The sequence below is a fragment of the Staurois parvus genome, unplaced genomic scaffold (genome assembly GCF_062004578.1).
Source record: "Staurois parvus isolate SC_StPar_1 unplaced genomic scaffold, SC_StPar_1.0 ptg001302l, whole genome shotgun sequence".
Taxonomy (NCBI): Eukaryota; Metazoa; Chordata; class Amphibia; order Anura; family Ranidae; genus Staurois; species Staurois parvus.
Genome location: NW_028319098.1, coordinates 3635520 through 3923877, shown reverse-complemented (window position 1 = coordinate 3923877; position 288358 = coordinate 3635520). Strand labels below are relative to the sequence as shown.

The 288358-nt window shown below is 43.2% G+C and overlaps 1 protein-coding gene, 1 long non-coding RNA gene and 1 pseudogene across 5 annotated transcripts; 2 read left to right on the top strand and 1 right to left on the bottom strand.

Moving 5' to 3' along the window:
* The first annotated feature begins 36703 nt into the window (after positions 1–36703).
* Positions 36704–36796, top strand: LOC149437165 (U2 spliceosomal RNA; annotated as a pseudogene).
* A 78508-nt stretch (positions 36797–115304) lies between these two features.
* Positions 115305–273361, bottom strand: MRPS28 (mitochondrial ribosomal protein S28). 4 transcript variants are annotated; one of them, XR_016308158.1, is made up of 6 exons: positions 273167–273361; positions 230883–231061; positions 124741–124805; positions 117819–117912; positions 117613–117717; positions 115305–115517 (listed from the first exon to the last, which is right to left on the bottom strand). XR_016308158.1 is itself a non-coding variant. In XM_089661008.1 (4 exons), exons 1-4 carry the CDS (start codon positions 273329–273331, stop codon positions 115486–115488), a joined length of 441 nt encoding a protein of 146 aa, XP_089517134.1. In that variant the 5' UTR covers positions 273332–273359; the 3' UTR covers positions 115305–115485. The 4 variants fall into 4 exon arrangements, 2 of the variants coding, with proteins under 2 accessions (XP_089517134.1, XP_089517133.1); XR_016308159.1 differs by lacking the exons at positions 117613–117717; positions 117819–117912; positions 124741–124805 and adding an exon at positions 230466–230567 and having other exon boundaries at positions 273167–273358; XM_089661008.1 differs by lacking the exons at positions 117613–117717; positions 117819–117912 and having other exon boundaries at positions 273167–273359.
* Positions 220140–223807, top strand: LOC149437164 (uncharacterized). Its single transcript, XR_016308160.1, has 3 exons — positions 220140–220240; positions 221275–221362; positions 222677–223807. It is a non-coding gene; the product is annotated as an uncharacterized LOC149437164 (long non-coding RNA).
* Positions 273362–288358: the final 14997 nt, after the last annotated feature.

The following is a 288358-nucleotide window of genomic DNA, read 5'->3' as shown; positions in this document are numbered from 1 at the left end:
AGACACAACAACAGTAAGAAGCTCTACTGCATGCTGGAAGACTGCAAGCAAACACCCTGGGAAACCTCTTACATGCCTGAGACCCACTCTGTGTGCCTTTATATAATACGCCCCTCTTCTCATCATATTACTACCCTCTGTTCCCAAATCTCATTTCTCTACCCCTCTGCTCCACCCCACAACCTGTACATCTCCCCCTCACTGCTATCATCTCCCTACTACTGCTCTCTTCACCTCCCCAAAATGTCTCTTCCACTCCTCCTTCTCATTTTCCTCTCCTCCGTTCCCAAATTCCATTCACTATATCCCTCTGCCCCTCCCAAACATTTGTATATCGTGTCCTCACTGCTTCCCTCACCCCTCTATAGCACCCACCACCTCCTCCTATTACTCCACTCTCCCACTGACCCCAACACCTCCACTAGGAGTTTCTCACGCTCCTGCACATCCCGCTCCCATGCCACCTTTCTCACCCTTCTCCTCCTCCTAGCCGCGGGGGACATCTCCCCAAATCCTGGCCCTCCACCTCCCTCACCCGCTCAACACCCTCCCACTTCCACGTCCTACTGCAACCCCCGCAACTTAGTATCTGTCTCCCTGCTCCCTAAAATCTCCCCCCCGTTTTCATGTGCACTCCTGAACGCCCGTTCGGTGTGCAACAAGCTTACCGCCATCCACGACCTCTTTGTTTCCCGCTCCCTCAACCTCCTGGCGATCACGGAAACCTGGATCCAGCCCACTGACTCTACCTCCCCTGCTGCACTCTCCTATGGAGGTCTCACCTGGACCCACTCACCCTGGCCTAACGGTCGTAAAGGTGGTGGGGTTGGTCTGCTCCTGTCACCGCAGAGCACCTTCCGAGTCCTCCCAAACCCCCCCTCCCTATCCTTCTCCTCCTTCGAGGCCCACTGCGTCCGACTATTCTCCCCAACCCCCCTGAAGATTTCTGTGATATACCGGCCTCCTGGATCCATACCCCGCTTCCTGGATGACTTCTCCTCCTGGCTACCCTTCTTCCTCTCCTCTGAGCTACCCACCATAATTCTTGGGGATTTTAACATCCCTGTCAACCTCGACAACCCGGACACAGCCCGTCTCCTCCACCTAACCTCCTCCTTTGCACTTGCACAGTGCATACAATCCACCACCCACTCCGACGGAAATATCCTTGATCTTGTCTTCTCCAACCGATGCGCTCCCCACAACCTCACTAACACCCCCTTCCCTCTCTCTGACCACAACCTGATCACCTTCTCTATCTCCTCGTCCTCCAACGCCTACCCCTCCAAATGTCACACTACTACCAGCCGTAACCTCCGCAACCTTAACCCTGCCTCCCTCCACTCTGCAGCTGATCAACTCCACGACCGCATCCTCCCCCTGTCCTGCCCCGACTTGGCTTTGACCGCCTACAACAATGCGCTCTCAACAGCCCTTGACTCACTAGCGCCTTTAACCACACGCAACACCAGACCCCGACCGCTCCAGCCCTGGCAGACTGATCACACCAAAACCCTCAAACTACAAAGTCGTGCCCTGGAGCGACTATGGCGCAAAACCAAATCCAAACAAGCCTTCACCCGCTACAAATCTGCCTTCCGCACCTACACCTCCTCCCTCCATGCTGCCAAACAGGCCTACTTCTTGACCCTCATCAAGGCCCTCTCCTCCAATCCTCGCCGACTCTTCTCTGCCTTCAACTCTCTACTCTCTCCACCCCCACCTCCACCCAGCACCTCACTCACTGCCCTTGAGATTGCCAATCACTTCAAAAACAAAATTGACACAATTCGCAAGGACATTGCCGCAACTCACACGCCCTCTCAACCTGTCCCCTCTCACACAGCTACCCCCTTATCCCCCCTCCCCCTCGACATAACCCGCAGGGACTTCGTCGCTGCTCAAACTCTCTCCAACCCCCTTCACCCTCACTCAGCTACCCCCTCATCACCCCTCTCCCACGGCCCCACCACTGCTCTGACCTCCTCTTCCACCCCACCCTACATTCCTCATACTGAAGCTCCCCCAACACTCCACACCTTTGACCTTACTACCATCGAGGAAGTCTCCAAGACCCTCTCTGATGCCCGCCTCACCACCTGCCCCCTCGACCCTATCCCCTCACAACTCCTACGACCTTCCTCCTCCTCCATCCTACGCTCCCTCACCCACATCTTCAATCTCTCCCTCTCCTCAGGCACTTTCCCCTCCCCTCTGAAACATGCACACATCACCCCCATACTTAAAAAGCCCTCCCTGGACCCCAATGACCCGAACAACCTCAGACCCATCTCCCTGCTCCCATTTACATCTAAACTCCTCGAGCGCCTAGTCTACACCCGCCTATGCTCTCACCTCAACGACAACAACCTCCTCGATCCCCTACAGTCCGGCTTCCGTCCCCTACACTCCACCGAAACTGCCTTACTCAAACTCTCCAACGACCTGCTAACCGCCAAAGCTAATGGACACTATTCAGTGCTCCTACTCCTTGACCTCTCTGCGGCCTTCAACACAGTCGACCACCCCCTCCTCCTCAAAAAACTACACTCCCTCGGCCTCAGAGATTCTGCTCTCTCCTGGATCTCATCCTACCTGTCACAACGCTCTTTCAGCGTTACCTATAATGCTACCACCTCCCCCTCACTCCCCCTCTCTGTTGGGGTCCCTCAAGGCTCTGTCCTCGGGCCCCTTCTCTTCTCCATCTATACCTCCTCCCTTGGCCAACTCATACACTCTCACGGCTTCAACTACCACCTCTATGCCGACGACACACAAATCTATCTCTCAACCCCCCACCTCACCCCCTTGGTCTCAGCCCGAATCACACACCTACTGAGCGACATATCAGACTGGATGTCGCTCCACTTCCTTAAATTGAACCTCTCCAAAACCGAGTTTCTTGTCTTCCCCCCAGCCCGGACACCACCCCCCATTGATTTCTCCGTCACATCCAACAACGCTACCATCAAACCCGCCCTGCAGGCCAGAGTACTGGGTGTCATTCTGGACTCCAACCTATCCTTCCAGCCCCAAGTCCAATCTTTAACAAACTCGTGCAGACTCCACCTCCGCAACATCGCCAAAATCCGCACGTTCCTAACCCCAGAAACCACTAAACAGCTCATCCACTCCCTCATCATATCACGACTCGACTACTGCAACTCCCTCCTCACTGGCCTGCCTCGCCGCTGGCTATCCCCTCTTCAGTCCATCCTGAACACGGCTGCCAGACTCATTCACCTTTCGAACCGCTCTGTCTCCGCCACCCCCCTCTGCCAATCCCTCCACTGGCTTCCGATTGCGCAACGGATCAAATTCAAAATCCTAACGCTGACGTACAAAGCTGTCCACCATACTGCCCCGAACTACATCACTGACCTAATATCCAAGTACCGCCCAGCACGCACACTCCGCTCCTCACAAGACCTCCTTCTCTCTAGTTCCCATGCCCGCCTCCAGGACTTCTCCAGGGTGTCACCCATCCTCTGGAACTCCCTGCCCCAACCCATCAGATTATCACCTACTCTCCTCTCCTTTAGGCGCACCCTGAAAACCCATCTCTTCAGGGAAGCCTACCCCACCCCCTGCTAACTTGCCTCCCTCCTCCACTCTTCCTACCACTCCATCCCCCACAGCTATCTCCTCCTGTGCCACCACCCCCTCCCTCCTAGATTGTAAGCTCGAAAGAGCAGGGCCCTTGATCCCCTCATGTTTTGCATTGTATTGGTATTGTTCTGTCACATGTTCTGTCTCCCTTTGTAATGTACAGCGCTGAGCGAACTATTGGCGCTTTATAAATACTGTATAATAATAATAATAATAATAATAATTTTAGCACAGATGCAACAGGCTGGAATACATTAGTAGTTAATGGAGTGGCTTCCTTTGTAGCCTATAATTGTTGTCTAAATTGATTTTGTAATCTGGACTGGTAATCTGCGATTCAAGCATTTTCTGGAAGGGTTTGAGTGGAGAGCTGGATCTAGCCATTCTGATGTGGGGGCGAAGTAAATAATGTCAAGGGAGCAGAGGATGGAGGGTCAGCAGGGTAGTGTACAGGTGATGAGCAGGACAGAAGATAGGAAAAGCAGTTTGTAGGAGAGAGTACAGGGGGCTGCACAGCAGTGTACTGTGTGTCGGCAGGGTGGGCAGATGACAGGGGTCACTGCTAGCAGGGCAGAGGGCAGGGGTCACCGCTGGCAGGGCAGGTGTCACTGCTGGCAGGCCAGAGGTTAGGGGTCACTGATGGCAGGCCAGAAGACAGAGGTCACTGCTGGCAGGCCAGAGGGCAGGGGTTACCATTGGCAGGGCAGAGGGCAGGGGACAGGGGTCATTTATTTTCCAATTTTTGCATCAGTGGAACCAGCAACAGCAGAATTAAGAGGCTAAGTAGGTGAATGTGAACTTTAAATAGATTGCACTGCATTCCAACAACAATCATTGTGTGGACAGTGATAGTAACACTGTGACAGGCACTCATACAGTATGGGGTTTGAAGGTGTGTTGGGGGGCATAAAGCTGGCTGTTGGCATCCCTGTGCAGACTAGTGCTACTGTAAGCTGTCTGTAAGGCTTGTTAGATCATTTCCACTTCTGCGGCAGCAAGGAGTGGGACTTGGTCTGGCACCTCTCACTTGTGGGTATAGGTGGGTTTTTCAGAAGTATTCAGCAAGTAGCAGTGTGGTCAGAGTCTATGGTGGAAAGAGGGAAAACAGTGTTATCATTCTAGAGGAAAAAGAAGGCCCTGGTCTGAAAACATGTAAAAGACACCCCATACAACTTCCCCTCCAGGGGTGAGCCAGGAATTGTCTTCCTGGAGGAGTGGAGTCAGAATAGCTTGAGGACCAGTGTAGACAAGGTACTGACTTGAAGCAATCCTTCATATGAGCAGCAGTAGGTCCCAACCATGCCAGCTATAGAATAAGAGATGCTATGAGGATTAACTTTATTACGCAAAAAGAACTGGTATAAATTGCAGATTAAGTAAACAGACTCTGACCACACCGCTACTTGCTGTTCACACTAATGCGAGTTGTCATGCGATTTGATATCTCAAAATCACATGACAAGTCGCACCCTATTTGTGCCTATGGAACCATGAAAATCGTTGCGTCTCCAACTTTGCAATCCAATATTGAAAAAAGGTTCCTGCACTATTTTTGGTGATTTCCTGTGTGACTTGCATAGACATCTGTGCATGAAGTCACACAGATGTCAGGCAAGCCACACATGAAATCACACTAACCAGTGGCTTTGAAATCACGCTACTTCAAGTGAAGTAGCGTGATTTCAAAGCCGCATTTAGTGTGATCCAGAGCTAAAAGACAAAATTGGATTGAATCTCCTCTTATTCCTGTGGATTGAGAGGATGAGCCTATAACTGGAGAACTTCGAGACTGGCTCAGAGTGGAAAAAGGTGGTTGGCCTAGTGAAAGAGAACCCCCTGACATGGCTGCAGTAAAAAGGGTCTCCCACCCAATTAAACCATATGCCCTGTAACCTAGGATCCTCATCTTCCAGGGGTCCAGGTGTGCAATGGGATCCTCGCGAGCTAGACTTGTAACCGCTGGTACCTGAAAGGCCTCTCATGAATAATTGAGAGTGTCTCTCAGTATAGCTTGGAGGCTGTGGAGTGGTGAGCGAAGTGGTGACCTTGTGATCTCAGACCCACCATCAACTAGAATTTTGGAATAGGCCTTTCCAGGCTTTAAACAGTAACTTTTGTTGAGAAAAAAGAACAATCCCCTTTGGGTGATAAAAGTACATTGCAAGTATTTTACCAAGCGTTGTTGCAGATTCCTACCTTTTGTTGCTCTGAAGAAATAGCTGTTTGATTATGTCAACGTGCACAGTAAATCTGAATGGGAATTACTTTTTCATTATCAAACAGCTGAAGCACTTGCAGTGTTCTAGTTAGGAAAATTGCTGGGTCTGGATCCCTTTCAGAGTTTCTCACAAACCCTTTGGGACTATCTCCCCAGAATAAAATTTTTGTTTCAGAGGATTCATCTCAGTGCAGACTTCTGCGAAAATCAGTGAGCCAACCACAGAAATAGGAAGTTACATTTCTTGGGGTGTATCATACATCAACGGTGTACAGAATGCCTCCAGTTTGCCATATTGCATTGAATTTTACAGAAAATGATGGTGCTGCAGATTGAAAAGGAAAGGTAATTTTTAATACCATTAAATTATAATGTGACTTGTGTAGCATTTGTATGTGCTATATATTTTTTATTGCTATATATGCCAAAGTGGAGTTACCCTTTAGGCTTTAGATACTTAGGGGGATCTATACATCACCTGAAGTCTTGATAGACACTAATGATGCCTACTGCCTTAGGAGTAACCAGACTACCAATTTTGTTCAATTACACTAAATTTCACCTTTGTATATGAGCAACATGTGGCTATTGTGGTAGAAATATATTTCATTGTGATTCTCGCCTGCCCGTCTTCTGCACACCACAGGCAGCTGCTGCGGCGGTCCAGCTCTGGTTACACATCTGCTGAGCAGTGATTCAGGGCTACCTGGGGTCAGATTGCTGTGAACACAGCTGCTCCTAAACAGAGGTGACTACAATGCAAACACAGCCTACCTGGCCTTCTGGAACTCTTAACATCTAGCGAATTATCTCAACAGCGCTGAAAAGGAATCAAACGTTAATTCAACCCAGGTCACATCTTGTAGTGATGGTGTATCTGATACATAACATGATCCTCTGTGGTCAGACAGCAGCGACCCTCATTGCTGTTAGATTGCAGACATGTCCTACGACCAGAAGAAGTTGTCTCCTGCTGAAATTATGATATTGTTGATCCTTTCTTTTCTGTGGAGGGAATGTGACGCCAGGCCTTCCCCCCAGACCAGCCTGCTTTGTCTATGAAGGATCACACGGAGCTTTAGAAACCAAACGGCCCTTATTACACTCCATGTGAAATCAGCATTAGTGCGTCTAACATATGAGCAGCTTGCGTTTGTCTCTACATTCATATCTATTACAGGGTGAGCTGTCACTAGATAATCTGACTAGTAAATTACAACTGAATCCAGATATCTAGCTTGGTGTAGCTGTCTTGTAGCACTGGAGTCCTGTGGTCTGTTCCAAGCTTTATCTGTACGGAGTTTGCATATTCTTTCCAGTTTTTATTTAATTCATGAGTGCTCTGGTTTTCTCTTATACTCCCTAAATACCGTATATTGACAAGTAACACTACATGTATACATGTGTACATGTTCCCAGACTATGAATATTAAACTATTTGCATGTTCTTAACAAGCAGTAAAACAGCTTGCCTGTGTTGTGAATTTTGAAAATGAATTTCTCCACAATGCCTATAGGTACAGAAGTGCATGAGGGCTTGTTTTAGAGCAAGGCACCTTTTAAAATTTCAGTCAAGGCACCTTTTAAAATTATGGACAGTCCTGAGGCACCCTTTAAAATTATGGATAGTCTTGAGGCACCCCATTCTAAAATGTGAAAAACTATTCTAATAGTTTTATATAATGCAGCAACATCCAAACATGTAGGACACCCAACATTAGAGGTAATTTATTCTTCCAAAACAAATACACTTTCGCACGCTGGTACTGACTAGTATTCCAGTGTTCTCTTCTCCCTCAGTTTTTCTCCATCCCTAATCTGATGTGACCCCCAACACTGATGGAGAGCGGCAGGGGAGGGTCAAACAAGGATGCTGTGCAGGCAGCTGTCATCCCCCTTATCAACTGATGATGTCATTGGTTGTCAGGATACCGGCAGCTAGAAGGTCGTAATGGTGCACAATGAAAACCTGTGGCTTTGTGTAACTAAAAGACAGGCTTGTTCCACCCACCGGATTGTTTACAAGTTTTGGGCAATTTTTAGACATTTTGCCAAGGCACCCTGAAGAAACCTCAAGGCACCCCAGGATTCCTGGGCACCCTGGTTGAGAAGGGCTGTTTAAGAGTAATTTTACTGCTTGTTCCGAATATGAATGATGTACCATGTGTCTGTGCTCCTCCATTCCCTTTATTATGCTGGCAGCATGAATTATAAAGAACAGACAGGGAAGGCTTGCATTGCATCATGGGAGCTCAGCTGCAATATTTTTTGGCTGAGAGTTGCCTTACTATTGCACATGACTCTGAAACCTTCTGAGATGGCAAAGATAGGTATCTTCAAACATCAAGAGTGTTAAGTAAAGGTAAGACTAGAGTGCCACACCAGGAGCCTATAGGCAAAGTTTCTTGCTTTGAGCCTGGGTTCACACTGATGCGGTGCGAAATTTGCACCACATCATAATCACGCCCTGTTCACATTGGGGGTTTGTATTTTAAGTTAACAACACCCAGAAATCAGTTCACAAAACGTGGTGCGATGTGCAGAATCAGATCGCATGGGTGTGAACGCCCATGCGATCCCATTCTAGTGTGGACCAAAAAAGGGTCCTGCACCTTTTTGGTGTAAATGTACAGCGGTGCAGTTCATGTGCAAATCACATGCCGTATGTTGCACCGCACAAGTGTGAACCCAGGCTTACAGTCCTTATCTGGGTAAGAATATTGTGATAATATATACAGTGGGGCAAACAAGTATTAAGTCAGCCACCAATTGTGCAAGTTCTCCCACTTAAAAAGATGAGAGAGGCCTGTAATTGGCATCATAGGTAGACCTCAACTATGAGACACAAAATGAGAAAAAAAATCCAGACAACCACATTGGCTGATTTGGAAAGAATTTATTTGCAAATTATGGTGGAAAATAAGTATTTGGTCACCTACAAACAAGCAAGATTTCTGGCTCTCACAGACCTGTACCTTCTTCTTTTCCTCTGTCCCGCACTCATTACCTGTATCAATGGCACCTGTTTGAACTTGTTATCAGTATAAAAGACACCTGTCCACAACCTCAAACAGTCACACTCCAAACTCCACTATGGTGAAGACCAAAGAGCTGTCAAAGGACACCAGAAACACAATTGTAGACCTGCACCAGGCTGGGAAGACTGAATCTGCAATAGGCAAGCAGCTTGGTAAGAACAAATCAACTGTGGGAGCAATAATTAGAAAATGAAAGACATACAAGACCACTGATAATCTCCCTCGATCTGGAGCTCCACGCAAGATCTCACCCCGTGGGTTCAAAATGATCACAAGAACGGTGAGCAAAAATACCAGGACCACACGGGGGGACCTAGTGAATGACCTGCAGAGAGCTGGGACCAACGTAACAAAGGCTACCATCAGTAACACACTACGCCACCAGGGACTCAGATCCTGCAGTGCCAGACGTGTCCCCCTGCCTAAGCCAGTACATGTCCGGGCCCGTCTGAAGTTTGCTGGAAAGCATTTGGATGATCCAGAAGAGGATTGGGAGAATGTCATATGGTCAGATGAAACCAAAATAGAACTGTTTGGTAGAAACACAACTCGTCGTGTTTGGAGGAGAGAGAATGCTGAGTTGCATCCAAAGAACACCATACCTACTGTGAAGCATGGGGGTGTCAACATCATGCTTTGGGGCTGTTTCTCCGCAAAGGGACCAGGACGACTGATCCATGTACAGGACAGAATGAATGGAGCCATGTATCATGAGATTTTGAGCGCAAACCTCCTTCCATCAGCAAGGGCATTGAGGATGAAACATGGCTGGGTCTTCCAACATGACAATGATCCCAAACATACCGCCCAGGCAACGAAGGAGTGGCTTCGTAAGAAGCATTTCAAGGTCCTGGAGTGGCCAAGCCAGTCTCCAGCTCTCAACCCCATAAAAAACCTTTGGAGGGAGTTGAAAGTCCGTGTTGCCCAGCGACAGCCCCAAAACATCACTGCTCTAGAGGAGATCTGCATGGAGCAATGGGCCAACATACCAGCAACAGTGTGTGCCAACCTTGTGAAGACTTACAGGAAACATTTGACCGCTGTCATTGCCAACAAAGGATATATAACAAAGTATTGAGATGAACTTTTGATATTGACCAAATACTTATTTTCCACCCAATCACAGCTCTCACAGTATTTCTCCATGGCTGCAAGAATGCAGCCAGAAAGAAGGAGAAATTATTGCTTTTACAGCCTTCATGGGTGTAAAAGCAATCAGTGTAAAAAAAAATCTTCATCACCTCCCACAAGTAGTACAGCGTCACTATTGTGACACTGTACTGCTAGGGTGACAGTATGTTTAAAAAAAAAAAAAAAACAAAAACAAATAATAATATAAAAAAAATATATAATTTTTAAAACAATTGTTTACATTTTTATTTTTGGTTATAAACTAATTTGGGTTATTTTGTTTACTAAAATGATAGCTGAATACATTTTGGCCAAGATTTATGAAGAAAGATTATTTAATTGCAAAATTGTATACGAAAAACACTTTTTTTTCAAAATGTTTGGACTTTTTCATTTATATAGCAAGAAAATTAAAATCCCAGTGGTGGATAAATACCACCAAAATAAAGTTTTATCTGTCTCAAAAAAATGCTAAAAAGTTCATATGGGTACAGTGTTGCATGACTGTGCAATTGTCATTCAAAGTGTGATAGCACTGAAAGCTGAAAATTGGCCTTGACTGGAGGGGGGTGAAAGTGTCCAGACTTGAAGTGGTTAAGCTTTGACATTAAAACCTGGAAGCTGATTGGTTTCTATGCAGAGCTACACTCTATTTTGCACTCTCCAGTTTTAGTAAATCAACCCCCTTGTGCTGCGTTAATGTGCATTTATTTAACATATTGCATTGATGTGCTTTTTTGTTCACAGCAAGAACAAAATTCAATAATTTGCATTTTCACCCAACACAATGCATTTCTGTAAACTGAGCCTATTGGAAACAACGGATTTGAGCAACGCAGCCCAGTGCCCAAAAAACCAAGCCCTAAACATTTAACCTCTACCTAGCCACTACAACGAGCCCTGAACACTGAACCAGACCAGCCTTAGGACTTAACACAAACAGCAAAGTGATGCTAAAACTAACCCTGTCCTACTGCATTCACACTTTGTCCTGGATGGGAAGACTCCGCACCCATAACACAGCGCCCCATTCCAAGTTCATGCAGCACTGAGATCCCAGAACCAAACGAAACCTCTTTCATGTAACTCCTTTTTACTTAGCCCCAGGTGTGTAGACACTTAATATTAATCAAGATATACAAGGTCTTATACAGTCTGGAAAATAATGGAAAATTATAGTCTTTAGCCTTTTCCCCTGGGGCTGTAAAATATTGTCATAGGTAATGTATGTCATGTTGATTCGTTATGCACCCTGTAAAATAGCCGAGTCATCATTGATGGCGCGTCACCTTTACACTTTGATGTTGATGTCCCGCAGTGCCGTTCCCCCTGTAAGGATATAAATGAAGAGAATGAAGCAGTGCTAAAAGAAGTGCATGTCATAATGGCCGGCCAAGCAGTAAACAGCTAAAAAACATATATACAGTACAAGTCATTAACCTGGCAAATAAAACATATGCAATACACAGTTTAGTTTTCTGATCTACCCATCCTCTCAATGTGCCTTCTTTCTGGAGCTTAGGCCATTGCCCCACTTTCTGCCTGCTCTTTGGAGGTTAGTGTACCTCAGTAGCACTCAATGTGAGATCTCTTCCTATATGCCCAATGTAAGTATCTCAGAGGTACCCACATGGAAGGAAAATATATTTTAAATATATTCAGGGGCGGACTGACAATTTGGAAACTCGGGCACTGCCTGAGGGCCCGGGGTCAGTAGGGAGCCCCATGAGATGCCCCTGGTACCTTTTTCATAGGCTTTTTTGAGTTTGGGCAAGGACACAGGGGCCCCATGATCCCCTATTGCCTGGGGGCCCCATGAGTTATCAGTCCACCCCTGAATATATTTAAAAAATATTCTTCCCAAATACATTGACATATATTTGAAATACTACAATTTTGGCCGTATTCAATATATTTCAAAATATATATATATATTTATTTTTAAATATATATATATATATATGTATTTAGTATATAGGTTTTTTTTATATACTGAATGTTGAAATGCATTTTTATTACAAAATATATGAAATATATTTTTAAAAATAAATTTTCAAGTATACTGCATGTATTTAAAAATCATTTTATTTTATACTCAATCTTTATTAACATTTTCTGATGACATAGAATAAACAGTAAGTAGGCAGATATATTGCAATCGGACAAGAATGCAGTAATAAACCATATAACAACATAGGCAGACAAATACCTTGGCCAAAATCGCACATAAGCAGAATAGCTATGACAATATTTCAAACAAATAAATAAAAAGAAAAGGAACAAAGGAGAGAAAGAGAGAAAGAGAGAAAGAGAGAAAGAGAGAAAGAGAGAAAGAAAGAAAGAAAAACAAAACTTCCAAAAACATCCAGTGAATCAGATCCATAGAAGCAGTATTATCCAAACTTTAAAAATACATTTAATCTACATTTTTGGAATGCATTTACAAATATATGTAAAAATATATGTTAAAATGACTTTTTTATATTTAAAAAAAAATCTGAAGAATTATTTTAAAAATATATATATTTTTAAACATTTTTCAGATATTTTGTAATATACCAAAAATGCATTTCAACATGCAGTATATATATATATATATATATATATATATATATACACACACACACACACACACACACACACACACACACACACACACACATTTTTGTAATATATTTTGAAATATACTTCTATATCACAACACTTAAACCTATAATATCCCAGAAAAGTGATCTACCTTCACCCTTGAAGGCCAGCTTAACAATATATATGTGACTTTTCTATGAGCAGATACATCAAATTAAATGAAATAAAACCAAAAATTATAAAAATTATATATAAAAAATTATATATAAAAATTATGTCCAAAGTCCCACCGTGTCCAAAAATAAAATCAAAAAATCCCAAAAATAATCCTCACAAGTGAAACACAAATGAAACACAAAAACTTAAACTTTTTCTTCTTCTTTCATCACCAAAACCTTCTTAATACCCGCACATCCTGATATTCGTGCACCTCAAAAAGGACAAAAAATCTCGACATAGTGTCATACCTTAAATAATAAAACACACGTGCCACTCACTGTGCAGCATGCAAATAAACGTGTATACTCAAACCAAGTGTCAAAACACCTAAGTGAAATGACAATATGAGTGAAAGCACATTCCCATAGGAAAAGCAATGCAATGTGTGAAAACCACTCCACAGATAATACTGCCAGTGTATAACACCACACCCAAAAATATATATAAAAGGTGATAACCAAAGCCCAGATCACCACTCTCCAACTCTAATAAGGATGGGTAATTACCCTAAAGCAGAAACAGCAGGGCAGATTAACCACTCTGGGTTACACTCTCCTCTCATCAATTTTGTCCACAGACTAGGGTCACTTCCTCCACTTTTCTCCAGAAAACCAGTCACAATATAAAAGATATTCTTCTTTATTGGTAACTCACATAAAAATTCCATGGTAACAGCTCCTCCTCACAAGCAGTGCACACATGGACAGGTTCAGGGAAACATAAACCGCATGTTCCCACTTCCAAGATGGCCGCGATCGCACTTCCGGTCAACGTCGATGCGTATGACAGAATTACCCATCCTTATTAGAGTTGGAGAGTGGTGATCTGGGCTTTGGTTATCACCTTTTATATATATTTTTGGGTGTGGTGTTATACACTGGCAGTATTATCTGTGGAGTGGTTTTCACACATTGCATTGCTTTTCCTATGTGAATGTGCTTTCACTCATATTGTCATTTCACTTAGGTGTTTTGACACTTGGTTTGAGTATACACGTTTATTTTGCATGCTGCACAGTGAGTGGCACGTGTGTTTTATTATTTAAGGTATGACACTATGTCGAGTTTTTTTGTCCTTTTTGAGGTGCACGAATATCAGGATGTGCGGGTATTAAGAAGGTTTTGGTGATGAAAGAAGAAGAAAAAGTTTAAGTTTTTGTGTTTCATTTGTGTTTCACTTGTGAGAATTATTTTTGGGATTTTTTGATTTTATTTTTGGACACGGTGGGACTTTGGACATAATTTTTATATATAATTTTTTATATATAATTTTTATAATTTTTATAATTTTTGGTTTTATTTCATTTAATTTGATGTATCTGCTCATAGAAAAGTCACATATATATTATATTTTGAAATATATTGAATACGGCCAAAATTGTAGTATTTTAAATATCTGATGTCTATAATGTCAATTTAAATGTTTTTAAAATATATTTCAATATATTTTTCTTCCATGTGGGTAGGTAAATTGGATCCTGTCTATGTTGTCCCTAGTATGTGTATGTATGAATGTAGGTTAGGGACTTTAAATTGTACGCCCCTTGAGGGTTAGGGACTGATGTGAATGTACAATATATAGATAAAGTGCTGCGTAAATTGATGTTGCTATATAAGTACCTGAAATAAATAAAATACAGGTAAATAAATAAATCTCAGCTTTGACAGTAAGCTAGGCAAGCCTGACATCAAATGTCAGCCGGTATGTAGCACCTGTAAAGTTAGAGAATTTAAATTATTACACTGGCTAACTGGTGGCTGGCATTTGATACACTTTCAAGGGCTGATCACATGAGCTAAGGTGAGAAGGAGGATTAGAGTTCAAGCAGAGACACATTGACTGGCCTGGTTTGCTGAGTGTGAATCCTCTAAAGCCCTTCAGCTGACATTGGTTTAAACTCGGTTCACATCTGTGTGGGTGGTGCCGCTGCGGGATCTGCGCAAAAGCCGACAGCCGCACCCCCCACACAGAGGAATGCAGGACTCGTGGGTAGGTGCCATTAATCCTAATGGCCAGCCACCTGCACTGGAAATTGCAACCGTACTGGGAACCTTGGTTTCTGAGCAGGCTGCAATTTAAAAGATAGTGCAGGGACTTCTTTCCGGCCTGTCCCGGTGCACAGCAGTCCATTCAAATGAATGGGCTCTCATGCCTGTGAAAATCGAGGCCCGCACACCTGCACTGGTGTGAACCTAGCCTAAATCATTCTTGCCATTTAGTTATGTGATTGTCTGCCAAGGTTGCCCAGAGCAGTGTTCACAGTAGGACAGGCAAATGATTTAGGGTACCTTACGGGCTCATGCTGATGGACATAATTTTCCTGAGTCTGAACATCAAACGCTGTTCAGCAAAATAGCTTTGATTTTAACTGATAAGTACACCCAGAGTCTGCGTTTGACCTGCTTTGTATTACATTTTTTTGGAAGCAGCATGTCCTATTAAAGGGATTGTAAAATCTCTTTAAAAATATAAATAAATAAGGAACCTGTTATATTGTTCTGTTCTGTGCAATGGTTTTGAACAGAGCAGCCCCAATCCTCCTCTTTTGGGGTCCCCTGTTAATGGTCCTGGCTCCTCCCCTCTGCTGAACACCCCCATAGCAAGCCGAGGGCACTCATGTGGGCTCGATCCTGAGCCGCACTGTGTGTGTCTATTGACACGCACAGTACAGCTTGGCCCCACCACCCCCCTCCTCACAGGATTTTATACCCATTGGCTCTCGCTGCTCTCACTAAGTCCAGTGAAGAGGGAGACAGAGAACCGTGCTGCTGCTCTCGGGCAGAGCGCTGAATCGAGATGGGGCTCAGGTTAGTACTGCACTTCAAAGGTTTTTACCTTAAAGCAGAGAATGCATTAAAGTGAAAAAACCTTTAGCCTTTACAACCACTCTAAGATTTATTCATATGAGTGCTGACGCCTATACACCATGAGTGGGCTGTTTGTTTATGCTGCTGGAGCCACCCAGGGCTGTGTGCAGGCAGCCCATGAAAGTCTATGGGGGCACAGTGGCTGTTGAGGCACAGTTGTTTGTCCTAATTTGACAGGCCTGTGAGTGAGTAGGTGAGGCTTTAGGCTGGGTTCACATATGTGCGGGTAGGGTCACTGCGGATCCGCACAAAAATCTGTGCAGCCGCACCACCCACACAGAGGAATGCAGACCCGCGGGCAGGTGCTATTAATTCTAATGGCACGCTGCCCGCACTGGAAATCGCAAACCCCACTGGGAACCGAGGTTCCCCTGCGGGCTGCGGTTTCCAAAGAAGTGCGGGGACTTCTTCCCTGCGTGTCCCAGGGCAATGGAGTCCATTCAAATGAATGGGCTCTTGTGCCTGCGCAAAACGCGACCCGTAGAAACATGGATATGTAAACCAGGGGTAAAAGAGCAACTGCACCTTTGTTGTGAAAAAAAATCACCCCTGAGCAATCAATATACATTGCAAGTATTTTATCAAACTTTGTTACAGATTCCTACCCATTTCTCCTCTGAAGAAAAAGCTGTTTGTTCTTCCATATACCAATACTGATTCTGAATGGGAGGGACTTTTTCTTTATTGCTTGCAGTGTCCAAATGAGGAAAGTTGCAACTGTGTACAGAACACCTCCACGTTGCCATATTTCACTGATTTTACAGAAAATAACAGCACTGCAGGTTAAAAAGGAAGGGTGATTTTTAATAGCATTAAATTACAATTTGGCTCGTGTCGCAATATTATATGCTATATTATTTTTATTTTAAGTTGATATGTTTTTCCCCACAAAATTGGAGTTACATTTTAAGGTACATTTGACATGCAGTCAAAGCAGCTCATATGCAGTCTTTTTTTTGTCAAACACTGCATTTGCCATTCAAACAGAATCATTCACACTTTAATAGCAAATGCGGCATTTGAAAAGAACACCTGTTAACATTGAGCCTTTATGCCCTTGCATTTGCTTTGTATCTTGTATTGATGCGTATTATCATTTCTGGTAACACACAGTACAATAACCTGCTGTCTATGTGCACTGCGGATTTCAGTAGCAACCCAATGTGCACACATGGCCAAAACAAATACAGCTACCTATTAGAGCACATACATGGCCTTGTACTGGAAAAAAAGTAGGCAGTTATTTTTGCACATGGACGTTAACATCAGAACAGGCCCCCAGGATAACCAGGGACATTGGAAGACAGTCGATAGATCTAATGCTTCTAGGTTGCATTAGATGATGATCCAGTATCTATGGGACACCATATGACAGCGTTAACCATTCTCGGAGGAAAGTTAGAAAACCTTTCCACAATTACTATTGTTTTTCCTATCAGTTTACTGTCCGAAGCTGAACTTCTTGGAATGCATGGGAATGGTGTCTATCATCAACACCAGTTCCAATGTTGTGCTTCCGCCTTCCTCACTCTTCTGGACCATTCACAAAGCACAGCCGCAGTGCAATCACTGTGCTATACTTTGTGAATGCACAGCAGGGGAAGGGGTAGAGACACAACACCAGAATTGGTGTCCATCTTAGACATCACTCCAATACAGCAGGGTTTTCTGAAAGGAACCTAAAGGAGATTGTGCAATCACATTGTAAAGTGTGCGGCCAGCTTGAAGCGGAATTCAACTGTATCTGAGCAGCATCACAAACTGAAAATGTTTCTCATTAAAAAATTTCTCATTAAAAAGTGCAGCGCACCTCCATATATTCACCCCCCTTCTCAACAATAAATATGCCACTAACAGTGATGAATAGTATTAACAATCACAATCATAAATGTCCCATAAACACAAAGTCCATAAAATACACCCAAAGTGAGTATCCTCTTTTCCAATATTCGGTGCACCACCACCACACCAGGTGAAAGACCTGTTCACCTCAAAAATTAGTAATGCGCTCATCTGGATATTCTCAGCCTCTTCCAATTCATATCTAAATCTTCCTCCTAACTCCTCCCACCCTTCTTTTGCTCAGACATCCAGCAGGGATGGTCTCATGTAGCAAAAAGACGAACGCATAGTGCTCCCCCGTATGACAATTTAATTTATCCCCCACTAAATATACACTTACAGATATAAAAACAAAGATCACATAAAATCAGTCCACATCCAGCTTACTGCTCTGCTAGAGAGATGGTGGCGGTGTTACTTCACAGGCTTGGCTCCTCTCTCTTAGACATGTTGTACCCCCTCTCAGGGCTTCCATAGTAGGCCCAAGCCCCTTTATTAGCCACAATGTCTCTAATTCGATCTCCTCAGTACATTGTACAATGGAGACACCTAGAGTGCATCATCCTCTTTGGGCGGAAGTGCTTAAACCAGTCTCACTTCAGCCCGCCAAATACGAGCGCACCATTGGAAGTGTACCGGTGGCCATCTTGAGTAAGGGAGACAGGAGCAATTCACTGATCTCAGACTGGAATCGCATTCTCCCATCCCACTCACATCAGTTGGGCACCTCCATACCTTCAGAAACTTCTGCCAGTTAACAATAATAATAATAGCCAATATTCTAAACCTCTTCTTCTAAGATCACCATACCTATATTACAGATATTCAAATTAGATTATAATGTACAATATAAATAGTTTGAAAATATTATCAGAAAATGTTGGGGTATTTTGCACAATGATAGGGTGTTGAAAGGGGTACTACTGGAGTACCCTAAATTTGTTTACACAAAGGCCCCAAGTTTGAGGAATCTAATATCTCCTGGTGTAGTGAACCTCCCATCTAAACATGTATGTAAAGGTGTTTTAGACTTTATAGGTTTTTATGCTTGTGGGAAATGTTTGGCATGTAGAACATCCAAGGTTAATAAGAAAAGAGTAAAAGATTTCATGGCGACAGCAACAGAGTCTTCTTATAATATGAAGGATTTTATCACATGCACAACAGAAGGGGTAGTGTATATGTTAGAATGCCTCTGGTTGCTCCAATATGTGAGACGTACCTCTAGGCCTTTGCACATAAAAAAGGAAAAAAGGAACACAGTGTTTCTAAATATTTTAGGGATGTTCATGGGAGGGACCATGCAGGATTAAAATTCTGCGAGGGTGGAGAAAGTGATGAGACATTGAAGAGGGGACATCTATGTGTCATTTGAGTCAGAGGGAATCCTTCTGGATTTTTGAAACAAAGGTTCTTTCCCTCAGGGGTTTAAATATTGATTTTGATTTGAATTGCTTTATTAGTAATAGTTGAGTTATTGATTCATTTATTTAACATATATTTTCATTTGTAGTTATTTTTTTATTTTTATTTATAATTTTTCTCCCTAATTTTTGTTATTTTATTTTACATTTCATTTCAGTTATTATTTAATATGTATTTTTGTATTTTTTAGTATTCTTTAAAACCAGTAGGGGTTTTACTGAGTGAGTGGGGGTGTATGTATATTTATTTAGCATATATTTTAATTTGTGTTTATATATACATATATATATATTTATTATTTATCATTTTTACTCCCTAATTTTTGTTATTTTAGATTTAATTCTAGTTATTATTCAATATGTAGTTTTGTATTTTCTAGTATTTTCAGAAATCGGTAGGGGTTTTACTGAGTATATATATATAAAAAAAATTTGGGAATCTGTAATATAGGTATGGTGATTATAGAAGAAGTGGTTTAGAATATTGGTTATTATTATTATTGTCAGCTGTCAGATGTTCCTGAAGGTATGGAGGTGTCCACTTGATGTGAGTGGGACGGGAGAATGCAGTTTCAGTTTGAGATCATTGTGTTGCCCCTGTCTCCCTTACATAAGATATAGAGAGTGAGGTGATATTCAGTTTATCTGTGTTCAGCAAGCAACAAGGGGGTGGGTTTGATTTTCATTTAATATTCATTTATTGTTTATTTATTTTTTGTTCACAAAATATTTTTGTCACTCTTGATAGATTGCGCTGATTGAACAAGGTTGGTTGTTCTGAAAACGTTATTTCATTTTTAATACTCATGCAAATTCACCCATCCATCCATGTCTCCATGATTTATTATGCTGAGAAATCACTTAGAAAAACATAACCTTAGCATTTCTGGCTATGGCCATCTTGAGTAAGGGCAGATGATTCATGTAGCATTTACTTCTTGGAATCAATCTGCTCTTAGCTCAGGCATGCTGGCAGGAAGGTATACTTAGCTGTAAAAACCCCTCCTTTAGATGAAAGAAAAAAAAATCTATTTACTAAGGTTAGCAGCATAAAGATTAAAAATAGTTAATGTTGATGGAAATAGTTTAAGTTTGCTTTAAGTCATGTTGTGGGTCAACAATCTTTAGCTTTTTTGTGGACTATGTGTTGTCTTTTGCTAAACTACTGAACCATTTCTACTCTCTGATCTCCACAACATAAAGGCTGATCATTCAGTAGTCCAGGAGGGTTAAAAGAGAAGTGTGAAAATAAAAAAATATATACATGCTCACCAAGGTGGATGCAGCATTGATCTGATGTTGCATCTGTCTCCCTCTATGACAAAGAACTGAGCGATCAAAGACAGCTGATCACTCAGTTCTTTGTCTTCAGTGAGTACAGAGCCTGTGACTGTCAGTCACCGACTCTCTGTTCTGCTCCTCCAGCGCTTACTTCAGCGCCAGGCTGGGGAGGAGGTGGGAGCTGCTGGCTCAGGCTTTCAGCAGTGCACTGAATGACTGAGCCTGCTGCTGGTCAGGCATCTGGCTGGATCTTGACATTAAAGTTGAGACCCCTGCAGAGCCTCAGCCAGCTGAGTGATGGCAACCAACAGTGGACTTTAGCCCATTGTCGGCTGAATACGGGTGACAGGAGTGCAGAACTAATGGCGCTCTGGTGACCAATAGGAGAAGTATGGCCAAAAAAGTGTAGGCCCTACTTCTCCTTTAAATAGCCTCGAGATAACAAAGGAAATGTTCAGAGGGCACAAGAAAGACAGCTCTGAATTTCCAACAAGATCAACAGGTACCACTGGCCTGACTTCAGTTGGCTGCTTTAAGTTATGTGCTTTAGAACTTTTCTTCTTGAACTGTTTATTGGATAAGGCCAAGTATGTCTTAAAGCTTAGTCCTAAAGCCTCCAGAGATATAAATAGTCACACGCTATGAATTCATTGCCCTTATCTCATACACAAAGCCTGTTGTCACTTTCCATGGGAAAATAGATATCATACTTGTTCCTTGCAATGCTTGACTGGTGGGAACTGGCTGGCGATCGGCAGCACCAAACAGGTGGCCGTTACCGCGGAACGCACACATACAGCCCACAAATGAATTTCAGCAGCACATCAGAGTTCGGCCTTTCCACACATTCTGTGTGCAAAGATGTTTAAAAGGCTCTCGCCACACAAGCAGCAGACTCGGTCAATATTTGTCAAAGATGTAAGGTTCGATAAGCTGTGTCTTTTTTAACCCCACATTTCCTCAAGGAGACACAGGGATATGTGATCCTCTCAAGACAGAGCAGCTGTGGGACGCCCATTGCTCCTCTGTGTCATCGGCTTGTCAGAGTTGACAGACAGAATGCACAAGCTCCTGCTTGCTCCATCGACCAAACAAAAACCACAGGCCAGCTCCATTTCACAAGGATCCTTTTCTGCTGGCTAAGGGTCTAGGAAACTGCCTTGTTTATAAGTGTAGACACTCTATACACATAGGCGACATGCACGCCTGCTGATACTTTCCTACAATAATAGGGAAGCAGAGGACCATCAATCAGCCATGTCTGATGGAAAGTAGGATACTGAATTACTGAAGCCTCCCAGTAGTTTATGTGATGCATTCCTCTTTTACATCTTAGATCTGCCAAATCTCATTGCATTTTGATTGAAATATAATTTTAAGAACAAAAATCTCATCAATGTTAAAATATATATAATGCAAGAATATTTTAAAATTTAATTGCAGATCCTTACCTGCTTCCGATGTGTAAATTTGAATACACTAAAACCTATTGCTAAGTGGGCAGGCCACCTTTACTACAATCACATAATTGATTTCAATATTGTAATTAAAAAAGCTGCAGCCCAGACAACAGTTTAGCATGTGCAGGATCTTACAGAAGATGAAATTCTTGTGCTAGGGATGACTATATTTTACCCTTAGGTATGTACAGACTAATCAAGTGATTAGCGAGGTGAGAATCCTATGAATATACATAACTACATGGCAGAGAAGTTTTATTTTTGTAGCAGTTATTGATAAATTGGCACTATTTGTTGGTGCTGTCAAGTAGCTTACAAGTCATAATTGATAGGTAATTAATCAGCAATTACACTTTTAACAAAATGGTGACAGGTAAGATTTTTTGTGACTGAAGAGACCCTATTGGTCTCTTTGGTCATAAACCCTAAACCCTGCCTGTCACAGTTTGTGTACTCTAAGCCATGCACGTGCAGCTCTATGCAGTGTTCTGGCATGGCACTGTGCCATATCGATGTGACTCCCATTGGCATGCATGGAAGTGACATTCTTATTATTGTTATACAGGATTTATATATCACCAACAGTTTGCACAGCACTTTACAATTTAAAGGAAGACAGAACATTTACAATACAATAAACAAACAAGAAGATTAAGAGGGCCCTGCTCATAGGAGCTTGCAATCTAATAGGGTGGGCCGGTGTCACGAAAGGTTATAAATGTGGGGGATGAGCTGATGGTGATAAATGTTTAATTGGAGGTGTGATAGGCTTCTCTGAAAAGATCAGTTTTCAGGGATCACTTAAAGGCAGCCAAAGTAGGGGATAGCCGGACAGATTGAGTTAGAGAGTTCCAGAGGATGGGAGAGGCTCTGGCAAAGTCCTGGAGACGAGCATGGGAGGAAGAGACAAGGGAGCTTGAGAAGGAGATCATAAGAGGAGCGGAAAGGATGGTTTGGCTGATATTTGGAGACAAGATTGGAGATGTAGCCCGGGACAGATTTGTGAATAGATTTGTTTGTTGATGTTAGTATTTTTAATTTAATAGGCAGGGCAATCCAAAGCCAGTGGAGGGATTGGCAGAGAGGGCTGGCAGACACTGAGCAGTTTGTAAGGTAGATAATTCTGGCAGCAACATTAACGATAGACTGAAGAGGGGATAGCCTACGGAGAGGTAGGCCTATGAGAAGGGAGATGCAATAGTCTAAGTGAGAGATAGTAAAAGAAAAGTAGGTGCAGCGCTAAAATCAAAAGATACAAATAATTCTCTATAGGATAAATGTATAAATATCGGTGGCTAAACAGATATGCCACAATGGTGAATATTGCGTTTAGTCAATGAAAAGTGCTGAAAGCACACATGAAGTCCTCATCCCAAAGTGATGGTAATAAAAAGGTGAAGAAAGTCCTGGAAAACAAATAGAGTGCGCACTCACCAGAGGTGCGTTAAATTAACGCATGTAAGGAAAAAACTGCTGCAAGATCTCTCCAGCATCAGGACTCTGGTCAGATCGCACTGCGTCCTATCCTCTGTCTCACCGCGAAGAGCAGTAGCCAAGTTGCATCCAAACGTGTGAGCGTCAGGGAACTCCTTGGTCCAAAGAGACACTGTGGGAAATGGTACTCTCAAAGAGAGCCCAATGAAGGACGCCACATAGTGTAATACTGTTTGACTCCAAGTTTAATAGTCAAAGGGGTGAACAAACAAAATGACTGACCATTGGTAGTTGGCCACATGTAGTGGCTAGATGTCCATAAGCTGTAGCCCCCCCCCTAGGGGGGGCTACAGCTTATGGACATCTAGCCACTACATGTGGCCAACTACCAATGGTCAGTCATTTTGTTTGTTCACCCCTTTGACTATTAAACTTGGAGTCAAACAGTATTACACTATGTGGCGTCCTTCATTGGGCTCTCTTTGAGAGTACCATTTCCCACAGTGTCTCTTTGGACCAAGGAGTTCCCTGACGCTCACACGTTTGGATGCAACTTGGCTACTGCTCTTCGCGGTGAGACAGAGGATAGGACGCAGTGCGATCTGACCAGAGTCCTGATGCTGGAGAGATCTTGCAGCAGTTTTTTCCTTACATGCGTTAATTTAACGCACCTCTGGTGAGTGCGCACTCTATTTGTTTTCCAGGACTTTCTTCACCTTTTTATTACCATCACTTTGGGATGAGGACTTCATGTGTGCTTTCAGCACTTTTCATTGACTAAACGCAATATTCACCATTGTGGCATATCTGTTTAGCCACCGATATTTATACATTTATCCTATAGAGAATTATTTGTATCTTTTGATTTTAGCGCTGCACCTACTTTTCTTTTACTATTGATTATTACAGGGAGGATTGGTTGCCTTTTTTGGTGTTCTAGCTGCTTGTATACTTTTGTCTGTAGCGCTCGCTATACTTTTTTCCACTAAGTGAGAGATAACAAGGGAGTGAATGAGTAGCTTGATGGTTTCATTAGTTAAAAAGAGATGAATTTTAGTTCATTAAGTCATGGGACCTTACAAAAACGATACTAGGGGATTAACTGAGAGGGTACCAAAACTTTTGACCATGCAACATGTACAGCCCCTCTAGTTAGCTAGGGGGATAGATAGATTTTTTTTTTTTTAGATAGAGGCCGAATAACAGCCTGGGGTGAGTCAGCCTGGGCATGAGTCAGCCAGGTCACCTTTGGGTCAGGGCTGAGGGCTCTTCATATCAGTTCCCTGATACCCCCCCCCCCTGCTCTAGAGACTTGAGTAGTTTCTAGAAGGCAGTGGGTGGGAGTGAGGAGGGGCTGATCTGCACACTTAAGGGACTCTGGCCAATACTCAGGCAGGAGGCTTGGCATGGGGCCAGGGTAGCCCTTGAGTGTAACTGAGCCTGCTCAGCAAGAGGAGCATTCAGATGGAAGATGGAGTGAGAGGCAGAGATTCAGGAGCCTGGGAGGGGGCCCAGTGGGAAGGGGCCTACCTCCAAGTTGGAGCTGGAAAGGATGATCACTTGACCTCATCGGTCCCCAGAGAGAGGATAACCTGTAGAGACAGGGAAGGAGCCAGCCCAGCAGAAGACCTGAAGGCAGCCACCAACCCAACCAGCCTGCATGCGAGGCACAGTGAGTAATCTTACACCCTTCGGGCCAGATACGGGGAGAGGGCATTACTGTGGGAAACCTGACTAGCCCCCATCTGGGACTGTGCATTTAAAGCGACAGATTCTGGGACCCCTTGCTCAAGGACTCTCTCAGTACAGCTGGATGAGAAGAGGATTCATCTGGGGTCTAGGGTGCTAGGGTGGTACAACAGGAGAGGCTGGAGAGCTCTCCAAGCAGAGATCTGCTGTATAGAGACTTGTAAATAGTTGCTAAAGAGTTGTCCTCAGTTACAGTTTCCTGGGGCATTCAATACACCCCTCAACCCTATCCAAGTTCAAAACTCCTTAATAAAACCTAAAAAAATAAGCTCAAGGACTGTTTACTGACTCCAGTGTGCAAGTGTGAAGAAAATGCATATTGCCTGGCTCTGCAGGACTATAGGGGGGGGGACACAAAAACTCAGCGACTCCTAAGGGAGTAGTGCTACAAACATGTTATGTTTTATGGGCTGCAGCCTGGTACATTTAGCAATTAAATAATAGCTGGGTATTCAAATGTGCAGAAACAGTTCATGTTACAACTGTATGTGTTGTGTGGTAAAGTGGTAAAATGCCTAGTGGCGACCCTAAAGTGATGAAATGGTACTAAACCTTAAAGCAAACCCTATATTAAGTATAAGGGAAAAAAGATTATGGACTAAAAGAAGTTAAAGTGATACTAAACCCAGGAGCTTGCATTCACTAGATCTGGTCTCCCACAGTACACAGAACATAGAAGTGCAATTCTTTTAGTAAATATAAACTTCTAAATACCTTTTCTCATCAGCAGTATATAGCAGTCTTTTGACTTCTATCAGTGTCCAGCAGAGCACATGTTAAAGATTGTAGGAGAAGCTTCCATTCTGCTCTAGGAGGATGCAGGACTCCTAACCTCTGGACAGTGCTGCTTGGCCCTGTGCTGATCACATGCACCTCTCTAGGAACACACACCAAAGTGAGCATGCGCAGAGTGACTCTGCACAATATGTATTATCAGGAGATAATAGGGGGACACTGGAAGAAGGGGAGAATCAGAGAAGTCAGAATCAAACAGCGTTTTTACACAATGCAGAAGACTAACCCCTTAGGATCCACAGTGAATATAACAAACATGCTTTACTGCATATACAGACTGATTTTACTGTTGTGGGTTTAGTAACACTTTAAGGATTGAAAGTCAAGTTTTCAACAGTAAATTATGTAACTGTAGTAAAAGAATTTATGCGTCTTTTAAAAATGAGCATGCACCATAAAAGTGGCCATAAAATGGTCCCCCTGCTCCTGACACATGTCTTAGTATTCACAACACCTGTCAGTGGCTATGCTTATTTAGTGCTGAAGTAGTCACATCGTTCAGTATTGTATGCTTATCTTAGAGCATGTCCTTCCAATAATCGAAGTGTTAAAAGGTCCCGGCCTTCACGGTGAAAAGATCAGCTCTGTTCTTGTCAACAAAGCAAACCTAGTTCACAACCTGGGGGTAACCCCCTTTTACCGCATACGGATAAAGACTATTTTTTGAACTTTATGGAGAGACTAACACAATTGGCAGAGAACTACGGAAGACCTTTCTGGAGACTGTGCACAACCCCAACTGACCACAGTAACCCTGTTGATCTAGTCCCTTAATGCTGATGTAGGATGAAAGGCAAGCCACAAAGCCCTGTGGACATACAACGGAGGTCACTTTCACATCCCAAGCAAAATATCTGAGGCGGAGCGGCTGTGACCCAGGAGATTAAGTCATGGTGAAACTAGGGATTGTTCCTTCAGCAGTCTAGAGAGAAAGTCACAGCGGCAGCTCCCCTCCTCTCACCCTCCCCAGCTGAGCTTCTAAGAGGAAAAGAAATCTTTTGAAGGCGCCAGGGTGTTATTGCACCACAAAATGCTATATGTAGAGTGCTAAGCTTTGTCACTGCTGCTGCAGGTTTCAGTGCCAAGCCAGCAAACAAATACAAACCCTTCTGTCTCCTGGAACTGGCTTCTACCTCCTGTGGGGAGAACTCACTCACAAGCCAAGTCACTTCCTTAGCTTTTTTCCTTCTACTTATGCATACAGGCTTCATTTATTTATTTCAGTAAAGAAAGAACAGTCAATCCAGCCTCTCCAGCTTCATGGTGACAGTTTTCTGGGATTTTCTAAGGTCTATGGGTTTATGCTAGAGCAAATTTTATTTAAAAAAATGAATTGAATTCTACCCTTTTTTCGAAATTATATAATATAACCAATGTAGAATTTAATGCTGCATCTTTAATGCTTTAAAGGATCACCCCACCTAAAATGTTAAAGCTGATCTCGAGGCATAAACATTTTCATATACAAATATTCCTCAATAGCTACAAAAGGATATAAGTCCACTTTGTGTGCACCATATGCCTTTGCAAATCCAGATATTAAAGTAGCGGTGACATCATTATTGTGTTGTGCATAGCTTGTGCAGAGGGAGGCCCCAACCACTACAGTCCAACTACAGAAAACGACAGGAGGAGGTGGAGACCAGACCAAGCACCCTGCACAAGGAGTGAGAACAGCAGTGACCGGTCTTTATTACAGGAAGCTGCTGCACAGAAGTATAGTTCTACACTGGATTATTGCACAGATCTGGAAGAAATACACAAAGCATGCCAGGATTTAAGTAAAAATACGCATTCCTTTTGTATATCCAGATATTAGAGTAGCTTTGACATCATTATTTTGTTGTACATAACCTGTACAGAGAGCAGAGCTTTGGGAGACCCCAACCACTACAGTCCAACTACAGAAAACGACAGGAGGGGGTGGAGACCAGACCAGGCACCCTGCACAAGGAGTGAGAACATCAGTGACCGGTCTTTATTACAGGAAGCTGCTGCACAGAGGTATAGTTATACACTGGATTACTGCACAGATCTGGAAGAAATATGCAAAGCATGCCAGGATTTAATTAAGAATGCGCATTCCTTTTGTATATCCAGATATTAAAGTAGCGGTAACATCATTATTTTGTTGTACATAGCCTGTGCAGAAAGCAGAGGTTTGGGAGGCCCCAACCACTACAGTCCAACTACAGAAAACTACAGGAGGGGGCGGAGACCAGACCAGGCACCCTGCACAAGGAGTGAGAACAGCAGTGTCCGGTCTTTATTACAAGAAGCTGCTCCACAGAGGTATAGTTCTACAATGGAATACTGCACAGATCTGGAAGAAATACACAAAGCATGCCAGGATTTAAGTAAGAATACACATTCCTTTTGTATATAGACAATAGTTGCTTATCATGTAGTTCAGCTTTAGTACTTTTTGGTCTGAATCACTTGGCATGTTATATCCCTTGAGGACTTCACCTGTTTTTTCCTTTCCAGCTTTGGGTGTTCATGAGCTTTCTGTACCAAACATATCAGCCAGATTGGGTAACCGCCAACAACATATTAATGATAGGCCTAATGCTTTGGTGTATACCAAATACAAAATATTGGATACTGTGCACTGATTTTCTATTTATGTGTACTCTCCAAAGCCTTTTAGAGTGGCCAAAAATATAGGCTTGCTAAGAGAATTCATAGCTCTGAATTGAGCAATCAGGCCTATTTGACATACTGTGTATTTAACTGCCTTCCGCCCTCCATATAAGGCAATGACGGGCACAAAGTGTTTCTCTCGTTCTGGGAGGACGTCATATGATGTCCTCCTATTCTAACTGCGCATGCGCGGCAATCGGCGGTGCGCTGTGTCCCTCGGACACAGCGGATCACCGATCAACAGAAAGAGCCGAAGATTTTGGCTTGGTCATGTGATCAGCTTTGTCCAATCACAGCTGATCTTATGTAAATAGGGAAATGCCGGTTATCGGCATTTCTCTCCTCACAAGCTGTCACGCTGACAGCTCGAGAGGAGAGCCGGTAATCGGCATTTCTCAGAGGGGACATGTACACTGATCATCAGGGCACTGATGATCAGTGAACCCTGATGATCAGTGTAGCCCCAGCAGTGCCACCTGTCAGTGTCCATCAATGCCAGCTGTCAGTGCTCATCAATGCCACCTGCCAGTGCCCATCAGTGCCACATATCAGTGCACATCAATGCCACATATCAGTGCCAGTCAGTGCCGCCTATCAGTGCACATCAGTGCCGCCTATCAGTGCTGTCAGTGCTGCCTATCAGTGCCACCTAACAGTGCCAGTCAGTGCCACCTATCAGTGTTAGTCAATACCACCTATCAGTGCCATATATGAGTGCTGCCTTTCAGCGTCCATCACTGATGCCTGTCAATGCTCATCAGTGCCACCTACCAGTGCCTCCTCTTTGCCCATCAGTGCCACCTACCAGTGCCTCCTCATCAGTGCCCATCAGTGCCACCTATCAGTGCCCATCACTGCAGCCTCATTAGCACATATCAGTGAAGGAGAAAAATCACTTATTTACAAAATGTTAAAACAAAAACTAAGAAAAATTTTTTTTTTCAAAATTTTCAGTTGTTTTAGCAAAAAATAAAAAACCCAGAGGTGATTGAATACCGCCAAAAGAAAGCTCTATCTGTCTCAAAAAAATGATAAAAATGTCATATGGGTACAGTGTTGCATGACCGCGCAATTGTCATTCAAAGTACGACAGCACTGAAAGCTGAAAATTGGCCTGGGCAGGAAGGGGGTATAAGTGCCCAGTAGGCAAGTGGTTAAAATGAACTGTCTGCATAGCCCTGCATTTGAAGAATTGTACCTCTTCTAAAACCAAATCACTCTGGTCCTCTTTCTTCAACAGTCATCTCTCTTTTTTGGCATGATGAATACCCTTCCATAAAAATGTTTAACTGTTAAAAGTGTTTTAAACCATCTAACCACTAACTTCATGCATTTATTATGGAAAACAAGTAAAAATGGAAAACTAGTGGTGAAAACAGGACTTGTCTGTTTAACCAATCATTTATTGCATCTTAATTCTTCATGGTTCCCATAGCTGGGGTCATTACAGGGGTGCATCCTTTCACTTATATACTTTGTCCCTCTTTCTCATCTCAGAAAAGATGGAGGTATGTGCTTGTTGAATGATTTCATCATTAATGCCGGCATGGTGCAACTAAATTGAAAATCAGACTAAATGTTCACACACTAAAAATAGTATGTATGTCAATAACCAACTGAATTATGTGATTCTAGCTTCCTAAGTGTAACACCCTCTAGGTTAGTTACATAGTTTTTGTTAGATAGAGGCTGAGTAGTAGCCTGGAGATGAGTCAGCCTGGGAGTGAGGTAGTGAGGTTACCTCAGAACAGGCTGATAGGCTCTAAAAAGTCATGGCTTTTTGAGCCCTCCCACCTTTCCAGAAAACTAAGAGCTTTCTGGAGGAGGGGTGGAGGCCCAGATCTGCATGTTTGAGGGACCTTGGCCAATCCCCTGGCATGAGGCTGGGCATGGTGACCAAGGCAACCCTCAAATGTGGCAGAGCCTGGAGGAGGTATGCAGTGCTGAGTGGAAATGTGGAGCCCGGGAGGGGGCCCCAGGAAGGGGAGCCCACCTACAGGCAAGTCACTGGAAAAGAGGATTTTCGCTCAACATCTCCCAGGGAGGACAGCCCAACGTAAGGCCTGGAGACAGCCACCAACCCACCAAGTTAACAGGCGAGGACAGTGTGAGTACTGTTAAACCCACTGGGTTGGATAAGGTGTGGGGGCAGTCAGGTGCAATACCCAACTAGCTTCCCATCTGGGACTGTTTTAAATGAACAGCTCTTGGCCAGGGATACCCTCAGGCAGTTGGGTGAAGAGAAGGAATCATCTGGGGTCTCAGAGGTACACCAAAGAGTATTTGGTGCTCTTCAAGGAAAGACTGTTGCTGTCTGCATTTTTGTACATAATTGCTAAGGAGGTTGTCCTCACGTTCTGTAGTTCCATGGACATCCCATTTAATCCTAAACCCCATCCAAGTTCTTATCCCCTTAATAAAATCACAAAACCAAGCTCAAGGACTGTTCATTGACTCCAGTGTGCAAAGTGTGGGAAATGCATTTCGCTTGGCTGTGCAAATCACAGGGGAACCCAATTCAAATCCAGCGGCCCCTAAGGTGGTAGTGCTACATGCCCATCTTTACTTGAAATGAGCAGCTTTGTCTGCAGTAGAAGGACTGCAGAAAGACTATAGCTGGCCATACACTAAGGGTGCATTTACACTTGCAAATGCACCCGTAGAACCTCAGCAGGAGTTCCCATGACTAGCTGAGAGGCAGCACCATTGAAAGTAATGGGAGGCTGTTGGCTTCCTGAGCGAATCACTGCAATTTGCATGTATTCTTTCATGTAGGGATTACAGGATCAGCCCTGGGTGCTGCTAAGCACACCCTCCTGCCTGCATGCCTGGGCTAAGGGCAGATGGATTCCCGGAAGTAAATATTAATTTATCATCCAGCCTTACCTAAGATGACCACAGCTAGAACTGCTACGGGGTGTGATTTCTTAACAAAAAAAAAGCATGGAGCATGGTGGTGGGGGGTGCCCAATTTTAGTGGCATGGCAGGGGCTGGGAGGGGTGCTGGTGGTGGTGGGTGCCCTAGGGCAGCACAAGAGCTAAATACACAACTGCTCCTGAGTCACCTGGATGTACCATTGGTTCTTCCTGCTGACCTCCACATTATTACTGTCTCCTCCTGCGATGTGGAGTTCAGTAGAAGGAACCTGTAGGGCCTATTCAGACCATTACACTGTGATAATATGCATGTTGGTTCAGTGAGGTGCCATTCATTCTGAATGCCACCCTAAGGCACCTTGCTAATGGATATAGTTGTAGTTCACCACAATGTATGATAACACTGTGCCAAGCACAGTGCCATGTGCCATGTACTGAATTACAAAAAATAGTACATGCACAGTTTTTGGTGCATTTTGGTATCTTAGGTAGCCCATTCAAATAAATGGCCTGCTTTAATGCATGGCATAACATGCCAACACTGCAGCAGTGTGTACAGGACCATATGGGAAAATAATTACAGGTAAAATGTGCTAGAGTCCCTTTTTGCTTCAACTCTTCACAAAAACTATACTACTTGTTTTATACTAACTTTTTAGGATATCCTTCTCTGAATATTTAAACTCCAGCAATAAAACAGTGTTGACTCATAGTGCAAGAAAATAGTAGTTTATGACATCCGTTTCAACATATTTTGTGGTATTTGCCCAATTATTTTTGGATATGGAATTTTGAAACTAATTTTAGAATCATTTTTCTAATGTAATTTTAAAACGGTTCAGAAACGTCTTTCCCAGCTAGTGTTTATATATCCCAGATTCCCAGGAAAATGCAGGTCTGTCATTAAGAAATCTTTTGACTGTTATATGTCAATAAAATGAGAAATTAGTGATACTTGTGACCTTGCATGGCAAACTATTAGAAACTAGAGCTTCTAAGTCATAGCACTATGTTATTGAAATGAACTATTGTGTTCCAGGGCTGTTTCTATACACCTAACAATGTATATACGGTTCACAATGTGTATCCCAAAGGTGCAAGGAATGGAAGGCCCGACACCTGCTCAAAGAAGTGGGGTGCAGCAGGGAATAAAACACCCCACTAGGTCAGGGGAAGAAAATGGAGCAATGGAAACCAAAGTGGGGCCCCTTTAAGATTTATGCTGGATGACAGCCAACCACAGCCTGCAGAGGGGATAAAGGTCAGCATGCTTGAACCTTTGTTAAAGTTTCCTGATGAAGCAGGTGTCAAACTGTGAAACGCGCTGAAGAGTCACATGACCCCTATCTCAGGGTTGGATCAGTATATTACATGATGTTTGATTTACTAAAACTGAAGAGTGCAAAATCTGATGGAGCTGTACATGATAGCCAATCAGCTTCTAGCTTCAGCTTGTTCAATTAAGCTTTGACAATAAAACCTGGAAGCCGATTGGTTGCTACTCAGGGCTGCACCAGATTTTGCACTCTCCAGTTTTAGTAAATCAATCCCAATGTATTGAGAGATGATCAATATGTGTAGGCTAACACCCTGGTTATACCTATGTAATACACAGCCATTTAAACATGTTTTACTGTCTGTTACAACTTTTGGGTACAAATAAATTTTTAAGTAAAAGTTTTTTTAATGTCAGTCATTGATAGATAATACAAGAAGCACCTGAAAAGTTTCATTTTTGTTCCTTTTCTGACTGGACAATCATAAAGAAAGAGGGAATGGGGAAGGGGGGGGGGTAGCAGCTGGGACTGGGTTGTAGACCACAGGAGGCTCACCAAAGCTCCAATATTCATGGCTCTCAGGGTACTTACTGACTGCTGATCTGGTGTAAAGGCACTTGGAGATTCCTACTGTCTAATTGCTGCTGTCACTCCAGCATTGCTTTAAATCCTTTGTTGTGGGTGACAAATTAGCCTATAGATTGATTTCCGTATTATTTATTTCCTACAGGTATTTATATAGCTCTATCAATTTCCACAGCACTTTAAATTCACAGCAGAATCTGTCATCTAGGAGCTTACAATCTAAAGTCCCTATCTCACGTATTAGTGTTTGGAGTGTGGGAGGAAACCGAAGTACACAAAGCAAATCCATGCAAGCACAGGGAGAACATGCAAACTCCATGCAGGCAGTGCCCTGACCAATACCAATGCTGCAAGGCAGGAGTGCTAACCACTATGCCACTGTGCTGCCCTCAGACACTACATGCATTAAAATATTAAATATTTCATGGCAACATCTGAAGCCTGATGAAGAGCAGAGAATAACAAAATATCTATTTTATAGGTCAAGCCTGCCTCTTCATATACGTCTTTTTGTACTTTGCGCACTTTAAAAATGGCACCGATAATGGTATAGCACCAACTTATGTGACCCAATTTCTCTTACAAGGATGTGCCGTATTAATACTGGAGCTCTTTATGCACTTGCTGAGTAAATATCCCTAACCTTTCTCATAGACTGTAAATCAAATAGTATTTTCCTAAAGCAGCTGTAAGGAAATGAGGATATTTTCCAGTGCTGATAGGTGAAAAACACAGAGGAAACTGAGATGGAAAGTGTGCAGTCAAGCAGAATATAGTAACCCCCCCCCCCCCCCCCCGACACACACACACACCATCTCCTGCAATCCAGTGGAATTGATCAAATTGGCACTATATGGATGAGGGTGATATCTGGTTGCTCCCAGTTACATCATCATAAATCTGAACTCCGATTATGGAATTTTTTTGCATTGTTACATTGGACCAATGTAATTACACATATTCCAAATCTGCGGGATCTCCACCACTACAGTGATCGCTGTTTGTGCTGAGCAGTTGCCCCGGTGCATAGCGAACGCTGAGGGTCACTCACTCAGTACGGGAGCCATTCACAGAATGCCTTGCATTTTTCTCAAATAATGCAAAGCATTCTTTGATTGGACAAGGTTGATGTCATCACGCCACCTCATCTAGCAAGCCAATACCCTGTGCTCATTATGCAGCACGGGACCTGGAAGACAGCAGCGATTACTGTAGTAGCTCTGACTACTACAGTGGTTTTCGGCTTCTACAGAGATGTACAGGCATGGTCGTAGATAAGGGGGTACCACCTGTCCTCCTGTACAGGGCCCAGTTCAGCAGGGGAGCCCAGGCAACTGGGTGAATTGAATGTGGGCATGGAAGGTGATCAGCACATATTGGAACCAATCCCCTGTGTGGCTGAAAGCTGGCTTCTTCTCCTTTCCCTCCCGCTGACTTTCAGCTGCTGCAGAGGGAGCCATACAAGGGATCAGTTCTAATAATTGCCCCCACCCCCACCGTACCCATCACCCTCCCTGTGCACCATACATTTCTCCCTACTGCCCAGACACCCCTGTGTGCCCCCACCCCTGCAATGTTGCCAGCTTCCCTCCTCTCCTTCCCACTGGCAGCTGCAAGCAGGATCCTTCAGGATAGAGACTAGGGGAAAAGTCCAGTAAATATGTCACATTTACCAGCTCCTTCCTTTCCTGAATGAACACAATGGGGTTGATTTACTAAAACTGGAGAGTACAAAGTCTAATGCAGCTGTGATGGTAGCCAATCAGCTTCTAACTTCAGCTTGTTCATTTAAGCTTTGACAAAAAACCTGGAAGCTGATTGGTTTCTATGCAGAACTGCTCCAGATATTGCACTCTCCAGATTTTGTAAATCAACCCCAATGAGTACCAATCACTCACTGTGTTCATTTATAACTGAAGCCTAGTAAACTGTTTTTTTTCAAGGGAGGCCCTGTCAGGTTGACTGTATGGGGCCCGTGATTTCTAACAGCAGCCCTGTCTACAGGTATGGCATACACAGGGGCGGACTGACCATTTGGAAACTCGGGCACTGCCCGAGGGCCCGGGGTCAGTAGGGGGCCCCATGAGATGCCCCTGGTACCTTTTTCATAGGCTTTTTTGAGTTTGGGCAAGGACACAGGGGCCCCATGATCCCCTATTTCTCGGGGGCCCCATGAGTTGTCAGTCCGCCCCTGGGCATACATATGCTTACATTGTGCCCAGCTGGACCAATGTAACTAAACAAAAAAATAAATAAATTCAACTTTTTAAGAGATGTTTCCTGAATTGTTGGAAGAATCTCAGGCAGGTTTATGTGCTGAACTTCTCATACATGAAAGCATAGCACTGGATAACAGGCATTGCTTGTCACATCATTATATTTATTATAGCCTTAGAGAAAACAGAACAGACCTATTTAACCACCTGAGTACCAGCCTTGTTAGTGGGAAATATAATATGCTTCCCAGTCAGTTCTCCTACGTTTAGATATATTTGCCTTTAGTAGTAATCATATGTGTTTAAATGCTTTCAGAGTATCAAATCTGGCCCTAGATAGCATAGAATTCTAGCATAGAATTCTATTATCTCTAAACACCGCTAAACTGAATACACCTAAATGCAGTGTGAACTTTACCATGAAGATCTCACTCACATGGGCACTGAGGCCTGTATACCATGTGTAGCAATACCTCTTAGGAGTTGCTGAAGAATTGGGTCCCTCTATAGTTCTGCACAGCCAGGCAACACGCATTTGCCCAATGACTTGCATCCAGGAGTCAAAAATCAGTCTTTGAACTTGTTTTTGATATTGTATTAGGGGGATATCAGCTTAAATGGGGAAAGGGGTATATGGGTTACCCATTGGAACCAATGAACTGAGGACAACTTTTTGGAACTATTTACAAGTCTACTGTAACACAGTGTCTGTTGGAGAGCTAGCCAGCATCTCCCAGTGTACCTCTCCAGAACCCAAATATTCCTTGATCTGGCTGCCTAAAGGAAGTCCCTGGACAGGGGGACCAGTTCTGCCACTCTAAAAGAAAGATAGTCCCAGCAGGTTTGCTAATCTGGTTTCCCGCCAGGGTGCTCCTTCCCATATCTGGCCCAGGGGGTGTAGATTTACTCACTTGTCCCTCTCTTGTGCTGCTATTGATTCAGTGGCTGCTACCAGGCCTTCTAGCTGAGCCGCTCCTCTGCTGCTCAGGTGGTGCTCTCTCAGGGGCCAGTGAGGGTGCAATATTTCTTCATGTCCAGCTCCTCAGCCTGTAGGTGAGCCCCTCTTCCATCTGGGCCCCCTCCCAGGCTCCTGCACTTCAGCCTACTTCTCCATCTTCCACCCAAAATCTCCTGCTTCTGAGCAGGCTCTCTCAATTTTAAGTATTGTCCTGGCCCCTTGCCAAGCCTCCTGTTGGGGATTGACCAGGCTCCCTCAAAAGTGCAGATCAGCCACTCCTCAGATCCGCCCACTGCTTCTAGACCTTTCTCCAAAGTTCTAGAGCAGGGGGAAATTCCAGAGGACTGGTCTGCCGGCCTTTCAGCTCTGACCCAAATTTAACCTCCCTCAGTTGTTAGCCCCTGTCTAACAACTGAAACTAGAGATCCCCCTAGCTAACTAGGAACGTGTTACACATGAATGGGCTGTTTTTACAGCATCTCTAGAATGCAGAGATCGCTTCTCGGCCTTTTGGCTAAGATCAAGTGTAGTATCGACCTTGCCTTTAGGGGTGTCCCTGCTTCCAGCTAGGACGTTGAGAACCACTTGTATCTATCCCAGCCACTTGGTCTGTGTGGGGTACCCTCTACTCGGCCTGGTAGGATCGTCGATTAAATTCGGCTTCACCTGCTTGCTGCTATTGGGTTTGAGGCTTAGCCCCCACACAGAACGAGTTTGTGATCTTCCCCCCCCTTGTTCACTCTGCGTTACTACCTCCGGGCAGTAGACGCTCAATAGCCTTTTCAAAGGCTAAGCAAGAGTGAAGCTGCCGAGGAAGGAGAAGGAATCCGCTGAAGATCTCTGGGAAGCCCTCCTGAGAACTCCTCTGCTACAAGATGGGGAAGAAGCAAACCACCAAGAAGCCGCTGACCGCCGCCCCTGCCAAGACCCCGGGAGAAGCCCCCTCTGCCTCCACCTCCACCTCAGAATGCTCCGGCCCTGCAGCCCTGGAGCCCTGGATGAAGCAGACAGTCGTGCTGCGGCTGAAAGAAGTGGAAGGCAGAGTCCCGGACATGACCCCGGAAGTCTTCGGCAAGAAGATGATCCTTGAACAAGGATTTAGCAAGGCAGAGACCCTGTCGGTGCAGTCCTTCGTGAAAGGTATTTTCTTTATAACCTTTGTTTCGTTACAGGTCTGCAGAAGGTACTGGGAGATGGTGAAGACCTCTGGACCCGATTCCCCTTTCCGCAAGTTTATTGCAAATTCTCCCATTCAAAGGGACGAAAGGCGGATCACGGTGTCCATGAGGAACCCTCACGTCCCTGGACGAGATATCACCACCTATCTCCAGAGGTTTTGCGTCGTGTTGAAGGACCCAGTCCGCATACTAGACGCCAACAGCTTCTGGACAGGTAAGTGGGCTGTGTTTTGCAGATTGCTGAGAGATCGTCCCGCTGGAGATCTCCAACACCTGCAACAGTGCTTCTCCCTGGGAGCGTCAGCAGGACTCCTACATTACCCGGATCAACCCCAGTCATGCCGCAGGTGCGGACAGCCGGGGCACGAGGGTAAGGATTGCCATGTGCTTTCATGTAGATTCTGCCGGTCTGCAGGTCACGAGACCAAGGATTGCCCGAGGTCCAGAACCTGCAACCTCTGTGGACGGTCAGAGCACGTCTACAGGGACTGCCCAGAGAGAAGCAGGACGTATGCTGGGGCCCTGAGCAAGGGCCCTGCTGCCAAACCAGCGCCACAAAAACCTCAGAAGGACCCAGGTAAGAGGAACCCCCCTCCCCCCACCCCTACACCTCCGGTGTCGGAGGCCGCCCCCCCCGGACCCTGGTCCCCCTGCCCCTGGCCCCCCTGCCCTCCCCCCCGCCCCTGGCCCTCCTGCCCCCCCTGCCCCTTGCCCTCCTGCCCCCCCTGCTCCTTGCCCCCCTCCCCCCCCTGCTCCTTGCCCCCCTGCCCCACCCCTCCCGGGCCCGGTTCCACCCCCCCCGACCTGTCCTCACAGGAGGACTTCCCGCCCCTTCCCCCTGCCACCCCCGTCAGCAGCTCTGCGGCGGGGAACAGGAAGCGGAAGAAGGAGCAGGCCAGCCCGGCGGCGGAGGACCCCTCCTCCTCCACCAAACGGCCTGCCGTCCTCCAGAATGTCGCAGGTCCCGACCCCGTGGGGGAGGACCTCGACACGCTGGAGGAAGAAGAGGTGGAAGAAGAGATGGCTCTGACTCGGTCGGAGCCAGATCTCTCCACCGACTTCGATGAGGTCCTCAATGAGGTCCTCAACCAGATCGGTCTGAGCCAGGACATTGGTCAGGCTGCAGAGGTCACAGAGGTCGCCCAGCCCCTGCCGACTAACCCCTTCATATCTTTCCCATGATGGCTGAGATCTCTATCTTTTCCATTAATGTGAGGAGCATCAAGGACGCGTCTAGGAGGCAGACTGTGCTGACCGTTCTTTCCACACAGCAGAGTGATGTCTACATGCTTCAGGAGTGCGCCCTTCCCCCTCTGAGGAGGTACACTCATTTGTCCTCCCAGTGGACCCACGGTCCCTCCTACTGGTCTGGGGGTGGCGATTGCAAGTCCGCAGGGGTAGCGGTTCTTATCAGGGGAGGACGTTTCACTGTTGACTCTGTCCATGAGCTCGTCTGTGGCCACCTTTTGGTCATAGACGGCTCGTGGGCGGGGGAGCCCGTTAGGCTCATCAACGTGTACGCCTCCCCGGAGAAGAACGCGCGGCTGGAGCTTTTCCAAACCCTGCGGATGCAACTCGTCACAACGAGAACAGTAGTAATCGGCGGTGATTTTAACTGTCCGATAGAGGAGGATGGGCGCAGCTCCAGCATGTACGCTAAACTCGACGCCACCTCAAAGCTGCTCCGGGAGGTGATTGCGGAGGCTTCCCTGCGGGACGCAGTGGGATCCGTGGGGCGCGGTTCCGTGAACTACTCATGGAGCCGCCCCAATGGATCTGTGCGCTCCAGGATTGACTTTGTGCTCACCTCTAGGGCAGTCAGGCACCGCGGGTTCTCCATGGTTCCCTGCTTTTTCTCTGACCACAGGGCCATTCACTTTCAAGGTGACCTGGGAGAGGGCTTTGCCCCGGGCCCAGGCTCCTGGAAGCTGAATTGCACCCTGCTGGACGATGAGGAACTACTAGAGGAGCTCAGGGAAACCTACGGTGCCTGGCGAGAGGAGAAGTCTTTCTTTCCCAAGGTAAGCGACTGGTGGGAGTTCGTGAAAGTCAAGCTGCGCAGCTTCTTTCAGGCCAGGGGACGCCAGCAAGTGTGTGCCAGGAGGAGGGAACTCAGGAGGCTGCAGCGTCAGCTGCAGTCCCTGCAGGACCTTCATCACTGTGGCTGGGACGTGAGGCAAGACCTGGAGGACACCAAGAAGAGCTTGAAAAAGCACTTTGAGGAAGAATCCAGGCACATTGTCTTCCGTGCCAAGGTGGAGTATCTAGAGAAAGGTGAGAAGTGTAACTCTTTCTTTTTCAGGAAACTCCACTCAGAACACACACCCCTGTCGGAGCTGCGCGACAAGACTGGAACACTCCAGAAGGGGAAGGAGGCCGTCATGGAAGTGGTCAGCGACTACTACTCCGACCTCTACTCCCCCAAAGAAACAAACACGGAAGCGGCCGACAGATTCTTGTCAGGTATCTCTAACGCTATTGATCCTGCAAGGTTTGTCGGCCACCAACGCCCCCTTGACGTTGGAGGAGCTGCACTCTGCCGCTAAATCCTTTAGGGCAGGACCCCGGGCTGCAACGGTCTCCCAGCAGAGCTCTATGTAGCGCTGTGGGACCTCGTGGGCCCAGACCTGCTCGAGCTGTACGAGGAGATGGTGGTGGAGGGCAGGATGCCTCCTTCGTTGAGGGAGGGGATGATCACGATCCTGTACAAGCGTAAGGGGGAGAGATGTGACTTGAAAAAATTGGCGTCCCATCTCTCTCCTGAACGTGGACTACAAGATCCTCGCCAAAGTCATGGCGAACAGGCTGAAGGCTGTCATCGGACAGATCATTCACCCGGATCAGACTTGCGGCATTCCTGGCCGCAGGATTGCGGACAGCCTAGCGCTTGTCCGGGACACGGTCCAATACATCAAGGACCGCCGTGTGCACGCGGCCTTGGTCAGTCTTGATCAGGAAAAGGCCTTTGACCGTGTCTCCCATGGGTTTATGTGCAGAGCCCTGCGCAGGTTTGGTCTCGGGGAAATGTTTTGATCGTATGTGGATATTATGTATAATGAAATTTGCAGTTCCGTGCAGGTGAACGGCTGGAAAACTGACCCCTTCCCGGTCCTCTCCGGGGTCAGACAAGGCTGCCCTCTTTCACCTCTGCTTTTTGTTTGCTGTATAGAGCTCTTCGCCGAATGCATCAGACGGAATCCAGAGATTGGGGGAATCACCGCACCGGGACCAGACAGACGGGAAGTGAAGTGCTCGCTCTACATGGACGACGTGACGGTGTTCTGTGCCAACCAGCGCTCCATCGACCTGCGAGGACTTCGGCCAAGCTTCGGGGGCAAAGGTCAACTGCGGGAAGTCGGAAGTCATGCTCTTCGGAAAGTGGTTCCTGCCTTCTTCTGCATCCATGCCCTTTGGCATGAAGACAGACTTCATGAAAATTTTGGGAGTTTGGTTTGGTGCCGAGGGCGCAGCCCTGAAGTCTTGGGAGGAGAGACTGGCTAAAATGCGGCAGAAATTTGGACTTTGGAGCCTCAGAGACCTCACCATCGAAGGGAAGACATTGGTACTCCGCAGCGAGATTCTCCCTGTGCTGCAGTACCTCGCCCAGGCCTGGCCCCCATGGGTCAACACCTGTAAGGCCATCACCAGGGCGGTGTTTCACTTCATCTGGGGCTCCAAGATGGACAGAGTGAAGCGGGCAGTCATGTTCAAGGAACCCCTCAAGGGCGGTAAGGGCGTGCCCGACATCGCCACCCAACTGAGGGTGTTCTTTGCTTGCAACTGCATCCGCAGAACTTTGCCCAAAAGGATTATGGACTCTGGCGGGAACGCAATGTCACGCTTCTTCCTGTTGCCTCTCTGGAGGTCCCTCGGATGGGACACCTGGGACAGTTCCATCCCCTACAACTGGGACGCCCCTTGGTACTACTTGGATACCTTCAAGTTCATCAGGGAGCAGGGGCTGCAGGGAGTCAAGCCTGACTTGTGGAAACCAAAGACCATTTACAAGCTCATCAGAGCAAGCGACATTTTGGAGTCGGTTCCAGGCCTGCCTTCAGACACCTGCAAGGTGGTCTGGAGGAATGTTTCTTCAAACATTCTCACCAACAGGCACAAAGACCTGGCATGGATGGCAATCCAAGGGGGGTTGCCGCTCAGGACATTTATGCATGCCAGGAACCTGAGCAGATACAGACACTGCCCCTTCTGCATCATCCATGAGGAAACATCTCACCACGTTTTCTGGGAGTGCTCATTTGCTCAGGCCCTGTTGGGGGCCCTGGAACCTGAACTCAAAGACTTTGTACCACAGACAGCCATCACTCACTTTGGGGTGTTGAATGGACTGTTCTGTGGAACTTTTTCTCTGGAGGACATTGACGGCGCCTGGAGGGTGCTGTGTTGCTTTAAGGACGCTTTATGGTGCGCCAGGAAGCGCCTCATCCACCAGCGGGAGAGGATGTCCATTGAGGACTGCCACAGACTGATCCTCAGTCTGCTCAGAGACTATTCCTTGATGGACTTTAAGGAGGAAGAGGACGTCTGAAGATTTCCCCTTCCCCCTACCCCCCCTTGCGTGTCTTTGTCCCTTCAATAAAGCTTCGGGCCTGTGTTTTCCCCCTTTTTCCCCCTCCCCCCCCCCACACCTGATGCTTATTGTAGATTGTAAACTCCGGCTTTCGTTTTCATTTTTGCATGACTTAGTACTGTGTATCAGGATGCTATGGTTTCGGGGTAAGTGGCGTTATGCATGACGTGTTGGTCTGGGGATTCATCCTCCACGCACATCACGTCAGGCATCATACCGCTGAGTGAATGTATTTATTTCTGAATGTATTTATCGTATGCTTGGAACTGTATTGCAATGTGGTGCGCTGCGTCGCAGTACAGGGTGAGATGTACCCCGATTACAAGTATCATGTTGTTTTTGATGCTTCTGTAATAAAAGTATCTTTTCAATCAAAAAAAAAAAAAAAAAATCTCTAGAATGCAGTGTTGCATGCAGGCAGCCAATTCAAATCTATTAAAGCGGAACTAAAGATCTACTGTAAAAAGCAGGGAGCAGGCTGGCTTTTATTGCAGAAGAAACAAGCAATGTCTCTTCTCCAATAAAATTCCCGTACCTGCCTGCTCACTGTCTTCTCTGGTGCTGTAAATTGAGCTGCACATGCGTAGCTCAGCTTACAGCATGATGCCAGTCTCTGAGTTCCAGGACGATTGGCTCCTGCGCATGCGCAGGAGTGACGTCACCCCTTGCCAGCCAATGGAGAAATCCAAAGACTGGCACTCAGAAGAAGACCATTGAGTATTACTACCCTTAGTTCCTCACATCGGCTGCAAGGAAACAGCCGTTTATCCTAATGGTGATAGACGTGTGGGTGTGGATGAAGGGCTCTTAGTGCAGAGAGTGTGCACCTATGCTTGCCTGTCTGTCACATGAATGGATGGAGGATGAACAGCGGTGTCCATGCTGCCACTGCGCCCTAATAGACGCAATAATAGCCCACTCACAGTACAAGAGCCTCAGCGCCTAGGGGGCCCATTATTACCAGCAGCAGAGGATAACACGCGGCTGAGTGCTGTGAAGGGGCGGTGCAATGCGTTGTTATACTGCATTTTTGTTTTTCACCTTTTTTGAAATGTCCAAAAATATTTCATTCCATTTCTATGCACCACAGTGCGCTGTCATGTGTAGTCACAACATGATGGGCTGAGTAAAAATGCAGCATATCCAACATTTTTTCAACTCCCATTATGGTGTGAATGGAAATGATAAGACATACGGTAAACTGCTTTATTGATGTAGGTTTGCCCAAAGCATATGGTGTGAATGAGCCCGTAAAATCTTTCTATGCGTTTAGAAATATCCCATAAATGCATATAATAGCAGGATGGTCGATGCCGGTGTGAATGAAGCCTAAGGCTATAATAAAAACGATGATGTGACAAACTATGCTTGTTATTCGGAGCCATCCTTTCATGTGTGCGAGGTTAGTCAGGCGGGGTGTGTACGCCGTGGTGGCCATGTTGCACACAGCTATGCAGTAATGAGGTTAGCTGGTAGCTCTGGCCTGTTGCACTGCAGCTGCCCTCCCGCCTCTCTCTCTGTGGCTGTGTGTGTGTGTTTAGGAGGTGCTGTTTCCCACAGCTCTGATCTAATTCAGTTGTAATTCAATCTCCGTGTGACCAACACGCAGCCAGTGCTCTCCCACCCGCCGACAGTCTCCTCTGTCCCAGGCTGTGTGTGATACACATTTACACTGTCAATCTGACAGGCTCCCCTCAAACAACCTCTGTGGATAGACTTACAATGTCAATCGCTCAGGGGTTGGGGGCTGTCTGCGGCAATAACACTCATGTGACCTGTCCAACCCCCCCCCCCCCACCTCCATTCCTTCATGGGCCCCCCTGTGTCCTGGCTGCCTACAGTAGACACCCTATACCTGTCATTCAGCCCCTGTAAAGGGACCTTTGTTTGATGGCCTTTTTCTGAGCCACCAGTAAGAGGGGGAGAGAGAGGCACATAAAGCTGAGGAGAAGGAGCAGATGGAAAAGAGATCAGCGGGAGAAAGCTGTGTGCACATTGCAGAAGTTTTTTTTACTGAGATTTATTGTAGTCCGTACTAGGTTTTCTATAAACAGCATAGGGCCGGCCGCACGTGCGCTTATAGTGTACGTAAAACCAACATCTATTTTTCAGTATGTTTGGCTTTATGCCTCACTCATTGTATGCACAGTGGCTTAGTGGTTAGCACTTACTCATTGCAGCACTGGAGTCTTGGCTCAAATCCTGGACAGGACACTATCTGCATGGAGCTTGCATGTGCTCCCTGTGTTCATGAGGGTTTTCTCTGGATATTCCATTTTCTTCTCACACTTCTAAAGTCCCGTACACATGGGCCGAATATTGGGTGGTTTCAACTGGTTCATTAGAAACCGGCCAACATTCGGCCCATGTGTACAGCAGTTTGTCCAACAAGAGCGAGCGTAACATTAGGCTTCTGTCAAAGGGGCATGACCGAAAAAGTTCTGCCGATCGGCATCCAACTGTTGTGTTCTGGTGGGTGGGGGGGGTGACCCCTTATCAGATCTGAGTAGCTCAGCGGCAAGATCGCTGTACTAACTTCAGATTGTTAGTAGAGGATCTCCTCCCAAGCTCTTCAGTTTTTTTTTGTTCAGCCTTCTGGGTTGAACAAAAGAAAACTGATAGTGTGTACTAGGCTTAAGACATGCGGTTGGCTTACTTGGCTCTACCCTATTGCCCTACTCTATTGATGACACTTGTACATATTAGCTTTGCACATGTGCTATCACTTTCTGATTGCCAGTCCCAAACCCAAACAATTGGCGAGGTGGGGGAAAGACCTAGTGACCTAACTTGTAAGAACTTGGCAAGAAAGATCTATGAAAAAAAGGTTGTCAAGTATGGTAGACATGCTGCCCACATATCTGCCCAATAGATAAGCCGAAAGTCAGATACAACATCAAACACCCTTGCAGTGGCCCCCACACCTCAAGTGTCATATACTCATGAAACCTAGGGTAATAATATCTAATACTTACCGTATTCCTTGCTTCAGCAGGCTTCCTCCATGCTATTTTACCAGTCAACCAACACCTCTTCTCTAATGTTCCAGGCAGCGGTCATATAGTATCATCTTTAGGTACAATACAGGACCTGCATTGTATGAGAGGATGGCAAGAGTCTGCCCACAGATTTGAAGGAGAGCACTGGAGTGAAGAATAAGGTAAGGATTATACCCTTTTCCTCTACTCCCCGAGACTTAACTAGGACTTAACCCTTGCAGTGTGAGGGGGGGGACTGCAAGGGTAGCTTTTCCTATGCAACTAACAAAAAGTCAGGAAAGACCTACTAGAACAGCTGAACTTTATTTGGGGTTCACCAGAAGAACTTTAAATGATGTCAGGTGTGTACTGACATCATTTACTGAATGATTGCTTAATTCTGAACACAGCTACATTCCCAGTTATAAGAGGGTGTGTACACTTATGCAACCACATTATTTTAGTTTTTTATTTTTACTTTCCTCCACCTAAAAGATTTCACTTTGTGGTTCAACTGAGTTGTACAGTTTATAGGTTACATTAAAGGTGGAAAAAGTTGTGAAATTATTTATCTTAGTCTCATTTTTTTCCATCACAGAAACCTGACATTTTAACAAGGGTGTGTAGACTTTTTATATCCACTGTACATGTAAAATCAGCTTGAAGCAGAAAATCTTATAAGGCATTTCTGCAGTCTTTATTCGGGGACCATGAATGGGATACACAGGACAAAAATGTATCATGCAGATAAAACAGGTGACATTGGTATGGATGGATTTTTAAAGCTCTATGCAATTTACACAGGACAAAAATGTATCATGCAGATAAAACAGGTGACATTGGTATGGATGGATTTTTAAAGCTCTATGCAATTTTCTTTCATTTAAAAAGTAGCAACTCACATAGAACTGCATGTGTTGTAAATGAGTCCTAATACACCAGTCAGAGACTATTGCATATTGTGCCAATGCTTTCCACTTACTCCTATTTTTGACCAATATTTTATAGAGTAATATGTTAGAATTATTTTGCTGTGAAGAATTCTTTACTAAATTATTTAACTTATTATACACACTAAACTACTTTCCAAAGATCATCTTATCGCAGCTAGATTTATTTCTGCAAACATTTGCATGCACATGTATGAAAGAGGTTACTATTTTACCAGTGAAGGAAAGTAAGCAGGGCTACCATCTTTACCCATGTGCAGCCATTTCTGGTTAGCCAAGTGTAGATAATGAAGAAAAAGATCGCAGTTCTATATCAATCCTGCTGGTGGCAGTATATAATTGTTGGTTTCTTGACTGTGCAGTAGTACACATCTTATACATGTGTGCATATATTAGTATATATATATATATATATATATATATACACCTTTCAGAGAACTGACTTGCCCTTTGCACACAACTCTAGCTGCCATCTTGGGGGAGCCTGTGTCTGATTTGACTTTCATTGGAATTCTCCCAAGATTTGATAGGTCACCTTGTGCCTCAGAAACCATAGATAGTTCCCCTGTTGTGACCTTTAGGTGAGCCCTGCATTGTAGGGACCTACTTTTATGGAGAGACAAGCTTAGTCAAGGGACAGGTTCCTGTGAAGAGGGGGCAATATAGGGACCCCCTTCTTGTTCCCAGTGTTGGGAAAAAAAATACTTTCTCTGTTATTAAGCACACCAGTATGGTGTGAGCTTGCACATCAGTTGAACAGAACTCTCAGCAGGTCACAATATTCGGCTACGAGCAAATTTGCTTGAGGAAGCTTGTCTCCAGCAACAGACTGTATTTAAGTAATGCATTTCGACTGTACTACTGAAGCTGCCATATGTTTGATATGGAAGTGCCTTATTGAAAAAGTTGATTTTTGGAAGAAAGTTTATTGTTATTTTCCACTACTGATTACTCGGCACAGCTAAAGTAAACTTTAAAGAAAATCTTGTGTCGCCTAATACCACTGGACAATAGCCATGTGTTATTCCTGCCCACACAACAGTTTGCTTAGTGCTCCTGGGCATTCTGATGTTAGTTGTGAGGTATGCATAGGCTCAGTGGGGACAGAAGAGAGTAAGGAGCAGATTAATGCAAATCTAAACCCCAAAACCAAAAATGTAATATATTGCAGCTTGAATATCATTAGATGTGGTGACTGCATTTGTTTTCTTTTTTTTAACTTGAGCTTCACCTGTTGATCCTGCAAATAACACACTTCCTGTCCTTATCTATGGAGGGAGCTACAGTATGAGTGCCACCAAGGCTGGACTTCAAACATTGTAGACAAATCTATCCAGCACCAGACCCTTATTGCCACAATGGAATTACTAAAGCTGCCCATACACTAGTAGAATTTCCTTTAAATTGTATTGTTTTAAAGTGTTACTAAACCCAGGACCCAGCATTCACTATATCTGGTCTCCCACAGTGCACAGAACATGGAAGTGCAATTATTTTAGTAAATATAAACTGCTAAATACTAATTTCTCATCAGCAGTTAGAGCAGTCTTGTGACTTCCATCAGTGTCCAGCCGAGCACTGGTTAAAGCTTGTAGGAGAAGTTTTCATTCTCCTCTGAGTGTCATATGAGGCTACATGACCCCTGACCTCTGCCTGGACAGTGCTGATTGACCCTGTGCTGATCATATCTACCCTCCCAAAGAAAAAAAGCTCTCAATCAATACACACTAAACTTAGCATGTGGAGAATGACTCCTAAAACTCGGTACCATCAGCAGATGGATTGGGAACCATAGAAGAAGGGGAAAATCAGAGAAGACGGGATCAAGCATCCTTTTTATACAATGCAGAGGATTAACCCCTTAGTTTCCACAGTGAGTATAACAAGCATGCTTTACTGCATATACAAACACTCTTGTGGGTTTAGGAACAGTTTAAGACATTTGTTTGATCTTCTGATTGTTAGTGGGATCAAATCTTAGTTTTTTTTTCTTGATTGAACAAGTTTCTAACAGTGTTTAAGGTTTTCATTTGGTAAAGTCTATCTGAATGTTAAAAACAAATGAAATTTTGAAAAACGATTGTCACTGAGCTATTGAATGTACTAAGAATTATTGGACAACGTTTCATATGAATGTTTGTACGAAAATCTATTAGTGTATGGCCAGCTTAATGGTGGTACTATTGTTTACCAATGTAATGGGAAGAAAAAGACAGCACTCAAAGACTAAATCTCAAAGCAACTTTTATGAGGTCATCATTTAAAAGTATACACAGCGTATTATGCTTGCTTCCACATTTTGTAACTTTTGGATGATGACCTCATAAAAGACACTTTGAGGTTCTGTCAGTGAGACCTGGACTTTAAACACGTCTGCCTTTGTTCACACCTGTTACATGGGGGATCATGAGATTAGAAGTTTGCACAAATAGGGTTAGGTCCCTTTCACACGAGTGATCCAATCAGGCCCGCCTGTCAGCTTTTCAGGTGGACCTGATTGGATGGTCCATTTAATTCTATGGACCAGCAGGAGTAAAATGGAATTGTGTCCATTTACACCCACCTACTACCAATCCACTAAAAAGAAACTGAAGGGATCTGTTCCCCTCCATCTAGGCAGATTGGATCAGAGGGAAGTCTGGTGTAAATGGCCAGTGGAGTCCATTTTCATCCAACCGTCCATAGAGCAAAGCGGGCTGTGTCCATGTCCACTCTACATAAACTGAGCGGACATGGACCTATCATCCACTCTACATAAACTGAGCGGACATGGACCTATCATCCACTCTACATAAACTGAGCGGACATGGACCTATCATCCACCTGCTCTGCTCAGTGGGGAATCAGTGGACAGATCCCCCACTGAGCAATGCAGATCTGCCCCGTGTGAAAGGCGCCTAACGTTGTTTTATGCTTCCAGTTCAGCTCACAGGATATGAGAGGGACACAACATTATTGACAAGATCAATAGGTATTTTCTGTACATGCTGGGAATGTTCTTAACCTGAAAAAAATTAACTCAGCCACCACATCTAAAGACTGGTAAGTTGCAATATATTATATTGTTCTTGGGTTTGATTATGCGTTAAGTAGCTGTCAAGTTAAAGACAGACAAAGGGCATTGATGGCACAAACATACTTTTGGACACTTCAGAAAAAAATGCAGTAGATCATTTGTCAGGCCATATTTGACCTGATTATTTGGGAAGTTGGCCATTATGGTGGCTACTGAAAGTAGAGATAATCAGCGAGGTTCAGTATCCAACGCAAAGACTTTTTGATAGTTGTTGATAAAAATTTTCATCCAGGACCTTACTGGGACCTGAAACTTTTCGAAGGGTTCCTACAGGATAGAATGCCTGCCCTAGGTGCTGTTCATGTCAAAATGTAAAGTGATTTAACCGCCTCCCGCCCGCCATATAGTACAATGACGGGCGCAGGCGGTTCTCTCGTTCTGGGAGGACGTCATATGATGTCCTCCCATTCTAACCGCGCATGCGCGGCTCCGGGAGCACGCAGCGCGGCGATGCGCTGTGTCCCTCGGACATAGCGGATCACCAATCAACGGAAAGAGCTGAAGAGGTCGGCTTGGTCATGTGATCATGTGTCCAATCACAGCTGATCGCATGTAAATAGAGAAATGCCAGTTATCAGCATTTCTCTCCTCACGAGCTGTCACGCTGACAGAGGAGAGGAGAGTCGGTAATCGGCATTCCTCAGAGGGGACATGTACACTGATCATCAGGGCACTGATGATCAGTGTGCCCTGATGATCTGTGTAGCCCCAGCAGTGCCACCTGTCAGTGTCCATCAGTGCCAGCTGTCAGTGCTCATCCATGTCATCTGCCAGTGCCTACCCGTGCACATCAATGCCATATATCAGTGCCCATCTGAGCTGCCTTTCAGTGTCACCCAGCAGTGCCACTCAGTGCCACCTATCAATGCCAGTCAGTGCCTCCTATCAGTGCTGCCTATCAGTGCCAGTCTGTGCCGCCTATCAGTGTGCATCAGTGCCGCCTATCAGTGCCCGTCAGTGCTGCCAGTCAGTGCCACCTATTAGTGCCAGTCAGTGCTGCCTATCAGTGCCAGTCAGTGTCGCCTATCAGTGCCACCTATCAGTGCCGCCTATCAGTGCCATATATGAGTGCTGCCTTTCAGTGCCCATCAGTGATGCCTGGCAATGCCCATCAGTGCCACCTACCAGTGCCTCCTCATCAGTGCCCATCAGTGCCACCTATCAGTGTCCATCAGTGCAGCCTATCAGTGCCCATCACTGCAGCCTCATTAGCATACATCAGTGAAGGGGAAAAATCACTTATTTACAAAATTTTATAACAAAAACTAAGAAAAAACTTTTTTTTTCCAAAATTTTCAGTGGTTTTTGGTTTGTTTACGAAAAAATAAAAAACCCAGAGGTGATTAAATACCACCAAAATCAATCTCTATCTGTCACAAAAAAATTATAAAAATTTCATATGGGTACAGTGTTGCATGACCGCGCAATTGTCATTCAAAGTGCAACAGTGCTGAAAGCTGTAAATTGGCCTGGGCAGGAAGGGGGTATAAGTGCCCTGTAGGCAAGTGGTTAAAGTGAGCAATAAGGTAAGGATGAAATAACTTCCATAGTCAGTGAGATCCTTAGCATCTGTGAGACCCAGTCCATGTGTCAGATTAAGTTAAGCATTGCATAGATAGAGCAGGTAGCCTTGGAGTTGTAATATGTTTTATGCACCATGCATCTGCCAATGCCTGATGGAGATCTCTGAGATGTCATAGTGATGAAGTTAGGCTGGCCATACACTATACAATTTTCTTAGTTTTCTGCCTAATTTCTGCCCAATTTCCTTTAGATTTGCCTTCCACTATGTAGTGCAAGGGCCTGCCTAATTAGATATAATTGAAAGTGTTCTTTAGGTTTGACCTCCATATTATATGATTTTTGGTAAATCTAAAGCAAAAATCTCAGGAAAATTGTATAATGTATGGCCAGCCTAAGCACTCAGCAAGGGCAGTGGATTTAAACTATACTGTAGGTGTATGCTACCTGAACACTCCTCCAGCTCAAATTATTATACAGGATTTATATAACGTCAACAGTTTGCGCAGCGCTTTACAATATAAGGGAGACAGTACAATTACAATACATTTCAGTACAGAAGGAATAGGAGGGCCCGGCTCATGGCGCTTCACTGTTGAGTATTCTACATAAATAGAAAAAAAACTAGGCATATAGGTTTGATAGTATTCACAGTGAAAAAAAAAACACAGGACAACCAAGAACTGCTGATTAGGGATGTTTATGCTTTGCTGATTTATTTATTTTTTTTGGACACTTGGGACATTTTTATGAAATTTGCCAAATTTGATAATGCATTAAGTCAATGGAGAGTGTGAAATTAAGGTGGTTTTTAAGGGTGCAATTGGCTTTAAATGGCTACTGAGGAATAGGGAAACTCCATTCAACTATCCTGGACCCGTTCCTGTTCTAAAAAACATTAGCTCTGATGAAAACCCTAAAGCTAGTGCTAATGTCAGTCTTTAAGTGGTTGTAAACCACTCAAATGGAAAAGGAATGAATGAGTCCTCCTATAGTGTGTACTTGCCTCAATCTAAAGTCATACTGTGTGAGAATGACTTCCCTTTCTTCTCCTCTCTCTTCTCTTTGCTATATGCATTTGTCACTTCTTATAGGTTATTCTAACGCCACAGAATTTTGGGAGTGTCCCTGCCCCCACCCAGCACACAGAAGGTGAGTGACAGCCTCAGCTGTGCATGTATCCCTGTGAGACTCCACTCAGGTCTCAGATTACACTCAGTTCCCTGCTCTATGATGTGCAGTGTGTGATGTCAGATCCCTGCCCCTTGCCTGCTGGAGCTGAGAAAAATCTGTTGATCTGTGTGAAGGCTGAAGCAGAAAGTGCTACAGATAAATGGGTACAACCTATGCAGGAGGATTTGTTTTACCTCTATGTATTACCTGAGGTTTGTCACTTCAGTGAGTGTATGTAAGGGTTTACAACCACTTTTCTTCTAACCCTAACCCTTTTTTTATCAACAATGTCATGTGAATGCCATGTCATACTGTCAAGACGCTGCTTAATTTGGTCTTTTTTATGGTGCATTGGGCAGCACATCTGTCAAATCTTACTTCACGTTAGCAAGATGGCAAAAGATTATGTGATTTGAAACATAGTTATACCTGGATGAGCAATTTTAACACTGATGCCAGAAGAAATACTGTGAATCTATATGTGCTATTTTTCCATAAAAGAGCTTGATTATTAGATCTCTGCAGGACATGAATTGTGGACCTGCTAAATTTGGTCTGTGCATCTTGAATGTTTTACCTTTGTTTATGAAAGAGCTAAAGTAAGCCTCTAGATGGGAGAACAGTCCCAAAAACACTAAAACTGCTTAAGGTAACATGCAGAACTGGCAAGGAAGGACCATCCTGATGGACATTTTTAATGCTGTGCTGTGTCACTCTATCTTGAGGCATATGTTGAGGCTCTCCATAACCTGCAGAGTCGGGATGGAAGGACCATCCTGACAGACACTTTTAATGCTGTGCTGTGTTATTCAAACTTGGGGCACATGTTTTCTATAACCTGTAGAACTGGTAAGGAAGGCCATCCTGATGGACACTTTTAAAGCTGTGCTCTGCTACTGTGTCTCGAGGCATGGAAGGATCATCCCGACTGGCACTTTATATGCTGTACTTTGTCACTCTGTCTAGAGGCATTTGTTGAGGTTTTCCATTACCTGATGCGTACTTACTTTGCTGTGGTAATTATTCTTGAAGACTTTGCTATGCTGACCACTTTGTTGGGAAATTCTTGCCATTATCTTCAACTGTTCACGAAGCTACTTTATTTAACCACAATACTTCTGTATAAGGACTTTGTCCTGAAATACAAATCTCACAGATATTATGTCATTCAATCACCAGAGGTCTTTTTCCAGTGTCTCATCCTACCACCAAACACTTTATTACACCAACAATTGGGTAATACAAGGATCTACCTGACTGGAAAGAATTAAGACTGGCTAGGTAGACCTTTGTTGGTAATTTATTTTCACCTGACATGAAAATCTGTTTGTTGCCAGAGACATTTGCATCATTGTTTAACAAAAATTAACTCTAAAACGCCTGGCTATATCCTTTCCACATAAAATAAGATTTTGTTCTAGTCTGCCTAAATTTAAATCTAAAATGAATCAAAATGGTAGACACTATCATCATTTTTAAGTGACCGTCTAGGTTGCTGTGAAGTAATGCATACATAGAAAGTACTCTTCTGCACACTACAAGTTTCAACCTTCAGTGCACTTGAGAAAACTCTAATCTGCCCACTTAGTTTGTCAGACAATGCTGATTTAGCAGCATTCACATGCTTTTGATTCTACCTCATCAGTGCTGAATGGAGGAGTGATACACTAGCATTGCACACTCATGTGAAGATGACAATATACAATAAGTAAGATTTTGTAAAGCTTGACTTTCAGCCAATCAGCATCTCTTTGGTTTGTCCCACCTACCTGCTTGCCAATTCAGGGGAGTGTGCAGGAGTGAGTTTCTTCAGGGGCATTGAATGCTGGGACCTGCAGAGCAAAGGAGCCTAGAAGGTCACTTGTGATGATGTGAGAGGCCACCATTTTGATCTCTTTTAGCAAAGGAGTTAAAGCGTATCTCTAGCTCTCCTGAACCTCCTGAACACATCATTACTGTAAACCCAGCCCAAAGGAAGTGTCAGTGATCTCCAGTAGCTTCTGACTCATGTGCCAAGAGGCCTTCCTGCTTCATTGAAAACATAGGAGGTTGCCGACTCAGCATGGGTACCATTCAAAGAATGCTTTGCATTCTCTCAATAAATGCAAAGAATTTTCTGATTGATCAAGGTTGAGAGTGTGATGTCACCATCCTGCCTCTCCACCTCGTCCGATCAGAGAATATTTTGCATTTCTTCAGAGAATGCAATACGACTATTGTACACAATGCAGTAGGGCAGCAGGACCTGAATGGTAGTGGAGATCACCATAGTAGTGGGGATTTCCAGCTTCAAGAGCAAGGTTTATAAACTAGGGTTCTTCCAGAGGTTGCTAGGAGCAGTGTAAGGAGCATTCTTTCTACTGACGATCCTACTAACATATCATGAGTTGTAGATATAGTAATTTTTAGCAGGGGTTCCCTAAGATTGGAATGTTATTTCAAGAGATCCTCTGTGTTGAAAAGGTTGGGAAAGGCTGTTCTAGAGGGATCCCCCCACCACTTTCTGATCACACATCTAGAAAGGAGACAAATATTTAATTAACTATGATTGATAGTGCTTGTCTCAGGAAACCGGTCCTTCCCAGAGACAAGCATCATCACTAGGTATGCACGAGGAGGGGGTTTGTCAGTTCCCCTGTTCCAACCCGTGTCTTTTAATTAGTAACAAAGATACAGGCGGCTGCAGGAAAGGATGCTATGTGGTAGGGGCACATGCATCCTGTCAAGAAATAAAAAAAAAAAAACAACAAAGAGGATGGAACAGGTGAATTGGATGGGAGCCCTCTAGCCAATATGCCCACTCCTCCAGGTGCACTCACTGAATAGGAAGGGTGATGGAAACTGAGCTCAATATTAGTAATGCCCACAAATTGGGTTTCTATCAGGGGAGGAGCAGAGAAGCTGCAATGCAATTATTAAAGAGGGATTTTCTTCACATTTCATTATCCTTTCATTGGAGAAGCTAATACAAGAATTTAGACAATGTATGAACCTGAATTTAATAGTTTAATGCTTATGAAAGTTCTTCTTTAAAGAAACATGAACTAACAAAATATGTAGGATGTCTTTGCTGAATTCTCCTTCTGAAAATGCTAGTTGCCTGATTGTTTTATTGTTTGAAAGGCTTCAGTACTTGAAGAGTCACTGACCTAGGTAAAGCATGTGGATCAGGAATTCTGACTGTCCTGTGACATCCTGGCTCTGAGTCTGTGACTTTGAAAATACTGAGGCCAAAGATAGCCAAGCAGCTAACAAGACCAGGCAGTGGTCAATAATACATTATACTCAGGGCTTTTTTTTTTCTCTCAGAGAATAGGTGCAGGAACTCAACCCCCTTGACTTCTGTGACCAAGCCCTGGTGGGCGGGGTGAATCACATCAGAGGGCGTGGCCAGAACAGCGGCTGTGGACATTCCTTACCATTCCTTAACATTGGACTCCTGGGAACGGTTGTGCAGTGTCCATCCTCTCGCTTGTATTGGTTCAATGGAATCGCTCTGACTCATGCTCCACTCTTCTCACTTGCTGGTTATGTGATCCTTTTCCTTCCATCCACATCTTGGAGCGGTGCCTTAAGGTATACTTTTCATTCAACCCCCTTGTTGGTGGAGAGCACACTGCATCATATGGTGGGTGTGACCAAATTGCACTAACAGTTGGAGGGTCATTGTTAAATACCAGGAGTACAGGGTTCAGGAGTACACTACATCAGGAATCAGGAATGTGGCTACATACAGAGTGCAGGGTTCAGGAGTGCATTACGTACAGGGTGCAGAGTTCAAGAGTGCATATCTCAAAGGCCACTTTAATTTAAAAATGGTTCCCCCCAAAGTGCCCCACTACAGTGCTCTCCCCCCAAACCCAGTACAGAGCTCTTCTCCCACCCACAAATCACTTTCCTTGGGATTACCAGAGAGAAGGGCTGCTGCAGAACAGTAGCTACAACTTACCTCAGGAGGAAAGTGAAGAGGCACACGTTTCAGGAGGAGCTGCTGCCACCAAACTGTGGCGGTCTACTTTCTCTGCCTTCTCATAGGGATGTCCAAGGCAGAGAGGGTTCTGCGGAGCCATGGAAGAGGTGTGCTGTTACTTCTAAATACAGAAGCCAGGTTTCTGTGTGTACAAGTGACAGTAGTGAACAGCAAGCACAGACCCAGTGCCAAAGAGGTGGTGGAACTCTGATCCTCCACATTCCAGCTGAAGAAATGCTCTGGATATATGTCTCATTGCACAGCTTTATAGCAAACCTGTGATTTGCTCATTCCGAACCAAGTAGCAGGTTTGCTTTAATCCCCCAGTCCTTCCCACAATACATACTCACCTTCCTTTGCTCCCCCACTGCTCTGTTCAGGACCAGAAGCTGAAAGAAAAAACAGGAATGGTGGAGCATGTGACAGCACTGAGCCAATCAAAGTCTATAGTCCTGTGTATACTATGACTCCAGAACATAATGACTTACTGGTGACTTTCCTTCCCTGCCAGCAGCTGAAGAAGGGGCAAGGGAGCAAAAGGAAAGTAAATATATGCTACTGAGTAGAGGTAAGTTAAAGTGGACCTGTTGCTTGCACAAACTTGAGCTAATTAGAGGTATGGTCCTGAAAGCAGCCATAGTCAGAAATAAAGTTTGTGTGGAACAATTACCGACATTTAATTGAAACCCGTTTTTATCTTCATTCAAGCTGTACACATCAAGCTCTTGTGCTCCTTGAGCAAGAACAGGGTTAAAATGTTCCCTGACCTCTGTAAATTACTCTCAAGGGCTGTGTGTTCCAATTCTGCGGCTGACACACAATCGCTCTTAGCTAAACTGACTGACTGTTCAACTGGGCCTTTCCAGCACTATAGAAATGAAACACTATACTTGATGATCCAGTCTCGGGCGGGCTATTGACAATGTCACTTGCTTCCTTCAATCCACACAAAGCTGGTATAGCGCAGGAAGCTGGGACGGACAAAGAAAGAGGTAAAGGACCTGGAAACCTTTGCCAATTTTTTTTTTCTTGAAAATTTATAGTCTGCCACTACTTTATCACTGTGAGCTGTCCCCTTGTTTTCTTCTTTTACAGGCGTTTTTCCCAGTGGACAGGCCATGCCAGCTGTCTAGGCAGCAGGAACGTCCTTTTTTCCCAAGCCTCGACCTGTGGGAAAATCTTCATTGGCCAGTAATTGATTCCACCCTGCCAGCTCCATTACTTTAGGCCACAGTCAAACTGCCAGCAGTCTGGAGACAGCCAGCCATCACCCCCCCTTTCCCGAGCACTCTTAAGGGGCACAGTTCCTGGCAGCACACTTAATACAGGGTCCTCTGGCTGATGTGTCAGCCCACCCTGCAATTAGAACTAATCTGGAAATTGCCCAGTGCTTTCAGAGCCGTGCACCTGACAGCTAATTGTGTGTATGAGGATAACAGAGAAAAGTCACTTAGCAAATATAGGTTTTTTTCCACAAGGTACACGTGGGCAAGCAGCGCCTCGCTTTCTCCTGCCGAGAAGACAAACATTATTAGACAAAAACCTTCCATTAACGAAGACAATAGAATCTTAAAGGACCATTCAGGCTTAATTAAGGTCACACTGCACAAATATGCATGCAAGCATGTCCAAATCAATGGCTGCAGAGTAAATGAGAAAAGGCAACAATTAGAGGTGGTTTGATAAACGTAGCTACCTTTAGTAACCAGTGACACACCAGCTCATGATGGCCCATTTACACAGCTGCATTTTCACACCCACATTCCAGCACCCTAAAACACATACAGTATCTCACAGAACTGAGTACACCCCTCACATTTTTGTAAATATTTTATTATATCTTTTCATGTGACAACACTGAAGAAATGACACTTTGCTACAATGTGACGTAGTGTACAGCTCGTATAACAATGTAAATTTGCTGTCCATTCAAAATTACTCAACACACAGCCACTAATGACTAAACCGCTGGCAACAAAAGTGAGTACACCCCTAAGTGAAAATGTCCAAATTGGGCCTAATTAGCCATTTCCCCCCCCAGTGTCATGTGACTCGTTAGTGTTACAAGGTCTCAGGTGTGAGCAGGTGTGTTAAATTTGGTGTTATCGCTGTCATACTGGTCACTGGGCGTTCAACATGGCACCTCATGGCAAAGGACTCTCTGAGGATCTGAAAAAAAGAAATGTTGCTCTACATAAAGATGGCCTAAGCTATAGGAAAATTTCCAAGGCCCTGAAACTGAGCTGCAGCACGGTGGCCAAGACTACACAGCGGTTTAACAGGACAGGTTCCACTCAGAACAGACCTCACCATGGTTGACCAAAGACGTTGAGTGCAAATGCTCAGCATCATATCCAGAGGTTGTCTTTGGGTAATAGATGTATGAGTGCTGCCAGCATTGCTGCAGAGGTTGAAGGGGTGGGGGGTCAGCCTGTCAGTGCTCAGACCATAACCCGCACACTGCATAAAATTGGTCTGCATGGATGCCATCCCAGAAGGAGGCCCCTTCTACAGATGATGCACAAGAAAGCCCCCAAACAGTTTGCTGAAGACAGGTAGACTAAGGACATGGATTACTAGAACCATGTCCTATGTTCTGATGAGACCAAGATAAACTCTTTTGGTTCAAATGGTGTCAAGCGTGTGTGGCAGCAACCAGGTGAGGAGTACAAAGACAAGTGTAGATCTTGCCTACAGTCAAGCATGGTGGTGGGAGTGTCATGGTCTGGGCCGCATGAGTGCTGCCAGCACTGTGGAGCTACAGTTCATTGAGGTAACCATGAATGCCAACATGTACTGTGACATATTGAAGCAGAGCATGATCCCCTCCCTTCGGAGACTGGGCCGCAAGGCAGTATTCCAGCATGATAATGACCCCAACTCATGGGGCCCCTGGGCTATAGGTGATCATGGGCCCCCTGTGTCCTTGCCCACACTCAAATCACATCCAAAAAAGCCTATGAAAGATACCAGGGACATCTCATGGGGCCCCCTACTGACCCCGGGCCCTCGGGGAGTACCCGAGTTCCCCAATGGTCAGTCTGCCCATGGAGCCCCAAACACACCTCCAAGACGACCACTCCCTTGCTAAAGAAGCTGAGGGTAAAGGTGATGGACTGGCCAAGCATGTCTCCAGACCTAAACCCTATTGAGCATCTGTGGGGCATCCTCAAACGGAAGGTGGAGGAGCGCAAGGTCTCTAATATCCACCATCTCCGTGATGTCATCATGGAGGAGTGGAAGAGGACTCCAGTAGCAACCTGTGAAGCTCTGGTGAACTCCATGCCCAAGAGGGTTAAGGCAATGCTGGAAAATAATGGTGGCCACACAAAATATTGACACTTTGGGCCCAGTTAGAACATTTTCACTTAGGGGTGTACTCACTTTTGTTGCCAGCAGTTTAGACATTAATGGCTGTGTGTTGAGTTATTTTGAGGGGACAGAAAATTTACACTGTTATACAAGCTGTACACTCACTACTTTACATTGTAGAAAAGTGTCATTTTTTCAGTGTTGTCACATAAAAAGATACAATAAAATATTTACAAAAAAGTGCGGAGTGTACTCAGTTCTGTGAGATACTTTATGTTGTGGTTTCCCATAATAAAGATGGTACCTGCACCTGTTTTAAAAATGCAGCATGTCCAATTTATTCTGCATGTTAGTGTACTGGGAGCCCCGTAGAAATCAATGACAATGCATCAAACTGTATATAACTTGTTTTGCAACATGTATCAAGGTCTAGGTAAGTCTTGGTCATTGGCTGTTATCACTATCCATTTCAAAGTCTAAACTTAAAAAAAAGCTTAGAAAATGCACATTGCAACAATTGTTAATGACACATAACAATGCACCTGCCTAACTCTACAAAAAAAAAAAACATACCTATACGCACATGCATAGATTTAAATGGGTCCTAAGTGTTCTGACTAGAGTACACTGAATTCTTATCAGTTCTTATAGGTAAAGCCACCGATACATGAGCCTGATACATCCTCATCAGGCATGTTCAGAATAGGATCCAAATCCACATGTGTAAACCTGCCTGGAAGATGTCACCTGTACTGGTCAATCATCTGCAACCAGTGCATTCCCCACCCCATACACATACAGAGGGAGAGTATACTTGTGGCTGTGACTGCAAATGATTGGCCCTTACAGGAGACAGCCTCCTGGCGGGCTGTCACAAGTGGGTTTGGATCCTAGTCTGAACATGCCCAAGTTCATCATTAATCCTCAATTCAGCTTCTGGTGGTGCAATCTGCAACAGAACTGAGCATCCACGATGATAATTTGACCATTCTTGATAATGAGCTGGCTGTTCATGCTGATCACCAATTTTGATAATTATAGGGAATTTTTTTTTTCCTCACCTTGATTTTCTAGTGGCAGCGCATAAGTGTTTTTGCTTCCATTTCTCTGGGTAATGTGGCACTGAATTTCTGTTTTTATATCTTATTTGGCACCAATCTTGGCTGTGGTAGTAAATCACCCCTAGATTGTTGAAGTCCCAGATGTTCAGTGTGTACTACTCCACTAACAGTGTCACCATGCTTATACTGTATGTAGGGTATATATACAGTGCTCAGCATAAATGAGAACACCGCTTTTGAAATGTAAGATTTTAATCAATATCTCAATGAACACAAGAACAATTTCCACAATTTTGGCAAAACTGAGTTTTATAGAACATTTGTTTAGCTCATTACATGAAAGTAAGGTTAATAATATAACTTAGATTTAAAAAATCTTTAGTTTTACTTAAATTAGTTGATGCAAAAATGAATACACCCCACAACAAAAACTACTACATCTAGTATTTGTATGACCTCCATGATTTGTAAGGACAGCACCAAGTCTTCTAGGCATGGAATGAACAAGTTGGTGACATATTGCAACATCTATCTTTTTCTATTCTTCAAGAAAGACCTCTTTTAGAGCCTGGATGTTGGATGGAGAGTGATGCTCAACTTCACAATTCACCATAGGTGTTCGATCGGGTTCAGATCAGGAGACATATTTGATAATTGAATCACTTTCACCCTGTTCTTCTTCAGAAATGCAACAGTGGCCTTAGATGTGTGTTTTGGATCATTGTCATGTTGGAAAAGTGGTCGATGACCAAGGACATGGAGTGATGGTAGCATCTTCTCTTTCAATGTAGAGCAGTACATCTGTGAATTCATGATACCTTCAATGAAATGCAACTCCCTGACACCAGCAGCACTCATGCAGAATCACAGAAGGACACTACCATCACCATGTTTCATTGTAGGCACCATGCATTTTTCTTTGTACTCCTCACCTTTGCGACGCCATACAATTTTGAAGCCATCAGCTCCAAAAACATTTATCTTGGACACATCACTCAAGAGTACAGAGTCCCAGTAGTCTTCTTTTCTGCATGGGTCCTGGCAAATTTTAAGCGGGCTTTTTTATGCATGGGCTTTACGAGAGGCTTCCTTCGTGGATGACACCCATGCATGCCATTCCTCTGCAGTGTATGCCGTATTGTGTCACGGAAAACAATCACCCCAGTTTGGCTTTCTATCTCTTTAGCTAACTGTAATGAACTTGCATGGAGATTTTCTTCAACCCTTCTCAACAGAGGACAACATCTCTGCATTTTATTGCAGCGCACCGTGCTGAATCGCACTGCAAAGTAAGGCATCACAGTGCTTTGCACTGCCCTACATTGAATGAAGTGTATGTTTTGTACACTTAGCATACAGTTTATTATAAAAAAAAATAGGGCAGTGTGATGCCCTGAATTATGCATCACACTGCCCCCTACAGCAGCTGGCAATGCACAGCGGCCAAAGCAGTGCATCGTTTCGGCTGCTCTGCATTGCAGTAAAAAATTTGCCTTAAAGGTCCTTGTTCAGGAACTTCTTGCTTTTGGATCACAACTGTCTCCCAACTGTACTCCTGCATTATCATCTTGTCACATGCAGGGGCGGACTGACAATTTGGAAACTCGGGCACTGCCCGAGGGCCCGGGGTCAGTAGGGGGCCCCATGAGATGCCCCTGGTACCTTTTTCATAGGCTTTTTTGAATTTGGGCAAGGACACAGGGTCCCCATGATCCCCTATTGCCCAGGGCTCCATGTGTTGTCAGTCTGCCCCTGGTTGTGATGTGACCAGGGTCGGACCTTTATATCCCCAAGAAAGGAAATGTCCATACACAAAAGTAGTTTCACTGAACTGGTGGTATTCAGGATATACCTACAGTCTCTCCACTCCCTGGGGTCATTAGTTCTCACAAGACTGTCATCTCCTCACTAGATACATCTTTCCTGGAGAACCTCAATGGAAACAGCCTCACACAGGGATCCCCAACCTGGCCAAAAAGGCCTTTTGCAATCCACCCTAGCCCACGGCTCCATAAAGGATAGAAAGACTACGGCCGGCTCCTCCTGCATACAGTTCTCCTCCACCTGGCCTCCTGCCCTATCCAGGGCCTACATGTGCTGGATACATCCTCATAGGTATGTGTTGTTCAGCTCCCATGCCCCAAGTGTGTGTGCTCCTCCCCACCTAGCCTATTTATGGGTGCTGACTCACCCCTGGCATTACTGTGGGAGGGTTCCACCTAAAAGGGACCTAACACCTGGTGATACTATCTGCTGTACCAAACACTATTTTGAAAGAGAGCCACCTAGTGGTGAAGTAGCTTACTGCACCTGCCCAATGCAGGTCCATACCTAGACACAGTCCTTTGATCTGGAGGACGTAAAAATGGACTAGAAGGGTGGTGATGTCATCCCACTTGTGCTCCACTAAGATCTAGGTTTCCCATTGCTATGGTAGCAAATGGGACTTCTGACCTTTCATCCTCAGATCCCTTTTTTGCCACATTAAAAAAATGAAGGAGCCTGCAAGGAGAAGACCCCACAGATTCTGTAAGGGGGAGGGGTCGTTTTAGATGTTAGTGACAGTGCGACCATTTCTTCTGCTACACCCTGAATATGATTGTAACATGAAGCATAGTCCAAAAGTTGGCATTATCCTTTAAAAAGCTGATGTGTTTTAAAAGTATAGATATCATTTACGGTTGTTACAGCTGCATTATTTGAACATTCCACATATACAGTAAACTAGGACCAAACCGTATACACTGAACATCAGTGAATGATCGACAGGAGGTTCAGGAATCACATTATGTGCTCCTACTTTAGTGCTTGTATGCAGGCACTCAGTGCTAGCAGGCCATGGCAGTTTTTCCCTTTGCTTGTTCATTTGCTTCAGTAAAGCAGGCCACTGACGCAAAATAATATTGTAAAGCTGGCCATACACCATTACATTTTATTTTTGTTCAGCCTGGAGGCTGAACATAAAAAAAATTGAATAGATTCTTGAATCCATGCTAACAGCACAGAGGGGTGACTCCTCCTGCTGGGCTATTGTAGTCTGATAGCTGTCAGTGGCGGCTGATGGAATACCTGAACAGTGTCTGCAGCCAAACAGATACAGCCATTGTTCAGCAGGCAATTTTCTACCCAGCTCCTTCTGTTTTTCAATCAAAGGATGTGGGTGGAAGGCTGCCAACAGATAGCCAACAAGACGGCCACCCACTAAGCAAATTTGGGCTGGCTCATCAGGAACCAGCCGAAATGTGAACAGTGTATGGCCAACTTTATTCTCACTCCCTGCTTGAAGTTAAAGTGCAGACACAGACAGGTAAATACAAACAATGCAATGTTTACATTGGTATGACACTGTAATGACAGCTCTCAGGGCACAGGAAAAGAAAGTCAGAGGTAAGAGGTTACATTTACAAAGTTGCTTGGTATCCCTGGATCAATGAAGATAGGCAATGGGGTTGATTTACTAAAACAGGAGAGTGCAAAATCTGGTGCAGCTCTGCATAGAAACCAATCAGCTTCCATTTTGTTTGGACAAAGCTTAATTGAACAAGCTGAAGTTAGAAGCTGATTGGCTGCCATGCAGATTTGCACCTGATTATGCACTCTTCAGTTTCAGTAAATCAACCTCAAGGTATTGTACAGTTATTCGTTCATTCTATCTGCTTGAAATAACTTTTATTTATCATTAAGACCAAATTTACCCAATGTTGATTTTATAGTTATGAGCAGTGTTGCCATCCTACCAGATTGAAATTCACTGACGACAGCCAAGTTTTTACTGGCGATTCCAAAAGTTACAAAATTGCAGTTTTAATTGCAATTTGCAGTATTTAGGCTACAAACAAGTACAATATGCAGTTAGCAATGTGATTTAAGGTGGATATTAAGGCAAAAAACATATTTCTTATTTTTTGTTCAATATAGTAAGAAGCCCAGGGGCAGGACTCAGAAGGGCAAGAAATTAGAATGGCCAGGCACACACACATGAAAGTGGCTCTCACAGTGACACTGACAGCAGTGTGCAGCAGCACAGATGATGATGACGACACCTCAGTGACATGACATGTCCTCTCCTGAGTCACAGTGACAGTCTCTCTCCATGTCAGGTGGTCCCTTCTATCCACAACAATCCAAACAGCACTCACAGTCCTGCTCCCAGCTTGCCTTGCTCCCATTCCACAGAACCACACACAGGGCTCCAGCCGCTCCGCACTATTGCACCCTGACATCACAGCACTGCCTGAACACACTCTAGCAGGCCGCCAGATGGTCTCAGCCGGCTCCAGACAAGAACTGCACATGCGCAGTTCCAACTCTAGAGTCACAGCCATATTTTTAACTGGCAACCTTTTCCTGTCACTGGCATTTACTGGCAGGAGAAAAGTGCTGTTTTTACTGGCTGCTAGTAAAAATACTGACGGTTGGCAAGACTGGTTTTGAGTGGAAGCTATATACACTGCTCAAAAAAATTAAAGGAACACTTTTTAATCCGAGTATAGCATCAAGTCAATTAAACTCCTGGGATGTTGATCTGGTCAGTTAAGTAGCAGAGAGGGTTGTTAATCAGTTTCAGCTGCTTTGCTGCTAATGAAATTAACAACAGGTGCACTAGATGGGCAACAATGAGACAACTCCCAAAACAGGAATGGTTTTACAGGTGGCATCCACTGACATTTTTTCCCCTACTCATCTTTTTTGACTGTTTTTCACTAGTTTTGCATTTGGCTAGGGTTAGTGTCACTACTGGTAGCATGAGGTGATACCTGGACCCTACAGAGGTTTCACAGGCAGTCCAACTTCTCTAGGATGGCACATCAATACATGCCATTGCCATAAGGTTTGCTGTTTCTCCCAGCACAGTCTCAAGAGCATGGAGGAGATTCCAGGAGACAGGCAGTTACTCTAGGAGAGCTGGACAGGACCATAGAAGGTCCTTAACCCATCAGCAGGACCGGTATCTGTTCCTTTGTGCAAGGAGGAACAGGATGAGCAGTGCCAGAGCCATAAAAAATGACCTCCAGCAGGCCACTGGTGTGCATGTCTCTGACCAAATAATCAGAAACAGACTTCATGAGAGTGTCCTGAGAGCCCAACGTCCTCTAGTGGGCCCTGTGCTCACTGCCCGACACCATAGAGCTTGATTGGCATTTGCCATTGAACACCAGAATTGGGAGGTCCACCACTGGTGCCCTGTGCTTTTCACAGATGAGAGAAGGTTCATCCTGAGCACATGAGACAGACATGAAAAGGTCTGGAGAAGCCGTGGAGAATGTTACGTTGCCTTTAACATCGTTCAGCATGACCGTTTTGGTGGTGGGTCAGTGATGGTCTGGGGAGGCATATCCATGGAGGGATGCACAGACCTCTACAGGCTAGACAATGGCATCCTGACTGCCATTAGGTATTGGGATGAAATCCTTGGACCCATTGTCAGACCCTATGCTGGTGCAGTGGGTCCTGGTGCATGACAATGCCCGGCCTCATGTGGTGAATGTATGCAGGCAGTTCCTGGAGGATGAATTAATTGATACCATTGAATGGCCCCCACGTTCGCCTGACCTAAATCCAATCGAACACCTCTGGGATAGCATGTTTCGGTCATCTGATGCTGCCAGGTTGCACCTCAGACTGTCTAGTAGCTCAGTGATGCCCTGGTCCATATCTGGGAGGAAATACCCCAGGACACCATCCGTCATCTCATTAGGAGCATGCCCCAATGTTGTCAGTCATGCATACAAGCACATGAGGGCCATACAAACTACTGAATACCATTTTGAATTGTTCTAATGAAATTTCAGCAAAATGGACTAGCCTGCTGCATCATTTTTTCACTTAGATTTTCGGGGTGTCTTTGAATTCAGTCCTATCATTCATTTCTGTTAAACAATGGGGCATCCTTACGTTCCTAACACATTACCCAGTCCATATCAGTATAGATATCCAGCAAGAGATATTTCCCCATTGAGATCTGATGTGTTTTCAGTGTTCTTTTAATTTATTTGAGCAGAGTATTTTATATATATATATATATATATATATATATATATATAAATACTTCTTGCTAATTCTATCTCTAGGGGTCTACATTGATGACACATTGAGCTCCTGTAATTACAAGCTCTCTTCCCCACTACCACTTAAGATAAGCAAGTCCTCTGGCTTCCAGTTTGTAATGTATGAAAAACTGAGAAATATTGTTATGACAAACACATCCTTGTATAAAAATGTACAGCAGGTGAACTTAAATGCAAAAAATACCACCAGGTATGAGAGAAAGTGTGCTTTATTTGGTGCTTTGTACCTAAAAAAACAATGTCCCAAATGTCTACCCCCTCAGGATGTTTCTGAAGCTGTCCATCGGCTCTCCCCCTTTCTCTCCAGCCTCTTTTAACCTCTGCACTGAGGGGTGAAAGAACTAATTTCTTCTCAGTAGTGATTACGATAATAAGAGAACATTGTTTCTAAGCCACAAAAGTAGAGGTTTTCCTTGAAAATAAACACAAGAGAGGAAATTTGAAGAAAACCGTGAGGCATTCTCTCTGATCTCAGACTTCTCAAGGGTTGCGTGTGAAAGTTAATTCCTTTCTCAACATGGCCGACAGCATAAAAGAGACATAGGGTCAAAGGGCAGGAAACGAAGAAAAAAATAGAAAAGTGGTTTTCATTAGGTAAGGAGGCGATAAAATAGAGGCGAGTTAAAAAAAATAATAATCCACAATCGTAATTTAATTTAGTATTAGTGATAAATAGGTTTATGGTAAAATTTAGCGGATTAATAAATGTCAGCTACACCCAAAATTTATATTCCATGACACCAAAGGCATGAACCACTCATTGGCATCTCTCTGGGACAGGCCTGCAGTTTTTATTTGTATATCTGGATGCATACCCAAGGTCCAATACCATAGGGGTGCCCACTCAATTTGCATTCAAAATAAATGATCTGAGTTTGGCTGTTACAGAGGTTCCTACAAAAAAAACTTAATTCCTTTGCATAAGTCACTAAGGTAACATCCGATTTTCATACAATTTGTACAGTAATCATACAAAAATAATCAAACAGAAAATATCGTACATGTTTGAAGCAAAGAACTACCTGGCAGAAGATGGCAGCAAAATAAAAATCGTAAACAAGAAAGAGCATTCATATTCTGGATCATTAAGAGCTACAGGCAGTGAAGAATAGAAGATTTATTTCTGTGGCAAACGTGGCTGGAAGGGTCATGTAGATTACATCATTTCCTCTGCTATGCTAATACGTAGCTACATTTGCCTTTGCCACTCGAGAATTTTCATACAAGTTAATATCATTCTCAGGTACATCATGGTACGCACCTTCAGGGAAATTCGGATGAACTACTTTTCCTATAGTGTATCCAAGGCTTCAAGCTGCTGAATCAGCTGAAATTCAAACCTTGGGTGGCCCTGTTGGCACCACCCAACTTAAAAAGATGGAAAGTTGTTGTAAGAACAATGTCTGCAGCTGTCAGAACACAATAGGTTTTGTCAATGAATCAAAATTTTGAGCCAGTGGACCAGCAAAACAGCCAAGCAATTGATATTTTCAAAAGTTTTTCTTTAAAGCGTTCATGCACCTCCTTGGCTTCTCACAGCTTCTTTTCACAATTCTCTCTGCCAGGATCACATATGTAAATCACCATCTCCATTTTATCCTATAGAGGGGTCTTACTTCAACAGATTGAACGGAGATTGTGGTAAGCATTCCTGGGCCTAGTGGAAAAGATTTTGGCAAGAGGCTGTGTGGCCTCCTCAGGATCATGGTGGATTGGGAACAAGTCAGTATAAGACTTGGTGGTGATGGGGGGTTGGGTTTATGAGAATACATTGCCACTTAAAGTGTTACTAAACCCAGGACCCTGCATTCACTATATCTGATCTCCCACAGTACACAGAACATGGAAATGCAGTTACTTCAGTAAATATAAACTGCTAAATACCTTTTCTTATCAGCAGTTAGAGCAGTCTTGTGTCTTCTATCAGTGTCCTGCTGAACACTGGTTAAAGTTTGTAGGAGGTGTTTTCTTTCTGTTCTAGGAGGATGCAAAACGCCTGACCTCTGTCTGGACAGTGCTGATTGGCCCTGTGCTGATCACATGCACTCTCCCAAGAAAAAGAAACCTCTCTAGCAATACACACTAAACTGAGCATGTGCAGAATGGCTATGGGTTGTCTGTCTTATCAGGAGACAAGACATAGACATTTGATCAAGAAGAGGGCAGAGAAGACAGGATCAAATGGCCTTTTTACACAATGCAGAAGATTAACCCCTTAGGTTCTACAGTGAGTATAGCAAGCATGCTTTACTGCAAATACAGATTGATTTTACTGTTGTTTGCTTAGTAACACTTTAAATGAATTTCTCAGAGCACAACAATGTACACTCCAAACACCATAAAATGTTGGTTCACCTGGTATCCATGGATCCAGAGCCATGTGTTACCTGTAGATGCAGCTGCACAAACTGTGTGCTCAAAACTTTCCGTTTACTGCGAGGAAAATCAGGGCTTGTCATGTAATTGGCTGGTTGTGTCAATCCTCCTGCCAAACAGCAAGTGGCATTATCATCACTGAGCACAGGAAGAGAGAGAAAGAGGAAGTCCTGTCTTCCACCATCCTCTACAGAAGATATGTGCAAGGATAGACATTACTATATTTATGGGTACCATCATTCATATGTGTTTAGGTCACATGGTCTCTGACCAAAATCCAAATGTATAGCATATAAGGCCTGTCTATTGTGAAAGATGTTGCCGCATTTGAGCACCTCTTAATGGCTAGAAAACAAACTGTGTATTATGTATTCCATTTTCTGTAGGCAGCGATGGATGGCTGGAGCCTTGGAAATGAGTGGTCCATGTCGCAACACTTCTCACTTTACATTAGCTGTGGATTATGGGTAACGCTGTAAACATAGCAGCAATGGCAGTTCATTTGCTTTATATTTCTGCAGGATGTTTGCATCTCCCTCATCTCTTGGTTCACAGTGGCCTATAAGTATACTTGTAAGCAGTTGCCTAATAAGGTATTTCTGGGCTGCCTGTGGTAACTACCTCAGTGGTTAGGTGTATTTTCTGCTTTGTTAAATGCCCTATTTACTTAATGTTGCCCAGTAGAAGTGGTGCTGTCTGAGAGGTAAGGGTTAACTCTGCTGGCCAAGTTTTCCTGGGCTTTTTGGGAGGTGCCACCCTCTGCTGGACAAAACATATAAAAAGGGAACTGCCACTAGGTAAAGGTTTGTTCAGTGGTTGTCAGGACGTTCTTGATTGCTCTCTACATAGGAAGAGAAGCAGAGTGCTGCTAGGATGTAACTGCCACTTTGCTGCTTAAGTCCATTTCAGCAGTAGAAGTCATTCTCACCTGTTTAAGGTATGACTACCTCATGAGGCAAAAGGGAGCACCAGAGGCACAACTAAAAGCGCTCTTAGATAACTCTGTACGGGAATGTGTATTGAAGATGTCTCTTTACCCCTGAAGTCACTATAGGGGTGCATGTATGGCATATCAAAGAACAGTGCTTGATAGGGGATGGAGAGGAGTAGGTAATGACGTTGTACATATGTTCAACAAGCAGAGAAGCTATCTAGAAGAGGCTATATTGCCTTTGCTAATGACTACAGTACTAGTTTTGTGTGCATAAGCAGCCAGCCAGTTGAGAAGCGGGTGACATGGCAAGGGTGACAGACGCCCTGGTAGTGAAGGAGCTTGGTGCTTAGGCTCCTTCCCTAGTGACTGGTTACCCACATACTGGGACCGAGCTTGTGACACAGGGCACCCTAGGGACCTAGCCTGAGAGTCATGAAAGCTGTAGTGAGGTCTTGGGAGAAAAATAATCGCCAGACATGTAGAAGTGAGCGTCCTAGTTTCCAAGTGAAACATATGGATCTATGTCACTGGGAGTGAGGTGACAGGTTACTGGGTTGGTGGAGTCTAAAACAAACTCTGCGGAACCAGCTCAGAAACAATGCACAACTTAAGTGAGAAAAATAATCTGAAGCAGAATGAGGAACTCTCCCTGTAGGTAACGATGAGAAATGTTACATAAGTTGGCCAAGGAGTTAACTGAGTTCTCATGGAGAAACCTCGCTTTTATGTGGGAGTGCAGCCTTAACTCTGTATCAGTGTGAAATTCAACCTCAGTCCACCTTTGGGGCCGCTAACGAGAGCTCAGTCTGGGTCCCATACATGGGCAACTAGCATTGTCAGAAGAAGATGACATCAGTTGAAACCAGCTATTCTCAAGCAGAGTTCTTCCAGAGGATGCTGGGGGTTCTTTAAGTTGTGACTGTTTGGTTACCCATTTGATGGTGCGTGCATAGCTGCAAAACCAATGTCACTTGGTGAAGCAAATGAAGTCAATTATGTTTTTAGTTGTCTGTAGGGTAACATTTTTCACCAATAGTATAAAACTAGGTTCTCACCTGAGCTTGAGCTTCTTGAAGCCTTTTATGAGCTTCTTTTATGCACGTTTTTGTAAATGGTTTACATGCATTTTTAGGGTTGAGCATCATTTTTCAAGAGCTAATTATGAGGAGGAGAATCAAGAAATTGTGCAAAAATTGTACAACACATTCTTTTATTTTCAGGTGACCCCACTGCAGTCAATAGGGACCAGAAATGCACTACTCTGTCCCAAAGAAGCACACATACTTTTTCAAGTTTCGAGTGACAAGCTTCCAGCAACACAACACTCTGGTGTGAACAGGTACCACAGGTTACAACGGGAATCCTCATGCTGAGCACTGAAGCACTTCCAGAAAAACTGCAACCATGATCTCAGTATTACTGCTTCCTTGCCAAGAATGTCTATATAAGTATTATGGGCAGGAAGCAGATAAATCGCACATATGTGAACTGATACTAAGGGTTGTGTTCTTCCAACTGGCTGCCAATGTTAAAGGCCATTTTTGTCATTGACCCCCATTGAATTGATTTTAGTAAGGGATCCTCGAGACCTGAATATTATTTTAAGGCTTCCTCTGGAGTAAAAAGATTGAGAAAGACTGATCTAAATCAATGTATTTATCTTAGCACAGGTTTCCTTTCACTAAAGGAAATCAGTTTATCTTACTCTATGCATTGAGTTTGGATTTCACCACAGACAACAGAATTCCATGACGGCCGGCAATGACCCCTACTTGAAAAAATTCTTTGTTTTCACCTGCACACTTGTTGCTATTTATGTGCATCCTGAGAACTGAAGCTTTCAAGGGCCACCAAGCATGAAAAGCACAAGTGCCTGCCCTAGTTTCAACAGCTGAGTGTTTCAATAGGGATACTCACCTCGTCAGCACAGTTAATCTCATGTTTCCACAAGCTGACAGCGTGTCTAAGTTTCTAGCAAACATGATCATCTGAGAAAGTGGACTTCATGTTTCCAGCAGCGGAGCAAATGCTAAAGGATTTATTCTTTGTAAAAAAAAAAAAAAATGGGAAAAACCTTTTTCAAGAAGTAGTTTGCATGAGCCAATCATTGGTATGAAAACGTTAATGAAATAAAATATGTACACGTCTTAACTGTCTTATCTTTCAGATAAGGTTATAGAATAAAGTCAGTCAACAGTTTGTGTTGTAAGAAAACATAAATGTAGGGAAGAATTCCATCTCACCGCTTGTCATTCACTATTGATATTCAGCTGCGGGTTCAGCAGAGGGTCAGACACTCACGGGAACAAAGTAGAATTAGGAATGTGGTGACAGCAGCAGGTGCTAAAATTCTATGGGCTGTGCTGATAGGACCTAGTGTATGAAAACTGAAGGAAAGGAAAAGTGGAGCGCTGCCCATAGCAATCAATCAATGCTCTCATTTTTCTAGGGCAGGTGAGAACATTAAAGTGAGCACGTATGATTCCTTGTTGTAGACAATACGTACAAATTTTCCAGCATGACCCACACAATGACCCACCTTTGCGAATCATGACCCTCCTGGGTGATTGACTCTCAGCTTGAGAGTTGACCACCTTGGTTGGACTTTTATGGGTTTCATCCAAGACAGACCAGCTCCAGAAACATCTTCTAAATGCCCCTTCTCTACTTTCCATAGGAACAAAGCCTTATTTGAAAGTGCACACTTGTTCAACAATCATTTACTCTTAAATTGTAAGCTCGAAGGAGCAGGGCCCTCCTAACCCTCTTGTATTGAACTGTATTGTTGCTGTATTGTCTCCCGTTATTTTGTAAAGCACTGATCAAACTGATGGCGCTATATAAATCCTTTATAATAATAATAATAATTTGTGAAAAAAACAATAAAAGGTCACTTTAGCCTGTAGGTTGCTTATGGGTGACCAAGCCCAAGTATATTAATGGTAGGGAACGGAAATGTTTGCAGGAATGATATTTTTGCATACTTATACTGGGCCAGCTTGGCTTGCTGTAAGCATTATCTGATATCCGACTGCTTATGGGTGACCAAGCCCAAATATGTTAATGGTAGGGAGCAGAAACATTTAAACTTTCAGGAATGAAATGCATGCATACTTACACTGGGGCAGCTTGGCAAGCTGTAAAAATTCAGATCTGATATCTGGAGGGCTGCTGAAGATGTGCTTAATCACTGTTGTAGTGAACACTACTCCTTGTGATACCCATCATTTTCAGGGTTCTACAGGGTTCTACAGTCAGGTCCATAAATATTGGGACATCGACACAATTCTAACATTTTTGGCTCTATACACAACCACAATGGATTTGAAATGAAACGAACAAGATGCGCTTTAACTGTAGACTGTCAGCTTTAATTTGAAGGTATTTACGTCCAAATCAGGTGAACGGTGTAGGAGTTACAACAGTTTGCATATGTGCCTCCCACTTGTTAAGGGACCAAAAGTAATGGGACAATTAGCTTCTTAGCTGTTCCATGGCCAGGTGTGTGTTATTCCCTCATTATCCCAATTACAATGAGCAGATAAAAGGTCCAGAATTCATTTCAAGTGTGCTATTTGCATTTGGAATCTGTTGCTGTCAACTCTCAAGATGAGATCCAAAGAGCTGTCACTATCAGTGAAGCAAGCCATCATTAAGCTGAAAAAAGAAACCCATCAAAGAGATAGCAAAAACATTAGGCGTGGCCAAAACAACTGTTTGGAACATTCTTAAAAAGAAGGAACGCAGCGGTGAGCTCAGCAACACCAAAAGACCCGGAAGACCACGGAAAACAACTGTGGTGGATGACCGAAGAATTCTTTCCCTGGTGAAGAAAACACCCTTCACAACAGTTGGCCAGATCAAGAACACTCTCCAGGAGGTAGGTGTATGTGTGTCAAAGTCAACAATCAAGAGAAGACTTCACCAGAGTGAATACAGAGGGTTCGCCACAAGATGTAAAGCATGGTGGTGGTAGTGTCATGGCGTGGGCATGTATGGCTTGTATTTATTGATGATGTGACTGCTGACAAAAGCAGCAGGATGAATTCTGAAGTGTTTCGGGCAATATTATCTCCTCATATTCAGCCAAATGCTTCACAACTCATTGGACGCCGCTTCACAGTGCAGATGGACATTGACCCAAGCATACTGCAAAAGCAACCAAAGAGTTTTTTAAGGGAAAGAAGTGGAATGTTATGCAATGGCCAAGTCAATCACCTGACCTGAATCTGATTGAGCATGCATTTCACTTGCTGAAGACAAAACTGAAGGGAAAATGCCCCAAGAACAAGCAGGAACTGAAGACAGTTGCAGTAGAGGCCTGGCAGAGCATCACCAGAGATGAAACCCAGCGTCTGGTGATGTCTATGCGATCTAGACTTCAGGCTGTAATTGACTGCAAAGGATTTGCAACCAAGTATTAAAAAGTGAAAGTTTGATTTATGATTATTATTCTTTCCCATTACTTTTGGTCCCTTAACAAGTGGGAGGCACATATGCAAACTGTTGTAATTCCTACACTGTTCACCTGATTTGGATATAAATACCCTCAAATTAAAGCTGACAGTCTGCAGTTAAAGCACATCTTGTTCGTTTCATTTCAAATCCATTGTGGTGGTGTATAGAGCCATAAATTTTAGAATTGTGTCGATCTCCCAATATTTATGGACCTGACTGTATTTGAGTAATTTCCCCTCTGCACCCTGACCATGAAGGGTCACTCTCTTGGCACCTCCATCATTCATAGAACGCCTTGTATTTTTGAATACAAGGCATTTTCTGATTGGAAGAGGTAGATATTGTGACATCATTGCTTCTCCTCTCCACCTTATCCAATCAAAGAATACTTATTAAAAAAAGGTGTTCTATGAATGGCTGAGGTGCTGAGTGTGCAAAAGCTTACAATTTCCAAGCTCCCACTCATGCTTGCCAGTTCCTGGCCTATAGCCGGCCATAGACGATTCAAATCTCAGATGGATCATCAGCGACCGGCTGAGGTTTGAACCATGTATGACCAGATTAAATGTACCCAAGTTGATTGATCAATCAGCCTGGGTACAACCAGCCTGTCCGGTCTTACATGCAATTATTGCTAGTGACTATTATAGCCGCCAGCAGCAATCACTGTGTTCTCCTGAGAACACAATGGCTCCATAGACGCATTTCCCCTGTCAACACTGTGTTGATGGGGGAATCAAGTAATTTTCTTTCTTGAAACCTGTGGACGCAGGAATGAAAATTGCTCAGTCTGTGGCCGGGTTAAGGAGCATACACAAGGTTAAATGGCTTTATTATATAAATGTGTAGGCAGAGATCCCTGTGCTTGCAGAAGATTTTATCAGGAATTAGTGGGAAAACTGACCTGACAGGCAATTGATGATCCCAGTAAAGCTCCCAAAGGATAGCAGTGACAAGGAAAAAATGTATATATTAACAAATTTGCTTGATATGTCAGGATCTACTACAGGTACTTTAAGCCCTGGTTCACATATATGCGGGCATGCAGGCCGCATTTTGCGGGGCATGAGAGCCCATTCATTTGAATGGACTCCCGTGCCCTGTGACTTGCAGAGAAGAAGTCCGTGCACTTCTTCTGAAAACGCACGGGAACCTCGTTTCCCAGTGCAGCTGTGTTTTCCAGTGCGGGCGGCGTGCCATTAGAACTAACGGCACCCGCCCCGGGTCCGCATTCCTCTGTGCGGGTGGTGTGGCTGCACGGATTTTCGTGCGGATCCGCAGCGGCACCACCCGCACAGACGTGAACCTAGCCTAAAAGTACACTTAGTTCTTTAGTCACAGGTTTCAGAAATTCTTCCCAAAGGCACATGGGAGTCTATAGCTACAAAGATGTGTGGACTGGTACAATAAACTACAGAGTTAAAGGAAAATCGAGCCCTGTACACTTCTGTGCAAACACTCCAGACCTGCGGTGAGGAAAAACACAGGCAGGCTGGAGCAGTGTTGACATGTCCAATTTCTCTTTGATGAATAGACCCCTCAGACTTGAAAGGACACCGTCTGAGACTGCAGGCTAATTCCTGAACATGTTGAAGTCACGTGCAGCGCAGCATAAAGTTCGCGGATATAATTATGGATGTCTGAAATTGATCATTTCCCGGGGAAAATTAGGACAATTTTGATAATAATAGACGGCTGACTCTTTATCTTGGGAAGCATCTCTTTAAGAATTTTCGGCTACATCTCACATATGTTATGTTTTGTGTTTCTGGTTTATTATTATGTACTGCCCCAGCCATGTATTTTACAGTGACTGGCCTCATTACCGAAGAAATGTCTGTTCTGCAGCTGTCAGTGCGCAGCCACTTCGCTGAACTCGGGGACATGCAGGAGCAGTAAACGGTAACCCTTAAAGCCGTAGATGGCATCAGAACATCTGGGAGACCTCTAGGCACAATAAAAAAAGAACATTAATGCTGTATAATGTCAAGTTACCCAGTGCTCTTTTTTTTAATGAGCCACAGCATACATGCAATTATGTAATTATGTATAGAACATTTCTAAATGCATATAAATATGTGTGTTGTGATTTTAAGGCCTCGTGCGCACTGGGCCTTTAGCCTTGTCGCATTTGATTCCCAGGGTAGAAGCATAGGCGCAGCCTGTAAAACTCTATAAAAGGATGAAAGCTTCTGTGGTTGGACGATGTACAAAGTGGTACTAATGTTTAGGGAAATGTACACCCAGGGACAAATACCCAAAACGCTGCATTCTGGGCAGGGGCGGACTGACCATTAGGGCACTCGGGCACTGCGCGAGGGCCCAGGGTTAGTAGGGGGCCCCATGAGATGCCCCTGGTACCTTTCATAGGCTTTTTTGGGTGTGGTTTGAGTGTGGGCGAGGACACAGGGGCCCCATGATCCCCTATTGCCCGGGGACCCCATGAGTTGTCAGTCCGCCCCTGATTCTGGGCATTCCTCATTGTGTGTATACTGCCCTAAATGTTAGTACCTCTCAGTGCACCATCCAGTCTGTCCAGCCGCAGCAGCTTTCAGCCTCTCATAGAGTTTCACAGGCTGCTTACATCGGGGCTGGATGGTGGGCTTGTAACTTCCGCCTGCACAAAAACTCAGGGATCTCATGCACAGGGGTAAAAGCCTAGTGTGTGAGGCCTTAATAATATAATGCACTGTGTGTTTACCTGCTTTCAGGTGCATTCAGTTTAGCTACAGTTAGAAAAATCTAGAAATTTGTGTGACCAGGGTAGAATAAGTACTACAAAGCATCTAAAGCACATAAACAGGCATACATTTAAACACAGAAGAAGTTGATCTGAGAAGTATAAAGTTTGTTTATAATTCCCATCTCACTTTCTTCTGCATTTAACCCCTTAGCTAGCTTCCAGATCATATATCACTGTGATTGGCTGTCACGGCAGTCACATGACTGGGAGCCCCTCCCATTGGTTTCTGATGTTAAACAGTAACAGTTCAGTCACTGTGCTGTGAGCGCACGATGAGCACACTCTCAATGCTATTCAATGCATAGATGCGCACAACCCGCGTTAAGGCCCATCTGCCGCACTGATGCATATGTGTGTTATACCAGTAGGAACAGGATAAATAAAACAAAAACACAAAATATTGTACAAACTCAGGGGGGTATCAAAAACCCTTTTATGATACAAGAGCAAATAACTAAATATTGTTTCTTAGTTTCTGTTAAAACATTTTGCAAAAAAATAATCTTTCTTCATAAATTTATACCAAAATGTATTCTGCTACATTTCTTTGGTATAAAAATAACCCAAATCAGTGCATATTATTTAGTCTGTAGGGGCGGACTGACAACTCATGGGGCCTCCGGGCAATAGGGGATCATGGGGCCCCTGTGTCCTTGCCCAAACTCAAAAAAGCCTATGAAAAAGGTACCAGCGGCATCTCATGGGGCCCCCTACTGACCCCGGGCCCTCGGGCACTGCCCGAGTTTTCAAATGGTCGGTCCGCCCCTGTTAGTCTGTATGAAAGTTATTGAGTCTACAAACTATGGTACCGTATATATATTTGAAAATGGATCAATCCTGATATACTGACATCCTCATCTAATTTCTTGAGGCCCTACAATGCCAACCCAGTATAAATACCCCCCAGATGACCCGTTTGGAAAGTAGGCAGTCCAGGTTATTTATTTTTTTTTTTTAATTTTTAAAAATACTGTCACCTGTACAGTACAGCGTCAGTATATGACTGGCGTGGTGGTGATCAGTTGTTCATTCAATTTTTTAAACATGTTTTTAAACTTTTTTTCTCTTGTTTTACTATATTTTTACATACTTTCATTAGAGTAGTTCATTGTCACCATAGTGACACTGTACTACTCTGGGGAAAGGGGGGGGGTGATCAGGGTTTTTTTTTTTTACACTGCTATTGCGTATAACATTGATGATCACTGTTTTAAATAGTTTAAACTGTCATGAATGACTTTCCATTAGTGACAGCTAGCTTACTGTTGACATGCTGTGACTAGCTACACCTAATCACATGGTACAGGGTTCAAGGTACCATATGATAGCTATGGGGCAATCACAGAATGACAACAGTAAGCAAGCTGTTCATGAATGAAAGCCATTCATGACAGTTTGCTTACATAAGATCACGTGACCAATCATAGCAATCACATGATACACCAGTAGAATTTTGTTTGAAAAAGTTTTTTTCAGAATGTTTGTTCGCTTTTCTAAAGGTTAGTTAAGTTAAATTGAAATAAAAGGAGCAGGATGCAAAACTTTTCTTGAACAAGTGAAATTCTAACTGTGACTGTAGTTTTTGTTTGGCAAAAATTGTACATACTGTATTGTAAAGCAACCTGCTTAATATGCCTGGCTTCAAATAGCAGGTCTGATCCAAATTTTCAGGGCTTTTAATTGAAATTAATTAACTCAATGATGGCAAGAATAAATGCTCTAATAAATAATTTTTCAGTGTTTACATACAAAAGCTGATGCATATTTGTGCATGTACTGTATGTCCAGCTTTATGTTGTGCTAAACTGTTATCAGTCATCATTGTTTTGTCCTATGTTATGGAGATGATGAGTAATGGAGGTGTTCTATAGTCCTGTCTTAGGGTGATGACACTGCTCCTCCTCAGATACAGTCTTTAAAGTAGAGTTCTGCCCCCCCCCCCCCGCCCCCCAAAATAAAGAATAAATCAAAGTCAACAGCTACAAATACTGTAGCTGCTGACGTTTAATATTTGGGCACTTCCAAGTATCCAGTAGTGTCCTCACCAGCAGTGTCCTCACCCCAAGCCGATTCTTCATTCAGCTGTTGTGAGCTGTTGGTTGTCGTTTCCTATCGCACATGCGCGAAGTGCACTGCACTTTTAGAATGGTCCGCAGTTTTCTGGGACCTGTGAAATGTCCCAGAGGGCTTCGCTGTAGCAAACCAGTTACCTGCTCCCCCCCCCCCAAAAAAAAGGTGCCAAATGTGGCAGCGGAGTGGGGGAGATGGAAGATAAGTGGAGCTTCACCTTTTGGGTGGAATTCTGCTTTAAGCATTGTCATTCTAAGACAGGAAGTGTGGTACTGGCAGGATCACCAGGTAAAAAAGGGTAGAAAAATTAAAACTGAAAACGAATGCAGCCGTAACTTCTAAGGAAAGGTAAGCCGCAAAATATAAAATTTTTGTTCTTAGGTTTAGATATACTTTGCCCTCTGGGATAACCAAGAGGTGGAGGGTAGTGTCCCTGCTTACCCCATACCCAGAGTTTTGGGCTTTTAGGGGTTCCAAGCACAGTAGGGAAACAGGCACCTCGTAGCACTTTAGGGTTCTTCTTATACAGCATCACTAATTTCATGTCCAAATTCCTGCAACAAAAAATAAAAAACGGACCTAGATAAATAGATTTTTACTCTGCATATGCATTATTGAATACCGTGCTTTTGTTTCTATAGTTCCTCTTTAAAGCAGCCCAATTCATCATACAGCATATGGGGATTGCTGATTTGATTAGATTTCCATTCACTTCCACCGCAGGAGGGAGAAGCAAAGACCTGGAAGGGGACAGGGGGAGGGTGGTGAAGAAAAATAATCCCAGCAGTTTTCATACAGTCATATAATTGCACCTAGTCTCGCTGTCTGCACCCGCGCTGTCAACACAAACCAGCAATTAGCATTAATGCACTTTGGCAACTGGATCCCAGTTCCGAAAGAGACTGGAGGTTGCACCATTTGCATTCAATAAATTATTAAAGGTTGTCAGCTGTTCAGACGAGAGTGGGTAATAACGTGGTTAAAGGCCTACCACATGTCTAATTTGATGTGTGCGCACCGGGCCTCGTTTCCCTACAAGCCTATTCACATCTGTGTAGCCGAAGCTCCGGACTAATAGCTAATAGCTTCACAATGAAGAATACATTAGTTGGATTAGAGGCTAGTTCAAGGTGATTATTAAACCGCATGCAAGAAAACAGAAAGGAACAAAGGACCGTCATGTTTTACTGACATGTAATAACAGGTTCTTTTATTAATTGTACTGAATAAAGTATAGGCAACTTTACACTTGTACAGTAAATGCCAGCACCACTGGATACCTGGCTGAAACACGTGGCTGAGAACAGAGGCTCATGTGCAGGCCTTTTATTTCTACTGCCAGGAGGGCTCGGCTTTGTCCAGCCATTCTAGATGAAAAAGCATTCCAATATTTCAAAAGTATAGAATGTCCTCATCTTATCTCCATTTTTGTCTTGCATTCCTCATTTACTTCAACATATTTAGAGGACATTTTTTTCTTGGGGGGGTATTTTTATTTATTACAGATAGGGCTCATTCATACTGTTGCATTTAACACATTCTGACATGCTAAAACATGCCTTGTACTTCCACATAAGAAAGATAGTGTCTGTTCCCATCCCTGTGCTGCAGTGCATTTTTAAAAGTACATCATTTCCAGTCTTTTTTGCGTTTTAGTGCATTGGGATGCCTTTAAAAGTCAAGGGCAGTGTATCAAATGCATAGAAACCCACATTTGTTGGGAAAAAACAATCCCCTCTGGGTGATCAATGTGCATTGCGAGGACTTTAACAAACTTTGTAGCAGAGTCCTACTGTTTTGTATTCTTAACCACCTCCCACCCACCATATAAGAAAATGACAGACGCAAGGCGGTTCTCTCGTTCTGGGAGGATGTCATATGACGTCCTCCCACTCTAACCGCACGTGCGCGGCTCCGGGAGCGCGCAGAGCACACAGCGGATCACCGATTAACGGAACAAGCCGAAGATGTCGGCTCGGTCATGTGATCAGCTGTGTCCAATCACAGCTGATCGCATGTAAATAGGGAAACGCCGGTAATCTGCATTTTTCTCCTCATGAGCTGTCCTCAGAGGGGACATGTACACTGATCATTAGGGCACTGATGTTCAGTGTGCCCTGATGATCAGTGTAGCCCTAGCAGTTCCACCTGTCAGTGTCCATCAATGCCAGCTGTCAGTGCTCATCAGTGCCACCTGCCAGTGCCCATCAATGCCACATATCAGTGCCTACCAGTGCACATCAATGCTACATATCAGTGCCCATCTGAGCTGCCTTTCAGTGTCACCTATCAGTGTCACCTATTAATGCCACCTATCAGTGCTGCCAATCAGTGCCACCTATCAGTGCCAGTCAGTGCTGCATATCAGTGCCAGTCAGTGCCGCCTATCAGTGCGCATCAGTGCCGTCTATCAGTGCCCGTCAGTGCTGCCTATTTAGTGCTGCCTAACAGTGCCAGTCAGTGCAACCTAACAGTGCCAGTCAGTGCCACCTATCAGTGCCAAATATGAGTGCTGCCTTTCAGTGCCCATCAGTGATGCCTGTCAATGCCCATCAGTGCCCTCTACCAGTGCCTCCTCATCAGTGCCACCTATCAGTGCCCATCACTGCAGCCTCATTAGTGCACATCAGTGAAGGAGAAAAATCACTTATTTACAAAATTTTAAAACAAAAACTAGAAAAACTTCTTTTCACAACTTTCAGTTGTTTTTGGATTCCTCCTCCTCCAAACACGGTGAGTTGAGTTGATGCCAAAGAGCTTGATTTTGGTCTCATCTGACCACAACACTTTCCACCAGTCCTGCATCATTTAGATGTTCAGTGGCAAACTTCAGACATGGCCTGGACATGTGCTTTCTTGAGCAGAGGGACCTTGCGGGCACTGCAGGATTTCAATCCTTGTCGGTTTAATGTGTTACCAATTAGTTTCTTGGCGACTGTGACCCAAGCTGCCTGGAGATCATTGACAAGATCCTCACGTGTAGTTCTGGGATGATTCCTCACTGTTCTCATGATCATTGACACTCCACGAGGTGATATCTTGCATGGTGTGTAAGCCGTGTACCGGGGTGCTTGAGCTGAGGTGGTTGGCTCGCCTTTCTAAGTACCAATACCGCATCAGGTTCCGATCAGGTAGGTAGGGAGGACGGCAATGCCGATGCACTCTCCCGAGTCTCCTCAGAGTGCCGATGAGGAGCTGGAGGACACTGAAACTCCTGATGTCACGGTGTAAGGTTAGGTTCAGAGACCAGTTGCTATAGCAGTAAAAGGCTTACCTGAAACCAGCAGGATAGGTACACCAGCGGATCCCCCTGGGAATGACGCAGGCTCACCTGAGGTGCGGGGTCTAAGTATTAACCGGTATTCACCAGAGCTCCTAATGGTGGAGATGGATTGGGCTGCGTGTTAATACCAGGTCGCAGATCTCAGGATCACCCCACCAGGGAATGAGCAGACTGGGAACCAATAGCGGATCAACAGGTTAGGGATCAGACGAAAGCAGAGTCAGTCACAAGCCAAGGGTCGGTCACAAATGGTAGCAGATCAATCGTAGTACGTTAGGATGAGACGAAATCATGGTCAGGAACAAGCCAAAGGTCAGTAGCGGAGGTGTAGACAGCAGCAGGAACAGTAGCGGGATATTGGCTGGAAAGGCACAATAATCTGGCAAGGAGGAAGTCCAAGGACATGGCTTATATAGGAAGTTCATGGGAGGAGCAAGGAGTTCAAGGTTCAAGAGCAAACAAGGTACAAGGCAGGATTATCCAATAGATGAGGCAGAGTGTTGTCCAGCATCCTAGGTAGCTCAGTGAGAAGAGTTACTGCCTGACACAGTAGAAGTCCCAGGTTCAAGTCCAGGCCCTGACATCTGACCTTGGTCAATTACCCATGTTCCAGGACATGGCACATTCAAGTGGGGTGGCGTCCAGGATGCCAATGGTGCTGGGAAAGACATTGGCTGATTGGGAGAGGATCCAGAATAGCTGCCCGGACCTGTGGAAAGTGAAAGAATGGGTCCGGACCAAGATCTGGCCTCGGTCAGAAGAGCAGGCTCGTCTGACTCCCGAGGGCCAAAAGTTGTTGAGGCAGTGGGATAAGCTGACTATTACCCTGTGTCGGACCATGTACTTGCAGTCAGAGTTGCAGTACTGGTGACAGATTATCATCCCCATGTCATTGGGACCGGGGGAAGCCCATGAGAGGGTGCCCATTTTGGGAGCGATAAAACGTTCAAGTGGCTCCAATGGCTCATGTACTGTTCAGATTTGGCAGACACGGTGGCCAAGGCATGCCTTAAGTGTCGGCCCTGTAGGGCATTGGAGTACTGCATCAGGGTCTCGCCCTCTTGCTGTGGTCGGTTGAAGAAATGGCTCCACAGCTGCACTACTTTAGCACGCCCCCCTTGGGCTCTCTCCGGCAGGGAGAATATTTTCTCTAGGGTGTCTCTCTCAGATTCGGGCCTTACCATCACTGTCCGTCTGACCTCACCCTCTACAGCTCCCAATGCAACTTCTGCCCGCAGCTCGGAAATCAGGTTATACATTCTAACCGCACTTCACACTCTTTCAGTCCAGTCCTGCAACGTCATATTTTTATCGTCAAATTATGGCAGGTGACTCAACAGCGCCCCCACGGGAATGTACCCTACTGGTACGGGCAGGGCGGGGGCAAGCAGTATCAGCGGTGTGGGGCAACTTGGTCTTGCACTGGCGCACCCTGAGCTGGGTCCAGGACCGGTGCCATTGGCGCCGGGAGATGATCTCCCACCGCATTCCCGTCCATAACGGTCGCTGTATCCTGCCGACTACACCAAGTTGTAAGCCGTGTACCGGGTTGGGCTCCCCAGGATACAGTGAAGTCACGAATGAGAAAAGCAACCCCAACACCAGCTTTTACCACAACAGAATTTTACTTAGATGTGGCAAATAAACACAACCACAAATGCTGATAACATACAATAAATTTACATACACCCAGCCCAAAGGCTGAGACCCTTGTGCTGCACAGCACGGCGCCTCCTGATGGATGAAGGTAGAAAGTGAAGTAATTTACCTACTGGCGGGCACAACTAAGCTGCCACATCTTACCCGATATTACCCTAAAAGAGCAGGAATCAGTGTATGGATGTACGGTATGGGCTAGCCTGCAGTGCAGCACAACAGCTTACAATCTTACACAAATCTACAGTATTCCCTCTCCCATAACTGGTCCTGTAGCACGTGCCTGAGTATTCCTTCTGAGCAAAACGCTAGTCTGGCTTGAGTTTGTGGGATGTTATCAGCTCTCCAATGTGAAATGTCACTTTAAGTTATGGAGTCCTTCTAATGATCAGTAATAACACTTGTGGCCTGACACAAACAGAGACCCTAACTAACTAACTATAGGCCTGGTGTCAGTCTCTGGAGGCGCCAACACTGAAATGAGGTGCATGCACGATCTTACCGACCCGGGTCTGCTTTGCATCCGTTGATGACTCTGAACAGAACAAATGTCTCAAGTATGCAGTACCTCAGTGTATGTTGCTTTGTTCCTCTGCTCTCATCAGCATTACTGGCAGCAATTTTCCTTTCTCTGAACAGGATCAGGGTCTTGGACACGATCAGCTTCACTTAGCTGCAGCTCTGGTTACTGAGGGATGCTCTCACACCTGGATGCCATTGGATTCTCAGCTCACACGGCTCCTTCATTCACCATCCTCTAAACATGGCTGCTGTCTCACCTCTTCCTGTTCCCTAAACTCTGTGTGAAAACCCCACCTCTTCATGAATATAGAAATATCGATGCAGTCTGAGGCTGTGTTAGGAAAACAGTGGCATCTTGTGGCTAAACCACAGAATGTCAGTGCAGAATGTTTAATTTACTCCACATAAACAGTGTTCAAGCAATGAGAGCTGTTTCCCCATCTCACAGGTGCACTAGACCTAGAGAGACTGACGGTTGTTTTGTGTTTCTTCCATTTGCGAATGATTGCACCAACTGTTGTCACCTTCTCACCAAGCTGCTTGGCAATAGTTTGTTAGCCCATTCCAGTCTTGTGTAGGTCTACAATCTTGTCCCTGACATCCTTGGACAGCTCTTTGGTTTTTGCCATGGTGGAGAGTTTGGAATCTGATTGTTTGATTGCTCCTGTGGACAGGTGTCTTTTATACAGGTAACAAAATGGGATTAGCAGCACTCCCTTTAAGAGACTGATTCTAATCTCAGCTTTTTACCTGTATGAAAGACACCTGGTAACCAGAAATCCTGCTGAATGATAGGGGATCAAATACTTATTTCCCTCATGAACATGCAAATCAGTGCATCATTTGTTAGACATGCATTTCTTTTGAATTTTTTTGTTGCTATACTGTCTCTCAGTTACAATACACATGCCATTCAATTTTTAGACTGATTATTTCTTTGTGAGTGGGCAAACATTCAAAATCAGCAGGGGATCAAATACTTATTTCCTTCACTGTATATATATATATATAGGGTTAGACAAAAATAATGGAGACACTACATGATTTGCAGGTGTGAAAGTGGCATGTTTTGCATTTAAAGAAGAAGTGATGTAACATTCTTTAGCTTGAGAGACACCTAGCTGACAAGTGGGAAGCCTCACTTTCATCATTCACTGCGTACGCTGCTAGTAATAAGAAGTCATGTCAGAGCTTACTGAGCTTCAAAGCAGGCAAATTGCTGGTGCCGGCTTAGCTGGTGTCTCTGTGACTGAAGTTACCAATTTATTTGCCATGTCCCGAGGTACAGTAACAAAGGTTATGACGGCAAATACAGTTTCCGGGAAAACATCGTCTGATGAGCATAAGTGCAGTCGACATGGTCAACTGACCGAAAGAGACAAAAGGAGATTGCGCAGGATTGTGACCTGGAATAAGAAAATAACTGCTGCAAAAGGTACTGCAGAGCTCAGTCTCAGTCCTGTGAATATTGAGATTGAGCTGTGCAGTCATTTGTGCATCACACAACGGAAGCAAAAGAATGTTACATCACTTCTGCTTTCAACTTAAAACATGTCAGTTTTACACCTGAGAATTATAGTGTTTCCATTTTTGTCCAACCCCTGTATACACAAATATACACATAATACATGACATGAGACTCATAAACTTATTTTTAGGCAGGAGTGTCTGTGTTCAGTCGAATCAGCTGATGCACTTGCAGTGTCTGCATCCCTACAGAAGTAGAGGCTAGGTTTACCTTTAAGGAAAAAGATAATAAATACACATATTTTTGTTGGAGAAAAATGTGTATTTAACATTTTTTTCCACAGGAGCCTGTGATCAGTCTATGATCAGTGGATTTCTGGGTGCAATGTCAGGCTCCTGCACACTCTTCCTCCACCTTTTTGTCTGTACCTCTGTTTGGGCTTTCGGTTAGAGAGCTGGAGGAAGCATCAATGAACTACAAGTGCGCTGATTACGGCACTCCTAGCTGATTGAGAACTAGAAGTCCATCTGCCACAGCGGCTGATGGAACTTGTAGGCTATTCATTCACAGATCCTTGTGAATGAATAATGCAGCTGTGATGCAGTGCTCGTTCACACTGGAATGTGGTACAGGAGAGCTGTGTTCCTGTGAGGCTTCCTGCACCGTATTCCAATCGCAATCTGCTGTGGGGGTCAGTTAAAGTTAATGATACCCTGAACACAGGTCTCAAACGTATTGCGTTTGTCTGCACCGGCCTGCATCGAAACACATTACAAAGTACCATGCATGTAGTTGCCGCGCGTTTAAAAAAATGAGTGCATACACATACTTTTAGCGCGGTGTGATTTCATCCCATTCAAATGAATGGGCATGAAATTGTACTGCATGGACCTGCTTATGAATCGCACAGGAATGCACAGTGTGTTCATATCAGGGCATAGTATGAACCGGCCCTAAATGTGACAGTGTCTGCAGTGGAGAAGAACCCCAGCACACTGTTATGGATGGGGGGCTTCTGGAGGTGGGAACCAGGTGCTTAGGTTTTTACTCATTCCTATGGAGGTCCAAGCAGCTTCATTCTGTATTTTCTCACAGCACATTGAAAAGCAATTGAAATAAATTAGGAGAATTTATAAGGAGTGTCTAAGACGCTCTAGAATTGGAACATGCTTCCAGATGACAAATGTCAGTGCAGACGACATAATCTAGGGCATATACCGTGTGTGTAGACACACTGAGGCTGGAGCATCCATACATACAATCCACCCTCCTGTGCTTCCTTCTCCTGCTGCACAGCTAGGTGGGTGGAGCCTGATAGTGATTGACGGCAGACAACCTGCTATTGGCTATTGTCATTCACAAGCAGAGAGTGGACCTGGTGGGGAACTAGTGTCTCAGGTTCCCCATCAGGCTCCACCCATGGCAGCATCACTGGTTGCTAGGAGGCTGTCGGCTATGAAGTCGGCAGCGTGCTTAATAACCATTGATAGGAAGAGGAGGAAGTAACGGATGCAAATACAGGTGAAACTCGAAAAATTAGAATATCAAGCAAAAGTTAATTTATTTCAGTAATGCAACTTAAAAGGTGAAACTAATATATGAGATAGACTCATTACATGCAAAGCAAGATAGTTCAAGCCGTGATTTGTCATAATTGTGATGATTATGGCTTACAGCTCATGAAAACCCTGTTGCTCAGTGGTCCAAAGTCCTCTTTTCTGATGAGAGCAACTTTTGCATCTCATTTGGAAACCAAGGACCCAGAGTATGGAGGAAGAATGGAGAGGCACAGCCTGCAAGATGCTTGAAGTCCAGTGTGAAGTTTCCACAGTCTGTGTTGATTTGGGGAGCCATGTCATCTGCTTGTGCTGGTCCACTGTGCTTCATTATGTCCAGGGTCAACGCAGCTGTCTACCAGGAGATTTTGGAGCACTTGATGCTTCCTTCCGCAGACAAGCTTTATTGGGATGCTGACTTCATTTTCCAGCAGGACTTGGCACCTGCCCACACTGCCAAAAGCACCAAAACCTGGTTCAATGACCGTGGGATTACTGTGCCAGCAAACTCGCCTGACCTGAACCCCATAGAGAATCTATGGGGCATTGCCAAGAGAAAGATGAGAGACATGAGACCTAACAATGCAGAAGAGCTGAAGGCCGCTATTGAAGCATCCTGGTCTTCCATAACACCTCAGCAGTGCCACAGGCTGATAGCTTCCATGCCACGCCGCATTGAGGCAGTAATTGCTGCAAAAGGGGCCCAAACCAAGTACTGAGTAAATATGCATGCTTATACTTTTCAGAGGTCCGATAATGTTCTATGTACGATTCTTGTTTTATTGATTGCATGTAATATTCTAATTTTCTGAGATTGTGGATTTGGGGTTTTCATGAGCTGTAAGCCATCACAATTATGACAAATCACGGCTTGAACTATCTTTGAACTACTTTTGCACGATATTCACATTTTTGGAGTTTCACCTGTATGCAACTATGATACACTGTGTATAGAGACAAGTGCTGTCTCTGTATACCAACTTGCAGTTGGTCTTATTACCTTCATTATTTATGAACTGGAGGCAATTATTTTATAATTTGGTGCATTATTAGCTCCACTTTGTAAAAGCGGTGCTATTAAGAAGTACGGTACTTGAATCTGGCACATGTGTAGGTAAAGCTACCAAAACCAGCAGTAATTATTTTAAAGGGTCAGAGCACAAGAAAAGTGTTGTTAGGGATTTTTTTAATTCCCCGTTATATGTTTTTATTTTCTGTGTGTTTTGCCTATACAAGCGTATCTCGGTTTACAAATTTAATTCGTTCTGCAGGACTTTTCGTATTGCGAAAAATTCGTAAACTGAAATGCAGTTTCCCATGGGAATGCATTGAAAACCAATTAATCCACTAAGGAGATAAAAAGAAAGTTTGAAAAAAAGGTTTTTATCTGTTCAAATCTCTTTATGAAGTGCACATTAAAGGCATAAATACTGTACAGAGACATGATTACAAATTAATTCGTAAATGCATTGAAAACCAATTAATCTGTTCGTATTGCAAAAAAAATTTGTTAACCGAGGCAATTTACGTTAACCGAGGCGTTCGTAAACCAAGGTAAACCAAGGTACGCCTGTGTTCTGAAATGCAGATAAATGCATAAAAATGCATGCAATGTGAATAAGTTGACTTATCTGTGTTTCCCTGGTCCGAAGGAAATTTTGCATTACAGACACAGACCAGAGTGTCACTGACAGCCTCACACATGTACTGGAGCAGCTACTCCAACAATGCCAGTGCTGCTGCTGTTCTCCCTCTCCTTGCCTGCTAGTGAGGGGAGAGAGAGGCAAAACACTGAACATTTCCAGGGCTGTGTGCAGCCACAGGAGAAAAGCCCTGTCCACCACCAGGCAGAGCAGGGGAAGCTGTAATGAAATGCTGTGTGTGGGGAAATATGAGCTAGGGCTATTGATTCAGGTATACCCCTGGAGAGGACAAGAACCTGTGGGAGATGTAGTCTCCAGAGAGACTGAGTCTGTGCTGCAGTTTTGTTCTTTAACTACAGATCCCAGTATTACCAGAACTCTGTAGAGGAGGAAAAGGAGGGATTTGGGAGTCATTGGGAGGATGTGGTTGAGCGCACATGCTGTGCAGCAGGCTGCTAACAGAACAACTTGCTGCAGTGTTGGGGATGCAGGCTGATTCATTGACATCTTCTGGTCCCTGTAAAGTCTGGTTGCCTCCTTGCCATGGGAATGGCATCACAGCAGCTGGCATCGCTGAGTCCTGGACAGAGAGAGGGCAGAGATATAGACTTATGCACCGGTTAGAGGCCACTGGCCATACCCTCAGCACTTTGTTTAAAGTAACAGTATTGCCCACTTGGAATACTGTTAGACACCTATACACGGGTTCTGTGAGACTTACGTTTCCTTTGAGTGCTCCAAAGCACTGGCCAGTAGCGGAGGGTTTGCCAGAGACTGCCTGTCCATTGTCCTTGCATTGTCCCCTAGACAGGACCTTCCCCAGTATAGGGATTAGGATTTATTCACCAGTCCACCTGTTTATTAATTAGTGTATGTGCTACTTTGCAATTGTTTCACCTGCTTGTTGTAGTGTTTAATGCTGTTTTCCATTCTTTGGCTGTTGAATTATTGTGTATTGGCCCAATAAATAGCCACTCTTCAGCCCATGTGTCGGTGAGTGTGGTGCTGCTCAGAGTCATCAGCACTGCATGGTGTGTTTGTATTTCGCTTTTGAATGCACTTTTTGGCAGAAAAACTGACCATTTATGGAAGCTTCCAACCATAACCTCTATGGCCTTTAGAAGAACTGAAGGTTTCTATATGCTTTCAATACAAATCAGCAATTTTAAACTACATGGTCTAAGACACAACTGGAGAAAAAAATTAAAATCAAAAATTTTAGAGCTGTTCCCAGAACAAGGAGTAAGGTGAAAACTTCCAGCAGGTTCACTGGTTCCAGGAACAATTGTCTGAAAGGCAACTCCCCTCACTTTAGATTTCCTTTAACCTAAAATTGCAACTCTGAAGCAGGAAGTGAAGGGAAACTTTCTCAACGATCCACAGCAAAAAAAAAAACTGGTAGGGGTTTAACCCTTTCACTGCTGTTTGCGGACCTACAGTACTGTTTCCAGCTGGCCAAGTCTGTATGTGTACGGACCTGCATTCCTCCTTCTACAATAAGGTCATGGTCACTGCAATGATGATGAACTTATATCCGAACTGTTCTGCAGACTCTGCTGAACAAACCAATAGCTCTGATTAGGGGCTAACAAGCAGCTGATCAGAGCTATTCACCTAAAATATGACACACTCCCCTCCACCTGCTGCTCCTTCTCTGCCTCTCACCCGCTGTTTCCTCCCCTCCACTTCCTTGTCTCTAGCTGCTAAGATACCCCCCACCCTTAGTGCCCCCTTCCTGCACCCCCCCCCCAGCACTGATCACCTTCCCCCAGCACTGGCCGTTTATGCCACCCTTTTTTCCCCCAGCATTGATCCCTTGTTGCTCTGCAATTGCCAGCTTCCTTCCTCTGCCTTTCCCACCTGTAATTGCATGGGAGCCACAGCCTAAATGGTTCATCCATGCCACTGTGATACTCTCCCCGCAGCACCAACCGATTACTGCCCCAGCCCCCCCAAAAACACTGATACCCTGTGGCTCTGCAATTACCAGCTTCCTTCCTCTGCCTCTCCTGCTTGCAATTGCACAGCCTAAAGGGTTAATTCCTGCAGCTGTGACCTCCCCTTCAGTGCCCCCGCTGATCCTCCATTGCTGGCTGGCATTCCCTCCACCCCCTTCCACTGGCTTCAGGTGCTGCCAAGGAGATTGTGACTAGAGTGGGGGGCTGGTAAACATGTGTTCACCAGCCCCTTTCTTTCCTCAATGAACAAAGTGACGGTAGCGATCGCTGTGCTAATTCATCACAGACAGATAGTAAACAATATTTACTATGTTTCCGTTTATTAATGAAACATAGTAAACAGTGTTTACTATGTCTGTTTGTGAATGGATAGGAGTCTCCATACAGACTTCTGTTCATTCTTCTACAGTGCAGCTCAGGCTGCAGAGAAAAGCACTGTCTTCAGTCCCTTTCTGTGCCTCAAAAAGAGACATTAGGGGTCTGTTTAGATCCCTGATGTCTCCCCAAAGCCCCCCCAAATAATAATGTACCTGTAAAATAAATAAATAAAATTGTAAAAGGAAAAAACATAGTAAGGGTACATTTAGACATGCATCTAAATCTCCCTTACCTCTGAAGCCTGATCCATATTCAGATCACGCTCCAGCAGCTACTGACAAGTGGTGAGGAGATGAATCGATGCACCACACCTGTTTTAAGCCCATTTTTGCAAACAAATGCACTGCAACTGTGTGCACCCAAAAAATATATGGTGGGGGGGGGGTCTTTTACAAACTCTTAAAGCTGTGAGGGAAAAATGAAAACCTCCAGATTTTTTGAGCAATTTGAATATTCAGTTTTGCATATGTTCGGTTTTGCAAAAAAGGTGCCTAAATTAAAATTACAAATATTTGTTATGTAATAGCTCAATACAGATGTAGCTTTTATATTTACTAGGAATTTAGTATGAATTTAGAAAAAATTGTTTTTTTCTAAATTTAGAAAAAATTGTGTTTGTATCTGCTAATAATGATTTTAGTGTATTTTTAGCAAAAATATTGTTTCGACAAACATCTGCACAAATATCAGGGGGCCTTAAAAATCAGTAGCACCTTCTTTTTATTCTACTGGCCATGTGCTTTCAGAAAATGTATGGTGGTCTTTTACAAACTCTGAAATAAGTAGGGGAACAAAAGCAATGAAAAAAACTGCAAATATGGTCTGGCCTCCTGAATTTAAAAGTGGAGCGCAGGGCCCAGCAGTGAAAGGGTTAAACCATTCCCTATTCGATCCAAACATTAATGTACTTTAAATGCAACTGGAATGAATACCTGCATTTGTCTTGTTTTCAACCTCTTGTAATTTCTTGTGCAACAGAACTCAGACTGGAAGAGAGTGGGGCAGCACTATGGACATCTAGTTGTCCTGAATTAAGTTGCTTCGTTATAGAAGAGAAAGGTCGTCACCATGCTGGCTCTGCTGTTTGGAATTTCAGCAATGGATGGACAGATTTTTTAATCTTACGCAAGTAAGACAGCTACCAAATATGTGTTTCAACCAGGGGCGGACTGACAACTCATGGGGCCCCCAGGCAATAGGGGATCATGGGGCCCCTGTGTCCTTGCCCAAACTCAAAAAAGCCTAAGAAAAAGGTACCAGGGCATCTCATGGGGCCCCCTACTGACCCCGGGCCCTCGGGCAGTGCCCGAGTTTCCAAATGGTCAGTCTAGCCCTGGTTTCAACTGTGTATTAGGCTGTTTGCTTTAAAAAAAATCAGTATCAAAACAAGGGCTTGTTATCATTTTTAGTGAAGCAATGGCTGCCTTTATATTTGGTTTAAGAACACCAAAATTTGAACTCTCATGTGCTCAGTGGGAATACATAATACTCTACCTATACATTCACATCATTCTTCATGCAGATATGTTTTCATTACCTCTATGTTAAGCTATTGCTGTGAATATTATGGGAAAAGCTACATACCATACTGTAGAAATGTGTGTATAGGTAAGGTAATATGGACAGTAGGGATGGATAGAGATATACCATTGTAAGACCACCCAAGCAGAAATTCTTTTCTATGATCTGTGTGGTGTGTCTTCAAGAAAACAAACTAGCCTCACCTATGTACATGAGAACCGTGGGCAATCATGACACTGATTTCAAAGCTACCCAACAATTATATCATAGTTAGATTTTAAGAAATGCTGTGCACACAGATTGTGATCTATGTTTTGAGTCATATTTTCTTCTATGTGGATGGCTGGGTGCATGTGTTGCACTTACCTGGAGAAGAGATGATACTATGGGAATAGAAGACTAGCCGGCAAAGGCAGTGTGATGCTTTGGGCAATGTTCTGCTGGGAAACCTTGGGTCCTGCCATGCATGTGGATGGTACTTGTCATGTACCATTTACCTAAGTATTGTTGTTGATTACGTACACCCCTTCATGGAAACGGTATTCACTGATGACAGTGACCTCTTTCTGCAGCATAATAGTCCTTGCCACACTGCAAAAAAAGATTCAAGAATGGTTAAAGGAACACAACAACAAGTTCAAGGTGTTGATTTGGCCTCCGAATTCTTCAGATCTCAATCCAATCGAGAATCTGTGGGATGTGCTGAAAAAACAAGTCCAATCTATGAAAGATCCACCTTGTAACTTACAAGACTTAAAGGATCTGCTGCTGGTGGCTCTATCAGATACCACAGCATACCTTCAGAAGTCTAGTGGAGTCCATACCTCAGCGGGTCAGAGCTGTTTTGGTGGCAAAAGGGGAACCCACTAGGCTAGGTTCATATATGTGCAGTTTCTGTGTGCCACGTTTGTGCGGAATGGGCTTTTGAATGGGCTGCTGTACCTGCGGGAAATGCACCAATTTCCAGGCACCTGAAAATGTGCTGTGTTTTCAGATGTGAGGGGGTGCCACTAAGAATTAATGGCACTCCCATGTGTCTGATACATAGCAGTGCGTTTTGCCTGGGGGTGTGGGAATGCATGCGATTTACATGCATTCCCTCACATATGTGAACCTAGCCTAAGGTAGGTTGTCGTAAAGTTATGGCTAACTGGTTTATTTAATTTTCTGTCATTAATTGCATAACAAACCTATTTTTTTTTGTAAACTGCCTATAACAGATCTAATCACATGGGTTGTCATAGATTAGCAGGACAGTGCAATGACTGAAGGTATTGCTATATTTATTTCAGGGTTTGTGCTAAAACTAAAGAACCATCTAGGAGTTCCAGTCTCTTGAAAGTTCACCATTCAGATTGTCAATGACAGTCTTGACAGGGAAATGTGCATAAATACACAGGTTGTGAATGCCTGCGAGCCCAGCTGCTACCGCTGCAACACCCAATCCTGCTGGGAAGGAATTAGAAAAGTGTGCAGCATTTGTTTATTGTTCTTGAGATAATGGCATACTTCCGCAGACTTCCATTAAATGTCAAGGTGCGCAAGTACGCAATCAAAAGGGGAGCGTTCTTAACAGCCAGCATCAACTTTCATCAGTGCAAACACATGAAAAATGAGATGGAGGAATAAAAGGAACTGGAATTGCAGCAATGCACTCAATGTGTGCTGAACACAGGTTATAAAGTATATGTAAACCTGATTACTAAAATCGCAAAAGCTTTTACACATGAATGAAGTCATTTTCTATGTTTTTAATTCTGAAGCTTTCATTAAAATACACAGACGCACTGGCATGAACTGGGAAGCAGGGACAGAGTGTTTTCACCCTTTAAGAGCCTACCCTCATAGCAGGATCACTAGGCTTATTTTTGATGAAAGCAAGACTTAAACTAGGTTCACACTAATGTAGTGTGGGAAATGCTTCGAATTTTGTGCGTTTCCCGCACCGCAACACAATCACATGGCATTCATGCGATCTGGTATAGGTGCCAATATTTAATGACACCTTAAAATAGGGCAGCACAGTGGCTAAATGGTTGGCACTTCCGTACTGGGGTTGTCGGTTCAAATCCCAACCATGGTACCACCTGCCTGTAGTTTGCATTTTCTCCCTGTGCCTTTGTGGGTTTCCTCTGAGTACTCCAGTTTCCTCCCACACTCCAAAGACATGCTAGTAAGTTAATTGGCTCTGGTATGTGTATGTATGAATGTAAGTTAGGGACCTTAGACTGTACACCTCTTAAGGGTTAGGGACTGATGTGAATGTACAATATATATATATATATATATACAGTGGGGATCGAACGTTTGGGCACCCCAGCTAAACATTTGTATTAATGTGCATAAAGAAGCCAAGGAAAGATGGAAAAATCTCCAAAAGGCATCAAATTACAGATTAGACATTCTTATAATATGTCAACAAAAGTTAGATTTTATTTCCATCATTTACACTTTCAAAATAACGGAAAACAAAAAAATGGCATCTGCAAAAGTTTGGGCACCCTACAGAATTTATAGCATGCACTGCTCCCTTTGCCAAGCTGAGACCTGCCAGTGTCATGGATTGTTCTCAATCATCGTCTGGGAAGACCAGGTGATGTCAATCTCAAAGGTTTTAAATGCCCAGACTCATCTAACCTTGCCCCAACAATCAGCACCATGGGTTCTTCTAAGCAGTTGTCTAGAAAACTGAAACTGAAAATAGCTGATGCTCACAAAGCTGGAGAAGGCTATAAGAAGATACCAAAGCGTTTCCAGATGTCAATATCCTCTGTTCGGAATGTAATTAAGAAATGGCAGTCATCAGGAACAGTGGAAGTTAAAGCAAGATCTGGAAGACCAAGAAAAATATCAGACAGAACAGCTCGCAGGATTGTGAGAAAAACAATTCAAAACCCACGTTTGACTGCACGATCCCTCCAGAAAGATCTGGCAGACACTGGAGTTGTGGTACACTATTCCACTATAAAGAGATACTTGTACAAATATGGTCTTCATGGAAGAGTCATCAGAAGAAAACCTCTTCTACGTCCTCACCACAAAAATCATCGTTTGAACTTTGCAAATGAACATATAGACAAGCCTGATGCATTTTGGAAACAAGCTCTGTGGACCGATGAGGTTAAAATTGAACTTTTTGGCCGGAATGAGCAAAGGTACGTTTGGAGAAGAAGGGGCACAGAATTTATTGAAAAGAACCTCTGTCCAACTGTTAAGCATGGGGTTGGATCAATCATGCTTTGGGGTTGTGTTGCAAATTTTGGATGGTAACTTGATGCCATCTGTGAAAAAGCTGAAGTTAAAGAGAGGATGGCTTCTACAAATGGATAATGATCCTAAACACACCTCGAAATCCACGGGGGATTACATCAAGAGGCGTAAACTGAAGGTTTTGCCATGGCCTTCACAATCTCCTGACCTCAACATAATTGAAAATCTATGGATAGACCTTAAAAGAGCAGTGCGTGACAGACAGCCCAGAAATCTCAAAGAACTGGAAGACTTTTGTAAGGAAGAATGGGCAAAGATACCTCAAACAAGAATTGAAAGACTCTTGGCTGGCTACAAAAAGCGTTTACAAGCTGTGATACTTGCCAAAGGGGGCAGTACAAGATATTAACTCTGCAGGGTGCCCAAACTTTTGCAGACGCCATTTTTTTGTTTTCTGTTATTTTGAAAGTGTAAATGATGGAAATAATATCTAACTTTTGTTGACATATTATAAGAATGTCTAATCTGTAATTTGATGCCTTTTGGAGATTTTTCCATCTTTCCTTGGCTTCTTTATGCACATTAATACAAATTTTTAGCTGGGGTGCCCAAACTTTCGATCCCCACTGTATATGTAAAGCACTGTGTAAATGACAGCACTATACAAGTACCTGTAATAAATAAAATAGACAGATCACAAAACACAGTGTGACTACTAGAAAGAGCATCACATGGGTGAGAACACCGATGTGATTCAGATGCGGGGTAAAGAAAAGGGTTCTGCACTTTTTTGGTGCGGATGCGATTTGAGCCATACAAAATGTCTGAAATAGAAATGTCACCAGAACACCAGGAATTTCTCAAATGCGTCCAAAGCTTTATTTGGTGGTCATATGGTATATACATAGGCAACGTTTCGTAGCCATGAAGGGCCCCTTCATCAGTCACTTGCCTGATGAAGGGGCCCCGCATGGCTCCGAAACGTTCCCTTTGTATGTACCATGTGACCACCAAATAAAGCTTTGGACTTAATCGAGGAATCCTTGGCGTGCTGGTGATATTTCTTTCTATTGAGTGTCTATGATTCCCAGAAGGTGACCACTGCAGCACCCACCAACGCTAAACAGCCATCTTCAGGAATCACACAATTTGGTTAGTAAATCACGTCAGAATCACTCCAAGTTTTTAGGTGCCATTGAAATGAATGACACCTGAACACGGTGATGCATGATTTGATATTTTAGCAGGGCATTTTGACATTGTGGGCAGAATTGCGACAATTCCTCCCGCAATTCAAAAGGCCTATATTTGAATAAAGTCTAATTTCTGTTACTACAATGATAAGCTGAATAAAGTAGTACCTAGAAGGGTTGTTATTTTACAAAGCAATATCCCCATTCATGATCACTGTGGACAAAGCCCCACAACATGTAAAGATTATTGTTTACACCTATACCCAGAGGCTGGAGTGAGATGGATCAAAAGGGAACCTTTCCAAGCAAGTCAGGCTAATTATCCAATAAAGGAACAGTCTAGAGAGGATGTTGTGGGGCAGAGGGCTTTGAACTTTGCTCACTGGGATTTTCTGAAAGGCTGAGTCTCACTTTTTCTTCTCCATTTATGCTTGATATTTTTACTTGTCAGACATGTGTGATGAATACATAATGCTGTCATCAAAGGACAATCATGTTCCATGCCGTACAGCAGACTGGCAGACATCGGAGGCACCAGAGATAGGTAAAGGAGAACTTATAAAGTTTGTGATCACAGAAATTATCAAATCGCTAAATATGACTTGTCATCAATTTTGTATCAGCTTTTAAAGCTGAGAATTCTGCTAATATGCAAATTAGTAATTCCTTTATATTGCAAACTAAAATAATTTATTGTCTGGGCAAACTGCCTAAAGTGACCATGATTATAACTTTCTTTTAAGATGGTTTTAAAAAATTGTCAATATCTTTCCACTGAACATCACTGTGGTGATTAGTTCTGGTCCCAGTGTGAGCAGTGGGGAACCATCATTATGATCCATGGATATTGACACTCCAAGAAGTATCAGTTTCCCTGTGGGAGACCAGTTTTCGTGATTGCCGCAGTTTTAAAAAAAAATATGAATATTTATTGGCTACTTCTACAGGAAGCTATTTTAGCTCTTTATTGTTCTCCTGTCAGATCTGAAAACTATAATAGTCAACTTCACCATCAGGGCCCATTTACATATGTGTTAACGTGTTGTATTAAGGGAGTTCATTCATTTGAACAGACTGCCTAATGTACCAAAATGCACAAAAAGTGTGAAAGAACATTTTTATTTTTCCATAATAGTTGTTTTTTGAGATTTTTAAAATACTTAAAAAAAAAAAGCTAGACTAAAAATAGTTCAATACATTACAATAAGGAAGGACAAAAAGATACAAAACTGTTTCTGGTATGACATAAGTATCTAGTAAACATTGTAGAGACTGAAAGGAGGCATACAGTGGTCATACTTCAGCACTACAGACACGAGTGGTAATCTCCATACAAGTTCCTGGATCATTCCTTGGGTTTTCATGAGGTCATGCTGAAAGGAAGTATATCCATATTATTATTACAGGTACTTATATAGCGCTGTCAATTTACACAGCACTTTACATTATATATATATATATATATATATATATATACACACACAGTAGTACATTCACATCAGTCCTTGCCCTCAAAGAGTTTGTCAGTCTAAGGCCCCCTATTTCACATTCATACATACACATACTGAGGCCAATTAACCTACCAGTATGTCTTTGGAGTGTAGGAGGAAACCAGAGTACCGGGAGGAAACCCATGCAGGCACAGGGAGAACAAACCCCAGACAGGCAGTGCCACGGTTGGGATTTGAACCAGCGCCCTAGTGCTGCCAGGCAAATGTGCTAATAACTTAGCACTGTGCTGCCCCATATACAATATACATGTATAACGGAAGTATACATAAATATGTGCAAAAAGTGGTATCAGTGGTCATTCAGAGGTTACAGAGTGCCTAGGAATTTTGTAGTATATAATATTCTCTGATTCAGAGTACTAAGGTGTGTTGCAAAAGTGGAGTTGACACCCAAGGAGCCTTGCTACAGTCTTTGCTTGTTGGAAATTGGCATCTGGGTGACCCCCAAAGCATTGGGTGTAGGCATGTGCCGTGAAGTGGTTCTGAGAGGATTTTGGGGAAATATAACACAAGGTAAAAGAAAACTATACAAAGAAGGGGAGGGGGAAGTTGTAAGGTATGTAAGAGGAAAGGGGCTGTGAAGAAAATTCAACAGTATTAGAAAGGGGTGGAGGAAGAGTGCTCCACTACTAGAGTTAGGAATGGGGGGTACATCTGATGGTGGTTAAAAATTCCAGGAGTTTGGTCAAAGTTGAGATGCTATTGCAGTCAAGGGCGAGGGCCCCTAATATGTCTATTTCAGTCTGATCCTCTTATGCATTGGACAGGCTGAAAATGTAAGTTCTGCCTCACTTCCAAATCATACACCAGATGATATTACGTGGTTGTAGGCATCGGTGGACTTGGAGCGCATCCAGCATGCCCAGGTTTGAGTGTATTTTTCTAAGCGGTCTTATGCAATATAAATGAGAAATATTCCAAACATAAAGAAGGACTTTTGCAGTGAAGTGAAAAACATCTTTGGTGGAAGTGTTGAGAGGGCCTGATAAAACGTACAGGTATCTTGGTAGTATGTTCATCTTCAGTACCACTGTTCTTCTTTGTAGAATGTCTCGAGTGCACAATACATTCATATACTGTATTTCCTCCTATTTAAGGGGAGTTGGATGTCTAAGTATGTAATTGCATCTGTCTTCCATGTGAATGAGAAATTTTGTCATTGTTACTAGGGATGCACCGATGCTGAGTATTTTCATGAGTATTCGTATGTGTGAAAATGCTCCCGATACTCAAACTGATACTTTGCGATGTGATTCACGTCTATACAACATGTATGGACGCAAATTGCACTGCAAAGAATAGCATGCTATTTGAACAGGAATGAGCTTTCTGTTCAATTCACATTGTTTCCCCACTGCTTCAGTGTGAACCCAGGCTTCTCATAGCCTGAGTTCACATCGGAGCGGTGTGAGAAACCTCCCTGCACCAATCCAATATGGAGCGGAGAGTGGGAGAGAAGGGCATGTGGGGATGTATACCTTGGTGTCAGCCATCGGAGGATGGAGGCAGATGCTCCAGATTCTCAGCTGAAGGAGAGGAGAGAAAGCCTCAGGGATTTGAAATTCCCACGGCTTTCTCTCCTCTTAGTGCAGGGATGACAGTGTGGGCTACATGGCTTTCACAGTCACGGTGCTGACCAATCAAAAATCATTTAGCTTGTACTGTCATCCCTTCATGGAGAAGAGAGAAAGCTGTGAGGATTTCAAATCCCCGAGGCTTTCTCTCCTCTCCTACGGCTGAGAATCTGAAGCATTGCTGTGGCTTTCTCTCCTGTCATACAACTGAGAATCTGGAGCATCTGCCTCCATCCTCCAATGGCTGACACCAAGGTATACATCCCTGCGTGCCTTTCTCTCCCACTCTGCACTCAGCATGGGATTGGTGTAGGAAGGTTTCCAGCACAGCTCCTATGTAAACTCAGCCAATGACAACCCTGGGTTCACACAGGAACAGCAGGGAAACCGCATGCAATTTGGACAGGAATCACATTTCTGTTTAAATCGCATGCTATACACCGCAGAGTGTCAGTACTCATACTGGCCAATCAAAAAATGGTATTGGTACATCCCTAATTGCTGCCGTGCAGTTTGGGCAAGGTTGATGCTCAAGGCAAAAGATTTTGAGTAATTATTTTTAAAATTAGAAAGCAGTGGAAACTCTTCTAAAGCAGATAGTATCTTGGGAGTTGTAATATGGGTTCCGGAACCATAGAATATCTTCAACAAAAATTTCAAGCTTGTATTCTTTTTTAAAAATATTAAACCCTTTCATATCTGGATTAACTTTAAGGCATCTATGAAAGGGCTCCAATGTAAGTATAAGAATCAGTAGGGATCCCTGGTAGGTGCTGCTTTGTGTTGTGAATATGCTTGAAAGTAGACTGTTCACCTTCACTCTGGCATTGGGGTTTGAATATAAAGTTAAAATCCTCCTTGCTGCCATGGTCTTTCCAGTACCTATTGAGGTAGTTCGAGGCAATACAGATCCTGCCTTCTGATTTTTAGAGACCCAATACTGTGCATTGAACGCATTCAGATTGTTATCCCTGGCCACCTTGACTAGGACAAACCCTACTTGCACTAGGGAGATTGGGAGTTGGTAGAAAGGGAAGTGTTGATTGCTATACATTTGGTGTATAATTTGATGTCCATGTTAAGGAGAAAAATGGGCCTTTAGTTGGAAACCAAAGTGGGGTTCTTGCCTGGTTTTAGCAACACTTTGATTTGGGCTCCATTTTTTTAGCATCACAGTGCACCAGACTGCTCAGTAGGGGGTTACGGTGTGCTGCGACGCAGGTGTGCTTGGAAAGTGCACTAGGGTGCTATACAGAATGAAACACGTCACTACACCAGTGTAAATCCAGCCTGAAAATGATACTTGTGTTTAGTTTGTCTGGATACAATACATCATCCTTTCTCTCTCCACTGAGTAGAAAAAATGTAATCTGTTTGCATAAACTATTAGAGTAACATTAAAGTGACACTAAACTGGTTTAAAAAAAAAAACAATAATCAAATATGTACAATACTTTTCATCATACTAAACTGTTTTATAAGTGAATAACAAAACAAAATCGATCTTGTTTGAAGTTAAACAAAAATTACTTGTATGCCTTAAAGCAGGATTCCAGAAAGATTTTTTTTTGCCCATACAGTGGGGTTGTGCCGACTCTGCACGTGTTAACTGCTCATTTTGTTCTAGGGGAGAGGACACCAAAGATATATTCACCTGAACCGCTGATCCAACCTGCACAAGACCAATCCTTTCGGCCCCTGACCCCCATCCTAACAGCCCAGTGGTCTTGTAAATGGACTGTTCCTGATGTCAGCACACTTAATGCACGCTCTAAAGACAGGAACAGTCCACTGCTGGACCATGGGGGAGCGCCGTTTTCTGTAGGATCAGCGGGTCAGGCGAGTATAAGCTTTGTCTTCACCCCTAGAAAAAACGAGCAGCTGATCCATGCAGTTGGTACACGGCCCCGTTGCATGGTTAAAAAAAAAACATTTGAGTTCTGCTTTAATTCTCAATAGTCTTCTCCTTCTTTAAAATTGTGCATACATTTTGCCCCTATAAATACCTTAGAATCCTTCCAGAGATCGCCATCTGAATTCATTTTCTTTATGCATGTGTCTACAATCCATTCTTCCTTCTCAATTGTCTACCTTTGTAGTCACCCAATTAAATGAGCTGAGCACAGAGACTACAGGTGTGACACCTACAGCAAGTTTTTAAAAATAAGCAGCTTGCAAAGAGGTCTCTGTACGAACTATTCGATGTTAGTACAGCGATCCCCCCGCGGTGCTATTGTGTTCTGACAGGGGGACCACCCCCCCTCACCAGAACACACTGATCAGTGCTTGCAGCCATTGGCTGGGATTGCTGATCAGATGCTGGTTTTCCACACTAGTACACACGGGCCGAAAGTAGTCTATAGTATCTACTGTACCAACTGATTCCGGCCAATATTTTGCCCATGTGTACAGGCAAAAATAAACTCATCCCTGAAATTCCTTTAGATTAGCATGTTCCTCCCTGCTGGCTATTGGACCATGCAGACATTAGCTATGCTGAGCAGTTGCTTGGTTACTGTTAAAGAAACAGGTCTGATAGAATGTAATCAAATGACTTATGTGATGGCCAGACTGCATAGCCAAAGTCTACACTAGGCAATGTGCTTTGACTCGGGCTCAGATGGAACAGCAGTATAGTAACTGGGGCAGGGCAAGAAACCATGGGAGATATATGTAAACAGCCAGAAGCTGATGTATCATTCCTCTTCATTCACCATCCCACACTGTTATGGAGAGCTGGAAACACTAAAAAAAGCAGCTGCAGCTACAGGGATGAGCTAAGGATAGCCACATATTTTCTAAGTGAGAAAGATATATCAACAATACTAATACAGCACTGTAAATCCATGATTAAAGCTATTTAATAATACGTAATGTAATGAAAATGACTTTAGTACCCCTTTAAAGCGAACTTCTTTTTGCATATTTTACCTACAGGTAAGCCTTTATTATGGCCTACCTGTAGGTACTGTAAATATTTCCTAGACATGCACCATTTAGGAGATATTTACTCTAGAAGCGCCAGGGATGTCACCGACACATGTGCCCTTTCCATGGGCAAAACTCCCTTCACGCATGTGCGGGAGTAACAACATCTTGGCCCAGGCAAACAGATGGCTGCAGCTCATGGACCCAGAATGAAGACCAGGTGAAGATGGAAACCTCTGGGAGCCATGACAGCGTTCTGCTGGAGGACTTCGTTTTCAAGTATGTCATTCATAATGTTCTAGTATGTGATGCACTGTATGCTCTTAGCTTGCAGGGAGAAGATTTTTTTTTTCTGTAATTTTCACGGTTTATTACCACTTTAAGACTGCCTTTGGTACACCAAGTTCTTATCTCAAAATTACAAGTCAGTTCCAGCCTGTTTTGGAGATTATATGGATTGAGGATCGACTGAGGAGTTTAACAAGAGAAAACTGAGTGCTGACACCATTCGGTCCTCAAAAAGCCTATGCTTTGTCAGCCAACAATATAAAATTAGGAGCTGAGCATATTTCTGGTAGACCAACATGTATTTTTCTGTATTTGCAGGGACTTTAAAAGGGAAAACACACGGAAACAAATGTATCCTAGAGTGTACTGTATATTTGTTTAAAAATTTGCATTGACACTTAAAATACGCTTTAAAAAACTATTTTTTTAAAATTATTTCTAGTTTATATATTTTTTGGAAAATAGATTTCAGCCAAATAAAAATTTTGAATTGTCCTTTACCAATCTAAAGGTGATCTCTCTCTCAATATACAGTGTGTGTGTGTGTATATATATATATATATATATATATATATATATATATATATAAATAAAAGCATATCATGTTATTTTCCTTTTTCTTTTTTTTTTTTAGTTAGCTGGAAGGCTAACGCTCTGGCCAGGGGTGGCTTCTGACACGCCAGCGGCGCCTAGGCTTTCATCGTTAAAGGCAAGTCTAATTTCCCCAATTAAGCTGGTTGACAAGCAATATGACATGTGCCTAGGAGGGAAATCTCTCCTTCACATTTTATCAACATTTCTCATGACTAGAGCGGCCTTTCTATAACTTACAGCTGAGCAGTGCACTTTCCCATGCCGTCAGGGGTGAGGAGGTTAGGACTGAAGCATTGTGCCAGTTGTTTTTCACACAAGAATTCCTGCACACTGCAGTTCAGCTGAAAGAATCCAGCCTGTTGAAAGAGAAGGAGCCCCCTTCTTTGCTCCCACCATCTCTCTAATAAATGCAACGCCCACCACTTGAGTGGGCAGCTCAGTTTAACCCGACATTGATCTGGACAAGTTGCAACACTAATTGGGGAAGGGGAGACCCCCCTCCTCTATTTACCAAAGCCAGTGAGTCTGTAAATGAAACTTCTCTCCTGCCGAAGTGAGTGTACATGGAGAGTGTGGCTCAGAGCGGGATATCACAGACTGCTCTCTAACCCCTGTAGAGATGGAGGGGACACAAGTGGCTAACGTGAAGCTCCTATTTACATTTCTCGCACCCAAAACACAGCCAGCCGCTTCCCATGAGAATTTATTTAACCTTACCTAAGAATCTAAAAGCGGAGCTATATTGGCTACACAACCTGAACTTTCACAAGCCTAGTGAGGAAAATTGAGTGTTACTTGCAAAGACTGAAAAAGAAATGTGACAGCTAAAAAAAAAAAAACTAATATTTGTATTAATAATGTTATGAGGAATGACATAGGGGAAGCAGATACAATATTTAATTCTACAAAGCCTTAATGATTTTTGGAAATGCCATGTTTAGCGGCCAAATACCCCCAAAATTAATCTTGTTTTAAATGACCTGCTGCCTTGTTTTCTCTCTTAGGAACCTAAAGGACAAGTTCGCCTTTGGTAAAATAAATGCATAACTTTTTGCAGGTAAAAAAAAAAAAGTGCATTTATTATTTTTTTTACATTGCAGCCTGTAACGGAACCGACCCCAGACATTGCTTGAGTACTTCCGTTAGAATACCGCTTCCCCATCCGAACACTGACAACAGACACCACAGCCGACCATACAAGACTAGACAACACCAGACTTGAAGTAAGCCAGGAGGTAGACTAGTTTATTTGAACACAGATACAAGATATATACACTTAGGGGACAATCCCCCCTCCCTGCATAATGACACAGGGAGGGGCAATCTACATTTAGTAACAAGAGACACAGAGGTATTCAAATTTCACACCAGCAGACAGTCCCATCAGGAGGGAGGGCTGATGGAACAACCTCCTACTAAGCTAATACACATAACATTAAACAATCGACAACCCCCCACCCCACCTGTCTCCTAAACATGTCTACACAGTCTGAGACAAAACCCACACAATATTAGGACAGATCACCCTGTACCCCTAACAGGCACAGGGTGATTTACACATAAGAGGGATATGGGGAGCTGAGACAGGGGTCTCCCCACCTCTCCAAAGTGAGCTGGGTTCCATGGGCCCCCCACCCAAACTGACTCCCATCACACAGCCTGTAAAGCATTGAACCTGTAATCAGGAGATCGCGTGTACAATGCCAGGATCCTGCAGACCCTCAGTGCATTGTCTGCCTGTACCTCAAAAGCAGGCATTTACTGAATGGCAAGAAAAAATCAATTAACTAAAAGAGCGCTCACCATCACTCACGCAGTTCATTGATAACTACAAGCCATCAGCTGCAATGGTACTTGTAGTTCATTCATGCACTACATTCATGTAGGAAACGGTAAACGAATGACGCAGCCGTTTGAGCAGAGCCCTGCACGGCCAGGCTGTTTTCAAATTGTGATAGCAAGTACGGAAAGAAGATCCCCCACCCACTGTCAGATAGAGGGGAGTTCTGGCAGTAGAAGGTGGGTGAATAGCATCATGTTACACCCTCAACATGAGCGTAACATGTAACATGCTCCTAAAGGTGAACTCAGCCTTTAAGTGAAAATCTATCAGTTATGTGGCTGCTACATAGCCAAAGATGGCACCATGGTTTCTTCATGATGTAGAAAAAAAAATCCAAGTAAAATTCAGCTAGGAGGTGGGTGGGACCTTTGTTAAGGCATTGTTGGAGAAGTAGTGACACAAAAGACTAGGGGGAGCTCTTCATTACAGTCCAAAGCTGGGGCAGGAAGAGGATTCAAACCAGGTTTGGGTCAAATTGGTATTTAAGACCTACTTCTCTAGTTTTGTGTGCATAAATCCTGTATGTATGTTACCCTAGCAGCAGCCTTAAGGTTAAATGTGTAAACATTAAAGAAAAGTAAAGTTGATGGTTAGAGAAATCGTGTCATGAGAAAAATATGTACACTTCTTCTTTTGCTGATCTTTCCTTTTATGAACTCACAAAAAAAAAAAGGAATGTTGACTTGCCTATTGTGGAGTACAGTCCAGGACACAGGCTGTAAAAGCAACCCTTGCTTATAGGCTGGTACCTTCAGGTGACTAGACACTGCCAAAGCTTTGCTGGACACACCTCCCTGGCATCCTCATATAACCCTACCCCGCTGTGTTTTTAAGCAAGTAATGCAGAGTTACACATGAACAGAGGGAAACGTGGTCTGTGTCCTGTACTGTACAAAAAACTATGGAATTTACAGGTATGTAAAATTTCCACATAACTTAATCAAACAGTACAGTACACAGACTGGATATTCATCTATCCTGGATGTTCCCAAGCAATAAATAAGAAGAAAAGGCAATGGTAACAGAAATATGAAAACAGGCTCAAAAATAAGGGTCAATAGACCAAATTCAGAGCACTGCTGCAAGAACCTAGCAGATGAGGCTACATCCACAGAAACGTGGATGTCCACCTGGCAGAACTTTGATAAGGTATAGACTGAGGACCAGGTAGCAGCCTTGGAAAGCTGGCCAACAGAGGCTCAATATTGAAACACCCAGGAAACACCCATCGATCTGGTGGCAAGATCAAGTAAGAACGCTGGAAGTGTTTTATCCTTTAGAGTATGAGCTCTTGAGATTGTTCCTTACAAGAAAGGGACACTAGTTCAGAGACATGTCTGACAGAAGTGGTAGCCACTAAAAAAGCCATTTTGAAGGAAATATCACCCAAAGTTACCTGATGGGTTCAATTGTGGTTTCTGCAGGGCAGAGAGAAGCAAATTAAGATCTCAAGGAAGCTCAGGGTGCTTTAAGGGTGGTCAAGTCTGGGAAACACCCTTAAAGGATAAGTTCACCTTTTGATAAAAAAAAAATAAATTCCCATTTTTTTAAGTAAAAAAATGAGCATTTATTATTTTTTGCTGCAGAAGCCTGTAAAGCATTGCAGCAGCTGGTGCCATGCAGGTCTCCTGCACATTTTTCAGTATATCTGCTTGCCGGTACAGGATGTACGAGCAAGCAGATATACTGATAGGATGATTCCATGAACTATCACGGCGCTCCACATCACCATGGTAGTTCATTGAGAACTACAAACCGACATCCACTAAGGCTGTCAGGACTTGTAGTTTCTCATTCACAGAAGAGTGATGCAGCCAGGCGGGTGGAGTCCCGCACTGCCACTTTTTAAAAAAATTTTACAGCTAGAGGGAAGGGAGAAAATCCCTCGCTAGCTATAAAAGCGGGGATCGGTTGAGAGCAGGGGCCGGTGCTTTCATAACATATTAAATGTTACCTACATATGGGTGCAACATGTTATTAACAGGGAAATTATCCTTTCATAAATGTTTTTACTAGAGAAAATTAGGCTAGAGGTTTCAGAATAAAACTTACAAGGCCAAAACCTGTCCCTTAAGAGTGCTTAAGACCAAATTCTAGTCAAGTGAACAGCAGAGAGGGCTTGACAAGTTTCTCCATCCGTGGGATGATCAGACTTTCATTCAGACTGCCTGACTCCAGGTACTCCCTTGGTGGTAGATAATAGGCCAAAGATGTGATGCTGTCTAATTGTACCGATTTGGTAGCCCTGAAGAAGGGTCCAGTAATTTAGAACTAGTTGAATTGGTCTGAGCTCCAGGATATCTATGAAGAGCTTGGCTTCCCTAGGTGATAATGTTCCCTGAACTGTTAGGGCTTGAAACACTCCTCCCCAGCCTGAGATGTTGATGTTTGCTGTCATTGCGATCCATGGGTGTGGTAGGAATTATTTTCACGTCATCAAGGCAGGAAGCTGGGCAGTTCTTTGCTTGGGCAAAGAGGCATGTACAAAGGTGCAAGTACCTTCATGAATATTCTGGGTGCAGACGATAGCTTAGATGGCAGTGCAACAGGAAGTGCAGAAAGCACTGATGAGGCAGGTAGATGGGAATATATAGATAAGTTTCTAAGATGTCTACTGATGCCAAGTACTCCCTTCGTCTCAGAGAGGTGTGACTGACCTTGCAGGTGCCATGCAAAACTTTGGAATGTGAATGTATTTGTTTAGGGCTTTTAAGTCAAATAGGACAAATACCCCTGTTGCATTTTGGCACTGTGAACAGGTTTGATTAGAATCCTTTAAACCTATCTAGCAGAGGAACCAGAATGATGATGCCTTGGGCCAAGAGATATTTCAGGGTGGTCTGCAGATTTGGTTGTTCTTTAGAAGATTTTATTTGGTATAAGAAAAAATAATGAGGGGGGGAAGATTCTACTTTTTACCCCTCTGAACCCACCAATTGAACCCACAGGTCTGGGATGTCTGTAAAATACAAATATTCTTAGGAGTGAGGGTGCCCCATTCATTGTGAAAAGAGTTTTAAGGTGGACATAGTAGCTATAGTATTCCAAGTCTTGCACCAAAAGGAAAGGATGAGTTTTGGCTTTGATGACGAAGTCTGAGGAGAGCACTCTTCTTTCAAAAGGGTATACTTGTGAGACATTGTTCGCTAGCAGCTTCAGCTGATCAGGATTTTAGCCATAAGATTCTGGCATTCTGTAGATCTGTGTCTGTGACTTGTTCTAAGGCAGGGGTGTCAAACTGGCAACCCTCTAGCTGTTGTGAAACTACAAGTCCCATCATGCCTCTGCCTTTGGGAGTCGTGCTTGTAACTGTCAATCTTGCAATGCCTTATACAAAAGAGTAGGGCAGAGGGCAGTGCCTGCAAGTGCTCTACCAAGGTTGGTATCCTTTGCATGTTCTATCTCCTACATTGTTCTGCTGTCATATATGTGTCACCATCGATTTGCTGCTTGCAATTGGCGGATCCGCACTCATCCCGTCCAATCCATTCCTCTGAAAAGACTGACTGCCAGACCATCAGGTCTGAAGAAAAAGCAGAAGCTTTGAAACACGTCACCTGACCTACCACCTGACTTGTCCTCACATTTCTATTGGCCGTGCCTTGGTTCTGGACTTCCTTGCGTTCCACATGGGTTACAGCACCTGTCACGGCCTCCACCGGCGACTGCTGATGCATACTCCACTCCTGGGACCTGGACACTTTAGGATAAATTCTGTGGCCGGAGGTTTCCAATGGAGGACACTAACACCTTATCTGTGTACCTTCTCCTTCTCTTACCAGATGTAAAGACCCCAAATTATAGGTGGTCTGATACCACTCAGGCTGTGTGTATTGCGATCTCCAGTCTCCACCACAACATACTGACACTCTCCTCCTCCTGCCCTTTACACAGACTCAAGTGCAGGAAAGAGACAGATACCAATAGTGGAGCTCTGTGGATAAATATTTACTGACAAAAGTCAGAATCCTACTTACATTACTAGAATGTTAAAATCACATGTAGTGATCAAAAGGTCACTGTAGTCAACTCCAGCCAGTGTGAATGACGGCAGCACAGACTCCTACTCTTTGATGTATGTTTCATCTGTGGGGTCTGACATGGAGAAAATCCCATGTTGTACCCATGACATCACAGTGGTCATACCCCATGGAGAGGTCTTCAGGGTCTGGGTTCCATAGGCATGGACCACAGCCCTGGAAATGTATAGCATTTGCTTACAACATGAATTGAACTAAGTGCTAAGATAAGTGCCCAAGCAGAAATCCGAAGTCCAAAGCAACATTACAGGTCACCCCCACTTTGTGGGGTGTGGCTCCAATAGTTTTAAAGAGGTTACACTGATCCTGATACACTGCTTCTAATGTTGTATTAGAAGACAGTGAGGAGTTGACTGAAGAATACAAATGAAAATAATAAGCTAGTTATGCAAAGAACATTATATCCGTAAGGGAGATGTCCAGCAAATCTTTACATGTGTCCAATCACCTGAAGGTGCCAGCCCATAAACCAGGGTCTATGAATATCAAGCCTATGTCCCATACTGCATGATTAAGATAGACAAGCTTCTTGGCTGTTGTGCTGACTTCAATGATTTCTGACTCAGTGAAGTTGATTTACTAAAAGCAAATAGGTTATTGAATGCGGTGAAGATCTCCAGACTTCCATCTGGCAATCATGCATGAAGAAAAATTCCTGTTTTTGTTTTATTTGCTTGTGATTATGTAGTCTTTGCATTGTGAATTTTTACATCATTCACCGAGTTAAAGGAAAGTGCAATTTACCTTACAAAGCGAGAAGCTTAATTGCCTTTAGTATATTAACCCCACTGACTCAAACAATTGTGAATAAGAAATTTGGACTATCCTTGTAATGTTATTTGTCACAAACTTGATCCAGGTTATTCAAGCACTTTCCTATGAGTGCATGACATCACCATTGCATGCTGCTCTTACATACAATGATGCAGACTCTTTTCATTCATTCTGCTACCAGCAATAAAAGCTAACAGATTTGTATAGCAAACTTACATAAATCAAATGCTGCATGTAAAAATCGCCAATGATTCCCATATAGGAGGAGGCATCCACAACTAGGGGGGCAAAATAGATGGCTTGTCCATATTAGTTAGAGTGTATGACTGCTTACCAATAACAAATTATTCAGTTTCATAGATTATGAATACAAGTACCCATATTGGGTATACTGTAGGAAAGGGTAATTTGAGGAGGTTTCCTAGTCATTTACCTATTTGAATAGATAGTGGTGTGTTGCGTATACCAGACATTGTCACATCCTAAGGCATTTTATGGCTGAAGGTGTGATAAGAATTCCCAGCTCTTAATATTTTCCACCTGGAATTTCCTCCTCTAATTGCTTTTTCTCTGTAATTCCTTGGCTGTAGATTTATGGAACAGACGACACTGGAGATGGGACACATTGTCCAGCTGTTTCTCACCATGAATAGTTGTTAGTAGTGGTTTACGAAAATTACCAAATTAAACCAATAAAAGTAATTATGGATTGTGTGGTCTATTGACCTCAGGAGTACAGACCTGCAGCTTATGATTACAGGAACACGAGAACAACAACAGGTAAGGTATGATTGTAACAAAGCAGACTATGTTTACTTGTAATTGTTGAGATCCCCCATCAAACAGAATGGTGTATTATATGTAATGTTTGTGAATAAGTAGTATAATGTAAAAGCGTAAACCTCTAATGGCCCTTAGCATTGTGGAAATCAAGATTTAAAATCTTGGCTTGTAAAGCAGATCTAAACCCTAACTGAATGACATTTAGATTGCTAAATCACTGTGTATAATAGAAAGTCGCTATCTTTTCTACCCCCATAAAATACTGTTTTTACCTTTTTTTCCCACCCAAGCATTCTCTGACTGGATGAGGAAGAGGGGCAGTGACATCACACCCTCCACCTTATTCAATCAGAGAACACTGTGCAATCATTATGAAAATTAAAAGAATTCTCTGAATGCCACCCATGCTGAGTGGCTGACCTCCTGTGTTCACAATGCATCAAGCTGACCACTCAGCAGGGATCTGGAAGCAAGTGATCACCAAAGTAGTGGTGTCTACTTCAATGATTTCCAGTGGCATCAGCCAGGTATGGTATATACATTGTTACAGTGGCCTGGAATCATTCTGTGAAGCCTGCCTGACTGGGGGTTAATGCAGATAGGACCGATATAACGTAATCATGCCATTTTCAGATTTTTTTAAAATGGAAACACATTTTTTAGCTTTCTCAATTAATCAGCAACATGTCCTTTGGTAGACATATTAACAGTGGACTAATTGTTCTGGATATGTTTTGGGAGGGCTCAAATGCAGTCACAAATAAATTTTTGCTACATTTAACAATAACAACATTTTGCATAGCATTAAAGGAATTTGGTAATATATGGTTTCACATGTATTAATTTGCAGCGAGCTGATGTGCCACTCTGAAATAGTTGTTGAATAATAAACCACTGGCACTAAAGACATTTATTGCCACTATGGACCTTTGAATGAGTCAAATATACAAGCTGTAACACCCAATAACATGTACAAGGCAGTAAGGCCTAACTTAAAAATCATATACACCCAATTTTCAAGTTGTACATAAAAAGGTAACACTCTTCTCTTTTCCCTTAACCATGGTTAGAAAGGCCTTTAAATATAATTAATTGCCTGGAAACTTCAACAATTCTCTGCCTATCATTAAAGATGGTCACAGAATGACAGGCATGCAACAACTCAATGGAGTAATTGTAGCACTTATACCTGTTTCAATCCCATTTGACAGTTACAGTGGTACACTCCCAGGACTGAGATCATTCAAAATTCTATAGAGCATTGAAGGATCAGACCCTGCTTGCTGGGTGATATCTACAGGTTAAGAACATCCTTGCGTTACAGGGTGCTTTTGACAGCCATTAGAACTTGTCATCTTCCCCTATGAATTAAAAAATGGCTAGGTAGTTCTCAAAATTAGAAACATTGAAACTAGTATAAAGACTTTTCCATATTATAAATATATATATATATATATACACACACACACTTCCAAGGGGTTACATTGCACTTGTGTGCACCTCATAGATGGTGTAATACTTTAAGTGTTCAGCTGGCAAAAATAATTATGCTAAAATCATGAAAATGGTAAAGGGAGGGTCCACCTATATGTATATTTCACCTTAATTTTCTGTAGAACAACATTACTTGCTACAGGTCTATCCATCTTTCTTGTTCAAAGATCTGACACACAACCATTAGCAGGGTCTCCACTGCTTCCTTCGAACGCCTTGATTACTGAGAATGCAGCAGGAGGCCATTTCATTCTAATTGTACATGGCAGCAGAGGAAAGAGACAAGAAATCTCACCAATGGAGTCCCCGAAATATGTAAGAAACCCATCAGCAAATCACAAAGGATTAATATATCAGTGTTGAGTGGACTAACCTTTTAAAGTTTTGGATGACCACATAAAATAACAACTGTTGCCCAGTAAGCAAACCTGTTTTGTGTGGTGTGTTCACTGCTTGTGCTGGGGAAAAAATGCTGCATACACTGTTTAGTAAGAGTAAGGCTGCAGATGTTTCTGGTGTCCAGGAGGAGGTGTGCACCCTATCTACCAGGGGCAGAAACAGTAAGTGGATGTCTGTTGCAAAGAAGCTTGCTAGATATGCTTCTCCTTTGAACAGAGCTTGGGGTGATGAAGTCTCTGATTTTTCCTCAGATTTTAGTCGTAGATGTTTTGGGTTCAGTAAGGGAGAGATGTGGGCAGTAACTGTCTTTGGTTTGCACTTCCTGTATGTGCTACATATTGAATCTGAAGAGAGGAAAAAGGCAGTGTTAGAAAGAGATTGGATGGCCAAGTGTTTGGAAAGACATTGCAAGCAAGGCAAGGGATTTAGAAAGTAGGGCACTCAAAGCCAAACCTGCAGTGGCTTCAAAGTGTATTTAGACCACTGCAGGCAGAGCTGAATATTTGAATGAGTGGTGTGCAGCCTTCAGGATCAAGTCTAATGACACCCTAACAAAGGCCCAACACCTGTAAGGAGTAAGACATGTGCCACTGTTATTTCCCATAACCAGGAAGGTGTGAATCTGATCAGTTCAAATAGAGATGCTCAAGCTTGATCAGATAAAAAGAAGGCAAGGCTTATGGAGACAAGTGTGGACTGATGTACTTAAGGTGGGGGTCCCTAGAGAGGAAATAGATGGGATTCCTACACCAGCTTTGTGTGAGAGGTGGAAGCAAGTGGCTGGGAATGGTACATTTAGTCACATTAGGCACTTTTGTTGTCATAGACTGGGGCACACTGATAGAGAGTGCCATGGTGTGAAGACTGGACAACAGCAGGACATTATTCTTTCTGGTGGATATCAATGCTTTTTGTGAGAATGTTACAAGACTACAGTGAGCACATTAAAATAGGTTTGCAGTTACAAATAGGCAGATAGAGAAATGTGAGCAGTGAGATTTGTGCTTGGCACAGTTGGAAGGAACATATCCACTTTGTCATTTACTCTTTAAGATAATGAGAATCAAGAAAAGTAGGCAGAGCAGATGACCAGGCCAGATGGGGTAAGGCAGACTAGAAGAGGAGATGAGAGCATGAGGAAGATGCAGATGATTCCCTGATAGAGACTGAATTGGAGTGGGCTTTCATCTGCATATTTCCTTTTTGTCTGGAGGACAAGGGACTTTCATCTGGAACTTTCCTTCCATCTACACAAATTGCCAAGGACACTGCTAACCGAACAGAATACTGCAGCTTGACCAAGGATAAAAGTCTGATCGCCCAGAACATACCGGTGTCAAAAGGGAAATTTTATTCCTCTCATTTACAATACAAGGGGGTTTATTTTGCCCTTTTCTGGACAAAGGTTGTAAATCTGCTGAGAATTGAACATTTCCAGTTTTTCAGATATCAAGCTAAAAAATCAAGAGGTGCAATGTGTTGCTATGAATATATTGCTGACTTTTTATACTTTGATATGTTAGTTGTTATTATAGTTACATGTGTTGTGTTTGGAAGAAAAGGCTCCCCCTATTGATATCCTAATGAACTCGGTAGATTGGTTTATTAGCTCAAAACAGGAAGCTCCCTACAGGATATGATGTAGCCGGAAATAGGGGGAGGGAAATAGGATTTGGAACCATGTGCTCAAGCCAAAAGGGGCACTAAGCGAATTGTTCTGTTGGAGAAGAATGAAACAGTCTGGAAGATCCTGGATCCTAGAAGAAAACTCCATCATAAAGATCCAAGTTAAGTAACTGTTTAATTTATGCCCATCACATATATTGTACATGCTTATTTGCAAGGAAGATAGTCAGCTTGTGTATGTTGTTGGCATATTTGTTATACTTTGCATACTATGAATTGTTTTCCCTGCAGTTGCATGTGCACCCTGTTTAGTAAAAGTAAATCTTAATAAGCTGCAGAGGTTTTGATTGATTCCTTGGATTGTACCGCTAAGAACCTTAATAGACACGAAGCAAAACACAGCTACAAATATTTAATTCCACAGACACGCTTTCAACAGGAAACATTTGTAACACTTTTTTATTTCTACTCTTGTGTTGTCTGCTGCAGTATCCCTAATAGAACAGCATCTGCTTCAAGCAAAGTTGTATCTGTAACGGCTCCTAGGAATCTCGACGTCAACTCCAAGTCAACAATCTTCAGGCGCACTTTAGTCCCTTTTTGGTATTTTCTGTAAAAGACAATAAAGGGAATCAATAGATATTACACTGAAAAACTGAGGGAAGTTAACATTTAAATAATGACAACCTTAACGTGAACTCCAGGCTATTGTCTCAATATACCACTGAAACACATATCATAGAGCCCTTTTACCTTTCCTATTTCCTTCCTTCTAGGCATGATAAATACATACCCTATGAGACAGCAGTCAGCCTGGGGACCTGACGTTTCTCTACTGCAGGTAAACAAAACAGCCAGGTCACCTCCCCACCCCTCAGTCTCATTTGACAGGCAGCATCCACCTTATAGACATCTAGTGCTACCTCTCCCTCTCCCAGTATAAGTGTGCTGTGCAGGATATTACAATAAGCTGATGCCAGGTAAAATTCAGATACTTACACAAGTTCCAATTTTTTGTATTGGAATTATATGGAAAAATGAAAAAGTACTTTAGTCACTCTACTGTCAAGTATATAGGGGCAGTATACCAAACAGAGAAAACCCCCATCTAAAATGTGAAATTCAGTGCAGAATATAATATCTGCCAAAAAGTACTTAAAGGGTAAATGTCTTTATAACAAAAAGGTTCTCATATGATATCTACAAAACCTGATCACATATAAATTATACCTGGGCAGACCATTCATCATCTATGCATGTACAAGTACTGCTCAGCTTCAGGCTGTAAATATTAACCGGACACGGGCAAGCTGCAGAATTGTGAGGTGGGGCAAGGTCTGCTCTAATGAATTTCTACTGACGTGATAGTGTAAGCACTATGGGAGGGTTACTTCTAAATACACTTTTTCTGCTGATGCTCTTCTTGTATGATTCTACTTATTCTATAAAGCACCAGTCCACCCAAAATCAATATTACAGATTGTTGTAGATGATAGAAACTATTTGGTCTCAGAAATTCTCATGATAAGATATCTCTGGTGACTTGAGTTGTTCCCCAGTCTGCACACCTGTTGTAGCAATTACAATACAAAAGGGTTTTACTTTCCTTGATGGATTTTTCATTTATACTGTGGTGAATGCAACAAGAAGTGCACACACACATGTGATAGGAAGAGGTAGACTCCAAGGTGGGTGGGAGTAGAGTCAAATAGCTTGGCAGGGAAATCTGGCTACTTTGGTCCCCAAATGTAATATGCAGGCTGTGAGTGACTCAGCCCATTAGTCTCTACCCAAAACCGAAATATCACTTCTGAGTGGGCTGACCCTCAGCACTTCCAGAAATCCACTAGCTTTGCAGTTAGTCACTGCTATAATTGGCGGTTTAGCTTTCTGCCTGTAAAGAAGTTAACACAAAAACTTGCAGTTCTCCATGGAATGTTAAATTGCTGCATGCTACACAAGAAGGTGATGAGCAACAAAGACAGGGTTGCCACCTTTTACAAACACAGAGTCATGCATTAGATTTAATAAAGAGGGGATATTTTGTATGGCAAAAAAAGACTACAGAGGACCTTAACTGATTGTTACTAATACTACCACAACTATTATTTCCCACAGCTAAGTACAGGCAAGTTGCCAGCATCTAAATTGTTGCCACAATGATTTTACATTCCAGACAAGTGCCTTGCGATCCAAATATTTCTCGGGTTTCTAAAGGGTCTTTCTAAGCAAAATGGACAAAACAGCCATGAGTAGATGCTGCTGGGCATGACCACCCAACAACTTAAAGCATCTCTTTAGATCCACCTGCTGTAACCAGATCTCTCTCTTTCTGGTGATTTTTTTCATTTTAAACAATAAAGAAAATAGCAGGAACCTTAAGGTTATAGGAAGAGGACCGAGACTCAGCAAAGTAGTGAGATCCTGGATTAAACACCCAAGAAGGTGGATGTTGCTTGAGACCATAGGCCCCAACCAAAACAAGTCCAAGTGCATATACCGTACTTACCAAATGTTATACACATACATGCCTTTCTAACTGGTTTCAACAGTGAGCATCTGATTAACGTAAACCAATAGAATTTTAGATTTTTTTCATAATAACATTGCATGGTGAAAAGGAGCCATTAAATAGCTTTATATAAAAAATATCTGAACATTAAAGTGTATCTAAACCCAAAGAAACAAATTCTATTGTAGCTTACCGATTCTTCGATGATGTGCCTGCATTTCTTTTTCCCAATTTTTCCCTTTATTTTTACCTGGTAATGCTTCGAATTAAACGCCATTCCACTCTCACTGTACTGCATCTACAGGAGCCAGAAACCAAAAATGCAGCTTACCAATCATTAAATGTGGTGGATGCATTTGTTTTCCTTTTTAGGATTCTCCTCCCCCCCCCCATTTTTACCTGATGATATGGCCAGTAACACCTCCTGTATTAGAGTGTCCCCACTCTGGATGAAGGAGAACAGGGGGAGCCTTTGGAAAGCAGCATTGTCGGTCTGTTGAAAGGGGAGTATTAGATGTACTAGCAGATTTAGGTATACTCACAAAATTAAGGTGAATTCCAGATCACAGGTTTTAAAATGAATAAATAAAAGCTGATCATTGTAAGCACCATTGTCAATGACGAATGGCTGGTCCCATCCCTGCAACTGCTAAATCCTCTCCACAAGAGAGCTTGCTCTTTTGAAAAACAACAGACCTACTGGCTGGATCAGCAGGTGAAAATAAGGGGGAAAACCCTAAGAATGAAAACTATCGCAGCCATCACATCGAAGAATTGTGAACCTGCAATATAATAAATGTTTGGTTTTAATGTTAAGTTTGAGTTTAATACCATGTTAATGATTTCAAATAATGCTTTAGCAATGCTGACCAAGTCAGCTGCATACTTACAGTATACTGATGTGGAAATGATGTGGCGCTGCATGGGCACAGCACGTATTGTGTAAAATGAATTTGGTTCAAAGGTCTATTGACTGTTGTCTAATTCCCAATATGCAACAACTTTAGCCATTAAAATAATTGTTACTTACTATCCGGTAAACTTAGCCCAGGGCACAGTTTCACTATACTGATTTGTTCTTATATTTGACTATGCTGTAGTAATCCTCTAGATTTTCTACATGCATCACTGAACCTAATGTAATTATACTCTATGTGCTCCCACCCCCCCGCTGGCCTGAACGCCAACAGTTTACTGCAGAGAGCAAGACGTTCCCACCACGAGTGCTCTATCGTACATTTATATACAAGTTATTAACTTACAGGCCCAGTCAGGTCCATTTTCCTTCAATTGACTCAATTAACACAGCACTGTATTGTACTGGAGAACAATTATCCATGATGAGGATAATAACAAGGAAAACCTGGGAGTCTAAGTATCATAACTCCAGTGTCTTCAAAACCTTCATAAAGCCAAGCACAATACTGGAAATTTAGGCCTTATTTTATAAGGTAAAAAAACAGCCTGCTAGATGCAGGAACCCTTAGCATCTGCATGCAGCTTATTAGTTTTTTTTGTTAGTGTTTCTTTCTTTTATTTTCACTTAGTGATCCTGCCAGTAAGTCTTTTTTTCAACAGGACAAGTTGTCCTACAGATGTAGCAGTTAAAGGGTTGAGACAAACCATTTAACCTTGATAGGGGTACTTAAAATGATCAATGTTTATGTAAACCCTTCACCGCAAAAGGAAAAATGCTCGGGGGTGCACCCGTAAGAATTTTTCAAGCCTGGCGATGTCAAATGGAGTAAAGAAAGCATTTTTTTTTGCTACAAGAAAAAGGTGACAGAAAGAAAGAATGCTGGTATATAGGCAGCGGGAAGTGTTTAGGGGCAAATGTGGATAATTCCTCAGCATACATTGAATATACAAAGTCTACACACCCCTGTTAAAATGTCAGGTTTCTGTGATGTAAAAAAAATGAGACAAAGATAAATCATTTCAGAACTTTTTCAACCTTTAATGTAACCTATAAACTGTACAACAAACTGAAATCTTTTAGGTGGAGGGAAGTAAAAATAAAAAACTAAAATAATATGGTTGCATAAGTGTGCGCACCCTTAAACTAATACTTTGTTGAAGCACCTTTTCATGTGATTCCAGCACTCAGTCTTTTTGGGTATGAGTCACAAGCGACGCAATCGTGCGCTGGAGCGACTATGGCGCAAAACTAGATCCCAACAAGCGTTCACCCATTATAAATCCGCCTTCCTCACCTACACTTCCTCCCTCCACGCTGCCAAGCAAGCCTACTTTGTTACCCTCATTAATACCTTCTCCTCCAGTCCTCGCCGGCTCTTCTCTACTTTCAACTCTCTACTCTCTCCGCCTCCACCTCCACCCAGTACCTCACTCACCGCCCACGAGATTGCTAACCACTTCCAAAGCAAGATTGACGCAATTCGTAGGGACATCGCCACTGCTCAGACTTCCTCCCCACCTAGCATCCCTCACACGAAAACCCCCTCAACACCCCTCTCCTTCGACCTCGCCACTGTCCAGACCTCCATCCCACCCAACATTCCTCACACTAAAACCCCCTCAACACTCCACTCCTTCGACCCTGCTACCACTGAAGAGGTCACTAAGGTCTTCTCTGAAGCTCGCCTTACCACCTGCCCCCTTGACCCTGTCCCCACACAACTCCTACGATCACCCTTCTCCTCAATCCTACGCTCCCTCACTCACATCTTTAATCTCTCCCTCTCTACTGGCGCATTCCCCTCCCCTCTGAAGCACGCGCACATCTCTCCCATACTTAAAAAACCCTCCCTGGATACCACCGACCTAAACAACCTTAGACCCATCTCCCTGATGTCATTTACATCCAAACTCCTTGAGCGCTTAGTCTATAATCGCCTGAGTTCCCACCTCACCGACAACAACCTGCCTGACCCCCTACAGTCTGGCTTCCGTCCCCTACACTCCACCGAAAACGCCCTACTCAAACTCACCAACGACCTGCTAACCGCCAAAGCTAATGGCCACTACTCAGTGCTCCTACTCCTTAACCTCTCCGCGGCTTTCGACACGGTCGACCACCCCCTCTTCCTCAAAAAACTATACCTACTTGGCCTCAGAGACTCCGCTCTCTCCTGGCTCTCTTCCTATCTATCACAGCGCTCCTTCAGTGTTACCTATAATGCTGCCACCTCCCCCTCTCTGTTGGGGTCCCTCAAGGTTCTGTCCTCGGGCCCCTTTTCTTCTCCATCTACACCTCCTCCCTTGGCCAACTGATACACTCCCATGGCTTCAACTACCATCTCTACGCCTTCTGAACGACATATCAGATTGGATGCCACTCCACTTCCTCAAATTAAACCTTTACAAAACCGAGTTCCTAGTTTTTCCCCAAGCCCGCACCCCCCCCCCCCCCCCGACTTCTCCATCACGACCAACAATGCTACCATCAGCCCCACCCTGCAAGCCAGAGTACTAGGTGTCATTCTAGACTCCAATCTATCTTTCCAGCCCCAGGTCCAATCGCTGACAAATTCATGTAGACTCCACCTCCGCAACATCTCCAAAATATGTCCTTTCCTAACCCCAGAAACTACTAAGCAACTCATTCACTCCCTTATTATATCACGACTTGACTACTGTAACTCCCTCCTCACCGACTTACCTCATCACAGGTTTTCCCCGCTTCAGTCTATCCTGAATTCTGCGGCCAGACTCATCCACCTTACTAACCGCTCCATATCCGCCACCCCCCTCTGCCAATCCCTCCACTGGCTTCCGATTGCCCAACGCACAAAATTTAAATTACTAACATTGACGTACAAAGCTGTCCATAACACTGCCCCAAACTACATCACCGACCTGATATCCATTTACCACCCAAAACGTACTCTCCACTCCTCACAAGACATCCTACTCTCTAGTTCCCTGGTCTCCTCCTCCCATGCCCATCTCCAGGACTTCTCGGGGGCTTCCTCCATCCTCTGGAACTCACTACCCCAATCCATCAGACTTGTCACCTACCCTCCTCATCTTTAGGTGCACCCTGAAAACCCATCTCTTCAGGGAAGCCTACCCCGCCCTCACCTAATTGCTGATCTCCTCCACTCTTCCTACCACTCCATCCCCCACAGCTATTTCCTCCTGTACCACTATTCCCTCCCTCCTAGATTATAAGCCCCAAGGAGCAGGGCCCTCGAACCCCTCGTGTATTGTATTGTTGCTGTACTGTCTCGTGTACTGTCTCCCATTATAATGTACAGCGCTGAGCAAACTGTTGGCGCTATATAAATATTGTATAATAATAATATCAGCATGACACATCTTGACTTGGCAATATTTGCCCACTCTTCCTTGCAAAAACACTCCAAATCTGTCAGATTGCGAGGGCACCTCCTGTGCACAGCCCTCTTCAGTTCACCCCACAGAGTTTTGAACTGATTCAGGCCTGGGCTCTGGTTGGGCCATTCCAAAACTTTAATCTTCTTCTGGTGATGTAATTCCTTTGTTGATTTGGATGTATGCTTTGGGTTGCTGTCATGCTGAAAGATTAAGTTCTTCTTCATGTTCAGCTTTCTAGCAGAAGCTTGTAGGTTTTGTGCCAGTATTGACTGGTATTTTGAACTGGTCATAATTTCCTCTACCTTGACTAGGGCCCCAGTTCCAGCTGAAGAAAAACAGCCGCAAAGCATGATGCTGCCATCACCATGCTTCACGGTGGGTATGGTGTGCTTTTGGTGATGTGCAGTGTTGTTTTCGTGCCAAACATATCTTTTGGCATTATGGCCAAAAAGTTCCAGCTTGGTTTCATCAGACCATAACACATTTTCCCACATGCTTTTGGGAGACTTCAGACGTGTTTTTGCAAAATTTAGCTGAGCTTGGCTGTTTTTCTTCTTAAGAAAAGGCTTCCGTCTTGCCACTCTGCTCCATAGCCCAGACATATGAAGAACACAGGAGATTGTTGTCACATGTACCACAGAGTTAGTACTTGCCAGATATTCCTGCAGCTCCTTTAATGCTACTGTAGGCCTCTTGGCAGCCTCCCAGACAAGTTTTCTTCTCGTCTTCTCATCAATTTTGGAGGGATGTCTAGTTCCTGGTAATGTCACTGTTGCGCCATATTTTCTCCACTTGATGCTGACTGTCTTCACTGTGTTCCATGGTATATCTAATGCCTTGGAAATTCTTTTGTACTCTTCTCCTGACTGATACCTTTTAACAATGAGATCCCTCTGATGCTTTGGAAGCTCTCTGCAGACCAGGGGCGGACTGACAACTCATGGGGCCCCAGGGCAATAGGGGATCATGGGGCCCTTGTGACCTTGCCCACACTCAAAGCACACCCAAAAAAGCCTATAAAAGGTAACAGGGGCATTTCATGGGGCCCCTTACTGACCCCGGGCCCTCGGGCACTGCCTGAGTGCTCGAATGGCCAGTCCGCCCCTGCTGCAGACCATGGCTTTTGCTGCAGGATGAGACTAAGCAAATGTCAGGAAAGACCTACGAGAACAACTGAACTTTATTTGGGGGTAATCAGAGGCACTTTAAAATGATGGCAGGTGTGTACTTACTCCTATTTAACATGATTTTGAATGTGATTACTTAATTCTGAACACAGCTACATCCCCAGTAAGAGGGTGTGCACACTTATGCAACCACAGTATTTTAGTTTTTTATGTTTACTTCCCCACATAAAAGATTTCAGTTTGTTTTTCAATTGAGTTGTACAGTATATAGGTCACATTAACAGTGGAAAAAGTTCTAAATGATTTATCTTTGTCTCATTTGTTTACATCACAGAAACCTGACATTTTAACAGGGTTGTGTAGACTTTTTATATCCACTGTGTACTAACACTCATGAAAGTAGACATTTGCCTCAAACTCTAACATACATTAGATAGATGTAAGCACAACAAACATGTTTGGGCAAGTTCAACCAAATTAGTTCTGCAGGTAAAATATGATTCTGACTTACCTGTAAAATCCCTTTCTTGGAGTTCATTAGGAGGCACTGGAGGATATTCAGAGATGTAGGGTTATTTAGCCACATTCAGGAGATTGGACACTGGCAGCCAATCAGAGTTGTTGTAAAGCAGCATAACCTCTCCAGCTCCTAGCTTGCTTTAGTTCTATAGCAAGCCTTAAAAAAGGAAATGATCAGATAAGCAGTGGGGTGGGACCTGTGTCTCCTAATGCATTTCAAGACAGGGATTTTACAGGCAAGTAAAAAATCACATTTTATGAACCATTCATTAACGGTACAAGAAGATATTCAGAAATGTAGGGACATCCCAAATCAATTCAACTAAGGGGTGGGCAACAACTCTGCTAACAGATCCACAGTAACCAAGGTTAACAGAAGAGAGTCAGAAGAGCTGTCTGGAGAACTCTGTGGCCAAAACTGACACCAGAAAAGGCCCGAACTTCCATCTGATAGAACTTTGAGAATGTGTAAACAAAATACTAGACTTGATGCTGGAAAGTCCATGAACACAATAATTGACCTAGTAGAATGTGCCCTGACAATAAAAAGGGAACTTTGTCCTTAAGCTGATAGGCTTGGAAGATGAACTGCCCAATCCACCTAGAAATATTGAAACAAGTAGCAGCTTGTCCCTTAAGCAACTGCTCAGGAAAGAAGGAAAGGAAGAACCCAGCCTGGGTAAAAAGGAGGGCTTAGGTTAAGCCTCAATACCACCTTGTATTTTTGTACTACAAGAAAGGGTTAATGGCAACAAACTCTGACTCACCTCAATAAGATAATGGCAAGCATAAGAATAAATAGACCTCTATCCTATAGGACTTAGGGTTCAACATGGGCCGTCAAAGCCATTGACTGTGAAGCAGAATGGTAAACCAGGCCTTATAACAGAAGGTCCGAATGGCTTTGGAGGGTTCGTGGAAGAACAAATGGCAGGAGCTTGATGAGGTCCAAGAACCAAGGCTGCCTGGGCCAATTAAATAAGATGAGAATTACCGGAACATCCTTCAGCCCCTTCCTTGCTTGTGTCTCAGGCTTGAGGTGGAGAGGATAAAAGGCATAGGTCATATTAAACTTATCCCTCAGAGAACCAGGGCATCCACTGCAAAGGCCCAAGGATCCCTGGCCCTAGAGACAAACCTGAGCAGCTTGCTGAGCCTTAAGTACAGGATGTCCAGCTCTGGGGTCTTCCACTAGCAGGAGAGTTTTTTAAACACTTCTGGATACAGGAGGAAATTTGCCTGCCAATTTCCATTCTGAGAATGAGGATAGTGGACAGAGCAAAAATCTGCTCAACCTCCTTGAAGGTCTCAAAGGCTAGCAATCATACCCCCACTCTGAGAAGAAGGGGTGTCTCCTAATTGTGAGGAGGACTTACCCGCGGGCTTAGAAGCCTTAGATGTGCAAGCCTTGTGGCAGAGCGGATGTCCTGGACCTGGAGAACTGAGAGAAACAAAAGAAGTTCTTCTTAGACTCAGATGTAACAGGGACTTAGCCTCTTTTGTTGAGGCAATAGGGTGTTTATATCCCCTGACAATCTCCTTAATAAAGGAGTCTATGGATGTGCCGAAGAAAGGCATGCAAAACAGACACTTCTTTCAAAGCATTTCCACAGCCCAATATTTGAGACAAAGGTTCCTTGCATTGAAACCAAAAGGAGGCTTATCTGGAAGTTCTGGCACATTGAGGGCAGCAGCCCATCTGCACACACGGTACAGTAGGGATGACAGCATGAGTTCTAATTGTTGGAGAATAGTGGAATTGAAGAGGACAGAACTTGAAATACTAGCAATGTCTGCGGCATAGACACAAAATATCTGACACAAAGATGTAGCAGGACCCACCAACGTGAAGAAGGGCTTTTGAAAGAGCTTTTGGGCATTTGTACATAGGTTTCTCTGAATGCCAGGTAGTCTTTGACAAGGACCGTTAGGGTTTTTTTTTTGGTGTCTTTGAGCTTTGGCGTTCTGTCCAAAGACCGAAACTCCTCTTGTACCATGTCATTTATGACAGAAACAGTGCTCTCTTCCTTATCCCTTACAGACTATGTTGGAGCAGCAGCTGCCACAAGAAAATCCAGAACTGACCTCAGTGAATATAGGAAACTAATATGGCACCCTGCAAAAATGGCTTACCTATCTATGTTTACCTCTTCTTTGAGTACATTACAGGATAAAAGAGTGAGTATTCAGATAACACTGGATTAAGCTGCTGCCTTTAGGTGATTGGACAATGTAAAAAAAAAAAAGCTGCAAAGTCAGCCCAGTATAACCCCTCTCACTCCCAGCATGCTTTAGTTTTGTTAGCAAGCAATAGTAGGAGCAGATTATAACAACAAAGGAGAGGTACCTGTATCCCAGTAATGTACTCCAAGAAAAGGATTGTAGGCATTTTCTTAATCGTACATCATGAAACACAAGATGAGTATTCAGTTACATTGCGGCATCCAAAAGCAGTCCAAGTGAGTGAAGGACAAAAGAACTAAGGCCAACAGGCCCATAAAAGCCACCAGAAGAACCTTACAAATGAAGCAAGTATCAGCTGAAGCCTGAACATCCACCTGGTAAAACTTAAACATGTCAACAGAAGACTTGCAAATCAGCCTTGTAAATCTGAGAAACACTACTGATGTAGTAGAGTGCACCTTGGCTGGGAAAGGGGGAACCTGGTCTTTGAAGTCATAGCCTTTCGAGATAAACTGTCAAAACCATCTAGCAATAATGGAGCGAGAAGCAGGCTGTCCCTTATGGGGACCTTCAGGATGACAAAGTTAGACTGACAAAATGTGGCTGTAGCTGAGAGATAAACTCAATTAGTACACATCCAGAAAATGGAGAGAAATCTAGGACAAAAGCAAAAAAAAAAACTGAGGTATACTGGGAGTGAAAGAGGTTATAATTGGCTCTCGCAATCTCTGAAGGCAGCAGCATAGATCCATGTACCTGAATATTCAGCCTGTGTCCTGTAATGTTAAGAAGAGACATTTCTCATTATTCTCATTAGTATATTATAGTACAAGAGACTTTTCAATGTGAGTATTTAAGTAATATGCACAAAATTTTACCGATAATCACATGCCTATCCTACCTAATCTTTGGCATTCTCGATGTGGTCTCCAGATAAACAGCTTAGATCTAAAAAAGTTTTGAATGGCATAAATGTTGCTCACAAATATGTACACAAAGTATTTTTTTCTCTATTGGTAAACGCCAGTCTTTCATCTCCTTACTCAACTGTAAAATATTCTCCTGCACTGTTCAGGGATCAAAACAGGCCTGTTTTGCTGTACGTCGCAATTCTGGAACATGAATGACAATTATGCTCACATCTCCCAGCAGATTGTACTTTTTAGCAGGAGCGGATCAAAGTGCTGCTTAGCGGTTCCCTTTTGATCCACAAACAAGGAATAACATGCAATAGAGTGTGCATTAAGAGATTATTCAACACCCCGGAGTCTTACAGGACTTATAGGTTGATCTTACAGAAAAAAAAAAGTTACTCGACTTTGAAAACATAAATAAATGAACTTTTGATCTTGTTATAGCAGAGTGTAGACCCTGGAATTCCTGCTATACTGTATCTGGCAAGTACCAACACACCCTAATTTACGTGGACCCCCTTTACACAAATATCATAATTTGTTTATCATATTAAAGGGATATTATGTGCAGAGTTTAAAGGCTAGCAATAGGCAATGGTTAACAAGCTTGTTTTGAAGTGGAAGGGGTCCAGGAAGAAGTCCCTTCCAGGGATACAATCAGCATGGCTCTCCCTGTGTTTGTCTACTCTAGGCTTTCTTCCAAAAATATAGGTCAGTTGGTTTTCAGCAAAGGTTTTGTAGGGATATTAGACTGTAAGATCCTTTGAGGCATAAGCCAGAAACTGTGTAAAGCAGCGCAATTATTACAAGGGTTTTCTAAAGGCAGGTTCACACTATTATGCTGTGGTGACACACACAATGTGTGTTACCGTACCATTTATTTGGAATGGCACCCCAACATACTAAAGCAATGCACCCGCACTATCATGTGCTGCATTCCTGAAAGTGGTCAGAAGTGTTTTTTGCTGTGCCAAGGTGTCTTCGCAGCTGATTGAAAATGAATAGGTTAAGGGGGCACATTCTGCCAGCAACCAAAGTTGGCTGCAGTCTGACACTGCTTTGCACGCCACGGTCGAGCCTCACTGTCCTGCAGTGGGTTGAGCAACAACCCAACTCCTGGCCTGTAAAGCCTCCTGTACCTCTCAAGTGTCTGCTGGTGATGGGACTGTAACTTGAAAACAGACACCGGAGTCACTCCTCTGCCTCTTGGTCTTCCCGGACATAAACTAAGATGGCTCCCGGCTCAACAAAGGCCGAGTCACTAAGAGCACAAACAGACTGGATCTCTTTCTGCAGTATCTGCCTGATCCCCAGGAAGCCTCACAGAGTTCAATGCTAACCCAGGTTTAGGACATTATTTGGGAAGAGTTGAGAAAGCTTCTCCCATCATCAAGATGGAGCGCCGCAAGATCCATGAATTGAGCCAGCGTACATCCTCTTTAGAGGGGCATATGGATGATGCTCCTACAGTTCTAGGTGGCCACAAACAAGACATGGAACAAGTTCAAAAAGAGCTTCCTTGCCTCAGACATCAACTAGAAGACTGAAAACAGAGGGGGGGGGGCTCCCTGAGACTACTGAAGATCTCCAAAGCTGCATCACAGCCCTCTTTCAGGAGCTGGCACCAGATCTCCCTGCTGACAGGTGGGAGATGGACCAGGAGACTTGAAGGCCCACTGTAGGAGCAGCTTCTTCAAACTGCAAAAGACTCTTCACAGCTGTCATTCCAGGGTTATCCCTGCGGTCTCTACACGGACTTAGCCCACTCCACCTTACCTCATGATTCTTCACACTGCAGGGATCAAATACTGATGGGACTTCCTTTCCAAGCTTTGCTTCATCCGTAAAGCTAAGTCCTATCAGCTTCATACACCCAAGGATCTCTGTGCCTGCTTTAGAGAGCTCAACTTCCTATTGCCTCCAAACCTGGCCTCTTCACAATCCTCTAGTCAGGAACCTCCTTGTCAAGCTTCTTCATGGTTTCTCTCAGCCCAAGGATAGAGCAACACATGAAGTACTTTGTTTCTACCTGGGCTGCCTTGTTTTATGCTTTCTATATTCTTATTTACATCTGGGCTCCTCTGGACTACATTTGTATAATGTGCTTAATATTGGCTTATCGCTATTTGGCTCATTTTGTGTTATGTAATTATATATTATAATATAGACAGAAGATATTCACTTGTTATTTGCTTTATTTTTTTCCAGGGATCGCTCCCCGGGGTATTCATTTCTTGAGGTGTACAGCCTATAAAAACCTTTTTTTTTTTGCGATCAGATATGACCTTCTCTCTCCTTTCTCCTCCTTCTCCCCCCCCCTCCTTTCTCAGCCTATGGTCAGCCTTTGGCAACCTAATGAATGTAGCACATTAGGGCACTTCAACCCAACCTTCAGCCCAACTCTAATCAGTTTTGCATTACTTGGCTCTATTTGGCATCTTTACTAAGTATGTGTCGTCTCCTAATTGTAGTCACGTTACCACTGCTCAGTTGCCTTCTGGCCCCAGAAACATTTTGCTCCCCTGTGAAAGCACTTTCCTGTTTTCCTTAAGGTTATCACTGTCACAAGTATTTCCACCTTTAAACGCTCAGTCTCGTACCAGTAATGCTCTTCTCTTGCTTCTCCCCTTTTTTCTTCCCCTATTTTTCCTTGCTTCCCTTTTTCTAATAAGGGCCCGACCAGGCTCAGTATCTGCTCCAATCACCTCCATCCTTATAATTTTGAGCGCTGTCAATTTTTCTTGTGCAATTTATTTACCATGACTCGTAAGGTCCTCACTCTTTGATACCCAAGGGCTGAACCCCCCCTTCCAAAATTACCTTCATTTCAGATATTTTTTTTTCTTAAAATGAGACATTTTCTTTGTTTAAAGAATTGTTTTTTTCTATTCCCTATTCCTGTTGTGAATAAAATATGGATTTATGAGATACGCAAATGTTTTCTGTTTTTATGTAGATTTTTACACAGCTTCTTAACTTTTTTGGAATTGGGGTTGTATTTTTCCACTTCTCATAATATGCTGACCCAGTTGAGGAATTCACTGATTTTCACTGGCATCTTTTTCGCCTCTACGCTGCCCCTTCCTCTTGCTAAATGGAGAATGCAGAACAATCTTTATAGTTCCTTTACATTGCCCTTCCTCCCCATTCAATATAAAGATTAGCTTTAAATTTAGACATCACAGTGAAGAAGATCGCAATCGCTATTAAATCCATCAAGACCAATAAGTGAGCTGGCCTGGGGGGCTGCACATCTTTTTCTTTTTTTTCAAGAAACTTTCTAATAATTAAAGGAAGATAAAAGGTGTGGAATTAAAATAAGTCAGTCAAGGCAATATTTATTCCCCCGAAAGCATAGTTATGTTACCCAAACTGCATCAGGACACTCCTGGTCTAATTATTGCCCTATATCACTTTTACATATGGATTTTAAAGTCCTGGCCAAAATATTAGCTAATAGAATTAACGTTTTCCTGAGGGAAACTCATACATAAAGACCAAGTTTACTTTGTGCCTGTAAGACAAGCAGGCAACAATATGAGGGAGATTTACTAAATATGGAGCAATCAGAATCTGGTGCAGCTCTGCATGACAGACAATCAGCATCTGGTGCAGCTCTGCATGACAGACAATCAGCTTCTATCTTCAACTTGTACAATTAGACTTTGGCAATAAAACCTGAAAGCCGATTGGTTTCTCTGCAGAGTTGCAACAGAGTTTGCACTCTCCGGTTTTAGTAAATAACCGCCTATATGTCAGGTGTTTCAAGTAATACCGCTAGCTAAATTCAGATCCCTCAGGCTTATGCTATTATCCCTAAATGTATGTAAAGCATTCGACTGACTGTTCCCGTACGTCCAGATCTCAATCCCACAAAGATCTCAAAAAAGCAGTTGGGAAAAGGATCCCTTCCAATCTGAGAGACCTGGTGCAGTTGGCGAAAGAAGAGTGGTCCAAAATTCCATTAGAGAGGTGTAAGAAACTCACTGATGGTTAGAGGAAGAGATTGACTTAATTTTCTTTTCCAAGGGGTGTGCTACCAAATATTAAATTGAAGATGCCAATAATTCTGTCCAGTCCATTTTTGGTGTTTTGCATGGAGAGTGTCAGATTTGGCTGTTTCTCCACTTCAATACATACAAAAGAAACATGAGAATGCCTAAACATTTGTAATTGCAACAAATTTCTGGGCGAAGTGGTGCATTATATGACAGAAATGCAGGAGTGCCAATATTTTTGGCCATGACTGTATGTCCCTTGCTAAAGAACATTATTTTTTTATCAGGTTGTCATGGGTAAAGTTCCGCTTTAATGTAAGCAAGTCCAAGGACCTGAGTATAATCTTGCACTTTAATTTCTGCACTCAGGTACAGGAAAATTACAGTTTCGCCTGGCCCTCTACCTTGCCTTATCTGGGTGACCACATTACATCTTCCCTCGATTCCATGTATGCAGCCAACTACCAATCACTTTTTCAGGAACTCCCACAGCTCTTGTCCACTAGGCAATCTTATCCACTGTCCTGATTCGGTCAGATATGTGCAATAAAATGTCATATCTTCCTAAACTAGTTTACTTATTTAGAGTTCTGCCGTTACCAGTTCCAGCGAGAAAACTGCTCAAATTCATTTGGGGTGCTGAGAAACCACATTTTGCAGCTCATCTACTCTAACGACACTCACTGAAACAATGGGACTCTGTCAAGTATTCTGGACAGACGATCTCATCCCACCTTTCCCTGTCAGGCATTCTTCGCAATCCCATGTCCCCCTGCCCCCCACCTCCACATTTGATATCCCTCTGGCCTTTTACCTGTTGGTTGCAAAAAAGAATAAAATATTTCAATGAGCTCTTATCACTGGATGGCATCAAGTCATTCCATCTCCAAGAACACTGGCACCACCTTAAATTTGAATCCTTACGCTTGCTTCAAATATCCCATTTTGTCTGTGAGTTTCTTAAAAATACCATGAACTGCCCAGTCCTTTTGACTGCTTTTGAGAGTAGGTGCAAAAGTAACCTGCACTTGGCAGGTTTAATATCTCTTCTGTATACAACTTTGGTGTGCCTTCACAATGATTCCAAGCCACAATACATTCTCAACTGGGAAAACACCCATAAATTATTTTTTCCATTGGTACATGACTCTGAAAAACGGGGCCAAAGACGTAAATTTTGCTATACCTTTCAGAGAATGTGGTATCTCTGGTACGCTACACTGCCTTGAAAAAGTATTCATACCCCTTGAAATGTTCCACATTTTGTCATGTTACAACCAAAAACATAAATGTATTTTATTGGGATTTTATGGGATAGACCAACACAAAGTGGCACATAATTGTGATGTAAAAGAAAAATACTTTGTAGAACCACCTTTCACTGCAATTACAGCTCAAGCCTTTTTGGGGATGTCTCTACCAGCTTTGCACATCTAGAGAGTGAAATTGTTGCCCATTCTTCTTTGCAAAATAGCTCAAGCTCTGTCAGATTGGATGGAGAGTATCTGTGAACAGCAACTTTCAAGTCTTGCCACAGATTCTCAATTGGATTTAGGTCTGGACTTTGACTGGGCCATTCTAATACGTGAATATACTTTGATCTAAACCATTCAATTTTAGCTCTGGCTGTATGTTTAGGGTCGTTGTCCTGCTGGAAGGTGAACCTCTGCTCTCTGCGGGTACGTACATCTGCCAACTCCGTTCACTATAATGACAGTTGGCCCATGGCCAGTAATCGCGGCTGTCTGCGCAGTCCACTATTACCTGCAGTGATCACTGCTGGACACACTGTTTGCGTCCATGTAGCGATCACTGCAGGTAATTGCTGGCTGTGCAGAGAGCCGCAAATGGGTGTGGCCGCCGGCAACCTGTCATGAAAGTGAACGGGGTCAGCAGATACACCTACCCGTTGAGAGCTGCAGGAGTAACTGCTCATCAGCTATCCTTAGTGCGTTAGTGTATTTTACGTGTGGCCCAAGAAAATTTCTCTTCTTCCAATGTGGCCCAGGAAAGTCAAAAGGTTGGACACCCCTGCTATAGAGAGTTGTTGCAGATTGAGGACATACTTTATGAGACAGTCAAATACTGGAGGCACATTGCATGAGACTGCTAGAGATCACTATATTATATCACCTTCGCAAACCAACACCTTCACAATTGACCATCCCTACACACTCCTTAAAAATCGATTGTGCCAAATCTGATATTTCTTTCAGCAAGATCCATTATGAAAGTTAAGAGGAAAAAAAACATTAAAAGACAAAAGGGATGGACAGCAGAGAAAAAGTATGATGGTACAAATGAAATAAAATGATAGAAACCAGTGTAAAGAAGATTTTTACTGGCCTGAGAGGGTTGTCAGACTACTGTCAGCAGGGGTCCCAAAGGCAGCATGATAAGAGGCAAAAGGCCATGTGTGGCCTCCAGACTGCGGGGTAATACATTTCCAATTCCTTGTTCTGGCCTACACAGCTACGATATGTTAAGCAGGAGTTATGGAAGCACCTCGCTCACAGCAGAATGTGAGGCATGTGCACACAATAAAAAATGTTTTTTGTTTATTTTTGCTAAAAAGGATTGTGATTTTCTAAAGTTCTAAAGGGGTTATGATATGTAACTACTTAAAAGGAGCTTAATGCCATTCTATACAGTTAGCTGGAAGCGTTCCAAACATTATAATGATTGCGGTTTTACGGCTCATCCCCCCCTCCCTGAGTAGAAAAAAAAATCCCCCAAACTCTTGTAACAACAGCAAAACATGGAACAATGGTGGTGAAAGTTGTTCGGCTGTCTGTGTGTGCCTGCAGGGAAGATTATTTTCAATGAAAAGAACAGGCAATTACCGTGTGATACCAGTGTCACAGGCTCTAACGGCTGCTCCTTGTAATTTGAACACAAACCCTCAGATACTTTAATCACGCCTAATCCAATTTATTAAAGAAATTCTTCAACAGCCTTGTCGCACCTGCATATAAAGATATCCTGAAAATGGTGCTCATGAAAGGCATCTGACATGTCTGTCAGGTAATGTGGGGTATAAACACTGCCCTTTATGACAGATGTTGCCTGCAGCTAAAACATTTGTGGACGGGAGATCAATAGGGAGAAAGAGCGAGCAGCGGAAATGTGGATGCTGCTTATACAGGCGTTCAGAGGGAAACATAAATGATAGGTTGCTGTAGGCATGGTAATCATACATAAACCTGTCATTATACCCTGGCACCAAAGCGCTAATCCTTAACACAACTCAGCCTGTCCTGCATTTAAAACGGTGGAAGCTGTAAATCTGGAGATGTTTTCATGAATAAACCTATGATGTTTAGCCACCAATAAATTTGTGGTCCAGCGCTGGTGAATTAGAATTTGCAGGTAGCCTTTGGACAACTACAGGACCACAGGCCACACATCACAGAAGTTTAAGAGAAGGCTATTTTATTTGCTCCATTTCATCAACTATTCATCCCCATTCACTCCTGTGCATCAATACACAAACATGTATTCATACATATAAAAGCCTCAATTTCATGGCCCTCTGATTTTATGTAGGATCTATTGGAAGTCAGAACCTACATCAAATCCTCTCCATGCACTGTACTCATGAAGTGTTTGTGCTAAGGTATAAATGCATACAGCACAAACATAGCTTTATTGGTTGCTAGGATGCAGGAAGCCATTTAAAGTGATTTTAGAGGCTGAAGGTTTCTTCCCTAAATGCATTATCTGCTTTAAAGGTAAAAAATCTTCTATTGTCATTACCCCCCTCAAATACCTATACCTGATCTCATTCGGGTGCAGCTCTCTCTCTCCCTCCTCACTGGGCTCAGGGAGAGCACTGGGACCCATGGGTTCCTGGCTGCTGTCAATCAAACCAAGTGACAAGAGAGCAGGGGCAGAGCTGAGCCACACTGTGTGTGTCTACAGACAGACACAGCCCAGTTCGAAATCGATCATGTGTGCCACCATAGGTAGCAGGTTTCTATGGTGGCACACTGAGAAGAGGAAGAGCCCAGAGAGCCGGAGGACCCCAGAAGAAGATTGGGGATGCTCTGTGCAAAACCATTGCACAGAGCAGGTAAGTATGTTAGTTATTAGAAAGAATAACAATCACTTTAAAGCGGAGCACCGGTTGAAACATAAAAAAATAAAAGTCAGCAGCTACAAAAACTGTATCTGCTGACTTTTAAAAAACAGCCAATCACGTCCCATGATTCAGGGTTGTGCTCTCTGCAGCCGGTTTTACCAGCCATCCTCTCCCCCCCCCCCCCAACTCCAGCATCTTAAGTGTGGGCACCCAGCTGTGACCTGTCACCTTTCCAAGAAGACTATGGGGAGGATGGGGAGGACAACTTCTGCTTCCGATCGCCTAGGCAATATGTCAAGATTGGGTACCTGACAACCCCTCCCCAAAGTTGTCAATCCCTAACTGGGAGCAGAGGACGAGACCTTAAAGCGGTACATCCTCGTTTGGGTGGAGCTCTGCTGTAAGTTTACATACAGTGTAAAATACCGTCTATATGCATGACCATGGACACAGATTTTTCTATTTTGATTCAACGGATCTGAACAGTGTGAGTTTACTGACCTTTTCCATACACCTGTTCAGATACACTGTACTCATGAAAATGCCGTATTTTTTGCAGCTGTGTGCATGAGACCTACAAGTGATTGTTGATGAGAATCTTAAAGTGGTAGTAAAGTTAAAAATGTGGCAGTAAACCAGTGGTAGTAAAGTTAAAAATTAAAAAAATTGCTGACAGGGTTTTTATAACAGAAGAGACCACTAGGGTCTCTTCTGTTATAAAAACTCTGTCAGCAGTTTTATTTCTACTTAAACCAGCGCAAAACCCACAAAGCAATATAAATAAATAACCCAGCCCATATATAATATTAATCAAAATACATTGTGACACATAAAAAATAGTAATAATTAAAGTGATTTAAAAAAATTTCTGAAAAAAATCAGTGACAAATTCAAAAAACAGTCCCGTGAAAAACCTGTATTTTCATTGGATTCTTCTGTGCCAATAATACCTCCACCATCCACCAGTGCAAAACCAACATGAACCGCACTCACCAGATATTTGGTGAGTAAAACGCCTTTCAGGGATATTAAGGGCTCCTGGACCCCCTTTTTATAACCTCCAAATATTACATTTTAGTAGATATTAACCAGCATTTTATTGAAGCAAAACGATCTTTCTTTCATATAAAAACGATTTTCCAATTTCTGTATAGAGACCTCACAGCCAGGTATACAGCAGGATAGCAGACCTCAGATGCAGCCTCATTCACTAGGCAAAGATGGCCCCTTGGAACGCACCGCTCGGCGTGCGTTCCACTCACCGGAAATAACATCAGACGCCGGGACGGCCAGCCGGAAATACGTCAACGCGTTTCGCCCCACCCACAGGGTGACAGACAGCAGTCTGCCTGTCAGTGGTAATGTGATGTTACGGCCCACGCTGTATGCTGCTGCGATGGACTCGCATGTGTGGGAGTGACGTCACCTGCGGCCCAGCCATTCTAGCAGCTGAAGATCAGGAACCGGGAAGTAACACCGGGTGAAGTTGGAAGCCATCGGGGACCAGGGAGAGCTGTGACAGTGCAGCGCTGGAGGGTTCTCTTTGCAGATAAGTCTGTCATAATGTGCTGGTATGCAGTGCATACTACAATATGACTTAAACCTGCCAGGGGAACATTTTCTCAACTTTACTTAGGTGAGTTTAGTATTGAATTAAGCTACATTTTGTCTTTTTTTTTTTTTTTTATTTAATATACTGGTCTCTAGGGGAGGGCTTCCTTCACCACACATTAAAGTGAAAATAAACTCACACTATATAAAATTGTTAGCGTGTACATTTTATGATCGAAGAGACTGTATGTATCTTCTTCTATAAAACCTCTTTCCCTTCCTACAAATAATTCTTTAAAAATTGTACATTGACTGCAGAGCATGCACATCACAGTATACAATCCTGGCATCTGTAAGATACAGAGAAAGTAATGGTGGCCATACATGATTTGATTTTTTTTATCCAATAGCTTCAATTCCTAACGATTTGAACTCAATTTGGATCGAATTTGATCAAACAGAGTCGATTGGCCAAAGAGGAATATTATTGATCATTTTGTATCAAATCGCCAGCACAGAAACACTTTGTTCAAGAACTTGATCTGATCCATATTTCGATCGAACAGATTGAGATTACATGGTTGAAACAGAAGCAATTGAACGAAATCAATTTTTCCACGTGTGGCATATTGATAGAATGGGTTATCAACCACAGATTATTCCAATCAAAAGAGATCGATCAAAAAAGAAATCAATCATTTACCGAGGGGTGTATGGCCACCAAAAGACCTTGGTACCTAGACAATGTAACCCGTTTGAATGTGTGGGAGTTACATCTGTGGTTGGCCAATGACAGAAGACAGAATACCTTGTACCCAGAAGATGGCAGCAATGGTGGCGCAAACCTTGCATTGTTAGAGGAGGGTTCACTAGAAGGTAAATGTGCCATAATCCTTTTTTTTCCTTTGAGTAGATTTTTATTGAAAATATTTTGCATTTAGAGGGTACACTTGCAACCGAAGTCATGTACACAGGTAGAAGTAAAAAAATCAATGATAAACAATTTGGGTGCGGTCGTGTATAAAACAATAAAATTGTTACAAGTGTCAAGACAAGTGGTATATCAGAAAGGTACACAGATAGTGACATAATGATATATTGTGGATAAGAGGAGAAAAACTATACGCCTAGAACACAAAACTAGGCATTGGTGAGGGAGACCTCTATGCATAAAATGAGCTGAACTAAATATCAAACAGTATATACGAACAAACCAAAAATCATCCTTGCGGGACAGCCAGCCGTAATCCTTTTTTATGTTTTCTCTTTAAAGCAAAGTTCTGGCCCCCAAACAATTAAAAGTCAGCAGCTACATATACTGAAGCTGCTGACTTTTAATAGTAGGGCACTTACAGTGGGTAAAATAATTATTGAACACGTCACCATTTTTCTCAGGAAATATATTTTTTAAAGGTGCTACTGACATGAAATTTTCACCACAACCCATGAAATCCATACATAGAAAGAAACCAAAACAAATAAGTTCAGAAATTAAGTTATGTGTAATACAATGGAAAGACACAGGGAAAAGGTATTGAACATGCTAACTGAAATGTATTTAATACTGTAATATTAAAGTAAATTAAGATCCTTTGTTGTTAATGACAGCTTCAAGACGCCTCCTGTATGGAGAAACTAGTCGAACGTATTGCTCAGGTGTGATTTTGGCCCATTCTTCCACGCAGTCTTCAAATCTTGAAGGTTCCATGGGCCTCTTCTATGAACTCTGATCTTTAGTTATTTCTATAGATTTTCTATTGGATTCAAGTCAGATGATTAGCTGGGCCAGTCTAGCAGATTTATTTTCTTTGTTTGAAACCAATTGGTAGTTTCCTTGGCTTTGTGTTTGGGATCATTGTCTTGCTGAAATGTCCACCCTCATTTCATCTTCATCATCCTGGTAGAGGGCAGCATATTTTTATCAAGAATGTCTAGGTACATTTTTCCATTCATTCCTCCAATGACATGAAGTTTGCCAGTACTGTATGCTGAAAAACAGCCCAGACCATGGTGTTCCCACCTCCAAACTTCACTGTTGGTATGGCGTTTTGGGGGTGATGTGCAGTGTCATTTGACCTCTAAACATGGTGTGTATTATGGCATCCAAAGAGTTAAATTGTGGTCTCATCTGACCAGACTATAATCTCCCAGTGTTTCACAGGTTTGTCTAAATGTTCTACAGCAAACTTTAAACAAGCTTCAACATGCTTTTTCTTCAGCAATGGATCTTGCATGGTGAACGTGCATACAGGCTATGCTGGTTGAGTGCATTACTTATGGTTTTCTTTTAAACAACTGTACCTGCTAATTCCAGATATTTCTTAAACTCTCCACAAGTGGTCTTTGGCTCTTGGACAACTCTTCTGATAATTCTTTTCACTCCTCTATCAGAAATCTTGTGAGGAGCACCTGGTCATGGCCGATTTATGGTGAAATTATGTTCTTTCCATTTGCAGATTATGGCCTCAACAGTGCTCACTGGAGCATGCAGAAGTTTAGAAATCCTTCTGTAACCAATCCCATCAGTATGTTTTGCAACAGTAAGGTTTGCGAAGGTCTTCAGAGAGCTTTTATCCATCATGAGATGTTTCTTGTGAGACACCTTTTTAAACATCATCATTTGAGAATGAACTAGCTGATATTAATTTACTCTGACAAGAGGCAGGACTGCCTTCTAATTACTGACAGATTTCAGCTGGTGTCTTGGCTTTTCATGCCTTTATGCACCTCCCTTTCTTCATGTGTTCAATACTTTTTCCATGTGTCATTCCATTTTATAAAACATAACTTAATTTCTGAACTTGTTTTTTTTTTCATGTCAATGGCAACTTTAGAAATACACTATATTGTCAAAAGTATTGGGACACCCATCCAAATCATTGGATTCAGGTTTTCCAATCACCTCCATGGCCACAGGTGTATAAAATCAAGCACCTAGGCATACAGATTGCTTCTACAAACATTTGTGAAAGAATGGGTCGCTCTCAAGAGCTCAGTGAATTCAAGCGTGGTACCGTGATAGGTTTCCACCTGTGCAATAAGTCCATCCATGAAATTTCCTTGCTACTAAATATTCCACTGTCAACTGTTGTGGTATTATGTGATATTATAACAAGGTGGAAGCAGCTGGGAACAACAGCAACTCAGCCACGAAGTGGTAGGCCACATAAAATGACAGAGTGGGGTCAGCGCATGCTCAAGTCACCAACTGTCTGCAGAGTCAATAGCTAAATACCTCCAAACTTTGTGTGTCCTTCAGATTAGCACAACAGTGCGTAGAGAGCTTCATGGAATGGGTTTCCATGGCCGAGCAGCTGCATCCAAGCCTTACATCACAAAGTGCAATGCAAAGAGTCTTTTGCAGTGGTGTAAAGCCCGCCACCAAACTTTACACTTGGCACAATGCAGTCAGGCAAGTACTGTTTTCCTGGCAACCACCAAACCCAGACACATCCATTGGATTTCCAGACACAGAAGCTTGATTCGTCACTCCAGAGAACACGTCCACTGCTCTAGAATCCAGTGGTGGCGTCCTTTACACCACTGCAACTGACTCTTTGCATTGCACTTTGATAGAACGATAGAACACCTTTGGGAAGAATTAGAGCAGAGACTGCGAGCCAGGCCTTCTCGTCTGACATCAGTGCCTGTCCTCAGAAATGCGCTTCTGGAAGAATGGTCAAACATTCCCATAGACACACTCCTAAGCCTTGTGGACAGCCTTCCCACAAGAGTTGAAGCTGTTATAGCTGCAAAGGGTGGGCCAACTCAATAATGAACGCTACGTACGAAGACTGGGATGCTATTAAAAGTTCATGTGCGTGTAAAGGCAGGTGTTTCAGTACTTTTGGCAATATAGTGTATATTTACCAAAAAAAATGGTGACGCGTTCAACACTTATTTTACCTACTGTACCTCTCCAGCATTGTCCTCACCCTGAGACATTTCTTCAATTGGCCATCGGGTGCTGGCGCCACCATCTTGACTAAGGGAAACCGGCGGTGAAACCTTTCAGCTTTACCGCTGGTTTCCTACTGTGCATGTGCGAAGCATGCTGCACTTTGTGAATAGGCCACAGTCCTCTGTGATCTTGGATGTGTGCCAGAGGGCTGCGGGGAAGGGCTGAACTTCCAGTTCAGTGCGCCGCAGCGCACTGAGCTGGAAGTGGGAGCAGGTACCTGTCAAAACCAGGTACCCGCTCCCCCCCTCCCCCCAAAGAGTGCCAAATGTGGCAGGGGAGGGAGGGAGACAAAAAAGCGGAGCTTCCACTTCCTCTTTGAGGTAGGCCATACAAGGCTTGAATTCGGGACTAATTTTCTTTAGAAAATCGTAAATTTTGTGTTTTTTGTAATCTGATGGTGCCACCATTGATTTTGAAATTTGACCAACCAAGCCTTCAATTTTACCTCATGTTGCTACAGAAAAGAATGAGGCTGGGAATCTTTTCTTTCCAGGTCACAGCTCATTTCTTTTTCAATTATATTTCTCACACGATTCTCCCATTAGTTAGTATTTAAAAACATTTCCAACATGTCCGATCACTCAAATTTGATGGCCACATGAATATCGGCCGATTCTGCGCCCCACTAATGGTGCGAAATTCGAACAAAAATTCTTACTTATGATTTTCGAAAGTAAATTCTTTTAGAATTCGACCCATGTATGGCATGCATAACACCTGTTATAAAAAAAAAAAGTGTGTTTATAGAGTCTAGTAGCTCAAACTGAAATTTACACAAGCATATCAGGACTAACTTATCTTTTATCGGATCACTGTGTTCAATCAAATGTTAGGAAGCTACAGCTGTCGTCTTCCTAAATAATCTGCAGTGCTCTAGGAATCCTGTCAATTATATGTAAATTTCAATAAACAAAGATTGTATACATATTACTAAAAATAAATATGATACCATATCGTTGGTAGGTAACCAATCATTCTGTGCTGCAGGCATGTGACTGAACAGAAGGCAGGCAAGAACCAGGCATGGATGCACTAAGGTAAAGTATTTCTGAAGCCCAAATCTATTTTTCAGTGTGTTTGGCATCCTACCGTATTGGCACCATAAACTTCCTGCATCCCTCTGAGCCTGTGCCTGTTGTTTCCTGAACACTTTTGTCAGCCATGTTAAGTATGATCCTTCATTTGGATGTTGGACTGCCTATCAGGTCCGTGCATGCCTCCTGCAGACTTGATAGGCAGCCTAATGGTCAACTGAAATATTGCGCACGTTAAGCTGACAACAAATAAAAAAATAAAATAATCTTAGCTTATAAGAAAATCTTGCAGAGTATAGTTATCAAAGTCATCAAACTTAGTTGATCAGAGTCAAACATCAGAATTATAAACGCAAGCACAGCAATTCCTGCATTACTTGCAATGTAGGGATAAAATAGCCAGCAATAAGTGCCATTTCTCCAAATACTGTAACATTTCTACGTCCAGTATAGTTTCTTTGTCTCCGCTGACAAGGAACAGTCCTTTTACTATGTATGATCTGCTTTGTAATATTGGTCAAAGGATCAGAACAGTTCTTGCCAATTCTGCATTCAAGTGAAAATAGGCAGATAACCCATCATTCCCTAGGACAGATTCGCCTGTCTGTGGACACCCTGATGAATGTCACACTGGCAAACGGAGTAAAGTGAAAGAACCTTTCATCCCACTCTATTATAGCACAATGTCATTCAAACCAGTACAGTCACCTCCAGCTAAAATCTGCACATGTGTAGGTGAATGATGGTAACAGCGCTATAATGTGAAAGCAGGGATAAGAACTCTTGGGAGAACTTTGGATACAAAGGACCAATGAAGGCTTTGTGACTTTTAGAGCAGGTATTGTGCTTGTGTCAGGGGGCAGAGGTGAGAATAAATATTACTATGAATAAAACTTTCCTAGGTTCAATACTATACACCATGAAAAGCAACACCCTCACAGCACCTTGTAGAAGAGTCTTGTGGTCTAGTCTCTTTAGTATTGCAGTTTCTACCCCTGGCCTAGGACAGCAGCAAATTTCTACAATTCTAGAACAGGGACCATTGCTGACCCTCTGAAAATAGCAGATACCTGGCTGTTTGGCTTCACTTGTTTCTGAGTCACTAACCCAAAACAAGAATTCAGATACCATCAGAACTCAATCTACATACTTGTTACAGGTATTGATTCCAATAGTGAAACCACTAGATCAGTATGACAACTAAACTACTAGCAATTTTAGAAGATGTCAATGTATTCTCTTTCAGAGGAGTGCTAGCTAATGCCTATTGGAAATGAACATCAGATATGACACACCAGTAGGAATTTCTCATTAAAGCTAGCCATAGATGGATCGTGTTTTTGTTGATCAGCCAGCCAGCTAATCAAAAGGGATTCCTCCATCCACACAGGTAAGGTGGATGAATGAATCCTGCTCGCTGTGCTACTTTATTCTGACAGCAGGGCTCCTCCACTGTCAGATAACACTGATCAGCACTACAGCTGACTGGTTGCATGCACTGATCAAGTGATAATTTTCAAACATTCTTTTTCGAGAGAAGCCAATCGTTAGATGGACTTGTCTCTTTTGGGATACCAAGCTGTGACAGAGTCCCTGTAGGGTGACTAAATAGGGACCCATTTATAGGTGGGGGCACCGCCTCTCTCAAACTATATATAGAAGTAAACTGACACTAAATGGACTTGTTTGGCACCCAAAGAGTAACACAAAACCGGAAATAAAATAAATTTAAATTGATTTACAAAAACAAAACAGTAAAAACCGTAGACATACAAACAATATATAAAATAAAATTTTTTCAAAATTATACCTCCATCAAATAATGAGTACACTCCCCTCAAAGTGATACATGAACAAGGGAACAAGAGATGCACAATGCCCACCCTGTAAAAGTTATGGTGTCAAATCACGAGGAGTATCTATAAATTCTCTCCACCTGGAATAGCCATAGACTAAATGAAATTTGTCCGGTTCCTGCTGAACTGTCCAAATTTCAATCCATCTATGGCCAGCTTTAGCGATACCGGCCAAATGGATTAAGTTCAAAATCATTTTCAGAATGGCAGCCTTCATCTGCTACAAATAACCTAGGCCCCTCTCACACAGGCGATCCTATTGGGTCTGTCAGTTTTTAAGGCGGAACTGATCGGAAGGTCCATGCATTCCTATGGACAGGCAGGTGTAAACAGACTTGTGTCGGTTTACACCCACCTACCTCTGGGTTTGATCCAGTCTGCTAAAGAAATAATGGAAGCGGATCTGTCCTCTTCTGTTTAGGTGGATCAGAAGGTAGTCAGGTGTAAAAAGACAGCAGATACCGTATTTACTTGGTCGACTATATTTACCTGGTCTACCATACAGCAGAGCGCGTTCTTTCCAAGTCCACTCTACAGAAACTGAACAGACACAGATGTGTCATGCTGCCACTCTTCTCTGATCAGCAGAGGACATAGCAGGATTGGGAGTGTGCTAGCAGCCCCTAACCTGAACAGGCTGGAAGCCGTACATGTACTTGATCCAGCCTGCCCATGCTGCCCGTCCACCTGCAGTAAATGTACTGTGGGAAGGTATCAAGGGGTTAAAGCCTAAAGAAGAACTCAACTGCAAATGTTTTTCTTGTTCAAACATTTTATTGTTTTAAAGTACAACAACATAAGTTATAAGTAAGCAAATGGGACATTAGAGGTGTACAGCAAATGAACAAGTAAGGTTCCCATTTATACTAGTCAGGCAGCACTAACAAGAGTGAACAACAAAGATCAAATAGAGCCTAACATGAAGGAAAGGAGGAAGGGGGAGAGGAAGGGAGGGATAGGGTGTACGGCACCAAGGAAGGGGATACTGTAAATAGCCAAATAACCGCAGTATCAACAAAGGATGGTTCCCGTAAAGCAAAAAACATAGATTATGGGTTGAGAAGGGACTCGTCAAAGTTGGGCGGGAGGAAATGCTCCACCCATGGGTTCCAAATCTTTTTAAACTTGGGGATGGAATCCAGGATAGTGGCTTCAATTTTTGCGTGGATCATTGCCTGAGTGACCCTAGTCATGACTGCAGTCGTATTCAGTAAGGGTGATTTCCAGGCTTTAGCGATAACCTGTTTGGCCGCAGTGGTGACTTGCAGAATAAGCTTAAAATTTGCCTTTGTGATGTCTGGTGGCCGGTGATTGAGAAGCGCGACTAGAGGACTTGGTTGGAGGGTTGTGGCGCTGAGTGCAGACAGTGTTCTGAATACCTCCGCCCAAAAAGTACGGACGATTGGGCAATCCCACCAAATATGAAAAAATGTTCCTAGGTCTGCGCAGCCTCTGAAACAAACTGGGGGATAATCAGGGGTAAATTTCGCAATTCTGGTCGGGACAAGATACCAGCGGGTTAGGACTTTGTAATTGGTCTCCAGGGCCACAACATTTTGCGAGGACTCCTTGGTATTGTTCCAAATGAGGTCCCAATCTGAGGGGTCGATTTGCCGGCCTAAATCAGCTTCCCATTTATCGGTATATGAGGGTAATGGAGAAACGGATGGGGTCGTAAAAAGGGAGTATAGATAGGAAATGAGACCTCGTCTATGAGGGTCTCGGAGACATGCTCGCTCAAAGGGAGACAGTGAGGAAATTGGGTTGGCGGCCAATGTGTACGGAGCAAAGAAATGTTTCAACTGCAAATATCTAAATAATTCAGAGGTGGGGAGGTTATGGGACTCACAGAGAGAGGTAAAAGATTTAAATTGATTCCTGAGTACAAAATGACGGGTCTGGGTGAGACCAGCCGTTGCCCATTGAGCAAAGACGTGCGGTGCGGACCAGGCCGGGGGGAAGGCTGGATTACGAAGATAGGAAAGGAGGGGGTTATGGGGAGATTGTAGCAGGTAACGAGATTTCAGTTTGTCCCAAAGGGACAAAAAATGCATAGTAATGGATTCTCAATCGCGCGGCGGTCAATGCGTCTCAACCAAAGAAGGTTTGCTATAGAAAAGGGGTCGCACTCGATAGATTCGAGAATGACCCACTGCGGGATTTCGTAACTGCAAATGTTTTTTAATTAATGTTTATTATTCAAAGACAACTCACCCATCCCATCCCTGTCTCCATGCTTGATTTTGTTGAGAAATCACTTTGAAAAACAGCCAGCTAGCATTTTGAGCCATGGCAATCCATGGAATCCATCTGCCCTTAGTTCAGGCAGCATTGTCACCTAAACAGTGAGGACACATTTCACAGGCAGGAATAAAGAAATTGTGAGCTTTAGTCTTCGCTACACTACTTAAGAAGGAGAAAAAAAGGTTGTGTTCTTCTTGAAGATTTCTCCTTGCTTCCTGTTCTCATAACACAGGAAGAAGGGGTGATGAAGGCAAGAGAAGGGAAATCTCCCTATGCCCATAGATAGATAGATTAAAAACTCCTCCTCACTACACAAAACATTTTGGCTGCAGGTGCACTTTCAGATTTTACCATAGCTACTCCTGTTTTCTCACATATGGTCATCCCACCTTTTCACCACTTAAAATAAAAGCATGACTTTAGGGCATTCTATGTCTTTTATAAGACAGGAAAGTAACACTTGAGACATCACTTCCTCATGGGACCTCCATGATGCCAGAACAGGCATCTTACTGCATCTATCAGCTCAAAGAGTCAAGGTAACTCATTAAGAAGCAATCCAAAGAGCATAACCCATTGTATGTGTGAGCATGAGTCCCTTTCTCACCATCTCCCAAGGTGGTTCCACACTTTCCCACAGTATCGTATTGCTGGCACAAACACACGCACGCAGCCAGCCAGCCTAGGTGATAATTCACTCCAACTTAAACCACTTTTTTTTTTTCAAACTTCTTCTCCAAACAAGGTATTATCTGCGTTTGAAATAGTGGCTGAAATTCCACCGCCTCTCCTGAGAAAAGAACAGGGAGGTTTATTGTGTCCCACAAAGGATTCTTGAGATGTATTGACAGTGCAAGCAATCCACAGCCCTCTCGAGGGTGGAAGGGATTGTTAGCAAAGTTTTCTCACAGAAAAATAAAACGGAGGGAAAGTGGTGCATAGGAAACTTAGCTTGGCGACATACATACTATCAAAACAGACGGACACCTGACAACAACAACAGGCTACAGTGCCGAAAACAAAGCCGTACTTTCATGAGCAATCACAAAGAAAACACAAACAAAACATGTCCTATTGTGTAGTGATATAGTCCTGCCACATTTTAGGCTCCCATATGCTTCAGATAGCTGAGTAGTCTGGACAGAGGGAACCATTTGCATTAGCATGATATCTAGTAAATGTGTTGAGCAATATAGTATGGGATATGCATGTGTAGGCCTCCATAAGCACAGCTATAATCCATTGCGGGTGTGCAATAGAGAGGAAAGAGGCGCCTGTTGAAGGGTCTACATTGTCTGTAGTAATTAAAGGTCTAAAGGTGGGTTCAGAGGTTTGCTTAGGTGCATGGTATACTTGCATTGGAAAAAAAAATATGTAATGAGAGCACGTAAATGTTGAAGCTGGAATACAAAGCATATTTTTGCCATTTTAGCATTTTACATGGTTCCGACATATCCTACAGTACTTTGCACCAGTGTTACACGCACGTACATATGCACTGGGGAAAGGACCCCAATTGTATGCACCCCTGTCAGTGTTAAATACTTGTCCCAACCACTGAAACGTTTGCTGGACAGCTTGCTCTGTTCATTGAGGTAGAAAAATAAATAAATGACAGAATCAAAAAATAATGTAACTATCAGGGACCAAGTACCATTGTGTTAATACTTGTGGAAGACGATAACATTTGGATGTTGCCTATAGTTACACTTTAACTTACTACTTGAGGTAATTGGTCCTTCACAGTAACAGGTGGGGTGACTCTAATGTAAGCTTCCTATCTACAGGAATCCTCAAAGGCATTAGAGGTTTTTAGATATCTGCACTTTTTTTGTTTACTTTCTAAAATGCAAACTGTTCCTTGCGAAATATTTCTTCTAAAGAGGTTATGTAAAAAGAGGCAGATTTGTCTATCAAAATGGGGAAAAAAAGCATCAGTACTGCTACCCCATAAAGTACACAGAAGTCACTCCAAATCACCATGCAAGATTAACTGCAATCAGATTTCCCTGTTGGAGAAATTGTACCTAATCTTGGGCCCAGTGACCACTGTCTCTGGGACAGAAAGTAAAATCAGAAAATCAGTCTCCCCAATGGTGATGGCGCTTTCTAAGCCTTTCCACGCTGTAAGAAAAAGAAATATATAATATAAATATAATTGTATTGCTGTAATTGTTCATATTGGAGAGAATTCCTGATTTCCCAACCTAGTGACCACTGTCTTTAGGACATAAGTGATGGAAATTTTTTTAATAGGGACACCAACAACAGAAGTATTTCACCACTTAAAAATTTTGGCTGGATTTCTACTTTTCACATTAAACTCAGGTTGAACTAGATGGACCGGAGTCGTTATTCAACCATATCAACTACAGTATTTAACATGTGAATGTATATAACCATTTAAAAAAGCTCTATGTTTAAACCCAACTGGGGTGAACGTAGCCTAGAAGAGTGGCCACAGCCAAGGACTATCCAGAAAGATAGCTTGGCTGAATAAAGAACCAACAGGGTGAGGTCATCAGTGATTTTATGTTTTCTGTATTTAAAAAATATACTAACTTTAAAAAAAACAAAAAATATAAAATTGACCCAAAAAGCATTATAGGTTTCTTTTGAGTGTATAGCAATAAGCACACGTAGCCTAAAACACAACATAGAAGAAGTGGGGGAAGGAACCATTCTCTACATTCTTGCCCAAGCTGCCCAATCCACATCAAAGTATAAAAAGATATATTAAGAAGAGCTTTTGTTTATGGTGCCAAAAAGCTTGAGATAGCTAAGATTGGAATGGGATCATTCTGTAAAGCACTTTAATCGGTTGTCTTTGATCCCATTTGATCTCCTATGATTCTCACTTAAGATTTTTTTTATTTGCAGCATACTTTACATTTCATTTACAATGGTCAGATATGTAAATAATATTAACCAATTCTTCATCCTCTAAAGTATATATGCAGATCTATAACGGTCACTAATTTATGCATTTATGCAGACTGTCACCGAGGTTTGTACAACCAAATTTTACTTAATTCCAAATACACATAACAGTTTGCTGCCTCCTATTTCCTTACAGATCTATACTTTGTTCATGCTTATGCCAACAGCTCCAAAAGCAGCTATGCAGGCTCAGCCAGGGCCAAACTGAATACTGGACTGGTAATATAGAAGCACTGGTAGAACACATATTCCTGAGTGGTCACCTTGGCCTGTCAGCACTTGTGTGGACAGAAGGAAGAAGTCAATGAACCCTGGAAATGCAGGTAAGGCTCAGGCAATCTGTGAAAATTCATTGACATAAGCCATTTAACCCTCAACTCCAGGCAACTGTTAAACACACTGTCTAGTTACTTATTTGTTAAAGACCAATTCCAGACAAGTAAAAATCAGCTATTAAAGGAAATCTATGGTCACAGCATACACTCTTTAACTTTATAACATCAGCATTGTAATAACAATACAAACAGAAGTTACTTTTGACAATCTAATGTAAACCTATTAGAAAAATCTCCTTTCATGTTGTGAGTTCTGCCTGTCTGCTGGTCATCGTGATCTCTTTCCACAACTTCCTGGATTACCAGCATGCTTTGCAACCGCTCTTCTGCTGTTTACTTTCAATTTCCAAGGAATACATATCCCATGGTAGCTTGTTGAATGTAAGCAGTGATTTCTGCAATGATTCCTCCTCTGTAGTTCAGAAGGCAGACTCTGTGAATTCTGTAACACAAGAGTGCCTACTGTGCCCTAAAGGAGACAGTGAATTGTTCAGATAAATAGGAGTAGGCTGCAAATAATTGAACTACAATGTGGAAATGAATATATGATTTCACATTTTGACCATGAATACCATGAGTAAAGACAGGTGTATTTCAAGTACTGATCAGGTAGGATGTGTTCCTTGCATGCATTTCAGGGTTTAAATTTTAGTATTGAGTGAACCAGACCTTTACATTTTTTAATACAGTTAGTACAGATATCTCACACTGTATTTTGATTAAATCCCTGTAAGCTGTGGGCTGGGAGGTGAAGCCTCCCTATTCCTTGGCTGTAATAGTGAAACAGGAGTGGCCCTTCAGGTTGTACAGTGTGTTTTAATCAAAAATATAATTTAGGGAAAACAGTTTACAGATATATTGTTTTCCAATAATATATTAAAGTGGTTGTAAATCTCAGACATAAAATATGAACAAAGCATATCCCTTTAAAGTGTGCATGTGTCTCAAGAGCACTAAGTGTCACTTTTGTCTTCTGCTTCATTCCTATGCTATCAGCATGAATAATTTCTGACAAGTTTTCCGACACCAAGAGAAAAATGGTGACGGGAGGGGGCTCCAGCAGTTTGACAGCCTCAGCTCTGCTCTTATGTGCTGTATTTAGGGGTGTGTGTGTCCCTTCCCTCCAATCAGCTGTGAGAGCTTTCCTCACTGAGCTCTACAAAGTATAACTTCAGCTCTTCGCCCCAATTTTATTGAAATCTCAGATAAGCTTAAAATTCAGCACTTTGAACGGATGTAGAGAAGAAAGGGCTGCAGACAGACATGTACAACCTATGTAGGAGGATTTGTTTCATCTCTGTGTATCAGCAGAGGCCAGTCACTTCACTGACACACAAGGAAGCAAGGTTTTACAGCGTGTAAACCTAAGTCATATGTTACCTTCTACAGGTCAGAAATATTTTAATCATAGGTTAGTGAGTCAATACTTGAACAATAAATGCTGCCCGAACAATGGTAGCCACAACCTGGGAGAACCCAAGTCAGAAAAAAAGGCAGTTTGGAAATGATCCATGGGAACTCACTGCAGGACGTGCGAAGCCAGTGTCTCCCTAACTTGAAACGAGCTATGCATTATGTTTGTATTGGGTATATAAAAGATTATTCCATGGTTTGACAGTTTCCTATCCAACAATCATCATCTATTGTCTGGGAACCATTACTCACACTTACACTGCTCTTAGAAATAAGCCTTCAGAGACAATCTCCGGTCCCGAATTTCTGAAAAGTGAATTTATCCTTTAGGCCCCTTTCACACAATGGGTCCAATCAGGTCCACCTGTCAGTTTTTCAGGTAGACTTGACCAAATGATCTATTCACCCCTGTGGACCAGCCAGTGTAAACAAACTCATCAAAAAAAACAAAACGAAAGGGGATCTGTCCTCTTCCATTTAGGTGGAGAGTATCTGACGGTAGTCAGGTGTAAACGGACAGCAGAGTCCATTTACACCCAGCTGCCCACAGAGCACAGTGAGCTCTGTAGAAACTGTGTGGACATGGATGTGTCATCTGCCCGCTCTGCTCTGATCAGCAGGGGATCTGTTAGCAGATCCCCTGCTGATTGGAACAGAGCCCACTCCATCCGAAGGGGGCCTTTAAGAAAACCTCTACCAAGAGCACTATGCAGCTGCCATTGTTGGTCTCCATCTGAAAAGGCTAGTTCCCAGCCTGTAATGGTGATGCAGTGGCTTCACTTCTTCATATCAGTGACCTAGTACAAGTATACTACTGCAGTGGTAGGCAACCTTTTTTTTCAACTGAGCCAAATCTCGCCAAAACCACGATTGAAATTTATTTTGAGAGCCACATTTTTAAAACTGAAAATACATAGGATGGTACACTGTTTTTAGTTTCAATAAGTTTTTATAGTAATTCATCCCCCATAGTAATTAATCCCCCATATAGTAATTCATCCCCCATAGTAATTCATCCCCCATAGTAATTCATCCCTCATATAGTAATTCATCCCCCATATAGTAATTCATCCCCCATATAGTAATTCAACCCCCATAGTAATTCATCCCCCATAGTAATTCATCCCCCATATAGTAATTCATCCCCCCTATAGTAATTCATCCCCCCTATAGTAATTCATCCCCCATATAGTAATTCATCCCCCCTAGTAATTCATCCCCCCTATAGTAATTCATCCCCCATATTAATTCATCCCTCATATAGTAGTAGTAAGTAAGTAGCAAGTAGTAAGCCAAGTCCCCCTGTGTCAATTCACTTACCTTTGCTCCGCGCGTTCCTCTCGCCGTGTTCCCGCGCCGTTCCGGTCTTCAGGGCGGACTGTGAGAGGAGCCTAGCTCCTCTCACGTTCGTCACGCTGCCCCGCCTACACACATCCTGACAGCCAATCACTGGCTATCAGGATGTGAGTGGCAGCGAGACTGGCCAATCATTGCATTTGAGCGCGCTGCCCTGGCTGTTTTTTTTTTGGATCACGCTGCAGAGTCCCTGCCGCCCGAGAGGAGGGAGGGGAGCGGGCGCCCGGCACACAAGAGCCGCATTAAAGCGTGTAAAGAGCCGCATGTGGCTTGCGAGCCGCGGCTTGCCGACCACTGTACTACTGTATTACCATTTAAGCCAAGAAACAAGCATTTTCTAAAGAAGACCTCAGAAGAGGCAGTAATGGCTTCTATTAATCACTGTGTCAAGTTTAATACTAGCGATCAGATACAAATCCCAGGAAGCAAATACCATAATGTTCTGTTTCTGCCTACAGATGTCCCTTCACCCCTCCCCCTCCCCACCTGATTCAAATGAATAAAAGCCTTCATATACTATTCATACTTCCCTACTGAACTCCACACAAAGTGAAATTGTTGGGTGAAATAATGTTTTATGAGTGAAGCATAAATTCTGTAAGTAGTAAAACCTACAGTCTATGCTCCATTATAAACATAAAATACCAGGCACATTGTCCCCTTGCGTTGAAGAAGCCAAAATGCTGCACTGCCAGCTACACCCCCTTTAGATCTGATTCCAACGGATTATCTTGTACTTGCACAAGAGAAAGCAGCTGTATGCAAGATGTTGTTAAGTATACACAGAAGTAGTCATGATTGCCTACACATCATCACTATTGATGAGAGGGTGCATGGAATTTAGTCCTTTGAAATCTCAACAAAAGGACCTGGGTCACTTAGGAAAAGGCCAAGTGGCGGCAACAGATAAGTGCATCTTAAGCAGCGCTATTTATGTGAATGATGAGCAGCAAACTGTCAATGCTGAACAGGTACCCGATGTAAATACACAAATTGACCAATAAAAGAGCTTCTTACACTGCCAACACTAGGTTGGGCTAAATAATACTGGGAACTAAACGATCTTCCATCAGACACAATTAAAGTGCCAATATTAAGCAAGTTCCAAACAATTATTGAGCCACAGTAGAGATGCAAATGTATATTCATTATGAATTAACAAAGTCATTAGCCAGACCTTAGGTTCACTAAAGAGAACTTGTCACCAAATGATTCATTTCAACAAAAATCTTCCCATAAGATTTTACATGCATTTAACACTTTACGTACGTATAAAAAAAATTAAATGTCCATAAAATCATCCAGGAAATTTATTGTTGCAATGAATGATTTGGCAATAGGGTCTCTAACCCCATCATGACGAAGGTAAAACAAATCTCAATGCCTGAACACAGTTTTGCACTGTACATATCACCACAAATGCTTAGTGTATCCAGGTGAATTTTTTCCCGAGGGGGCGCATCATCACACAGATTGGACTCCCAGTACTCCAGGACTGGCAGTACCCACAGGTCATTTTATGAGCGCCGATTATTACTGGAAGAATGCCTGCCTCCTGTCCATACTGGAAGAAGAAAGAAAGTCCTGGTTATGTCATGCACAACCAGAAAAAAGATTGCAGGAAAAAGGTAGGTATAGGGCTTAAAAAATATCAGGGGAGAGCTTCGGGGGGGAGGGCAATGTGACCGGAGTTTAACTCTAAGCAGCATGTATTAAACAATGGCAATTTTATTCAATACTCATGGCTGCATGGCATTTCTCTTATCAAGAGACCATTCCTGCAATATGTGTATTGAAAAGGCCACTTGTAGTGTCCATCGGAAGGCTTTGAGGCAAGGTGACAATGCAGTAGCACAAATGGGAGGCAGGGACAGAGCATCGTCACTTTACAAGAAGAAGCACCTAAACAAGAACTTCATGGCAGGATGTCCAGGTATTATTGAAATGAAAGCTGAAGATCAATCATCACCATCTGAAAGATGGCCTAGAGCAACAATGTGCAGCTGATGCTGGAGCTTTATCTTTCGGAGCTGGGATCCACCACTCGTATGTATAAGCAAGTGATTTTCAAAAGCATGACAAGATGAACACTGGATTTAACACCATTTCTAATTACATGGTCTACTTCATTTACTACGAACAAGGCGCACAGACACCCAGACACACATTCCAGTGCTACCCAACACTTACATATAATCAGATTACTTTCAGATATCTTCAGAACAAAAACAATCTATAATTGGATTAATTTCCAATAGATCTAAGTCACAATCTTGACAATAGATCTGGTTTACAAGTGTCTTTGCATTATAACATGATTTTACTTAAAGGCGGAAGTTTTCTGAATTTCTTTATGAAGGCACATCTGGCCCAAAGTACCAGAAGCAATTGGTAAGGAAAGTTCTAGGATAGGGATTTAAAGTGATCGCAAGGAGATTTAAAAAAAAAAAAAAAAACCTGTTATACTTACCTGCTCCGTGCCACCATTTTGCACAGAGCAGTCTCGATCCTCCTCTTTTCAGGTCCCCCATATGGCGCTCCTCCCCCCTGCAGAGTACCCCCAAAGCAAGTCTAATGACACACATGGCGTGGGCCTGGCTCCACCTCCACTCTTTAGTCACTGGCAGTGATTGACAGCAGCAGGAGCCAAGGGCTCCCGCTGTTTCCTCCATGTCCAGTGAGGAGAGAGCGAAGAGAGCTGCTAGATCGAGATCAGGCTCAGGTAAGAATAAGGGGTGCACAGGGGGAGCTGCACACATTAAGGTAAAAAAAAAAACCTGCATTTAGAATCCCTTTCAAAAATAAATAAAAATTGAATTCTAGTCAAAGTCTTATCTTGGGTTGTCAGCCTGGAAAAAAATTCTCATAGCGCAACCAATAAAAGTATGGATTATTACTCGTAGAGACTCTGACCTCTCTTCAACCTCTAATAAATCTTTGCCATAATACGGCTCTGCCATCTTTATAACAGTCATACACAAATGCTTCGGCTAATCTTAGCCCCTGTCTATATATTTCTTTTTTTTTTTTTTATTTTCTCCATTTTCTACGACAACCGCCAGCTGTCTTTTTTATGGGCATCAATAGGCAACAAATACTGTGCATGTACACTAGTGTGACATGGTCTTCAGCTGCTACAACAGACACCATGATTTAGCAGAACCGGTCTAGAGAGAACCCTGGAGCTGCCATGGCAGGTTTGTTTTTGAGATGCAAGCTTTGACTCTGTCATCACCATCTTTCCTTCACTTCTTAGTGAGTCACTAACCTAAAATAAGCACATAGCCAGGGAAGTGTCTAACAGCCATACTTGTTCCATGTCAGTGACTAAATAGTGCAGAAAAGAAAAAAAGCTGACAGCCCCTGAGCATATCAAAAAGTCAGCAACAAAAAAGCAAAGTTCTGTGCCGACAGGTTTCCTTCAACTATTGAAACTGGCAATTTCTCTGACAGACCAAAAAGTGAACTGCTCAGCAACCGTGCAACAAAATCAGTGGGATTTCTGGTTAAAACCATTTAAATGATATAAATTCATTTTTTCAAAGTAGAACAGCTTAAGGGCCCATTCATACTGCAACGCACATAAAAGGGGCCTGCAGTACATTGCATTTTGTCGCGTTTGTGTGTTTTTATGCAAGCTTATGCATGCGTGTTTATGAACAAATGTTATAATGCGGAACAGGTTCTTCTAATAAGGGGCAGTCTATGTCCAAATCACTGCAGTTGACTGTAGAAATCAGAACTTCATTGACACTGGATACTACAGGCACCAGTCTTGTTGTGGCGCTGCAGCTGAGAAGTTTGGACACCTATACAGTACAGAATCAAGATGTTCTCTTTCCCTTCTTTTCCCCTTGTCTTTTCACTGAGAGCCTTTCTTGTGTTCTTTTTGCACAATGCTAGGCATTCTGTGAATGGACGAGTGGGGATCATGCCGTTTAACCTACTCTGTTCTCCCTGTGTCCATTTACAGAACACCTTGTTCTACTCTGGCACTCTCCTTCAGTTTGCTTGTAGGTGGTCCCTTGCTGTGCTCACATACAGTGAAGGGCTATTGGCCCTCTATTGTTCTCTATCTCACTGTGTGACCACTGGTCAGAATATCTTATAGAAGAGACTGTGGCGGACCGGTCGCACAGATGGAGAGAGCCAGCAAGAGTGAGAAATTAAAGTATAACTAAACGCAAAACCTCCACGTCGTGGAGATTCACTCTCTATTTGTTCTGTTTACCATTATCACTGAAAGTAAAATAAAATCCCGAATTTTGGGTTGTCCCCAGATAAGTAATAGAGGGGAAATCTTCCAATGGGGACACTAGTTCTGGTGACCTGGGGGTCCCCAAGAGATTCCCTTAATTTGCAGAGATTTTCTCTCACTTCTTGTGTGACTATGGGACAGTAAGTGAAGGTAAATCTCCCTGGGGGTCTCCAAGGAATTCCCTAAAGTGTTACTAAATCCACAACAGTAAAATCAGTCTGTATATGCAATAAATCATGCTCGTTATACTCACTGTGGAACCTAAGGGGTTAATCCTCTGCATTGTGTAAAAAGGCTGTTTGATCCTGACTTCTCTGATCCTCCCCTTCTTATAGTGCCCCGCTCTTATCTCCTGATAAGAAATATTGTGTGGAGTCACTCTGAACATGCTCAGTTTGATGTGTATTGCTAGAGATGTGTTTTTCATTTTTTTTTTCTTGGGAGAGTGTGTGTAATCAGCACAGGGCCAATCAGCATTGTCCAGACAGAGGTTAGGGGATCTGCATCCTCCTAGAGCAAAATGAAAACTCCTACAAGCTTTAACGTGTGCTCTGCTGGACATCGATAGAAGTCAGAAGACTGCTCTAACTGCTGATGAGAAAATGTATTTAGCAGTTTATATTTACTAAAATAATTGCACTTTCATGTTCTGTGTACTGTGGGAGACCAGATATAGCGAATGCAGGGTCCTGGGTTTAGTAACACTTTCATTTGCAAGGATTTCCTCTTTCCTCTCACTTCCTGTTTGGCTATGGGACAGGAAGTGAGGGGACATCTTGGCAATGGGACACAGATGGTGAAAATAAATCTGACCAAAATGGGGAAAAAAAGAGTTTTGCCTATAGTTCCACTTTAAGCATTACCTTGAGTTAATGAGCATTGTGTGGTTCAGTAACATAGGGAGAAATGTGGCCAATTACATAAGATCTGCACTCATGTTGGGGAAGGGGGGGGGGTGATCAGTAATATGGGATCTTAATTCATTAGGAAATATGGCTCAGATAGGACCTGCACTCAGGGCAATGCAGCTAATCGTTTCAAATGCATTAATGATGAGAAAAGGCTGCTACTAATAAACAGTATTCTGGAAGTGGGAGGGAATGGTGCTCTGCAACTATTTAATGCCCAGATATCTCTCACAATGTGACTGGGAAATCAGACAACAGATAACACTATGTTCCCACAACAGCAAGGGGAGTATTGGACATGCAAGACCTATTTCAGATCTGCAACCAAAAAACATATGACGGCTGTAATCTGAGAGAAGAAAACAACCAGGATAAATTACATAAATAAAGGAGCTATGCAAAACAGTGTTGTAACCCCAGTAGTAACTACAAACCAATAATGTGCCTTTTAAGTATATGCCTCACCTTAAAAGAGAAGTAGGGGCAAAGCTCTTTTGGCCCTACTTGTCCTTGGGATCAGAGGAGCACACTGCATTCTGCATTCCTGTGAGCCATATTCAGCCAACAGCTGAAGCTTCAGCCCGCTACCAGTTGACGTCACAGAGTCGTTCCAGACTCTGAGATCCTGACTTTAAGCAGAGTTCCACTCACACTGTAAAAAAATAAAAATCAGCATCTACAAAAATTGTAGCTGCTGACTTTTAAAAAACAGCTACTTACCTGTCCCACTTTCCCGCTGTGTCCTCCCCACAGCCCATTTCACCGGCAGCCCTGTGTTTCAGGTGCCAGCATCTTCATTGTGGGTACCCAGCTGTGAAAGCTTGCGGCTTCGCAGCCGAGTGCCCACTGCACATGCGTGAGAAGTGCTGTGCTTCCTGAATGGCCACATAGTCCTCTGGGACCTGTCATGTGTCCCAGAAGACTATGGGGAGGGAGGGTAGAGGACAACGTCCGCTTCTGACCGCCTAGGCGATCACAACGAGTGGGAGCGGGTACCTGTCAAATTTAGGTACCCGCTGCTCCCCCCCCCCCCTTCGCTCCCCAAAGGTGCCAATCCTTAATGTGGAGCTGGGGGACCAGTCTTTAAAGTGGAACTTCCCCTTTTGGGTGGAACTCCGTTTTATTATCAGGATCCACCAAGATGTCTGGACCAGTAGCTGGCTCAGTGAGCTGCTGAAAGCCTGAGCTAGTCAATCCTGTCCCCTCCACAGCCCGGTGCTGTAGTGAGCACTGAAGGGGCAGAGCAGAGAGCCGGTGACTGACAGTCACCGCTCTCTGCTCACTGAAGACCAGATCACAGCAGTCGGCAGTGTTTGGTTGCTCAGTTCTCAGTCATAGAGGTGGCGGGGAACAAATGCAGCATAGGATTGATGCTGCATCCACCTAGTTGAGTATGTGGTTGTTTTCATATCTTGCACTTCACTTTTAGGCCTCATGCATACAGGACATTTTCTTAATTCTCCTAGAAGCCTGTCCTCTTGGCAGCACCGTTTTAGTGCACAAAAAAAAAAAAAAAAAAAGGTCTGACGCTTGTAAAAGTGTGTATCGTGTTTAGGCATATTTAGCCGTGGCAAGCGCTTAGGTGTTACTTCATTTCATTGGCCATAATAAATCATATATTCTGGCCATTGAAATATATTACAGCTCAAGCACTAAATGCACCTAGCACTTACTTGCATTTAAAAGTGCCAAGTGTTTTTTCTGCCAAAACTCTTCTGCTCCTGGACACACAGGCAGAGAGGTTTTTTTTCTGCCTTTAAGCTCTCTTGCCACTAAACTCCTCCAAACAATTATGTGTGCATGGACACATAGGCTAATGCAGGCCATAGACGGGTCGAACATCGGCTGATTTTTCGAATGATAAACGAAAATCGGTCGTTTGTTCGGCCGAAATTACCACCAACGATTGAAAAAATCGTCCGACTAAATCATAAAGTTCACCCCATAACTTCTGTCCCTTGCAGGTCACAGCTCATGCGCAGATTTTTATTGTTAAAACGATTGTCCGAATTGGCCATCATTGCTGGGAAAATCGGCCGATCGGTCAAATGGGCCGCAAATTTCCCAAGATAACCGATAATCTGAAAGTGCAAAATACATGAAAAACGGCCGACGAACTAATCCAATAATGGTACGAAAATCAGCCGATTTTTCTTTCGGCCGAAAAATCGAAGGATTAACAACCCATCTATGGCCTGCATAACATGCAGGGGAATTTAGAGAAAAGAAAAAATGCCAGATGCCCCTAAGAGTAGCTGTAAAATGTTCAGTGTGCATGAGGCCTTAAAATGAAGTTCTCTGAAGCGCTCTCAGTAATTTTTCATCTTGGTATCTCTGGATAAAAATGAATTTCCTGGTGGCAGACATGAAAGGCGGACAGTTTTGAAGTATGTATGTCACCTTGTCATCTTGTGTGGAACAGAAAGTATAGTGATCCAAAAGCCATCCATGGGCCAAACTCAGCACTAGCTAGCTCCAAAGGGCTCCCAAACAGGATGCATTCCAAAGAAGTGACAACCAGTACAAACAGGGGATTGTGTATGAAAAATGCACTGAAATTTAAAAAAAAAATCTTGTTGCCCATAACAATTAAATCGGCTTTCAAATGTTCTCTGCAATCAGAAAATAAAACAAGGATCTAATTGTTGCTGTGAACAAGAATACCTCTTGTTCATTGCGTTTCCTTAAATGGCCTTGATGAAATCTTTCCAGGTCTTGGTACTCCCTTGACAGGCGACATGGGCCACCTAAGAACCTCACTGCCCACCTACACCTATGCCTTCTGTGTCAATGAAGAGACAACTAATGCAGGGAAATGTCCTAGCAGTGGCACCAAAATTACTCCCGGGTGATGAAGGCACCATAAAATTCTGTACGGCTTGCCATCATTCAACTCTAGTTAACCAACATTGGACTTGCACATGGAATGGACTAGCAGTTCTGATGGAGGACAGAGGAGAGGGAAGTACAGGAAAAGCATTCGTTGGCGGGGGGGTTATTCTTTTAGGAGAACCTGTTGTTTTTTCCCTGAAAAGGCAAAGTGACAGAGTATCTTTAATTAGTACTCTGCTTAGAGGTCTTCTTTATTCTACCTGTTTTGTAGAGTACTGAGTCATGGAAGAGGTTAAACTCCACGTGTCAGAAATACAGAGTAGGCTGTAAATGAAGGCTTTTTTTTTCCTCTCAACTACAATGAGAATCAGTGAGGCGGGCTATCAATTACTCATACAGTACAGTTTGTTTCCTCTGCAGCCTCTCGGGTTACCGTGAACAATGGCTTCCCTGTTCCTTCCAACTCCACTGTACAGGTGCAGCCCCCAATGAACTCAGCCAACGTGTCAATGCACTTCCCAATGAAATAAGAACACCAAACTACCAGACTTGGGGTCTAATAAATAAAGGGACAAGCTAGAGGACAGTTGGTTACCATGGAAGAATGATAAAAGGGCTTTTCAGGCCATTGGCCTCTGCAGGAAAGAGTAAGAGTTACTGGGAAAGGGCCAGTTGCACTTGTCAGCTCCTGTCAACAGCTGGGGGGAAAAAAGGGTGCACAAATGAGCTTCAATGCTAATCCTGGATTTAAGGGTTCCTTTACCTCATCATCTACTAGTCACGCTCCCATGTAAACTGTCATTTTACAATACATTTTCCCAGTGCTGTCAGACTCTGCTGTTATAATCAAACTGTGTGTTACAGTAATTAGCCGCAACAAGGAAGCCATACATAGATGTCAGAGTATGCTGTAAAACACAGCAACTTCAACATATAAAAAAACTTTAAAAAAAAAAAGCTAAGCACTATGCAGTAGAAGGACCATTCTTTTAATATCCACGTTTCTAATGTTCTGTGTACATAATGTCCATTTCTTCAAATGGTATGAAGTATGAAGTCAGTGTGTGGAGTGCCTAGGAGCGAGCATCCTGTTATAACTAATATAAATGCATACTAAAGCACCTCTGGTTTTGCGGCTCCTGGGGGGTTCTGCACGTTATTTACAATAGGAAGTACCTGTTGCTCCTCCATGACTTTGCTATGAAAGACTGCAGGCCTGTGTGGACAGGCTTAGAGCATGTGTCAATGGCATCAATTTGACACACTTCTGAGATCATTCAGTATTCATTGACAGGTGCTTCTGACCTCCTTCAGAAAATGCATTTGACCTGCTTCTGGGAGGTTTTCCATTCCCATAAACATATACTGGAATGTAAACCCCCTTTAAACAAACAAAAGCCCATTGACACAGACACTTAGGGGTTTATTTACTAAAGCTGGAGAGTCCAAAATCAGACTCCCTTCTGCATAGAAACCAATCAGCTTCTAACCTCAGCTTGTTCAATGAAGCTTTGGCAATGAAACCTGGAAGCTGATTGGTTTCTATGCAGAAGGGAGTCTGATTTTGCACTCTCCAGCTTTAGTAAATAAACCCCTTAAAGTCAATACAAGTTCTCTTGTAAGGCTGGTTCACGCCATGCCTGCATCTGAATCGCACAGGAAAGCTCTGTGCGTTGCTGTGCGATTCACATGTAGTTCTGGGCGATGCAACTTTAGCCCATTCATTTTGAATGGCCTGAATACTCACCGCACGAAAAGTAGTGCATGCACTTCTTTTTAAAATGCACTGCAACCGAGTCGCATGGTACAAAAGTACCATGCAATCCAGTGAGGGCAAACACATTGCATTTGCGACCTGCATTTGGGGTATTGTTAACTTTTTACTGACACCTGCTGCAGATGGTTAATGTAGTGCATTTTGCATGCAGTCTGAATCGCACAGGGACCCACAGCACATTCCTGTGCGATTCAGATGGGGGCATGGTGTAAACCAGCCCTAACTCTATACCGAACTTGATATGAAAATATACGACAACTTAAAGCTGTACTCTAGGCTTGCCTTTAGTCTTGCACAGCTGTACAGACTCCTGTCCTGTACTGCAATTGCTTACTCAGATATCACTGCACACTGTGACCTTCTCACACTGTTCACTACAAGCTGTAGAAAGTCAGATGGAGCCTTCCTCATCAAGCCCTTTCCTTCCCAGCCTTACTGTCCATGGCCCACTGCTTTCATTTATTATATTTCAGTTCTTTTAACCACTTGTCTACCGGGCAGTTATACCCCCCCTTCCTGTCCAGGCCAATTTTCAGCTTTCAACGCTGTCGCACTTTGAGTGACAATTGCGCGGTCATGCAACACTGTACCCATATGACATTTTTTTCACACAAACAGGGCTTTCTTTTGGTGGTATGTACTCGCCGCTGGGTGTTTTATTTTTTGCGCTATAAAAAAAAAAGAGCAAACATTTAGAAAAAAAAACATTTTTCTCTTTCTATTATAAAATTTTGCAAACAGATAATTTTTCTCCTTCACCGATCTGCGTTGATGAGGCTGCACCAATAGGCAGCACTGATGACCTGGCATTGATATGCAACAATGATGGGCACTGATAGGCAGCACTGATATGCAACAATGATGGGCACTGACTAACGGCACTGCTGGGCACTGACTGGCAGCACTGATAGGCACTGATCATCAGTGCCCTGATGATCGGTGCCGATCCCTCCTCTGACAATTGCCGGTTATTGCAGTACTTTCCTCACGGCAACTGCATTTACCGGTGATCTGCTGTGTCATTGGACGTGGCTGATAACGTGCTAAAAGGCTGCTGTGATTGGCCTTTTACCACATCATGTGATCTGCTGTGTCCGTAGGACACAGTGATCACAGAGATCGCTGGGGGAGCGCAGGAGGGCGCATTCTGGGAGGACGTCATATGACGCCCTCCCAGAACTGGCCGGCGGCAGTGAAGCTGTCATTTGGCTATCTGCGGTCACCAAGTGGTTAATCATGGAGGCTCAGCATCACACGTGGGTAATATGGGCTGTATGAAAATGTGGCCTCCTTATGAAAGGTTCTGAAAACCATGCAGGTGAAGGTGGCCCTTGTACAGGTACACATTGATACGTCTCATGTGAACAAGGCTTAGACTATACTCACTGATTACAATTAATACTAAATCTGATTGGTTAAGGCTTTAGTGAATTTTGACAATCAGAAAACAATCTAAGGCTCGGTTCACACTAGACAACTCCAAAGTCACGGTATTTGTCAATACAACTTTGCAGTGCAACTTTCATGCAACTCTATGGCACTTAAAACCAAAGGAAAATCACACCAAAGTAGTGCAGGAACCTTTTCTGAAACCATAGCAACTTCAGAGGTAGTAATTGGAACGGCTGTCATAGAAAAGCATGGCATTTCACATGTCCTGCAACTTTGGGTGTCACAAGTCGGATCCAAAGTCGCAGGAGTGTGAACAGAGCCTCAAATCTGGATATCACAAGGTTGCTTTTACATGTTCATGGTTCTAAGGATACTTTTTAGTGGACTAAACCTTTACAATATTCAGATTTACACAAAGCGTGAATAGGAATGAGCTTTATATACATCTAATTTAGTAAAATCTCACAAGTTGGGGCTGAGAGACTGGTGTGAAATTCCAAAACTCAGGAAGGTCTAGGAATCCCTACTAAATCTCATTTTCACTGGTTAACATGTCACCTGTGGGGAAGTATGATTGTTCATGTTGACATCACCTTCAGCATATTTTTACTCCTATGCCCAATGTCCCCCCATTCAAGGCTGCTTGTCCTACTTTAAAACATGTTTTTTAAAAAATACTATTTATTGAATTGCTGCAACTGAAAATGTAACCCTTAATCAAATGACACCTATTTCCATTTCCTTTTTAAAAACAAATACAACCCATTCATTTCACTTTTTTGTCATGCTTCATTAAATATCAGCATTGCTGATCTCTTTCAGCCTGTTTGCAGCTATTTCCTATCTACACACATGAACTCTACCAAATGCTGCATGTCACTTTTCAGGATGGGTTTTTGATGGTGACAACCGTGCAACATGCCTGTGCAATATGAGTCTGCACAGAAGCTTGTAGTCTCCATTGGAAAAGATGTGGCAGGATGACCACGCAGACATTAAATTGGGAGACACAGCATTGTTTCCTCTTAATACCCCTGAGGAAGGTACACTTTAAAGAAAATTGCAGATTAACAAAAATACTGAAAGTTACATTAACATGTTCTAGCTGTACGAGATTTTAGTGATAGGAATTATATATACAGGTGTACCTCGGTTTACGAACGTCTCGGTTAACCTAATTTTCGGTTTACGAATGAAAACCCATTGAAAATAATGTCTCGGTTTAGGAATTTTTTTTGCAATACAAAGCAAGTTTCCCCAGGATGCATTGTGCCTGAGAGGTTTATAGTGCCTTTAAATTGCACTTTATAAAGCGTTTTGAACAGGTAAGAATTTTTCTTTTACTTTTTTCTGACATCCAGAACGGATTAATTGGTTCTCAATGCATTTAAAAAATTTTTGGCAGTACGAAGCAAGTTTCCCCAGGATGAATTGTGCCTGGGAGGTTTATAGCACCGGCCCCGTGCATGTTGGAGTCTGTGGGTAGCATGTGGCGTCGAGTGTGGAGGTGTTGGAGCGGTTTTTGCATCAAGTTTAGGAGCCATTTTGGAAATTTGTAATCATGTCCCTGTACAGTATTTATGCCTTTAAAGTGCACTTTATAAAGAGTTTTGAACAGATAAAAGACTTTTTTTTGACCTCCAGAACAAATTAATTGGTTTTCAAGCATTCCTATGGGAAAGCGCATTTCGGTTTACGAATTTTTCGCAATAGGAAACGTCCCGGAGAACGTTAATATTAATATTCATAAACGGAAGTACGCCTATACGTGAAATCATTTTTTACTCTAAGGAACGGTTAAGTACTGGTGTACTGTCAGACAACACGACACATGATCAGCTCACTACTTTAACCTCTTGTATGCTCATTAACCTCCTGACATGAAAGTCAATACTACAGAGCTGTACAACAGGTGACTAGCTATAGATAATTACCCTTGTGCTCTTCCATGTTCCCAGTAAGGGGGCTTCTGGCCAAGTCTAAATGAGCAAGGGAGAAGACATGCAAATTGAAGGCCACAGACTGAACATGTCCCCTCTGATAACACTGCTGCTCTGAGGCTGTGGCCGCTGTTCCCGGGAGCGCAGCTGTCAGTACGGGTAAAGTGGACTCCCTGTCCTAATCCTCTGCTGACCTTAGAGCTGAGCCTGAGAACTTGTCAGGAAGGTGCTCTCACACTCCTAGACAGCACACAGCAGCTGCTGGGGCTTAGTGAGCTGCAGCCGCTGATGTTTAAAGGCTTCCCTTTTATTGTCATTACACTGATGCCAACTGCGTGCTGCATGCAAACTGTCGTACAGTAAGAGGGCAGCCCACAAGGTGAAAGGCCACAGGCTCCTCACATCCATTATTCTCATATGACATGCTATAATATCCGTGCATGGGGGCTAGATGCTTCACTTTTTCCAAGCCACCAGAAAACAAGATTTATGACAAATGGAATGAAAGTTTTGTTGTTGCCTTGAAGGCCGGTTCACACCACGCCCGTACATGAACGCGCTGTGCGTACCTGTGTGATTCACATGCGTTTCAGTGTTGTGCGATTTCAGCCCATTCGTTTTGTATGGATCACATCTCACCGCATCCACATGAGAAAGGTGCAGCCACTTTTTTTTTTTTTTAGCCGCACTGGAATCATATAGCATGGGTGTTAATACCCACGCGATCCAATTCAGGGAAAACGCACTGCACTTTGTGAACTTTTGGGATGTTTATAACATTTTACTGACACCTGCAGCAGATCACATGAACACAGTGCAATTGCTATGCGGTGCAGGAAACGTATAGGAATCTCTTTGTTTCCCGCACCGCATCAGTGTGAACCTCGGCTGAATCGGCTAAAATCGCACCAAAAGTATTGCAAGCACTATTTTTAAAACTGTACTGCAACCAAAAGTACCATGCGACCCAGTGAGGGCAAACGCACTCTGTTTGCGACCTGTGTTTGGGGTTTCATTAGCTTTCTATTGACACCCACTGCAAAATCACAAACGGAGTGCGTTTTGCATGTGGTCTGAATCGCACAGGAATGCACACTGCATTCCTGTGTGATTCATGTGCAGGCATGACGTGCACCGGGCCTGAAACAACCAATCATTTTATGAGATGAGAGAGTAACATTCAAATGGATTTTTTAGGGCCCATTCACACCAGATGTAGTATGATGCATTTCTGACTGCACACCAGCTGAAAAGACAGTCCAAAATCCAGGTTGTCCTATGGGCATAATTCATACAGCAAGCTTCATTTTCTGCACTGCAAATGCACAGAAATGTAATTGTATATTGTAAAGCGCTGAGCAAACTGTTGGCGCTGTATAAATCCTGGATAATAATAATAAATGTGCAGAAATGGATGTGAATCACGAAAATGCACTGCAACACAGTTTAGTATACATAAAAGCTCAAAAAAGAAAGAAGACAGAAGTGACCGCAAAGGAAATGCAAACTTAGGAAAAACGCAAACTGCAAATGCTTGTAAGAAATGAGTGTCAAATGCACGTCACGTGCAAAAATGTGCAGTAAAGGAACACTTTCTGCTGTGAAAGGGACTTTAAATGAAACCAGGAATCTGATCGGTTGCTGAAGACTAGCTCGTAACTTTTCAAACCCAAACAGAACAAACCGGAAAGAAAACATGTCACCAATGAGCTTTATATGAAATGAACAATATCCCTAAAATGTAATCATGTTGCCGATATAAATAATGATAACCTGAAGTCACAAATGAGAGCAGCATGGTGTAAGACGTCTTCTCTATCTGGCATGTCTCTACTTTCCCAGGACTTCATGTACATGGAAGACAAAGGAAGACATCTGTCTAGGAGTCTGGATTTCGGGCAATGTGCTTGACCTCATGGTTGGTGGAGACTCACCAAAGAGTCTTACATCTAGAACAAAATTCTAGCAAGATGGCACTGCGCATGGAAAGGACACAACCCCCAATTATCTCATTAAGGGGGACATGGGGTAATCATTTCTTAGAAACAATGTCATTTCATGCAACGCAAAGATTTTGACACTGGGAAGGCTGTCACTTCACTACATTGTACCCTGTAATTACACTGTACTCTGTCAACATTCATGAAGGATGCCAGTTTATAATCAGGTGTTGGTGACACTGAAGTCAGTACACCCTGTTCCAAATAATTATGCAAATTCTATTTAAGTGTCACAAAGATTAAATATTTTGTTTTTCAGTTTAACTCATGGATGGCATTGTGTGTCAGGGCTCTTTTGATCACTGAAAACAATCTCGGACACCTGTGATAATTAGATTGGCAGATGAGACCAATTTAAGGAAAAACTACTAAAGGAGGGTGTTCCACATTATTAAGCAGAGCACCATTTTCAAGCAATATGGGGAAGAAAAAGGATCTCTCTGCTGCCGAAAAGAGGGAAATAGTTCAATGCCTTGGACGAGGTATGAAAACATTAGATATTTCACGAAAACGTATGCGTGATCATTGCACTATTAAGAGATTTGTGGCTGATTCAGAGCACAGACGGGTTCGTGCAGATAAAGGCACATTGAGGAAGATTTCTGCCAGATCCATGCATCGGATCAAGACAGCAGATGCTAAAATACCATTACATAGCAGCAAACAGATATTTGAAGCTGCTGGTGCCTCTGGAGTCCCACAGACATCAAGGTGTAGAGTCCTCCAGAGTCTTGCAACTGTGCATAAACCTTCTATGCGACCACCACTAACCAATGCTCACAAGCAGAAATGGCTGCATTGGGCAGAAAAATACATGAAGACTAATTTTCAAACAGTGCTGTTCACTGATGAGTGCCGTGCAACCCTGGATGGTCCAGATGGATGGAGTAGTGGATGGTTGGTGGACGGCCACCCTGTTCCAACAAGGCTGCGACGTCAGCAAGGTGGTGGTGGAGTCCTGTTTTGAGCCGGAATCATGGGAACAGAGCTGGTTGGCCCCTTTAGGGTCCCCGAAGGTGTAGAGATGACCTCTGCAAAGTATGTGGAGTTTATGACTGACCACTTTCTTCTCTGGTACAGAAGGAAAAACTATGCTTTCCGTAATAAAATCATCTTCATGCATGACAATGCACCATCTCATGCTGCAAAGAATACCTTTGCATCAATGGCTGCTATGGGGATAAAAGGAGAGAAAGTCATGGTGTGGCCTCCATCTTCCCCTGACCTCAATCCTATTGAGAACCTTTGGAGAATCCTCAAGCAAAAGATCTATGAGGGTGGGAGGCAGTTTACATCCAAACAACAGCTCTGGGAGGCTATTCTGACATCTTGCAAACAAATTCAAGCAGAAACTGTCCAAAAACTCACAAGTTCAATGGATGCAAGACTTGGGAAACTGCTATCAAATAAAGGGTCCTATGTTAAAATGTAACGTAACCTGTTAAAATGTTTAAAAAGTTAAAATGTTGTTAAAAGTTTGATTGAAATAGCTTTTGATTTCAGTAAATATGCTGCAAACACAACAAATGACAATTTTCAGTTCTTTACAACCTATAAAGTGTTTTTAAACTTACTGTGCGTAATAATTTGGAACAGTGCATTGTAAGTTTTTTAGGTTTAAAAAAAATACTGTTATCATTAGGAGGTTTGTTCAATAAAATTTGAATTGTACTCTTAATAGTTGATAACATGAGAATTATGCTGACTGTTATTTACATCAATTATTTAGATAAATGAGAAAAATATAATTTGAATAATTTGGAACAGGGTGTAAATATACAGGGTTGCTCTGATTGAACAAATCAATGAACTGCCATAGAGTGCATACTGCATACCACACCATACTGTCTGCTTAGAGGTAACAAGAAAATGTTCAGCTCATCCAATCACTTGGTGGACTTAGGCTTTGCGACAAAAGTAAGTGTTAAACCTTGATTTTGAGATTGATGACTGGGAAGATCCCTTTCACTGAGCAGAAGTCATAGCTATAGGAATAGGAGACTAGGCATCTTCTTGTGAGGTAGGAGCACCTTTTCCCCAGTGACTGAAATTTATGAAGGGATTCCCCAAACAGGCATTCACTGTCAAGACGTGTAGAAGACGATTCTCACAAGCGGGTTCAGCAAATCAAGATTTTAGCCACAAAATCCTGCACAGAGATGAGGGGGATTCAATTTGGAGAAATACATTACACAATAGGACTGAGGGTATGAGCAAGGTCAATGACATGTTCCTGGTCTCTGTCCATTTGTCCTGTCCTCAAGGTGCACAATCTTTTATTGGGGGAAAAAAATTAGTTGACTGTACTGTCATTTTAGTACAGAAAATGCTGAGAGAAGGCGAGGACCTTCTGTAAGATCTGAATTTAGGAGTTTAGCTAAACTGGTGCATATTTTTTTTTATTCTGATCGTGTTAAAAAAAAAAATTACTACTTTAGCTAAACTCTTAAATCCAGATCTTACAGGAGGTCCTCGCCTTCTGTCAGCATTTTCTGTACTAAAATGACAGTACAGCCATTGTGCACACGCATGCATATATTACCGTCAATATAGGTGAGCGGTTGTCTTAAATTACAATTTTGGTTACTTGGTCATCACAAAAGAATTAAAGAGCTGCTGAAACTCATAGGATTGGAAAGGCAAACAATAGGATTTCTAATGCTAGGTTCACACTATCACAGGTGGTTCCTGGTGTGGGAATCGCAGCTGTTCCCACACCCGCAACCACCCACAGCCAAAACACGCTGCTCTTTACACATGCACAGGGCTGCCATTCATTCTTAATGGCACCTCCACGCATCTAAAACTGCACTGTGTTTGGGCGTGTGGGAAACGCTGGAAAATCACATGGTGCAAGAGCACCATCCGATTTCCCACCCGCTTTAGTTTAAAAATGGTGCAGGAACATTTTTCCTGCAAGAAATGAAGGCACGGTAGCCCACTCAAATGAATAGGCTGGCATGCCTGAGCAAACGTGGCTCACATAGCTGCAATAGTGTGAACCTAGCCTACGGGCTTTTGGTGAATGGGGAAAAAAAAATAATTCAGAACTGTAGTTACTCTGCCTTGAACTGGGTGTCCTACAAACAATACAAGGACACAGTGTACAGTCATCAGACTGCTGACAAAGAACCATAGTGTGTCAGCTAAGGATCTGTGTGCATCTCTAGCAGTTTAGAATACCTGTGTTCATCAGTTCCAGAAGAACGGACAAGTTGTTCATCTGGGGTTTCCGCTGACAAAATCTATACTACTATTAGAAAAAATAAATAGACCCCATGATGTATTGGTGGTCAGAGCACAATTCGCCATTGCTCAATGCTCAAGGAAATGCCATCTACCTCAGTTTGAAGCCTGGATGAGAAAAGCTGATCTTGACAGTTTGCAGTTGCTGAGGGTGATTTCCAGGTTGTATTAGAAATTATATAGCAGACATTCACATTTCTCACAAACATGCAATAGATGCTGGTTCATGCAATATGACAATGATCCAAAACACATTTTAACAGGACATTCACATGATAAGAGTCCCGAGTTCAGCCTTGTGTAAGCTCTGTGTCGGCCTCTGTTCTGTTCACCTGCCCTGAAAATTCCCATTACTTCTGGGTATAGGAAATCTGTGAACATCTCCTCCTCCCACAAAGAAATAATAATTTCCTGAGGGGTCAACTACACCAGGCTCAAATGAAAGGCTTCTATCTCTCCCTTCCCAGCATTGACATGGCAGCCTTTCAGCATTTGAATCTCCAATGTAAGCACAGAGCAGGACAGCAGGGTGAGCTGAGCTGCCAAGAGGGAACATCTTGAATGACTTGGGACCCTTTCAAATGGGGCAGATTCTGATTCGATCAGCAGGAGATCTGTGAGTTGATCCCTTCTGATCAGAGCAGAGCGAGCAGGACACACCGGTGTCCGCTCTGCTTTATGGGCAGCCGGGAGTAAATAAGACTCCGCTGTCCGTTTACACCCAGCTACCTTCAAACTGCTCCACCTAAACGGAAGAGGATGGATTCCTTTTCAGTTTTTTTCACCGCACCCAATCGGACCTGGAGGTAGGCAGATGTAAACAAACACAAGTACATTTACCCCCGCCTGTCCACAGGAATACATGGACCCTCCGATCAGATCCAACTAAAAAACTGACGGGCAAACCTGATCGCAACACTTAAGTAAAAGGGGCCTTAGTGCTTCCATTGTGCACTATGAGGATGAATTGCTTCACAGTGCTTGCAGACAGAGTCCAACAAGGTCTTCTGATAAACCTCATTTACTGCGGGTAGTGTAAATACTTCAATGTCCATAGTCAGGGTCATTTTAAAATGGACTTCGATGAAAAGCAGATTTCATTTTTAATTTTAGGAGCTATTTAAGCTGAAATCCAAAATATTCAAAGCTTATCACGCCTGTACAGGCTTACATTTTATTCATAACTTACCAACATGACAACTTCATGATGTCATGAAAGAAAAGCTAAGTAACCACTTGAGCCCCAGAGGATTTACCCCCCTTAATGACCAGGCCTTTTTTTGCTGTTTGGCGCTGCACTAATTCAAATGATAATTGCGCGGTCATGCAATGCTATACCCAAACAAAATTTATGTCCTTTTTTTCACACAAATAGAGCTTTCTTTTGGTGGTATTTGATCACCTGTGCGCTTTTTATTTTTTGCGCTATAAACAAAAAAACCACAAAAATTTTGAAAAAAAACAATATTTTCTACTTTCAGCTATAAAAAATATATCGTAAACTCAAAGTTAGTCATAAATTTAAGCCAAAATGTATTCTGCTACATGTTTTTGGTAAAAAAAATCCCAATAAGTGTATATTGATTGCTTTGTGTGAAAGTTATAGCGTCTACAAACTATGGTATAGATACTGTAATTTATGCCTTTTTTTGCTATACAGCGCTGCACTAACTCAAATGATAATTGCGCGGTCATGCAATGCTGCACCCAAACGAAAATTACGTCCTTTTTTTCACACAAATAGAGCTTTCTTTTGGTGGTATTTGTTCACCTGTGCGCTTTTTATTTTTTGCGCTATAAACAAAAAAACCACAAAAATTTTGAAAAAAAACAATATTTTCTACTTTCAGCTATAAAAAATATATCGTAAACTCAAAGTTAGTCATAAATTTAAGCCAAAATGTATTCTTCTACATGTTTTTGGTAAAAAAAATCCCAATAAGTGTATATTGATTGCTTTATGTGAAAGTTATAGCGTCTACAAACTATGGTATAGATACTGTAATTTATGCCTTTTTTTGCTATACAGCGCTGCACTAACTCAAATGATAATTGCGCGGTCATGCAATGCTGCACCCAAACGAAAATTACGTCCTTTTTTTCACACAAATAGAGCTTTCTTTTGGTGGTATTTGATCACCTGTGCGCTTTTTATTTTTTGCGCTATAAACAAAAAAACCACAAAAATTTTGAAAAAAAACAATATTTTCTACTTTCAGCTATAAAAAATATATCGTAAACTCAAAGTTAGTCATAAATTTAAGCCAAAATGTATTCTGCTACATGTTTTTGGTAAAAAAAATCCCGTGCATTAGTGGGCAAACTGGCGCTATCTAGGAGGGGCGCTAACACTATCGGAAGTCACCAGTGACACTAATACAGTGATCAGTAAAAATCTGTTCACTGTAATCAATGACACTGGTGACAGGGCAGTGAAGGGGTTAACTGGGGGGGGTGATCAAGGGGTTAAACGGGATTACTGGTGTACTGGCGGGCAATCTGGCGCTATCTGGGAGGGGCGATAACTCTATCGGAAGTCGCCAGCGACACTGATACAGTGATCAGTAAAAATCGGTTCACTGATCAGTGACACTGGTGACAGGGCAGTGAATGGGTTAACTGGGGGGGGGGAGATTAAGGGGTTAAATGGGATTACTGGTGTACTAGCGGGCAATCTGGCGCTATCTGGGAGGGGCGCTAACACTATCGGAAGTCGCCAGCGACACTGATACAGTGATCAGTAAAAATTGGTTCACTGATCAGTGACACTGGTGACAGGGCAGTGAAGGGGTTAACTGGGGGGGGGGTGATCAAGGGGTTAAACGGGATTACTGGTGTACTGGCGGGCAAACTGGCCCTATCTGGGAGGGGCGCTAACACTATCGGAAGTCGCCAGCGACACTGATACAGTGATCAGTAAAAATTGGTTCACTGATCAGTGACACTGGTGACAGGGCAGTGAAGGGGTTAACTGGAGGGGGGGGGGGTGATCAAGGGGTTAAACGGGATTACTGGTGTACTGGCGGGCAATCTGGCGCTATCTGGGAGGGGCGCTAACTCTATCGGAAGTCGCCAGCGACACTGATACAGTGATCAGTAAAAATTGGTTCACTGATCAGTGACACTGGTGACAGGGCAGTGCAGGGGTTAACTGGGGGGGGCGATCAAGGGGTTAAACGGGATTACTGGTGTACTGGCGGGCAAACTGGCGCTATCTGGGAGGGGCGCTAACTCTATCGGAAGTCGCCAGCGACACTGATACAGTGATCAGTAAAAATTGGTTCACTGATCAGTGACACTGGGTGACAGGCAGTGAAGGGTTTAACTGGAGGGGGGGGGGGGCGATCAAGGGGTTAAACGGGATTACTGGTGTACTGGCGGGCAATCTGGCGCTATCTGGGAGGGGCGATAACTCTATCGGAAGTCGCCAGCGACACTGATACAGTGATCTGTAAAAATTGGTTCACTGATCAGTGACACTGGGTGACAGGGCAGTGAAGGGGTTAACTGGAGGGGGGGGGCGATCAAGGGGTTAAACGGGATTACTGGTGTACTGGCGGGCAAACTGGCGCTATCTGGGAGGGGCGCTAACTCTATCGGAAGTCGCCAGCGACACTGATACAGTGATCAGTAAAAATTGGTTCACTGATCAGTGACACTGGGTGACAGGCAGTGAAGGGTTTAACTGGAGGGGGGGGCGATCAAGGGGTTAAACGGGATTACTGGTGTACTGGCGGGCAATCTGGCGCTATCTGGGAGGGGCGCTAACTCTATCGGAAGTCGCCAGCGACACTGATACAGTGATCTGTAAAAATTGGTTCACTGATCAGTGACACTGGGTGACAGGGCAGTGAAGGGGTTAACTGGAGGGGGGGGGGGGCGATCAAGGGGTTAAACGGGATTACTGGTGTACTGGCGGGCAAACTGGCGCTATCTGGGAGGGGCGCTAACTCTATCGGAAGTCGCCAGCGACACTGATACAGTGATCAGTAAAAATTGGTTCACTGATCAGTGACACTGGGTGACAGGGCAGTGAAGGGGTTAACTGGAGGGGGGGGGTGATCAAGGGGTTAAACGGGATTACTGGTGTACTGGCGGGCAATCTGGCGCTATCTGGGAGGGGCGCTAACTCTATCGGAAGTCGCCAGCGACACTGATCAGTAAAAATCGCTTCACTGATCAGTAACACTGGTGACAGGGCAGTGAAGGGTTAACTGGAGGGGGGGGGGGGGCGATCAGGGGGTTAAATGTGTCCTAGAGTGTTCTAACTGTAGTGTAGTGCTTGTGTACTCACTTTTTGGATGTCTTCTTCTCTGTCTGGAACGGAATGTGTCCAGGCAGAGAAGAATGACATCATATCCTGCCCTGTGTATGTCAACACAGGACAGGATAGGACAGGGACCGATCATGTGATTTCAGCCAGAAATCACTGGCTGAAATCTAATGATTGATCCCTCCTGGATCAAATAGTGTCACCCGCGGGTCGGCGGGAGCGCGCGCGCGCGCCCCCTGCCGGCGAAAGTGTCGGGAGCGCGGAACCCGTTTTTAAACGTGGTTTTGCGCTCCACTGCCGCCCTGCACACGTATATACACAGTGGCAGGGCGGCAAGCGGGTAATCTTCAAAACAGAACTATAGGCAAAACATTTTTTTTTTCATTTAGATTGGATAGAGTAAGGCAGAGTTATAACCCCTGTAAGGTTTATTTTTGCCATCTTTGTCCCATTGGGGAGATTTACCTTCACTTACTGTCCCATAGTCACAAAAGAAGTGAGAGGAAATCTCTGCAAATTAAGGGAATCTCTTGGTGACCCCTGGGTCACCAGAACTAATGTCCCCATTGGAAGGTTTCCCCTCCATTACTTTTCTGGAGAAAACCCAAACTATAGGTTTTTCTTTTACTTTCAATGGTAATGGTAAAAAAAAATTGAGACGAAGAATCTCTCTAATGGGGACAGACAGTAATAAAAACCTGACAAGTGTTCTAATCCATCTCGCAGCTATCAAAAACTTAAAAACAAATTTAAAAAAATTGCCTTTAGTTATATTTTACATATTGCATGCCCTCTGCCTTTACAGGCACACCACTTGTGGCCAAACATTAAACAATTTTCTTGTACAATTTTTCTTGCTTTATATTTACTAAAACCATATAACATGAGATGAAATCTTAGCAGTTTCAATTTGTATACAATCAGGCAGGCCCTTGCATTACATAGCTGAGGGTAAATCTAAGTGAAAGTGAATAAGAAAATTGTTTAGCTTAATAGCAGTAGTGTAAAGATACTTGTTTTTACGTATGATTGTCCATTTTTTTTTTTACATGTTAGTCTCATATAGAAATTGATGAGGCTACTAAAGTTAAGAAAATTCTTGTTTGACAGAAAGAAAATTCGGAAGTGATGTAATGTATTTTCGGATGAAAACTGTACTGACTAAACAAAAATCGTACAATCTGGTATCGTACGAGAAAAATGTTCGTGCTTGTCTCTTCAAATAATTTTGGACAAAAGCTGTGTACTAACAATCAGATTATCACTCTGCTTCCAAAGCGGTATTTTTCGTACGATTTTCTGATCATATGTACTAGGCTTAGGGGACCAAGGTGGCTGCTGCAAGAGCTGACAATGGTGAAGAATTCCCAGAGCAGTGCCATCACCAGCCCCACTGGTGCCAATGCTCTGGCCATTGTCAGAGACTGACCTGAGGATGGGGGAAGACAGTGCAAGAGCCTGTGCATAGATTGTGGGTGCAATGCTCCGCAGGCTTCACTGCAAAAAAAAAATTACATTGTGAGATCAGTATTGCTGTATATACTACTGTTTAAAAAAAAAAAAAAAAAAAACACCACTTTAAAGTGGAGTTCCACCTGGAAAAAAAAAAAAAAAGTCAGCAGCTACAAAACTGTAGCTGCTGACTTTTAAAATACAGCCACTCACCTGTCCCTCAGTCCAGCGGTGTCCTCATCACGGCTGGTTTCACCGCCCGTCTTCTCTCCCTGGCGCCGGCATCTTCAGTGTGGGCACCTGGCTGTGACAGTTTGCGGCTTCACAGCCGGATGCCCACTGCGCATGTGTGAGAAGCGCTGCGCTTTGTGAATGGCTCTGTAGTCTTCTGGGACCTGTCACGTGTCCCAGAAGACTATGGGGAGGGACGGGGGGAGGACAACTTGCGCTTCCGATCACCTAGGAAGTGGGAGCGGGTACCTGTCAAATTCAGGTACCCGCTCCCCCCCCCCACTCCCAAAAGGTGCCAATCCTTAATGGGGAGCGGGGGACAAAGGCTTAAAGTCCCCTTTTGGGTGAAACTCCGTTTTAAGAACAAGAAACATTGTGAAGTATAACAGGGCAATTATAGTTCAGATGCAGGTGTTGACTATGTGTAAGAAACAGGCCCATTTTAATGGGAAACCCAACACCAGGGATTTATTTAAATAGGCTTTTGTATGCAACTTAGCTTTTATTTTTCCCTTTTATACAAGATAATCTGTATTTTGTGTATACTATACTGAAATGTAAATCCTATTTCTGCCCCTAAAACTAAACTAAAATAGATTTTTTTTTTTACAGTGAACCATGGCTATTTTTAGATGGAAGAAGACCTCTTTATTGTTAAGCGCATTGTAAGAAGTACCACAAACTCTGCGAATTATCCGCCACTAATCAGGGCTCAGAATGACACAGAACCTTAGGAATCCACGCTATCTGCATGTCTGGGAATGACATACTCTTCAATGGAATTTTCTGAGTCTCAGCTTTCCCTCTCACACCTGGCTTAATTGTGCCATTTAAATAAATGGATTTCACAGAATTAGATTAGAGGCATGTGGAAGCCACCAGTCCATATCTGTAAAACATTCAAAATTCCAACTTGGATTACAGGAAATTTTGTCGGGCAAGTTAGATGAGAATGTTTTATAGAACGAGGATTGGGTGTGAAATCTTCTATATTCATAAAATTATAAAAGTCTTTGTCATAACGATAGACTAATCCTAGTTTAGTTCAGAAAACCAAAAGTAGAACAAGAAGGTGCTTCTAAGTGCAGTGCATCCAGAAACTTTAAGAAAAAAGTTAAAAAACACTTACAGCATGGGTAAGGATAACAAGCTCATCAGTAAATCGTCATTGCGGGGCTCCTGTCACTGTGAAACAAACCCACAATGTCGGCCAGCAGCTGCAAGGGGAGCTCAGGGAGTGATGAGAAGATGGCCACCACTCTTCCGGGACTTCTGGAACGCATGCTGTCCGTGTGGAGTGCAAACCCAGAAGTGACATTAAAGGAGGCGGTGACGCATTTCGGACCATGCACACATGGGGGGGGGCACTACTTTTTCAGATGTGTTGCCCAGTGCATGGTCCAGTTTTGTACTACGCCAGCTGTCATCTCCAATATGAGGGTCTCCGGAGCACATGCGCCCTATGAACTGTCTAGCTCAGAAAACAGATAACCGATTTAAAAAACAAAAAACAAAAAAAACAAGAACACTTTTTCTGATCCTAAGCCTAGTGAACCTGAACATAAGAATTTAAAGTAAGGTTTGTTAATATTTATTACAGGTAAGTATATCACAGTATCAATTTGTGCAGCGCTTTACATACACTCACCAGCCAGTTTATTAGGTACACCTGTTTCAATTGCTTGGTAACACAAATTGCTAATCAGCCAATCATATGGCAGCAACTCAATGCATTTAGGCAACTAGACGTGGGAAGTCGACTTGCCGAAGTTCAAATCGAGCATCAGAATGGGGAAGATAGGGGATTTAGGTGACTTTGAACGTGGCATTGTTGTTCGTGCCATACGAGCTGGTCTGATTATTTCAAAATCTGCTGATCTACTGGGATTTTCACGCACAACCATCTCTAGGGTTTATAGGGAATCATCCGAAAAAGAAAAAATATCCAGTCCAGTGAGCAGCAGTTGTGTGGACCAAAATGCCTTGTTGATGTCAGAGGAGAATGGGCAGACTGGTTACTGCGACATTCAGATGGTAGAGTCAGAATTTGGCGTAAACAACATGAAAGCATTATTATTTTACAGGATTTTTACAGGATTTATATAGCGGCAACAGTTTGCACAGCGCTTTACAATATAAGGGAGACAATACAATTACAATATATTTCAGTACAGAAGGAATAGGAGGGCCCTGGTTGTGGAGCTTACAATCTAAAGGAAGGGGGAGGTGATACAAAAGGTGATAACTGCGGGGGATGATCTGGCAGAGGTGATTCAAGTACTGTTCTTAGTTGGAGGTGGGGTAGGCCTCCCTGAAGAAGTGAGTTTTCAAAGATCGCCTAAAGGCAGACAGGGTGGGGGCTGACCGGACATGCTGTGGTACGGAGTTCCAGAGGATGGGAGAGGCTCTGGAGAAGTCCTGGAGGTGAGCATCGGAGGAGGTGATGAGGGAGCTAGAGAGGAGGATATCATGGGAGGAGCGGAGTGGGCGATTTGGGCAGTATCTGTGGATGAGGTTGGTGATGTAGCTAGGGGCAGTGTTGTGGATGGCTTTGTAAGCTGTGGTTAGTATTTTGAATTTTATACGTTGGGTTAGTGGAAGCCAGTGGAGGGATTGGCAGAGAGGGGCAGCAGTCGCTGATCGGTTGGTAAGGTGTATAAGTCTACCAGCAGCATTCATAATAGACTGAAAGCATAGATCCACCCTGTCTTGTATCAACGGTGACTCAGGCTGGTGGTGGTGTAATGGTGTTGGGGATATTTTCTTGGCACTAGCAAGGTGTACCTAATAAAGTGGCTGTTGAGTGTATATTGTACATTCACATCAGCCCCTAACCCTCAAGGATCCTACAATCTAAGGTCCCTAACACACATTCTTACATACACATACTAGGGCCAATTTGGACAGGAGCCAGTTACCCAACCAGCATGTCTTTGGAGTGTGTAAGGAAACCCACGCAGGCACAGAGAGAACATGCAAACTCTAAATAGGTAGTGCCGTGATTGGGATTCGAACCAATGACCCTAGTGCTGCTAGGCAGAAGTGCTAACCACTTAGCCACTGTGCTTGGCAAGACAAGTATAAACCATATACAAGATATATTCAGCATTACACTACACCCAAAATAAAATAAAGCATCTGCATTTTTGTGTAGTTTGACCAGTAATCATTGCTTCCTGTAGAGTATTATGGGCTCTGAAATCTCACCTTCTTCCTTGGTTCTAGCTGATAAAACAGATGTATAATCTAACAAGTACTGAAGACTTAAAGAAATCTACTGAAGTCAGTGGGGACCATTTCATTTTAGAATGATGCATTTGCAATGTAAGCGCCTCCGTGGCTGTTCTGTTTCAAATGCCACTGTATGCATTGACATGCCTCCTTAGACCCATTGGGATTTATCTACTAATGCTGGAGAGTGCAAAAATAGACTCACTCCTGCAAAGAAACCAATCATCTTCAAACCTCAGCTTGTTCAACGAAGATTTGGAATTAAAACCTGTATGCTGATTGGTTTCTATGCAGAACAGCCTGATTTTGCACTCTACAGCTTTAGGAAATAAACCCCATTCTGTCCAGAAAGTACTGTATTGCTGACTTGGTACCATCCACAGGCAGCTAAACTTAAAGTGATAGTAAAGTATTGTTTTTTTTTTTTTTAAATAAACGAACATATCATACTTACCTGCTCTGTGCTGTGGTTTTGCACAGAGCAGCCCGGATCCTCCTCTTCTTGGGTCCCCCACCTGCGCTCCTGGCCCCTCCCTCCTGTCGGGTGCCCCTATAGAAAGCAGGTCCCGGATCCACGGCTCTGCGTGTTCATTCACACACACAGAGCCATGGCTTGGCCCTGCCCCATCCCTCTGCTGATTGGCTCACTGGCTGTGATTGACAGCGAGGCTCTCGTGGATTGGGATGGGACTCGTGTTAGGGGTGCTGGGATGGCTGCTACACACAGGTTTTTTACTTTCATGCATACAATGCATGAAGGTAAAAACCGTTGAGCCTTTACAACCAATTTAACTAAATAAGACACAGAAGTTGAATCTAATGCAATTTTATGTCAGATAAATTGAAAAAAATGTTTTTCCTGTCTTTTAACCACATCCTTACCACGTTATAGCCGGATGACAGCTACAGCATGGTTGTCCAGTTCTGGGAGCGCATCATATGACGTCCACCCAGAACGTGCCCTCTCGCAAGCCCTTAGCGGCGTGCACCCGGTGATCTCTGCGATTGCTGTGTCCTAAGGACACAGCTGATAACGTGATGTGGTAAAAGGCCAATCACAGCAGCCTTTTACCACATGATCAGCTGTGCCCAATGACAGCAGATCACCGAGTAAATACAGTTGCCGGTTATCGGCAGCACTTTCCTCACGCTGTCACAGCGTGAGGGAAGTACTGCCAATAACAGACAGATGTCACAGAGCAGATCAACACTGATCATCAGGGCCCTGATGATCAGTGCCCAGCATCAGTTGCACCCATTAGTGCTGCCAGTCAGTGCCGTCAGTCAGTGAAAAATTTAAAAAATTCATACGGGTACAGTGTTGTATGACCGCGCAATTGTCATTCAAAGTGTGACAGCACTGAAAGCTGAAAACTGGTCTGGGCACAAAGGGGGGAAAAAGTGCAGTGTAAGTGGTTAAAGTGAAATAAGATATTGGAGGAGATCTATTAAAACTGGAGCACATAGATTCTAATGCAGCTGTGCATAGTAACCTTTCAGGTTTTATTGTCAATGCTTAATTGAACAAACTGGAGGTAGATAGATGCTGACTGGTTATTATGCACTGCTGCACCAGTTTTAATAAATCTACCCCAATGATTTTCCTAAGCCATGGTTCTGCGAAGATGTAAAGCGTACTGAAGTAACATAAAAGAAACAGGGAGGGTCTAACTAGGACAGGACAGAACTAATCACAGTAAACAGGGTGGGGTGACGGCATAGGACAGAGGCAGTGTTAATTTTGTAAAAAAAATATTTTCAAAAACTAAACAAAAATAAAATTAAAATCAAGTCAACTGACGAAAAAAATCAATACCGATTTTCACCAACAAACAAAATGGAATGTGAGGGAGGGACAGTTACCCACCTAAACTTCCACTTTCCTCAGAGCTCCACCTGTCTGTCAAAGTCCCAGCCCCCAACTCCATCAGCATGCTGCATTGTCTGAGAGAAGCAGGCTCCCTCTGTGTGCCTGCTGCCTGGAAATTACTGTAATTTACGTGAAATTTTAGTTGACTACAATACAACTAAAACTACAAAAATTCAGATGACTAAAATATGACTAAAATTAAAATGGCATTTTAGTCTAAAGACTGTAACTAATATGAAATTGAAATTTCACGAAAGTTAACATTGGAGAGAGGAAGATGCCAAATCAAATACTAAATCAACAAACTGCAGTGCCCTAAATCAGGGGTCTCCAAACTTTCCAAAGGGCCAGTTTACTGTCCCTCAAACTCTAGGATGACCAGACTTTGGTCAGTGAGAAGAAAATGCCTCAACATCAGTAGGAATAGGCATGTATACAGTATGAATGTCTCAGACTTTGTGGTCAGTAGGAGGAATAGTGCTCCATCACTGGTATTACCTGGAGTACCCAATCAGTGGTGTCAGTGAGAGGAATAGTGCCTCATATCAGTAATAGGAACAGTGCACTAGGGGCCGTAAAAAGCCAAGTGAAGGGCCGTATGCAGCCCGCAGGCTGCAGTTTGGAGACCACTGCTCTAAACCATGAATAGATGTCAGCATACAACAGAACAGCAACAGCTCAATGGAATAATAGAAAAATTATGTATAGGTGGGACAGAACAGAGTGGTTTGTGCAAGAGAAAAAAGCCAATGAGAAAAGGTTTGCTGGCCACAGAAACCAACTTTCAACTGGCATTGATGCAAGGATTCTGGTTGGTTAGAATGGAAAACATCCTTTTGACACATTTTTATATACAAACCTTTTAGTAACTACTTTATAGAATTGTAGGGAACCTGAAGGGAAAGGTGCACATATGGCTATATGGACCACGAAGGTCCTCCGTAGAGGTGTTCTTTAACACACAGAAAGGTATTCTATGTCATTCTATAGCGATTCTGTGAATTTATATTTGAATCTTTAAGACCGTGAACTCACCTCAGTTAGAAATGTAAGGAGCAGAAGACAAAATAGGCATAACTGACATAAAGACATTTTAAAATCAGCTGGATAAAGAAACAAGAAGCAGTAATTGACTGAGAAGTAGAGCATCACCGTCATTCTCAGCTGGCTTAGGTGTTAATCTCACCAGGCAACAAGACCATGCGTTCCCAAGAATATAATTTATTTGTCAGTTTATTGCTGACAAGTGCCTATTTAAGGCCCAGCTAAGCCCAATGTCCACCAAACAGCTGAAATATCATTCCTCTAATATATGTTTCCACCGCAGGCAGCTCCAAAAACAAACATTAAGACACACTCACAAACTATTTATAACAAAACTGACATCTTTTAAAATCTCCAGGAAAACAGGAATGTTATAGATCAAATTCCATACATCAATATTACTTGCATATAAAAAGACAGCTTTAAGCCAGTGGTAGATAAATTGCTCCAAAGTCGGCAGCCAGCAAATCTGTACTGGGGATCGGGGGACAAAAAATCTGGCCAAGGAATAACAATATACAGCAGTATATGCAGCAATATGCAGGATTTTATTGCTGTACCCTCAGTATCCTCTTTGGTGGTGGTGTCCCCTTTATTCACATCATGTCACTGGGATAAAAATAAATCAGTCACAACAGGTCTTCAGACATGAATATAAAAAAAACATTATTGCATTGCTGCTGACACTGGCACATGCACTATCTGGCTGCCTTAAAGCCCATCTCCAGGACTTAAAAAAAAAAACTTAAAAATGATATCTTGAAGTGGGACTGTGCCCACACTGAGTGGGTTAACTGCTCATTTAGTCTAGGTGAGAGTTTCAGCACTTTGACTTACCTGACCCTCTGCTCCCCTAGCAGATGGCACTCCCCCATGCTCCAGAGGTGGACAGTCCCTCAGAGTCATCATGTACAATGCAAGGCTATGGACCATGCTTTGGTCCTGAGGATATCTGGATCTTAAGCCCAGTACGCACGGACCAAAATCGGTCAGGTAGGAAAACTAGCATTTGATCAGTGTGCAGACAATCAGCAAGTACAGATCGGGGTATGCTGGCAGGCTGCGCGGGGGTGGGGGGGTATACTCAGCGAGACAGATCACTACACTAACATCACTTGTGCTGATGCGGGGATGTCAGGTTTTTTCATTCAACCTGTTGGTTGAATGAAAAAAAAAAAAAAACTGCTTGTGTATCCAGCTTAAGATCTCTAGGGGGAAGAGATGCTGTGGGGACCAGCCTAGCAGCATGGAGGATTAGGTAAGTAGATCATCTTTTTCAATGTCCCCTAGACCTAATGTACCCCACTGCAAGGGATCATTTTTAAGTTTCCTGGAGTTGAGCTTTAAAATCTCCCCACTAAACCTCAAACACAGCCCAGTCTGTAAAAGAAAATTTCAAATCCTTTCAATCTGTTATTTTAAGCCCTGATGAAGGGGATTTCCTGACCCCTGAAACACGTTGGCTGTTTTTCGATCCTCCTGCTGTGAACTGATTCTACCATTAAAGATACTGAACTCTTGTTGGACCTATATTTGCAGCTCTTTGTTTTCTTTTTTTACATGTGGATTCAGGGCGACCCCTTTTCCCAGGGACTTTATGGTTTATGGGGAGTGGCCATTAGGCCCAGGTGATTGTTTAACTCGCCTGTTGGAAACTTGTTTCACTAGCCTTGCCTCTTCTTTTCCATGAATAAAAACTTGACGGGGTAAAGGCCTTCTCTGCTCTATTCACAACATGCACAAAGGTTTTTCTGGAGATCTATTTTAAACAAGCCAAATTGCCTACATAGCTAAAGGAAACTAAAGCCAAACATTTTTTTTTATATTTTTAGATAGTTTAGAGTTTTTAGCGTAGAGAAGGGTTAGAACGTCTGTCAGCATTTCATTGCTGTATGTATTCCCACTGGAGAAATTTCCCCACTCTATTCATCATGGTGACCATTATCCAAGAGAAGATTTTGCTTATTATGGAGGGTTCTCCTCTCACTTCCTTGAGACAGAAAGAGAAGAAAAAGCTTAGGACACAAATAAAAAAGAAAAAAAGACAAAAAAAAAAAAAACAAACAAAAACTTGACAGCAGTTTTAACCTTTCCCTACTCTATCCATAAAATGGTTTGGCCTTAGCTATATATTAAATAACGTATTAGAAAAAAACAAGGGGTAATATTCTTCAAAACACAGAAGATAAATAAGGTACACAAGCAAATGGTCTGCTCTGACATCTCATTTTATGCCTTCTCTACTTGTACTCAGTCTTTCCTTTTGCCCTACATCTTCAGAACTATTTAGTCATAAAGGAATAGTAAGTATACCTAATACATCAGGTAAGCTGGTAAAATATTTTAGTTACATGTATTTGCTTGGCAGAGTCCTACAACAGTCCCAACAAGTTGCACGATGGTAAGAAGCTAAATTCACTGAAAAATGTGAAAAGCAGAAAAGATCAATCATAGGCTATTTCCCTGAGTCATGTCATGCCTGATTTATGACACAGCTCCCTCTAGTGATTGCAAACATGTACTGCAACTATGAATAATTAAACAAGGCTACTAAATAAGCAAATATTTGTAAGTACAGAAAATGTTCCATCACAAAGGCTGCAGCTTGAAGTATGGCAAAACAACATTTGACTTACATCCTGGAAATGTTCAACAAATCTCACATGTATGAGGGGAGAGAGAGAATTTTTATCTATTATTATATACAGTATGTATACAATGAGAAAGATTACCAGATGAGGTAAGGGTCTGCCCCAGAAGTATAATGAATAAGCTGGTTTATTAAGGACCCTTTCACACAGCTTCGTTGCACAAACGAGTCAAAAACACATGTGCATTTTCAATGCAATATGTTAAATTTAATGCAATGCATTTTTTCCCCTGCACATGTGACAGGACAAAGCACAGGTGAGCTGCGTTCTTGATGCGTTTTTGCCACAGTTTCCATTCATTTCAATGGAGATGGAGAGGTGTGTTTTTTTACTGCACCAAAAATGCAGAAAGCAGGACTTTAAAAAAAAAACTCAACAGACTAGTGTGAAGAGTTCCATAGGATTTAAAGGGACGCATTTTTCTTTTGAACGTAACAACTGATCAAAAACTGGTCAGTGTGAAATGGCCCAACACCAACATTTTGGTAGGTCACACCCTGCCATCCCAATACATGAGTTTTTTATTTATTAAACTCCTGTGGAAGACCTCCAAATGCCATCATGTGATGTAAGACTACATTCATTTGGAGCACCAAGGTCTTTGAAGGGAGTGCTGGTACCGCTACTGTGTGTGTCTTGGATAATTGCCAATCAGAAGATGAAATGGTGTTCCTTTAAATTATGGTCAGAAAAAACATTCAATTAAAAAAATTAGATCACATGACCCTAAAGCAGCCTTTTTCAACCAGAGTGCTGTGACACCGTGGGGTATCTTCTGGCTTCTTCACGGGTGCCTTGGCAAAATGCCTACAAATGACCCCAAACTACAAAAATTGTCAACAAGCCAGTGGGTGGATCAACAACTTATGAAGTAACTGGTTGATCAGGAGGACTTCTGACACCTGCACAACATCCTTGTCTTCCCCTCCTCTGCCCCACTCTGTTGTCACTGACATCACCTTAGCTGAGTGAAGGAGAAGAGGAATTCTAGTCAGTACCAGTGTGCAAAGGTGTATTTGCTTTGTAAGAATAAGGCCCCTTTCACACCAACGGTCCGATCGGGTCCGCCTGTCAGTTTTCCAAGCCTTATCGGACCATCCATAGACATCTATGGACCAGTGGGTGTCTGCTGGGACCAGTGGGTGTCTGCTGACACCAGCCGGCATCCAATCTGATATGCCGAAAACAGACAGATTTGGATCCATTCCTAATCCATCTGGCGGATCAGATGACAGTTGGGTGGAAACAGACAAGTAGTCCATTTCCATCCAAATGCCCCATAGAAGTGAGCGGGCTGTGTCTCTGTCCGCTCTGCAGCTGCGGAGCAGAAATAGATCTGTCATCCGCCTGCTCAGCGGGGATCAGCAGAGAGATCCCCCACTGAGCAGGTGGATCCGCTGACTGGTCTGTCCAGTCTAAAAGGGGCCTAAATCACCTCTAAAGTTGGGTGGCACACATGGGTGGATGATGGAGTATGTGTAAAATAATTAGTTCAGCTTTTTACATTTTTAAATGGAGTGCCTCAAAAATGTGCATAATTTTAAATGGTGACTTGACTGAAAAAGGTTGAGAAACACTGCCCTAGAGAGGGCCAACAGCGATCATTTATGAAAATCCAGCTGGACTTTGATACTTTCTACAAGACTGGTTGGACTGGAATGTAACCAAAGGCTTGGGCACATCAACAGCACTGGAAGAATTCCAGATAAGAATTTTTAATATTCAATACTTTAACTCTTCTATTATTCTATTCATCACTCCAAAGCAAAGTAATAAAGCAGGTAAGAAACTTTTCACAAAAAAACAATTTGGCTAAGAAAATAGTATTTTGAGGCATAATACCAATCATAAGGAAAACTGTAGTGGCAGAAATATGTATATGCTCCATTGCTGACTTCCTTGCAAAATCCCTGCTTTTCTGGCTATCTTTGCCGATCCTTTCTGTTCAATACTCTGAATTACAGACATAGTTACATACAGTAGTTCGTCTGGCTGAAAAAAGACAAAAGTCCATCCAGTTCAACCATTTAAAAAAAAAAAAAGTTATAATCCTATACCCACAGTTGATCCAGAGGAATGCAAAAAAAAAAACAGCAAAGCATGATCCAATTTGCTCCTGCAGGGACAAAAAATTCCTTCCTGATCCCTTGAGAGACGATCGGATATTCCCTGGATCAACTTTACCTATAAATGTTAGTATCCAGTTATATTCTGTGTATCTAAGAAAGAATCCAGGCCTTTTTTAAAGCAATCCACTGAGCTGGTCAGAACCAACTCTTGAGGGAGTCTATTCCACATTTTCACAGCTCTCACTGTGAAGAAACCTTTCCGTATTTGGAGATTACATTTTTTTTCCTTCAGACGTAAAGAGTGCCCCCTTGGCCTCTGTGATGACCTCAGGGTGAATAGCTCTACACCAAGTTCACTATATGAACCACTGATGTATTTATACATGTTGATCATATCCCCCCTTAATCTTCTCTTCTCAAGAGAGAATAAATTCAGTTCCTCTAATCTTTCCTCATAGCTGAGCTCCTCCATGCCTCCTATCAGTTTAGTTGCCCTTCTCTGTACTTTCTCCAGTTCCCCAATGTTCTTTTTGTGAATTGGTGCCCAAAAACGAACTGCATTTTCCAGATGAGGTCTTACTAATGATTTGTACAGGGGTAATATGATATCTCCCTCTCTCTGGAGTCTATACCTCTTTTAATACAAGAGAGGATTTTGCTCGCTTTAGAAACTGCAGCTTGGCATTGCATGCCATTATTAAGCTTGTGATCTACCAGAACTCCCAGATCCTTCTCCACCATTGATTCCCCCAGTTGTACTCCCTCTAGTATGTATGATGCATGCATATTCTTAGCCCCCAATTGCATAACCTTACATTTATCAACATTAAACCTCAGTTCCCACATAGTTGCCCAATTAAACAGTGCATTGAGGTCGGCTTGTAAGTTGAAGACATCCTGTAAGGACGTTATTCCACTGCACAACTTGGTGTCATCTGCAAAGACTGAAATGGGATTTTCAATCCCAGACTCTATATCGTTTATAAATATATTAAAAAGTAAGGGTCCCAACACTGAACCTTGGGGTACACCACTGACAACCCTAGACCATTCACAGTATGAATCATTAACCACTACTCTCTGAATATGATCTTTTAGCCAGTTTTCTATCCATTTACATACTGATTTTTCCAAGCCCATAGACTTTACCTTACACATTAGCCGTGTGTGGGGAACTGTGTTAAACGCTTTTGCAAAATCCAAGTATACCACATCTACTGCCACCTCTCTGTCCAAGGTTTTGCTCACCTCCTCATAAAAAGAAATCAGATTTGTTTGACAAATTCTGTCTTTCATGAATCCATGTTGTCTGTTGCTTAAAATATTTTTTTCCAGCAAGAACTCATCTATGTGGCCTTTTATTAAACTCTCCAGTATCTTCCCAATTATAGAAGTTAAACTAACAGGTCTATAATTACTTGGTAAAGATTTTGATCCCTTTTAAAATATAGGCACCACATTGGCCTTACGCCAATCCACTGGTGCTATGCCAGTCATTAAAGAGTCTCTAAAAATTAGAAACAATGGCTTTGAAATGACAGAGCTCAGTTCTGTAAGGTCCCGTAAGTGTATGCCGGTCCAGGTGCTTTATTCACCTTTATGCTGTCTAAATATTTTGCATATTCTGTTATATTCTTTGTAATGTTTAAACGGTGATCGCGTTCCTTCATTTTTATATTTAATAAAGGCTCTTTTCTTATTATCTATAGCTTTTTTAACTTTGGCTGTAAGCCACATAGATTTGATTTTTAGCCTTTTAAACTTGTTGCCCATGGGAATATATTTTGCAGTGTGTTCACATACAGTCTTTTTGAAGAACTCCCATTTCTGTGTTGTGTTCATCGGTGTCAATATTCCCTCCCAATCTAAGTCTTGGAGAGCAGCTGTCAGCCTTGAAATTGAGCATTTTTATTTCCCCTGTATGTGCTCGCTGTTTACAGCTAACAATAAATGAAATCCTGTTATGGTCACTGCTACCCAAATGTTCTTTTATATGGACATTCGTAATAAGCTCTGCATGGTTTGAGATTACCAGGTCCAGCAGAGCATCATTCCTAGTAGCAGCCTCTATGAACTGTACCATAAAATGATCCTGTAGTAGGTTTAAAACTTTTTGCCCTTTAACTGTTCCTGCAGTACCATTACTCCAAACTATTTCTGGTAGTTAAAATCCCCCATTATTATCACTGTCCTAGCCCTTGCAGCTCTTTCGATCTGTGCAAGGAGCTGAGTTTCCACCTCCTCATTAACACTGGGAGGCCTGTAACAGACCTGGAATCAATGGCCATATCACGAGTTGACAAACTTCATACTTTGTTAGGTCAGTCGCCAAAAGAGCTGACATATTTTCAGAACAGGAGAGCAATATCAGTCCACGTTTCCCACAGCAAATTGGTTGACAAATCAGAACTCAGGGTTTGTCCGCATTGTGGAGATTTACCTTAATCTCCTGTCTCAACAACATGGGAGGAAGTGAAGGAAGATCCCTCTTTGTCAGTTGTCACTAAGATAGGTTTCTGATGACAACTTTATAATGAGATTCCCATCCCCTGTTGTCTGTGATAGCTGTCACCAAGACACAAAGTAAATCTCACCACAGGGGACACAGCAAACAAAAACAAACCAAACAGAGTTCCTATCCATTTCCCACAAAACCAAAAAAAGGAATTTGTTTTGTTCTGCTTTAACCACTTCAAGACTAGACCTTTTTCTGGCACTTTGTTTGCAATAAAAATCAGCATCTTTTGCTAAAAATGTACTTCGAACCCCCAAACATTATATAATTTTTTAAAGCAGAAGCCCTAGGGAATAAAATGGTGGGTGTTGCAATTGTCACACGGTATTCGCACAGCAGTTTTTCCAACACTTAAAAAAACCCCACTTTAATGAATTTTAATGTACAAAAACACAATATAATACCCAATTGGCAAAATATAAAAGATAATGTTACGCTGAGTAAATAGATACCAAACATGCCACGCTTTAAAAATTGTGCACGCTAGTGAAACAGTGACAAACTATGTTAATTATATTATCCATAGGCAATGCTTTCGAAGCCTTTACAGTTTACCACTTTAGAGTTACAGGGGAGGTCTGCTGCTAGAATTATTGCTCTCATTCTGATGTTCATGGTAATACCTCACATATGGGGGAGATTGCTGTTTACATACTGACGCATGCGTTCACCTTTGAGAGCAAGCACGATAGGGAGGATGCTTCAAAAAAATATTTTATTTTATCTTTCCAATGTACCTACAATTTTTTTAATCACTTTTGTTACCATAAGGAATGTAAACATACCTTATGGTATCAATAGGCAGTGACAGGTCTACTAGACCCCCGATGTCTCCTCTACCCTTAACGCTTCAGATCATAGCAAGGTCGGTATGATCCAATGCTTTTTACAAACCGCTAATAGTTTGTTTACAATGACCAAAACCTGAAGTGATTAACTACTCGTCGCTTCCAGTTTTAGACCACAGAGATGATCAGGGCTGTTCCAGTCCTCGATCCGCTCTATGGACATCCAGCGAAACCGGCTGCAATCTTCAGTTCCCTGATGGGACGTGAGAGCCTGGGAAGGTGGCAAAAGGGGAAGGTGGCAAAAGGGGAAGGGGGGGGCAGCCTCCCCGCCATTTGTAAAAGCAATCCAGCGGCTGTTTAGCCACTAGGATTGCTTTACAAGAAAGAGCTCCGCTGGTTCTAAGAAAAGCTGCCAGGCATCATTCCAGTATAACCATTCAAAGTCAAGCTACATATGGGTGCGTCGTCTGACGTAAGGGACTTGTAAAAAAATACAGACTACCACTATCAAACTCTACTTTAAAGGAAAAGTACAGCCAAAGCTCACTTGGCTGTACTTTGGTGGATCACAGGAGTGCAGTTCGTTCTGCACTCCTGTGACCTGTTTTCAGCTGATTTGAAGTCGTGATCCACCCCTGAGGCTGGAGCGACACCTAGCACTCCAGTGAGCATGGGGGGTAGGGAGACAGAGCAGACCGTGGTGACTGTCTGCTCTCTGCTCACAGTAGCGGTTCTCACACTTAGAGCAGGCAAGGGACAGATACAGCATCAGACAAATGCTGCATCCACCTAGGTATGTTCCTTGGCTGCCATGCTAATGCTTTGACTTAAATGCTGAGTTGCTGACCAAAAACAAGAATAACCATAAGGAATACTGACACTCCTTCACAACATGCTTGTTTTGGGTCAAGAGTACTGAATGTATACACAGCCAGGCAACTAATGCCCTTTAACTACTTGCCTACCAGGCACTTTCACCCCTTCCTGCCCAGGCCAATTTTCAGCTTTCAGCACTGTCGCACTTTGAATGACAATTGCGCGGTCATGCAACACTGTACCCATGTGAAATTTTTATCTTTTTTTTTTTTTAGACAGATAGAGCTTTCCTTTGGTGGTATTTAATCACCAGTGGGGGTTTTATTTTTTGCTAAACAAACCAAAAACTAAACATTGTTTTTAAAAAGTTTTTTTTCTTAGTTTCTGTTATAAAATTTTGTAAATTAATAATTTTTCTCCTTCACTTATGTGCACTAATGAGGCTGCAGTGATGGGCACTGAAAGGCTGCACTGATGGGCACTGATAGGCGACGCTGATGAGGGGGCACTGGTAGGTGGCACTGATGGGCATTGGCAGGCATCACTGGTATGCATTGACAGACATCACTGATGGGCAATGAAAGGCAGTACTCATATATGGCAATGATAGGCAGCACTGACTGGCATCATTCATAGGCGGCACTGATAGTTGGCACTGAAAGGCAGCTCAGATGGGCACTGATATGTGGCATTGATGTGCACTGATGGCTACTGACAGGTGGCATTAATGGACACTGACAGGTGGCACTGATGGGGCTCCACTGATCATCAGTGCCCTGATGATCAGTGTAGATCTCACCTCTGAGGAATGCCGATTACCTGCTCTCCTCACGAGCTGTCAGCGTGACAGCTCATGAGGAGAGAAATGCCAATAACCGGCATTTTCTTATTTACATGCGATCAGCTGTGATTGGACACAGCTGATCACATGACAGAGTCGAAGTCATCGGCTCTTTCCGCTGATCAGTGATCCGCTGTGTCCCACCGATCGCAGCGCTGTGCACCCCCGGTGACGCGTACACATGGTTAGAGTGGGAGGACGTCATATAACGTCCTTCCAGAACGAGTGAACCACCGCCTGTCCATCATTTCCTTATATGGCGGGTGGGAGGAGGTTAAAGATTAATTCCAGATATGGATATTTTATACATTTACATTGGTCAAGCTTGGTCCAAAGTACCTAGCCATATGCTATTTCTGGCCGTTGCCCATGGAAGTTGGAGGATGGAAGAAGACAGGGTTATTCCAGTGATCTATACATGCTTCTGGGTCCTGTGCAAGAGGCTGCTCTGCTACATTTATGAACACAGGTGGTCGGCTGCTTGGCACCAGCGGCATTCAGAGAATGAATGCAAATTGATTGATTGGATGAGGTGGAGAGCATTCATTCAGAAAAAGCAAAGCACTCTCTGAAAGGCACCTGTGCCAAGCAGCTGATGCCTTGTGTTCAGTAAGCAAAAGTGCAGCCGCTCAGCACAGGACTTGGAAGTTAGTAGAGATCACTGTAGTAGCAATGTCTATCACAATGATTTCCAGCTTCCAGGGGTATCAGCCAGGTATGGTATATGCATAGATGCATTGATCCAAGCTGGACCACTGTAACCATGTTAAGAAAAATTATATATATATATATATATATATATATATATATATATATATATATATATATATATATTCATACCTGGAATGTATCTTTAGGTTAAACTTGGGTAATTTTTAATTTATTTTTGGAAAGCGTAGGTACAATTCTGCTCAGGATTTAATTTATGCATGCGTCCCCATGGAAAATTTGCCTTCTTTTCTGGTCTAAAAAGACATAACACAAAGAAAGATAGTAGAAAAGAATGAGCACCTGATGTCCAAAAGAATGCCCTTTTGATGGTAGATGAGCAGGCATTTATTGAGAGTAACGACAAGTACATCAAGCCAACACGTTTCGGGAGAAAAAACTCTCCCTTCTTTAGGGCTGCTGTTGCACGCTATTAAATGGGAAAAATTCCCATGTCAGTTCTATATTTTCCAGGTTTTGGAGGAAAAAGTGACAGAGTGACAGGGTATTGCTGCCCTGGAATAACATCAAAAGTGCATTCTTTTGGACATCGGCGCTCCTTCTTTTCTACTATTCCAAAAGAAATGGTAAATCCTACATTTGACTCTAAAGCAGCTAACCCTATGGGAAATGTTTGCCTCTACCTGTGTCAGCCACAAAATTAAGATTTCCTCTTTTTATTCCAGTGTCAGTGGACACCAATATTGAGGGCGGTTTTTCATAGAAGGGACAGAGACTCAAACCTTTCCCAATGCTAACCAAAAACGTGATTAAGCCATTTTAAGCTTACAAGACTCTTAATCGTTTTAGGGTGTGACACACAGGAACAGCAGCTACAGAGTCTTTGAATGGAATCCCATTGGAGTGATCTGGTCTGCCAAATATTGGCTTATACTGGATTTCTGTGAACAATATGGCTCAGACGCTCTTCCCTTCCTCGTTATTTGTAATTACAACATGTAAAATGTATCCTTTGAAAGGGCAATTAAGAGGGACGTCCTACTAATTTTCTAACTGCCTGCCCAAACATCTGCTTGTGCACCAAAACATGTCATTTTGTTTAGTGGTTTATTTCATAAAGTGACAGAAAGGAAATACGTGGAGCAAACAGTCGCCACATTCCATGGAGGAGGAGTGTCGACATTTGGGTTTGATAAACAAAATCCGCCAGACTAAACGTCCAGGCTAATATACACATATGCAAGAGACAAGTTAAAACAGTGATGAGTAAACTTAGAAAAGCAAAGTATAATAAAATCCCAATTACAAGCTTTGTTAGTTAATTACACGAACAGATGTTCTGCATGCAAACAATACAGTACAAACACTGTAATTTACACCCTGTAATGGTGAACAAAAATATGCACCATTTCTAATCAATTTCCAATACAGCCAGGATGATTTGAAAAGAATGCCCGTCTGATTTGTCTACTGCACACAACAATCAATAATAGCAAGCAATAGTTTAAAATAATTGTTAAAGTATATTTAAGCCAAAATAAAGCTGGGTATAAATATATCGAAATTTGCCCAGTTCATCAGAAACGAGACAAATTTTGATTTAAATATACCCTTCTCTGTTCAACTGAAGCCGATTGTTAGACTGGCTGTCATCGATTAGTCCAGCTGGAAAATCAGCATTTGATTAGCCACTGCAGCACTAATCAGTGTTTTCTGATGGGGGGCGAGTTCCCGCTCTTAGACAACAATAGCACGGGGGGAGGGGGGGGGGGTAAGAACCCTGCATCCACATAACTTGTGTGGATGCAGGAATATATGAGGTTTTTTTCATTAAAAAAAACCCCAAAATATAATTATATATATATATATATATATATATATATATATATAGTATAACTGAAGGCAAAACTTTTTTTTTTAGTTTTGGATGAAGTGGAGGGGGAATAGAATGCTTGTCAGTTTTTATTGCTGTGTCCCCGTAAATGGGATTCACCCTCTCTATTTGTCTTGTTTACCATTATAATTGAAAGTAAAAGATAATCTAACATTTTTGGTTGCCCCAGAAAAGTAATAAAGGGGAAATCTTGCAGTGGGGACACTAGTTCTGGTGACCTGGGGGGCCCCAAGGAAATAATATTATATAATTTTATACAGGACTTGTATAGTGCCAACAGTTTCCTCAGCGTTTTACAACATAAAGAGAGACAATTCAGCTACAATACAAATAAAACAAGAGGATTAAGAGGGCCCTACCCATAAGAGCTTACAATCTAATAGGATTCCCTTAATTTGCGGGGATTTCCTCTCACTTCCTGTTTGGCTATGGGACAGAAAGTGAAAGGAAATCTCCGCAATGGAACACAGATGGTAAAAAAACAATCTTTCAGGGGTTACAACCCTCCCTTGCTCTATCCAAAATAAAAAATACATTTTGCCTATAGTTCTACTCGAAGAGTTTTTTACTCATAAAATCTATTTCTTAGAGTCCTTTGAGAGACATGAGAATTGAGAAACAGGCTGGTTATACAACCAGGGAGTTGGGACACTGGCTAAACTGTAAGCTAGTCCCTTATAACCCCTCCTCTACTAAGCATGTCTCCATTTTGTGTAAAAGCAGTACCAAGGGCAAGCAAAAAGAAAAGAAAAAAAAAGACAGCGTGGAAGAATCTGTGTACCTCATTTAAGGTCCCTCAAAGGCTAAATGAGTCAGACTATTTCCTTGGATACAGTATCAATGTCCCACCTACACAGCCAGATTACTCTGTGTAACTAACTACACAGACATCAGTCCAATGTGGAACACAAGTTTAGTTGCCCGTAACAAGCCATTGCAACTAAAGTACAAGGCTCCAAGAATTTACTCCAGATACTCTATGAAATGGCTACCTATGAGTGTAAGGATCACTTTAAGAGAATCTACCCATTCTGACACATTCAAGTTACTGCCAACATAGGACAGAGGGCTAGCTTAGGCAATTCAAGCTGGGGTTTAAAAAGGGACTGTAACTGCCTGTCACTGGAATACCACAAAAGGTGAGTACACCCTCACCTAATCTATGTTGGGTTGCTAGTGTATCTACAGTGGGAACAGATCTTGGTTTTACAAACTCCCTTTTTCTCAACTCAGTCCCCAAGAGAACATCCCAAGCTAGCCCTTCACATACAGTCCAATGGAGTGATGGCCTCCTAAACTAGGCTAAGGAAACCCCAATCCAATTTTTTTGCTGTTTTGGTCAGAATAGTGAATTATTAATCCCGTGTCAGTTTTTTTTTTATTTGGCTGACGGTGGAGATCTGCTGATTGTCTGTTTTGTAGCTATAACATGAAGCGACAGGAAATCACCTCCTGAAGTAGAAATAAAGGCAACTTTTTTTTCATGTTGCATAGAGTAAGGGAAGGTTATAACCCCTATCAGGACTTTTTTATGCAATCTGTGTCCCACTGGGGAGATTTCCCCCAACTTCTTGTCCCATAGACAAAACAGGAAGTTAGGGGAAATCCTCCAAAGTGAGGGAATCCTTGCTTGTCACCAGTGTCACCAGAACTAGTGCCCAAATTGGAAGTTTTTTTGGGGAACAACCCAGAATTTTCTTTTACTTTCACTTTCAATTATAACATTAAACAGGACAAATGGAGAGGGTAGGACTCTCCAACTTGGGCACAGACCGCAATAAGACATGTGTTTTAGGTTCCCTCTCCACTCTATCCAAAATGAAAACAGGTTTTGCCTTTAGTTATACTTTAGACAGTTGTCACCAAAGCAGAACCCCCCTTTGGAAAAGTTATCCTCTATTCCTTTTCTAGTAGCAAAACAAAAGTCTGGTTTTGTTCTCCTTTTCCACCCCAGTGACAATCATCACCATGACCAATAGGTTAAATCTTCCCAACAAAGTCAGACAGTTGCTAAAAAAAAAAAAAAAGTTGGGTCACAAATGGCTGCATATAGAAAAATTATTAAACAAGGACCAACCATCGTTTCCCCTTCCACCAACAAGTGTCTTCCTTACATGTTCCAGTCTACCACAAAAAGGAAAACAGAGTCTACAGCCCAATTTTACTTTTTCTATGCCTTTTTTGCACTCAGGTATTGTAGGTGTCACACTTTCCGGGTTTCAACATTAAAATCATCATGCATGTACTGGCAAACAAATTCAATCAGTGAATACAACTTTTTTGTAACAGAATTCCATTAGACATCTGCAGCAGGACCTATCAAGTCAAAAATACAAGGGCTACCACTGGTATTTAAAGTTACAGGCTTGATGTTTGTCAAACTCATCCTTGCCTGACTACCTTAATGACCGACTCAGAACAAGCATGTAGCCATGAGCTCAGAATTCCCCAACCTTCATACGTGTCACAGGTCAGTGACGCATAAAATAGCAAAGAATGAGTCTAAATCCAAAATCCAAGAGCTTGCACTCCTAAAGCAAGTCTACAACAATGAATTCCATATTTAAATTGACAGATTGCCTTTAAAAACAAAGCTCTTGCAACATTGTGCAGGCAATACTATTGACAAAGCCTGTCTCAAGAAGCCTTGGTCTTTCAAGTCCGGCCTGATGTCAATGGATGCAGCTGTGACTAGATGGCTGTTTGCTGTAGTGTGGGTCCCAGTTTAGATATAATAGGATGACAATATATTAAGTATTATAGTGATCACTGTGGCCTCTTCCATCCCCTCTCCCCCTGCACGCATTCCCTTGCTCCTAACTTCGACCCTGGGAACATTGCAGGCACAGACTTAGGTCAATAAGAAACACTGGCCAGCACAATAAGCCTTGCCTCAAACAGTGCTGTTGACAGACACCAGCACAAAGAAAGTGAATAGAGTCCCCCTCAGTTCTCACACAGAGCGAAGAATGAGTCAGTGTACTGCCGCTTTGCTGCCCTGTTTGTACAGTGTATACAGCTTTTGTCCTCCGTCACTGTTTCCAGCTCAATGGGGGCAAGAGAGCTGGGGAAGTGCAGGCGGAAGAATGACTCCTCCTCACTCCTGTACTGTGTGTCACTTGCTGAAAAGAACGGCTCAACCCAAAGCTTAAAGTTAATGGTAAAAGTTTACTGGCGGTCGTTTAAGCAAATAAATCACGAGGAAATGGAGATGAAGGAAGTGCGAGACATCACTCGCACAGGGATACAGCAAATCCTTCAACTGTCCTTTTATCAAGACGTAAATCATTCAGGATTTCCCAGAAGAGTCTGCAATGCTGGCCACACACATCTGACAGTTATTTCATTTGACTGAAATCTTCACATATAACCATGCATTCATTCATTCCTTAAAAAGCCACAAGTGAATTTTTGCTAAAATGATTTAACAAAAACAAATATATTATATACCGTACAAGTTTTCCCACACATTCAATACGATCATAACTTACCAACTGCATAGAACTAAAATATCACCATACATCCTAAAATGATTGACTGATCACATTAAAACAGATCAAAATGTCAAACATCACAATTGGTAAATTAAGGTGAAAAGTTTCCACTTGACAAAGCCATCTATAGATTGGGACATGTCGTAATAGAAAATAAAAGTATTCTGATGTGTCCACATCCACTGTATATTAAAGTGAACCTTAACGTGTATCTTTAAACAAAATTGTTTTTTTGGATAGAGCGAGGAAAGGGTATGCCCTCTCAAGGTTTTATTGCTGTGTTCCCATTGGGGTGACTCACCCTCTCTATTTATACTCATGACCATATTCATCTAGAGCAGCGGTTCTCAACCTGGGGGTCGCGACACCTTTGGGGGTCGAACGACCATTTCCCAGGGGTCGCCTAAGACCATCGGAAAACACATATTTCCGATGGTCTTAGGAACCGAGACACCGCTCCTCTCTCCGGCGATGTGTGGGCGGGATGATACGCTGCTCCTGTCACCTGGCCACACCTCCGGGATCGCTCAGCAGCTCCGCCTCCTCGCCGCTGATTGGCCACCGGAACTGTAGCTCAGGAGAGGCACACAGGCGGCCAATCACCGGCGAGGAGGTGGAGCTTGGAGAGGAGGAGCCGAGCGGCAGCGCGCGTACATCAAAGAAGATCGAGGGAGCTGCCGGAGCGAGTGAAGAGGAGAGCGGCCAGAGAAGGAAGACAGTTGACAGGTAAGTGAGAGAGCGAGCCCAGGCTGTCACTAATACCAACGATGGGGCACTATTCCTCCCCCCACTGACACCAACGATGGGGCACTATTCCTCCCCCCACTGACACCAACGATGGGGCACTATTCCTCCCCCCACTGACACCAACGATGGGGCACTATTCCTCCCCCCACTGACACCAACGATGGGACACTATTTCCCCCCCCACTGACACCAACGATGGGACACTATTTCCCCCCCCACTGACACCAACGATGGGACACTATTTCCCCCCCCCCTGACCCCAATGATGGGGCACTATTCTCCCCTCCACCACACTGACATCAATGATGGGGCACTATTCCTCCCACTGACACCAATGATGGGACACTATTCCTCCCACTGACACCAATGATGGGGCACTATTCCTCCCACTGACACCAATGATGGGGCACTATTCCTCCCACTGACACCAATGATGTGGCACTATTCCTCCCACTGACACCAGTGATGGGGCACTACTCCCCCCACTGACACCAGTGATGGGGCACTACTCCCCCCACTGACACCAGTGATGGGGCACTACTCCCCCCACTGACACCAGTGATGGAGCACTATTCCTCCCACTGACACCAATGATGGGGCACTACTCCCCCCACTGACACCAATGATGGGGCACTACTCCCCCCACTGACACCAATGATGGGGCACTACTCCTCCCACCGACACCAATGATGGGGCACTACTCCTCCCACCGACACCAGTGATGGGGCACTACTCCCCCCACCGACACCAGTGATGGGGCACTACTCCCCCCACTGACACCAATGATGGGGCACTACTCCCCCCACTGACACCAATGATGGGGCACTACTCCTCCCACTGACAGCAATGATGGGGCACTATTCCTCCCACTGACACCAATGATGGGGCACTATTCCTCCCACTGACACCAATGATGGGGCACTATTCCTCCCACTGACACCAATGATGGGGCACTATTCCTCCCACTGACACCAATGATGGGGCACTATTCCTCCCACTGACACCAATGATGGGGCACTATTCCTCCCACTGATACCAACGATGGGGCACTATTCCTCCCACTGATACCAATGATGGGGCACTATTCCTCCCACTGACACCAACGATGGGGCACTATTCCTCCCACTGATACCAACGATGGGGCACTATTCCTCCCACTGACACCAGTGATGGGGCACTATTCCTCCCACTGACACCAGTGATGGGGCACTATTCCTCCCACTGACACCAGTGATGGGGCACTATTCCTCCCACTGACACCAGTGATGGGGCACTATTCCTCCCACTGATACCAACGATGGGGCACTACTCCTTCCACTGACACCAATGATGTGGCACTACTCCTCCCACTGCAAAATTACAGTTATGAAGTAGCAACGAAAATAATTTTATGGTTGGGGGTCACCACAACATGAGGAACTGTATTAAGGGGTCGCGGCATTAGAAAGGTTGAGAACCACTGATCTAGAGAGAGTGATACAATCCAAAAATAAGGGAAACCTTTCAATTGGGATATTCATCCTGGGACAACTGAGAAGAATTCCCTTCACTTTTGGGAGTTTTTCTCTAACTCTGCTGTGCCTCAATTGGTGAACAGGCAGCATAAAAACTGCTTATTGTGGGGTTGTAATCATTGTCAACTCTAACCCAAAAATAATATTAATTTAAAATGACATTTTAACCACTAGCCTACAGGGCACTTATACCCCCTTCCTGCCCAGGCCAATTTACAGCTTTCAGCGCTGTTGCACTTTGAATGACAATTGTGCGGTCATGCAACACTGTACCCATATGAAATTATCATTTTTTTGTGACAGATAGAGCTTTATTTGGGTGGTATTTAATCACCTCTGGGTTTTTCATTTTTTCTTAAACAAACCAAAAACCACTGAAAATTTTGAAAAAAAAAAACGTTTTTTCTTAGTTTTTGTTATAAAATGTTGTAAATAAGTGATTTTTCTCCTTCACTGATGTGCGCCAATGAGGTTGCAGTGATGGGCACTGATAGGCTGCACTGATGGACACTGATAGGTGGCACTGATGGAGGCACTGGTAGGTGGCACTGATGGGCATTGACAGGCATCACTGATGGGCACTGAAAGGCAGCACTCATATATGGCACTGACTGGCACCGATAGGCGGCACTGACTGGCACTGTTAGGTAGCACTGACGGGCATTGATAGGCGGCACTGACTGGCAGCACTGATAGGTGGCACTGAAAGGCAGCTCAGATGGGCACTGATATGTGGCATTGATGTGGCACTGATGGGCACTGGCAGGTGGCATGGATGAGCACTGACAGCTGGCACTGCTGGGGCTACACAGATCGTCAGGGCACACTGATCAGAAGTGCCCTGATGATCAGTGTACATGTCCCCTCTGAGGGATGCCGATTACCAGCTCTCCTCTCCTCACGAGCTGTCAGCGTGACAGCTCGTGAGAAGAGAAATGCCGATAACTGGCATTTCCCTATTTACATGCAATCAGCTGTGATTGGACACAGCTGATCACATGACCGAGTGGACATCTTCGGCTCTTTCCGTTGATCAGTGATCCTCTGTGTCCCAGGGACACAGCGCACCGCTGTTCTTCCAGAACGAGAGAACCGCCTTGCGCCCGTCATTGTACTATATGGCGGGCGGGAGGCGGATAAAGATAGCATTTTAAAAAAAATGTTTAACTAAAAAAAATAAAATCTTGCCATCTTATAGGAACATCCATAAATGTCAATCCTGCAAAACATGCAAGTACCTTGGGAGAGTTTTGACTTAAGTGCCGGTTCACATATATGCGGATTCGTTGCAGTATGAACAGCATCCAACCCGAATGACATGTGAAATAACATTGCTTCCTATGGTGCCTGTTCACATATGCCTGGTGCACTGGTGGTGCCGATTCAGTGCTGATTGAAAAAGAGTCATGTACAATTTCTGAGCAGTGCGGTCTAGTTCAGGTGCGGATTACAGGACATTGACTTCCATGGGAACGGTTTCTAAACCGCACATGTGTGAACAGGATAAAATCCTGACCTGAACCTGATGTAAATCTGACCTGAACAATTACTGTGTCAGTTAGCTGTGAAACCTGAGCTTCAATTCGCACCGCACGTGTGAATCAGCTCTAAATTTCTTCTTAAAAACGCAGTGCACTTCCTGTGTCTATTCACTCCTCTTCTGTATTTCATAGCAGAATACAGTCAGGTCCATAAATATTGGGACATCGACACAATTCAAACATTTTTGGCTCTATACACCACCACAATAGATTTGAAATGAAACGAACAAGATGTGCTTTAACTGCAGACTGTCAGCTTTAATTTCAGGGTATTTACATCCAAATCAGGTGAACGGTGTAGGAATTACAACAGTTTGCATATGTGCCTCCCACTTGTTAAGGGACCAAAAGTAATGGGGCAGAATAATAATCATAAATCAAACTTTCACTTTTTAATACTTGGTTGCAAATCCTTTGCAGTCAATTACAGCCTGAAGTCTGGAACGCATAGACATCACCAGACGCTGGGTTTCATCCCTGGTGATGCTCTGCCAGGCCTCTACTGCAACTGTCTTCAGTTCCTGCTTGTTCTTGGGGCATTTTCAGTATGCTTTGGGTCATTGTCCATCTGCACTGTAAAGTGGCGTCCAATGAGTTCTGAAGCATTTGGCTGAATATGAGCAGATAATATTGCCTGAAACACTTCAGAATTCATCCTGCTGCTTTTGTCAGCAGTCACATCATCAATAAATACAAGAGAACCAGTTCCATTGGCAGCCATACATGCCCACGCCATGACACTACCACCACCATGCTTCACTGATGAGGTGGTATGCTTAGGATCATGAGCAGTTCCTTTCCTTCTCCATACTCTTCTCTTCCCATCACTCTGGTACAAGTTGATCTTGGTCTCATCTGTCCATAGGATGTTGTTCCAGAACTGTGAAGGCTTTTTTTGATGTCGTTTGGCAAACTCCAATCTGACCTTCCTGTTTTTGAGGCTCACCAATAGTTTACATCTTGTGGTGAACCCTCTGTATTCACTCTGGTGAAGTCTTCTCTTGATTGTTGACTTTGACACACATACACCTACCTCCTGAAGAGTGTTGTTGATCTGGCCAACTGTTGTGAAGGGTGTTTTCATCACCAGGGAAAGAATTCTTCAGTCATCCACCACAGTTGTTTTCCGTGGTCTTCCGGGTCTTTTGGTGTTGCTGAGCTCACCGGTGCGTTCCTTCTTTTTAAGAATGTTCCAAACAGTTGTTTTGGCCACGCCTAATGTTTTTGCTATCTCTCTGATGGGTTTGTTTTGGTTTTTCAGCCTAATGATGGCTTGCTTCACTGATAGTGACAGCTCTTTGGATCTCATCTTGAGAGTTGACAGCAACAGATTCCGAATGCAAATAGCACACTTGAAATTAACTCTGGACCTTTTGTCTGCTCATTGTAATTGGGATAATGAGGGAATAACACACACCTGGCCCTTGAACAGCTGAGAAGCCAATTGTCCCATTACTTTTGGTCCCTTAACAAGTGGGAGGCACATATGCAAACTGTTGTAATTTCTACACCGTTCACCTGATTTGGATGTAAATACCCTCAATTTAAAGCTGACAGCCTGCAGTTAAAGCACATCTTGTTCATTTCATTTCAAATCCATTGTGGTGGTGTATAGAGCCAAAAATGTTCGAATTGTGTCGATGTCCCAATATTTATGGACCTGACTGTATCTGCAGTGTGAGATTCAAGACACTGCTGCCTTAGTCTTGCAAAATATGGAGTGAGATTTGATGGTGTCACTAGTATGCCGAGTACTGGAGAGGAAGCTGTACTTGAGGACCTACAGTGCACTCTGTGGTTCTGCATGTTACCATTTCTACTTTATTTCCCCACCCCCCATAGTTATCATTACCAGTCAACAGGGGGACACCTCAGACACGAAGACGCATAGACTTGTATCTACCTAAAGGACTACCTCCACACAAAGGCACAGTGCAGAACAAGGTATGGTAAGTCAGTAAAGGTTCCTTTCACACTGCTTATGCGTTTTTGCCACGTTTTACCCATGTTGCATTAAATTTAATGCAACACATGATGCGTTTTCCCCATTACACTTCCCACTATTCTAATGCAATTTTAATGCAACTTCGAGTCCGGTTCAGAGAATTACATGACAAGGGAAATCACATTATATTCACACAGTGCGATTTCAGCCCCATAAAACTTCTATGTTATCTTATAGAATTCTACATCAGCATGGATAACAAGCATTCCTATGTGACTTTGATGGATCAGTGTTTTTAACCCTCACCTCTCCTCCCTGTAATCCTTGCTGCCTAAAGGCTAGGTTCACACTGAAGTGGTTTTGATCCTTCCTTCGATGAATGGATCCATCCTTCGGTCAATTGAAGATAGGATCAATCAAAGGAAGGCAGGATCGAAGGAAAGAAGGCAGGATCAAAAGGAAGGAAGGCAGGATCAAAAGGAAGGAAGGCAGGATCAAAAGGAAGGAAGGCAGGATCAAAAGGAAGGAAGGCAGCATCAAAGGAAGGAAGGCAGCATCAAAGGAAGGAAGGCAGGATCAAATGAAGGAAGGCAGCATCAAAGGAAGGAAGGCAGCATCAAAGGAAGGAAGGCAGCATCAAAGGAAGGAAGGCAGGATCAAAGGAAGGAGGGCAGGATCAAAAGGAAGGCAGGATTGACCAATCGAAAGATCAATTGAAGGAAGGGTTGATCAATAGATGGAAGGATTGTTCTGTCAAAGGAGGGGTCAATCAGTCAAAGAAAGGGTCAATCGATCGGAGAAAGGTTCCAAAATCGCAGCTGTATCAAAATTGATGGATGAAGGATTACCAGGGAGGAGAGGTGATGATTTAAAGAAAACAAAAAACACTGAATCCATCAAAGTTGCATTGGAATGATTCTTATCTATGCTGATGTGACTTCTATGAGATAATATAGAAGTCTATGAGGCTGAAATAGCACTGTAGTCCACCAGGAACGTTTTCCAAAATCATACTGTGCCGAATTGATTAGAAGGGCACCATTGAATATAATGTGATTTTCCTTATCACACAATTCTGTGAACCCAGGCTTGAGAACTACCCACAAGTGCATTGCGTTTTTGATGCAGTTTCTATTCATTTCAATGAAGGGATGCATTTTTGGTGTGCTTTTTTTACTGGACTAAAACATGTATCAAAACTGCAGCAAGCTGGATTTGTTTAACCTCAACTGAAGCACAATGGACCAGTGTCCGCTTTTTTTTAACTGAAAAAAATGGAACACTATGTAAGTAGCCTAATGGGTAAAAGATCAGATGCAGGAAGCCAGGAGTAATATTGGTAACTAGTCCTTTGCCATCTACAGCTTCCACAATTCAGCCCTAGACCTGAAACTGCAACTTGACACAGCTAAACTGACCACACTGACACAATTGTTATCTCAAGGCTGCAGCTTTTCATTTCAAGAGAAAAAATACTTGTATTTTAACTGGCTACCTAATACAACTTCAGTGTAATTTCACAAAACTCACAACCCTTTCTGTGAAATAAAGACACTTAGTTGCCCACACCTAGCTGAAGACAAATGGAAGAATACTGAAAAATGAGTAGATCTGTGTGTCCACTTTCTTGTGCATCATACCTTTCAATGGAGCGGGCAGGACAAACACAACACGGCTCCCATTGCTTTCCAAATATCATCAGATTGACTTAAAGCAGAACTTGACTCAGTTCACATCTGTGCGGGTGGTGCCACTGCGGGACCTGCACAGATACCGGCAGCCACAACCACCCACACAGAGAAATGCAGGACCCGTGGGCAGGCGCCATTAATCCTAATGGCTTGCCGTCTGCAGTGGAAATCACAACCGTACTGGGAATCTCCGTTCCCGTGCGGACTGTGATTTAAAAAAGAGTGCAGGGACTTCTTTCCCGCATGTCCCGGGGCACAGCAGCTCATTCAAATGAATGGGCCCTCGTGCACACGCAAATTGCCAGTAAATTTTTTTGCCACGGTTCAAGCAGTGCCTGACAACCAGGTGCTCTTTTTCCCGTGAGTTGCACTAGGTACCTGTAAATTTAGAATCCAAAATGTCAATGGAAAGGTTCTAGTGAAGAGGCCTACAGGATTCTGAGCATGTCAGGTGAGAGTGAAGGGGAAGACTCCCTGACACAATCAGCCTCAGAATTTGAGCCTCTAGACAGCACCGGCACCTTGACAGGGAGCTCAGACGATGGAGAAGAGGTCCCTGTTAAGATCAGGCATACCCGACTCCATGAAGCTGAAGTGCTAAGATCGCATGATCTCATATACAGCAGAGTGCCTGTACTAGTGCTCCACTACCTTTTGGTGAACTGGCGAGCACCAGCGGCCTAGTATATCCTGATCTTTTTTTATACCAGCACTGCAGTATGACTTGGTGACGTGGCTGGTCCCATAAGTGCAGTACAAGCTGGTGCAGTGGCGAGCAAAAGTAGTGTCCCACAGCCACCAAGAATTCACACACAGGCCCGAAGAGCCCCTAGTGTCCTTCCGGATGTGCTTGCAAATCGTGATTGGCAGCCCACAGATTCTGCAGCACTCATACTTCCCCCATTCACTGCCCAACCCGGAATTCAGGTGGAAACAGCAAATTTAACTACTCCCTTTGATTTTATAGAGCTGTTTTTCACAGAAGATTTGTACAATTTGATTGTGGGCCAAATCAATTTATATGCTCAACAATATATTGCCACAAACCCAAATTCAAACCTTGCCAGACTATTCGCATGGAAACCCATTACAGTTTCTGAATTTAAAACTTTTTTGAGCCTAACCCACAAACCCCTCTGTGTCCACGACTGTAACCTTAACATGGGAGGGGTGGACTTCAACGACCAAATGATGAATCCATACCTAGTGTCCTGGAAAGCTCGACACTGGTACAAAAAGGTGTCTATTTATTTCAATTGGCTATATATAACACTGTGTAATTTACAAAGCAACTGGACAAAGTGGATCCTTCCTAAAATTCCAGGAAGAGATCATCATGGTACTTTTGTATCCAGAAGGTGCAGTGGGCCAATCGTCAAATCCACACACTTTTTCTGGCAGAGATTTCTTCTTTTTCATTCAGCCCACAGGCTGCATATAAAAAAAAAAAAGAACATAGCATATACACCCAACAAGGACCAGCAATGTACTGGTATATCACTGGACTTTGAGTAGTTATATCAGGATGATGCCAAGATGAGGCATCATCCTGGTATCGTTTTTTTTTTTCAGCCGGCGATCAGCTTTCATGTAAAAGCAATCCTACTGGCTAATTACCCATATGGAAGAAAAATATATTTGAAATATATTTTAAAAATATTCTTCCCAAATATATTGATATATATTTGACATGCTACAAATCTGAAGAATATATTTTTTAAATATATTCTTCAGATTTTTTTTAACATAGAAAAGTCATTTTAACATATATTTTTACATGTATTTGTAAATGCATTCCAAAAATGTAGATCTGTATTTTTAAAGACATACAGTATATTTGAAATGTATTTTTAAAAATATTTTCATATATTTTGTAATAAAAATGCTTTTCAACATGCAGTATATATATATTTATTGAAATATATTTTGAAATGTATTGAATATGGCCAAAATTGTAGCATTTCAAATATATGTCAATATATTTGGGAAGAACATGTTTAAAATATATTTGTCTTCCATGTGGGTAGCTGCAGGATTGCTTTTACAAGCAGCAGAAGACAATGCCCCCCGTCCCCCCGCTGCCTTCCACGGCCTTCTTGGGCAGTCCCGTGCCATCGGGGGAACCTGAGAATGCAGCTAGTGTTTCTGCTAGCTGACCGGAGACCAGAATGGTGCCAATCATCTGTATAGTCTAAGAAATTGGAAGCTATGAGCATTCCATCACTTCAGTTTCCGAGGATATAAACAGTGCCATTTGTAAATTGTGAAAGCATCTGATCACACCGATCTTGGTGAGATTAGATAATGTAAGGGCAGAGGAGATATCTGATAGACCCCAGATTTCTCAAAAAAGAATATATGACAATGCCCATTGAAGTTAAAGGGGATATTTGCATTCCCTGTGATAGCATTAAAAAAAAAAATTATTTTAAAATAATTTGAAAAAAAAAAAAACTAAAAAAAAAAAACACCCTCGCCCCCCAGCGGGTGCATGAGCGTTGACCCTGTACCAGTATGTAAACAGCAGTTGCGCCATGCATGAGAGGTATCGCCGCGAATGTCAGATCAAGGGCAGTAATTCTAGCACTAGACCTCCTCTATAAATCTAAAATGGTATGTTGTACAGGCTTTTAAAGCGTTGCCTATGGATATTAAAAATGTATGCAGTTTGTCGCCATTGCAGAGGGCATGCGCAGTTTTAAAGCATGTCATGTTTGGTATCTATTTACTCAGCATACCATCACCTTTTATAATTTACCAAATAATTGGGCAATATATTGTGTTTTTGTGCATTAAAAGTAAAAAAAAAGTTTTTTTGAAACAATTTGCGTTTGAAAAATCGCTGCGCAAGTACTATGTGACATACAAAATTGCAGCACCCACCATTTTATTCACTAGGGTGTCTGCTTTAAAAAAATATATATAATGTTTGGGGTTCAATGTAATTTCCTAGCAAAAAATACAGATTTTTTTCATGTGAACAAAAAGTGTCAGAAAAGACTTGGTCTTCAGGTGGTTAGAAGAGTGGGTGATGCGTGGCATAAACTTCTAATGCTGAGCATAAAATGCCCCCACCCCCCAAAATGATCACTTTTTGGAAAGTAGACACCCCAAAGTATTTGCCGAGAGGCATTCCCAGAAGGGGATGAAGGAAAGTCAGAGTGAGGCTTGGTTCTGGAAGTGTTTGGTCTCTGGGTATGGCTGTGGAAGGTTGAAGGTTTTGCATGCAGTTGTGTACTTTTGGAAGACAGAGAATTTGGCTGTAAGTCTTCTTGCTTGAATCTTCCATGTAAGGTACTGGAGGTGATAGAAGTCTGCGGCCATATCTGGAGCATACCTGTGAGTGTTTGCCAGAGCCATTGGAGAGGACCCCTTTTTCTTTGATTGTTATTGAGGATCATCGCTTGAGGTTTCTTTATGCTTTATGACTCCTTGGGGGTTGCATTTTGAAGGCGAGCGTGCACGCTAGCTGGTGGAGGATTTATTATATATATTTTCATCACTGGATGTCTCACGGCGTGTGTTGAAGATTCATTGTGTTCCCCTGTTTATTTTTGGGACTGCCATTATCATTTTTTGAGACTTATTCACTTTATCACATCAACACGTCAATTTTATTATCATTATTTCCTTGTGTTCACTTCAATCAATAGCACAGTATTAGCACATTGTGCTGCCTTCATTGTTATTTGTTATTGTCTGCACTTATTCATGTTTTTTACATATGTTGTTTTCACACTTGGATGAGGGTCATATGTGCATTCATTTTCTGATTTATTTATGTTTTATTGTTCATAAACTAGCGCATCGTTGTATAGCAAAAAATGGTGTAAATTGCAGAATCTATACCATAGTTGTAGACGCTATAACTTTTACACAAAGCAATCAATATAGATTTATTGGGATTTTATTTTACCAAAGACATGTAACAGAATACATTTTGGCCTAAATTTGAATAACTTTGAATTTACTATATATTTTTTTTATAGCCGAAAGTAAAAAATATAGTTTTTTTTTTTTCAAAATTACTGGGTTTTTTTGTTTATAGCGTGAAAAATAAAAACCACAGAGGTGAGCAAATACCACTGAAAGAAAGCTCTATTTGTGTGAAAAAAGGACATAAATTTTGTTTGGGTACAGCATTGCATGACCGCGTAATTACCAGTTAAAATTGTGCAGTGCTGTATAGCAAAAAGAGGCCTGGTCAAGAAAGGGGGGGGGGGTAACTCCTCAGGAGGGCAAGTGATTAAAGAAAATAATACAATCCCTACAGTCAAACATGGTGGATATACACTAATGTTTTGGGGTTGCTTGACTGCTTCAAGCACTGGATGTCTTGACCGTGTGCATGGCATTTTAAAATCTGAAGACTACTAAAGAATTCTGGGGTGCAATGTAGGGCCCAGTGTCAGAAAGTTGGGTCTCCATTAGAGATCAAGGGTCTTACAGCAGGACAATGACCCAGAGGACACGTCAAAAAGCATCCAGAAATGGTATCAGACACAATGTTGGAGAGCACTGAACTGGCCAGCAATGAGTCCAGATCTAAATCCCATGGAGCACCCATGGAGAGATCTCAAAATCGCAGTTGATAAATGGAACCCTTCCAACCTGAGAGACCTGCAGCAGTTAGCAAAAGAAGAGTGGTTCAAACTTGCAGTAGAGAGGTGTAAGAAACTCACTGATGGTTACAGGAAGCGATTGATTTCAGTTATTTTTTCCAAGGGGTGTGCTACCAAATATTAAATTGAGCGTGCTAATATTTTGTCCGGTCCGTTTTTAGGGTTTTGCGTGGAATGTGTCAGATTTGGCTTTTTGTTCCTCTACTTTTTTGTGTAATACCAATACAAACAAATGAAATAAACATGAGAATGCCTAAACATTTGTAATTGCAACAATATGAACATGCCTGCCTTTGTCAATCTCCACAACTTTTAGACATCTACCCTTCATCTCTCTTCTTGTTGGGAGTTGGGACCACTTCTCCATGTATGCCAAGTACACAGCCTTAGGCTATCCATCACTAAGTCACAGAACCCACAGCTTGTCAGGGGGACAAGGTGACTTTGTTAGAATACCAGTCTCTCCTAAATGCCTCTTCCAAAGCTTTGCCCAGCCAGACATGTCGCTCCATAATGACATTACCAGGTTTCATCTTCTGCTCACTTAAGAGGTCTCTGCTCCAGGCCCGCTAAGGCCTTATGCACAATGATCTGTACCATCCCTCCTGGAAATTCAGTCCTCCACAGGGCTCTTTGGATCAGCTCAGTACAGAATTATATCTTTGCAGAAGCTCTAGGGTGTCATGTTCCCATACCCAGACACAAGCCCCACCCATAGCTGATAGTGATTGATGTATATATATACACATATACATACATACACACATATATATATATACATATATATACACACACACACACATACATGTACATACATACACACTATATTGCCAAACATATTGGGACACCCCTCCAAATCACTGGACTCAATCACTTCCATTGCAGCAGATGTATAAAATCAAGCACCTGGCACGCAGACTGTTTCTAAAAACATTTGTGAAAGACTGGGTTGCTCTCAGCTCAGTGAATTCAAGCGTGGTACAGTGAAAGGTTGTCACCTGTGCAATACGTCCATTCGTGAAATTTCCTTGCTACTAAATATTCCATGGTAAACTGTTAGTGGTATTATTACAAAATGGAAGCAACTGGGAACAACAGCAACTCAGCCATGAAGTGGTAGGCCACATAAAATGACAGAGCGGCTCAGCGTACAGTGCGCAGAAGTTGCCAACTGTCTGCAGAGTCAATAGCTAAAGACTTCCAAACTTCGTATGGCCTACAGATTAGCACAACAACAGTGCGTAGAGAGCTTCATGGAATGGGTTTCCATGGCTGAGCAGCTGCATCCAAGCCTTACATCACCAAGTGCAATGCAAAGCGTTGGATGCAGTGGTGTAAAGCACACCACCAATGAACTCTAGAGCAGTAGAAACGTGTTCTCTGGAGTGAAGAATCACACTTCTCTGTCTGGCAATCCCATGGATGTGTCTGGGTTTTGCGGTTACCAGGATAGTACTTGTCTGACTGCATTGCGCCAAGTATAAAGTTTGGTGGAGGGGGGGTTATGGTGTGGGGTTGGTTTTCAGGGGTTGGGTTTTGCCCCTTAGTTCCACTGAAAGGAACTCTTAAGGTGTCAGCATACCAAGACATTTGCGACAATTTCATGCTCCCAACTTTGTGGGAACAGTTTGGGGATGGCCCATTCCTGTTCCACCATGACTGCGCACCAGTACACAAAATAAGGTCCATAAAGACCTGGATGTGCGAGTTTGGGGTGGAGGAGCTAAACTGGCCTGCACAAAGTCCTGACCTCAACCCAACAAAACACCTTTGGGATGAATTAGAGCGGAGACTGCGAGCCAGGAATTCTCGTCTGACATCAGAGCCTGACTGCACAAATGCGCTTCTGGAAGAATGGTCAAACATTCCCATAGACACACTCCTAAACCTTGTGGACAGCCTTCCCAGAAGAGTTGAAGCTATTATAACTGCAAAGGGTGGACCAACTCAATATTGAACCCTATGGACTAAGACTGGGATGCCATTAAAGTTCATGTGCGTGTAAAGGCAGGCGTTTCAATACTTTTGCCACTAGTGTATATAGCACTAACTCCACTCATTTCATTAGAGTGGTTTCTCTAAAATGGGAGCCAACACCAGTTTAGGATTCATCTTTATCATGCCACAATAACAAAGCCATTTAGTGGCAGACAAGCCAACTGCACCTGCAAACAGTCATGTATAAATTCAATAACTTTCAGCAGCAAAAACTGAATATACTTTGTATTTGCAAAGGATATTTTGCTGTGCCTAGAGTACCTGTCAGTGAAACCAAGGAAAAAGAAAAAAAAAAAAAAAAGTATACCAAAAGCATATGGAGATGTTCATAAAAATCTAATTTTAAAAATATTTTAGTAAAGGCTTAAATGGCCAACAAGCATTAAGGCCATTTTTATTTCCAGAAACAAGAAAAAAAAAAATAGGATACACAATTTTACATTAAAATGTTTTAAAGCGGTTGTGTCACACTTACCTGCTCTGGTATTGCACAGAGCAGCCCCAAACTTCCTCCTCTTTTCGGTGCACCACCTCAGGGAGACACTTCCTATGGGGGTGCACCTGCGGGCTCGTTCCTGTGCCAGGCTGTGTGCATCTATAGACACATACAGTGCGGTTTGAACCCACCCCTGCACCCTCCTCACAGAATTTGATTGACAGCAGTAGAAGCCAAGGGATCCCACTGCTGCCTCTCTGTCCTTTGAGGAGAGGAAGAGAGAGCAGGACTGCTGCACTCAGGCACAGCAATGGATTGAGATAGGACTCAGGTACGTATTTATGGAGGTAATACAAATATTGGGATATTTTTTACCTTACATCGCAACTTTACTCTCTCAGTCAACATTAACTATTTTTAATCCTTATGCTGCTAGCATTAGTAAATAGATAGGAAAAAGTATTTTGTATCATATTTACTTGTTTTAAACTCTTTTTTTTTTACATTGATTCAGTTACTTCCTGGTTTCCAGGCCTAGGCAAATGATGCCATACATCCCAGAGTCTTCGGGAGGGAGGAGGAGTTTTCTCAGCTAAGCACATCCTCCTGCCTGCATGCCTGAGCTAAGAGCAGATGGATTTCAGGAAGTAAATGCTACATGAATCATCTACGCTTACTCAAGATGGTCACAGCCAGAAATGCTAGGGGGTGTTTTTCAAAGTGATTTCTCAGCAAAATAAAGCATGGAGACATGGATGGATGGGGAGATTGCTTTGAACAATATAAATAAATTAAATAGCGATTTTGGTTGGTGATGCTCAGATGCAGTGTAGTTCTGCTTGAATGCAGGGAATGTCCTGCCTTTAGAACCAGTTTAACAAATATGACAATGTTCATATAAGAATATGCACCTTTCTTTAAAAGCAAAAGAATTAAATATGGAAGGCACCTCTGCATCATAGCACACTAGTGTAAGCATAGCACTATCTCAAATAGCAGTGCAGAGATCACTTGCCAACATGAAGGAGCCAATAGGCATTTCACGCTATAAATTAATGTCAATATAATTTTTAAATCAAATACAGGCAGATTTGAAGCCAATATTTAATTCCAGATAGTATAAGGCTTGCACCATGTGACCCATGTTATGGAATATTCCACAGGGAGCCCTTATTTTACTTTCCCAAACCAATAACCATTCCTCAGTTTTAAATGTAATGTGTGATTACAGACAGCAATACCAGACAGTCCCACAGAAGCCCAAGAGGAGCCAACACAGGACAGAAAGAGTTAACCCATTCTGCAAAGACATTAAGGAAGACCTATGAAGGAAAAGCGGCATGACAGACACCATGGCACCATCCATATTGTTTGGGCAAAGAAGTTGCTGAGTAAATGATAAAGTTATAAATACCATACACTGAAAAACAACTTTCTCTAACCTCAAAGCTCTGCATACTGAAACAGACTATAGAATGATACCAGGCTGGCTCTTCAGTTGAGTCTTCCAGAAACACAAAGAGCCAAAAGTCTGCTGCGGACTGCATTTTAGACCTCTAAACCATGCATAAAATGTTGACTTGAATGTTAAACCCTGCATTAGAGGTTACTAAAATACATAAAAAGGTACCCTGTGGCCAGTTGGTTAGGAGCTGCTTCACAACATTTCTGCTCCCTAATTCAGAGTCGTTATTAAAGGGATAAGCTTCCCAGAAGTCATAGTTTAGGTACAAACAGAGACTGGTGGGCTGAGACAGCTCCTGGCTTCTTATCTGTCTTTGATACTCTAAGAGCAAATTCTGTAATTCCTGGATCTGTTCCTATCTGCATGGTGTGCTGCACACCTTCACACGTTCCAATACCACCAGGGCCTGCAAGCTTTAGGTCTCATGCACACAGGACGTTTTCAAAATGCTTCTCTTTTTGGCAGACAAAACACCTGTGTTTAACGCGTTTAGAGGTGTCAAGCACTTGGGCATTAATTCATATCATTGGTCAGAATAATAATTTATTCTGGCTATTGAAATTAATTAATGGTCAATCACTAAACGCATCTAGCATTAACATGCGTTTAGTCGCATTTACATACATGTTTTTCCTGCCAAAATGCATATAGCAGCCCTGATCTTCATCTTCTCGGGTCCCCTGCCGACGCTTCTGGCCCCTCCCCCTTGCCGAGTGCCCCCAGAACAAGCTGCTTGCTCTAAGGGCACTTGTGTGTGCTCACTCAGAAGTCGCCTGTGTGTATATGGGACACACAGAGCATGGCTCAGTCTCATCCCCCGCTCCCTCAGCCAATCAGCAGAGAGAGTCCTGGGAGAGCCTCGGCTCTCGTGCACATTGCTGAATCTGGATCAGACTCAAGTAAGTATTAGGGGGTATAATGGGAGGAGCTGCACCCTGAAGGTTTTATACTTTCATGCATAGAATGCATGAAAGCAAAAAGCCTTTAGAGCCACTTTAAGGCATTTTTTTAAACTGGATCTTACAGTGAAATTCAAGGTTCGATTAGAATGTGGGGACCTTCTTCCCTCTGTAAGAGTCCCTAGGGCCATGCAAACTTTTTGTTCTCTATCCATTCTTAGCACATCATGATCTGTCTCTGTGACTGCTGGGTGCCAGTTGGCCTCAGTGGATGTTCAGTAGGCTCTGGGATTTCTTCCTGCATGGGTCCAGGGTGAACGGATGGTGTGCTGGCAGACTAGACCTTTAACTATTTTGTATTTACCTACTATTTGTATATTTCTGATGATCTAATATACAAGTACAGCACTGAATAATGCAGCACGACATGTAATATTAGTGTTTGATAACAATATTGTTGTGATTTGTATACTCAAAAATGTGATTGCTTATATCCATATTTTATCCCCTGAAGGAGTCTCTCCAAAACGCATTGGGTTTTTATCCTAATATTTAAGTAGTGAAAGGCATACTGTATTTGTATAATATGGACATTTGGGGTTTTTTTTAATTGTTGCACATATTAGCCATGCTTTAATTTCAGGCATTTGTTTTTCGCATACATGCATGTTCGCACATTTGTGCACATTTATTAAGCAAGTATTTTGACCAAATCATCATTTTTCTGCATATTGTCCAACTCCAAGCTGTATAAACTTGAATGCTTATTGGATTTAAGCATATCAGGGATGTGTATTTGTGTAATCAGGGAGGGTGTTGCCTAAAGAGATCAACACCCTATATCATGGTGTGCAAAATTAGGCAGCTTCTTTTCCTTAAGCAAAATGGGCCAACAAAGATTTAACTGACTCTGAAAAGTCAAAAAGTTGTAAATAGTCTTTCAGCGGAATGCAGCACTCTTGAAATTGCTAAGATATTGGGGTGTGATCACAGAACCATCAAACGTTTTATTGCAAATAGTCAACAGGCTATCAAGAAAAGTGTTGAGAAAAAAAAAAAGATGCAAATTAATTGCCAAAAATTTGAGAAGAATCAAACGTGAAGCTACCAGGAACCCATTATCCTCCAGTGCTGTCATATTCCAGAGCTGCGACCTACCTGGAGTGCCCAGAAGTACAAGGTGTTCAGTGCTCAGACACATGGGCAAGGTAAGGCAGGCTGAAACCCAACCACCACTGAACAAGACACATAAGTTGAAACATCAAGACTGGGCCAAGAAATATCTGAAGACAGATATTTCTAAGGTTTTATGGAATGATGAGATGAGAGTAACTCTTGATGGACAGATGGATGGGCCCGTGGCTGGATCAGTAATGGGCACAGAGTTCCACTTTGACTCAGACGTCAGCAAGGTGAAGGTGGGGTACTGATACGGGCTGGTATTCTTAAAGATGAGCTAGTTAGACCTTTTCAGGTTGAAATAGGACTCAAAATCAACTCCCAAACTTACTTGCCAGTTTTTAGGAGATACTTTCTTCAAGCAGCGATACAGGAAAAAGTCTGCATCTTTCAAGAAGACCATGATATTTATGCAGGACAATGCTCCATCGCATGCATAGAAGTACTCCACTGCGTGGATAGCCAGTAAAGGTCTTAAAGATGAAAGAATAATGACATAGCCCCCTTCCTTACCTGACTTAAACCCTACCAAGAACTTGTGGGCCTGTTGTAAAGAGAAGATTTACGGTGAAGGAAAACAATACACCTCCCTGAACAGTATCTGAGAGGCTATGGTTGCTGCTGCACAAAAAGTTGATCGTCAATAGATCAGGAAACTTACAGACATGAATGGAAGGCTTTTGACTTTTATTGAAAACTAGGGTGGCTATATTGGTCACGGATTTTTTTTTTTTTTAAATGTCAAATATTTATTTGTACATTTTGAGTTGTTTTGTTTATTATTCTCAATTTAACAGATGAAAATATGCAAGTGAGATGGAAAATTTTTTGTTTTTCATTTAGTTGCATAATAATTCTGCACACCAATAGTTGCCCAATAAGTGTGCACACACAGATATTCTCCCAAGGATGCCAAAACCTCACTTTAACTTTCTTAAAATTTAGGTTTGAGGTTTATTAACATTTTGGATTGACTGAGAGCACTGTAGTTGTTCAATAATGAAATTAATCCTCAAAAATACAACTTGCCTTATAATTGTGCACACAGTGTATGTACTTAGGGAAAATTAAATTTATATTTTTGAGTGAATGTCTTATAAAGTACTGACCATACATGCAGATTATCCTATTTTATTTTTTTTACTGAGGACTACACAGTGCTTATTTACATGTCTGTTTGCACAGGCACATTGTGAATAATTGGCTACATTTTGGCTCAGTTTTAAAAAATGCTATACTGAGCTTTTTCAAGCTGCAGTGTGCAAGAGGCCTACAAAGTCCCATGGGGATTATGTAAAAAAAATTGTATAGTATAATAAGGGATGTTGACAGTAGAAAATATCACCCACCTCTATATTCTTAGAGTCCCTAGTTCTTAATATTATATGTGCAAAAGATACCTTAGGAATACAGAGCAGTTGCAATTTCACAAAAAGATGCTCTTGCTATAGACTGGAGTGTCTCTTTCAACAACTATGCCACTGTGCATTCCCCAGGAATCTTTTTGGAAGGGCAGTGACATTATACATGAAAAGACAGAGGTACGTTAAGTATACATTTAACTTTTTCTGTACAGGTTCATGTTGCACCTACTAAGAGATTTTGTTTTTTTTTCGTACAGGGAGAGGGATCTTGACATTTTAAGCAGACCTTGTGATGTGCTGCAATTACTTCTTTTAATGTAATTTTTTCAAATTCTTTATTTTGAGAAAAGAGAGGAAGCCAGTACTCCATGGGTAGAAAGTATACAATATGAAGAGATAAAACAATAACAGGTAGAATGTACAAGACAAATTGCAAAAATGCTCCAAAAATAGCAAATTCCCAAAAAAGATTAGGAAAAGAGATGGTGGGATTAGGAAAAGAGCAAGTCATCAGCGTAGGCTGAGACTTTGTGTTGGGTGGAGCTGACTGACACACCTGTGATGTCTATGTTCCGCCTAAGAGTATAAAGGAAAGGTTCCAAGGACAGGGCAAATAGAAGCGGGGATGGGGGGCACCCTTTTCTGGTACCATTAGGTATGAAGGACTCAGAAAGGGTTCCATTGAACTTGACCAATGCTTTTGGAGTTGTGCAAGTGCTTGCAATCCATTGCAACAATATTGCCTCCCAAGCCGACATGTCGCAGTACTGCAATTTACACGATCAAAGGCTTTCTCCGCATGTGTCCCTACAATGCAGATGGTGGATGAAGAGTTGGCACAATGAATCAGGTTCAGGACTTTAACCCATTGCCGTCCGGCCCATGCCAAAAAACAACCGGACGGGAGCATTGCCAATACGGGGGAACTTTCCCCACATCCACTGCCTGTGCATTCTTGCTGAGAGCACACAGCGCCACGACCTGAGCCCACTGTGTCCACCGGACACAGCAGAACACAGATCGCTGTACAGGGCCGCTGTGTGAGGTCCCGATTCATTTGATCACTGATTGGCCAACCAGTGGTCACATGAACAGTAGTAAACAAGATGTCACTTCCTGAGATCATTGTTTACTACATGTGAATTCTGTGAATGCTCACAGAGGTCACATGGTACAAGGCCATTCACAGCAGCCTTGTACCATGTGATAAGCTGTGACCAATTAAGCTCTCACAGTATTTCTCAATGGCTGTGGGAATGCAGCCAGAGAGAAGAAGAAATTATTGCTTTTACAGCCTATATAGGTGTAAAAGCAATCAATTAAAAAAAAATCTTTTATCAAAATAAAAAAAATATAAAAACTTTTTTTTTTTAAATTATAATTATTTTTCTATAAACTGATTTGGGTTATTTTTTTTTTTTATTATTTTTACCAAAAAGGTAGCAGAATACATTTTGGCCAAGCTTTATGAAGAAAGATTATTTATTTGCAAACTTTTATAAGAAAAACGCTTTTTTTTCCCAAATTATCGGTCATTTTTCATTTATATAGCAAAAAATAAAAATCCCAGTGGTGAATAAATACCACCAAAACAAAGTTCTATCTGTCCCAAAAAAATGCTAAAAATGTAATTTGGGTACAGTGTTGCATGACCGCGCAATTGTCATTCAAAGTGTGACAGTGCTGAAAGCTGAAAATTGGCCTGGACTGGAAGGGTCCGGACTTGAAGTTGTTAATGGTGTTATCGCGGGCTTCACGAGTAGGAATAAATCCCACTTGGTCTAGATGAATCAGGTAGGGGATATGTTCCTGAAGGCGGGTGGCAAGGATTTTTGTGAATATCTTTAGGTCATTTAACAGAGATGTGGCGGTAGCTGCCGCCTGCTGCAGGGTCCTTGCTCTATTTAAGTATAGCAGAAATGTGGGTCAGCAAGGTATCACGAGGAAATGATATGGCACACCCCAAGGCATTAAGGGTGGTGATCATGTGGGGGCCCAGCTGTGGGAGTAGAAGTTTTTAGTTCTGGAGCGACAGGCCATCTGGACTGGGTGATTTGCCCAGTTTGGAGGAGCTTATGGCCTTCTGAAGTTCCTCCATTGTGACTGGTGCTTCCAGCTTCTCTCGAACAGAGGAGGGGAGTATCGGCATTTGCGAGGCAGTCAAATAATCCTCTAAGAGACTGCTTCTAATCTCAGCTTGTTACCTGTATGAAAGACACCTGGTAGCCAGAAATCCTGCTGAATGATAGGGGATCAAATACTTATTTCCCTCATGAACATTCAAATCAGTGCATAATTTGTTAGACATGCATTTCTTTTGAATTTGTTGTTGCTATTCTGTCTCTCAGTGTTACAATCCACCTACCATTCGAGTTTTAGACTGATCATTTCTTTGTGAATGGGCAAACATTCAAAATCAGCAGGGGATCAATACTTATTTCCTTCACTGTATCCCTGCTGCTTGTGCACCGTTTTCTTCCACACTTTTCCCTTCCACATAACTTTCTATTAATGTGCTTTGATACAGCACTTTGGGAACATCCAACTTCTTTTGCAATTACCTTTTGAGGCTTTCCCTCCTTATGGAGGGTGTCAATGATGGTTTTCTGCACAACTGTCAGGTCAGCAGTCTTTCCCATGATTGTGATTCCTACTGAACCAGACTGGGAGACCATTTAAAGGCTCAGGAACCCTTTGCAGGTGTTATGGCTTAATTAGCTGATTAGAGTGGGACACTTTGAGCCGGGAATATTGCACCTTTTCACAATATTCTAATTTTCTGAGATTGTGGATTTGGGGTTTTCATGAGCTGTAAGCCATAATCATCACAATTATGACAAATCACGGCTTGAACTATCTTGCTTTGCATGTAATGAGTCTCATGTATTAGTTTCACCCTTTAAGTTGTATTACTGAAATAAATGAACTTTTGCGCGATATTCTAATTTTTCGAGTTTCACCTGTATATGTTTCTTTGCCCTGCATGGCTCCATGCTTTATAAACTTCATAATGTCTCTAAACACCACCAAAAAAAAAATTAAAAATGTGGCACCTGTCATAAAGCAACCCTTTACTGCGCATATGTGTGGGAAAAACAACTAGTTGAGACAGGGCAGCCAAAGTTGAAACCCTGTAAACAAATCAGAAAACAAGCAGGCGACAGACGCTCTAATCAGGAACATGTCCTGTTCTGTTAGGGAACTCGGTAAAGAATCAGTCAGGGTTCAGCCTGCTGTCAGCAACCTCTCAGGCAAAATTAACTTGAAGAATCAGTGTCACGGGTTTCACAACAAACAAGCCTCCGGAGGATTAAAGAGCTGCCTGTTGCAGAACGGCTGCTTTGTACCTTGGCACACAATACAAAGGGTGAGAAGGAAAAGTGCCATAGGACTTGCTGGAGACGTGCAGCAGCTGCGGTATGTGCTAACTAACATAGGTAGCTCTGTCTCCAACATTAGAGCCAAAGTCGTATTAACCGCTGTCAATATTAACTGTACATAGTCAGTGCTGAAAGATCTTGTGTGCTATTCATTTAGTAACACTGTGCAGTGCAAAAATAACTTTCCTGCATGCTGACTGTCATACAGTTAAAGTGTTGATGATAACAAGTCCTGGCTGTAGTGTATGTATGTGCCCTCCTCCTAACCTTACAACGAAACACGGGTTAAAGTGGACCTGCTCTCCATTTTAAAATATATCTAAGGCAAAACTTTTTCTTTTTGTTTTGGAAAAAGTAAGGTTTTGGTTTTAGATACACTATAAGGTTTAAAGGCCAACTTCACCTTATGCAAAAAAAAGAATAAAATGACATCACCCAACTTTTTTTGCACTTACGCTCGAAAACCACTGCAACCACAATCAGTGTAACGTGAGTGCAATGTTCTGGCTCCAGCAGAGTATTCCTCAGCTGCAGGTCCATATTGACGTACAAACCTTCAGTTACGGGGCCGGGACCTGATCGGGACCTGATCGGGACCTCGTACGGAGGACACAGCGGGCACTGGATCACGGTGCTGCGCGCTCCCAGGGAGCGAGCACAAGCAGGGTGCGGGGAGGCCGTTTATAAACGGCCACACGACCCTGCACTGCCACCGTCCGGCCGTTTATATACAACGGCTGGACGGGAGGTGGTTAAGGCAAGAAACATTTTTTTTTTATACTTTTGTCACCTATGAATTACATAGACATCGGTGCATGAAGTCGCACAGATGTCTGCAAGTTGCACTGATATGTGATTTTGAAATTATACAACTTCAAGTGATGTCACGCGATTTCTAATTTGCATGCAGTGTGAACAGGGGCTTAACAGTATAGGCATCTGACAAATTTGATGCTTAGGCACTAGGCCATTTGTAGCATAAAAATTAACCAGCAGCTGCTCACATCTGACAAGATTTACCAATGATTATTGATGTCACTCATCTAGTTGAACCCTATTCCTTTCCTGCAGGGGACTAAATGGATGTTTGTACGCTTTAAGGAAACTGGATACTCTCATAGAAGAATGAGAAATGGCTTCAGAAGAGAAGGTCATAAGGGTCAGTGCCAATGGGCTCTGGGCTTGGGTAGAAGACATCAGCTTGACTTTCGTTGGAGATGCTCCTGGGATCATACAGATTGCACTGACAGGAGCATTATACTGCAGTTGAGTTTCTGACCTGCAACTGACCTGCTTCAAATGGGTTTTGAAAGTCCATGTTTTTTTTTAAAAATTCACACACACTTCAACCGGCTTTCGCCCGCCGTATTGTGAAATGACGAACAGGCGGGAGCTCTCTTGTTCTGGGGTTCTGGGAGGACGTCATATGATCAGTGGTGAGCTTGCCACAGCGCATCACTGATTGAGGTAAAGAGCCAATGGCAGCAACTCTTTTTGGGCCTCACCTTTAACATGGGGCTTAAAAAGAAAAAATGAAGGACATGCTTACTGGTCCACCCACCCCATCCACCTGTATGCCCATTTATTCTGCTGTAATGCCCAGGTCACGCAATGAGATGATCATGCGCTTCCTTCATTTCAGTGACAATACCCAGTGCCTTCTCCGAGATCATCCCAACAATGACAAATTATACAAAATTCGCCCACTTCTTAATTTTTTTCCCCAAAGATCTGCTGAACTTTACATCCCTCACCAAAACATGTGTGGATGAGTTCCTTGTTCACTTCAATGGTCAGCTGGGAATTAAGCAATATATTTCAAGCAAAAGGGCCAGACATAGAGTAAAGCTCTACATGCTTTGTGAAAGAACCATGGGATATTTGTATGCTTTCTGTGTGTACAAAGGCAAAGATTTCCAGCTCCCCGAGTGCCTAACCTACAATCGGCACAAGTGAAAAAATTGTCTGGGACCTGGCTTTTCCCACTTTTCCAAAAAAAGGTTATCACATCTACCTAGACAATTTCTATACCAATTTGCCCCTTTTTCCACCACCTGTGTCATGAAAAAACCTTGGTCTACAGTACCTCCAGTAAAAACAGGCAGGGTTTCCCACAAAGTTTACTGAACTCCAGGCTAGAAAGGGGGGTCCAAAAAACAACAAAGTGCTGGCCGTGAAGTGGAAAGATGAGAGATATTTATATCCTGTCCACCATCCACAATGAAACCTTGGTGGAAATTCCTAGAAGTTCCATTCAAAAGCCTGCGTGCATCCAAGATTATAATCTCTACATTGGGAGGGAGGGGTGGGGGGGGATTTTAATGATCAGATGTGACAGCCCTATTTAGCAACAAGAAGGTCCCATTCTGGTATAAAAAAGTTGCAATTTATCTTATTCATTTGGCCATTTATAATACATATATCACCTACACCAAATCCACAGAATGACCCACTGCCCTCCTCAAATTTATAGATGAAATCGTCACGTCCGTTACCTACCAGCAAAGATCAACCTCAGAAAACATTCGCTCCGATTTTGTGAGCACACTTCGTGAGCACCATTTCCCTGCGAGCATTCCACCAACAGAAGCAGGCTGAAGACCCCAAAAAAAATGTCAGGTATGCAGCAGAGGGGAGTTAGAAAAGACAGCAGTTTTCATTGTCCCCAATGTCCCTCCCAACTGGGCCTATGCATCAGAGACTGCTTCTGATGTTTTCACACGCCACTAAAATATTAGCCCATATTTCTAACAGCCTGCCATTTGCCCGTTTTCAATATCTGTGCTGATCATTTGCCTGCTGCCTCAACCAACCATGCCACTGATTTCCACCTTAACTGACCCTGGCCTGTTTATAGACTATGCCTCCGTCTGCCGTCTGCATTGTTTATCCACCATGCTTCTGCCTTGCATCTGAACTGACCATAGCCTGTTTATCGACTATGCTTCTGCCTGCCATCTGGATTATCAACCACGTCTTCTTCCTGCACTGACCTCAGCCTGTTGATCGAACATGTTTTTTGCCTGCCGCTTGGATTGATCTTGGTCTCACATATATGAGGGGCTTCAGAGTAGAGTTCAGAGTAGAAAAAAATTGTTTTTGGTTTTGTTTTCCAGGAACAGGGTCCATTAGTCTGAAGGCTTCAAAGAGATTGGATGAGATTAAGCCTTTGCCCTTGTGCCCTGGTCCTACCTGACCGAGGCCCTAAGCAAAATATTCCTGCCTGCTGCTTGGACTACTTTGGCTGTGCTGACCATATCTCTGCCTACTGCCTGTACTGACCCAGGACCTTTTAAGGGCCATGTTCCTGCCTGCTGACTGGACAAATACTTTGGCTCTGCTGACCATATCTCTGCCTGCTGCCTGTACTGACCCTAGAATGTTGATGCAGCATCTTCCTGCCTGCTGCCTGAATTCCTTTGGCTGTTGCTGACCATGTCTCTGTCTGCTACCAATGCTCTCCTAAAACCACAGGTAATCTTTTGTTTACATTGTTTTCTATACAGTGTTTATTGATTTTTATGTTACACAGGTTGCAATTTTGGGCACATAATCTGTTCAGACATTGAAGAAGTCTTATACATGAAGGTATCCCCATCAATAAAAGGAGTAGCACAATGTATTTTGGGGTGCAATTCTTGATATGTCTTTGCTGTTTGTTATAAATATCTTATAGATTGACAACTTTGCTTTCCAAAATGGGGTCATTTTGTGGGTGTTTCCATTTTTCTGGTGCTCTAGGGCTTTCAAAAACGTGATAAGTTGTCAGGAAATTAGATGTGTAATTTATGCCCCTAGAACGAATAAAGGTGCTACCTGGATGTTGGGCCTCTCTATGAGGCCAGGCTGTGGAAAAGTCTCACACATGTGGTATTCCCATACTTAGAAGGTGTAGCAGAATGTATTTTGGGGTGTAATTTTTGGTATGTATGTGCTATGATTTAGAAATATCTTAGAAATTGACAACTTTGTGTTAAAAAAAAAAAAAAAAAGTTTTTATCTTCTTTCTACATTTTCCGAAAACCTGTGGGGAAAAAATTACATGTTCAATAGACTCATTATGCCTCAGAGAATATAAACTGGGGGTGTTTACTTATCAAAATGGGGTCATTTTGTGGGTAATTCCACTGTCCTGGTGCTACAGAGCCTTCAAAGTGTAATAGGTCATCAGGAAATTAAATGTGTAAATTTATGCCCCTAGAACATCTGACACTGCTCCTTGCATGTTGGGCCTCTCTATTTGGCTAGGCTGTGAAAAAGTCTCACACATATGGTATCCCCATACTCAGGAGGAGTATCAGAATGTATTTTGGGGCCCACTACTGCTGCGAAATTCAAACGAAAATTGTTATGATTTTCAAAACAAAATTCTATTGGAATTCGACCCATGTACAGTGGATATAAAAAGTCTACACACCCCTGTTAAAATGTCAGGTTTCTGTGCTGTAAAATAAAGAGACAAAGAAATCATTTCAGAACTTTTTCCACCTTTAATGTAACCTATAAACTGTACAACTCAGTTGAACAACAAACTGAAATCTTTTAGGTGGAGGGAAGTAAAAATAAAAAACTAAAATAATGTGGTTAAATAACTGTGCACACCCTTAAACTAATACTTTGTTGAAGCACCTTTTGATTTTATTACAGCGCTCAGTCTTTTTGGGTATGAGTCTATCAGCATGGCACATCTTGACTTGGTAATATTTGCACGCTCTTCCTTGCAAAAACACTCCAAATCTGTCAGATTGCGAGGGCATCTCCTGTGTACAGCCCTCTTCAGATCACCCTACAGATTTTCGTTCTGATTCAGGTCTGGGCTCTGGTTGGGCCATTCCAAAACTTTAATCTTCTTCTGGTGAAGTCATTCCTTTGTTGATTTAGATGTATGCTTTGGGTTGTTGTCATGCTGAAAGATGAAGTTCCTCTTCATGTTAATCTTTCTAGCAGAAGCCTGAAGGTGCTGTGCCAATATTAACTGGTATTTGGGGTCTTGTGAGCTACTATGGTATATGCTACAATATTTAAATATTACCAATGCTGTGTGATAAAATCAATACAATAATCAAATGAAATTATCATAAAATTGTGTAAAAAAAATTAGAAAATTAGTGGTTCGCTTACACTCTACACATACTCATACCATTGTGTCATATAAAAAATGAAGTCAGAAATGATGTCATGCTCCAGTACCAAAAAAGTGTAAATAAATAAATAAATAATAGTTCAGCTTCGAAAGTGTGCATATTGTTATCTCTGCAATTATATTATTGCTATAAACATGTCCTTATTAAGTCCTTGACCTTGTTATTTCTTCCAGTGCTATGATACAAAATGATTTCGAAGCTGGACTATTATTTATTTACACTTTTTTGGTGGTGTAGCGCGACACCATTTCTGAGTTCAACTAGTATTTGGAACTGTTCATAATTCCCTCTACCTTGAATAAGGCCCCAGTTCCAGCTAAAGAAAAACAGCCCCAAAGCATGATGCTGCCACCACCATGCTTCACTGTGGGTATGGTTTTCTTTTGGTGATGTGCAGTGTTGTTTTTGCACCAAACATATCTTTTGGAATTATTGCCAAAAAGTTCAACCTTGGTTTCATCAGACCGTAACACACTTTCCCATGGGCTTTTGGGAGGCTTCAGATGTGTTTTTACAAAATTTAGCAGGGCTTGGAAGTTTTTCTTCTTAAGAAAAGACATCCATCTTGCCATTCTACCCCATAGCCCAGACATATGAAGAATACGGGAGATTGTTGTCACATGTACCACACAGCCAGTACTTGCCAGATATTTCTTCAGCTCCTTTAATGTTGCTGTAGGCCTCATGGCAGCCTCCCAGACCAGTTTTCTTCTCTTCTTTTCATCAATTTTGGAGGAACGTCCAGTTCCTGGTAATGTCACTGTTGTGCCATATTTTCTCCACTTGATGATGACTGTCTTCATTGTGTTCCATGGTATATCTAATGCCTTGGAAATTCTTTTCTACCCTTCTCCTGACTGATACCTTTTAACAATGAGATCCCTGTGATGCTTTGGAAGCTCTCTGCAGACCATGGCTTTTTCTGTAGGATTTGACTAAGAAAATATCAGCAAAGGCCTACTAGAACAGCTGAACTTTATTTGAGGTTAATCAGAGGCACTTTAAATGATGGCAGGTGTGTACTGACTCCTATTTAACATGGTTTTGAATTTGATTGCTTAACTCTGAACACAGCTACATCCCCAGTTATGAGAGGGGTGTGCACACTTATGCAACCACATTATTTTAGTTTTTTATGTTTACTCCCCCCCCCCCCCACTAACAGATTTCAGTATGTCTTTCAACAGAGTTGTACATATACATTTATAGGTCACATCACAGGTGGAAAAAGTTCTGAAATGATTCATCTTTGTCTCGTTTTTTACATCACAGAAAACTGACATTTTAACACGGGTGTGTAGACTTTTTATATCCACTGTATTGCCTGCATTAGTGTCTCAAGAAATGAGATAGGCCATCAGTACGTCAGGTGTAATCAACTTTCAATGGTTGGTAGCTTAGCTTGTAGACTTTATAACTATCACAAAGACGAAATAATATACAAGGATTTGGGTTGTGTTTACCAAAGCAATGTAGAAGTATAGCATAGTATAGTGACAGCAGGTGTGGGGAGAGGAACCGTATTAGTAGCATGTTACACCCTGAATACAGTTGTAACATGTAAATTGTTACTAAAGGTGAACTTACCCTTCAAAAAAAAACCCCAAAAAACACAAAAATAGTGAATAGCAAGGATGAGATCTGTCTAATAGCTGTGAGAACAGGACAGACTTTGGAAGTAACGTGCAGGAACCTTCCTGCACAGAAGTCAAATAGACATGGCCTCCCTTTAAGATGCACTAATGTTAGTCTGAAGTGAACAACTATAACTTAATCAATTTCAAATATAGGTTTACATTTGCGCATATCTGCATGAGTAAATTAGCATCTTATAAAAGGACGTGATTGCATTGGATTTCCTTGTGTACATAAATAAAAAAACCCACAGGAACCATAGTGACATGAAAGGTAAATATCAATGTCTTAGATTGCACGGCTGGCTGGCGCTTTCCGTGTCAGACACTTGACAGAGCTAATCCTTTGGCACTGTCTGCAGAGATCAGGGTTCAGGTGGCAGAGACAAGACGTGCAGGGAAGGCTCCTCTGAGAACAAGTGCAGACAGCCCGTTATTACACAAGCAATTCAGTAAAGTGATCCCATAGAGTAGGCACTGTGTTTCTCCCAAACAAAAGTTACCCATAAAAATGAAACCAAAATGGCCACTATTAAGCGATTTCATGTCTGCGAGTTACCTTTTGCGACTGGACAGATAACAAAATACTGTCTGATGCTGTTTTCTACCTTATAAATTGCAATGTGCTCCAGCTATCCCCATCCAATGGGGAAATTGTTCTGATAATCTGTACATTAGCAACTATGACTTGCAAGTAGACGCCTGAGGATGGTAACTTACTAAAAGACCAGACATTGTTCACTTAGCAAAAAGGTAATGTTCACTTTGGAAAGTGAATATTAACTGAGCTTAGTAAATAAGACGAGGCAGTGTTCACTTCAATCAACCAATCATTTGCTAGCAAAGATCTTGTTTCTTAATTCACCTATCACATGATTGGGTAATCAAAGTGAAAACTGGTTCATCTTATGTTTGCTAAGTAAATATACACATTTCAAAGTGATTGTTCACTGTGCTAGGTGAGCAGCCTCTATTCCTTAAACAGCGGACAACAGAAGCCCCAGAGTAAGTCTATAGGTGATGTCACCGCCTAGGCTCTGCTGCTATTAATGCTGATCTCTCTTCTCCCCTGAGGCCGGCTGCTGGGGAGATCACGGGACTGGAAAGGAGCGCCATTAGATAAGGCAAGTATTTACAGAGTAGCGAGTTTAAGGCTTCGAGCAGGTTTAAGCTTAATTAGGTTTTGGCCAGACTACCACTTTAACCTGGCCATAGACAGCTTGAATTTCCTGCTGAATCAGCCACAATGTGAGCTGTGAGTGGCCCGAAAGCACCACTTTAAAATCAATTGAGCCGAGTGTAAAAGTATCAGCCAATCAGTGACTGTATCCTATCAGATGGTCACTGTTCAGCAGCGACATTGTATTCAGGAAGCTGTGGGTGTTTTAATGGTTTATTTTGTCATATTTATATAGCTATACATTACAGTATATCCACTTTTATGAACCTTGTGACATTTGTCTTTAGATATTTATATAGGGCTTGACAAAATTTGCTTTGAATCTAGAAGCTAGCTAAAAAAAGTTAACAGCCATTTTATTTTTAGCGTAGCGTGGTTGTCTGCACCCGGAGCAAGGCAACGTTTTGACGACAAGCTTCATGCGATGCGATTTTACCGTGAGACAATCTTGGCAAAACTGCACATTTTAGGCACCACTGAAAATAATGCCACTTGAACCTGCGTATTGCGATCTTAGCGATTCTGCCGCAATCTTAAAACGCCCAGGTATGAATGAAGATGCCCTGGTTCACACATACGCGATTCTGGATGTACTTTCAAACTCATAGATTCGCATGACATGCTAGATATCGTGTGTCCCTATTGATGTGGTTCACACAATTGCAATCCACACGCATTGTGTTTTGAGTGCCGTACATATTTGTTTCTCTATTTAATTAAAAACTGACTCTGTCTAAAGCTTAAAGTGTTACTAAACCCAGGACCCTGCCTTCACTATATCTGGTCTTCCACAGTACACAGAACATGGAAGTGCAATTACTATAGTAAATATAAACTGCTAAATAGAAACACAGAAAAGTGATGGCAGAAAAAGGCCGAGTGGTCAATCGAGTCTGCCTGTTTTTTGTTGGGAGTATAGATCTATGCTTGTCCCATGCATGTTTGAAGCTATTTACTGTTGACTGGCTCACTACCTCTGCTGGAAGTTGACTCCAAGCATCAAATACTGTTTCAGTAAAATAGTACTTTCGGAGATTAGTTTTGAAATTTCCTCCAGTTATTTTAAGGTTATTTCCCTGTGTTCTTGATTTTGGTTTCATGTTGGAAATATTGCCCTCCTGAACCTTATTCACCCCCTTGATGTATTGAAAGGTTTCAATCATGCCTCCCTTTTCCCTTCTGTCCTCCAGACTGTATATGTTAAGTTCCTGAAGTCGCTCTCGATATGCTTCATCCCCCAGAACTGTCACCATTTTTGTTAACTGTCTCTGGACTCGTTCTATCTTATCAATATCTTTTTGTGAGTGAGGTCTCCAGAGCTGCACACAGTATTCTAAATGAGGTCTAACTAAAGATCTATATAGGGGAATCAGGACCTCCTTCCTCCTGCTGGTGACCCCCCCCATTTCCCCAGTGATGCATTCTAGAATTCTATTCGCTTTCCCCATTGCTGGCCACACTGCTCATTTTGCAATCATCTGAAATAAGTACCCCAAGTCCTTTTCCTCTGAAGTGCTGGCCAACAATGTACCCCCAATGTTGTACTCTCTTAAGGGATTATTTTTCATTACGTGCATTATTTTACATTTAGAAACATTGAACTGCAATTTCCACTTTTTTGACCAACAAATGCCAAATCATGTTCCATGTTATCAACACCTCCAGGGATATCAACCCTATTGCACACCTTTGTGTCATCAGCAATATTACATACCTTACCCAACAAACCTTTAGTTATATCACTTACATATAGATTAAATAGAACAGGATCTAGTACAGAGCCTTGTGGTACACCACTAGTGACTGGTCTCTTTTCCGAGTGAACCCCATTTACAACCACACTTTGGTATCTATCTTTTAGCCAGCTGCAGATCCACTGATCCACCCAAGGGCTAACTCCTAGCTTGTACAACTTTTTTATTAGATCATTATGTGGAACTGTATCAAATGCCTTGCTCAAATCAAGAAATCCTATGTCCACAGCACCACCCTGGTCCAAAGCATTGGTAATATAGTTAAAAAAAAAATCCAGTCAGATTAGTCTGACATGACCTGCCCTCAGTAAAGCCATGCTGCTTTTGATCCAGCAAGTAGTACATTTTTAAGTGATCAATGATCCTTCTTTTCAAGAGTGATTCCATTAACTTGACTACAACCGATGTTAAACTCACTGGCGTGTAATTGCCAGCTTCTACCTTGCTACCCTTCTTGTGGAGAGGTACAATATCAGCTGTCAGTCATGGGGAACTTCTCCTGTTAGAAGAAACTGATTAAAAAGATCAGTTAATGGTCTAACAACTATACCTCGAAGTTCTCTTAGAACTCTGGGATGAACACCATCAGGGCCCATTGCTTTATTAATCTTTAACCAAGCCAGTTCCTCTGCTACCTCTGTCTTCAGAAATCCTAAAAATGATACATAATTACTAGAACCAATATGATTTCCCAACTTATTATTGTTAGTATAATTTATTTCTGAAACGTCTGAACAAAAAGTAATTGTTTAAGTGCTTTGCTACATCCAGGTCTCCCTCAACGTAAGTGTTGTGCCCTGTTTTCATTTTAGTGATCCCATCATATTTTTTCTATCACTAATTTACCTAAAAAGGTTCCTTTACTATCCTACTTATCTCTTAGTGAACCAATAATTGTAAAGGGGTAAAAATACAGAGTTAAAAAAAAAAAAAAAAAAACACTACAGTGTAGCTTGTCTCTACTCACTCTCCATCTTGTTCAGGCCTCTTGCATACACAGTGAAACTTGGTCCCAAAATCGATGTACAGGTCATCGTCAACAACAAGGAAGATTGTCCCACAAACTATTTTATCCTTTGCTGGACCCATCTGAATAAGTGGGGAATGACGAAGTAGCGAGGCAAAGGTCTCCTCCTTGGTGGCTGTCTGCAAATATAATATGATAGAAAATCAATTTTGCAGGCAATGATTTTATTTTTTTTTTACATTATTCCTTTTTATAGCTGCATTTGTCTGGCTACATATTCTACCAACTTCTACGTATTGCCATTACAAATTCCAGAAGATACATCAATGTGCCAGTAAAAATCAAGTTGCTGATAATTTTTTGAGCCCTTCCTAAAAAGTAATTAATAGAGATTTTTTTTTGCCTAAAGCTAGCTCACCTGCTGAAATACACCTGAGATGGTTTTGAACTTTGAGGTTGACTAAACACTCAGCACCTACTTGCAGCGCATGAAATGTGACACAAATCAGCTGCATTTTGGAGAGACTGCACACTGGATTTCCACAAAGTTATCTCATCGTGATCTTGTCTCTACCACACTCAACACTTATTTCTCTGTACATCAATATCTGTGTTAAGAGAAAAGCACATTTATTTCTAAGTGCAAAGAGAAAAGCACATTGATCTTGAAGTGCAAAATGTGGAGGCTGGAGCTAACAAATACAAATTTGTTTTTTAAATTGCCAAATGGAAGTCATGGGAGATGGATTAATCTAGTGACATTGAAAATAGGCACTGTGAGATAACTGGAGAGGGGGGGAAAAAATGGTATGCAAAGAAGAAAACACCTGCAATGATCTATAAGTATCTATTTGTAGGTTTCCAATACTAAACATTCCTAAAGATGCTATTGTAATTTTTATGATAAGGACAAAGTTCCTCTTTAAAGGATTCTCCAACCATCCACCAGTACAATGACAGCACCTCTTTTTGGTCACTGACGTGTTCTCAGTACACAGTGAGGTGGAGAGTGGTTAAAACTGAACCCAGGCATTGGTGACGTCAAGATATAATAAACAAAGAGGAATAGGATCTGTGGGGTGCAAAAAAAGAGACATAGTAGTGTCTGCACTGGGCAGAAGTTCTATTTTCTAAATGTTTAAAGTGTAACTAAAGACAAAACTTTTTTCTAGTTTTGAATAGGGTGGAAAGGGATTAGAACACCTATCAGTTTTTATTGCTGTCTGTGCACCTGTTAGGGAGATTTACCCTCTCTATTTGTCCTGTTTACTATTATCATCAATAGTGAAAGTCAAACAATATCTCAAAATTTGGGTTGACATCAGAACACGAATAGAGGGAAAAGCTTCCAATGGGGACACTAGTTCTGGTTACACAGCGGTATTCCTTCACTTTGGAGGGATTTCCTTTGACATCCTGCTTTGGCTAGGAGACAGGAAGTAAAGGGAAATCTCCCCAACAGGTCACAGAAAAAAAAGTTTTGCCTTCAGTTACACTTTGAAACTAAATTCCAGGTATGTATATGTTTACATTGTTAGATTGGACCAGTTTGGACCAATGTAACTATGTATGTACCATACCGTGCTGATCCTTCTAGAAGCTGGAAATCACTGGAGTAGGCACCACTGCTACAGTGATAGCTACATAGTTAATCTGGTTGAAAAAAAGACACACAAAAAGTCTATCCTGTTCAACCAACAGAGGAAGAAAAAAATAAAACCCACACACACAGAAAACCCCCATATACACAATCCTATTACCCACAGTTGATCCAGAAGGCAAAAAAAAAAAAAAAAAACTACGCAGGCTCTTTTTTAATAAAACAATCTGCTGAGCTGGACAGAACCAGCTCTTGAGGGAGTCTATTCCACATTTTCACAGCTTTTACTGTGAAGAAGTCTTTCGGTATTTGGAGATTACTTCTTTTTATCCTCCAGAAGTAAAGAGTGTCCCCTTGTCCTCTGTGATGACCTTAAGGTGAATCTATACTGAGTTCACTATATGGACCACCTATGTATAGTACCTTTAAAAAGTATTCCTACCCCTTGAATGTTCCACATTTTGTCATGTTACAACCAAAAACGTAACTGTACTTTATTGGGATTTTATGTGATAGACCAACACAAAGTGGCTTATAATTGTGAAGTAGAAGGAATACGATAAATGGTTTTCAACATTTTAAAAAAAAAATTACCTGAAAAATGTGGCGTGCATTTGTATTCAGCCCCCCTGAGTCAATACTTTGTAGAACCACTTTTCACTGTAACTACAGAAGCAAGTCTTTTGGGGATGTCTAGAGAGTGAAATTTTTGTCCATTCTTCTTTGCAAAACAGCTCAAGCTTTCTCAGATTGGATGGAGAGCGTCTGTGAACAGCAATTTTCAAGTCTTGCCACAGATTATCAATTGGATTTAGATCTGGACTTTAATTGGGTCATTCCAACACATGAATATGCTTTGATCTAAACCATTTCATTGTAGCTCTGGTTGTATGTTTAGGGTCGTTCTTCTGCTGGAAAGTGAACCTCCGCCCCAGTCTTAAGTCTTTTGCAGACTCAAACAGGTTTTCTTCTAAAATTGCCCTGTATTTGGTTCCATCAATCTTCCCATCAACTTTGACCAGCTTCCCTGTCCCTGCTGAAGAAAAGCATCCCCACAACATGATGCTGCCATCACCATGCTTCACAGTGGGGATGGTGTGTTCAGGGTGATGTGTAGTGTTTTCTGCTTTTACTCCAAAAAGTTCAATTTTGATCTCATCTTACCAGAGCACCATCTTCCACGTTTTCTGTGTCCCCCACATAGCTTCTCCCAAACTGCAAACTGGACTTCTTACGGTTTTCTTTCAACAATGGCTTTCTTCTTGCCACTCCATAAAAGGCCAGCTTTGTGGAGTGCATGACTAATAGTTGTCCTGTGGACAGATTCTCCCACCTGAGCTGTGGATCTCTGCTGCTGCTCCAGAGTTACCATGGGTTTCTTGGCTGCTTCTCTGATTAATGCTCTCTTCGCCAGGCCTGTCAGTTTAGGTGGACAGCCATGTCTTGGTAGGTTTGCAGTTGTGCCATACTCTTTCCATTTTCGGATGATGGATTAAACAGTGCTCCGTGAGATGTTCAAAGCTTGGGATATATTTTTATAACCTAATCCTACTCTAAACTTCTCCACAACTTTATCCCTGACCTGTCTGGTGTGTTACAAAGATTTAAATAAGAACTCGTGAGCAATTATATCTTACCTTAAAAAGTTAAAAATCAGTTAAATAATGAAAAAACGCCCACGCCTACACACGCATAACTGTGCTAAATAACAAAATTATACAATAACATTGCCGCACTTCTCTCAAATACAAGGAGTGACATGAAAATAGTGGCATTAAAATAATCCCAATGTAAACTAGGTAGTGAAAAGATGTAATAAACAATATGCACAATAAATATGAATTAATACAGTCCGTCTCCACAGCATAGTCCTTTCAACTCAAAAGACTTATGCCGTCAAAAATCTTCCTTTTTTCATACATAGTGCACCTCTACCATGAATGACACCATTTGTGCTCTCACCTGAAATGTTTGACATCACAACTAAGTTTAGTCAAAAATGGCTTGCATTAGGGATGCACCGTAGGCAGATATAAAAAAAAAAAAAAAAAAAAAACCACCAATACAGGTGCCGAAAAAACCCCGCCCCTCGGTAGTTCTCAGCCTTACCTGAGAAACCATCAAACGATCCCAGCGCTGGGCATACATATTAGTTAAGGAAAAATGGCCTCCACTCATCTCTATGCCCTTTGATGTCACGTCCGTTTTCAGACATTTTTTTTTTTAAAGCACTAGATCAATGCTTTTTTTAATCTAATGCATTACATTGCAGAGGAGAGATGTGGGGTCTTATTGACCCCATATCTCTCCATAAAGAGGACCTGTCACTAATTATTTCTATCACAAGGGATGCATGCATTCCTTGTGATAAAAATAAAAGTGATTAAACATTTTTTAAAGGGACAGTGCAAAAAAATAAATAATAAAAAAATAATAATTTAGAGTGTCCCCCCCCCCCCCTGTGTTCAAACCACCCATGTGAGGTATCACCACAAACGTCGGAGCAAGAGTAATAATTCTCACACTAGACCTCCTCTGTAGCTTTACACTACTAATCTGTAGAAATTTTTAAAGCATCACTCAGAGATTTTTAAGTACCGCAGTTTTACGCCATTCCACGAGTGTGCACAATTTTAAAGCATGACATGTTGGGTATCTATTTACGCGCCGTAGCATCCTCTTTCATATTTTAGAAAAAAAATTTGGGTATATATTGTTTTTTTGTTTTTTTTTAATAAAATTGTATTTTTTTCCAAAAAATATATATTTATTTTTAAAAACTGAGCATTTTGGTTTCCGGCCAAGCGCATTTTGAATTTTCGGTTTCGGCAACAGAATGTTCATTGCGGTGCACCACTATCTTGCATCCTTTAGGTGGACATATAATGATGGTATGACTTCTACCAAGATTCTCCTTCACTGTTGATTCAGCTCCTCCTCCTTCACTTAGAACACATGAAGGAAATACATAGGCAAACCAATAGTGCTTTATCGTTTAAAACCTTTCATTTTATTAAAATATACATGAGCCACTCACATGGTTCAGGTGCTCTTTTGCACCAAATATTGCACGCATAAAAGATATATATCATAGCTGACACCCTCTGGCTATGGTGTGTTCCTTGGCCTTCATGATGCTGTTTGTTTACTAATGTTCTCTAATAAATCGTTGAGGGTTTCACAGAACAGCTGTATTTATACTGAAATTTAATTACACACAGGTGGACTCTATTTACTAATTAGGTGACTTTTGAAGGCAATTGGTTCCACTACATTTTAGTTAGGGTTATCAGAGTAAAGGCTGAATACAAATGCACACCACACTTTTCAGATATTTATTTGTAAAAAATGTTGAAAACCATTTATCATTTTCCTTCCACTTCACAATTATGTGCCACTTTGTGTTGGTCTATCGCATAAAATCCCAATAAAATATGTTTACGTCTTTGGGTGTAACATGACAAAATGTGGAAAGTTACAAGGGGTATGAATACTTAAAGGTACTGTATTTATACAGGTTGATCATATCCCCCCCTTAATCTCCTCTCAAGAGAGAAAAAATTCAGTACCTCCAAGCTTTCCTCATAGCTGATCTCCTCCATGCCTCTTATCAGTTTAGTCACCTTCTCTGCACTTTCTCCAGTTCCCCCCGATATCCTTTTTGTTAACTGGTGCCCAAAATTGAACTGCATATTCCAGATGAGGTCTTACTAATGATTTGTACAGGGGTAACATGATATCTCTTTCTGGAGTCTATACCTTTTGATACAAGAAAGGATTTTACTCGCTTTGGAAACCGCAACTTGGCAAAGCATGCCATTATTAAGCTTGTGATCTACCAGAACCCCCAGATCCTTCTCCACCATTGATTCCCCCAGTTGTACTCCCCCTGGTATATATGATGGGTACATATTTTCAGCCCCCAAATGCAGGGCTTAACAAATTTGCTTTGAATTTAAGAGCCAGCCAAAAAGTTAGCTAGAAAAAAAAAAATCCTAACAAAGTTTTATTTTCAAATGATAAAACCCCTTCTCTTATGTAGCCTTGATGTGCATTTTTACAGATGCACAACACAGGGTACTCACCTCTGCCATTACGTGATGTGCACCATCTCTACCCCAGTGCCATAATGTTGAGCTCATCACCATGGCAACAAAGAGGACATAAGACATATACAGTGAGGAACAGAAGTATTTGAACACCCTGAGATTTTGCAAGTTCTCCCACTTAGAAATCATGGAGAGGTCTGAAATTCACATTGTAGGTGCATTCCCACTCTGAGAAACAGAATTTAAAAAAAACAAATTCCAGAAATCACATTGTATGATTTTTAAAGAATTTATTTGTCTAGCACTGCTGAACATAGGTATTTGAACACCTAAGAAACAGAAAGAATTCTGTCTCTCAAAGACCTGTTACTATGCCTTTAAAAAGTCCACCTCTACTCCACTCATTAATCTAACTTAGTAGCACCTGTCTGAGCTCTTTAAAGACACCTGTCCACCCCACAGTCAGTTAGATGCCAACTACTACCATGGGCAAGACCATAGAGCTGTCAAAAGACACCAGAGACAAAACTGTGGACCTCCACAAGGCTGGAAAGGGCGACGGGGCAATTGCCAAGCAGCTTGGTGAAATTAGATCAACTGTTGGAGCAATTTTTAGAAAATGGAAGAGGCTAAAGACGACTGTCAGTCTCCCTCAGACTGGGGCTCCATGCAAGATCTCACCTCGTGGGGTATCACTGATAAGAAAGGTGAGGAATCAGCCCAGAACTACAAGGGAGGAGCTGGTCAATGACATGAAGAGAGCTGGGACCACGGTTTCAAAGGTCACTTTCGGTAGAACACTACGCCGTCATGGTTTCAAATCATGCATTGCACGGAAGGTTTCCCTGCTCAAGTCATCACATGTCCAGGCCCGTCTGAAGTTTGCCAATGACCATCTGGATAATCCAGAGGAGGCATGGGAGAAAGTCATGTGGTCAGATGAGACCAAAGTAGAACTTTTTGGTCTAAACTTCACTTGTCGTGTTTGGAGGAAAAAGAAGGATGAGTTGCATCCCAAGAACACCATCCCTACTGTGAAGCAAGGGGGTGGTAACATCATGCTTTGGCGGTGCTTTTCTACGAAGGGGACAGGACGACTGCACTGTATTAAGGAGAGGATGAATGGGGCCATTTATTGTGAGATTTTGAGCAACAACCTCCTTCCCTCAGTCAGAGCATTGAAGATGGGTCGTGGCTGGGTCTTCCAACATGACAACGACCCGAAGCACACAGCCAGGATAACCAAGGAGTGGCTCCATAAGAAGCATATCAAGGTTCTGGAGTGGCCTAGCCAGTCTCCAGACCTAAATCCAATAGAACAACTTTGGAGGGAGCTGAAACTCCGTGTTGCTCAGCGACAGCCCCGAAACCTGACAGATCTAGAGGAGATCTGTGTGGAGGAGTGGGCCAAAATCCCTGTTGCAGTGTGTGCAAACCTGGTCAAGAACTACAGGAAACGATTGACCTCTGTAATTGCAAACAAAGGCTTCTGTACCAAATGTTAACACTGATTTTCTGAGGTGTTCAAATACTTATGGTCAGCAGTGCAAGACAAATAAATTCTTTAAAAATCATACAATGTGATTTCCTGAATTTTGTTTTTAAATTCTGTCTCTCAGAGTGGGAATGCACCTACAATGTGAATTTCAGACCCCTCCATGATTTCTAAGTGGGAGAACTTGCAAAATCTCAGGGTGTTCAAATACTTCTGTTCCTCACTGTATACGACTACACCCCAATCCAGCATAGACTTATTCTAACCCCCCTACATACCACAGACCCACATTCGGTATAGACATATGACAACCTATATCAGGCCTTGAAATTTCCACTCGCCTGTTCGCATTTCGCGAGTGGAAATAACATGGGGGTGAGGGCCAGATCGATCAAACAGCCGATGGCTATGAAACGGGGTGTCTGCACCAGAGGTGGAATAAGCTTCCAGGCATTTAGGCACTCACACACTACCCAAGGGCCTAGAGTCCTTAGGAGGTCCTACGATAGGCTCCTGAAAGAGCAGGGAGGGCCACAGGGTGGATTGTGCAAGCGTGCTACGAGTCCGGTCCAGTGAGAGGAGAGAGTGACTGACAGAGCCCAAGCAGGAGGGGAATCCACAGACTGGTGAGAACTCAGCATGTAACAGTGTAAGGAAGGGGGAGTACTGTCTGTGACAGGAGTGCTAAGAAACGGAGTGTGACAGGCAGAGGGAGCCAGAGGGGAGATGTGTGTCTGTAGGTATGTATGTGTGTCTGTCAGTAGTGGTGGGGGCTCTGTATTCACTTTATGTAGTAGGGGGCCCTCTGTGTGTTCTGGGGGGGCGCATTGTACCATAATGTAGACCATGTGTTCTAAGAGGGGGGTTGTGTGCTCATTATAACCTCAAATCATGGGGGGATGGTGCCATAATTGTGAGTAGCAGAAATACCAATCACTCCCCTTTTTTGCCCCCCCCCTTATCTTTTTCTCTCACCTTCCTTTCTTTTTTTTGAAAAGGGGGTAGATGACATGGCTGGGGGGGGGGGGTGAAGGAGGGTATATATTTATTTCTGTAACTGTATTCTGCATAAAACATTTAACAGTGTAATTTAATGAGAGAATTTACGAGGGCGTGTTTAGGGGAGGGATTAGTGGCATGGCAGCAGTTGGGTGGAGCAACCGGTAGTGAGTAACTCCTAAGGCCTGGCTAGTAGCTCAGGACTTGAAATTTTGAGCCCTGACCTATATACCACAGCCCCCTCTCCCCCATCCTGTATAGACATATGACCCCTATAAACCACAGCCCCCCCCATCCTGTACAGATGACATATGACCCCTTATATACCACAGCACCCCAATCCTGCACACACTTATTCTAAGCCTCCTACATACCTCAGCACCCCCATCCTGCACAGACGTATGACCCCATCTTTAGGACATATCCCCCATTCTGTAAGGACTTATGGCCCCCAAAAATATCTTGTATAGAAGAAAGACCCCCTACATCCCACAGTCCCATCCTCAATAGATTCATTATGCCCCCCTATATAGTACAGCCCAATCCTGCAGAGATAAGTAGGTCCACATATGGGCTATTCCATGGATGGAGAGGATGTGAAGGGGTTCTGTGTAGCCCCATTGATAAGGGTGATCTCCAGAACTGGCCATACTGGGGTGACACGTCACATGGATTGACAAGATGACAATATGGGGATATTGTGTATTTTAAACGACTGGCAAAATTTCCTGCCACAATGGTGAGGATGAAGGCTCCGATGTGACACAGAGGACAGCCGGGTCTCTTTTGTGCTCCCCAGCAGTCGGTGTAGTGTGGGTGTGACACCCCAGGCCAGGGGTAACTGACCTGACAGGTCTAAGTCGGCTTTCCTTCTTGTTGTTCACCACGGTGGCCACACCGTCAGCGCCATCCAGTCGGTATGCAGCTCACAGCTGCAAAACCTGGAGAAGAGCCAGGTCTCCTACTTGCCAAGCCGGTGACAGATGCACTTCTTCTGGCTGGCCTTGCACTCGCACAGTTGCTCAGGTGGATGTTGCGGACCAGGTGTCGGCAGGTCAGAATGTTCAGACATGCGGCACTGCCTATGGCCAGTCCAGGCCTGCCCTGCGGGATCTGGGATTGTGCTGTGCACACCTGGGTACTCTCTGTCGGCGGCGTCCCACCTAGTGCCAACAGTGAATGTGCTGACCAAAGGCACCAGGATGCAATTTCTAATTTCCATGGCGACCTGGCACCTGGGATTTGTTGAGCCTTGCCCAAATGCATAACTTTACATATATCAATGTTAAACCTCATTTGCTACACAGTTGCCCAATTAGTGTATTGAGGTCAGCTTGTGCATGCGATCTCCAGTAACTTCCAAGTTCCATGTCAACGGCTGCTCTGCTGCATACTGAACACAGGAGATTGCTTGCTTGGCACGAGCGTCATTTAGAGAACGCTTTGCAATCACTGAGAAAATGGAAAGCGATCTTTGAATAGTGCCTGCACCAAGTTGGCAAGCTCCTGTGCTCACAATGCAGAAGGGTAGCTACTCGGCATTGGAACCAGAAGCTAGTGTAGATCACTGGAGTAGTAGTGCTTAGTAAAGTGATTTCCAGCTTAAAGGGGATCTTATAAGTATGATATATGCATAGCTACATTGGTCTAAGCTGGGCCAATATAACTACTGTATGTAAAAATATCCATACCTGGAATCTCTTCATTAAAACTCATACCTGGGCAAAAATAAACCCCTTTTGCGCAGCTCCCATCCCCTTAAAATCCATTCAGCTTTATTTTTTCTTGCCCTGTAAAGCAAGTTTTACCCACCTTTGTCTCCTGAACGTTTCCCTTGCAGGTGCTGTTTCTGGGTGCAGGGATTGGCAATTCAGCACTGCAGATGCGCAAAAGCTGGCCAGTACCCATCAGTCCCCTTTGACGTCACCCCTAAAATTCCTCTCTCATTCTGAGATGACCTCACCATTGAGCAGCCAATAGGAAGGGTCAACATCACATAGGTAAGAAGTGGACACCCGAAAGATGACCCCTCCTCCTGCACACAGAAAAGAAGATGACTCGGGATGTCACATGACCACAGATTTAGGTTGTATTTAGAGTGGTATTTACAAAGGGGACTTTTTTTTCCTCCTTCGCCAGCAATTAGTTAAAGGGAGGTGGGGGAAAATGTTTTCACTCTAGCACCTTGACTGATTTTCAGGCATTGCTTCCCAGTAGGTATCCAGCTGACTACAATGGTCACAGTGTCTATATTGCACACATACTGTAAATGTCTGTAACAATGGCAGCTTGAGAAGCAGAAATCTGACTAGGGATCATTAGCTTATCTGTAAATTTTAACTGAAATCAAAAACAAAATAGCCTTACAACTTATTACTGAATTCTGCGTTTTGTCTATAATCCTTTTTTCAATTGTAGATACAATTATAGCCACAGCCAGGTAATGGCTCCTACAGTTGAGTGGATTTTAGCACTCTAAAAAAGAAAGTTTTAGCGCTTTTAAGAATTTCCACTCTTAAAAAAAAAAAAAGGACCTAGCTAATAAGACCTAGTACATAGAGAAGCAGCAGGAGAAAACATCCATATCACACACTTCATGACACTCATCAAATATGAACATCTCCAAAAAGGAAGTGGAACTTGTTCCCTGTCTCCTCGGCTTCAGAATAATGCACAGGTGTAGGGGAAATGAGAAATCACATTGCCATGGAGACTGAACCAAAGGCCATTAGAAGCAGATATTCTGTCACCATACGTTCTCACATAACCTCTCATTAGCACTGTGAATGCTGATCTCAGCTCAAGAGGGTGCAATCCAAAAAATAAAGAAGTGAAGGACACCCATTTTCTTCCAAGAGTCTACTGTTCACTGTCCATGCTAACAAAGTTCTTTCTTCTTATCAATCACATATTAAAAGTACATTCCACTCAACCATGAAAATCTGTAAAAAAAAAAAAAAAAATGGAAGCCTGTCTAATTAGAGCTCCCAATGCTTCGTCCATGGTCTAGGACTCTAGGTGAATATACAGGATGCTAAGATGCCAAAATGTTGAAATATAACAGAAATCTTGTAGTTCAGATTTTACTGACCCAGAAAATTACAGGCATTTGCTTCAATCAAGTTGACTTTTTAACATGGAGACAAGTCTTGCAGGTCAACAGCACCCAAAAGACAGGTAAGGGGAAAGCAACTTTCTCTGTCCTGACATGCATGTGTCTTTAGGAGAAGTTCATGGCCTTCAAAGTTATTCAGAGTATGAAGCCTACAGTTTCCTCAAGACACAAACCACTGCAGTTGCTCGGGCTAGGCATGGAGGCCAAAGTGCTCCCCAGCTTGTGTGCACATGGGGTCTCTGAATTGATGGGGTGGAACAATTGTTTCTTTTTCTTCTCTTCCTTTTGCTGTCAATATTCATTCAGTGTGCCTTTGGAGCCTATTTCAACACACAGTTCTTCTTCTGAAACCCTTTCCTATTGCCTAATAATTCCCACAGTCAACCGGACTTGTCTCATTCAGGAGTTTGTCATGAATTGGACTAAATATAAAGAAGTAATATGTTGTATTTTAAAAAACAGACAACCCCTTGTTTGGCAAAAAATAGTATTTGGGTTTTTTGGTCTCTAACATGAATACATTAAAAGAGAGGTGTGATTTAAGTATTTTTTGCCAATACTTCTCACAGGAGTGCACTTACTTGTGCTCTACTGTGACCCCAAATCAGCCGACAGCGGGATAAAGCCCCCATGTTGTCGGGATCTATCCAGCTGATTGGCAGCCGGCTCCAGCTCTCAGTTGTGTGGCTGCACCCACCCCCTCACCAGTCTGACACTCCAGTGAGCACTAGTGGGGCAGAGCAGACAGCCGATGACTGAAGGTCATTTCTTTCTGCTCTGAGCAGAACAAGAACTGAGAGATCGGGGGGGTGGGGGGGGGGAGATAGCTGCAGCATCATAGAGGTTGGTATGTATGTTTGTTTGCTTTTGTAATAACCCCAACCTTCTCCTTTAACCCCCTTCAGATGTCCTAGCAGATTAAGGTTAAACCTGCTTCCGTGAAGAAATGCAGGACACCCAAAATTTATAGAGGATTTAGGCACGGTCAGTGTAGTATTAACAATACAAGCAATAGTTATTCTTGACAATCCAATAAACATTATTCAAAAAAATCTCCTTTCACGTTGTGAGCACAACCTGTCTGTTGGCCATTTCTTTCAGCACTTCTTGAATTGCAGCTTGTCCTCTGCTCATTTCCTTGTTTTGCTGTTGGTTTCTGAGGATCCCATGCTATGTTGCTGCTTGAAATCAGTGATGAAGTGGTGTGTTTCCTGTACGAAGCCAGAAATCAGAAAGTGTTCATAGATTCCAGGGGGGCATAAGACTATTACAGAAACCACATAATAGTCTCAAAAAATGATCTCATGCAAAAACCCCAAAAGGTTCCCCAGATCAGTAGCAGCGCTTCAAAAGTGTAAATAGAATCAATAGTGTGAATTCCACATTTCCCTCCGTCACCACAAGTGCTCAACCACTCCCACCATGAGTCTCATGCACCAGATGGATATGCCTCACATAAAAATGATCTGCATAAATTGCTCTGTATTCCTTAAGGTGGTCTTTCATAAGCACTGGCATTCAGTAATATTCACAGCGGTGGTTCCGCAAATATTAGGCAGAAAAAGAACTCTGGTAGTGCATTACTGTAAAAACACTTAAAATGCATTATTCTTCAGTTTCACTACTCACAAGCAAGTTAAAAACATAAGCATATCAAACAGCAGCATTAGCAGACTGTCAAGTCACGTCTCCCATATATAGTTGTGTTCAAAATAATAGCAGTGTGTTGAAAAAATGAATAAAGCTCAAAATCCTTCTAATAGCTTTTATTTCCATACACACAAATGCATTGGGGACACTACACATTCTATTCCAAATCAAAACATGAAGAAAAATATATCAAATGTGGGTTGTTCCTCTAAAAAACATTGAAGAAAAGTGAATATTAGACTGTTCAAAAAAATAGCAGTGTTTTTATTCTTCTTTACAAACTCAAACATTCACTATATAAACTGAAAAATGTTTGAAGATTTTGTTTTCCTTTGAATCACTTACCGTATTTTTCGCTCCATAAGACGCACCTGACCATAAGACGCACCTAGGTTTTAGAGGTGAAAAACAAGAAAAAAAAATATTCTGAACCAATGGACTGCAGACACAGTACAGGGGATGACCAGAGACTGCGGACACAGTACAGGAGATGACCAGAGACTGCGGACACAGTACAGGAGATGACCAGAGACTGCGGACACAGTACAGTAGATGACCAGAGACTGCAGAAATAGTGCAGGAGATGACCAGAGACTGCAGACACAGTACAGGAGATGACCAGAGACTGCGGACACAGTACAGGAGATGACCAGAGACTGCGGACACAGTACAGGAGATGACCAGAGACTGCGGACACAGTACAGGAGATGACCAGAGACTGCGGACACAGTACAGGAGATGACCAGAGACTGCGGACACAGTACAGGAGATGACCAGAGACTGCAGAAACAGTGCAGGAGATGACCAGAGACTGCGGACACAGTGCAGGAGATGACCAGAGACTGCGGACATAGTACAGGAGATGACCAGAGACTGCGGACATAGTGCAGATGACCAGAGACTGCGGACACAGTACAGGGAATGACCAGAGACTGCGGACACAGTGCAGGAGATGACCAGAGACTGCGGACACAGTGCAGGAGATGACCAGAGACTGCGGACACAGTACAGGGGATGACCAGAGACTGCGGACACAGTGCAGGAGATGACCAGAGACTGCGGACACAGTACAGGGAATGACCAGAGACTGCGGACACAGTACAGGAGATGACCAGAGACTGCGGACAGTGCAGGGAATGACCAGAGACTGCGGACAGTGCAGGGAATGACCAGAGACTGCGGACAGTGCAGGGAATGACCAGAGACTGCGGACACAGTGCAGGGAATGACCAGAGACTGCGGACAGTGCAGGGAATGACCAGAGACTGCAGACAGTGCAGGGGATGACCAGAGACTGCGGACACAGTGCAGGGAATGACCAGAGACTGCGGACAGTGCAGGGAATGACCAGAGACTGCGGACACAGTGCATTGAATGACCAGAGACTGCGGACAGTGCAGGGAATGACCAGAGACTGCAGACAGTACAGGGAATGTCCAGAGACTGCAGACAGTACAGGGAATGACCAGAGACTGCTGACCTTTGGGAAGGGAGGGGGAGCGGTTACCTGAATTTGACAGGTACCCACTCCCACTTCCGCGGAGTTGCCTTTCCTCTTCTTCCCGGGCCGGCTTCTGTGACAGCCGGGTGCCCACTGCGCAGGTGCGAGAAGCACTTCGCTTTGTGAATGGCCCGGCGCCTTCTGGGACCCTTCATGTGTCCCAGAAGACACCGGATCATTCACAAAGCGCAGCACATGCGCAGTGGGCACCCGGCTGTCACAGAAGCCAGCGCGGGAAGACTGTGCAGCGCTGGAGCGAGGAACAGGTAAGGCCCTGCAGGAGACAACAGCTGAGCGGCCGGCCCGGTATTCTGACATGGTGGTGCAAAAATACCGGACCGGCCGCTTTATATTCGCTCCATAAGACGCACTGACATTTTCCCCCCTTTTTGGGGGGGAAAAAAGTGCGTCTTATGGTGCGAAAAATACGGTAATTAATATTTAGTTGTATAAGCACTGTTTCTGAGAACTGCTGTACATCTGTGTTGCATGGAGTCAACCAACTTCTGGTACCTGTGAACAGGTATTCCAGCCCAGGATGATTGGACTACATTCCACAGTTCTTCTCTATTTCTTGATTTTGCCTCAGAAACGGCATATTTGATGTCACCCCACAAGTTTTCTAATGGATTAAGATCCGGGGATTGGGCTGGTCACTCCATAACGTCAATCTTGTTGGTCTGGAACCAAGATGTTCCATGTTTACTGGTGTGTTTGGGGTCGTTGTCTTGTTGGAACACCCATTTCAAGGGCATTTCCTCTTCAGCATAAGGCAGCATGACCTCTTCAAGTATTCTTGTCAGGGATCGCGGCTCCGTGGTCCACGATCGCGGCTCTGTCCCCCGCGCATGTGCATTGGCGGCAGATCGCGCCGGGACACAGGCACTAGGTCCCGGCGAGCCGCGGCTGACAGGACGCCGCGCATGCGCAGTAGGTGCCGGGGGCGCGCCTCAGGCGTCCAATGACAGCCGGGGGCGCGTCCTAGCCGGCCAATGACAGTGCAGGGCGCACTATTTAAAGATGCCCTGCACTGTCACAGATTGCCGCAAGGTCTTCCTGTGATCCTGAGTTCCTGCACCTGTCTAGTGACCCTGACTACGCTGCCTGCCCCTGTGATTGACCCGGATTGTCCTGACTACTCTGCCTGCTCCTGCGTTTGACCCGGATTGCCCTGACCATTCTACGGATTGACTTCCCTGCTGACCCTGCGTGTGACCCGACTACTCTTCGCCTACCGATTCTGTACCCCGCTTACCCTCACGGGCCCACGATCCGTTACTACCCTGCTGGGGCCGCCATCCTCTTCATATCTGGCTCTCCCGGTACCTGTCCCCAAAGGTCTCCTCAGCCACTGGTGGGCCTGCTCGGAGGTCGTGACCTGGCCCGGGACTGTTTCAAGTCCATCCCCACCATCAGGGGCTCTGGTGAAAGCACAGCCCGGGCTTAGACCCCACGCTCTGAGTAGGTCTGTCAGTTGGCAGCCTGAGGCACCACCTGGCGGATCATAACAGTACCTTGCGGCCATGACAGAGCCAGGAAGTGGACCGGCGTCCCTAGAGGATATTTGTCAGTACCTGGCAACCTTGACCCAGGCTTTCCAGAACTTCCACAGTCGCTGCGCCCGACTGGAGGACCGCATGGAGTCATTAGCTCCCCTGACTCCCCCTGCTCAGAGTCCTCCACCTGCAGAACCTCCCGCTAACCCGGTATCCGGAGCGGTTGCCACACCCCTAGCTCCTGAACCCCGCGTTCCTCTGCCGGAACGATTCCGTGGTGACCGGAGCCGCTTCCGAGCCTTCCGGAACGCTTGCACCCTGTACTTTGACTTACAGCCCCGCACGTTCACCACCGAGACCGTCAAGGTGGGGTTTATAGTCTCCCTCCTTCAGGATGAGCCCCAGGATTGGGCTCACCGTCTGATGGAGAAGCACGACCCCCATCTTGACTCCGTGACCGAGTTCTTTCGGGCCATGGCCGTCTTGAATGACGACCCTCAGCGAGCTGCTTCCGCAGAGGCTACTCTATACTCTCTGCGGCAGGGCCGCCGGACAGCCGAAGAATACGCGTCCGATTTTAGGCGTTGCATGGGAGACACCAGATGGAACGATGCGGCCTTATGTCACCAGTTCCGCATCGGGCTGTCTGAGTCTCTCAAAGACGAACTAGCACGAGTAGGCCTACCTGACTCCCTGGAAAGACTGATTGAGTTGGCCATTCAAATTGACCGTAGACTAAGGGAACGTCGGCTGGAAAGGAGCAGCCAGGGTCAAAGGGTGGCATGGATTCCATCCAGAGATACAGCTCCAACCCCAGGGAACCATCCGCGAAGCACGGAAACAGGGGACAACCCGGAACCCATGCAGCTGGGATTGGCCCGTTCCCACTTATCGGTCGAGGAACGTCAGAGGAGACTATCACAGAACCTATGTCTGTACTGCGGGGAAGCTGGTCATCAGGTGCGCTCCTGTCCTGCTAAAATGAGTAAGTCCACGCCCGTTTCTTTTACTTTACCTGCAGGAACGGATGATCAGTCGAGTTACCTGGCCATTCCTGTGTCTTTACAGCTCCCCGGAGGAACATTGTCGGTGACCGCAATCGTTGACTCAGGAGCCTGTAGTTGCTTCATCGATCTGACTTTTGCCCACCGGCAAAAAATCCCTCTCCAGACCAAAGAAAGGGGGTTCAACATCTTCTTGGCAGATGGGTCCCGTATAAAATCAGGGGTGGTGGACCAGGAGACACCACCCATTTTCACCACAATGGCAGACCATCACCAGGAGTTCCTCCGTTTGGATGCCATCGCATCCCCCCTTTTTCCAGTCATACTGGGGCTCCCTTGGCTGAGGGCCCATAACCCCCAGATTGACTGGGAAAAGGGAACAATTCAATTTCGCTCACCCTATTGTTTGAGTCACTGCCACGTCACAGGATCCGTGGTTTCCCGGTTCCTCCTGTGCTTGGATGGCGACACCAATCTATCCCAGGTTATTCCTCCGGCCTACCATGACTTCTTAGACGTCTTTAGTAAGCGAGGAGCTGATGTCCTCCCTCCGCACCGTTCCTACGACTGCCCCATAGACCTCCTACCCGGATCTGAAATCTCATTCGGCCGTATCTTTCCCTTGTCCGAAACAGAATCGGGGAGTACTGAGGGAATACATTGACGAAAACCTTCGGAAGGGATTTATTCGTCCATCCACATCCCCAGCCGGGGCCGGGTTATTCTTCGTAGAGAAGAAGGACAAATCGTTACGGCCCTGCATAGACTACCGTGACCTGAACAAAATAACGGTAAAGAATCGTTATCCCTTACCCCTAGTCCCCGAGCTCCTCCAGAGATTGAGATCGGCAACGATATTTACTAAATTAGACCTGCGGGGGGCCTATAACCTTGTCCGTATCAGGGAGGGGGATGAGTGGAAGACGGCGTCCGTACGAGATTCGGTCACTACGAGTATTTGGTGATGCCGTTCGGGCTCTGTAATGCTCCGGCGACCTTTCAGCACTTTATCAACGATGTTTTTCGTGACTTTCTCGATATTTTCGTGGTGGTTTATTTGGATGACATCCTAATTTTTTCCCCCTCACTGGAGGTTCATCGGGGTCACGTGATACGGGTATTAGAACGGTTGCGTCAACACGGGCTATACGCGAAGGCAGAAAAGTGCTGTTTCGAACAGCACGAAATCATGTTCTTGGGACTGGTTCTCTCTTCCGCGGGGGTCGCGATGGATCCCCAGAAAGTCACGGCGATCTTAGATTGGCCAATACCCGCCGACAAAAAGGGGATACAGCGTTTCATCGGTTTTTCCAACTTTTACAGGAAGTTTATTAGGAACTTCTCCGGTCTGGTCTCCCCGATCACGCAACTGACGAAACAAGGGGTCCGCTTTAAGTGGACTCCCGAAGCGCAGACAGCATTCGAAAAGCTCAAAGAATTGTTCACCTCTGCTCCCATTCTCTGCCATCCAGATGCTTCTCTCCCATATGTTTTGGAAGTGGACGCCTCCGAAAATGCGGTAGGAGCGGTTTTGTCCCAAAGGAATGGTACCAAGGAACTACTGCACCCTGTGGCGTTCTTCTGCAGGAAGTTGACACCAGCGGAACGTAACTATGACATTGGAGATCGGGAGCTCCTGGCCATTAAAACTGCTCTTGAAGAATGGAGGTATTTACTGGAAGGAGCCACACACCCAATCCTAATATTCACAGATCACAAAAACCTTGAGTATTTAAGAACGGCAAAACGACTGAGACCTCGCCAAGCAAGATGGGCTCTTTTCTTCTCTCGATTCTCATTCCATATAACGTACCGACCCGGTACTAAGAACACTAAACCAGACGCTCTGTCCCGCATGTTTGAGGACCCCGACGACGCTGTGGTACCTGTCTTACCTTCTGGGAGTTTCCTCGCTCTACAAACGGAACTTCGCTCCCGGCTTCTCGATGCTTCTGTAGGACTACCAGTTCCGTCTGGGTCACCCCTCCAGAGCCATGGTGGGCTATTTTGGAAGGAAGACCGGATCATGGTCCCAGAAGAAGTGCGAACCTTGGTCCTAGGGCACTGCCACGACCATCCAATGGCGGGCCACTTCGGGGTAACGAAAACTCTGGATCTACTACGGCGCTCGTTCTGGTGGCCAGACATGATCAAGGATTGTGAGCATTACGTCCGAACTTGTCCCACCTGTCAAAGGAACAAGCCCTCCAGGAGCAGGGCATGGGGATTGTTACGTCCATTACCCATACCCAAGCGGGCCTGGCAAATGATAGCCATGGATTTCGTGGTCGAACTTCCACCATCCCAGGGCTACACTGCAATAATGGTGATCGTCGACCGCTTCTCAAAGATGGCACATTTCGTGCCCCTGGAGAAGACCCCATCAGCACCAGAAATGGCACGGATCTTCATCAAGGAAGTGGTGAGGCTTCATGGTGTTCCCGAAGATATAGTGTCAGATCGGGGGGTCCAATTCACCTCCAGGTTCTGGAACGCCTTATGTAAATCGCTGGGAATCAAGCTGTCGCTTTCATCCGCCTACCATCCACAGACCAACGGTCAAACTGAGAGGACAAACCAGACGCTGGAACAGTACTTACGGTGCTACACATCCTACCTTCAGGATGACTGGCTGTCGTTGCTGCCTTCCGCGGAATTCTCATACAACAACTCGAGTCACTCAGCTACGGGTCAATCCCCATTCTTTTCCAATTACGGGTATCATCCCACATTCCTCCCTGATCTGATGCCTGAGAATCCGGTACCGGCATCTCAAGACATCTTGAACTTCTTTTCTGTCAATAACAAGACAATTCAGGAAGCCATCGCTAAAGCCCAAGAGGACAGTAAAAGGGCATTCGACAGAAAGAGAAGAGGAGAATTACTGCTTCAACCAGGGGATCAGGTTTGGCTAGCAACAACCAACTTGAAGATGCTGTGTCCTTCAAGGAAGCTGGGACCCAAGTACATTGGCCCATTTCCGGTAAAACGAGTAGTTAACGAGGTGGCCTACGAACTCGAGCTTCCGCAGACCTTCAAGATACATCCTGTGTTCCATGTATCTCTCCTGAAGCCATCCAGACCGGATCCCTTCCCGGACCGTGAATCCAGACCTCCCGAGGCAGTCACCATAGGTGACCAGGAGGAATATGAAGTGGAGACTATCCTCAGTTGCCGAAGGAGGGGGGGCCAGACACAGTTCCTGATAAAATGGAAGGGGTATGGCCCTGAGGAGAACTCATGGGAACCCGCCCAGAACGTCCACGCACCCAGGCTCATCCGGGAATTTTGTCGTGCTCACCCGCGGTGGAGAGATCAGTGGGGCTCCCGGAGGGTGCCCATTGGGGGGGGGCAATGTCAGGGATCGCGGCTCCGTGGTCCACGATCGCGGCTCTGTCCCCCGCGCATGCGCATTGGCGGCAGATCGCGCCGGGACACAGGCACTAGGTCCCGGCGAGCCGCGGCTGACAGGACGCCGCGCATGTGCAGTAGGTGCCGGGGGCGTGCCTCAGGCGTCCAATGACAGCCGGGGGCGCGTCCTAGCCGGCCAATGACAGTGTAGGGCGCACTATTTAAAGATGCCCTGCACTGTCACAGATTGCCGCAAGGTCTTCCTGTGATCCTGAGTTCCTGCACCTGTCTAGTGACCCTGATTGACCCTGACAAAGCTGCCTGCCCCTGTGATTGACCTGGATTGTCCTGACTACTCTGCCTGCTCCTGCGTTTGACCCGGATTGCCCTGACCATTCTACGGATTGACTTCCCTGCTGACCCTGCGTGTGACCCGACTACTCTTCGCCTACCGATTCTGTACCCCGCTTACCCTCACGGGCCCACGATCCGTTACTACCCTGCTGGGGCCGCCATCCTCTTCATATCTGGCTCTCCCGGTACCTGTCCCCAAAGGTCTCCTCAGCCACTGGTGGGCCTGCTCGGAGGTCGTGACCTGGCCCGGGACTGTTTCAAGTCCATCCCCACCATCAGGGGCTCTGGTGAAAGCACAGCCCGGGCTTAGACCCCACGCTCTGAGTAGGTCTGTCAGTTGGCAGCCTGAGGCACCACCTGGCGGATCATAACAATTCTGCTGTATTCAAACTGATCCATGATCCCTGGTATGCGATAAATAGGCCCAACACCGCAGTATGAGAAACATCCCCATATCATGATGTTTGCGCAACCATGCTTCACTGTCTTCACAGTGTACTGTGGCTTGAATTCAGTTTTTGGGGGTCATCTGACAAACTGTCTCCGGCCACTAGACCCAAAAAGAACAATCTTACTTTCATCAGTCCACAAAATGTTGCACCATTTCTCTTTAGGCCAGTCAATGTGCTCTTTGGCAAATTGTAACCTCTTCAACACGTCTTTTTTTCAACACTGGGACTTTGCGGGGGCTTCTTGCAGATAGCTTGGCTTCACATAGGCGTCTTCTAATTGTAACAGTACTCACAGGAAACTTTACACCTTCTTTGATCTTCCTGGAGCTGATTGTTGGCTGAGTCCTTGCCACTTTGGCTATTCTTCTATGCATTCGAATTGTAGTTTTTCGTTTTCTTCCACGGCTTTCAGGTTTTGGTTGCCATTTTAAAGCATTTGCGATCATTTTAGCTGAGCACCCTATCATTTTATGCACTTCTTTTATGTTTTCCCCTCTCCAATCAACTTTTTAATCAAGGTACGCTGTTCTTCTGAACAATGTCTGGAACGACCCATTCTCAGAATTTCAGAGAGAAATGCACTGTAACCAGCATGTACAACATTTGCTGCCTTCCTTCCTTAAATAAGGGCAATAATTGCCACCTGTTTTTCATAGAATGAATGACCTCACTAATAGAACTCCACACTGCTATTATTTTGAACATGCCCCTTTCAATTAGTGATTCAATTACACAAAATCAGCAAGATGCATGTCATCACTCTTGCATCTGTTGGATTTCTATTACTCTACTACACCTGCTAGTAAATTATTTGCCATGTCGAAATATCATTTCTACCAAAAACAGTGATTGATCAGGTTAGTGATGTCTGACTGCTATTATTTTGAACACAACTGTATATGTGCCAGCAATTTGGCGTCTTACCCAACTCCTCAGCATGTCTGGCTCTATACGTCACTTCTGACGTATAGAGCCAGACGTGTGATGTCACTTTCGGTCACAGTTCGGCTGCGCCGACACAGCACTTTGTCCCACTGACTTTCTCCCTGGAGAAAGTCCGCTGCCACCAATTACTTCAACAGCCCTGATGACTGTGCCCCCCCCGTGGGCATGCGCCATGTATCCGGGCTCCACTTGCCCCTCGTCAGGCCCAGGGAGACCCATGGCGGGTGGCGGCAGGTAGAAGGGAGAGAGGAGAGCAGACGAGTGTCCGCTCCCCTCCTATTCTTTGTGTGACATTCATGAAGGTCACAGCCATCACTTTCCTGGCTAGATTAGCTGGGGAAAGATGTATTGCAATGCAGATCACAGAGGAGACATGCAGGGTGTCACCAAAAAATCATGTGTCTCCCATGTGATGAAAAAAAAAAGTTAGGTAAAAAACTTTTTTGTAAAAATTAAAATTACACCCTTGCACATAGCATCCCCCCCTCCCCCCAAAAAAAAGACATTTGAGCCTCCCCCACATTTACGCACGTACGAACATAAATGCACACATAGGGGCGCCTACGCGGCAAAACGTTGATTGCGATACACGTTATATTGCTGCGCACGCCGGAGTTAGAGCAATAATTCTAGCACCACACCTCCTCCGTAACACTAAAATGATCACCTATAGGGGCTTTTGAAGTGTGGTCTAAAGAAAATATAGGATACTGAAGTTTGACGCAATTTCATAGGCGCACACAAATTAAAGGTTTAACATGTCGGGTATCTATTTACTTGACACTACCCCATGTTTTATATTGTACCAAACATTTGGGTGATTTATTGCGCTTGTTTGCAATAATATTGTGTGACATAAAAAAATTTAACTATCACTATTTTATTCTCTAGGGTGTCTGCTTTCAGAAAATATACACTGCTCAAAAAAAAATAAAAGGAACACTTTTTAATCAGAGTATAGCATCAAGTCAATGAAACTCCTGTGATTTTGATCTGGTCAGTTAAGTAGCAGAGGGGGTTGTTAATCAGTTTCAGCTTCTTTGGTGTTAATGAAAATTACCAACAGGTGCACTAGATGGGCAACAATGAGATGACCCACAAAACAGGAATGGTTTTACAGGTGGAGGCTACTGACATTTTTTGCCCTACTCATCTATTCTGTCTGATTTTTGCTAGTTTTGCATTTGGCTAGGGTCAGTGTCACTACTGGTAGCATGAGGCAATACCTGGACCCTGCAGAGGTTGCACAGGCAGTCCAACTCCCCCATGATGGCACATCAATACGTGCCATTGCCAGAAGGTTTGCTGTGTCTCCCAGCACAGTCTCAAGAGCATGGAGGAGATTCCAGGAGATAGGCAGTTACTCTAGGAGAGCTAGACAGGGCCGTAGAAGGTCCTTAACCCATCAGCAGGATCGGTATCTGCTTCTTTGTGCAAGGAGGAACAGGATGAGCACTGCCAGAGCCCTACAAAGTGACCTCCAGCAGACCACTGGTGTGAATGTCTCTGACCAAACAATCAGAAACAAACTTCAAGGGTGGCCTGAGGGCCTGACGTCCTCTAGTGAGCCCTGTGCTCACTGCCTGGCATCATAGAGCTCGATAGGAGGGATGCACAGACCTCTACAGGCTAGACAATGGAACCCTGACTGCCATTACATATCGGGATGAAATCCTTGAACCCATTGTCAGACCCTATGCTGGTGCAGTGGGTCCTGGGTTCCTCCCTGTGCACGACAATGCCTGGCCTCATATGGCGAGAGTATGCAGGCAGTTCCTGGAGGAATTGATTCCAGTGACTGGCCCCCACATTCACCTGACCTAAATCCAACAGAACACCTCTGGGACAACATGTTTCGGTCCATCCAATGACACCAGGTTGCACCTCAGACTGTCCAGGAGCTCAGTGATGACCTGGTCCAGATCTGGGAGGAAATACCCCAGGACACCATCCGTCGTCTCATTAGGAGCATTCCCCGACATTGTCAGGCATGCATACAAGCACGTGGGGGCCATATAAAATACAGAGTACCATTTTGAGTTGCTGCAATGAAATTTCAGAAAAATGGACTAGCCTGCTGCATCATTTTTTCACATTGATTTTCGGGGTGTCTTTGAATTCAGTCCTCTGTAGGTTGATAATTTTCATTTCCACTAAAGGATGTGGGATCCTTATGTTCCTAACACATTACCCAGTCCATATCAGTATAGATATCCAGCATGGTATTTTTCCCCATTGAGATCTGATGTGTTTTCAAAGTATTCCTTTAATTTTTTTGAGCAGTGTATAATGTTTGGGAGTTTTGTGTAATCTTCAGGCCTAAAATGATTTTTTAAACAAAAAATGCAAAAATGGCTCTGGCAGCTAAAGGGTTACGGTCATGGAGTGGCCTAGCCAGTCTCCAGACCTTAATCCTAGATAACATTTAAGAAAGGAGCTGAAACCTCGAATTTGCCAAGCAACAGCCAAGAAACCTTAAGGATTTAGAGAAGATCTGCAAAGAAGAGCGGACCAAAATCCATCCGGAGATATGTGCAAACCTGGTAACCAACTACAAGAAACGTCTTACCTTGTACTTGCCAACAAAGGTTTCTCCAAGTACTGAGTCATGTTTTGCTTGGGGATAAAACACCTATTTTTATCCCCACTGAACTGCAACTCAATTTATAACGTTTGCATCATGTAATTTTCTGGATTTTTGGTTGATATCTCTATCATTTAAATACACCTATGATAAAAATTATAGACACTTCATATCTTTGTAAGTGGGCAGACTTACAAAATCTGCAGGGAATCAAAAAATTATTTTTACCACTGTGTGAGGGCATTATACACACAAACACCATATATAATCATTTATTATTAATTTGATAACATACTAACTATGGGAATATGCAATAGAAAAAAGGAGGCACTTGTAGCATTTCAAATGCAGCAGGAAGCAACTGACTTTTTCCAAGTATCTGCAGCCGAATCCAACCTGAGATGGCATTCTCCTTTAATGAATTGTAAAAGGGAATATACTATAGTATATGCTGAGAGTCAACTCACACTTCAAATGCAATACCCCCACCTTGTGGTTATGTGTGATAGCTACACACGGGTATAAAAACATGCATCAGCATACTGGCTCGATTAAAAAAAAAAAAAAAAAAAACACACACACATTAACCACTTGCCCTCCTGAGGATTTACCCCCCTTCCTGACCAGGCCATTTTTTGCATTACGGCACTGCGTTACTTTAACTGACAATTGAGTGGTCATGCAACGCTGCGCCCAAATTAAATTTACATACTTTTTTTCCTCTCAAATTGAGCTTTCTTTCAGTGGTATTTGATCGCCTGTGCGTTTTTTATTTTTTGTGCTATTAAAAAAAAACGACCAACAATTTTGAGGGAAAAAAACAATATTTTTGACTTTTTGCTATTAAACATGTCCAGTAAAAATAAAAATAAAAATTTTGTCAAAAATTTAGGCCAAAAGGTATTCTGCTACACAGGGTGGATTTGATTTAAATCAAACTGATTTAAATCGCGATTTAGATCACTAGTCAGTAAGGCTTGATTTAAATCCTAGTTTTCTACATAAAGACTAATTCTTGCTGGTATAACTTTAATATGCAAGTAGATGAAGATTTTTAGAATAACAACTTTTCATATTAGTTTTTTTTATCCCCAGTTTAATAGGTTAATCATTCATATTTGGACAACTTTTCTGTTGTACTTAGGAAGGAGAAAAATAATCATTACCTTAATAACAACAATTTAAATAGATTTATTCAACTGAAACAATAACATTCCAGCATATGTTATTTGCTTAAACAAACATCCATGTTTGTTAACTAATTTGGCTAAACAAAATATATATATTTTAAGAAACTTAGACTGTCAGCCCCTTCCTCCTCACACTTAGTTTCACTTTCTTCTTGTGCAGATCTATTCCACTCCAAACAATCAGAAAAATATTGTTTCTATTCTATTCACTAAACTTCTTGAAACTTAACACTGAAGGGGTTGATTCTGTATTCATAGGTTTGTAGAAGTTAGGATGAAGGTCTTTTTCTTAACTCTGTTCATGTTATAACATTTTTGCTGTGAAGAAGAGGCATGTGATCTCCGCTGAGTCAAATTCAGTTTTGAGAACTGCAAAAGTAAACCAAGCATCTTGTAGGCAGAGAAACTGCCCAATAATCTTACAAAAACCTCTGGAAGAACATGACATTGTGAATGGATTAATGGAATTTATTTACCAAAAAAATTAAACATATACAGCCTTATTCTACATAATTAAAAAACTAATCTTTATTTCATGATGGAATAACATTTGGATGGTAATATATTTTCCTCAAAAAGCATTTTATTTAAAAAAAAATCCAATCAAAATAAAAAAAATCCGATTTAAATTAAAAAAATCCAATTTTTTTGATTTTTTTTTAAAAATCATTGATTTTTATCCACCCTGCAGTGCTACATGTCTTTGCTAAAAAAAAAAAATCCCAATACGTGTAAATTAATTGGTTTACGTGAAAGTTATAGCGTTTACAATTGGCAGTATAGATACTGGAATTTTTTTTCACATTTATTAATAATGGCAAATCAGCAACATATAGCGGGAGTGTGGGACTGCGGTGCACATTCTGACACTGGGGGGAACTGACCTGGTGTCACTGACATCCCCAAAGACACCAATACAGTGATCAGTGCTAAAAAAAAAAAAAAAAAAGCACTGACACTGTACTAATGGCACTGGGCAGGAAGGGGTTAACATGAAGGGCGATCAAAGGGATAGCTGTGTGCAGGGAGTGTATTACTAGGGGGCGAGGGGTGTGTTCTTCACTGTAAGCACATAGCTCTGGATGGCTGTGCAGTCATCCAAAGCAGTGTGCCCGAGCAGACAGGGAGAACTGTCAGTAAACAAAACAGTCCTCCTCCCCGTCGGAGATCCTCGGTAATCAACGGGCACCGGCCAGGACCCGCTGATTGACAGCTGCAGCTGCGAATGGCGGCGCCCCCTACCTGGAAATGAAAAATCACATATACAGTTGTGTTCAAAATAATAGCAGTCAGACATCACTAACCTGATCAATCACTGTTTTTGGTAGAAATGATATTTCTACATGGCAAATAATTTACTAGCAGGTGTAGTAGAGTAATAGAAATCCAACAGACCCAACAGTCATGACATGCATGCTGCTGATTCTGTGTCACTGAATCCCTAATTGAAAGGGGCATGTTCAAAATAATAGCAGTGTGGAGTTCTATTAGTGAGGTCATTCATTCTTTGAAAAACAGGTGGCAATTATTGCCCTTATTTAAGGAAGGAAGGCAGCAAATGTTGTACATGCTGGTTACAGTGCATTTCTCTCTCTGAAATGCTGAGGAAAATGGGTTGTTCCAGACACTGTTCAGAAGAACAGCGTACCTTGATTAAAAAGTTGATTGGAGAGGGGAAAACATATAAAGAAGTGCAGAAAATGATAGGCTGCTCAGCTAAAATGATCGCAAATGCTTTAAAATGGCAACCAAAACCTAAAAATGGCAAGGACTCAGCCAACAATCAGCTCCAGGAAGATGAAAGAAGGTCTAAAGTTACCTGTGAGTACTGTTACAATTAGAAGACGCCTATGTGAAGCCAAGCTATCTGCAAGAAGCCCCCACAAAGTCCCAGTGTTGAAAAAAAGACGTGCTGAAGAGGTTACAATTTGCCAAAGAGCACATTGACTGGCCTAAAGAGAAATGGCGCAACATTTTGTGGACTGATGAAAGTAAGATTGTTCTTTTTGGGTCTAGTGGCCGGAGACAGTTTGTCAGACGACCCCCAAACACTGAATTCAAGCCACAGTACACTGGGAAGACAGTGAAGCATGGTTGCGCAAACATCATGATATGGGGATGTTTCTCATACTACGGTGTTGGGCCTATTTATCGCATACCAGGGATCATGGATCAGTGAAATGGGTGTTCCAACAAGACAACGACCCCAAACACACCAGTAAACGTGCAACATCTTGGTTCCAGACCAACAAGATTGATGTTATGGAGTGGCCAGCCCAATCCCCGGATCTTAATCCAATAGAAAACTTGTGGGGTGACATCAAAAATGCCGTTTCTGAGGCAAAACCAAGAAATAGAGAAGAACTGTGGAATGTAGTCCAATCATCCTGGGCTGGAATACCTGTTCACAGGTGCCAGAAGTTGGTTGACTCCATGCAACACAGATGTACAGCAGTTCTCAGAAACAGTGCTTATACAACTAAATATTCATTAAGTGATTCAAAGGAAAGCAAAATCTTCAAACATTTTTCAGTTTATATAGTGAATGTTTGAGTTTGTAAAGAAGAATACAAACACTGCTATTTTTTTGAACAGCCTAATGTTTACTTTTCTTCAATTTGTTTAGAGGAACAACATAAATTTGATATATTTTTCTTCATGTTTTGATTTGGAATAGAATGTGTAGTGGTCCCAAAATCATTTGTGTGTATGGAAATAAAAGCTATTAGAAGGATTTTGAGCTTTATTCACTTTTTTCAACACACTGCTATTATTTTGAACACAACTGTATATACACACGTGAGTTTGCGCACCCGTGCCTCCCTGTAGCAGTATTTCTGCTATAGGACGGTCGGGAAGCAGTTAATCTAATGCTCAAGCTGTTGAAAAATCTGCAAAAACAAATGCTGACCATACGCATAGCAATCATAAGGCAATCCCTGTCAATTGTAAAAATGACTTACAATTCAAGGCAACAGGATTTTTGTCAATAAAAGCTGTTGTGCATGTATATCCAATACAAAGCCGAGTCTACACAGACAGTGTAATCCTTAGCAACTGGGAGTTAATCCTTTTGTCAGCAATCTTCTGATTATGAGTAGATTGATTTGGATTTTTAATGCCAACAAATGGTTAAAGTGATATTAAAGGCTGATTTTTTTTTTCTTATAACAATCATGGCATACTTACTTGCTCTGATCAGTGGTTTTGCACACAGCAGCCCTGATCCTCCTCTTCTCAGGTTCCCTATTGGCACTCCTGGCCCCTCCCCCCTGCCAAATGCCCCCAGAGCAAACAGCTTGCTATGGGGGCTCCTGAGCTGCTGCTCTGTCAGTTCATTCAGACACAGAGAGAGGCTCTGCCCCTGCTCTCTCTTCATTGGTTCACTGGCTGGCAGTTCAATGGCTCCCGCTGCTGTCTCAGCCAATAAGGGAGGCAGAGACCTGAGAGAGCCATTGCTCTCGTGCATATTGCTGTAATGCGATTGGGGGGGGGGGGCTTCTGCACACAGAAGGTTTTATACCTTCATGCATGAAGGTAAAAAACCTTGAGCCTTTACAACCCCTTTAAAATCCCGCAACAAAAAGAAAAAAAAAAATCAAATTACATGCGTAATTTCAATTTAGCAGCATATGCATCAATTATAAAATCACAGCTGTAAACCACTCAGGAGCCAAACAGAAAGTCTCAATGGAATCTAAATATTCCCAAATGGATATATTCACATACGTGCGAGAGGTGTATAACTCACAAGACTGGCTGAGCAGAATTTCTTTGGCAGGTATTACAGTAAATATTTGTATTCATAGGTAAATGTGTACGTAACCATTTGCCCCACGTTTAAGATTTCAAATATTATCCAAAACAAGGAATGGCAAGCTAATCTGTATCTCTCAAAAAGCAAAATATACCGTATTTTTCGCTCCATAAGACGCACCTGACCATAAGACATGCCTAGGTTTTAGAGGAGAAAAACAAGAAAAAAAATATTCTGAACCAATGGACTGCAGACACAGTACAGGGGATGACCAGAGACTGCGGAAATACTACAGGAGATGACCAGAGACTGCGGACATACTACAGGAGATGACCAGAGACTGCGGACATACTACAGGAGATGACCAGAGACTGCGGACACAGTACAGGAGATGACCAGAGACTGCGGACACGGTACAGGAGATGACCAGAGACTGCGGACACGGTACAGGGGATGACCAGAGACTGCGGACACGGTACAGGGGATGACCAGAGACTGCGGACACAGTACAGGGGATGACCAGAGACTGCGGACACAGTACAGGGGATGACCAGAGACATAGTACAGATGACCAGAGACTGCGGACACAGTACAGGAGATGACCAGAGACTGCGGACACAGTACAGGAGATGACCAGAGACTGCGGACACAGTACAGGAGATGACCAGAGACTGCGGACATAGTACAGGAGATGACCAGAGAACTACAGGAGATGACCAGAGGCTGCGGACATAGTACAGGGAATGACCAGAGACTGCGGACATAGTACAGGGAATGACCAGAGACTGCGGACATAGTACAGGGAATGACCAGAGACTGCGGACATAGTACAGGGAATGACCAGAGACTGCGGACATAGTACAGGGAATGACCAGAGACTGCGGACATAGTACAGGGGATGACCAGAGACTGCGGACATAGTACAGGGAATGACCAGAGACTGCGGACATAGTACAGGGGATGACCAGAGACTGCGGACATAGTACAGGAGATGACCAGAGACTGCGGACATAGTACAGGAGATGACCAGAGACTGCGGACATAGTACAGGAGATGACCAGAGACTGCGGACATAGTACAGGAGATGACCAGAGACTGCGGACATAGTACAGGAGATGACCAGAGACTGCGGACATAGTACAGGAGATGACCAGAGACTGCGGACATAGTACAGGAGATGACCAGAGACTGCGGACATAGTACAGGAGATAACCAGAGACTGCGGACATAGTACAGGAGATGACCAGAGACTGCGGACATAGTACAGGAGATGACCAGAGACTGCGGACATAGTACAGGAGATGACCAGAGACTGCGGACATAGTACAGGAGATGACCAGAGACTGCGGACATAGTACAGGAGATGACCAGAGACTGCGGACATAGTACAGGAGATGACCAGAGACTGCGGACATAGTACAGGAGATGACCAGAGACAGCGGACATAGTACAGGAGATGACCAGAGACTGCAGACATAGTACAGGAGATGACCAGAGACTGCGGACATAGTACAGGAGATGACCAGAGACTGCGGACATAGTACAGGAGATGACCAGAGAACTACAGGAGATGACCAGAGACTGCGGACATAGTACAGGGAATGACCAGAGACTGCGGACATAGTACAGGGAATGACCAGAGACTGCGGACATAGTACAGGGAATGACCAGAGACTGCGGACATAGTACAGGGAATGACCAGAGACTGCGGACATAGTACAGGGAATGACCAGAGACTGCGGACATAGTACAGGGAATGACCAGAGACTGCGGACATAGTACAGGGAATGACCAGAGACTGCGGACATAGTACAGGGAATGACCAGAGACTGCGGACATAGTACAGGGAATGACCAGAGACTGCGGACATAGTACAGGGAATGACCAGAGACTGCGGACATAGTACAGGGAATGACCAGAGACTGCGGACATAGTACAGGGAATGACCAGAGACTGCGGACATAGTACAGGGAATGACCAGAGACTGCGGACATAGTACAGGGAATGACCAGAGACTGCGGACATAGTACAGGGAATGACCAGAGACTGCGGACATAGTACAGGGAATGACCAGAGACTGCGGACATAGTACAGGGAATGACCAGAGACTGCGGACATAGTACAGGGAATGACCAGAGACTGCGGACATAGTACAGGGGATGACCAGAGACTGCGGACATAGTACAGGAGATGACCAGAGACTGCGGACATAGTACAGGAGATGACCAGAGACTGCGGACATAGTACAGGAGATGACCAGAGACTGCGGACATAGTACAGGAGATGACCAGAGACTGCGGACATAGTACAGGAGATGACCAGAGACTGCGGACATAGTACAGGAGATGACCAGAGACTGCGGACATAGTACAGGAGATGACCAGAGACTGCGGACATAGTACAGGAGATGACCAGAGACTGCGGACATAGTACAGGAGATGACCAGAGACTGTGGACATAGTACAGATGACCAGAGACTGCAGACAATGCAGGGGATGACCAGAGACTGCAGACAATGCAGGGGATGACCAGAGACTGCAGACAATGCAGGGGATGACCAGAGACTGCAGACAATGCAGGGGATGACCAGAGACTGCAGACAATGCAGGGGATGACCAGAGACTGCAGACAATGCAGGGGATGACCAGAGACTGCAGACAATGCAGGGGATGACCAGAGACTGCAGACAATGCAGGGGATGACCAGAGACTGCAGACAGTAAAGGAGATTACCAGAGACTGCGGACGTTTGGGGAGGAAGGGGGAACGGGTACCTGAATTTGACAGGTACCCACTCCCACTTCCGTGGAGTTTCCTTCCTTCTTCCTGCGGCGGCTTCTGCGACAGCTGGGTGCCCACTGCGCATGCGCGAGAAGCGCTGCGCTTTGTGAATGGCCCGGAGCCTTCTGGACCTGTCATGTGTCCCAGAAGACACTGGACCATTCACAAAGCGGACGCTTCTCACGCATGCGCAGTGGGCACCCGGCTGTCACAGAAGCCGCCGCGGGAAGACTGCAGCGCTGGAGCGAGGAACAGGTAAGGTCCTGCAGGAGAGAAAAGCTGAGCGTCCGGCCCGATATTCTTATATGGTGGCGGCAGAAATACAGGATCGGCCGCTTTACATTCGCTCCATAAGACGCACTGACATTTTCCCCCCTTTTATGGGGGGAAAAAAAGTGTGTCTTATGGAGCGAAAAATACGGCATATAAAAGTCAAAAGGCTGGTAATAAGCTCAGGATTCAGTCCGAACACAAGCTCAGACCAAACTTTGACTGTATGGGCGTTTGTACAAACAACAGACTTTTAGGTCCATTCAACAGGAGCCCAACATCATATATATAGTGGTATTTCTACAGCTACTACTTGTGGCAGCTTCCCGCATGTCAATGGTTGCTAAGGAAGCGACTGTTGCATCCATCATCTGCCGCTTCCTTAGCAACCAGTGACAACACCTGGCCCTATTCAATTAATGCCTGGCAATCCCCAGCCATGTAAACAAAGGTGTGGAGATAACGTGATCTCACTGATCAAATATGGGCCAAGTGGCTATATTTCATCAATGACCCCACCCCTTTGTTTACTTTTAGCAGCAGGGTCCAGTCATCATTGTAAACGGTCTAGTGATGAATACATATCTTGTCAAACTGGGGGTAGTGACCTGTACGGACATACCTATGAAGTTTCATTTCATTTCCATAATTCCTGCTATAACTAGAGTTGTCATATTCATAAAAATCGATTACACTGATGTTTTTAGAAGCTGAAAATTTCTTAGGCACTAAAACACACCTATGGGACAATGTCCTTTAGGTGAAAAGAACTCCTCAGCGATATACAGGGTGTCCCTAAAGTCTGGACACATAGGAAATATAAGTGTGTGTGTATATATAATATATCACTGTATACGCTCACCAGACCTTAACCCCCTTGACTTCTTTTTTTGGTGGTATGCTAAAGGAGAAGGTGTACTCAATGGAAATCACAGATATCAATCACCTGAAGGAATGCACCATGAATGAATGTGCTCAAATTGAGGGAAATGTGAAGTTACTGCATCCGGTTCATGTGAATCTTGCAAAGCGCATGGAACTTTGCATCACAAATAGTGAAAATCACATTGAAGAGGTTATTGATTAATATCCCAATGAAGTAAAATGTTGTTGAAATATTTAACATGTATTGAAAATATGCAGTCTGTGTGTCCAGACTTTAGGGACACCCTGTATATGCATCCAATTCATGCCATACTTGGGGTCTATCATGGGTAGTGTGGTGGCTTAGTGGTTAGCACTTCTTCCTTGCAGAATTAGGACCATCGGCTTGTGTCCCAACCAGGACACTACCTGCATGGGGTCTGGCTGTTCTTCAATGGGTTTCCTCCCACACTCCAAAGAGATATTTTGGTAGGGTAACTGGCCCCAGTATGCGTATGACTTAGGGACCTTATATTGTAAGCTCCCAAGGGCAGGGAGTGATGTGAATGTACAATATATGTAAAGTGATGCATAAATCATTGGCACTATATAATTACCTGTAATAAATATCAAATCGTAATGTCATTCTGTTCAAAATTATCTTGGTTTTCAAAATGTAATACATTTCTGGAAATATAATTAGAGAAGTGGATATATAAAAGAAGTGTCTGCTGGAACATCATAAAAAAACTTAGACCCATTAAATTGGTTAGGTTGTTTCTGTAACTCCCACTTCAGGGATGTGAAAAGATGGCTGCTTTTGCAGCTCTTGATACCATTGGATCTATAAAGGAATGCTAAAAGTAATTTATGAGAACCACTGACTGATACCAAATTGGACTTACTCTGCATGGAACCAAAGAACAAGCAATCTTCGCAAACGCCTTTTACTTTTAATCCCGTTTTGTCAATGGTCTGTTTTGTGATATCTTTTCTATAAAAATCATTTCAATAAAACAATATTTAATTGTTAAGCTGAATCTCTGGATTTTCTAAATTAGAAATGAAGAATATTTGCCTCTGTGAGGGCTACCGGATAAGTTCACCTTTTGACAAAAAATAATAAAAGCACATTTTTAAAAAGTGTGCATTTCTTATTTTTTGTTGCAGGAGCCTGTAAAACATTGCAGGTCTCCTGCAGGCCGATCAGTATATCTGCTTGCCTGTACGGGATGTGAGGGCAAGCAGATATAGTGACAGGAAGAATCAATGAACTGTGAGCTGTGGAGCGCCATGGTAGTTCATTGAGAACTACAAGCCGACAGCTGCCAAGGCTGTTGGGACTTGTAGTTCATTCATTCACAGACCTCTGTGAATGAATGATGTGGCAGTGTGGACGGAGCCCCGCACGGCCAAACTGTTTTAAAAAAGTGAGAGCTTGCTGGCCGAACATCTGACTTCTGTTGAAGGGGCATGACCAAAAGACACCTGTCGATCGGCATCCAATGGCTGTGTTCTAGTGGGGGGCCGTCCCCCTGTCAGAACACAATAGCTCAGCGGAAAGATTGCTATACTAACATCAGATAGTTAGTACAGCAAGTTGCTTTCAAGCACCTCAGTTTTTTTCGTTCAGCCAACTGAGCTAAACGAAAAACAAATGATAGTTTGCACCTAGTTTTAATCAGCACGATCTTGAAGTCTGTGAACTTTGTAAAGATCCTCACACATTTACTTTCTTGAATTCTGTGACATGTAGTCACTATACACTGTGTGTGGGCCCTGTTGTGTCACACATTTCACAGAACTATGGAAATAAATCCTCCTGCGCTCCCAGTACCCCTAAAGTGCAAGAGTTGCAGCAAGCACCCAATCATGATCCAAACAGCGTAAAAACGTATAATAACAACGGATGCTGTGCTACTCATAAATAACTTCAAGAAAAATAATAATAACTAGGGGTGCACCGAAATTTCGGCGGCTGAAACGTTTCAGTCAAAAACACCCCTACCGGCCGTCAGCTGATATGAAAAAAAGCACTGATACAGGTGCCTGCCCGCCGCCACCGCTCTGTTGTTCTCAGCCTTACCTGAGAAACCATCGAACAATCCCGGGGCTGTGCATAGAGATTAGTGAAGGAAGGATGGCCTCCACTCATTTCTATGCCCTTGGAGGACCGGAACGATGTCCCTTTCCCTTCCGGTTCCGGCCATTTTTTTTTAAGCACTAGACTAGATCAATGCTTTTTTTGCTCTAATTCTTTACATTGCAGAGGAGAGATGTGGGGTCTTATTGACCCCATATCTCTCCATAAAGAGGACCTGTCACTAATTATTTCTATCACAAGGGATGCATGCATTCCTTGTGATAAAAATAAAAGTGATTTAATTTTTTGTTAAAGGGACAGTGCAAAAATAAAAATAAAAAAAGTTTAACGTGCCTCCGTCCCCCCATGCGTGCACATAGTGGTGAACGCATACGTAGGCCATGCCCACATATGTAAACGGTGTTCAAACCACACACGTGAGGTATCACCACGAATGTTGGAGCAAGAGCAATAATTCTAGCACTAGTCCTCCTCTGTAATGTTACACTGCTAACCTTTAGACTTTTTAAAGCATCACCCATGGAGATTTTTAAGTACCGCAGTTTAACGCCATCCATTAGCATGCGCAATTTTAAAGCGTGACATGTTGGGGTTCTGTTTACTCGCTGTAACATCCTCTTTCATATTTTACCAAAAAAATGGGGTATATATTGTGTTATTTTTAAAAACTGCGCATTTCAGTTTCAGTTTTTGTCCAAGTGCATTTTGAATTTTCAGTTTCAGCACCAGAATTTTCATTTCAGTGCACCACTAATAATAACCCCACAAAGCTTTAAATACAATCAAAAGTGAAAATCACACATAAAATGTGACTAAAATATCATAAATAAATAAATGTTCATAAATAAATGATTAAATGCAGTGACCTAAAAATAGTGATGACCAATATTCCTAAGTTAAAACATAAATATTGTGATTTTTCTCATGGTTTTCCAATGCAATTAATCAATGATCACCGTTACCACAAAATACAAAGGAGCTATCACTTCCAGGACCACTGAGAGGAGGCTGTATGAGGGACCTTGCCCACCAGAGAGGGAACTGACACGGCGGTGGACCAGACATCCATTGGAGGGAGTCCGGGCTCCAGGCCGGTGGTGTTTAGTTAAGGCGTTTTGACCCTGCAGGGTCACCACATGGAGGTGAGGGGCCATTGTACCTAGAGTGGGATTCATAGCATCTTGTTGCACATTTATGGTGATTACAGAACACCTCCACCATTTGGATGGTTTTGGACACCTTCTATAGATTGGACATTTATTTTTCACTTTTTAGGACACGTTAATATTTTGTTGTTTTGGTTTTTTGTTTATGTTGGTGGGTGGATTATCCACTGTCGATTTATGTTTGTGGATATATGGAAAGTGTGAGGCACTGTTTGGACTCACTTATTTCCACGTTTATTCAGAACCCCCATTTGGGGTTAAGAATCACGTCATTATTTATAGGCATTATAGCCTATCTTTTTGTTCACTTATCCCCAGTAGGGGGTCACATTTGTGTATACTTAGTGATTGTTAATGATTTACAGGCTGTGAGCCTGATTATTATCTTTCTTTCACAATTACCACAATTTGTGGTTTTATGAATTCACTTCATTTATCCTGTAGTGGGATCACTGGTACTGTTTATATTCACAAGTTACTCTTGAGCATGTAGATTATACGTGCGTTTATATATTTGATTCCTCTTTCTTTTCTTTTTTTCGTATGTTTACTACAAGGAGTGGTGTCACTGATTCACTTTGTTCTTTATCCCATAGTGGGATCACTGTTATTTCTTTCACACCAGTTTTTTCTGAGCGTGTAAAGTTTACATGCGTTTATGTCACTACATTATATTTATTTACTGGTGTTGCCGTACAGGAGTTCATTCAGGATCACAGCATTCAATATATGTGTATATAATCACTGTATTTATATATATTTTATATCTTTTTGGTTATTTTACCCATTTACCCAAGGGGTGTATTTTACCCAAGAGGTGTATTTTGGGGTATACGTCATATTTGACTTAGTCATTTAGTATTGATTTATAAGGGGATACTGTTCACCCATTTACGGATTCACAATGGGGTTTACATATAGTTCATTTATTAGCGCAGCACCACACTTTACATTTTGGATTGACCATTTTTTTGGTATATGGTTAGGTGCTAGCAGCTGTACAGGTTCACCTAAACACAGGAGGACTTTGAAGACTGTCTATATATATATTATATAAATTGTGACATAAATGAATAAAATCCCTATCAGTGTATAAGTCTTCAATAAACTGTGAATCAACCAGTGACCACTGCAAAAATCCTCCACCAGCTAGTGTACATGCTCACCTCCAGCCATGACCCATAAAGGGTCATACACGCTTAATATAAATATGCTCAGCGATGGTATCCTTGCATGTCCCCTCGATACTGTGTCAGGGAAATCCTCTTAAAATGGATGAAATACCAACCCTGGCAAGGTCATGCATGCTCCAAATAAACACACCCAGCAGTAATACCTCGGATGTCCCCTCTGTGATGCACCAAAGACTCCTCTCACATGGGCCACACATGGAAAAATAAATCACAAGGGACTTCCCATAGTGCAGTATGTTTCACATACTGAGTCCTGAGGAAGTCACATGATTCGTGATGTAACACGTAGGACGGAAGCGTGGTGACATTTCAGGTACGGTTGGCAGTCGCCATCTTGGTATACCCATTTTGGTACACCCATGTCTGCTATTTTCTCCTACATGCCTGTATGGGTCTGTGGACCTGTTTTTTATGTGAGTAAGCACTCTGTGTCTTTATTTTAATAAATGTGTAAAACATACTGCACTATGGGAAGTCCCTTGTGAGATTATGTTTGAGTAGCGCAGCATCAGTTGTTATTATACACATTTTACAGAGCCTTCTGAACTACAGAGGTAATGACAGGAGGAGCTTCAGGAGTTAGTGCATGAATTACTGCTTTTAGACAGCAAGGTACCATGGGATATGTAGTCCTCAGAAATCAAAAGTAAACAGCAGAGAAGGTGCAAACCATGCCAGGAATCCAGGACGTTGTGGAAAGATAGCCTGAAGACAGGAAGAGCTCACAACATGAAAGGAGATTTCTCAAGAAAGACTAATATTGGATTGTCAACTATTGTTTGTATTGCTGTTACCATGCTTACATTTAAACAGCATTGTCTGGTAGGGCAAGAAACATGTTCTGTATATTACTCTGCTGCAGTTAAAGTAGGCAAAACCTTTTTTCATTTTGGATAGAGTAAGGGAGGGTTATAACCCCTGTCAGTTTATTTTTTGCCATCTGTGTCCCATTGCAGAGATTTCCCTTATTTTCCTGTCCTATAGCCAAACAGGAACTGAGAGATGTTCCCTGCAAATTAAGGGAATTTCTATGAGGACCCCAAGTTCACCAGAACTAGTGTCCCCATTGGAAGATTTCCCCTCTATTACTTTTCTGAGGACAACCCAAAATTTTGGATTTTCTTTTACTTTCAGGACAACTAGAGAGGGTGACTCTCCCTAAGAGGGGCACAGACAGCAATAAAAACTGACAGGTGTTCTAATCCATCTCCATTCTGTCCAAAGCAAAACTAAAAATAAAGTTTAGCCTTTAGTTATACTTTAAAGTATAACTAAAAGGCAAAAACATGTTTTTAGTTGTGATTAGAATGGAGAAGGATTAAGCCTGATTAACTGTAGTACGATGCGATTTCAGCTGTGATTATGTAGCACAATTTTAAAACGAACTACTACTAGTACCTACTTCTACCTGCTACCTCAACAGTACCTGTGCTATGTCCGCAGTCTCCGACCGTCTCCCATCCCGCGTCCGCAGTCTCCCACCGTCTCCCGCGTCCGCAGTCTCCCACGTCCGCAGTCTCCCACCGCCTCCCGTGCTTCGTCCGCAGTCTCCCACCGCCTCCCGTACTACGTCCGCAGTCTCCCACCGCCTCCCGTACTACGTCCGCAGTCTCCCACCGCCTCCCGTACTACGTCCGCAGTCTCCCACCGCCTCCCGTACTACGTCCGCAGTCTCCCACCGCCTCCCGTACTACGTCCGCAGTCTCCCACCGCCTCCCGTACTACGTCCGCAGTCTCCCACCGCCTCCCGTACTACGTCCGCAGTCTCCCACCGCCTCCCGTACTACGTCCGCAGTCTCCCACCGTCTCCCGTACTACGTCCGCAGTCTCCCACCGTCTCCCGTACTACGTCCGCAGTCTCCCACCGCCTCCCGTACTACGTCCGCAGTCTCCCACCGCCTCCCGTACTACGTCCGCAGTCTCCCACCGTCTCCCGTACTACGCCTGCAGTCTCTGACCGTCTCCCGTACTACGTCCGCAGTCTCCCACCGTCTCCCGTACTACGTCCGCAGTCTCCCACCGTCTCCCGTACTACGTCCGCAGTCTCCCATACTACGTCCGCAGTCTCCCACCGTCTCCCGTACTACGTCCGCAGTCTCCCATACTACGTCCGCAGTCTCCCACCGTCTCCCGTACTACGTCCGCAGTCTCCCGTACTACGTCCGCAGTCTCCCACCGTCTCCCGTACTACGTCCGCAGTCTCCCGTACTACGTCCGCAGTCTCCCACCGTCTCCCGTACTACGTCCGCAGTCTCCCACCGTCTCCCGTACTACGTCCGCAGTCTCCCACCGTCTCCCGTACTACGTCCGCAGTCTCCCACCGTCTCCCGTACTACGTCCGCAGTCTCCCACCGTCTCCCGTACTACGTCCGCAGTCTCCCACCGTCTCCCGTACTACGTCCGCAGTCTCCCACCGTCTCCCGTACTGCGTCCGCAGTCTCCCACCGTCTTCCGTACTGCGTCCGCAGTCTCCGATCGTCTTCCGTACTGCGTCCGCAGTCTCCGACTGTCTTCCGTACTGCGTCCGCAGTCTCCGACCTTCTTCCGTACTGCGTCCGCAGTCTCCGACCTTCTTCCGTACTGCGTCCGCAGTCTCCGACCTTCTTCCGTACTGCGTCCGCAGTCTCCGACCTTCTTCCGTACTGCGTCCGCAGTCTCCGACCTTCTTCCGTACTGCGTCCGCAGTCTCCGACCTTCTTCCGTACTGCGTCCGCAGTCTCCGACCTTCTTCCGTACTGCGTCCGCAGTCTCCGACCTTCTTCCGTACTACGCCCGCAGTCTCTGACCGTCTTCCGTACTACGTCTTCAGTCTCTGACCGTCTTCCGTACTACATCTACAGTCTCTGACCGTCTTCCGTACTACGTCTGCAGTCTCTGACCGTCTTCCGTACTACGTCTGCAGTCTCTGACCGTCTTCCGTACTACGTCTGCAGTCTCTGACCGTCTTCCGTACTACGTCTGCAGTCTCTGACTGTCTTCCATACTACGTCTGCAGTCTCTGACCGTCTTCCATACTACGTCTGCAGTCTCTGATCATGGCATGAATATGTGTAATATAGGGTGCATGTGAGTTGCGATTTAGCCATGGCTTTTCTGGCTCCCTCCACCTCCCTGCTGTGGTCACTATACTAGTGATACTATAAACCTACAGACAACTGAATTCTGCCTCACAGAGTACATTTTAGGGCTTGTTCACACCAAGTGCAGTGCGGTAACGTGTGAAATCACATGTTTTCCCGTATCGCACCACCCCTTTACCTACTCTTCATAGATGATACGTAATCGGTGACTACTTTGTAAAATTTATGGGTACTCATACTCGGTGTTACAAAAAATGGTATCGGTGCATCCCTTGCTATAACCCTCATTTTCAAAATGAAAAAAAAAAAGTTTTTCCCTATAGTTCTACTTTAACGTGGACAAGACTAGTCCCCCCACCACATAAGCCCCTCCAATCACACAGTCCCCTCTTCAGATTCCTATCTTTTGTCTCCAGCACCCCAGCAGAGGGTGGGAGGTGGAGGTGGCAGACTCCCAATCTTCTCCAGATGGCACTGCATACCACCTGCCCTGGACCTGAGTCATGCATTGTATGGTGGGAGTGAGCTGGCTGTCATCACCATGGCAACATCCAATGTTGTGCACCCTGGCTCTAGACCATCATTGGTTGTTATGGTGCCGGCAACCTGCTCACCTGCACCATGGCAACTCCTGACGCTGATCCTGTGCCAGTGACACCCTGGAGGGCCCAGACATCACCCTGGCCGGGGACAGTGGCGTCCTGAAGCAGGTGCGGGGGGTGCGCGCCGCACCGGGTGACACCTACCGTACGAGGTGACACCAGACCCGCTCCACGAAAAGGTAAGTTGTAAAGCAAGCCGACGATCCCCGCAGGATGGATCGGATCTGCGGATTGGAGAGCTCCGATCCATTATAATTAATCCTTAGATTCGATCCATCCTGTGGGGATCGTCAGCATGCAACCAATATCACTCCACGATAAGGTAAGTTGTAAAGAAAGCCAACGATGCCCACAGGATGGATCAGATCTGCGGATTGGGGAGCATAATGGATCGGTGTCCGATCCATTCTGCGGGGATCGTCAGAGGGGGTGTCACCAAGTATTATCGCATGGTGACACCAACCCTAGGGACGCCCCTGGTCAGTGAACACCGGTCTACAATATGACAGCCACTCTTAGCAACCAATCATAGCTAAGCTTCTATAGCAGAGCCAATCACAATCTGCAGAGAGGTGATGTGTGATTGGTTACCCTGAGACCGCCCACACGGGTACAGCTCTGGCTGTGTCTTCTCTCCCATGGCGTATCTGTAGCAGAGGAGCCAGCCTGACCCCCCGCCTCACCTTCATTCCTTTCCTCGGGGGGCTCGCCGCCCCTTCACCGAATGTACTTGTTCCGGACTCACTTCCTCCGCCCACCGCCGTACTGACCGACCGCCCCGCTCTCTGCACCGGAGCCCGCAATCTCCACAGCCACCAACCGGCATGTCTCCCACAGGGCGCGGCCATCTTGCCGAGTCCTGTGACCTCCAAGTATCATAGAGCGCGGACTGGATGCGAGGGAGCGACAGCGGCCTCTAGTGGCCAACACTAATCATTGCACGGATGTCCCTGAATCCCAGATTTGGGTGGAGGAATGTTTTGTCAGGTTTCTGATCACATTCACAGTAAAAGAAGTGAGCACTTCCCTGATTTCCTGGGAATGGGGTTACATGAACTTCTTCTTTCAACCACTTCAGGTCCGGACACTTTCACTCCCTTCCTGTCCAGGCCAATTTTCAGCTTTCAGTGCTATCACACTTTGAATGACAATTGCGCGGTCATGCAACACTGTACCCATATGAATTTTTTTGGCATTTTTTTGAGAAAGATAAAGCTTGATTTTGGTGGTATTTATTCACCACTGGGATTTTTATTTTATTTGCTATGTATATGAAAATGTCCAAAAAATTTTTTAAAAAGTGTTTTTCTTATAACATTTTGTAAATAATATTTCATCATAAATCTTGGCCAAAATTTATTCCATTATCTTTTTAGTAAAAAAAAAAACAAATTAGTTTATAACCAAAAATTATAATTTTTAAACTTTTTTTTACATTTTTATGGGGGGTTTTTTACATACTGTCACCCTAGCAGTACACCCCGGCCCTGCACTACCACCGTCCGGCCGTTTATATACAACGGCCGGACGGGAGGTGGTTAAAGTGTTACTAAACCCATGACCCTGCATTCACTATATTTGGTCTTGCACAATGCACAGAACATGGAAATGCAATTACTTCAGTATATATAAACTGCTAAATACCTTTTCTCTTCAGCAGTAAAATAGCAGTCTTGTGACTTCTATCAGTGTCCGGCTGAGCACTAGTTAAAGCTTGTAGGAGGAGTTTTCATTCTCCTCTGACTGTCCTATGAGGCTGCATAACCCCTGACCCTCTGTCTGGACAGTGCTGATTGGCCCTGTGCTGATCACATGCACCCTCCCAAATAAAAGAAAAACTCTCTATCCATACACATCAAACTAAGCATGTGCAGAGTAACTCCTAAAGCTCTGTACTATCAGCAGATGGATTGGGGACAGTGGAAGAAGGGGTGGATCAGAGAAGTCAGGATCAAACAGCCTTTTTACACAATGCAGAGGATTAACCCCTTAGGTTCCACAGTGAGTATAACAAGCATGCTTTACTGCATATACAGACTGATTTTACGGTTGTGGGTTTAGTAACACTTTAAAATAAGTATTCTGAGGAAGTTGTGCTCAGTTGCTGTCCATACACATTACAAAATATAATAATCTCAACCATTGCACCACCTGCCTGGAGTTTGCATGTTCTCCCTGTGCCTGCGTGGGTTTCCTCCGGGTACTTCAGTTTCCTCCCACCCTCCAAAGACATGATGGTAGGTTAATTGGATCCTGTCTAAATTGGCCCTAGTATGTGTATGTATGAATGTGAGTTAGGGACCTTAGATTGTACGCCCCTTGAGGGTCAGGGACTGATGTGAATGTACAATATATATGTAAAGTGCTGCATAAATTGACGGCGCTATATAAGTACCTGTACCTGTAATAAATAGAAGTCTATGGCACAGCATAGCTAACCTGCAGGAAAGCCGCAGGTGCACCTGCGATGCGAGTATACTGCAGCACATCGGTGTAAATGCAGCCTTATAAGGGGCTCAGGACAGTAAGGGCTTACTTACATTTGCTGTTTGGGGGGGGCTGTGAAAACAGATGAGATGTGTTCTTACCACACTCCCCCAACCACTGGTGTAGCGTCAGGGGTCACAATAGCGATTCCTCCCAATGCTCCAGGGGGCCGTGCTAGGATTCACATTCTATTTTACACTTGGACAGTAGAGACGGCAAACCAATCCTCTCCATTTTCATCCGGCAACTGCGGAAATACATACATGCAATAGTGTTGGCGCACAAATTGTCCTCTTGTCATTTCATTGCCCCACTTTGACATAAAAAGATGGAGAGGGGAAACTAAAGGAGAAGCCCTGCTGCTATGTCCTGCAGAGGGTTCTCGGTCATTCCAGTGCACACTTCAAGGCTGGCCTTTACAGGAAAGAGCAGAAGCAGATCTCCAGATGAGCATGTGAAAAGAAAGTGGAGAAGGAACAACTGAGTGTAGACTGTAAAACACTTTATTACAAAATTATAAAAAAGGCACTCACATTAGGAGAGATATAGATAGGCACATCTTTGGTATATGGCAATCTTCCAGGGCAGATACTATGCAGAAGCTGGATCATGGAACAGGCTTGGGGCTGTGAGAGCTGGGTCCAGGTTGGCCTGTATTGTGGAGAAGGCAGGCTTAGCTCCTCAAACACCGGTGAAACGCAGGTGGGCCACAGCATTCACTGTGACCAAGTGACCTGAAGTAACGCAACAACGTTTCAGAGCATGTGCACCGGCTATGGGGGCGTGCTCCTTTCTCAAGAGCCTGTGAAAGGAGCATGCCCCCGTAGCTCTGAAACATCGTCAAGAGCTTGAGAAACAAGCGCGACCCTGTACCCGGTGCACATGCTCAGAAACGTCGTCAAGAGCCTGAGAAAGGAGCATGCCTCTGTAGCTCCAAAATGTTGTCAAGAGCTTGAGAAAGCCCCCGTAGCCGGTGCGCATAATCTGAAATGTCGTCAGGAGATTGAGAAAGGAGCACGCCCCCATAACCCTTGCGCATGATCTGAAACGTCGTAGAGCTTGAGAAAGGAGCATGCCCCCGTAACCCTTGCGCATGATCTGAAACGTCATAGAGCTTGAGAAAGGAGCATGCCCCCGTAGCCAGTGCACATGCTCCAAAACGTTGCCAATAGCCTGAGAAAGGAGTGTGCCCCCTAAGTCGGTGCGCATGCTCCGAACCATCGTCGAGCTTGAGAAAGGAGCACACCTCTGTAGCCGGTGTGCATGCTCTGAAACGTCAAGACCTTGAGAAAGGAGCACACCCCCGTAGTCAGTGCGCATACTCCAAAACATCGTCAAGAGTCTGAGAAAGGAGCACACCCTCGTAGCCGATGCGCATGCTCTGAAACATCGTCAAGAGCTTGAGAAAGGAGTGCACCCCCATAGCTGATGTGCATGCTCCAAAACGTTGTCGTGTCACTTCCGGTCACGGTGAGCGCTGTGGTTCACCTGCTGTTTGCGGAGCTCAGCCGGCCATCTCCACATTACAGCCCAGCCTGGACCCAGCTCTTACAGCCCCAAACCTGTTCCATGATCTGGTTCTGCATAGTACCTACCTGCAGCGTGTCTACATCTGCCCTGGAAGATTGCCACATACCAAAGATGTGCCTATCTATATCTCTCCTAATGTGAGTGCAATTTGTATCATTTTGTAATAAAGTGTTTTACAGTCTACACTCAGTGGCTCCTTCTCCACTTTCTATTAACTGCTGAAAGCCGGCTTGTCCTCCTCTCCCTCCCGCCAGCATTCAGCAGCTGCAGGAGGGAAATGTTCATTATGCCATTCAAAATAAAAACAATTCTAAATGAGCAGGGCCCTCTGTTTCCTCTTGTACCAAGCTGTATTTTAACTGTACTGTCTGCCTTCATTTTGTAAAGCCGGCGCAAACTGCAGGTGCTATATAAATCCTGTATAATAATAATAAAAAATTCAGAACCATTTAATTTCATTGTGGCCCATATCCAGTTACCAAATCACTTAATGGGCCTCACTCTTCAAAAGGCTGAGCATCCCTGTTCTACAGCTTCCATCAGAAACTTCAGGAATCACCTCTTCCTGCCAGACACAAGGGATCCCTGTGGAAGCAAATGATCACTCTAATAGTTGCTGCTATGATCTTCCAGATGCTGTTCTGAATGACTGCATAATGAACACGGGGGTTGCTCACTCAGAACAGGTGGCATTCACAGAATGCCTTGCGTTTTTCTCAATGAATGAAAGGTTCTCTGATTGGATGAGGTGGGGCAGTGATGTCACAATCTCCAGGCTAATAACATTGTATGTGAAGGAAGCTGGAGTATATCTGTGGCCAGGAGCACCCTAGGATGCCTCACACAGATGGTTGCACCGCTAGAGGGAGCCTGCTGGCGTGAGGATTACATATCACCATATACTAGTAGATATTTGAATGTACAGAAATGGGCACAATTTTACGTATATTTGATGACTTGACAAATGTCATTCAAAAATACTTAAAAATTTGACGTCAGATGTTACTGACGAAACGCGTTCGAGAGAACTACCATGATAGTCAGTGGAAATGCAGATGGAGCGCAAACCAGCATTCTTTTGGTTTCAATGTAGATGTGTATACCTTCGTGCATTACGTGGTGAAACAAGAATTTATTTAAAAGCATAAAAATGCATACTCACAAACCAAAGGGGGATAAAAACAGAAAATACGAGTCCGTAATGACTCTGAAGAAGGGAGTACGTCTCCTGAAACATGTTAGCCTACCTCACCGAGGGTCTACCTTCACTTTGGACCGTCATTACGGACTCTTGTTTTTTGTTTTTATCCCCCTTTGGTTTGTGAGTATGCAGTTTTATGCTTTTAAATAAATTCTTGTTTCACCATGGTAATGCTCGAAGAGAGTGCACCCTGTTTTGCTTTTGTTCACCAGTATCAAGATTTCCCGATCTTCAAGGGCTGCACCTCTACGAATGACAGTTAGTTATCCTAGTCTGCATGAAGTATTGAGCGCTGGTTTCGTTTGTTCACTTAGACGTGTATATGCCGAAAAGCTTTGAACTTATGTAAGTGCAATTTTAAAGCATTTTTTTTTTTTAAATAAAAGGGATTTACTAAACCATGAGAGGTTCCTCTATCTCTTTCCCTCCATGAAGGAGTTTTAATGCAGAGTCTCTTAAAGACATAGGATTGTTGCTGGGACGTGAAGCCATCCTGTTCTTCAAGTGTTTGGTGTATCTGCAGGAGCAAATAATCCAACTGGGATACCTTATACGCATTTCACCTTCTTTGTGAAAAGAGCTTATATATTTTCGGTGAGTGCGGTGTGTTCTCATTCAGGAGGAGAGGAAGAGCACTTGTTTCCTGGGTGTTTCGTTGTCTTGCACAACCTGGCTATGGATTTTGGGCACAGAGCACTTTACTTTGAACACTGTTTATGGACATTTGTTGCATATTAAGTTATGTTAAAATACTTAATATTTTGCACTTAGTTTATGGTGAAATCAGGCACTTTATTTGTGTCACTATATTTTTTGTATTACTTTTTGTATAAGATTTGAATGTTTGTTATTTATATAAATTTTTGCACATAATTTATGTGGGAGTAGGACACCATTGTTTATACACACTTTTTTAATACACTTTTTATACAATTGTTCCCCACGTTGTTAAAGAGCGTGGTCTATTTTGTTGATATGTGTTGTGTTACAGCATTATAACAGCGTATAGCATCAACACGTTTCGTACTGCTTGCTTCTTCAGGATACAAGCTTGAATATGCACAAAGAAGATGGCATGATAGTGTAGAAGGAATACATATCTCTTAAAGGCGACCAGGAGCACAAAATCCAAAGAACCATGTGATTTCCTTAACTTCCCTGGCGAGCGTAGCTCGGGGTACAGTTTCAGCACCAAAAGCGGTAACCCTGAGCTACACTCGGGCTTACCCTGCAGCGTTGCTCAGGGATCCCTTCTGCACTTACCTTGTCCTTCGCTCCCGCGATGTCCCCCCTGCAGCATCCCCTGCCATCTCCTCCGGCGGATGCCGGCATCTGTCTTCCGGGTTAATTTCCCTGCGACGTCAGGACGCACGGAGATGGAACCGGCAGGGAATTTAAAAATGTTAAAAAGTGACATTCACTAAATACACTAAAATCCCATAGTAAAACATTACTGTATCAAACCATTTCACATACATTTTGTCCCTACTGCTTTGTCCTGTGCCCTGCCTGCATTTTTACTGTTCTTTCTGCCTGGAAACTGAGAAATGTCCATGGCGTCCAAAAAGCGTCCCTTTTAGGTCAAAAGCGGTTTTAGACCAGCTAGAGAACAGCGATAGTAAATTAGAACCACTTGCAGAATTGAGTGATAATGATTAGTGGGGGAAATTCATCATCAGACACTGAAAACGATTTTGCGACTAAGATCAGTGATACGCAAACTTGGCGCTCTATTTCAAATTTCAGTGTTTTTGGTTTGATTATAATATTGAATTAAGTTTATTATTATTATTATACAGTATTTATATAGCGCCAGAAGGTTTGCTCAGCACTGTACATTGTAGTGGGGGACAGAACATGAGACAATACAGTAACAAAACAATACACAAGGGGTTCGAGGGCCCTGCTCTTTCGAGCTTACAATCTAGGAGGGAAGTGATAGTGGTACAGGAGGAAGTGGCTGTGGGGGATGGAGTGGTAGGAGGAGTGGAGGAGATCGGCTGTTAAGTGAGGGTGGGGTAGGCTTCCCTGAAGAGATGGGTTTTCAGGGTGCTCCTGAAGGTGAGGAGGGTAGGTGACAGTCTGATGGATTGGGTTAGTGAGTTCCAGAGGTTGGGGGAAGTCCTGGAGAAGTCCTGCAGTTGGGCGTGGGAGGAGGAGACCAGGGAGCTAGAAAGTAGGAGGTCTTGTGAGGATCGCAGAGTACGGGTTGGGTGGTATTTGGGTATCAGGTCGGTGAGGTAGTTTGGGGCAGTGTTATGAATGGCTTTGTATGTCAGTGTTAGTATTTTTAATATAATGCTTTGGGCAATCGGAAGCCAGTGGAGGGAATGACAGAGGGGGGTGGCAGAAGCGGAGCGGTTGGTAAGGTGGATGAGTCTGGCTGCTGAGTTCAGGATAGACTGAAGCGGGGATAGTCTGTGATGAGGTAGGCCGGTGAGAAGGGAGTTGCAGTAATCCAGACGTGAGATAATGAGGGAGTGAACGAGTTGTGTCTGGGGTTAGGAATGTACGTATTTTGGAGATGTTGCGGAGGTGGAGCCTGCATGAGTTTGCCAGCGATTGGATATGGGGTTGGAAGGACAGGTTTGAGTCTAGAGTGACACCTAGGACTTTGGCTTGCGGGGTGGGACTGATGGTGGTGTTGTTATTCGTGATGGAGTGGATGGGGGGGCGCGGGCTGGGGGGAAAATTAGGAGCTCGGTTTTGGAAAGGTTCAATTTGAGGAAATGGAGTGACATCCAGTCTGATATGTCGTTCAGTAGGTGGGCGATACGTTATTATATTATTATTTTTTATGATTATTTATTAAATTATAATTTATGATTTCGTGTTTCAAATTTTAACATGTCCGGGATGTTTACTAGACTCTTGTTTGGACAGATTTCAGTGAGTTATTCCTAACAATTACAGACCTACAATAAAAAAACGACATATTTCCATGCAAAAAAAATGGACTGCTTTGAGCACAGAAATACTGACATAATTATACCGCTAGGAAAGTTAATCTCTTGCATCATCAGGAAGCCCATACATCCATATCCTGCAAATATATTCCAAAACACTTGTGTAGATTCATACATCAGATTCTCAGACAAAAAAGAGGGGTGGTAAAGGCTGGGGATCTCATCCACATTAAAGGTCCAACTGTTCTTTAACATCCATCTATAATGCAATGAAGGTAGCAGCTGATTCAAAATTGAGTTTGTTTACAAAAAAAAAAAAACTGCAAACACAAATTTGTTTATTCAAGAAATAATTGAGTACTGTCCATGATACTTTTTTTATTTGCACTAACATACAATTTTGAGGGCAAGCTTTCGGGGTATGTCCCCTTCTTCAAGGTCCAAGCAGTACTATACAAATCACAAAGTTTCAGCAGAATGTTAGAAGGGATGAAAAAAAAAAAAAGGTTAGAGATAAGATACAGCAAAAGCGAGGGGGGAAGGGGGGGGGAATACTACACTCACACAGAGGGAGTTAAGCTTGAGCTAATAGTCATAAAACTGTTGGATAATGACGATTTAAGAAAAAAATTCCATCCTGCTCCTTTGAATTTTCATGTCACTACCTTTGAAAGTGAACACTGCTTTGACCTCTCTAACAATTAGAAAACCAACTGTTCCTAAATTGAAAAATTTCAAACCAAATTCCACTAGTGTATGACCAGCCTAACTAGTTGCAGACTTTGGGTGTGCTACACATGGCCAAAATAATCATTATTGTTCACATGACGTGTGTAGCATGTCCAGTCCTTCTGCCCTGCTCTCCCCACCCAGCACACAGCAATTCAGCTCTGATTAATCAAAGCAGCATTGCTTTGTACACTGAAATGGCCAGAAGCTTCAGCTGTCAAAAAAAACCAATGACAGTGTTTACAAATAACGCTTGGGCCCCTTTCACACGAAGGATCCGATCAGATCCACCTGTCAGTTTTTCAGGCAGACCTGATCGCAAGGTCCATGTATTCCATGTATTCCTATGGACTGGTGGGTGTAAATGGATTTTTTTTTAGGGCACAAAAAAGCAATAAATTACCATTTTTTTGTAAAATATAAAAGATGAGGATGCACCGAGTAAATAGATATCCAACATGTCAAACCTTAAATTTGCATGTGCTCGTGAAATGGCAATGAACTTCAGTACCCTGTATTTTCTATAGGCAACACTTTTAAAGCCCCTTATAGGTCATCAGTATAGTGTACGGAGGAGGTCTCATGCTAGAATTATTGCTCTCATCCTAGTGTGTGCGACGATATGTAATATGTGTATCGCAATTGACATTTTCATGCGTAGGTGCCCCAGTGTGTGCTTTTATGTTTGTACATGCATGTATGTGGGGGGGGGTCTCAATTTTTTTTGAGGGGGGATATTATGTGCTTGGGGGTAACTTTCAGTTTTTACAATAAAAATGTTTTTATTTTTATTTACTTTTTTTTTTTCAGCACATAGGGGACAGGTTCTCTTATTTTTGCTGACAGGTTATCTTTATTATTTTAACTATTTGCTGCATGTTTAATATATTTTCTTTTTTGAAAACTAGATTTGTGTTAGCATCAAATTATGTGTTCCAAATTTATGTGTAACAAATGTATCTTACATGGATGTATTAATGATCTATGTAATCATTAAAATGTGTGTAAATCTAAAATAAAAACTACAGAGGTTGCAGCTCAGGCACTTCTGCAGTGTCTTTTTCTTACTTTTTGATCCTGCCAGTTACTCCCACTTACGGTTTAAAGCGGTAGTAAACCGCAGGAAAGACTTTTTTAAAAAACAGTTCCTTGCAAGGTAATGTCATAATTTGCTAGTATGCATTGCACATTATGTAAAACTGCCCTTAAATCGAAGCCCTCCAGCGGCACGCTGTCACTGCTGTAGAGGCTTCCATCTTCCTTCCAGGTTCACGAGCTCCGGCCGGACCGCGATGACATCACTCCCACGTGTGGAAGTCCCAGGCCACGGCACACATGGCATGCACCAACCTTAATAAAGAGAGAATATCTCCTAAACGTACACCGTTTAGGAGATACTCAATTTACTTACAGGCAAGTTTTATTACAACAGAACAAGAGTGTCGTAAGTTGCCTTAATAAATGGCTTGATTTAGTACACTATGGGGGTCCTTTTTTCTTACCTCTTTATGGGGATTGCTTGAGAGACTATCCGGTCCATCATTGGTAGGAGGGCGATACCACCACTGTTGTTACCATTCCTGGATTACTGCTAAAGGGATCTAGACCACTTCGCTGAGCGCTGTTTTGATGTGAGTTGGTCCCAAGGGGCTGCAGCGTGGAGGTGAGCGAGCATGCTAGCCGGTGGTGGATACGTTTGATAAGGGGACACCATACCTGTCACCAGCCATTGTTTGCATGGAGTCGTACTGTTGGATACACAGACTTACTTTGGACTGTTTTTGTTTAGTTCACATTTTTTGGCACATTTGTCTGTTTTGTCTTTATTATGATATATGTAATTTTTTCACTTATGCTTTTGATACACTCACTTGTTATCTATCATATTGTGGATAATGTCCTCTATGTGGTATTATATCCATGATCACGTGTTTGCTGCCACTTTTTCACATCTATGTTTATTTATCATCTGTTTGCTCACTTAGAGCATTTTGTTCACCATTGTTGGTCTTGCTCACCTTTTTTTTTTTATACAGGTGGTACATAGAATCCCTGTCCACTTCATTGTTTCCCACCTTGCAATAGAGGAGTTCTCATTTTTTGCACATTGAATATCATTGTTTATGTATTTTCTGATCACGAATTTGTTGTCACTTCTCCTTCACGTTTTTTCCTTTTGCTTTACTGTTTTTTTCCACCATTATCTTTTTTTTCCATCAGTTTATACAGGATTAGCGCAGCGCCACTCTTGTTCTGTTTTCTCCACTATTTGGTATTATAGTCAGGTGTTAGCAGCCATTCCTGGTTTTTGTTTTCGGGGTTTAGATTTAGTTATTTCTTTGGGTTGGGGTATAGTTGCAGCGCAGGAGGTCTATTTTTGTTTACGTTTTATTAAAAGCTTACGTGTAGGTAAAATTAAACAAAACTAGTTCACTACCACTTTAAAGTGATTCGGTTGCTCACAAAAAAGTTCCTTTAAATGTTCAATACCTGCGAAGACACAAAGGAATACTTAAAGGGGTTAGACAAAAAAATGGAAACACCACATGATTTGCAGAATTGAAAGTGACGTGTCAAGTTGAAAGCAGAAGTGATGTAACATTCTTTTGCTTTCGCTGTGTGATGAGACACCTAGCTAACAGGTGGGAAGCCTCACTTTCGTCATTCACTGAGTGTGCTGCTAATAATACAGAGTTGTGTCAGAGCTTACTGAGCTTCAAAGAGGGCAAATTGTTGGTGCCGCTAAGCTGGTGCTTCTGTGACTGAAGTTGCCAATGTATTTGCCATGTCACAAGGTATAGTATCAAAGGTTATGATAGTTTAACACAGAGCTGCTTTTACAGGCAACATGCAAAACTCCTGCAGAAGCAGCATTTTTTTTAAAGCCCAGCATGCATGGACCCTTACAATATGAATTATGTCACTATTGTATATGCTATATTATTTTTTTTCTTTACTTTTTTTCCACAAAAGTGGAGTTACCCTTTAAGAAATGTTGAAAAACAGCGCTAGACCTGTAAGGTTATCTTATTGGTATTGTTACTTAATGGAGAAAGAACAGACATCTAGTCAGTGGATCTGAGGAAGAGGTAGGTCCTCGAAACGCGTTAGCTTATTGGATGTCTACACTCCCCATTGCGGACAGTAACGTAGCGTGGTTTTGACAAAGCTGTTCTTTCATGATGTGCCTTTGACTTTACTGTCAGTTGTAAGAACAATGCCTATTTTTATCTCTTATTAAACATCTTTTAAGGTAATGCACTAGGCCAGTGCGCCCTCTGTTTGTTCTTTCTCCATTCAGTACATTTGGATTTCCCCGGTCTTTGGAGGGCAGCAAGGTGTGCATATTTCAGGTCATTCATGATGTGGTCCTAGTCGAGTCCATCCCCAAGCGCAGGAGCATTTGTGTTTGCTGGTTCTTTGGTATTGTTACTTATCTTAAGGTATTGATGTTGACATACTGTAGATGATCTAGTTCCCAACAAGTGTCTTCTACACACCATGGTCTCCATGGCTTGCAGTGTAATGTAACAAAAATGTAAATTGAAGTGCGACAACACTTCCAAGAAGTCCAGATTTAGCTTTATTCCAGTAATGGTCAGAGAGCCAATTGAAAGATTACCAATGCATTTCAGGGGTCGGGAAACTGCAATTTCATCAGGGCTTGAGGTTGAAAACAATGTACAGTAAATGGACTAGAAGTGAACTGGACCTTTAGTGTCTTTTTTCTGTGTTTACAAGTGCAGATCTTGTCAGCAGCTGGTTTGGCAGCAAGAAGAAAAGCCATTTAATGACCAGTTCACTTCTAGTCCATTTTCATTGGTTTTATTCTCAAGCCCTAATGAAGGAGGCCATTTTGGACCCCCCAAACTCCTCACCTACTCTTATTTGTCTCTCTGACCTTTATTGGAATAAAGTCCTATCTGGACCTTTAAGCAGTGGTGGAGATGTTTCAGTTTACATTTTTGAAGCATTACCCTGCTGTAAGGAACCACCTGCTATAGAAGTTCACTTGATTAACTGCTCTAAGACTGCTGGAGCTACTAACATAACATCCAAGATGGAGGGGCACATGTTATCGGAAGATTTTTTTTTTTTTATTTGAATGGTCTTCATTAAATTGTGCCTTTTCTGTTTGACTGGAGTTCAGCTTTAAGGTCCTCTGTACAGCATACAGCCAGGATCCAAGGGCTTACATTTTGGATAGAGTAAAGGAGGGTTATAATCCTTCAGATTTTTTTTTTTTTTGCCATCTGTGTCCCATTGGGGAAATTTACCTTTCCTTCCTTTCCCATAGCCAAACAGGAAGTAAGAGAAAACTCCTGCAAATTAAGGGAATTCCTTGGAGACCCCCAGGTCACCAGAACTAGTTTCCCCATTGGAAGATTTCCCCTCTATTACTTATCTGGGGACAACCCAAAATTTGGGGGTTTTCTTTAAATTTCATTTTTAATGATAATGGTAAAACAGGACAAATAAGGAGGGTGAATCTCCCTAATGGAGGCACAGACCGCAATTTTATTGCATATTTGTTTATTGACCATATCTCTTTATTATTGGTTTAATATAAAAAAAATACATTAATTTCAAAGTATTATCTCATTCAATAAATAGCTAATAAAAAACACCAATTATTTTCAGCTGTTAGGGCCGATTCATATTATGAATCGCACAGGAATGCGTTGTGCCTTCCTGCGCGATTCACATTTGATCCAGATGCAGTGCAATTTAAGCCCATTAATTTGAATGGGCTGAATTCGCGTTGGACTGCGCCAAAAGTAGTACATGTGCTACTTTAAAAAAATGTACAGCAACTGGATCCAGTGCACATCTCACTGTGTTTGTGACCTGCATTTGGTGTGTCATTCAGTTAACACTGACACCCGCTGCAGATTGCAAGTGCAGTGGGAAGTGCGCACAGAACACAGGTTTCCCACACCGCGGTCTGAACTGACCCTAAAACCACAAACAGCAAAAGTAATTAATAACAAATCGTCCCTTTCTATGTTGTGAAAGTAACACAACCACATCCAAAGGGTGACAACAATGGATGGAAGGGTGAGTGAGCTTGCTGTTGTGGTTATAGCCAAATGGCAGTTAACCTTCTCTTCCTTTTAGAGGATCTAAAGAAGCCTTGGAGACAAATATTAATTGACATTGTACATGATAACAATGTGTGAAAATGTAAAATATGCCAGTCAACCAAAACAAAAAACATGAATCACTCATCTGTATCTCCAAGCGCAATCCTGACAACAAACTCACCAATGTGCATAGGTTGGAGAAGCCTTGGATGGAGGCCAGTTGACAAAAGACATCAGTTGGGGATTGGAAATACTTTTGGTACATGCTTGATATGGAGTGAGACATTGTAGATTGGGATTGTGGCTGTGATCTGCTACTAGTTTACTGAAGCTCTGTATAAAGACACACTTAGATTGGACTTTATTGCGACCATCTGATAGTAATGCATGCACTTATGTGAGTATTCCTTGCTATTTTAATCTTTTTTTTTTATAATAAACCTATAAACACTATGAGAAGCCTATTGCTTCTTTTCTGAGCATTACACACCAATATGCTGAACATGTTGACTTGTCATTGGGATATCCAACTATATGGAGTTCAGTGCCATAAAAGGAAGCAAGTTTGACTCCATTGAGGAGAGTTTGCTTTTTGATTTACTTTTAAACATTTGATGTGGTGAGCTCCAGTCCAGTAGGAGATGAGATTGCACCTATTGAGGGATACACAACATGGTGGATCCTTTTACTATTCAAGATTACATTTATTGCACAGTTACATTGGTCCAGCTTGGACCAATGTAATTATACCAATGCCATACCCATGTGACGGCTGTGGAGGCAGGGAATCATTGTAGTAGCCACTGGTACTGCAGTGATAGCTGCTGTCTTCAGGGGTCCCATGCCAAGCAACTTATAGTGAACACAGGAGGTCGAATTGTATTAATGCCACATCTGATAATAAAAGGTAGGATGGCCTACATCTACAGTAAAGTGATTTATTTAATGCACAATAAGGAGAAAATTGGGCAAAGTCTTATATCTTTTTTTTATTCATCTCTTATTACTCTCTTGAATGTAACAGAGCTATTATATAATACAATGTTATTGCCATATACAGTCATGGCCGAAATTGTTGGCACCCTTGATATTTTTCCTGAAAATCAAGTATTTCACACAAAAAAGGTATTGCATTAACACATGTTTTGCTATACACATGTTTATTCCCTTTGTATGTATTGGAACAAATATAAAACAGAGGCAGAAAAGCAAATATGACATAATGTCACACAAAACCCCAAAAATGGGCTGGACAAAAGTATTGGCACCCTTAACTTAATATTTGGTTGCACACCCTTTGGAAAACATAACTGAAATCAGTCGCTTCCTATAACCATCAATAAGCTTCTGACACCTCTCACCCGGAATTTTGGACCACTCTTCCTTTGCAAACAGCTCCAGGTCTCTCTTATTGGAAGGACACCTTTTCCCAACAGCAATTTTAAGATCTCTCCACAGGTGTTCAATGGGATTTAGATCTGGGCTCATTGCTGGCCACTTCAGAACTCTCCAGCGCTTCTTTGCCATCCATTTCTGAGTGCTTTTTGACGTATGTTTGGGGTCATTGTCCTGCTGGAAGACCCAGGATCTTGGACGCAAACCCAGCTTTCTGACACTGGGCCCTACAGTGCGACCCAAAATCCTTTGGTAATCCTCAGATTTCATGATGCCTTGCACACAGTCAAGGCACCCAGTGCCAGAGGCAGCAAAACAACCCCAAAACATCATTGAACCTCCACCATATTTTACCGTAGGTACTGTGTTTTGTTCTTTGTAGGCCTCATTCCGTTTTCGGTAAACAGTAGAATGATGTGCTTTACCGAAAAGCTCTATCTTGGTCTCATCTGTCCACAAGACGTTTTCCCAGAAGGCTTTTGGCTTACTCAAGTACATTTTGGCAAACTGTAGTCTTGCTTTTTTATGTCTCTGTGTCAGCAG

What these genes read in the sequence shown, in the direction of transcription:
- MRPS28 (XM_089661007.1), bottom strand. Translation starts at nt 273,331, where the DNA reads ATGGCCGCGCCCTGTGGGAGACATGCCGGTTGGTGGCTGTGGAGATTG. An exon ending in CCCCGAGGAAAGGAATGAAG is followed by an intron (nt 231,062 to 273,166) that starts GTGAGGCGGGGG and finishes TTATATTTGCAG; the next exon opens with ACAGCCACCAAGGAGGAGAC. An exon ending in AGGCCTGAACAAGATGGAGA is followed by an intron (nt 115,518 to 230,882) that starts GTGAGTAGAGAC and finishes TGTCTTTTACAG; the next exon opens with AAAATACCAAAAAGGGACTA.